This window comes from Rhea pennata, chromosome 28 (assembly GCF_028389875.1).
Source record: "Rhea pennata isolate bPtePen1 chromosome 28, bPtePen1.pri, whole genome shotgun sequence".
NCBI classification, from domain to species: domain Eukaryota; kingdom Metazoa; phylum Chordata; class Aves; order Rheiformes; family Rheidae; genus Rhea; species Rhea pennata.
Window position 1 is genome coordinate 4973364 of NC_084690.1, and position 258629 is coordinate 5231992.

General features: G+C 53.2%; 13 protein-coding genes and 1 long non-coding RNA gene across 37 annotated transcripts; 7 read left to right on the plus strand and 7 right to left on the minus strand.

The window, feature by feature from the left end:
* The first annotated feature begins 1027 nt into the window (after positions 1–1027).
* On the plus strand, positions 1028–9598 carry EIF4EBP1 (eukaryotic translation initiation factor 4E binding protein 1). Its single transcript, XM_062596924.1, has 3 exons — positions 1028–1225; positions 7731–7901; positions 9188–9598. The coding sequence occupies exons 1-3, from the start codon at positions 1078–1080 to the stop codon at positions 9217–9219; spliced, it is 351 nt and encodes a 116-aa protein (XP_062452908.1). The 5' UTR covers positions 1028–1077; the 3' UTR covers positions 9220–9598.
* Positions 9599–18201: 8603 nt separating this feature from the next.
* On the minus strand, positions 18202–20742 carry NODAL (nodal growth differentiation factor). The gene is made up of 3 exons (XM_062596912.1): positions 20493–20742; positions 18508–19316; positions 18202–18397 (listed from the first exon to the last, which is right to left on the minus strand). The coding sequence occupies exons 1-3, from the start codon at positions 20740–20742 to the stop codon at positions 18245–18247; spliced, it is 1212 nt and encodes a 403-aa protein (XP_062452896.1). The 3' UTR covers positions 18202–18244.
* A 2193-nt stretch (positions 20743–22935) lies between these two features.
* Positions 22936–34065, plus strand: ASH2L (ASH2 like, histone lysine methyltransferase complex subunit). 4 transcript variants are annotated; one of them, XM_062596835.1, is made up of 17 exons: positions 22936–23107; positions 23752–23821; positions 24816–24961; positions 26195–26283; positions 26683–26777; positions 26997–27092; positions 27305–27400; positions 27661–27736; positions 28424–28441; positions 29842–29935; positions 30393–30610; positions 30833–31000; positions 31418–31611; positions 32008–32100; positions 32356–32454; positions 32748–32807; positions 33403–34065. In XM_062596835.1, exons 1-17 carry the CDS (start codon positions 22938–22940, stop codon positions 33508–33510), a joined length of 1890 nt encoding a protein of 629 aa, XP_062452819.1. In that variant the 5' UTR covers positions 22936–22937; the 3' UTR covers positions 33511–34065. The 4 variants fall into 4 exon arrangements, with proteins under 4 accessions (XP_062452819.1, XP_062452820.1, XP_062452817.1 ...); XM_062596833.1 differs by having other exon boundaries at positions 22946–23107; positions 23752–23872; XM_062596836.1 differs by lacking the exon at positions 28424–28441.
* Positions 34066–34402: 337 nt separating this feature from the next.
* Positions 34403–37721, minus strand: STAR (steroidogenic acute regulatory protein). Its single transcript, XM_062596837.1, has 7 exons — positions 37605–37721; positions 36617–36730; positions 36209–36336; positions 35970–36128; positions 35071–35255; positions 34735–34828; positions 34403–34620 (listed from the first exon to the last, which is right to left on the minus strand). Exons 1-7 carry the CDS (start codon positions 37666–37668, stop codon positions 34516–34518), a joined length of 849 nt encoding a protein of 282 aa, XP_062452821.1. The 5' UTR covers positions 37669–37721; the 3' UTR covers positions 34403–34515.
* A 1935-nt stretch (positions 37722–39656) lies between these two features.
* On the minus strand, positions 39657–41263 carry LOC134151830 (G protein-coupled receptor kinase 5-like). The gene is given in 9 exon segments (XM_062596674.1): positions 39657–39764; positions 39862–39993; positions 40055–40192; positions 40263–40405; positions 40643–40817; positions 40876–41016; positions 41113–41138; positions 41141–41175; positions 41226–41263. Coding segments are annotated over 9 exon segments (936 nt in total).
* A 2186-nt stretch (positions 41264–43449) lies between these two features.
* Positions 43450–48664, minus strand: LSM1 (LSM1 homolog, mRNA degradation associated). Its single transcript, XM_062596877.1, has 4 exons — positions 48545–48664; positions 47895–47963; positions 45543–45658; positions 43450–43988 (listed from the first exon to the last, which is right to left on the minus strand). The coding sequence occupies exons 1-4, from the start codon at positions 48588–48590 to the stop codon at positions 43818–43820; spliced, it is 402 nt and encodes a 133-aa protein (XP_062452861.1). The 5' UTR covers positions 48591–48664; the 3' UTR covers positions 43450–43817.
* A 268-nt stretch (positions 48665–48932) lies between these two features.
* Positions 48933–55014, plus strand: BAG4 (BAG cochaperone 4). The gene is made up of 4 exons (XM_062596675.1): positions 48933–49049; positions 51433–51693; positions 52157–52399; positions 53536–55014. Exons 1-4 carry the CDS (start codon positions 48933–48935, stop codon positions 54034–54036), a joined length of 1122 nt encoding a protein of 373 aa, XP_062452659.1. The 3' UTR covers positions 54037–55014.
* Positions 55015–60495: 5481 nt separating this feature from the next.
* On the plus strand, positions 60496–73841 carry DDHD2 (DDHD domain containing 2). Its single transcript, XM_062596950.1, has 18 exons — positions 60496–60588; positions 60766–60974; positions 62334–62524; positions 63369–63458; positions 63910–64030; positions 65192–65281; positions 66436–66571; positions 67263–67471; positions 67645–67715; positions 67956–68075; positions 68283–68378; positions 68839–68970; positions 69075–69230; positions 69736–69838; positions 69935–70099; positions 70690–70852; positions 71139–71257; positions 71812–73841. Exons 2-17 carry the CDS (start codon positions 60773–60775, stop codon positions 71227–71229), a joined length of 2136 nt encoding a protein of 711 aa, XP_062452934.1. The 5' UTR covers positions 60496–60588; positions 60766–60772; the 3' UTR covers positions 71230–71257; positions 71812–73841.
* Positions 73842–74496: 655 nt separating this feature from the next.
* On the minus strand, positions 74497–81813 carry PLPP5 (phospholipid phosphatase 5). 4 transcript variants are annotated; one of them, XM_062596969.1, is made up of 7 exons: positions 81755–81813; positions 78396–78504; positions 77382–77472; positions 76904–76967; positions 76186–76310; positions 75592–75762; positions 74497–75270 (listed from the first exon to the last, which is right to left on the minus strand). In XM_062596969.1, the coding sequence occupies exons 1-7, from the start codon at positions 81811–81813 to the stop codon at positions 75101–75103; spliced, it is 789 nt and encodes a 262-aa protein (XP_062452953.1). In that variant the 3' UTR covers positions 74497–75100. The 4 variants fall into 4 exon arrangements, with proteins under 4 accessions (XP_062452953.1, XP_062452954.1, XP_062452952.1 ...); XM_062596970.1 differs by having other exon boundaries at positions 81723–81771; XM_062596968.1 differs by lacking the exon at positions 81755–81813 and adding an exon at positions 78735–78811.
* On the minus strand, positions 79070–132623 carry NSD3 (nuclear receptor binding SET domain protein 3). Of its 10 annotated transcripts, none has more exons than XR_009960947.1 (25): positions 127096–127229; positions 119825–120552; positions 115790–115858; positions 115185–115344; positions 114590–114744; positions 113261–113770; positions 112348–112474; positions 108225–108325; positions 105727–105772; positions 105035–105165; positions 104320–104448; positions 103369–103495; positions 102766–102963; positions 101989–102159; positions 97421–97570; positions 94919–95075; positions 94132–94334; positions 93552–93664; positions 92462–92731; positions 88780–88896; positions 88001–88142; positions 86871–86977; positions 86091–86295; positions 81994–84754; positions 79070–81904 (listed from the first exon to the last, which is right to left on the minus strand). XR_009960947.1 is itself a non-coding variant. In XM_062596959.1 (25 exons), exons 3-25 carry the CDS (start codon positions 120506–120508, stop codon positions 84513–84515), a joined length of 4314 nt encoding a protein of 1437 aa, XP_062452943.1. In that variant the 5' UTR covers positions 120509–120552; positions 130895–131022; positions 132600–132623; the 3' UTR covers positions 79070–84512. The 10 variants fall into 10 exon arrangements, 8 of the variants coding, with proteins under 8 accessions (XP_062452943.1, XP_062452941.1, XP_062452944.1 ...); XM_062596959.1 differs by lacking the exon at positions 127096–127229 and adding exons at positions 130895–131022; positions 132600–132623 and having other exon boundaries at positions 79070–84754; XM_062596957.1 differs by lacking the exon at positions 127096–127229 and adding an exon at positions 130895–131163 and having other exon boundaries at positions 79070–84754.
* A 79-nt stretch (positions 132624–132702) lies between these two features.
* On the plus strand, positions 132703–141820 carry LETM2 (leucine zipper and EF-hand containing transmembrane protein 2). Of its 2 annotated transcripts, none has more exons than XM_062596965.1 (11): positions 132703–132831; positions 133975–134237; positions 135027–135477; positions 135605–135748; positions 136171–136305; positions 136557–136760; positions 137864–137983; positions 138624–138734; positions 138874–138963; positions 139689–139763; positions 140373–141820. In XM_062596965.1, the coding sequence occupies exons 2-11, from the start codon at positions 134191–134193 to the stop codon at positions 140421–140423; spliced, it is 1428 nt and encodes a 475-aa protein (XP_062452949.1). In that variant the 5' UTR covers positions 132703–132831; positions 133975–134190; the 3' UTR covers positions 140424–141820. The 2 variants fall into 2 exon arrangements, with proteins under 2 accessions (XP_062452949.1, XP_062452950.1); XM_062596966.1 differs by having other exon boundaries at positions 133978–134237.
* A 10243-nt stretch (positions 141821–152063) lies between these two features.
* FGFR1 (fibroblast growth factor receptor 1) lies at positions 152064–179058 on the minus strand. 4 transcript variants are annotated; one of them, XM_062596975.1, is made up of 18 exons: positions 178967–179058; positions 170335–170546; positions 162884–163147; positions 161894–161977; positions 161494–161669; positions 160987–161110; positions 160428–160618; positions 159397–159541; positions 157894–158090; positions 157175–157320; positions 156974–157095; positions 156757–156867; positions 156454–156644; positions 156185–156307; positions 156010–156080; positions 155279–155416; positions 154308–154413; positions 152064–154215 (listed from the first exon to the last, which is right to left on the minus strand). In XM_062596975.1, the coding sequence occupies exons 2-18, from the start codon at positions 170423–170425 to the stop codon at positions 154039–154041; spliced, it is 2457 nt and encodes an 818-aa protein (XP_062452959.1). In that variant the 5' UTR covers positions 170426–170546; positions 178967–179058; the 3' UTR covers positions 152064–154038. The 4 variants fall into 4 exon arrangements, with proteins under 4 accessions (XP_062452959.1, XP_062452958.1, XP_062452962.1 ...); XM_062596974.1 differs by having other exon boundaries at positions 157175–157319; positions 157887–158090; XM_062596978.1 differs by lacking the exon at positions 162884–163147.
* Positions 179059–217550: 38492 nt separating this feature from the next.
* On the plus strand, positions 217551–220886 carry LOC134152008 (uncharacterized). Its single transcript, XR_009960951.1, has 4 exons — positions 217551–217987; positions 218638–218746; positions 219259–219349; positions 220022–220886. It is a non-coding gene; the product is annotated as an uncharacterized LOC134152008 (long non-coding RNA).
* Positions 220887–221777: 891 nt separating this feature from the next.
* TACC1 (transforming acidic coiled-coil containing protein 1) lies at positions 221778–253272 on the plus strand. 5 transcript variants are annotated; one of them, XM_062597017.1, is made up of 13 exons: positions 221778–221866; positions 231978–232093; positions 238107–239106; positions 243138–243198; positions 243425–243623; positions 245400–245455; positions 246671–246805; positions 246960–247036; positions 247191–247234; positions 247345–247505; positions 247992–248098; positions 248767–248887; positions 249423–253272. In XM_062597017.1, the coding sequence occupies exons 1-13, from the start codon at positions 221814–221816 to the stop codon at positions 249489–249491; spliced, it is 2199 nt and encodes a 732-aa protein (XP_062453001.1). In that variant the 5' UTR covers positions 221778–221813; the 3' UTR covers positions 249492–253272. The 5 variants fall into 5 exon arrangements, with proteins under 5 accessions (XP_062453001.1, XP_062453004.1, XP_062453002.1 ...); XM_062597016.1 differs by lacking the exon at positions 221778–221866 and adding an exon at positions 230878–231149; XM_062597018.1 differs by lacking the exons at positions 221778–221866; positions 246671–246805 and adding an exon at positions 230877–231149.
* Positions 253273–258629: the final 5357 nt, after the last annotated feature.

Sequence of the window (258629 nt, forward strand, 5' to 3'; positions counted from 1 at the left end):
AGCAGGGGCTGAGCCCCCCACGAGGTCAGCGCAGGGGGTGGGATGGGGCACCCCCGGGGGTGCAGGGGTTGTGCAGGGGGGAGCAGGGCAGAGCGCAAGGGGCCGGGAGCGTCCACAGGGCTGCAGGAGCCTGGGTGCACCTATGGGGGGGGCAGGACCCAGGTGCACCCCATGAGGGAGCAGGAGCCTGAGGACACCCCACAGGGGAGCAGGGCCCGGGTGCACCCACGGGGCAAGAGGGCCCCCGTGCACCCCACAGGGAAGCGGGGCCTGGGTGCACCCATGTGGAAGTGGGGCCCGGGTGCACCCCATGGGGAAACGGGGCCTGGGTGCACCCACGGGGAAGCGGGGCCCGGGTGCACCCACGGGGAAGCAGGGCCCGATGCACCCCACGGGGAAGCGGGGCCGGGGTGCACCCCACGGAGGAGCGGGGCCCGGGTGCAACCCACGGGGAAGCAGGGCCTGGGTGCACTCACGGGGAAGCGGGGCCCGGGTGCACCCCACGGGGAAGCAGGGCCTGGGTGCACTCACGGAGGAGCGGGGCCGGGGTGCACCCCACGGAGGAGCGGGGCCCGGGTGCAACCCACGGGGAAGCAGGGCCTGGGTGCACCCCACGGGGAAGCGGGGCCGGGGTGCACCCCACGGAGGAGCGGGGCCCGGGTGCAACCCACGGGGAAGCAGGGCCTGGGTGCACTCACGGGGAAGCGGGGCCCGGGTGCACCCCACGGAGGAGCGGGGCCCGGGTGTACCCACGGGGAAGCGGGGCCCGGCGCCGCTGTGGCCGTGCCGCGGCCAAGCGCTGCCCGCGGACGCGCCCTGTCCCCAACACGTGGGCGCTGGTGGGCGGGGCGCGGGAACACCCGCGAGGCGTGGCCCCGCCCCCTGGCGCGACGGCCCCGCCCCCTGGCGCGGAGGCTCCGCCCCCGGTGCGGAGGCCCCGCCCCTCGCGCTCTTTTTCCCGGCGTGCCGCGCGCGGCGGAAGGAGCGTGCGGAGCGGAAGGGGCGGGGCCAGGGCCGTGCCGGGCGGGGCGGGCAGGGCGCGGCGCGGCGCGGCGGGAGCCCCGCGGCCTCCTCGCCATGTCGGGCCGCTGCTGCCCGGGGCAGACGCCGAGCCGCGACATCCCGGGTCCCGGCAAGCGCCTCGCCCTGCCCGACGGCGCCCCGCTGCCGCCCGGCGCCTACAGCACCACGCCGGGGGGCACCGTCTTCGGGACCACGCCGGGCGGTAGGGGCGCGGCGGGGCCCGGGCGGGAGGCCGCCGGGGGGCGGCGGGAAGTGGTTGCCAGGGGCCTCTTGCCCCGTCGGGGCGTTACGGGGGGACAGGTGGAAGGCTTTTGCCCCAGTGTAGGGGCTATGGAGCGGTGTATGGGGGGCTCTTGCCCTGCTGGGGTGTTAGGGGGGCTACATGGGGAGGCTCTTGCCCCAACATGGGGGGCTTGGGGGTGTGGAGGGGGCTCTTGCCCTGCTGGGGCGTTATATGGGGAGGCTCTTGCCCCAGCATGGGGGGCTCGGGGGTGTGAGGGGGCTCTTGCCCTGCTGGGGTGTTACAGGTGTTACATGGGGAGGCTCTTGCCCCAACATGGGGGGCTTGGGGGTGTGGAGGGGGCTCTTGCCCTGCTGGGGTGTTATATGGGGAGGCTCTTGCCCCAACATGGGGGGCTCGGGGGTGTGAGGGGGCTCTTGCCCCAACATGGGGGGCTCGGGGGTGTGAGGGGGCTCTTGCCTTGCTGGGGTGTTACATGGGGAGGCTCTTGCCCCAGCATGGGGGGCTCGGGGGTGTGAGGGGGCTCTTGCCCTGCTGGGGTGTTACAGGTGTTACATGGGGAGGCTCTTGCCCCAACATGGGGGGCTTGGGGGTGTGGAGGGGGCTCTTGCCCTGCTGGGGTGTTATATGGGGAGGCTCTTGCCCCAACATGGGGGGCTCGGGGGTGTGAGGGGGCTCTTGCCCTGCTGTGGGGGGGAATCTCATTTGCAGGTGGTTTGTAGGAAGGGGCTCTAGTTTGGGCAGAAGTTTCTCTGGGGGTGCCTGGGCATTCTTATTTTGGCAGGTTGTCCCGGCAGCGGGAGCCCTCGTCTTGGTGGAGGGCCTGGGAGCCCCGTGTGTCGGCAGGGGCCGTGGTCTGGCATGGCCAGGCTGCTCCCCGGGGAGTGGGTGGGTGCAGCTGAGCGAGCGGCTCTTCCGTGTTGTGGAGGTTGCTGTTTATCGTCCCACCCTGACTCTGGCCGCCAGATCCAGCAGCCTCCCGGGAGGCTGCAGGAGGGAGCGTGGGATGAGGAAGTGTGGGGTGGCCAGGGGGTTTGGCCTCTGATGGCTGCTGCACTGTGGAAGGAAACAAAGGAGCCAGCAAGATTTTTCCCTTCCCAAAAATGGGAAGGGGTCTTGAGACTGAGGCAGTGGGATAACATCTACCTGTGTGTCCAGCTTGATAAACAAGGCGGCTGTTTTTGTGAGTAGCCTTGCAGGGAGTAGAACCATCCACCAGTCTGGATTACTTATTAATTCTAATCTGATACTTGTGGCTTTTTCTGGCAATGATTAAGTAAGTAAAACCTGTTGCCTTATGGATTTTTTTTTCTCCTCTGGAGTGCTGTACCTTTCTTTCTTAAAGCGCTGTGTTCCTCTACTGCGAAAAATAGCAGTGGATTGGTTCCCTCTTTCATTGCTACAAGTCACCTTGTGCAGCCTCTGTGGTTCTGTTGGAATAGTGTCCTTTAGGGATCTGCACCTTCAGTTGTTTGTAGCTGACAGAATAAACTGAAATTAGCCCACATTTGCTGCCTGTTTAGAATGGAGGCAAGTGCAATGGAAGTACAAGAGTTGTAAACTTAATATTTATCTTAGTTATGCCTAATGTACTTCTTGTCTCAGTATACCACAGGAAGAACACTGTGCATAAAAGATCAATGCAAACAGCAGGAATAATAAAGCTGACTGTACTTGAAGTTCTGCCAAAGGAACAAACTAATTGGAAAGCAGTAGATGTCATTTTGCTAGGCTTTCAGACCTACTGGTCTTTTCACAACCCATAATATTTTGTGGGAATAAAACAATTCAGAAAGAAGTCAACATTGCTGACTTCTGGTTTTTTTTTCTTTTTTTTTTTTTGAATTTGTGCAGAAAAGCTTGGTTGGGGAACTGAAGCTAGAGTTATTTTTGCCACATGTTTTTTTCTTTTTCTGAAAGCAGCAACTAGCTAAAATACTTAAATAGCACTTGCAGTAATCATGTCATGAAAAGAGAATTAGAATTAATGTTTCTCAGCTATATTAATGTGTTCTAACTAAAAGAAGTCGAACACATGCACTGTAGCATAGCAAGAGCTTTCCAGGATTATCATCTCTGGAGATTGTTAATAAATGTCTAGAGTGTAGAGTAGAAATATGAATTGTGTTTATTGTTAGGGTGTGCACATCTGGCAAAATCCACTGAGCTCTCATGATTGCTTGGTACATTTAGTCCCTCAGCCTGTATGAGGACAATTCACTCTTTTAAGGCTGAACTGCAGACCCTGTCTGCAGGTCAGATGTGGAATTCCTATTGCTATGAGGAAGTATAATGAAAAATCCCAGAGGACTGGGAGAATGCTAGCCTTTAGGTTGCCAGTCTTCCTTCATTTTTAGCATTGTAGAGGATTCCTTCTATGTAGTCTGGAAGAGTTCTTGGGAGAGCAAATATCCATACCTTTTGGAAGAAGTTTAGAGCAAACTCGGTACACTAATGCACTCTGCGTGTTATCTTTTTAGCTTGAATTTTACTCCTGCAGGTGTTGTCTTATAGGTCATCCTCTATTTTAATCTTTTTATTACACCAGAACTGCTGTCAGTTAAGTCAGTGTCCCTTTAAACATACTGGGAGCAGGCCAACTTGAACTTCTCTGCTTCTTGGGATGGTGCCTCTGTTGATCTGTTCTTCTGCTAATCCACATATCCAGTGATTCTCTTGAGCAAAATACTTTGCACTACTTCTTTGCATATAAGCCTAGATAGCTGTGAAAAAACTTGTCTTACTAAAAATATTTAACAAAATATTGTAGTCCACTGCAAAACATCTAAGACGTTCTGCAAGCAGTAGATTAAATCTCGAGAGTCAGATTTTGCATGATAAAATTTGCTACTTCTACTTTTCAGTGAAAAAATGAGTGTTAAGTTCTGAAGTCATGCCACTGGCTGTAAGCAGAACTGTGGATGTAAGTGATGTGAATGAGGCTTAGTGCCAGAACTGGAAATCCACAGTAGCAGTGCTGAATGCTGATGCCACTCATCACTCTGCTCTTGGGTGGAGTGTGCTAGTGGGGCGCAGGGAAGCTTCTGTTGGAGTGGAAATGTCTGCAGAAATTTTGGGAGCTCATCTTCTGGATTTACCAGTGCTTGGATTTTGAACAGTGTTGTGTTCAAGTCTGAAGTAAATCTGATGTTTGCTTTTTCCATGAGGAGAACTAGTGTTATAAAAATCCACTTATGGAACAGAGGGAATCTGTGAATTGATAGGACTGGTACTAGAACTTAATTTCTCAGCTTGACTACTGAGTTTCTGAAAGGATGCAGATGTAACTTTTGTTTTTAATGTTTATTCAAGGTTTTTACTACATATATGCAGAGCTATGCCTACCTAGTATCCAAATCCTTTCAGGAAGAGTAGAGGTATATCTGCTTTCCTGGTCATCGGGTGCTTGTAGATCAGGGGTGCTTTTTTTTTTTTTTTTCCTCTCCTCCTGCTTGTGGTCAAAAATCCAGGGTTTTCCTTCTGGCCAACACTGAGGTGAAGTTCTTCAGATAATTTGCTTGCTTTTTGAGTTACCAAAAGCATTGATGTCCCAAAATGCAGTTCATGAATAAAAGGGATCCTTCTGAGGGAAGCAAACAAGTGTAAGTTGTGATGCTCTGTAAAATGTCAGCTGTCACCTCCCTGCTCTTCTGCTGCTGGGATACCCACCACAGGTTTGATGCAAGTCAGCTGAGCTTCACTGGGTTCTGGTTCCTGACCTGGTATAAGCACTTGGGTGAAAGGAGTCAATTTTCCTCTTTCAGCTACTTCCCTAGACTTCTCTGGGCTCTGTGGCCCCCTTTGGAGGGGATGGCAGAATGAAGAAGCTCCCTTCTGATCTGACAGCACAGGTGGTCAATGCTGTTCTTATGGCAGCAGTAAGCAGAGAAGAAAATTGAGTATTAAGGAGCAAGGAGAAGTGTCTAAGAGGTATTATGTGACCTTTAAACATAAAGAGCCTGTTCTCATTAATACTCCATTCTTGTTTGCCTGGACTTCTTGCCTGTTTGCCACAGGCACATACACATATTGTCTTTCCCTAAGTAAATTCCATGTGAACTCATAGCTCAAGAGTTTGGTGAGCTCCATCTGTTGCAAGCAAGAACACAGGCAGAGCTGTGTTGCTTGTTATGCTTGAAATGAGCAGTGCTGGTGGGCAGTGTTCCTGCTTGTGCTTAGAGTGCTCTCGGCTGTAGCAGAAGGAGCTGCCTCTTAAATAAGGCTCCTGTTGCTGAAGAGCTCCGTTCTTTCTGGACGATGTGTTGTGCTCTGTTAGGATGGTGCCTTAGGTTTCTGTAAGCTTCCAGCTCTGCAGTCCTGTTGGAGGTTTTCTGGATGGCTGTGGATGGTAGTTGGTGCTCTGAGCTGTCGGCTGAAGCCTGCCAGGTTGCTCCTGAAGCTTTCTGGAGTGCCTGCAATGGGCTACCTGCTGGCGGTGTGCTCCAGCAGCTCTTTTTAGGGTGGTTTTAAAAGTCGCTGTTTCTCTTAACATGTATGGAGGTGGTGGCAAACCACAGCAGAACAGATTGTGGGCCAGGTGCAGAGTTTGAATGTGCCATGCCTGAAATCAGTGGCAGTTTGTTATAAAGATGCTACTGGTGAGGGACTGGTGTGCTGCCAGTCCTGCTGACTCCGCTGTGGAGGTGTTGACTCTTTCCACAGGGATTTGGGCACTTGTGGAGTGGCGCAGCTAGCAATTCCTGTGCTCAGTAAAGGTCAGAGCTACAATGCTGTCTTTGACAGGGGAGGAACAAGATGGTATTTTACTAGGACACTTCTGTCAAGCCATCTGACCTTCCAGTTGCACAGCAGAGAGGTGTTGAAGCCGGAGCTATAGGGAGCAGAGCAGTTCCAATGCTGCATAGCCTTTCTGTGTGCTTGGTGAATACTAACTACTCCCTACAGTGTGGGGAGAGCTGCTATTAGCCCTGCTTTGCAAGTTGGAAGGGGTCTGTTTATGTATATTGAGCGCTGATCAAACTGTGCTCCTGTTGACAGCTGTTCTTGGATATCCTGCTTTGGCTTTGTGCAGGGTGTCTGGTTTCATGAGCGTAGCTCTGGACATGTGACCGAGCAAGCCAGTGCAAACCAGGAGTGAAAGTTCTTGTCTGCCTGTTATGAAATGTGCTCCTAATACTTAGCATGTGAACTGCAGTTCTAGGAAGTACCACCCTTGCCTTTGTAAATCTTCCAGTGACTTAACACTTAACAGACTGAGATTGTTCCTTCTCTCAAATCCTGACTAACTGCTGGACCTTACTTTTAAATTGGATTTTTCCCCCCCTTTGGAGAAACAAATCAAAAACTATTCCTCAAAAGTTAAGTGTTTTGAGAACTTGCTAGCAGAACTTTCTATTCTAGCTGTGCTCCAAAATAAAGGCAAATCTTTTCCATGCACGTGTATACTTGTAGCTAAAATTTTTCAGGGAGTGTATGAAACTGGTTTTCCTCCCAACTGGAATGGCAGTAGAATAGTAAAGGTCCAGTCTAGAAAAGTGTTACAACCTTACTCCTTTGCGGGGGGGGGGGGGGGGGGGGGAAATGACAACTGTTTTTCAGTACTTTCTGGGTTAAGGTTGTGGTCTGTCTGGAGGGATCTCTTTCTGTGGCTGTGAGCTCTTCCAATGCCAGTTCCTGTGTAAGGAACAGACTGTTCAGGCTAGTGATGTTCCTTCCTAGAAATCTGTTCATGGAGCCTCAACTCTACTCTTCCCTCTGAGACTTGTTTTAATCCACTGAAGTTGTTTTGTTTCAATCAAAGCAGGAAGGCTAGGATGTGGTCTGAATTCACTGTTAAAACAGATGGGCATTAAGGACTGGCTGTATTTAAGCTTTTTTGGGAGGTATATGCAACTAAGCTGCACAGTCAGCACATGGTACATAAAGGCAGAAACTCTGTAGGAATTATTGCTAGACAATGTTCAGTATGACAAAGACACCCTGCTGCTTCCTCTGTCTGCCTACAGTTCTCAGCCTCTGACAACTTGTCAAAGCCCATCATATTTATGAGCTGAAACTAAATTCAATTTACTTTTTGCTTTGACCTCATGTTAGACAGAATGGGAGGGATCTGTTGGATGCAGCACTGGACTTAGTTTTGCTACCAGTCTGCTGTGTGGAGAGAACACAACTCCAAAATGTATTTGGGTTGCTGACTTCTGTGCTTTCTTTCAGCTCTAAACAGCATTAATGATATCTGACTTCTGAGGTAGCTTGAAATGAGCAGTGAGTGCTATGTAATAAATATCTCTTTAAATATGCCTTTTGCTGTTTTATATGTATAGCTGTGACTTCAGTACCCAAACTTAATGACCTGAAGTGTAGATCAGGAAGTTCCCTTGAAGGGAATGTTATGCCTGTCTTAGTACCTGGGGAGCAACCCAGTAACCTTGACGACCGAAATATCATAGCCATCTCTTTCATGTGTTAAAAGATGGAAAAAAACTGAGTGTCTCATCTTCTATAGGTACCAGAATTATTTATGATCGTAAGTTTTTGATGGAGTGCCGCAATTCTCCGGTTGCCAAAACACCACCTTCTGACCTTCCGGACATTCCAGGTGTCACAAGCCCAAATGTGGAGGAGTCAAAGATTGAAAACAACCATGTCCAGAACTATGATGAGAAAGTGAGCATAGGTGAGTGCACATAAACAAGTAAAGTACAGAAGTTTACACATGGCATAGAGCCAAAGGATTCCTGTGAACTTGGGTTAATATTTTGATAATTTTGCAAAGTCAAGGTGCTGTGGATCTTGATATTACTCACTGTAGGCTCTAATATGATCCCCAGTAATGTGAATGTTTTTCTGTAAGTTAAGTTTAATTTGTGTCATGTTATCACTTCATTCTCATTAACTTTGCATTTGGGAAAATGCTACTGGATTTGTAGTCCTTTGAGAGAATGGCTGTAGCTGTTTCTCCTTGTGGATATCCTGTGCCATTTTGCAGTGGCTTTGTGTTTTTGAAAGTGATCAGGTTAGTATTCAAAGTAAGATTTGTTCTGGGGCTTTTTTGGATACCAACCTGAGTATAAATTAACTCCATAGCTAGGATATAATATTCATTGTTGGCTTTGGTAGGTTCTACAGAAGCTTGCAAGTGTGCATAGGGCAGCAAAATAAAGGCTACAACACAGGAGAATAGAGGTCATTGGCTACTATGTGAACCTGAATGCTTTTTGAAAGGCATGCTAGTAGTAAAATCAGCAAATACTCATAAATCTCATGTAAGATGCCTTCTTGAAGCAGCTTAAAATACTGGCATTACAATTGATTCCTCCCTCAAAAATAGTTTGAGTATTCATTAACTGGCTTCCATGCTCTAAGCAAAATCTTCCCGGGATCAATACTGCTTAATGGTTTATTACACATAGCTGTGACCTTTAAAAGCTCAGCTGATTCTGCTGAACTGAAATGTGGACTGGATGCTGGCTTGGTTGTGACCTTCTTTCCCAAAGAAGCCCTGTCATCAGGAACTGTTAATCACTACTCATACTAGCATCCTATCAAATTGCATGAACCATGGATACAGTTGTACAGATAACAAGTAATGTACATTTGTCTTTAACAGAAGTCTAGCCTAGTGATTCTCTGTCAACAACATTTTTTCTTTTTACAAAAAAAAAAAAAAAAAAAAAAGGTAGAAATGAATTAGTTGCTCCATGACAGGTATCTCCTACCTCTTGCTCTCTATACATGAGTAAAATATCGCCTCTTAGGGATAGAGTATGCATTCTGTTTGAACAAGATGGTTTTGTTCTCAGACTAGATGCCTGAATCCAGGTTTAGTTTGTCTGCTGCATATTTTAAGTCCAAACTGCCATGTTTCTGAGGCACAGTTGAATGTTGTTACTTCAGCACCATATTTAGTATTTAATGTGGGACTTTGAGGACTCATCCATGTTTTCCTGTCCTTCTCAACAGGTGAGGAAGAGCAGTTTGACATGGACATCTAAAGCACATGCCCTGAGAGTGCTTATACAGTGAAGAGTGGGACCTTGTCTTGAGGATTCCCACCTGCTAGGCTTATGGAAGCCCATGCTTTGAGTGCCTTCCTGCTTCCTGGGAAGGGCAACTCATTCACTTCTGAGAACAGAGTGCATCCTGTTACAAGGACTGAGTCTCAGCCTCTCTGTGTGGGTGCAAACACACAAGTACAGCCCCTGCTGGTGATGAGCCACAGAGCGCAGGAGGAGACATTCTCAATGATTGTTTTTGTTTCCAGTTTTATGCTTTTGTTAATCACTGTATTATTGCTATAAGTTACAAAAATGCAATATTTGGGACAAATAAAAATCATTTTGAGTCCCCTGGTATGGGGTTTAATGCAATAAACTGGGCTTCTATCCTTTATTCATTCTAGCAAGACAACTACCAATCTGTGGCAGGCAGTCTGTAGGGTGGTCCTGTGTACAGGCTTGAGATCAACATATAAGGGTGAACACCACTGTCTTTTCTCCTGCTCCCACAAAAGACAAAGGCTGCGTTCAGATGCTCTGAGCCCACTTCGTGTAAGTGTGTACCCTGTGTAGCATCTGGTCACTGCAGGAAATGTGTGCTTTATGAATCTGCTTCTAGAAATATTAGAACTATTCATGGTGTGCTTCCAGCTAGTTCTTTTGCTAGGTCATGACACGGGTGTCCCCAAGCCCCTGTTCCACTAATTGGCACCAGGAGGGATAAAGAACTCTTTAAAACTCTTCCACCTGTGGTATGCTGAATTAGTTCAGTAGGAGCCACCTGCAGCTGAGCCCTGCAGAGAGAGTCCCCTTGCTCTGAGTTGCCTTCCAGTGCTCTAGCAGCCCCTACTAGGGAGACATCTGAGCCTCAGCTTCTGTATTGCCACTCCTGCTTTTCCAGACTAGCTGCTCTCTTCCAATGTGCAAGTAAATCCTTAGCTGTAATTTCCACTTTTTTGACCCATGCTAAAATTTTTGTTCATCTTTAAAGTTCTGTTTCTCCTTTTTAATCTCTTGGAAATGAGTTAGGTCAATTAGAGGGCAGAGAATAAGACTCCTAATTGAGAGGTTTAACTGGGATGTTGGGAATAGATTTATATTTGAGTAAGGAAGCTAAACCTGAGAATGTAACTACAATTGAAGAGTTAAATGTAGCTTCCCCTGTAAGTATTTGCACTTCTAGTCCTGGTATTGTTTAACAAACTTGTATTACTCAGCAGTCTGTAATGTGCTGCTTGTGTTAGTGTTTTAGTAATGTTACCAATGGAGGCATCTTGTACTGCTGGTGTTTGAGGAAGCATTTCAAAGAAGGAGCAGGCACATTAGGATGAGGCCTGAACCTTTGATTTCCTGAAAGACAATGAGTGTCTGTTCAAATCTATCTTAGCTGATAATATTTAAATATCTGCTAATTAAGTTCAATTGCTACATTAGATATGCAAGCCTTTAATAATGAGTAACAAAAAGACAAAGCAAATGATGTGGATAAACTTGCATTTTTAAGGTGAGATTTTAAGTGTTTCTCTGAAACCTTAATGGGAGCAGATTCAAATTTATTGCCTTCAAGTGTCACTTAATCAGTGTTTTGCAACTCAAAATAGCATTTGCCTTGTCTTGTTACTGTGTGTTTAGTGAGACATTGCTATCACTGGTAGAATGTATGTTGCAACTTGCAGCTGGGACTGACTCATCTTTCTTGCTAAATCAATATTTTCAGGTAGAAATGATACCGCTGTACTTTAGTTCAGCGGTTGAGAGTACTGTACAGGAGTTGGTTGGATCCATATGCTCTCACAGACTAGAGACTTCTCTCTAGTCACTTCCCACTGATCCCAGAGAATCACACCACCCTTCAGAACCCTCCTGCTTTTATTTCTGGAAAGAAATAGAAGTTTAGTCTTTAAGAAAATTTACTGTCTTACATTAGCTTGCCAAAGTTGGTTGCTTCGGGACAGATTTCAAAAGACAGAGGGTTGTGGGTTTTTCCTACTGTAATTTAGTAGATCACTTAATGCTGAAGCTCATTTTCCTACTCTGCCTTACCCAAATGTTCATATTTAATGCCCGATCGTGGCTTTACAATGGAGAGTTGTATTGATTATAGCACTTGGTACGTGGGTAGTTGTCCCCTTATTAAAAGGGGTTCAAGAGGAGGATTTTTTCATCCTTTCTTTTTACTATCCTGAAATACCTTTCCACAGTTATGACTCCATCCGAAACAGATGAGCTTTAGTTATCCTTTAAGTAATGAAAATGATAAAGCGCTCTCTGCAGCCAAGCCCCTGCTGTGTTAGGTCTTTGGGGGAGGAGGGGGGGATTGGCTGTCTGACTTGAATTTTCACAGCCAAGATACTCAGATCACATATGAAAACTGAGATGTCAGCAGACAAATGCTGAGGATTGCTATTGACAAAACAGCTGTTAGATCTGACACTTTCTTTACATTTTGTGCAGGCTTTCATGCAAGCCTGTTAAGCAGACTGTCCTCCCTATGAGGTAGTGTACTAGTGTGATTACCCTGTGGTGAGATTTAAATAAAGAATATGGTGCTGGTGGCCCTGCCTCACCTGACTTGTAACAGCTGTGTTCTGCTAAAGCTGGCTGCAGCTCCTGGACAATGTCCTGTGCCTTTCTAAACCTCTCCTGGAACAAATGAGGTAGCAACACTGGAAAGATGCATGGGTGTGTGTGCCACAGCCAAGGGTGTATACTGTAGCTAAGGACTGTGCCACAATAAAATGCGCATCCAGCTGGCTCTCTGGAAAGGAGGGCTTATTCCAGATATGCTGCTTTGTTTTTCATCTGTAGTGACCCAAACATAAACAGAAGCCTTGGTACAAAAGTGACTGTGCTATGTGGCTTTTCTTTGAATGAGTGTCAGCTACTGTGAGATGCGATCCTTGTAAACTCTGTTCTCCCCCCATACTCAAAGGGTAACTGAACATACAGTATTTTAAGTGTTAAGTGTTTTGTCTGTGTCCATGGCACCTATATGTTGGTATTTGAGCGCATGTGTAGATCTGGCGCAATCATCAAAGCGCTGGCTGCTTCCAGTAGTGATTCATATCTGGTAATTCAGAAAGAGCTAAAGCATCCTGTGCAGCACCTGGCCAGGTGTGAAATGGGTCCGTGAGGGTCAGAATTCCTGCTGGAGTCCCGATGTGTGTGGCCCTGAGGCCACGGACACATGAATACATTAGCTGGGGGCAAGGCAAGTTGTCCCATCTTTACAAAAGCTGTGAACACGTGATACGGTTAAGTGACACTTGTTCGTATGCATCTGTTCTGCTGTAATTTGTTCCACGTTTGTGCCTTGAGCTTCACCTCCTCCTGTGCCCATAAACTGAGCCTGTGGTCTCGGCATCCCCTGCTCTGATTAGGAAGCAGAGCTGCCTTCCCAGTCTGGCCTGCCTTGGTTGTATCCCCAGCTCATGCTGCATCCTCCAGGTGGGTTTTTGGATCTGGCTCATAGGTGAGCTTGTTTCTAGCGCTCCAAGCTTGCCCAAGTCGCATAAAGACTAGCTCCCTGTTTCCAGGGTAGATCCCTGCTTTTATGGGGTTCGTCACTTGCCTGTCACCTTCCACCAAGAGGCTATGAAGCTGCTTGTGTCCCCGGCTGAGCGCCTAAGCTAGCTCGGGCCTCGCTGCATCGCTGCCTTCCCCGAACTGCCACCCGCAGTGGGAGGTGAAGCAGCAGTCGGTGACTGCCTCGCACAGCTGGGACGCTCCGTGGAGGTCTGGGGGGATGAGTGTCGGTTTTGTCACTGGATTTCCTATCCCTGCCTCCTTTCATCTCAAGCAGGGCAGAGCGGTGAGCCCCGAGTGCCTCTGTCCTCATCCACGTCCCGGTCACTGGACTCATAATGACCTAGCTAGTGCCTTAATCAACTGTTTGTACAAATATTACTCTTGTGCCTTTGATAAGCACTGTGCTCTGTTTGTTCTCACTCTTTCCTCGTGCATCCAAAATAAACTGTGCTTATCTTCCCCTCCTTGAACTTGTGCTATTCCTCCCAAGGCATGGATATTGTTATACAACAGACGGGTGGTGGTAGCGACTTGCTTCCAGTTGCTGGCAGGCATTTCACGTAAAATGGATCACAGAAGACCATGCTCTTACTTGCTTCAAGCTTGCTTGCTTTAAAGAGCAAGAGTAGGGGCTGAAACCATGACGGGGCCATGACAAGCGTCTGGTCATGTGCACGGTGAAGGGAAGCTGGAAGGAATCCAGGGGTGCAGGCAGAGGGTTTTCCAGCCTGTCTCCCTCCCAGTTCTAGCCAGCCTGAGGCTGCTGCAAGCTCAGAGCAGTCCCTGGGCATTTGCTGTTTGCATTTTAAGTCTTACAGCTTTGATAGGCAGCACTGTTGTTGGGTTGGGTTCCCTTCCCTGCTTCCAGGAAACCTTTCCTGCATTGCAAAGGTTCTCCCCTTCCTGTCCCAGCATGTAAGAATGCTTTTCATGCTAAAGTCAAGGAAAATCCCACAACGCCTGAGAAACTAGTGCTTAAACGTGTCCCTTCTGCCTGGATTAGGCTCCCAAGAGAGTATCTCTGTTTAAATGGGAGATGAGCCGGCTCTGGCTGCTCGTGCCGGCTGTATCTCTCTGGACCTTTCTCTGGTGGTGCATCGAGAGCTCAGCATGAACAACAGACGCGGATGCCCGGGTTCCTTACTCCTGATCTGCGTGGGGCAAAGGCTCCATGTCCCATTCCTAGCTGTCCCAGCCTGTGGACTGTGCAGGGTCCAGCAGCTCTGGGGCCTCATGGTGCTGCACAGCTGGGCTGCCCGCCGCAGAGGTGGCCCCTTGGTGAGGGGGTGCCGAACCCTGGGCGATGACTGCCGGAGCGGGGCACCTCGGCGAGCAGCGGCCCGAGGCCAGGACTTGTCTCCCTGCTTTACTGTGCTGTGCAAGGACAGCCGTGTCCCGGCGGCTGGGGCTCGGTCCTGCAGCGGATGTGTATTGGCCTCCTGGAAGGGGCAGCCTGCAGAGCGTTTTGCTCCCAGAGATTAGGCTCCATTCACAGCACAAGCCCTGCAAAGTGGAGCTCTTAAGCAGATACCTTGCATGAGTGCAGTGGTGCGGCTTTATTGTTGGCCCTCTGCACTTTGATGTTTTCCTAAAAGCCCTGGAATCTCAGCCTTTATTTTTTCACCCTGGTCTTCCAAGAGAATGACCGTCCAGGTCATCTGTCTGCCTTCCCCTTCCACACGATAACTTTTGAACCCACTGCTCGATTTCAAACAAACATGATGGAGGGGCAGAGATCTCAGAGATATAACGTTTCAACGAGATCCCTGGAAACAGGGGCTGGGTAGAGAAAGATGCTGTCTCGGTGCAGGGAGAGGAGCTGGTAAGCGTGGGATGGACGTGGTGGCTGCGCTGGTTTCACTGCTGATGTGACAACAGTTTTTAAAAGTGAGTTCTCATTCTGCAAAGGAAGAGGCAAAAATCTTGGATTCTATTTCAGATCTCAAGACTTCTGTGCGAGTCTGCCTCCTGCTAGGGTTTAGCACCACGGCCTGCCTTTCTGAGCGTTTAACAGCTCCTGCAAATGACCCTCTAATGACTGGATGCTCTCAGTGTGAAACGCTGTCTGAATGTGTAAGCAGCAGTGGTGATCCAGCCCAGGGGAGGGTCTGAGCTCTGAGAACCAGACGCGCTTTGTTTATCCGCTGGGTCTGATGTGGATTGGGGATAATCGGGCTGCGCCTGAGGATGTGGAGTCCGGAGCAGCCCCTGCTCGGCCGGGAGGGGAGGGATGGGGACAGCTCTCAGCCCCATACGGCCACCCCAGAGCACCTTGTGCCAGCTGGTCGTCTGCTCTGCCACACTGGCCACAGCCAGAGACCTCCCCGGGGCTCCGCAGCGGGTTCCCCACGCCCGGAGCTGCTCCCCAGCGTGTGGACAGCTGTAACGTGGGGAGCGGAGCCCACGGCCGGGCCGCGCACGGGGTCGAGTCTAGGCTTTGAGCTGCTCCAGGGCAAGCTGTACGAGCTGCGGAGCTTGGGAAGCTCTCCGGCACTAGGGCAGCGGCCTCGGGGGTGTTTTACACGGAGGGCGCTCGGTGCCAGGCGCTGTCCACGGTCCGGCCCGGCACCGTGGCAGTGCTCAGCCGTGGCAAGGCTGCTCTCGCTCGCAGGCGCTGCTGCCTCGACCTGTACAACGGAGCACCTTCCTCACCTCGGCCTGGTGCCAGGGGCAGCCGGGCTGTGCCTGGGTGTGCAGCAGGGAGGGAAGAGGCTGGCGACGAGAGACGCGTGCTCAGCCCAAGGGTGTCTCCTCTCCTGCTCCAGCTCGCTCCCCCGCTGCCCATTCTGCCCAGTCTGCACAGGTAACTGGAAATGAGAGCTGCTGCACTGGGACGGAGCATGGCAAGAGAGCTGCTCGGGGCAGCCAGGAGTGCATGGCCGCCCCAGTGTGCACCGTGCATGGCTTAAAATTATTATTGTAAGCAGCCCTTCCCTTATCTCTAAGGAGTAAATAAAGGCAGAAAATCCACTTAGCCCTTCACTTCTCTTCAAAGGCTGCAGGTGCTTCCCAGGTTGCTCTTGAGCAACCTGCAATCTGCAGATCAGGGAGTGAACTTCTTTTCCTTCATTATCTCATGAGAAGTTTCCCATTCATGGAGCTGTTTTATATCTTTTCCATGAGGAGCGTTGCACTATTTGGAGGCCTTTGTTCCACAGAGCACATTGCCATTTGCATGCTATTAATGCCATCGGCGTTAATGCGGATAGCTGTCAAATACACCCAAGCACATGGGCGATGGAGCAACATGTGCCCAAATTCTGCGCTGTGCTTTCCAGGATACAGGAATTAAGTTACTGAAAGCAACCCATCAGCTCCATGCGGTCTGCCAGCAAGATGGCAACGCCAACCAGGGCATCCGAGGGTAACAGGGGTGGAGGGAAGTTTGTGTGCATTATTTCAGAAAATCCACCTGTGCGAACACAACACCCAGCTGGGTCCGGTCACTGACCTTGCTTATGGATGGGCTGGTGTTTCTGGTCCAAGTATTTAGCTCATATTTTTAAGTGAAAAGAGTTGCGGACTATTATGTGTTAGTCATACCAGGAGAATGGCTGCTGCTATTTTAAACTTAGGGAAAGGCCAGTGTGCCAGAAAATATGTGTGTTTTTTCCAGCTCTGCCAGCTGGTGTAATAAAAATCATCAGCTATTCTGCCAATCCCTGGACTGAGCAGTCACTACTGCCATGCAAGAAATTTGGCCCTTGTATTTTGCGGGCGTGAGTCAAACCCAGTCATCTGCAGGATTTATGCCTATGGGGGGCCTAAGAGCCTCCCTCTGCTCCGCAGAGGCACTCAGCATTACGGCAGGAGCAAGCGTTTGCTACCTAGCTTCTAGGACCAAACTTCAGCTGGAGACGTTCCCATGAAAAGGAGTCTTCAGGGCAAAGCCGGGGGGAATTGCATCCTAGAAAGCTGTTCAGCAGCCACACACACAAAAGGAGGGAGTAGAAATCAGTGGAGTCCACTGGGCTTTTTGTAAATATATAATTTATTTATCAATTATACAACCATAACCCTTCCACTGTGGACCCATCCGGTGAGTAGTGAGAATGGTTTGAGCAAAGCTGTGATTTTACAGATGAAAGCAGTGCATGAGCTGAGATTTTCTGGGGAGTTACTGGGCAGGGAGGGGTAGACATGCACCAAGCCAGACCTGAGGACTGCGTTATTTCCCGGGGTACCCAGCTTGCCACTGGAAACTCTCTGGTTCCCAGTGAATGTGTGATGTCTTGGAAAGGTTGAGCTTTTCGGGAGAGCTGTGACACAAGAGCCCCAAGTCTGTATTTCTTATACCACAGACTCCTGTCGTGGTTCTGGGCAAGCAGCTTATTTGGTCTGTGTTTTATTCCCCTCCCTGTCTGCCATCAGCCCTGGAGTCGGAGAAGCCTGTTCAGAGGGTGAACTCCGCAGGGCAGGAACTGTCTGCTGCAAAACCCGTTCTGGCACTCCCGTCCGCAGGGCTCTGGGCACTGGGATAACACTGCTGCAGCTAGGATTAGCTCAGCTTAATCTTAATAGAAATCTGATATAATTTTAATAGAAACTTAATAGAAACTGTAATATGAATGCCTAAACCCCTGGGGAGCACTGAAAATCTCAGCTATACAGACACCTAGTGTGGTGAAGTATCTGTACTGCATGTGTCCCTCGAAGAGTCTTTAGCTACCAGGAGTGTTGATCTCATGCAAAAGAAAAAACTGATGCCTGTCACAGTGTTTAATAAAAAAGGAATGAGGCTCCAAGACCTAGAGCTCTGCCTCCCCTGCAAAGGCGAGGCTGATCGGTGCCTTGCCTGCGCTGCAGCCTCGTGGAGATGCAGGTCTGCAGCCGGGAGCAGAGTTTGGCTCTTGCGGCTCTCTGCACCTACCCTGGGCTGTGCTGGTGGGAGAAGAGTCCTTCCTCTGCCTGGCCTATCTGCCCTGCTCACTTTTGAACCATTCCTGAAAGCCCGGGGGTCCCCAGCACCGCCCCAGCGCCTCTCCCTCTCGGCTGCCTGCAGGTCTCTCAGCAATCATGTGTCCAACCAGGTCATCACAAGCTCTGCAAACACAGCGATGAAGTGTCTCTTCTGCCTTCCCTGCAAGGCGTGTGGATCTGTCTAGGCACAACAGCCACGCGGTGCGGCACAGAGCTATTACCGCCCGAGGGCAGCGTGCTGTGCCCTCCTGCTCCGCAGCAGGCGCAGCTGCAGCTGGGAGCTCCTTCGGAGGAAATTCCAGGGAGATTCCCCTTGGCACAGTCCCCATCGGGGATAACATCTGTCTCCCACAGCCCTGCCATAATGCTGACTGTGTCTCCTCAAGGCCTTTGCAGACCCACGAGTGCATGGACTGAGGTGGCAGGGTCTCAGCAACGCCCTGCGGTGTGTGGGTAGCCTTTGTTGTTCATGGTTTAGGCATCAAGGTTTAGTCCCAGGGTTTAGTCCTTGGGGATGCTTTCTGGGCTGAACTGTGCCCGTTCTCTCCCATTCCCAGCATGAGAAGAGCTTGCTTCAGTTGCAGCCGCACTCTTCGATGATCATGTCTTCGTGGTGGCGGATGACGATTTCACCCTTCTCGTAGTACAGCATGGAGAGAGGGCTCATCTTAACTGGGGAGCACACAGGGCAGGGCAAGTGGTTGGGCTTGTAGAGCTTCAGCAAGCTCTGTTGGGAGACACGGAAAGGGAAAGCATAAGTCTCCTGCCTCAGATCAGCAGGGCTGCAGGTAGATGGGGAGCAGAAGGAGGAAAGCAGAAACAGCAAAACCCTCTTACCTGTATGTAAGCATGGTTGGTGGGTTTGAAGGTCTCATCCACGGGCGATGGACACTGCCCTTCACACCGGTAGGCGTTATATTTTTTTGGGTAGACAATCCAGCTGCCCCAGCCAGTCTGCTCAAAATCCACTATCATGTCCACTCTCTTGCACAAGGACTTGCCTTCCTCCCCTGGGCCAGGAACAGGGGCATCACTCACTTTAATCCTTTGCTTTTCCTTCCTATTCCTACGATGCCGTCGGTTTCCCAAGTCCTTGGTGCTGCTGTCACGCATGACGTGCTTAGAGGTCTCCACTGTTCTGATGAGGGTGTAATCTCCCGGAGACTTGTCCTTGGAGAAGACAAGCAGCAGGACTCTATCTGCCATGTCTTGGTGCATGGCCAGCTCCCCATGGCTGGAGTCGCTTGAGTTCAGCATGCTCGTTGCTGCAGTGGCCGGGACGGCCAACCCACCTACCTCCCGTCCATCCTGTGCCTCGGCACTCTCCATTCCCCCAGGAATGTTGTGGCCAGAAGCCACCTCTTGGTGAAGCCAGGACCTGAGCATGCTGGTGATGTTGAACACTTTCCAGGAGGCCTGGGTGAAAGAGGGGCTGCCAGTGAAAGTGCCCAGGAAGAGCTTGTGCCCGCAGGTCCCGTTCTCCAGGCACTTCTGCTTTGGACTATGGTAGATGTCCAGTGTGACGTTCTGGGACTGCAAGAGATCAGGCAGGTGGACTCGGAGCTCAGCCAGATTCACCTCCTGGCTGCTGGAGATGGAGCTCATGTCGAAAGAGAAAGCCCAGCGAGAGCCATTCTGGAGAGAACCTGAAACCGGAGGGGGACAGTGAGGAATACGCCTGGTGCAGAGCACGCTCCCCACCACCCTGCTGCGGGCTGGAGGGGACACAGGCTTTGCGGGTGAGCACCAGGAGACAGAAGCACTTGCCGTGCTGCCAGGGGCACAGTCCCTGCCGCCAGGAGCTCTGTCCCCATAGCCAGACCCCCGCCTGGGGGGAAACAAGCTAGTGATCATGTGAACCCTGAGAGGGAGCTAGAGACGGGTCCTGGGGAGTCAAGCAGGCACCGTCAGTGCCTCGCCAGTCCTGCCCTTCTCCCCATCGGCCTGCCCGCAGCGTCCTCCCTGAGCAGAGCTGGAGAGGGTGCTCAGGTCCCCTCGACTTTCGGAGTGTGCGGGTGAGAGGAGGCACAGCCGGGAGGCAGGGAACTGAGCCCTGTGCAGGGTACAGGGATACCTGAGGACAGGGGAGCTGGGGACAGTGCTGGACTCAGGGACAGGAAAGCTAGGAACACGGATGTTGCAAAATAGTGCTGGTCCAGGAGACAGGAATGCCTGAGGACAGTGCCAGTCCCAGAGACAGGGGAGCCTGGGGACAGGAATGCCCCAGGACAGTGAATCTCAGGAATAGCAGAGCTGGAGGCAGGGATGCCCTGGGGCAGGCACTGTCCCCGGGAACGGTGCCACTTCTGGTGACAAGGATGCCCCATGGACAGTGTTGGTCCCGGGGACAGGGATGCGCTGGGACAGGAGAGCCCGGGGAGGGTGCTGGTCCTGGGGACAGGGATGCACCGGGACAGGGATGCGCTGGGACAGAGATGCCCGGGGACAGTGCCGGTCCCGAGGACAAGGATGTGCCAGGACAGGAGAGCCCGGGGAGGGTGCTGGTCCTGGGGACAGGGATGCACCGGGACAGGGATGCGCTGGGACAGAGATGCCCGGGGACAGTGCCGGTCCCGAGGACAAGGATGTGCCAGGACAGGAGAGCCCGGGGAGGGTGCTGGTCCTGGGGACAGGGATGCACCGGGACAGGGATGCGCTGGGACGGGGATACCCGGGGACAGTGCCGGTGCTGGGGACAGGGATGCGCCGGGACAGGGATGCGCTCGGACCAGGATAGCCGGTGCCGGTGCCGGGGACAGGGATGCACCGGGACAGGCACCGTCCCCGGGGACAGGGAGTCCCGGGGCCGCGGCCCCACTCACCGTGCGGGACGATGCTGAGCGCGGCGGCGGCGGCGGCGCGCAGCGGGGCCGGCGGGGCGCGCAGCAGCTGCAGCATGAGCGGGGGGCAGCGCGGCGGGGCGCGCAGCGGGGCGCGCAGCAGGGCGCGGGGTGTCGCGCGCAGCGGGGCGCGCGGCGTTGCGCGGAGCGGGGCGCGCGGCGCGCAGCCCAGGCGGAGCAGCGCCAGGGCGCAGAGCGCCAGCGCGGGCGCGGCGCGCAGCGGGGGCCGCATGGCTGCGGCGCGCCGGCCGCCGCCGCCCTATATGCGCCGCGGCCCCGAGCGCCGCCCCGCGCGGCCCCCAGCCCTCCCCCCTCCGTCCCCCCGTCCCGCTTCCTCATGTCTGTCTCCTTCCCTTCTTCTCTCCGTCCTTCCTTCCCTCCATCCCGCCCCACTCCACCTCCCCCCATCCTTCCCCCATCCTCCCTTCCCTGGCTCTGCTCCCACCCGTCGCTATCTCACCCCCATCCCTGACTTCCTCCTTCCCTCCCTCACCTCCCTCCATCCCTCCCTATCTCCACCCCTCCATCCCCTCTTCTTTCCATCTACCCCATTCCCCCCTCCCTCCCTCTCCTCTTCTCGCCATGCTCCTTCTCTCCAGCCTTGTCCTCTCCCTCCTTTCTTCCCTGCCTCTGCTCCTATCCATCGCCATCTCACCCCATCCCTCCCTATCTCCATCCTTCCCTCCCTTATTCTCCTCATTCCTCCATCCCTCCCTGTCTCCATCCCCTCTTCTCTCCACCCCCCTTCGCCTCGGCCTTCCCCCACGCCTCATCCCGCCATCCCTCCCTGGCTCGTCCCACCGTGCCGGCGCTCCCCAGGCACCTGCCAGTGGAGCCGTGGGGCAGCGGGAGCCGGGTGCTGGCGGAGCAGCCACAGTGTCACCATGTGCATCGCTGGTCCCAGCACCATCCTGCACTTCCCGGGAACCTCTGTCCCCAGGGCTGGCAGGGGACGGGGTGGCTCCAGCACCTCCCCGCGGCTCCGCGCGGAAGGGAGCAGGACCCAGCCCCGCAGCCGTGGCGTGCAGGCACAGCAGCCCGGCCCGGGCCAGGCCTGGCCGCTCTGCCCTCGGTGCTTTCCCCTCCGCCCAGGCGCGACCGGAGCAGGCACCTGCAGGGATGGTGCTGAGCAGGGGTAGAGTCCCAGCAGCTGGGTATCGCTAGCAGCCTTCCAGCTCCAAAGAGCCCCGGCCCTGGCAGAGCCCGGCACTGGCACGTCCCGCCACCCGGACGTCTCCGGGCTCTGCCAGGCGCCGAGGGCTATTGGGGCCCGGACTGCGGACCAAGGGCTCCGCTCTGCAGGAACTAGAGGAGCGGCTGCAGGACCTGCGCTCGGCCCCGCCGTGGGTGACGGGCTAAACCGCTTCTGTAACGCGCTCAGGAGAGTCTTTACTCTTGCAGAGGTGAATTACCAGCAATGAGAAACCTCAGCCATCCTGAGGCTTTGCTAGCGAGAGCCGCCCAGAAAAGCCTCATTCTCGGGAGGCGATGGAGACTTGGCGGGTTTCCAAGCGGCTGGCAGGTAAGTTCCCACCCGCTTAATGCTTTGGTTTTGGTTTATTCCACGCGATATGTGGCTGTTGAGCCAGCTGTGCGATCAGTCAGGCAGCAAGGTTTGCAGGCAGCAATGGAAGTGCCTTCCTGTGGCAGATCTTTTCTGCCTTAACTTCTTGTATTTGCTTCTCTGCTGAGCTCGGGAATACTTAACAAATCCCATAGATTAGGCGAGTACAACTTCCAGGATGCTCAACGAGCAGCCTTGAGAGTGGCCACTATGAAAACTCGGCGAGGTTCCTAAGTGACTGGGGCTCCCCCGCCCCACTTTTGGGGCAGATACAGGCATTTTAGAAGCGTGCCTGGAAATCGGTGGCTTTCAGCACCGGGGGGCCCGCGCGGCCGCGTTGGAGGGCAGGGCCTGGCTGCGTGCTGCGGGCGCGGTGGTGCGGGAGGCAGACGGCGCCCGCGGCCCGGTCGGAGCCAGCGTGCCTCAGCCCGCGGCGGCAGCAGGCGGAGGCCCCTGCGAGCGGGCTCCGATTGCCTTTCCCCGGGACCTCGCCGCCGCCGCCGCTGCCGCCGAGGGTCCCTGCCGCGCCCCCCCGCTCCCGCCTCCGCCGCTCCCGAGCTCGCACCGCGGGACGAAGGGCTCTGCCTTTGCCCTTCGGTCCCAGCGCGCTCCCTGGCTGAGGGTGACGTCACCACACAGCGGGCGCGGACGTCACGGCCCCCGCGATGATGTCACGGCGCCCTCCCGGCCGTGTCGTCCCCAGCGGCCGCCGGCAGGTGGCGCCACGCCGCCCCCTCCCGCCCGCGATGGGCCCCACTCAGAGCATCGCCCTTTGAAGCAGGAGTCTCGCGAGAACTGCGCGCGGCGTGGGCCGGGGCGGGGGGGGGGGTCCCCGTCTCGCGAGAGCGGCGCGGCGGGTGAAAATGGCGGCGGCGACAGCGGCGGCAGCAGCGGCCGCGGCGGGGCCTACTGCTCCCGCGCCCGAGGAGGCCGAGGCTGCTCCGGAGCCGCCGCCGCCGCCGCCGCCTCCGCCACCGGCGGCCGGGGACCCCCCTGCCCCGCCGGAGCAGGGCGCTGCCGACGCCGAGGCCGGGTACGCCACCTCCCTGCCCGTGGGCCCGGCCCGCGGGCAGCCCCCGCCCCTCCCCGCTCCGCCCCTCCCCGCATACACGCACGCACCCCCGTTACCCTGGAAACCGTGAGGGTCACGGGGGCCCCACCCCCCCCGTTACCCTGGAAACCGTGAGGGTCTCGGGGGGGGCCCTTGACCCTCCCTCCCCCACCTCCCCCCCCCCGTTACCCTGGAAACCGTGAGGGTCTCGGGGGGGGCCCTTGACCCTCCCTCCCCCACCTCCCCCCCCCCGTTACCCTGGAAACCGTGAGGGTCTCGGGGGGGGCCCTTGACCCTCCCTCCCCCACCTCCCCCCCCCCGTTAACCTGGAAACCGTGAGGGTCTCGGGGGGGGGCCTTGACCCTCCCTCCCCCACCCCACCCCCGTTACCCTGGAAACCGTGAGGGTCTCGGGGGGGGGCCTTGACCCTCCCTCCCCCACCCCACCCCCGTTACCCTGGAAACCGTGAGGGTCTCGGGGGGGGGGCTCCCCCCCATGCCGGGGCTCCCCCTGCCAGGCTGGGGGCATCTCCTCGCTGCCCTCTGGGCCGGGCAGGGCCCCCCGCGGTTGCCCCCCGGGCCGTGGTGGTGGGGCCCCCCCTCAGGAGCCCGTTTGCGGCCTTGCAGGGGGGACGGCGCCCTGGTGGATGTCACCGCCGCGCTGGAGACCGACTCTGCCAACGGGAAGGACCCGCTGGTAGGTGCCCGCGGGCTGGCGGGGCGCTCCGGCACCGGCCAGGAGGACGGGGTGAGTGCGGGCCCGGGAGGCGCTGTCAGAGCAGAGCGTGCTGAGCCCAACCCGCGCCTCCGAGCTGGCTGGCAGCCTTGAGGCCGAGCACCAGCGGCTTGCTGCTGCCGTGGTCTGTAGGTGGAGCATGTGCCAGCCTCCTGGAGCTGGAAATCCTGCGCTTGAAAGCTGTCAGTCCCTGTTTGTGGGTCATTGCCATCTGCAGATAAGGCTTATCCTTGAGATATCTGTTTACCATGACTGTTAGCGCTCCCCCTTCCCTCCCTCTCTCTCTTTCTCTTTTCTCTCTCTCTCCCTTTTTTTTTTTTTTTTCTCCTTTTCCTTCCACTACTACACGCCCACAAAGCATATGGAGGTTTTTTATTTTGTAGCATCCTAGTATCTTTGCATGGGTGTCAGGGCTTGAGACAATGGCTTAAGATGTTCATAGATTGTACACAGGAAGAAGATGGGAAAATAAAAATATTCTACCTTCTGCAAAAGATGCTATTTAACAATCAGCTATCTGACGAAGCGTGATGTGTTAGTTGTCTTGGAAAACTAAACTTGGAAAACTTTATTAATTCTAAGTCTGAGGTAAATCAAAGGCATAGAGACATGTTTATTCATGCTTCAGCTTTGTACTGATATCAGAAAGGTATTTATTCAGAAAATGAAATCTGAAGAACATGTTCCCATGAGCCAAGCCAGAAGGCATTTCCATCTTGCTGACCTCAGTTTTAGCTGTTTGAAGAACCATTTGTTATTGTCAGTGTCCCTATGTATCTGAGTAGATCTAACAAACTAAATCTGTAAAGTAATTCAGACTCCCTTGTAACACGGCCATGTGTTGATTCTCACTAAATTCTGCTGACTTGAAAGGGTTACTGCACAAAACTTCTTTCCCATCTGATTCAGTCAAGCTTTAAGCCACTCCAAGTAAGCTGATCTGCTCTGGTTGTAGGAAGGTGCTGGGGACAATTCTGAAGTCTTGGATGCTCAGGCAGGCTCAGTGGATGAAGAGAATGGACGACAGCTTGGAGAGATAGAGCTGCAATGTGGAATTTGTACAAAGTGGTTCACGGCAGACACGTTTGGCATTGATACCACGTATGTAAGCTCTGCCTAATGCTGTCCATGAAACTTTAGTGTATTTGGGTGTTTGTGGCCCTGTTTCTTTAAAAACAAACCATCACCAATGTACTGGTGTAAATCTGACTGTCAGATGGAAGTTCTGGCTTGCACTATCCTTGTACGTCTCCTCTACATGTTACATGTTGCTCAAGGCTAATTAAGAAAAACTGATGCAGTTGCTTAAACCCAAGGAAAATGAAAGTTACAGCATCAGTAACATTCTTGGCCCACCTGAATGTAATGTTACACACACTCATTAAACTTCATACGCCTGTACAGCCTTTTAACTAATTGGAAGGTATTGCTTATGCTGTTAGGTAAGATTTGATTCTTAGTCATGCAAGTGGTCAAGGGATGAAAGTCTTTCATTAAAAGATTCTATTTCTGAGTTTCCACAAATCAATGAGTTTTGAAGGGTTGCTACCAGGTATGTTAGATGCTAAATTTAGGATTGGTTTGTATGAGCAAAAATTGAAGTATTTAGAATGACAAGGTCCTTGTCCTTGGGAATTTACAATGTGGAAACTCGTATGTTATGTAAATAATAATAAACTTCACCAAACACAGCAGGAGGTGTTTACATTTGCTTGTAAGTTTCAATAAAAAGTCTTGGACATCAGAAGACTGTGCAGAAGCCAGCCTTGGACTGCTGCCTTAGTTTGTTGTTTTTATTTTGCTTTTTTCAGTTCTTCTTTTATTTTATTGCCTGTAAAAGTTCTTTGAAAAGCAGAGTTGACTTAAGCAGACATTTTCAATTGACATGAACAAAAAAATAAAATCTTCATGCAAGTGGAAGGTAAATTCAGCTTTCTTTCTAGAACCTCTGTGAAACTGACTTTAGACTTGCTCAACACTTTAACTTGTTTGGTTGTATTTTGTCTTTTTAAAAAGCACTCTCCAAGACTTCCTGTGTAATGTTAAGCAATTGACTTGAATGGATTCCTTGTTCAGAGCCTGGTTGCTCTCAGGTAATTTAGTTGAAGAATTTCTGGACTTGCCCAAAACAAAAAGGTGATGCCTAGCTTGCTTAGGTTTTTCACAAGACATTTCTGACTTTTGTTGATGCCAGTGATTAATTTGAAGGAAATATCATGAAACTTTTTGGGTTTTTTTTGAGTGCAGGAAGGGAGAGAGAATAATCAGCTTCTTACTCTGAAGCAGTAGGAAAGCTGTACATCAGAACTTACAAACCAGTATGCTGTTTTCCAGATCATGTCTGCCTTTCATGACCAACTACAGCTTCCATTGCAATGTTTGCCATCATAGCGGGAACACATATTTCTTAAGAAAACAAGCAAGTAAGTGTAAAAGCACTCATTGAAACTTTGTGCAGGTTAAACTTAGATGTTTCATTTTCATGTTGTTTAAAGTTTGTGGGAAGGTCTGCTGAAGTTTTGCAAAAATGACAAAAGAAACTAGTGACAAACATGCAGCTTTTTCTAAAAATGTATTACTATTTTGCTATGAACTTCTTAAGATGGCAGAAATACTCTTTTTAATCCGGGCTTCTGATTTAGAGCAGAACTGACGTTAGTTCTAGCATTCATGCTGTCTTGGGTAATTCTATTTGGTACTCAGGAATGGTATTCAGTGTGTTTAGTGTGTACCAACACACTGTACAGTGTGTGTTCAGTGTGTGTGTTTGATATTCCCCATCAAGAGTGTAACTTGAGCTTTGATATATTTTTGTTTTTAAGATCTCAAGGAAATGTGCCTTAGTGCTCTGGCCAACTTAACATGGCAGTCAAGGACACAAGATGAGCACCCAAAAACTATGTTCTCAAAAGATAAGGTATGGCTGTTATGAAAATGGTCACAGATTAAAGGAAATTCTGATTTCAGTAAAGAGCAAGATCAAACAAATATTGGCAGTGTGACTTTTAGTCATTAGCGCTTACAGATACATTAAAATGATGCAACAACTCAGTGTGAAAGGCCTAATGACTAAAGCTGTTTTGTAACTGATAAAAAGACCTACACCGTTCAGACTTGATTTTTAATTTTTTAACAGGATATTATCCCATTCATCGATAAATATTGGGAGTGTATGACAACAAGACAGAGACCTGGAAAGATGACTTGGCCTAATAATATTGTCAAAACTATGGTAAGTAATTGGAGTTAAATTCAAGGAGGATTTTCCATGAATGATGCATTCTTACGTGCTATTGTCTAGACTTAAAGCTGAATGGTGAAGATCTTAATACTTCTCCTGCAACTTCCAGTGTGGTTGATGAGCATAGTACATACTGTGTTTTAGCGACTTACAAAGAACTTGATGTGATCTTGTCCTATATAACTTGAACTCCTCTGTTTCAGTGTAAAGAAAGAGATGTATTCTTGGTGAAAGAACATCCAGACCCAGGGAGTAAAGATCCAGAAGAAGATTACCCAAAGTTTGGACTTCTAGACCAAGTATGTATTTAGGAATGCAAGGAAAGTGTACTGTGGGAATTTGGCAGAGAGGATTCTTTTTGCATTGTATTTTGATGACTTATGCTCCAGTGAATAAGCAAAAATTAACTAGGACACAGCAAGGTTGTGATCTTGTGTTTTGCTAAACGATGTCTTGGAGCATTCCAACACTTGGAAGTTCTCAAAAAATGGAAGTGTTGCATTCTGGCTTTGAGCGGTAAGTTTGGCTGAGTCTGTATGTTTGTTTGTGTATTTTTCAGGATCTCGCCAATATTGGTCCAGCATATGATAACCAGAAACAGAACAACTCTGTATCCACAAGTGGAAGCTTAAATGGCAAGTTTTTAATTAGGCATATTTTGAATATTTGGAACTAACCGGACGTTTCTCAGTCTTACACCTGGGGATCCGTGCAGTTTGATCAATTGATACCCTACAGTTAATAACCTCCATTCACATAACAATCTGTCTTATGTTCAAGACATGCTAAGCCAGTCTCACCTGACTTTTTCTACAGAAATAGATTGACTTCACCTTATTGTAGATGTTCAACTCTATGCTTTTAGGTGGCCAACTTAGATGCATGCAACAAAGCTGAGCTCTTCAGTTTTCTTCCACAATGATTTTAATTTATGTACTTTTATTACTCAGATTTCCTGTCTTCCTCACTCTGAGATTTGAAAGAGATAAGGGAAAGTATATATAATATACTTCCATAAAATCACTGTTTGCATTTTACTGTTGTTCTTTGTGAAGCAAAAGCTGTGATAAGAAATTTGCCTAGCTCATTAAAATTATTTTACCAGGCTATTAATGCTAACTGTCAAACAGATTTCTTTGTGCACAGGGCTACACTATTTCTTATAACATACATGTTGAATTGGTACCTAGTAAGAGGTATTTTGGTCTTTTAAAATAAGGTATAGATGTCTAAGGCTACACTGTCTCCATTTCATGTAATGATTGTTTTTCTTCAATTACTAAAAGTTTGGCAAATACATGGTGCCACTTCTGTTCTTTCAGGTGGAGCCTCTTTGGGAGGTGAATATTTGCCTTTCAGCTTCTAAAACTTAAGTATTATTGTGGTTTGGAAATTTTTTTTGCTCAATTGTCTTAGAAGCTAAAGTCCAATTAAAAATCAAAAGTGTGTCCTGCTGTGATTGCAGTAATACTTTAATACGAAACAACAATTTCACTTTTTAAAGTTTAGCAATTAGAAGCTTTTGATTTATCATATTCTGCCTCACTTAACTGAGAACAAAACTTTAAACCGGTCAATTTTGTTTTTACTTTCTGGGATTTAAGTTGATACTATGGTAGTCTGAAAGTAGTTTTAAATCTTAATGCTTAAATAAGTGGTCAGATTCTATAAACTCCTATGATATTCTGATTGATCAGATATGTAAGTGGTGACAAACGGGGGAATCTAAACATTTGTCTGCACTAACACTAGTAAGTGCAGTTTAGATCCTCATGTTTGTGCAGAATATGATATTCCTTCAAAGGTCTGAATCCCTTACACTGCAAGAGGAATGCTGATAATTCAAAGGCGTGCTGTGTTTTTAGTTACAACATAGTATGCAGTGCATAAAGGTGTTTATCTGCAGTACATTGCTCTATTGTTTTCCTTGTAAATCATTAGTAAGCTTTTCAAAGTTGTTTATTCATTCTATCGTTATGCTGTTTAATATGTTAATACTGAGTTATATAGACTCATATGAGTTTGGTATAATTTGACATACCAAACTCATAATTGTAATTGTTGTAATTTATGAATAAAAACTGAGTGCTGTAATATGAAGTGTCATGCTCTTCATACTTTAAATAACAATAATAATTTGGTAATACTGAGGAGAAACACCTCTATTGCTCTTCATTTTTCCCATCTTAGGAGTATTTTATTTTATAGATTGAAATTTAATGTTAAGTGCTTATTGCTAATGCAGGTACTGGTGTCAAAGTGCTTCTCCAGTGTAGCGTGTGTTGCTGGGATGGCAACTTAGCTTAAGATCAGATAATGTATACTGCAGATTGAGTTTTCTGCTACTTTTTGCAGAAACCACATTTGAACTGTGAGACTGGAATCTCCATGAAAGCAAATGGTAATGCTTTCAAACCAGATCCCAATGCTGCTCTTTGTAGGTCTTTCGATGAGAGAGAGAAAGAGGAGAGTCATAATTCTCATCCTAAAAGCTTGAATTGAGCTCAATTAGTTGATAAATTTCACTTAACTTTCAAATTACATTTCAGAAGCTGCTAGAAGCTGCAAATAATTTCTAGGTTTTCCAATGCTTTATAGAAAGTGTTTCAAATATGTGTACATGAGCTAAAGAACTGATTTAAATTTGGCTTCCTCTGCCTCTTTCTGTTTGTGGAGATTCCATATTCACAGTCACTCTCTGATCATCAGTTGTTTAATAAGCAGTGATCTCTGTTTTAAGGAGGAATTGCTGCAGGAGGCAGTGGGAAAGGAAGAGGAGCAAAACGCAAGCAACAAGATGGTGGGACCACAGGAACAGCCAAGAAAACCAGAAGGTAATTGGAAAGAGCTAAAAAGGCTGACATAGTGACACAGTGATGAGGATGAGCACCTCATACAATACAGTTTTGTGTACAAATCTCATCCAGTACATCAGACTACTTGTTGTATGCTGGTCAGAGGGGACAGCTGTGGTTTTAATGCTCTAAGATGTCTCCCATCTATCTGTCTCTGGCCTTGGTAGATTTATGGGAAATCATAAGATACAAGGATTATGGTATTTATAGATCATATGCTAGAAATAATTTAAAATAAACAAGTATATGTTCACATTACACTGACCCTTTTTAAAAGAAAAGTGTTATGCAGGCCATTAGCACTGCAGGTACATCTCTGTAGCAGGTTGTACTAGGTTGACTTTGGTGCAGAACTTGAACTTTGTTCCCCAGGGACTTCTTGTAACTGTGCCATAGCCACCATGAGATGCCAACCTGTTGTTTTTGTGTTTCACAGTGACCCATTGTTTTCCGCTCAGCGCTTACCTCCTCATGGTTATCCTTTGGAACACCCCTTTAATAAAGATGGATATCGTTACATCTTGGCTGAGCCTGACCCCCATGCACCTGACCCAGAAAAATTGGAGCTAGACTGTTGGGCAGGAAAGCCTATTCCTGGGGACCTCTACAGAGCCTGCCTGTATGAACGAGTCCTCCTAGCACTGCATGACCGAGGTACAAAGCTTGCTAATCATATGCAAGTTAGATAGCCAGCCCTTCTAAGGAGGGCATAATCATCTACTGTAACCTCACTTCACCAGTTACTGAAGTTTCAAACATAATTACTTGAGACACAAATGTTAAATCCACTTCTGTGTGGTCACTTGCCTTTTTACATCACTGCATGATAAAGTTCACAAACACACTGCTCATATCTTCTTGTCTCCTGTCCTACAGCTCCTCAGTTAAAGATTTCTGACGACAGGCTGACTGTTATAGGCGAGAAGGGCTATTCAATGGTACGAGCCTCACATGGAGTGCGGAAAGGAGCGTGGTATTTTGAAATATCCATGGATGAGATGCCGCCAGACACAGCTGCCAGATTAGGCTGGTCACAGCCACTAGGTAAATAACATTTTCTCAAATACTCAGTAGCAGGCACTGGGTTCCTGATTGGTTCCTATAATTTTGGGTTCCCCCCGCCCCCGGTAAGTTAGACCTCAGAATAAGTAATTTATGGTTTGCTCATTTCTTTACCACTTTATCTTGTGGAAAACTTTTTGCAGGTGCTGTAAACTGCAGATCTGCAGTACTGGTGGTTCCTTTATGCTGTTGCATGCTTGGCCTTGCTTATCACTTTAGTCAAGGTCTTTGTACTAATGGCAGTAGTATTTCTAGACTGAAAAGGGTTTTTTTTGTTGTTGTTGTTCCAAAACTTGAACTGAGGCATACAGAAATGCTTAAGTTTAGAGGTGTTCCTGTTATACTGTGATACATTCAAAAAAAAAAAAAAAGAAAAAGAAAAACCCATGATTTCTACAGGGAACCTCCAGGCACCTCTGGGATATGACAAGTTCAGTTACTCCTGGCGCAGCAAAAAGGGAACAAAGTTTCATCAGTCAATAGGGAAACACTACTCAGCTGGCTACGGACAAGGTGATATACTGGGATTTTACATCAGTCTTCCTGAAGACACCGAGACTGCTAAATCACTGCCTGATACTTACAAAGATAAGGTGAGATGTGCAGGTCACTGATTAAATGTTGGCTATGTTGACTAGTGGAACATAGTCTGATTCTTGCCTGTTAAAAGTGCATCTTCACCATTGGCTACCACTGTGGTACATGGTGGAGAGGTACAAAGCATTGCTCTCAAGAAAATGGAATATACTATCCCCCACTCAGCAATTCTGTAAGGGAAGACTGCATGGACGTCTGACTAAGATTGTCCAGATCTGGTTTCGTCTTCTAGTTCCCATTTGAGATGTGTGAATCATTCTTCATGGGTACTCTGGCACAGCAGGCATGCCTTTTCCAGAGCAGGGCACCCTTGTTTGCCATTCTTTCTTAGGCTGAGAAAACTGTTACCTCTAGTAATGTATTTCTGAAGTGGTTGTTTCCTGACGTTTCAGGCTTTGATCAAATTCAAAAGCTACTTGTACTTCGAGGAAAAAGATTTTGTGGACAAGGCAGAGAAGAGCCTAAAGCAAGCACCTGGAAGCCAAGTAAGTTGTGTTGGGAGGCAGTGTGGGAAGATGACAAAAAAAATGGTCTTTAGGAAAACTAGTAAATCTGCGTAAGCAAAAGGTGCAGCTCAGTTATGTATTTCTTGCTGTCATTTAAATATTTAAAATGTCTGGCATGTTGCAGAAGGGGAGTAGTTATCTTCTGGGGCATGTTTATAAGCTACATATTGAAGATAGCTTTGACCTCACATTAATTAAAACGTCATTAATGAAAAAACTTTATTTTACTTTCAGATCATCTTCTTCAAAAATGGTGCTAGCCAAGGTGTTGCCTTTAAAGACATTTTTGAAGGCGTTTATTTTCCTGCTATTTCTTTATACAAAGGCTGCACGGTATGTAACACACTACAAGTGGTGTTAGACTTTAACTTTGAAAATAATGCATAGGCTATGGGTGCTCTGGGATTGTGTCAAGCAAACCTGGTTATTTTAGCAAAATGATTCTGGAACAGTATGATTGGTCACTTAGTGCTTAACAAACTACCAAAGGAATGCTCTTCTTTCATGCAAAGGGTGTTTGTTCATGTGTTCTTGCACTAGGTGCAGTTAGGCTCGGGATGGGGGGCAGGGAATGAGGACAGAAGAATAATTAGTTTTCCACCTAATATCAAGCATGTCTTTTACAGGTTTCTATAAACTTTGGACCATATTTCAAGTATCCTCCCAGAGACATCACTTACCATCCAGTAAGTAAGAACTCAAGTTTATTTTCTCCCTTCTTTGTGATAGCTTCATGGATTTTAAATGAAAGGTGGTTGAGAATTTGACAGAGTGGTTTGGGGGTTGGGGGGAAAATGAGATTTGATTTATACAAAACATCTTTGTCTTCTTTAGTCTTATGTATTTGGAGCTGGAGGGTGGAGCCTTTTTTATATATATATATATATATATAAAAGAAAGTATTTAAAATCATGAGAAGGTAAGGGACAGATTTTAAACAATACATAGTAAGCTGCCTTGTGGCAGAAAGGAAGAAACTTAGACAGAATTTTTACGCTAACTGAATATTAGGCTTCGACCTGTAGGCTGCTAAGACCATGTTGTTCAGGCCCATGATAACTTTGAACTGGTAAAACAGAGCTGAATGCTTCTTTAAGGAAATATTTTTTCCCCTGCTAGATGTTTTTAGAAGGGAAGCACTCCTTAGATAGCAATCCCTGCACAATAGCAGGGATAGCCTTGTGAGTGCTACCTGTGCAGCAGTGTTTATCTAGAATTCCACTCTTTCCCTGATGTGGTATTTCTCATGAATCCAGCTAACTTTGTTTCCTCCCTTTGCAGATGAGTGACATGGGATGGGGTGCTGTTGTAGAACACACACTGGCAGATGTACTGTATCATGTAGAGACTGAAGTTGATGGAAGACGAAGCCCACCCTGGGAGCCTTAAAGAGAAGTAGGCAGAGATAATAAAAATGACACAGTGGACATCCAATCAAGTGGTTTTTATTCTAGAGGAACATGCATCACTTTGCTCAATCTGTCAGAGGAAAATATGATGAAGCCAATGCGGCTCCTCTTGATAGCAGGTGTTTAGCACGCTCAGAGGTGTTACGTACTCCCTGCTGAAGATTATGTTCTACCACTATGCTGGAGTCTTAAGTGAATGCAGTTCTAGTATGTATTGTGCTATTTGTGGGCATCTCTTGGAGGCTTCAGATAGCTGTTTTACTGAAGAAGCAAGTGTTTGCATTGAGATAACTTCTCCTTTGGTTGGTGAGAGCAGGCTGCAGTTGGACCATCTGCTTTATGATACACTTGCAGAAGCAGCGCGGACACTTCTGCTGAGCTAATTGTAAACAGCTTCCATCCAGAAGGATTGTGTTGTAGCAAGACTACTGCATGTAAGATTGAGGTTTGGGCAGAAGCCCAGAACTGTTTGTTTGTTTTTTTATACATAAAACTGGAAACCAGTTTCAAAATAAAGGCTTTCTTTAAAACCTGATAGAGTTTTGTGACTTTGTTTACAAGTAATGAACTACACCTCAGAAAAGCAGTAGATACTTTAAACAAATCTTTAAATGCAATCTCCCTTTAGCTAACCCCATACATCTAAGCAATGAGTAGGAGACTGTAAAACTTGACAAATGATCACCACTGAAGAGCCTGAATAAATATTAAATACAGTTAAGCAAGTCTGTACAGGAAAATAACTTAGAGCAGCCCTACTTGTGGGGGAGAGAGGAAGGGAATAAAATTTAGGTTAAGTCCTGCGTTTGTGCACTGAGCATGTGCGGGCTCCAGCTACTACCTCAGGTTCCAGCAGGTCCCCCCACCCCACCCCACCCCACCCCACCAGTTACCTAATTAAAGGAGCCCTATTTATACCACTGAAGAAAGCATTAAAACATAGTCCACGCACACACTGGAATGTGCTGCTCAGCATTTGCTGCAGTCAGCAGTTCATGACAGCCTGGGCCAGGCGCTCACGAAGATGATTGGCGAAGTCTACCTGTGTCTGGGAGAGTACCTGGTTGATTATCGTCTTTGGCAGCCACCCCTGGAGAGGAGTAGGTAAGGGTCAGTCAGATGGGACACTTGCAGCAAGTACTTCATTTTTAGTTTGGAAGTAATCTGCAATGAACTATCCAAAATTAAACTATTGGCAACTTACCTTTAGATCAATACTGAGAAGCCACGTTAGCTTAGTTTGTGAAGGATTTCCAGGCAGTGGACGCAGGATCATACAAGTGGGACCGTTCTCAGCTCTACAAAGAGACAGAAGTGCACATGTTGAGAACAGTGTGCAACTTAAAGGTGCGTCACTATACCACTGTTCCCTAGTGGTTTGCCTTCAGGCAAACACAATTCTGATGATTGAAACTTTGACCTTGACTAAGTTGCTTTAAACTAAATTACTAATAAATCAAATTTACATTCTGGCTTTTAGGAAATGAAACATCCTACATGCAAACCCTTCCCTCAAAGTGAGTACAAAAAGGTAACTTACCTTATAAATCCCTCTTGTTCTGGCATAGCTCCATATTTCGTAGCCATCCCAGCCAGGACACAGGTTGAACCACGTCTCTTAGAACACCGGACACTGACAAAGTCCCGTGGTCCAACAATGTTACCCGGGGTAGCAGCTGCTTTCTCATGGGTGATCACTGTGTCTTTTCCAATCTTCTGAAGAATCTGGAAGTTGTAAAGTTACATCAACTTTTGAGCTAGTTATTGTAAAAGTGGCTACAGTTAGCCAAATATAACAGCTCCCATTTTGATTACCGCATGTCCTAGCAGACATTGCAGTACATGCTCTTACTGTAATAACTGGCAATGCAATTTTCTTTACCTAAGCAATGTCTGTTTCACCCCAGGATATCTATCTCTGGTTTTTAATATCTGAAGAAAGAATATATTTCTCTTAATGCTTCCCTTGTTTCAGGAACAAGCTGTGGAATAGCCAGATGCTCCTCCCTGCATGTTAGGATACTGTGCTATTTCTTTTTTAAATAATTGTACAAACAAACATGACTGTTACTTTGCAGTGAAATACATGTCCATTTCCTACAGAAAAAGTAACTCACAGTCCTCCAGCTGCTAAAGACATTCACCTCTGTGATTACTGCAAAATGAGCTTTTTTTTTTTTTTTTTTTTTTTTTTTTTTTTTTTTTTTTTTTTTTAAATCATAGCTATTTTTTATGCTGACACCAAAGGCTGCCTCACCCATTTCTAAAGGAATGGAATGGATGGAGAAACACACCCTGTACCCCTGCTGTGACTGGCAAAGTCATCCTTTGGCCCACAGTAAAGCCACATAGAGCAATGTATGCATTGAATCTGTGGCTGGTCTGGTCAAAAAGGTGTTCAACACCCCGTGAGAACGCGCAGGCATGCATATCTCTCACCTTGACTTCTTTGACACTGGGGTTCCAGTCTCCCATCTGCTCCATCCTGTCCACCAGCTCACTGTATACTGCATCCAGGGGCTGGTCCACCACCACCTCGAGGCGAAACACCTTCCCCACATCTGGGAGCACCTTGCTCAGCACTTTGTCTCCGTTATCCTAGAGAAGGGGAAGGCAGAATTAGTATCGCAGTTGTTTACAGGAAGACAACTTCAGTCTGCTGCAAGTAGAGAACCTACCACCACTGTCTCAGTCTTCCACCCATCCTGGTCTCCAAGGATGCTGAGCGATTTCTGAAGGGCTTCTTCTCCTTGCTTGATATAAGACATTTCCATCTCGCTGAAGGGCTTCTCCTCCAGCCTGGAGCCTGAAAGGGTTTGGACAAAAGGGAGAGAGAGTTTGAGAACACCGAATAATTGACTGTCTCATCATAATACCAGACAAGCCTTAATCACACCGCACTTTGCAGTGCGCAGGGGTCTCTGGAAGTAAGGTCAATTCTCATTGCTTGCCTGCATTTCCCATTTTTTAGCAAAATCATGGGCTGCGCATGAGCAGGTCTTTGTCTAACCCGTCTCCTGAGCACTGATCCGTAGCAGCTGCCACGCGATAAACAGGGGCAGGATCCCGGTCCCTTCGCCACTTACTGAGCAGGGAGCTTCTCCTGCGAACTTGGTTAATCCACGTGCTGGGACCCGTGCTGCGGCAGGCTAGCTTGCTCAGTTCCTGGCTGATGGCAACAGCAGCTTGTCTCCTCAGACCTGCAAGCAGAGAGCGCGTCGGTGAACGGAACCGAGCACCACACAGCAGAGGATTTGTCATGCTTTGTGGGGTTTTTCTAACACGTGAATTTAAAAATCCTAGCTTGCCTCCTTTTACCTGCTACTATTGCTGAAGTCCCTGCACACAAGTACACAAAGTTTATCGTCTTTAAATTACTATAGAACAGAAGCAGTTCCGTAAAACTCATGTTTTAGTCCAAGCCCAAGCTATGGCGTGCACAGGGACCAGAAGACGTTCCTACAAATGCCAAGGAGCATCATCCTCTGTCTCCGCACAAGGCACGAGAAGGTGCTCAGGAAGGGCCATAGGAAATGGAATACAATAATGCAAAATCCTGACAGCCAAGGAGGATATTATTCAAGGCTGCTCCTCCCTGGGCTCCAAACAGGAAGCGTAGAGCAGCCTGGCAGAGCGAGGCGCCTCTGCAGCACCGACGAAGATGCTGCCCTGTAGCTCTCCCAAAGGACAGAGGCATGCTCTGCACTCAGCAACACCAAAAAACCTTCTCCTTTGACCCCAGAAATTTGTCTGGCAGCAAAAAGGGCTCACGGAGCCTTTAACAGACCAAAGCCAGGGAGGAAGATAGCATCGGTCCTGGAGAGCGTGCCCAGAGACCACAGCCACCTCCGCCAGCGCAGCCCCGCGGCGGACACCCCGCTGCACGGGGACACCCCGCTGCACGGCGGACACCCCGCTGCACGGGGACACCCCGCTGCACGGGGACACCCCGCTGCGCGGCGGACACCCCGCTGCGCGCTCGCCCCTCGCAGGCAGCCTGCGGGGCCGAGCTGAGCCGAGCCGTGCTCCTCCAGCCCGGCTCGGCCCGGCCCCGGCGAGCGCCCGCGGCCTCACCGGTCATGTTGCGCAGGTGCCGGTAAGAGATGGCAGCGCACAGCTTGAACGTGGCGGGCAGCATGTTCCTCCTGCTCCAGCAGCAGCTCCGGAGGGCGGCCGGGTGCCTCTGCGCCACGCGCTCCTCTGCCGCGGCCCTCCGGGCGCTCGGCCTTAAATCCGCCCGCTGAAGGATGCCGGCTCGTCAGCGCCGAGATAAGAGCCGTCACTCACGGCGGGCCGGTGCGGGGCCAAGGCCAGACCCAGCTCCGCACGCGTGTGGCGGGGTGCGGGTCACCGCCGGCGATGCCCGGCGAGCGGCTCGGGCCCCCGCGCCCGGCGGGGAGCAGCCCCCGGGGCAGAACGAGGGCGGGAGAGGGAGCCGCGGGGAAGCCCCCGCGTCCCCCGCGGGGCTCGGGTTATCTCGCGGCGGGCGGCGACGGAGCGGCGATAACGCTCAAGGATGAAACGACATTTCTCGGATGAGTTACGGCCCGGGAGACAAACGCTCCCGCGATCCCGTGAATCGCCAGCTGCTTCCTTTGACGTCAACCCTTGCACCCTCCCGCGGGCGCTGACCTTCCTCCCCGCTGTTGCAACAGCCTGGCCGAGGGGGAGGTCAGCGCGCCGGCCCCCCCGGGGCGACCGCCTCCGAGTGCTGCCTTCGGCCTCACCTGCGGCTCCCGCTGCGCCCGGCCGGTCTGGCTCCTCTCCGGCGCGGGGCAGGCGCTGCCGCGTGCACGGCCTCCGCGCAAGGACGCGGGGGGCTCCCGAGGGGAACCGAGCCCCCGGGCGCAGGCGGCTCCCGCGGCCGGAGAGCGGCAAGGGGCTGGGGCGGGGGGGCCGTGCCCCGCTCCGCGGGGATGCTCACCGCCTCGCGTCTGCACCGCGGCGATGTCCCGGGGGCGTCCCGTCCGTCCATCTGCCGGTCCGTCCGTCCATGCACCCGCAGCGCTGCGAGGAGGAGACCGCCGGGAAGGGGCCGCGGCGGCTCCGCGCGGAGCCGGGAAGCCGGCGGCCGGGGCGACGCGGCGCAACGGGCAGAGCGGCCGGGCACCCGCGCCGGCACCCGACCGCGACGCGTCCCCGCAGCCCCCTGAGGTGCCGCCGGGCAGAGTCACCGCGCGGCTCGCTTTGCGGCTTTTAGCTTAAAAACGGACATCCAGGCACTCCACGTACAAATATTCACAGCTGTTTACAAATGCACAAAACCAAATCGAATGTAAACCAAATGCACTGGAACCGGGAGATTTACAGTACTCAAAAAAAAGCAACAAAACCCAAAATACCCCCAAGCACATTTACACAGAGGAGAATACGAAAAATAGAAGGTGTCTGTGCGAGGGGCCTTGGCGGCACCACGTGCGCTCTGCCCCTCGCACACCCAGCCCCGCGTGCTTGCTGTCTCCCTTGCACACCCATAAATGCTGTGCTCCACCACCAGCTCTACGTGCACTGGCAGCTACATGTGCTGTCTGCCCTTCGCACACCCATGCGTGCTGTCCCTTGCACACCCACGCATGCTGCTCCTTGCACACCCAGCCCCATGTGCAGTTTGCCCCTCGCACACCCAGCCCCACGTGCTCTCTGCCCTCGCACGCAGCCTGCTGCCCCGTGCAGCCCTCGCGGGCCGCTCTGCACGCCCCAGCCGGCCGGTGGGGCCCACATCGCCGTCCCGCTCGCCCACACCAACATCCCCACTGGCGTTCGAGGTCTGCCGAGCCGGCAGTGCTGCTGCCCCACGGCTCCAAGGCTGCCCGCGTTGCTATTTGGAGACCGCAGATAAAAAGATAGCCCCCAAATCTGGGACCGCAGAGGTCGCGATAAGATAACGCCAGCGTTTCCCGGGCTCGCATGCAACAGTAGTTATTGCCACCCGGTCCCCTTCCGCCAGGGAGCGGCAAGGGGGGACGGGTCTGCGCTGGGGTCCGAGCCAGCGAGCGCACGGAGCCTGCCCCGACCCGAGCCCCCTCCTCGCCTCCGCGCGTCCCTGCCTCGTCCCTGCCGAGACCAGCCTGGGAGGGCGAGGAGGGGGCTCGGTGCCGCGCTGCCCCCGGGGCGGCGCGACGGGCGTCAGGACGGTGCTGGTGCCGTGGCCCGGGCCGGGCAGGCGGCACCGGCCACGGCAGCGTGCGAGTTCGGGGCGGCCGGCGGCGGGGTGCTGATGGTGTAGTCGGCTGGCTGCAGGGCACAGACAGACAGACAGACGGGACGGGCGGGCGATCTGCCAGCTCGGCGGGGCGGCGAGGGGCGAAGGCGGGCAGCCCCCGTCCCTTACGCGGCGTCGGAAGAGCCTCTGCAGAAGGCTGCGCTGGGGGGGTTCGGGCAGCTGCTGCCAGTCCAGGTCCGGGGAGCGGGTCCCGCCGGGTCCGAACGTGTTGAGGTCCTTGAAGCACTCCGTCTCGGTCACCTGCGGGGAGAGGGGGCCAGGCTGAGCCCCTCCGAGCGGCCCCCGCGCGCCCTCCCCTCACCTCGCTCTGCCAGGGGACGGCGACGCTGCCCACGGCGAACTCGGCGTAGAAGTCGCTGTCGGTTCGGTCCAGGTTGACGCCTTTCACCGCGGAGAACTGCTCGATGTCCAGCACGTCCCCGCAGTACGCGGCCCGGGGCTGGGGGAGCCCGCGGAGCCGTCAGCCGGGGACCAGCGGCGTCCGCCGCGCCCCCCGCCCCGCGCCCCACGTCCCGCATGCACCGCGGCTCCGTGATCCCGGCCTCCGGGCGCTCGAAGCCGACGGTCCCGAAGAAGGGGTGTCGCTTCGCCCCGGCCGCCCCGCAGCCCAGCCGCCGCCTGGGGTCCTTCGCCAGGAGCTGGGGAGGGGGCGCTTGGTCCCGGGGGGGGGTGTGGGGGGGCTGGAGGGCCCCCGCCCCAGGGAAGGGGCATCCCGCGCTCCCCGGGATGCGGCCAGCCGCCCAGCGCCTCCCCCGCTCGCTCCGCCGCGCAGCGGCCCAGCCCCGGCAAAGCCCCGCTTCTCACCGTCGCCGTCCAGCAGGACGTCCCCCGGCTCCAGGTCCCTGCGGGGAGAGACGGGCGCCCGGCTCCGCGCCGCCCCGGCCCGTACGCGATGCCCTCGCGGCGCAGGTGCTGCAGATCGCCGCCGCGCAGAAGACCACGCGCTCCTCCTCGAAGCCGGGGCTGCCCACGCTGTAGATGTGGAACTTCAGGTCCCCGCCGTTCACGACGCTCAGCACCAGGCAGAGCGCGTCCTTCGTCTCGTAGGCGTTCGCCAGGCTCGCCTGCGCCGGCCCCGCGGACCGGCTCCTTCGGCGCCCCGCCGCCGAGCGCGGCGCTCACCACGAACCGCCCGCTGACCTTCTCCAGGATCTGCTTCTCGCTCAGCGCCACGGCCTCCCCTTTCCGCTTCTTGATCCGCCTCTTCTCCAGCTTCTTGCAGGCGTGCATCCTCCCCGTGGTCCGCACCCGGCAGGCGCGCACCTGGGGCGCCGCGGCGAGCGGGCAGCGGGACCGGCACCGCGGCGGCACGGCCCCCACCAGCCCTCCGCAGGGCAGGGACCCCCCGCACCGCCCTACCTCTCCGAAGCCCCCTTTGCCCAGATCCTGTACTGCCGAAACGCGTCCTTCGAGACCGGCTGCCTGCGTGCAGGCCCGCGGGGACGTCAGCCCCGGCGCCGCGCCGCGCTCACCTTTCCAGGTACTTCCACTTCCACCGAGCCCCCCGCATCACCCACCTGCAGACTGGGGGCCCCCGAGCCCCCCACAGCCCCACCGAGCCCCCCGCGCCACCCACCTGCAGACTGAGGGCCCCCGAGCCCCCCACAGCCCCACCGAGCCCCCCGCGCCACCCACCTGCAGACTGGGCCCCCCGAGCCCCCCACAGCCCCACCGAGCTCCCCGCGCCACCCACCTGCAGACTGAGGGCCCCCGAGCCCCCCACAGCCCCACCGAGCCCCCCGCACCACCCACCTGCAGACTGAGGGCCCCCGAGCCCCCCACAGCCCCACCGAGCCCCCCGCACCACCCACCTGCAGACTGGGCCCCCCGAGCCCCCCGTGGGCACTCCCAGGGCCCCACCGAGCTCCCCACACCACCCACCTGCAGACTGGGGCCCCCCGAGCCCCCCACAGCCCCACCGAGCCCCCCGCACCACCCACCCACAGACTGGGGCCCCTCGAGCCCCCCACAGCCCCACCGAGCCCCCCGTGCCACCCACCCGCAGACTGGGGCCCCACGAGCCCCCCGCGGGTGCTCCGGGGGCCCCGCCGAGCCCCATCAAGACGCCGGGGCTCCACTGACCTGCCCGTTCCAGATGTCCCACGCTGGGGGGGCTCTGCTCATCCTCCTCCGATATTCCAGACGCTCCAGGTATTTCAAGGGGGGGGGCTCCGCTCAGCCCCCCCCCCATACTCCGGGTGGGTGGCTCCGCTCAGCCCCCCGGTTGCCCCCAGCCCTGGTGGGACACCCCTGCACAGGCTCCCCCAGCCCGCGAGGAGGAACCCGCCAGCAGCGCCGGGCCGGGGGGCTGGGAAGGACATGGAGCTGCTCAGGGCTTTTAGCACATCAGGGAGAGCAACAAAACCGAAACGCCGCATCTACTTGTTCGTGCCTTTCGTATGACCAAACTCTCAAGCGTCCCATTTAGACCTATAAAGCACTGCCCAGAGGCAGACCATAGCAGCAGAGCGGGTGCCAGCAGCTATGCTCTCTAAATTCGACAGAAACATACCGATGGACATAGGAAAAAATGATACTTCTGGACTGCCCTATCCAACCCTGGGAGAAGGGGACAGTCTCAACTGCTCTCACACTTCCAGGCCAAGCTTAACACAAGAGCAGGAAGGTAATCGCTGTGTTTATGTCAGCTGTTTGCTTTTCAGGAGGGCTACAATGAGACCTGTTTATACTAAACATTTACACTATGAGTAAAGCAGATCTCACCACGCTTTCCCACCGATCTGGAAGAAATTAGCTGTTTCGGAAGTGAAAACCTGCTCTTGGAGGCAACCTTTGCAATGTGTATCCTCACAACTTCCCTTTTGCTGGAGCCCGGCACTTGCAAGAGGCCTGCACAAGTACTCCCCTGAAAGGGAAGAGTATTTCAGCCTCTCAGAGAAAGTCTGCCCTATTCGCAGAGTAGATCATCTTCCCTTTTGCCTTTAAAGAGTTTGGAGCAAGAGGCCTTAATGCACAAGGCTGCCACAGCATGGCAGCTGCCCAAAAACAACCTCTGCTTTTGCTGTTTACTACCATCTGGTGCAGAAAGGCAGCCGTCTTAGATTTTAGCACTTCAGCGATGATGTAAGACACCTAAGAGCATCAGAACAAACTCAACATCAAGAATATCTCCTACCTTCTAGAGCCCATGCCACCATCATCAACCCACAAAGTTTAAGAAATGCTGCTGGAGGAAGCAGGGCTGGTCCTGCTGCGAGGGGAAGAGCACGAGGTGGGCTGTGCCAAGCTCAGGTGAGACAAGTCTGACAATTAGTAGTGAGTCATTAGTGGCTCAGCTGCAGAGGCCTGCTCAGATGTGAGCAGGAATCAGCATCCACAACCTGCAGAGCAGACAAAGAGCCTAGAAACATTCCCACTCTTGCAGGAGGTACCTGCACTGTGCAGGTACCACACTATGGTGCAAGCAGATTCTGCTCATCTCTCCAGGCAGAGGGATGTCACCACAGCAAGACCTAAGCTTCTACTAGCACTGAGCACACCCCACAGCCGAACCTGAGAGTCCCACTGTCTCTTGCCATCCTGGGCACCCCCAGGATCACAGCATCTCTGGCAGGGAGGATGGTGGACATAACTCTCCACTCAAGACTAATAGAAGGTTGGTTGTCCCATGAACCAGCATCCAGAACCCAGATAGACAAGAATGCAGCAAAACCCAAACACAGGCAAAACCATCACTGAGATTGAGGATTTATTTACATGTCAAGGAACACTCTTGCTCAGAGTCACATACGGAGGGAGAGGGGAAAAAAAAAAAAAAAAAAAAAAAAAAAAAAAAAAAAACAATCAAGTGATTTGCCTCCTGAACAACATAAACTCTTACTCACACCAGAGCATTTGTTTACCTTCAAGGATAATTGAACACCTTCACTCCTCCTTAACAATTTTTGTGAGAAACTAAAGGCATGATTTTAACAGTTATCTGTAGCATGAAAAACAACCTTAAAATAAAAAACAACCTTTGCACAGAGATCTGTCAACACATGGTCAAATCACAAAGCACTCCTTGCTCCACCTCAAAGGAAACTGTCCAAGGGGCAGAACAGCTAATATTCGTCCAAGGTGTCTGCCCGCGGGACTGAAAGACCCCGCTCCTTTAGTGCCTGCACTTTCAGCTTCTCTGACTCCTGCTTGGCCTGCTGTTCCACACGCTGCTCCTCCAGGATCTCCTCTATCGAGACCTGCTGTAGAGGCGTGTCGCTTTCTTTTTCCAGGTCCTGCAAGAGAAACAGGCCGTTTAGCATCGCAAAACAGATGCAACATCCAAGACCCAAAGTTCTGCTCGTGAGGCTTTCCTAAAACTGCTCAGCTTGCACACAACGCTCAGGCCCAGGCCAGTTTCATCTTTGTGGTGCACATCTTGCTAACGTAACACTTGCCAGAGGCAGAAAGAGTCAGAAGGGGCTGGAAGCCAGCTGAGTAGACCTGGACTGCAAAGGTCCAGGGAAGAGATCTGCACCTGCATCTCCACAGGGCCACTAGCATACCAATCCTACGTACTTGGACTTCTGTGACATCCAACTGGCTTCCTACACACAACTAGTAAGGTTCTGTGCTCCCAGGAAGAACTTGCATTGCTGCACCAAAGACGATTCGCTTGATCTCTCTTGCCAAAGTCATCGGAGTAGGACAATTCCTGATGTGAGGAGCCGAGCCATGGCAGGGTCTGTCTCTCAAACCTTGTGCTCAATGGCTCTAAGACAGCTCAGGATAATCTCAGTGGTTCATCTTAGCCTGGGGCTCAGATCTTTTAAACACTTGGGCTCTCAATGGGTCAGATCTGCCTGTGCAGGGCAAAGTCTCCTTCGCACTCTATGTGGGCCCCTAATAGAGCCAGACTGCAGTGGGGTCTGGGCATCTTTTGCCATCTTTTGTCTTCTTGGAGTCTGGTCAAGAGTCAGATGCAATGCAACAGAAGGGTGCTGCAGGCACCACGAAGTGGGGGGATGTGGGCAGGAAACCACACTGAGAAAAGGGCCCTAGAAACACTGATTGCACACAACTGGAGGAAAAACTGAAAGTGGATATGCAAGAGAGAGGAGGATTCCTGGGGAACAGCCAAGTGGAGCATAACCCAGTTAGATGGCACTTGACTCCTCCTGAATACATGTCAAACAGCATCCTTTAGCACACAGCAGCAGGAAGGAGACCCTTCCACTAAACCACTAACAACACCCACAAGCAATGCCACATGCAGGCCAGGGCTTTTCTAGGTCTCCTGCAGGGACTCACTCACCAGTTCGTATTTTGCTCCGAGTGTCCTCTTTACCCCCAAATTGTCCAAGAAAACCCACAGCTGGAGGGACAGATGTCTCTGCTGCAGCCTTTCCCCCCTGATTCCCATACACTCAGCTATGCTAGGACATTTTTGGTAGCATATGGCCAGAATGAGCCCCCAAACTGCCTGCTAGGACTAAATGAGACCTTCTCTACTGCAGAGACACTCCCCTGCTCAAACACTTCAGCCTCTCTCAAATACCTCAGGGCACATTCCAAGAGGTGGCATTGAGCATTACGTAACTCTCCCTGCAAGGCCTTCTCCAGCGGGAGGGCAACAATATTTTACAGCAGACACTCGCTCAGCCACAGGCAATACAGAAAAAAAATCACACGTTGTCTGTGGCTGGAGAGATCCTGCTCTGTTGGCAGTGCTGCTCAGAATAACTGCAGCTACAGATATCACCAGCTACTTAATCCTGGACCACAACTGAGCCATTGCTCCAGGCCAGCAGTAACGAGAGAGAGCCAGGCAGAAAGAGCCGCTTACTTACTATTTCCCCCAGCAGAACAACGTTCTCGCCTCTCACAACAAAGATGCCTCGAGGGATGTCCCCATACTTCTTGCCCACGTGAATGCGCTCCACAGTCTGGTGCAACACCAAGTTTGCTGCAGCAATCAAGAGAAGGAGAAAACATTCATCTTTCACTTTGTTTTCTAACTAAAGAGAACATCTCATCTGAGCCAGGCAATAAACTCACAGCTGAGATGGCATGGCCGACAAACACCTCTACTGCTTCCTGGCACATCCTTTGAACCAGACCATGAAAAGAACCAAGATGCAGATGCAGACGCTGTACTTCAGCTTTAGCAATCAACACAGCCACCTCCAGGTAGCAACTGGAATGCTGGTTCCTTGAGTGCAGCATGGGCAGAACTGTCTCTTACAGTCTGCGCACACAGGACAGAGATGGGACAAGCAAGCTCAGAACAGGGAGAGGCAACAGCAATGTCAGAAACAGAACCAGGAAACTCAAACTGTAGATAGGGCTGCCATTCACACAAACGTTGTGTGTTGACAGAAAGAGAGTCGTGGCCAAGGGGGAGATGATGTTATCTTTGGTGCCGTAGGTTCAGGGGCAAGGATCAAGATGTTTTGTCATAAGCACAAATATCCCAGGCTGTTGAGAGATACTTCTCAAATGCTGACTTCACCAGAAGAGAAAGCAGGCCATCACATTAACACTTGACACAACCAGGAAGAAGGGAGGGGAGGGGAAAAGCCACACAGCTTTTACAAGAAGTTCAGTAAACCACCAAATCACATCATCTGATGTATATGTTTAAACCGCAGTGATTGACAGAGAACGGATACTTCTCCAATTAGCAACCAAGGTTAGATGCATTATCTATAAACCCAGAGAGCTAATAAACTTGTTTTTTTTGCAATAAGTTGCCTTCTCTGGAAGAAAACCTGCAACTACCCTCCACATAAACAAAAAGGAACACATGCTCAGAAAGCATGTTTACAATGCCAACTCACGTACAAGAGAAACACCTACGTGTATTTTAAAAACACAACACAAACACGCTTTCAAACTTCACTTTCAAACTGTATCACTCTATGCACAATGAGCACTTTTTTTTTTAAGAACTTAGATTGTTTCTAGTCAAGGAAACAGGTAATTCTGCTCACAACTGGCACACGCAAGGAGCATCATCTGGCTGACCCAAACACAACCCACACTGCAACCAGGCACCATGCACAGATTTTGTTTCTATTTAAGCGAACATGAGGAGCAGATCCTGAGCGCACAAATAACATGGCACCAGATCAAGCCAAGTCCCCTCGAAACTCTTCACCACTCCCTTGTTTCAGCCGAACTCACACGCGTGCCACTCCCTTGATGGCCTTTCAGGTCTCACCTAGCGCCACGCAGCCCGATTCAGAGGCCTCCACTTTGATGATCCTCAGGTAGGTGCCTCATCCCTCCAGTGCCCTTTCTGCTGAGGGCAAGGGGGAGAAAAAGAGAAAAAGTGCCAGATTTGGAGGAGAAAAAGCATTCCCACAAAGCCACAAATGTGCAAAAACCACCCCTCTCAGGAAGAGCTGGTGCAAACGTTTCCGCTTGGAGACCAGTCCCTTAAACGCTGCAAGAGGATGAGCCCAAACAGCTACTGCCGCACAGCCGCAGGGCTGGAGACAGCAGCAGAACTTCACTCAGGCCAGAGCTAAAAAAGAAAAAACGCTTCTTGGGTTTTCAAACAGCAAACAACCATATTTTCGCTTTGCTGACATTACACCACGCAGGACGGCAGACGTGCGGAGTCTCCACCTGCAGCGGCCCTGGCAGAGAGGAGCAGCGCAGCTGAACTTCTGCTCCGCGCACAGCCCCAGCTCTGGCGTCTCCGCAGGCCGACGCGTCGGCGGAAGGCACGGCTGCCTTCGGAGCGGAGCGCCGCGCCGCCCCGCCGCGCGCCCGGCTCCTGCTCGCCGCCCGGACCGCCACCGACGCCAGAGCTGCAACAGCAGCGCAAACTGCGTCGGGGGCTCCCGAGTCGCCGGTAAAGACACCCAGGTCCGGAGCGCAGCACAGGCGGACACGCTGCAAGCAAGACGACTTGCGAGCACGGAGGACCACGTTAATATCCCCCGCACACACACACACACACACGTTTCCTCTCTGCGCTCCTGAACAGCAGCTTTAAAGCCCTTTCCAGAAACCTGCCCAAGAGCTGGGAAACCTCCCCGGCTCGGGGAGCGCTCCGGCCGTGGGGTGGGGCGCGAGGCGCCGGCCCCTCTCCGCGCCCCTCCCGGCTCGCAGCAGCTCCGTCGCGGGCCCCGAGCGCCGCGCCGGCCCAGCGAGCCCCCGGCCCGCGGCGGAGCTCCCCGGCCGCCACGTACCGAACTGGTCGATGCTGCGCAGGTACCCGATGAGCGTCCGGCCGTCGCGGAGCAGGACCAGGTGCTTCTCTGCAAGAGCCCAGGGACGGGGTCAGCGGCGCCCGCGCGGAAAACGCGGCAAAACCAACAACGGCGCCGCCCAGCCCGAGTGGGAGAAGCGAGTGGGGGGAGCCCGGGGGCCGCAGGTGACCCACAGCGGGGCGGGGAGCGGCCGGAGCCCACCGGGGAAAGGAGGCTGGACCCGCCCACGCGGGGCCGGGGCCCACGGGGAGGGGGAGGTTTAAGCAACCCACGCGGGACCGAGGCCCACGGGGCGATAGGTGGAGGTTTAAGCAACCCACGCGGAGTCGGGGCCCACGGGGAGAGAGGAGGGGGTTTAAGCAACCCACGCGGGGCCGGAGCCCACGGGGAGAGAGGAGGGGCTCGACCTGCCCACGCGGGGCCGGGGCCCACGGGGAGAGAGGAGGAGGTTTAAGTAACCCACGCGGGGCCGGGGCCCACGGGGCGAGAGGAGGGGCTCGACCCGCCCACGCGGGGCCGAGGCCCACGGGGAGGCTCTCAGCCGGCCCGGGGAAGGGGCCGCTGGGCCCGCGCGGCCCAGGCAGGCGGCGCCCGCGGGGCGGCCCCGCCCGCCCGGCCCCGCCACGCACTGTCGATGTCCTGGATGAGGCTGGCCGTGCCCGGCATGTAGTTCATGGTGCCGCCGGTGCCGCCGCGCCGAGCGGAAGCGCCGCCATGCGCCGCCGGAACCGCCCCTCGCGGCCACGCCCCTGGGCGGGGCCACGGCGCGGCCACGCCCCAGCCCGCCGCCGGCTGCGCGCCCCGCGGCGCGGGGCCGCTCCTGCCCCTTTAAGCGGCGCCGGGGGCGGCACGCCGGGGCCGCAGCCCATTGGCTGCGCGGGGCGACGCCGCGCAGGATATCCGCGGGCGCCCGCCGCCTATTGGCGGGTGCTGCGGCGCCGCCGCGAGGCGATTGGCGCGGCCGCGGTGACGTCCGGCGCGGTGGCGCCGCTGGCCGTAGCGGCCGCCGCCGGCGCGATGGAGCCCCGCGGGTGCGCGCCGGGCCGCGGCGCCGCGCAGGCCCCGCCGTGGCCCCCCGGGCCCTACTGCGCGGCGGCGGCGGGCGGCGGCTGGGAGCGCGCGGGCGCCGCGCAGGTAACGGCGGGCGGGGCCCGGGCCGCGCTGCGCCGCGCCGCGGCGGGGCCGCCCGGGGCAGCGCTGTCGGGGCGCGGCGCGGAGGAGGCCGCGCCGTGGGCGCAGCCCCGCGGGAGGCGCCGCGCGTGGAGCTCCCGGCGGGAGCGGCCTGGGCGCCGGGGAGCGCCAGCAGCGCCGCGCTGCCCGCTGTAGCGCGCGGGCGCCCTGCGCTGCGCGGCCGCCGCCGTGCGCTGGGACTCGCGCCCGCTCTGCGGGAAACACGAGTGTCTCCTCCTGCCCTCCTAGGAGCAGGCGCCCTATTCCGGATACGCGTCCAGCTACTGGGACTCGGCCGCGCAGCCGCGGGCTGCGCACCGCCCCGGCGCGCACCCCGCCGCGGCTGACTCGCCAGGCCAGGTGCGGTGAGAAAAGCCTTGCCCTCGCGTTTCCCGCGGAACGTTTGCCGAGGTGCGGCTGGAGCTGGGAGCCGGGGACGGAGACCAGCTGAGCTGGACGCGGGGGCTGGGAGTCTCGGAGCAGATGTCCCGCGGTGTTTGGTTTCCTTTGCCCCGTGCTCCAGGAACCCCTGTTAATGCCCGAGACTGGCGCTTCAAGGTGTTGAATGCAGGTTAGCAGCTCTCTCTGAAATGCCTTAGCAAACCACGTACTGCAAACGGTGGCAGCCTCCAGCCCCTTCCTGCAAAAAGCACTGGCAGGTCTGCAGTCTGTGGATACTGAGCAAAGACTTTCCCGCTGGTCCATGACTGAAGAAATGACCCCAGATGGCTCTGAGATCTCAGGGATCTTGTTCTTACCTTATGCCTAAGGGAGGGGAGCACCAGAGAGGTGATGTGACTTGCTGAAGCTGGGAAATCCTTGGGTCAAACATCCTGCTCACCAGAGTGCCTGGAGTTAGCGGGGCTTGTAGCAAGGGCACGCTGTGCAGCCGGGTGGCAGCACCTCAGTCTGCTCCGCAGGTTTCTCCCTGTCCCCTCTCCCGTGGTTAGGCACTGGTGAGATGCCTTGTCTGTCTTTGATGTTGCTGGAATCCCTCTGTCTCCTGTGCCCCCTTCTGCATGTGGGTGGCCTCTGACTCTTCTCAGCTCACAGCAATAGACTAGTTCTTCTGCCATCCAGCTGAGCACAGTATTAGGACTGGCTTTAAGATTTGACCCTACTGAAAAGCTGCCTGTTATTTTCAAAGTATTCTTGACACTGAATTGTAATGTAATCTAGCTGTGGCAAACTGTCTGGATTTTTAAGCTCATGTCTTACCTCCTTTAAAGTGTAACACTGACTCTTTTTTCCTAAGATCTTGTAGCTTAACATGTAAATCATTTTGCATTAAGTAAGAATCTGGTCTCCCATTCTGCTGGTTTGGGGCACATGTTTTTACCTGTTGAAAACAGAAGACAATAAACAGAGTAAAAAGTTAGGATTCTTAATGTCTTTAGGGTTCTATCCAGTTCAAGGTGAAATTTTTATGTTACACTTTTTTAAAGAAGAGGTTGCTGGGGGCAATGCTGCTATCCTTGATATGTTTATGGCCACCAGATGACTGGTAAGAATTGGGAATCACCCTATAATACATTGGTCCCAACTAGTAGATACTTTATCGAGAAACAGAATTGTTTGTTCTCCAGTGTGAATGTGGAACTTGAGAATCTAATGCCTGTCACCTTTTCCTTTCTAAAGGCACAGCAAACTAAAGATGTCAGCTGCAGAAATAGCAATATGTATATAATAAACTTCATCCCTAGGAAGGAATTGGCAATTTGTGTGAGTGGCAGGATTTACATCACGTGTCTGACCCCGGTAGAGGGCAGGCACGAGTTAACTATTCCTGCCGGAGGAAGAAAGGAAGAGAAAAAAAAAAATCAACGTGTTTCCTTTATGTCCCATGACTCACTTTTCCTGGGATCTATTATTTGTTGTTCTGAATGCAGCAATAGCTTTTTTTAGGAGCTATTGCTCAAATATCACGCAAAGAAAAGCTTTACTCCTTCCAAAGAGGTTGTCTGCTAGCTGTACAGACATAACTAGGGTTTGTTCTAATCCCATATGACATTTAGGTCTGCTCTAGCTGTTTTGTAAATCCTGGAGCAGGTGATACAATCTGTCCTTTATGAAATAGTTCACAGGCAAAGAACTGACTTGCCCAAAACTACTAGGGAGCTGTCAGTAAGCTGCTGAAATTCTAACATTTAAGTGTCTTAGCTGTGGTCCCTTGAGTGGAGCGTGGTACTTGCAGCAATGTTTTCCAGGGATGGTGTGAGCATCTGGCACAGAAGCACGGCTCCAGGCCTAAGATGAGGCCTCGTGCACGCCGTTCTGCTGGAGCTGAGCCCCGTTGTGTGCAGTGCCCATCATGCTTCCTCTGCTTTGCCTTTTTCTTCCTTCACAGGGAGTGGATTCTCCCTACACGAATGGCACGTATGGCACCCCGTACCCCTCAGCTCCTGGATCTGCTCCACGCTACACCAGCCTGCCGCAAACACAGACTTACTATTCCTCCGGGCCTCCACGGACCCCCTACCCTGCGGAGTCCCCGGGCTTGTACAGGCCCCCTTCGCCCGCTCCTCCTTGGAGCTACAGCCCACCAGACTGCCCATCAGAAGGCTCCTCTCTTAGGCAACAGCAAGTTCCTGGGTACTCCTCACCACAGGTAAGATGCAGGTCCTGGCCAGAGCAACTTTCCAGCCAGGCCCTGGGCTGCCCCAGTAAGCCTGACTTTGTTGGGATAGGCATTTGCCTTCCAGTGCTCAGAGCATGCTTGGTCCTGCACAAGGAAAAGCCCCCGTGGAAGAAAATTCCACAGTGTCTCCCCTGATGGATCCCTGAGTGTTTGGACTTGCCTACGTTGTGCGGAGTCAGGCTTTAAACCATATAGATACATTTTCATGTCTTGAACAGATAGCCTTGCTCATTCTTATAAAAACCTGTTAATCAGTCTTCTGCAAAGAGTGCAAGTTCATGGGCTAGAAAAGCAGAAAACTGGTAATGAGTCTGACTGTGGCTCTTCCCAGAGCTGTTCGGAGGGTTGAAGTGCTCAGGACATACTTGTGTTGGCTGACTGAAAATGACTTTGGTGGTGGGGGGGAATGCTTGCTTCTGCCCTTTTCCTGCAGACTCCAGGAATGCCTGTCCCACAGTATCCCTACGGAGAAGCCAACACAGGCGTTACCCCGCAGGGGCCCACACCACAGCCCAGACCCCAGGAGGAATCGTGGGCTCCCTCCGCAGTCTATGGGATGCAGCCGCGTTACGGGTGGCATGCTGCTTCGGCACAAGGGAACCCGTTCGTCTCCGAATCGCATCCATCCTGGACTGGCAGTGGAGTCCCTCCTTGCCCTCCCTCTCGGGACTCAAAGGTAACAGCTGTTGCTTTGATGACCTGTCATAGCTTGTGTGCACGCTGTATCCTGGCTGCAGTTAATCTCTTAAGTTATGCCACTTTCCTCAAAAGCTGGTTTTGACTCCTGGGAATGTCCCTTTCTTTGGCTGCAATTGGTTTCTGTTATGTGGAAGCAAAGCAGAAGTTCTCTTAAATACTGCCCAGCAAAATCTTATTTGTGTACTGGAGACCAAGATCCAGAGCTGTAATTCCAGAAAGGTGCTGGAGATAACAGACCTGCCAGAGCAGGGCCTGAAATGGGACAGACCTTGACTGTCTTGCCTATTATGTTTTCCTGAAGCTGCTAACACTGTCAGAAATCCCCTAGTGAAGAGGTGTGTGTGATCTGTGGGTCAGTTTGCAGACTCCAATATTCCTCTTCAAATAGTTACCTCGGCAAAGACATTCTTTAAGTGTTTTTTTTTAAACAAAAAAATATATGGAAGTGATGCGTTTGGTAGGGGGCTGTTCATCTCCCCTTCCTCTGAGTTTGATCAAGAGTTAAATGGCCCCCCCAGAGGCTTGGTCTCAAGGTGGCAGTGTTGGCAGAGCCCTGCTGGGGGATGTGGCTACAGGGACAGGGGTTACTGCTATTTGAAACAGTTCAGAATGGCGCTGCCTACAGAGGAGTGTCATCTCCAGTACATCCAAATAGGCTCTTGCCAAAACCTATTTAGCATTTGCCCTGTTCAGGTGTAATGAGTACTCAGTAGCTTGCTTCCCTTCCCTTCCCGCGCCCCCACCCCCAGATATTTTTCACACGTGCCTTCCTCTTGCTGGGGAGTCTGCGCCTCAGCAGGCCGGACACTGGAGCGCTGGTCCCTGTGTTCCTTTTGGGGACTTCTTGCAGGGTGTCGGGTTGCTAGGACGTGAGATACTGTGACATCATGGTGCGTGACGCTCTAGAAAACGCGGCCCAGATCCCTAGTAATGCCACGCTTGGCCCCTTTCTGCCCTGCTCTCCTGGATACGCACACCTCAAGGCAGTCACAGTGCCACCTGCCTCCCAGCTCCCTCGGGGTCTCCTCGCTCACCTTTTTCATGCAAGATGAGAGATTAAAAAAAACTGGCATTAGGGGAAATGCACTTAAAGATTTTTGCTTCTGACTGCAGGATTCTGCTTATGACAAATCCGAGCAAAGTGCAAACCAGCAGAACTACTATTCTGATGTCAGTCACCAGCACTCTGGGACAATGAATGATCACAAGGCGACTCCATTCAATGCCAAGCCATCCCTTTCAAACCCCAAAGTGCAGTACAGTGCACAGCCCCAAATGTATGATAATGTAACTCGGAAACTTTCAGCTGGGCATCAGGAGGCAGGCTGTAAAGCTGGTGACCAATCTTCAACAAATTCAGCACCCATCCCACCAGAGATTCAGAGAATCCTACACGTTACAGAGGAGGCTGAACAACTAGAACAAGAAGTGGATGAATTTGTAGGAAAAAAGACAGATAAATCCTACCGTCTTCTGGAAGAGATGTTGACCAAGTTGCTGTTGGAACTGGATTCCATAGAGACTGGTGGTCAGGACAGTGTTCGGCAGGCTAGGAAAGAAGCTGTCCACAGAATTCAGGCCATACTGGAAAAACTGGAAAGAAAGGGACTGTGAAAGTATTTCAGTCACAATACACAGCTTGTTGTTGAGGTCCCAAAGAATTTTAGTTCTGTTAAATCTCAGTTCTTTCTCTCAAGTCCTATTGACAATGAAAAAGCAATAAACAATCATTTAAAAATAATAATAATAAAAGCCCATGCCCAGCAACGGACAAATAAGAGAGGATTGAAGCGGCAAACTAATTGTTTGGTCCAGGCTATGGAAAAGCAGCACCAGTTGAAGTACTCTGCCGTTGTAGAGGTCTCTCTGGGGTATCCACGTGCTTTTCATCAGCAGGAGGGAAAATCACTGTACAGAATAAAGTTCTCAATACCAGGCCCAATCTGTAGGTACCTCCTGGAGCCACAGCAGTTCTTTAAATAGCAGGAATGCGTGTCAAATTTTGTCACAAAGGTATTGCAGTATGCAGCCATAAAACAAGATTCTGGGCTTGTCAACTGCTGCGTGTATTTTCAGCTTATATCCCTGCCATGAAGACTGCTGTGTGTTGTCCTGGGGTTTGTTTGTTTTTTAGTGCACTCAAGTAGCTGCATTGAAGTGCTACAAGAAGTGACCATGCTGGCAGCCCAGTCAGCACAGCAGCTCAAGGGAATGTCACGTCACACAGTTTCTTCTCTATTGTAAAGAGCTATTCTGTGATGGTTTGTATGGAAATAGGAACACAGACTGGAACTCTCTGAATCCTGCCACTGAAAAAGACAGGTATAAACGGGAGAACAATGTGATAGAGCAGCCCTAAACAGTAGGATGTTTGGAAATGCTTTTTCAGGTCCCTTGGGTAAAGATCCACTTTTTAATTGTAATGTCCTTTCATATACTGCAAGTTTTGTATTCCACTGCAAATACCATACTCGGTGGCTCTGTACAATACACGGGAAGAGCTCAGTGTACTATTAACCTTCTGGTTACAATATGTTAAGTGAGTCATTAGCGTGTGTGACAAGATAATAAACCCTGACAACTTTTAAATGTAATTTTGTAATTAAGATGTCTCAAAGTCACTTTTCTTTAAAGAGAAAGTGTGCGTGAGATTGTGTTACTTAGACCTGGCTGTAGCCAAAATACCAGGCTATCTCGGCAGCAGACAGTTGGGCATGAATGCAGCAAATCACCACTGAAAAGGCTTGTTCAGAGAGTTGTTGGGGATCACTGCAGTGCCTGTCTGCTCCCAAGCAGTGCAGATGCTCCAGGAGCCTTCAGCCGTGGCTCTGGGAACAGTGGCCATATTTTGGAGGCAGGCAATCTGGACAGACGTTGTCTTAGCACACCTGGAGCTGGGAGCGCTCTGACCTTGCGCTCCACAGGCTGGCAGCCAGCTGATGCCCTGAGAGAGCCCTGCAGATTCCAGGTTGGTAATAAACTGGGGTTGTGCTGCATGGGACTGACCTTTGCATCTGTTTGGATGCCTCTGATCACTCGTAGTGTGCGGTCTTGGGAAACAGCCTGCTCTGAGGTAAGCCAGGAAAGAGCTGAATGTCATGTCCTGGGACCAATAAATGCTTGATTGCTATTTTATTTTGTCCTCCTGTCAGGCAGAGAGCAGCCAGGCCAAGCTATCCGTGCTTCAGATTCAGCAGGAAAACTGACTTTTGAGGATCAGCAGTTACACTGGGAGATAAAGCAGATCACAATGAGCAGACTGATGTGCTGTTACTGTGCTGAGGACAGGAGGGTTCTGGTCAGTGGCCGCATACGGAAAACAATGGCTCAACCCCAGTGAATGCTCCTTTCTTTCTCTGATAAAGACAGCAGTGTCAGCAGCAAAAGCACGTTAATATGTGCTTTTGGTGTGTGCTTCTTTGTGGAAAATAACTGTGGTAAGAACGATTTTCACACAGCTAGCACTGCTATCAGTCTCTTTAACCCTAGAGGAACAAAACACCACTGTGGTGTCTGTACCCCTTAATTTTATATTATAGAGTTGAAAGTCTCTTTCAGTCCTGTTTGCAGCATCCTGAAATCTTTCCCAAGAGATTGCTGCAGGCTCACTGAACTACCTTTAGATAGCAGTAACTTTACTTCATAAAATCTATTCTTTTAGATTTCTCTCTCTCCTGGCTCTCAGCAGCTGTCCCAGTAGGTGACTGAAAAAAGCCCACTTAATATTTTGTCCACTGTGTGACTGCTAGCGGGCTATTGGCTCATGTGAAAAGTTTAAGTAGTAGGAGGGGTAAACATGCATTCTTCCAAATTATTAAATCAAAGGTGGACAACTAGGAGAGGAATGAAGTGAGTTCTCTTTTCAGCTACAATTAAAATTACAATTACTGTTGAGAGAAGCAACCCTGATATTTAACTCTGCATATCCCCAAGCTTTGAACTCCTTAATTCTGCTCCCATATGTTTGTTAGGCATGTGCATGGTTACCTTGCTGACTAATGACAGATTTGAGCATGTGCTTTGACTCTAGGTAGATCCTGTAAGTTAGTGAGAGGGGAGTTTGATGTGGAAGTGGCCTGCTGCAGAGAGGACTGGAGACTTCCTTGACTCCAAGAAATAAATGCACAGAAAGGTCTCTCAGTGACAGTTCAAGGATTGCTTCTTGTCAATATGTATCAGGAAAATAACACCAATGGTTTGAGATGCTGCTTTTGATGCTTCTTCACAGAGTAGATGCTCCAAGGGGGGGAGAGCTCAAGCGGTAAAACTGGACACCCTCTTGCCTATATTCTGGTCTCTGCTGCTGCTCAGCAGAGAGGTATCTGCAGAGGGAGTAGTTTGCTCTAGCTGGAATAAGAACAGATGCTCGAGGCAGAGGTCAGGAACAGGCACCAGTGAGGTGTTCTTGTAAAGCCCTCTCAGGAACAGCCCTCAGATCTCTTGCAATTCTTAGGATATGTAAGCAAGTGCCTGGAGGAGCTGGCAGAGCAGGACAAGCTGCTGTGCTAGCAGTATATAGATGACAGCCAGGACAATGTTTTGCATTAGGCAAAGACTGCAGCAGAGCCCGTGCTCTACTGAACTGAAGGAAAGCCTGGAGGGAGAGTACAAATGAGGCAGGTGGGAGGGGAAGGATGCTAAACAACCGCCTCTGCTGTGTGTTCTCCTCATGCTTGGGGCATTACTGAGTTCTGAAAACACCCATATCTGGCTAGAAGGCACTCCCTTTCTACTGGAGACAGATGCAGATTTAATTACTATAAGTCGTATTTGAGTGGAGCCAACTAACAAAAAGACACCCATCCCTACAGAGTGCAATAGTTGCTCTGGCTTCATTCTTCAGCCCCATCACCTTACCCCATGGCTCCTCTCTTCAGTGATTCAGCACCAAGCCCAGCTCTAGGTCTTGCAGGATTTGTGCTCTCTAAAGAATTATTGAAGAGCTCTCTTCTTCCACTATAGCAGAAACCTGCTAATAGTTCCTAATAGCAAGGTACCCACCTGCTTTGCTGAATCAATCCCCTACAAATTCAAATTTTCATTTCCATTAAGAGAATGGGCAGAACTGAAGCCTAGCTTTAAATGAGAATATACTTTCTAAAGCTGGTTTGTAAACACAACAGCTACTAGCTTTAGGGCAGATCTCCCTCCCTCCCTCCCTCTCTCTCGCGCTCTCTCCCTCCCAGCTATTGATGCGCTTTCGGAGCTCTTTCTGCTACTGTCACTTGAGTAACATGCCAGTTGACAAACAGGGCTGATGCGTCAGCCCTGCTGCAGCAAGGGAATACTTACAGGTATGTGAAAGAAAGGAGCTAATGGCTAGATTCAATTAGTCTGAAATTCATGGAACTGGCTGAAACTTTATTTTCTGTATTTATTTCATTTTTAGTAGTAAGAATTGCATAAAGAACAAAACTATTGCTTATTGCATCCTGCTTTCTCTAATACTCAGCACTAACTGTTAGTTGTCAGGGAAAAGAGGTAGTCAGCTTTACCAGCACAAAGACAATTGTGGAGCAATCCTGGTTATTTTACAAACTAAATAACACTGCAATGCAGTCAACTAGGAGCAAAGAAAAATACGTATACTCAGCTGCTGTAGTATCAGTGCTCTGTGGACTAGTACAAAGGTTTCCTGCTGCAGAGATGTGGCAAGAATGATACCTTTATCCATTTATAAGAAAAACTGTAAGTATGTGCATGGCATATGAGCCAGCCAAAGTCTGAGGGGAAGGAGGGAGGATGTTTTCTTTTCTTTTCTTTTTTTTTTTTTTTTAATGTTCTGGTGCTGAATTCATCAACGTAACACTTTCCTTTAGTAGATTTCCTCTTTCAGAGTTTCCCTCTCAGCATGTGGGAAGGACTCATCAGAGGATTATGTAAACCCTTATTTAAAAGCACATGAAAGAATCTACCATTTCCACCCACTTTTTAATTTTATCATTTCAGCAAGCTTGGGTATTTGAACAGCTCTGTGAAAAGATATTACTGTGGATTACATTTCTAGCCAAACAGCAGCATTTCTGCATATCCATCAGACAGATGGTGGGTTTTATCTGTTTTCTGTGAAGCCTTGCAAAACCGGTAGGACTGATGCGGATTAAGGCATACCTTCCCTATTCCAGCTTGCAGAAAACTCCAGCTGACGTAACTGCGTTGTCCCTGCCGAGGCCCCGCTGCCTTCGATCACCTTCAAAGCAGGACTGAGGTGGGTCAGTACTTGGACAGGGATCTGGAAGGACAAACAAGATGCTGCAGAGAGAAATGTAGGTACGGTTTGTTAGCAGAGAAGTGGTGTAGCCCCTGCAGAGAGTGGAAACAAGGTTTGTAGCCGTATGTTTCATAGATGTATGTGAAACTGAGGGTTTTTAGCACTTCTGGCCATTGAAGTCCATCTAGCAAGTAATTAGTCCTCATGGTGGTGAAGGTGAGCACAGAGGTCCCAGCGTCCAAGGGGCCGATTCCTGGCAACAGGTTTCTCTTACTGTACCCGCCCTCGTCCCAAGAACCAAACTGGAAAGTGTTCCTCTCTACTTATCACAAGGCTGGTCTCTACAGAAACCACCTTCTTGTCCCAGGGTTGCCTCCACTTCTCCAAGCACCACTCAGTATTAAAAGGGAAGTTCTCCTTTACTAAGGGACTAAGCATACCTTCATAAGGCAAGGCAAAAGGAGTGCCAGAAGGTTTGAAAAAACAAACACTGAATAAGTGTCTTATGGTATCACGCTGAGGAGAGCCCTAGTTTCAAGTATTTGTCCGCACTGGGTGTAGGAGGCAACTGGCACTGTGGCATGCGCGTTTCCCTGAGAGGCTGCCGAACACAACCAGAACGAACAGGGCCAATCCCTGCCTGCCTACATCCGGCTTAGAGATGCAATAGAAAGTCTGAAGTCAAGACTAGCAATGATGTCCTAATTAGCGCTGGCATCAAACGCTTGTGATGGCGTCGGAACAGATTAATTCTGGTCACCATAACATGGAATGGGTACATCAATCTGCAGTGACACCATCATGCAGCTGTCCTGGTGTGGTGTCACTTACCTCTTGGCCCTCAAATATTCTTGCTGGAGGTGAGCAGGACAGGGGCTTGAGCTGCTCAAAGTGTTAGAGCCTGGAAAAATGAGGACAGCCAACCACTGTGTGCATAAGTCATCCTCTCCTTGCACGTAGCTTTAGCGCGTGATGTAGGAGTTTGAGGCTGGCCTCCCACCTTAAGGCTGTGCCTGAAAAGCAATCTTCTGCTCTCTCACGTGTCTGCATTAATAATAACGCCGCGATAACACAGCGCAGGCGATGCCCCTGCCCGGCGGGCTGCGCTGGCGGCCGCGGGGGAAGCTTGCCGTGGCTCGCCGTGCCCACGGCGACCCCACGCCGCCACCCCGCCTTTGCTGGCAGGGCGGGTGCCTGGGTGCGGGGCTGGGGCCCGCAGCGCGCCCCGCGTGGGTCTGCATCGCGGCTGGCCCCCGCCCGACGGCTGGGAGGAGGAGGAGGAGGAGGAAGGCGGGGTGGCACAAGCGGCGGCGCGGCGCTGCGCGGCTCCTCCCGCGGCCGGGGCCGGGGCCGGGCGCTGCGGCGGAGGCGGCGCCGGCGGCGGCGCGGGCGGCTCCTCCCGGGCTGGGCGGGCTCGGGGCCGGGGCCGGGGCCGCCGCACGGGCCGCGCCGCGCCGGGGGGAGCCGCGGGGCCGCGCCGGTAACGGGGGTGCGCGGGGAGCTGCGCGGACGCCGGGGCGGTGGGGGGCAAATATATACATGCCTGTATGTGTATCTTTAATTATATATATATATACACACACACACAGTGTATAATATATATGTGCATGGGTGTACATATATATGAATATTTTTGTTAATTTATTTACGCCGTCCTGCGCCCTCCGTCGCAGCGGTGCATGAGGCCGAGGCGGCGGGGCCCGGACGTGCAGGGCGGCCCCGGCACGGCCCGGCCTGGCCCGGCCCGGCTCGGCTCGGCCTGGCCCGGCCCGGCCCGAAGCGGCGGCGCGTCCGCCGGCGCCCGGCCCGGCCGCAGCGCCCGGCCGCTCACTGCCGTTTCCCCCCGCTTCTCCGCAGCGCTTCCCCGGGGACTTGGCTGCGGCCGCCTGGGAGCCTCCCTCCGCGCGGAGGCACCGGCACCGGCTCGCATCCGCAGCCTCCCTCCTCTCCCACGAGTAAGTTTCTGCAGAACCGGCTTTTCCCCATTTGCGGCACTGAACCGTTCGGTCTGGCTTACTTTCACAATAAATGTTACAGATTTGCAGGGAGGCATGTTCTATTTTATGCAGAGTAAATGCTTTAGAGGGTCTTTTAAAATTCAGATCCTTGTGTCTCCTGTTTCCTTTGTTCAGGAGCATCATGTCAGCTCAAGAACAGCAACAGGCACAGTCCTCTCTGCCCAGTTCAGCCACTTCCTCTGAGGCTCCAGAGTCAGATGCTGCAAATAAGTACGAGACTGTTGTTCCCCACTGGTTCTACTGCAAGGTCATCGACTCCAGAGAGCGATGGATGCCTTTCAGCACACAGGATTCGGAGAGGCTGGAAGAGGCTCACATCTCAGGTAGGATGGAAATGCTCTTTGTCAGGTGCTGCCCCATCAAAAAGCACAGATAAAACTCCATGAGTTCTCGTTTTGAATCCCCACAGGTTGGACTGGAGGATTTCACAGCACTGCTTGGCTTCAGCTCCTATAAGTTATGATTTTAAATAGCCCTTAATTTTAGATACCTACTCTCTGATCTTAAAAACACAATCAGGTTCTGGCCAGGTGAGGTCTTAAGAGACTGGTAAGAAAGCATCAAGTGTGTTGGCAGAAGAAGTCAGGCTGTGATGCTCTATCCTAGTATCAGAGGGGAATTCTCAGAATACATCAGTGGCTTCTGCCTGGGATGGAAAATTTTGCCTCTGGAATTTTAAACTTGGACTTTTTTGGCGATGTGCCTACTCTTAGATCCTTAAACAAATGAATAACCAAGTTCTTTAGATGCATTGTATGCTCAGTCCTCATTCATTTGACACATCCTTTAAATTATATATAAATCTACTTATTTGCAAAGCACTCTTCTTATGTGGATGGGAGTATGTAAACAGGAGAAAAACAGCATGGGGGAATTTCTCCCAAGGGGAGGGCTGTTCTGCAGATTTAGTGGTGTTCTGTGACTACCTTTGTGTGAAGGTGCTGTCCAGACAGCAGCTGGGTCTAGTCTGAGCAGTACCACTTCAGGACAGGGCTCGTGTTGCTAAATACAGTCTGTGCACAGCCACTGTGTATGACGTGTTACCAAGGAATGTGTTTAAAGCAGTGGTTCTGCTAACAGACATTACAGAACACAATTTCTGCTCTTCCTCCCTCTCTGAGAAAACTTTGCATTAAAAGCTGTGCTAGTGGCTCACGTGCCGCAGCACAGAGCAGAGCCTGACACAGGGCACTGTAGCTGCAGTCCCGTTAATGGGTCGGACCCAAGAGACAGCAGAACTAAATACGCAGAGTTCTCTGTTTGATTTAGAGGGAAATGGCTTAGAAATCTAGAGACCTCAATCTCCAGTGTTAAGCAATGCATTTCCCAAGGCCACAAACTCATGTTTTACCATCTAAGCATAGGCAGGAAGAGACCATGTTAGCCTGTGCCTGGAGCTAGAGGGGAAGTCAGCTGTTTGTTGCTTAATGCTTTGGTCTTACCTTCTGCCTCTGGAAGAAGTTTGACACCAGGCACATCTCTACCAGGTGCTCTCAATGCTGTCCTGTGTGCTCGTATATGGAGAACGTTGGTGTTTGCTGCTGTTGCTGATGTGCTTTCCTGGTATGCTCTTTGCAGAAGGCACTCAACTCTTATCCCTCTGATCTGGCATAGTAAAAGGCTCTCTTGTAGCATGCCTCTCTGGTCCTCTCATGATTAATTTCAGCCTTTGGTTCCTGTAGGGAGAAACAAGGAAGATCTGATTGTCCCAACATCAGGGGGTAGGTACGACGTGCATTTGAAGAAGAGGCAGCGTGTTGCAGTGTACTGGGAGGAGGAGGTATCCGAAGTGCGCCGTTGCACCTGGTTTTACAAGGGAGACAAGGACAATAAGTATATTCCCTACTCAGAGACCTTCAGTGAAGAATTGGAGGTAAACACACCTTTCCTGGTAGCTTCCATCTTGCCAAGAAGCATTTTGGCTTCTAACTGTCAAATACTAGCTGTGATGTCCCAAACTCCATATGGAGCTACTGGCACTAGTCATGCCTGAGGACATGAACTCAAAAGAGGCTTTAGCATGACATTTTCACATCTGATTAGCATAACTGTAAACACTGCTGCTGTCTCCCTCCCAGCATGCCGTAGCTAAGCAGCCTCCCTTTTCTCCTACCCTTGCTCTAACACTTTCCTGGATCTTTCTGCTCTGTGTTTAACTGTCCAGTTGTTTTCAGTAGACCATGCAACTCTGGCCTTGCTTGCAGTCTTTTTTTGGCATCTTTGATGTTTTTTTTCCCAACCTTATCTGTTGTGACTTCTACAGTCTAACTGTCCCTTTGGAAATCATCTTTATTATGCTGATAGTTCGACTAAAACCATGGGACTGTTATGTGCAAGAAAGGGTACCCAACATGATGGGGACTCGCTAAGCACTACTGACTTAGGTTCATTAGTAGTCTCTGCTGTCGGTGTTTAGAGAATTTTCTTAGGGAAGATTATATATATATATAATATTTACAATAATCTGTATTCTGACCTACAAAACAAATGCACTTCTGAATCGCTGCTATTAAAGTTGTTGCTTCTTGGAAACTCTTTAGCAGGTGTTACTTAGGTGACTGTTCTTTCTCCAGCTTCACCTGACTGATACCTATTCCTCCTTCACAAAGTGTGTTGATAAGAGATGCCTTAAGATGGATGGGAAATCTCTTAAGTAGTTGAATATTCACAGAAATGCCTTCAACTGACTTACTTAAAAAGGATGCCTTTTTCCTTAGGAAGCTTATATGATTGCTGTAACCCTGGATGAGTGGAAGAAGAAACTGGAATCCCCTAGCAGGGAAATTATTATCTTGCACAACCCAAAGGTGAGGCAAACGTGATGATCTCTCTGTTGACTGGCAAAGATATCCCTCAGAGACGGAAGGAAAGCCACTGCATGCCTCCCCCTTTGGGGACTGTCTTCACTCTCATTTTACATTCTTTCCTTTAACTTTGTCAGTTAAAGGAAATTCGTTTTGTCAAAATGGCATTCCCTCTGCTACCTACTCAGGAGCAGATAATAGTAACTAGAGAGAGTGAGCCTGTTTCACACTATAATGTTTCTCTTTAAGCGCCTCTCACTAACTGCCTTTGTGTAAAGGGCTTGTACCAGTGCAGTTACAATAGTGCTGATCTGTATCATCACAGTATCTCACATACCAGCTGTTGTAGTGAAGTGACACTTTAGGTATTTGGTAGGAGGACTACCAGAAATTTCTCTTCTGCTTAACCATGTTACACACTGCAGCTTAACGACAGGCTCTTCTTGTTTACAAGCTCATGGTGCACTACCATCCGGTTGCTACCTCTGATGACTGGGGTTCAACTCCTATGGAACAAGGTCGACCTCGAACTGTAAAGAGAGGAGTAGAAAATATTGCTACTGAGATCCCCAATGGTAAGCCTGCATTCTCCTTCTCTTACACCTATGCAAAATTACAGTCTGTTTTCTGCACTGTTTTTTTCAGAAGGATTGACAGAAACTTTCATGATTCTTTTAAATGAAGGGCATGTTTAAAAGTTCCAAGCTGTAAGGCACTGAATGACCTTCAGAAACCTTTGTAGCATCAGAGAGCTCACAATGTAAATGAATGCAGAGGAGGCAAGGCACAGGGGAGGAAGATGGTGTGCTCCCAGCCCCTGCATTTTGAAACCAGAGCTCTTGAGTGTTGCAGTGCCTGAAATTACCCCTGAAGTCTTAGCCTCTTCCTTAAAGGAAGAGTTTCTTTCCATAGTAGAGACACAGGATTTATCACTTAGCTACATTCAGGTGTGCAGCTGGCACATGCGTGCTCTCCCTTTTTCTGTGGGTCAGCTCTGTCCCTTCTCGCCAGTGCCTGAGCTGTGTTGTCAGACCTCATGACCTGTCCCTGTGATGAGGGCAGGCATGTTTGCTCCCGTCTAACCCCTTCATTATCAGTGAGTGCATACCTTCAGAAAAGTACTTGAGCAAATTAAAGTGTGTGGGAGGGAAGGAATAAAATGTAACTCTACCTGGTGTCTGCCTCAGAGCTGCAGCTTCTGGCAGGCCTCCTGAGTGCTAAGCCTTTAACTATGCACAGGCTTGGTGACTCACCAGAGAAGGTTATGCACACAGCCTTTGGAACAAGTCCTCCTGGTTGTTCTCCCTCTGGTCTCCCATTTTATGTGGCAGAGGCGACTGTGACCCTGAGGCAGGTCAGGTGTGAACTGTGGGGAACATCCACTTCTGCTCTGGTTGCTGAACTGATGATGGGAACAGAATTGGTGAGGCTCTTTGAGCCATCTCACCTTCCTCAACTGTCCCATTGATTTGAATCTGTCCCCGAGGGTGGGGTCAAGTGTGTGTGGGGGGCATTTTTACAGAATTTAGCAGAGCGAAGCAGTTCAGAAACATGAGAATTCCCACTACTCTTAAAGCACAAAACCTAGGCACTCACTCAAGTTTTTTTCACCTAGACCAAGATGATGATGGGAGGTTCGGTTCTCCTGCAGAGTATTTGGTTTCAGTGGATCAGTTTACCACTTAGGTAATGGTCTCCTGCAGGACCTGTGCTTTGAACCATCCTTTTGTTCTTAGGAGAACCTCTGCAAATTGATCATCTGGTTTTCGTAGTTCATGGGATCGGCCCAGCGTGTGATATTCGGTTCCGGAGCATTGTCCAGTGTGGTAGGTGTGGAGCAAGCGCTGGGGTACTCTTTTCATGTGCTGCTTTTAGCAGACCAAGTAAACCCCGATGTGCACAGACAGTTTGATGTGCTGTCAGAGTGCCTTCAGTCCATCCTCGCACTCAGCTTGGCAAGTTGCATGGTAGAATTTGCTGACTGCAATGAGGAGTTTAAATACAGCACTTCACTAACCCATGAAATACTACCATTTGGAAAGGTTTGGACAACCACTTTTGATCACTGTTCTGCTGCTGCTGAAAATAGTGAGTTTCCCAAATTTGATACAGATTTTCCAAGTAACTGTCTAAACTAATTAGTAACTTAGTCTGTTGCTATGTGTTAATCTCATTGGGTGAATTCTAACATATAACACCTTCAGAATGATTTTGGGACCAAAGCAGGGACACAACTTCTGGCTCAGGAAGTTGATAGTTGGAGGTTCAGAGAGTGAGTGAGGAGGTATTGCTGTTCTTACACATCTCCCTAAGCACCCATTCTCGATCACTGTTGGAGACATACTAAGCTAAAACCTCTAGTCTCACCCTGTATATTATTTGCTCAGAATGATTCTGTTCTGTAGGAGACACAGTTATTGAAATTGCCTATAAACCCAGTATGATTTAACTCTGTAGAAATCAGAAGACCCGAGATTTTTCACAGCAAGCTGTCTTTAGATCCTTTAAAATATACCTCTATTTTATTACAGTCTGTTATCCTATATGTTCATCTGATGACACTGTTTTCAAGGCTGATGACTACGTGAAATCAAGGAAATCAGCTTCTCTGTTTCCTTAAGTTACTTAAGAATTAAGTAATTTCAAGTCTGTATTCTCCCTTAGGATTCCCTTTCCAACATATACATCCTCACATTTTTTTTTTAACTCCTAAAAGTACCTTGCATACTTGGAAAGGAGGCTTGTTACAGATGGAACAGCAAAATCCAGTAAACACAGAAATAAGGACATGGGGCCTTCCTCTGATCTTCTAGTTAAAGATTGAAGGTCTTAGGGTAGCAGCAGCAGATTAAAGACCCTGGTGGGATTTCCCTTGGTAATGATCTTTTCTTTTATCTTATTAAGTGTTGTTGATGCAGTAGGCTTGCCCTATAGCCCTGTTCATCGTTGATGTTTTATAAAAGTTCACGCTCTCTTTCAGTGAATGACTTCAGGAACGTTTCCCTAAACATGCTGCAAGCCCATTTCAAGAAAGCCCAGGAGCAACAGCAGATTGGCCGGGTCGAGTTCTTACCTGTGAACTGGCACAGCTCCCTCCACTCCACCGGGGTGGACGTGTAAGTGTCCTAGATAGCGGTCTCTTGCAGTATCAGTCTCTGTGGAAATGAACGCCCTGCTCTGCCAAAGCACGCAGAAAGCCTTCTCCTGGGTATGTTGTGCTTTCCCTAGCAGGAAGAATAAAAGCTTTGAGTGTTCTTTGGGGCTCTGATAACACAGAGTGTGAACAGATGAACAGTACAGATGGAGTCCCCCTCAGACACCTCCCTGTGGGAACCTCCTCCCCACCGCCCAGCGCTGTTTGGCAGCACAGCTAATGTCTGCACTGATCAGTGTACAGCAGGAGAGGAAAGAGGTCTGCCTGTCCTAGCTAATGTCAGCCTGCAAAGTGGAACTGTGAACATTCATATCTTATTAAAGTTCTCTGGAAACTGGATACCCCAGTTCTCCACTTGGGCACTATTTGCAGTGCCCTGGCACGAGGAGAAGGCAGGTTAGATTCTCTGGAGAAGAATGTGTAGGCTCCTTACCCTTCTGCTGGGGAGAGCTCCTATGTGCTGCTTTTCAAAGGAAAGGCCTTGCTCTAGCTTGTGTCTTAGCATGAGCTGAGAATCTGGGTTAGAACATCACATCCTTTGAATACTGTGGCAATCTTTCCAAGAACTTAAGGCCAAAGTTGTGCCGTAGAATTGTGGTAAGAGTTCACTGGCACCTCTAACTGCAATTTCCTCTCCTCTTTTTTCCATGCAGTGACCTGGAGCGAATTACTTTGCCGAGCATCAATCGTCTGCGCCACTTCATAAACGACACCATTCTGGATGTTTTCTTTTACAATAGCTCCACCTATTGCCAGACCATCGTGGATACGGTAGCATCAGAAATGAACCGGCTGTACCAGCTTTTCCTGCAGAGGAACCCTGGCTTTAAAGGAGGAGTTTCCATTGCAGGTCACAGCTTAGGTAAGGAGTTTACCCTTGGGTCCCCCCAGGTCCTAGGGCTGTAGAGTAACACCCACAATGTGGGAGAAGTGAGGGTAGTATCCCTGTTTCCAGCCTAGAAGGAAGATGGCTTGTTTTTTTTTTCCATTATGAGATGCCAACATTTTATTTGTGTATGCACACCTGGTTTCTAGGGTCCCTCATTTTGTTTGATCTCCTGACCAACCAGAAGGCTGCTCCTGAGGATGAAGAGCACAGCAAAGAGGTATGCTCCCCCCAGGCTGAGGTTGAGGCTAGCTGCAGCACAGCATTTGCATGGGTAGCTGCACTGTGTGCATTGCTGAACTGCAGTGACCCCACCCCCCATGTCTGTAGGAGGAGAGCAGTAAATTCTCAGGTTGAACCACTGTGACTGCTTTGGGGAGGAGGAAAGAAGAGAAATTCCAAAATGTATAGGAGAAAATAAATTAGCCAATAACTTGATCCTTGATGGTTGCATTCAAAGGGGTCCAGGACAACTTCAAGCACCAGAGGTGTTGAGCAAGTCAAAGAAATTCTGAAGATGTTAGAGCTGTCTGAATACTGTGATGTTTTTGAGAGGGAGAAAATGGACAGGCAAGCACTGGTAAGGAGGGCTCTTATTTTGTCATCTCTTGTGTTTCTTCTTTGTTTTTCTTCCCTCCCACTATGTGCCCATCTCCCTGGTACTGAGTCACTTTCACGTGAATTGTCTCTTAGGGGTGCAGCAGGAACAGAATTATAGAGAACATAATTACCTAACTGCACACATCTCTCTGCTCTAGTAGTAATATCTGGGTTGCTTATTCTCTAGTTCTTGTGTACGGAAAAAGATCTTAAAGAAATGGGAATCCCCTTGGGACCAAGAATGAAGATCCTTCATTACATCAGCTCGAAAAGGGAGATGCAGGTTTGTCTTCTGCACAACTTACCTTCATTCTAGATCACATTCCCTCACTGTCAAACAAGAAGCCATTTTCACCATTTATGGTCAATCTGGTACCAAACAAAATGTGAGGCTGCAGTCCCTGAGCACCCTGAACTCCTTATTCCTGACTATTCTTGTTTATACAGCCTTCACAAGGGTGTTTTTTGGTTGTGGCAACAGAGCTGCTTGCTGTTTCCATCTGCAGCTGCTTTCATGTGTTACACGGAATAAAGTAATAGTGCTTAGAATTACATGCTTGATTTGAAGAGATGTTTTAAAAAAGCTGGTAATGCCTTCTAGCTTGGTTCTGGAGGACAAGGGATTACAGTTAGCTCACTGCCTTGCAAAATCATTTTTCTCCTCACAAGTTTGGGTAGGAATGACTGACTGTAGTGTGCAATCCCTGCAAGAATTGCACTATCTGCTGCCTGTGTTGTTGCAGGGTGTCAGTGACCAGAAAGCAACAGCTGCTGGGCATAGTCGGGAGAGCAGAGTACAGCCTGGATCCTCCACTGAGTTTGACAACACAAGTGATGGAAAGAATTGCCAGTACCGGGATGTTGGCTTAGGACAGGTAACTATTGGACTTGTGATACTCTTGATTGGAACAATGAGGCATTCATAACAGCAGCATGGAGACTGTCTCATGAAACAAATCCAAATCTCCCCCTCTTCCAGGTCTCAGCAAACTATCCTCAGCTAATCTACAAGCCTACCATCTTCTTTGCTTTTGGGTCTCCTATCGGGATGTTTCTCACTGTGCGAGGAGTAAAGCGGATCAACCCAAACTACAGCTTGCCCACCTGCAAAGGCTTCTTCAACATCTTCCACCCTGTATGTATAAGTCATTGCCTTCCTGCATTAAACATGTGGAATGTTGCAAAGATGAGTAAGGGGCTGGATCATCTCTCATAGCCGGAGAGTCTGAGCAAGCTCGGACCCTTCAATCTGGAGAAGAGAAGGCTCGGGGGGGGGATCTTATCCTTGCGTTTACGTACCTGAAGGTAGGGTGTAAAGAAGATGAAGACAGACTTTTCTCATGGTGCCCAGTGACAGGATGAGAGGCAACAGGCACAAACTGAAAACCAGGAAATTCTGCCTGAGTATAAGAAAAAAACTGTTACTGTGAGGGTGGTTGAATGCTGGAACAAGTTTCCCAAAAAAGTTGTGGAGTCTCCATCCTTGGAGATATTCAAAACCTGAGTGGACATGGTCCTAGGCAACCTGCTCTGGCAGGGGATTTGGACCTGATGATCATCCAGAGGTCCCTTCCAGCCTCAATCCTTCTGTGATTCTGCATAATGTAAGCTTTTTCTTGCTGTTCACCTCCTCCGTATAGTTTGACCCGGTGGCATACAGGATCGAGCCCATGATTGTCCCAGATGTGGAGTTTGAGCCAATGTTGCTTCCTCACCACAAGGGCAGGAAGCGAATGCACCTAGGTAAGGTAAATAGCAGGCCTTCCCCAGGCCACCCTCAGGCTTCAGAAGCTGCTGCTGCTGCTCTGCTGGCTGACATTGAGCGCTTCTGCATTTCAGAGCTGAAAGAAGGGCTGACTCGCATGAGCGTGGATCTCAAGAACAATCTGCTGGGGTCCCTGCGGGTAGCCTGGCAGTCCTTTACTCGAGCCCCGCTGCCAGCTGTGGAGGCTGCAGCTACTGACACTGAAGCAGAAGCAGAGACCAGTGTGGAGAAGCAGGCAGGTTTGTGATCAACACAGGAGTGTGGGGAAGCTAAGGATATCGCATCATGACCAGCCCAACAACAGGTTCTCAGACTCTCTGCAGCTGCACTAGCTATTTACCCATTCTAGCTCCAAACCCAGGTGGAGCTGCTGTTTTCTGTGCTCAGCAAATAGATTGTCTTTTAGTTGCTGAAGCATTTGTCTTTCCAAATGCTGTGGCCTTCCCTTGTTATTGCCTGGCAAAGGGGAAGATGAATTCCTAAGCATTTGGCACTCCCTGCTTCAGAGGGAACTCCTCTGGTCATTAAAGGCCTCCTGGGACCTGTGGCACGCACCACCACTTTGTAAGACTGCCAAGCCTATCACCCTCTCTGGCTGTCTCTAGCAATACTCTTCTCTGAGAGTCAGCCAAGGCGGGGAGAAAGTGACCAAGCACATAAACTGTCTCAACTGCAAGAAGAGTCCAAAGGGAGAGCTGGCCTACATTTCTTGCCCATCGGGCGAAGGGGAGGGCAGCTCTGAGTGTACTGCTGTGCTGCTGCATTTTCATAGTGAAAGTGGGCACAAGCAGTTGTGGTTGAACCACATTGCTCTGCTTTATTCCTTTAGAAACAAAGCCAGAAGAGACGCCCGAACCAGTGAAGGAAGAGGCCTCTCACATTAATGTGGGGATGCTGAATGGAGGGCATCGCATAGACTATGTATTGCAGGAGAAGCCAATAGAGAGTTTTAATGAATATTTATTTGCACTACAAGGGCATCTCTGCTATTGGTAAGCTTCTGCATAACCACTAAACTTCAAGTTTATGTCTGATGTAACTATAATGTCATCATCTTTAAAGTTAATATATTAAAAAGCCTTAATTGAGTAAGCAAGCTATGTTCCTTGCCTGTAATACAGCCACAGTGGGTAGGCAGGGCCAGAGGAAGGAAACCAGAGAAGTTTTCCTTTCTCAGTACTATCTGCTGAGGGCTGCATCTATCCCATAACCACTATGGATGCCCTGAAGGAATAGGGACAAGTGTCCCGCTCTAATTCTAATGTTCTCCTCCCCCAGGGAGTCAGAAGACACCGTTTTGTTGGTTCTTAAAGAGATCTACCAGACACAAGGCATTACACTGGATCAGCCTTTGCCTGGAAGCCAGTGACCAGGCTGTGCTCTCCTGGCAATTTGATGTAAGTCACCTTGCCTACACCTTTCTTCTGAATTTCCTAAAAGGCCTTAGAAGGCATCTGGTCCACTTGACCAGGGAAAAATATTTCGTATTTTTGGTGCCATGCCAAAGGCAGGAATTAGTTCAGGGTTTTTTCCTGGCCTGTCAGCATGTTTGGCTTCTTTCCTCTCATCTTGCACACAAGCATTATCAGGCACAAGGATAGCTAACAGACTTCTGCTGAAGATATGGGCAAGAGCAATTGCTTGTGGTTATGATCATTTGCATCCACCAAGGAAATGACTAGATACGAAGCCTATACTTTAAGCCTCCTAGGCTAAACGTCTCTTATAGACAGGAAACCACAGCATGAACCCTGCTATTATTACAGAGAGTGTTTTCATCTTACACTGCAGATAGTTGGGAGAGGGTAGACTAGAAGAAAGATTCATTCTTATTGTTTCTTGTACTCTTAAGTCTAATGCTGGTAAATTGCTGGATGTGGGAAATTGGACCAGAGGGATTTTTGGTCTGCTGTAGTACAGCTATTCTTACATTTTTCTTTTGCCTTCTTAGATCCAAACCAACTCAGTACTCACCAGGAAACTCCAGATTTCTTCTCTGCCTTCCTTTCTCCTTTGCTGCTGTGTCCTGCATGCTGCTTCCCAAGTACCTGCTGCTGCCTGGAGGTATGGGTGATTTTCTTCCATTTTTGGTAGAAAAATCATAGAAAAACACTTCTTCAAAAATACACACAGCACTTGCACTGTGACTCCCTGTGGCAGCATGTACTCTTAAGCCTCCGCCCTACAACTTGTGTGACCACCTTGTAAGTTATCACACCAGTACAAATGCAGACTAGATGTCTAGGTGAGGAACTGACATACATACAAGTCAACCTGCAACCTTCGAGAAATAAAAGCCTTAAACATGCGGTGTGGAGAAAGCTGTAACAGCCTTGCTGAGTAAAGTGGCCTGCTGATTTCTCTCAGGAGAAAGACGAGGCATCATCTCTCTCCCTCCTATAACAGCGAGCACTAGAGAGGCTAGAGCATTGCAGTCTTTGGGAGGTGAAGAACAAGGAGCACAGGCATCTGCTAAGCAAGCAAGAGTTTGTCTGCCAACCACTCTTAGCTCCCTGTAGCAGCAGCTGAACCAAGCTGCTGCTTGGTTTCTACACCCACAGGGTGTCCCAGGAAAGACTGCTGGATAAAGACAACTCATGAGAGAGGCATGTTTGTGAATACTTGACCTAGGTTTTACTGTCTGCTGTAATACATTGACTTCTCAGCATCATCTTCTTTGAGCCTACCATGGCCAATAAATGAAGGGCCTCCCCGAGGCACTGTATGCATCTAGCGTAGGATGGCAGCACAGCTATTGCCTACGTATATCCCATGCATGAAGCAGCCATATGTCCTCAGGTCCATGGCCAAGGGTGCATGAGGGACCTTTTGTAAAAATAAGTTGGGAGCGTGTCTTCTATTCTCCATTCCTTGAGCTTCACTGAAGTCAGGATTTAGCTGGAGAGGTGTCTAGTTGAGGTTTATTGATTAGGGCTCTAGACCCTCAGGTGCTCTATGCCCCATGGAACCCTTCAGGGAGGGACTGAGTGCATCTGCCGCCTCCTTCATGACTACATTCGAACCTCAGAATGACAAATGTCAATTCCCACAGAGTTGGGAACCTAACGCTAGGAAAGATATACCTCCAGATCAGAAGTGTAGCTAAATTAGGGGGAAGCAGCTGCTCTTCAGCAGTGTCCAAGCAATTCAGAGCCCTGGAAGGACAGTCCTCCTGTGCTTTGCGGGAGCATGGAGCAAAGCTACTGTTCTGCTGCTGTGAGGCTTCCGAGGTGGCTGCAGGGACCTAGTGCTAGCCAGGCTCTGGCACTACTCCAGTTGTTGTTTTTGTTGTTAAATAGATAAAGTGCAGCTTGTGAAGTCAGAGCCCAGGTCACAGGGTTTGGACGCTATGTCCTAATGACTCCACTGAGGAAATTAAGAGAGTTTTTGCACAGAGTTAGGTCTGCAGCTCATTGATGTGTGTTAGCTCTACTCTAAGGGTAACTGGGGCCAGAGAGCCTAAGGTGATCTGTCCTTTGCGATCAAAAACACCCAGGCTGACTCACTGGCTAGGCTGAAGCCTGAGCCTCTGAGCAAGGGGAAGGCAGATGTTTCAATGGCACATAAGGTCATTGCTCTGACAGTGTTTGGAAACAGCCAAACCACTTTCCTTCCTACTGACTTTTGCCCTGCATGGGGTAACAAGCCTTTTTTTCCACAGCTTCAGTTTGTTTGTCCTCCATTGTAGTATGTTATTTGCACTATTTAAAAGGTATTGTTTGCAATCCACAACCCTCCTCCCATCCAGAAAGAACTGAAGCTGTTCTTTTACCTGACTGCAGAAACAGACATGCTTCTCAGTTGGAGCCTGAATTACTGATTGGTTGCTAAAGCGTCTCCTACAAGAGTAGCAAAAGAAACAGTCTTAACAGAGGATGCTGTCATGATCAGCTTGTTGAGTTATGCACTTTGTAAAGAAATACATTTTAAATGTTATTTAATGTCTTTTCCAGTAAAAGCCAAAATAAATAAATAAATAGATGACTGTAGAGTGTGCATGTTTGGGTGAGAAAGGGGAGTGGTTTAAGAACTTATATTTGCACAATTTCAGGGGAAAGTAAAGTTATTTCTCTAACTTCTACTAAAGTAAAATGCAGGGTCCTGACAGGCTTATGTGGCCCAAGCTGAAGATGGGGCGGTGTTTTCATTACTGATATGACTTCAGCTCACTGGAGGTAGACGTGCCTAGCTCTGCCACAGTCTCACCTTGCTGTTTGCCCATATGTACACTTACTTAATAAAGAATATGCCCATCTATGCAGGAAACTAGTGAGAAATAACTACTTACAATAATATTGCCATACAGCTGCACCTTGAATTTCTCAGCAGCAATCTACCCTTCCATTGTCAAACCATGGTGAATAATTAAAAAAAAAAAAAAAAAAAAAAAAAAAAAAAAAAAAAAAAAAAAGAAGAATAAAAAAAGCAACTCTTAAAGGATGCTTTAGGATACCACTTCATTTTCACTGATTGTCATCTCTTTATAACTGTGTGCTGTATTAAAGCTGCAAAGAAAGAGATACAAAATAAACACCACCTAGAAACCCATGCAGATATACTGAATAAACTGGTTTATATAGCAATAAACCTAGATATCAAAGTAAAGATTTTAGTATCACAGGTATTACAGCTGTCATTTAAAAAATTCAACCTCTTTAATTTGCCAAATAAGAATAAAAACAAGGCTAGTACAGTAATACAAATAATCTAGTTTCATCATCCCTCTCCCCACTTTAAATACATGGTTAAAGACAGCAGCCTTGCACTTACTACTCCAGATTAATTCAACTGAGATTTAACAGATGTGCTTAAATGTAGTACAAGGGACAAGTCCTGCACTTCAGCATATTCTTTCTATGAAAAGGGATGTTCAATTGAACTGAATGAGAATATCTGATCACGGTTTCTGCATTCTTTCACTGTAAACTAGATGTAAGAACAGCCATCCATACATGGCACACAAATTGTCACATTTTTCCAATTTTCACATCAGGATGTGAAAATTGTAACCAGGCATTCCTCCTGCAGGCTTGGATGCTGAATACCTAGCTCACTTCAGAACAGGTCCAAAGGAAGGAACACCTATAGACTTTTGTGAAACTAAACATAGGCCCACTGAGCAGGGCGCTGCAAGACATTACAGAACCGAAAATTCTTGTTTGTTTTTCAAGTTAATCCTCATTTGAGTCACTTCTTGTGGACCACGACCAACTTCCCCAAAGCCTTCCCCTGCCCTGTCATTATACGTCTAGGTGAAATCTGGAAGTCTCTGGCTTTTCTTGGTGCACTGGAAGTTCCTTGGATTTGCACAGGAATGGCTTGTGGCACATGGAGTCCATCAGCGGAGGGTAATACTGCCTGTAGCAGAGGTACGCAAGCACAAAGCCGATAGCTGAGCCAACTAACACATCTGCAGACAAAAGCAGAATAGAGTTAACTTCACTTTACTCTTGCAACTACATAAGTAAATTTTACAGCAAGCTGCTTTTCAGTCTGCTCACAGCATTTGAGGTAACTCTGCAACTTAACACCCTGCAGGCAACAAAAAGATTACCACTACAGAAGTAATCAAAAACCCCAATTTCATCATTTTGGGCTCCAAATGTCTCTATATGTGGCAACACAGACCCTGTCTTGCTCCGAGTTATCACAGTGCCCCTGTGCATGGCAGCCGGTTCTGCCCAGCTCCTTCAACTCCCCAGTGCAAGTCCGCAAGCGGACCCTGACTCACCATGCCAGTGGTGCTTGTAATCGCAGATGCGGGACAGAGCAATGAGTGTGGCGGAGAACAGCGGGAGCAGGAAGGCACAGAGCCGCAGGGCCCGGCCTCTTTGGCCTGGAAGGAAGCAGTGCAGCTTCCCCGCAAGGTAGAAGGCAGAGAAGGCAAGACCAGCAAAGGCAACTGGAAGAGAAGCGTCACTTCAGAAACAGGAAACTCTGTTCTCAGGACCTCTGAGATAAATACAGGCCTTCAGCCAGCCATCATCCTTGCCCATGCACCTTGTTATGGTGGACAGACTGACGGGAGGTCTGCATTGCCTGTGCAAGTTACAGGAACGGCAGACATGGAGTGAGTGGTAGAAGAGCCCTAGCAGCTGGTACTTGGCAAACATCCTTCCTCCCAGGAGGTGCAGACAACTTCAGATTACATTTTATATCCCACTGCTTTGCAGAAGGAAAGCTGAAGCCCCCGAAGAGGCCGATGAATTTGGCCAAAGTTACAGGTGTGAGAAAACAAACCCAATCTGCCCCTGCCTTGGGCTTCTGCTCACTGTGCTTGGCTCTGTCTGGGGCTGCAGCAGGTAGGGGATGTGGAAACACTTACATGAAGCATGTCCACTGGGGAAGCTTTTGCGTCCCTCGGCCACTATGCCAGGGTCCCCCGTGCATACCAGCTCAGCGTTCACTCGTCCATCCGGGAAGCAACGATAAAGGAAGTCCGGACGCGGCCTAGGGCGGAGAAGTACAACACACAGCCCGTTTTGGCACTGGCCAGGCATCCCTGGACAGTGACTCTGCCCACGCGTGGTGCTCCTAGCATGGTGCTCAGGAGCCGTGTCAACACCCAGCCAAATGCACTCGCCAGACACCTAACACAGTTCATTCCACATGTGGCAATAGAAAGATAACATGACTCAGGCCTTGAGAAATGCAAAACCAAGCATATCACCAAGTTCCAATCCAGGCAGGTTTAGAAATACAAGAACCAGACTACAGCAGAAAACCATCACCACCCCACTGCTGCTCAGGGCAGGGACCAATTTACTAGGTAAACCCAGCAGATTAACAATATGCTTATCTTATTCCCTGCAGCCAGTAGTGGAGCCAATGTGTTACATGAACTGAATTTCCATGTGGCCTCAGTGGAGGTGCCTTCAGACAGCCTGTAGTACAGAATAAAATTTCTGAGGCTGCTGTTCTGCGTGGATAACATCTTGCCATCCAGACCACATGGCCCAGAGAGATGCAACCATCTCTGCCTGTTCTCTGCACATATGTCAAAGTGCTCCTCCCAGCTATAGAGAGCGAGCGAGCTCTCTTACCTCCCCACAACCAGCTTCAGGGCGTCCGTGAAAACCCCATTCAGGACGAGAGCAAGGCTGGCAGCTGGAAGAGAACAGAAAGCCAATATCAGCATTGTTCTTATCACAGCACACGCAAACCTCTACCCTGGCACAGCCTCCCTCGGCACAAAGAGAAACTACAGACGGAGCTGACCATGCATCTGCTATTTAGCCTCCAGCCCAGGCTTCTCTGTTTAGCCGGAATCCTGAAGAACAATGCTCCAAGCCTCACTGCTCTTCGCACACATCCCATGCAGCTTTGAGGCACATTCAGGTACTGGCAGTATTTCAACTTCAGCTGGGGCCAGAGAGCTCTGCTGCAATGCCCTGGCACAGCACTTGTGCCCTGACAACAGCAAAGGACTCATCTGCCAGACCAAGGATTCCCTGGTTCACAGCCACAGCTGAGGGCAGATCTCTGTGAGGCTGCAGCTACTTGGGTTAAGGAGGAGCTCACCTAGGCAGGCCTCCCGTGTGTCCTCTTGGTCAGCATTCATGAACAACCTCGCCAGAACGATTAGCAGTAAGGGAGACATAAAGGAGATGAACTGCCACAAAATGAGAAGACTGTTAGGTGTCTTATTAGTGCAGCAAATTCAAGCGCTCTCACCAAAACACAACAGCAATTGCTTAAGCACATGCAGCTCCCTCTTCCCACTTTGCTTTCAGGCACCCCCTCACATCATCAGTGACAGTACCTTAACCCTTTTCATTTTATAGGCACTTTGTAAGCACAGAGATTAGTCTTTTATCAGCAGCATCTAGTTTTAGTTAAAAAGAATAAAAGCTTAACTGAAGTTTTCCATTTTTTAAAAAGTGTTTCCTTGTTTTTACATTCACAATGCACATAAGCAGCTAGTTCAGCAGCTTACTGACACCACTCATGTGACCTTCGGTTCAGCTTTTGTTCCCCTTTAATTGTCTCCATCAGTCATTTTCTCTCTCGGGAGTCAGAGTCCTTTCTTACATGCCAGCTTGCAAAATTGCCCAACACACACATGATTACAAGAAGTTAGGCCAAAATTTATAGTTTCATATAAAGCTATTTTAACAGAATCCAGAGACCTAAGGAAAACATTTTTGCAATTAAAAACTATAATAAAATTCTGCTGAAAAAGTCTGCTTTTAAGCAAAACATTCTCCAGTAGTGAGAGAAATACCATGTTCTGCAGTACTATGGAATTACATTATTATGGAATTGAATCTGATTACGAAGAAACTGTGAAATGATTTCACTAGTTTTTAATAATTTAGCCTAAGTCCGAAAGACAATCTGACACAGTCAAGTCTAAAAAGACAAAAGAATTTGACTGCAGATGTTTTGCTGGTAATAACACAAAGTACTTTCAGTATCTCGAATTAAGAACTATTTGCCTATTTGCAATGCATGCCTTATCCCATAGCCTTCCTTTAAAATAACAGATATATACAATTAGAGAAGCAAACAGATGCAGGAAGCTACAGAACTTACAAACATGGGTACAGTGGGCACACGATCCACTTCTACATACGGGTTTTTATAAAGCCACATTTCCTCGGGCTGTAAAACGCGCTGAAACGGAGGCAAAAATTCCATGATCCTGGAGAGGGGGGAAAAGAGAAAAGATTTTGGGCAAGCGCAGGCGCGGACCGCAGCTCCGACCCACCGGCGCGCACGGACAACTTCTGTCTTCCCCCGTCGCGCCGCGCAAGGCTGCGGCCCCGTAAGGGAGCCGCGGGCGACGAGCCGCTGGGACGGGGGGGACACGCCGAGGCCCCGCGCAGCCCGCGGGACGTGCGCGGGGCCGGGAGCCGCCGCCGCCGCACTCACGCGAAGGCGCCCAGCAGCAGCCCGCGCACCGCCGCCTCCGCGGCCAGCTCCGCCGGGCCCGGCCGCCGCATGGCCCCGCCGCCGCCCGGCTCGGCCCCGCCGCCGCCCGGCCCGGCCCGGCCCGGCCCGGCCCGGCCCGGCGGACGTGGCGCGGCGCCGGGCGGGCGGAGCCGGGCAGCCGCGCGCACCCCCGCCGCGCTCCGCCTGCGCGGCCGCCCCGCGCCCCGCCGCCGGATGCCTCTCAGGACCGCCCAGCGGCGGGCGCGGCACTACCGCCCGGGAGCGGCGAAGGGCTCTGCGCTCGCCCCGGCGGCTTGAAAAAGCATTCAGTCCTCACCGGAACATCCAGAACAATTTATTGAAGTCAACCTCAAGCAAAATTTTAAATCAGTGGAATGTCATTAAAAACCTTTCCAAATTAATCCTCACGGAAGCAAAAACACATCTGAATTCCAAAGTATTTGTAAAATAAAAAAGGCAACATCTCAGTAAATATAATGTACAAAAATTATATGTTCCTACCATCACACACATTCAGTAAGAAGCTAAAATATTACAGGCAATTCTAAATACACTATAACTAGTTGACAATAAGCTATCTATATACAGGTTAACCAAGCTTTACAGGTTTCACACTATGCAAGAGAACAGAGGCCAAACAACAAAACCCCCAAAATATTTTATATCTCAAAGTCTATGCGGCAACATCAAGTCATAATACAGTAATGCCCCAGTGGAACATCGCCAGGGAAATTTAACACTACTTTGTTAGTGTCAAGAGCTTCTAGTCAACTTCCAAAAACTCTTAAGATATTGACTTCAGTGAATATTGATGCTTCGCTATTAAAGACTCAAGTGATTTAGTTAAAATAACATTTCACAGAATCTACAAAGTTTGTTACAGATAAACAAAGTCTACAGAAATAACGACTCTACAAAGGTCATTGTTACAGATAAAGATTACATGGAAATGAAAACAGAATCTGTAGGTATCCGTGTTGTGCAATATCACTCATGTGGAAACAAATGGTTTAGTTTCTCATAGCAACCCCAAGTATGCACATACCCTTATAGAAAACAAACAAACAAAAAAATCTTATTACTAGCCAGTTGAAACAGTTATTTATCATCTTTTTTCTGTGGCAACATGATCACTTTAAAAATGAAAAATGACACTAGAAATGAGATACAGTTCAATGAATATGAAACATTTTTTTCATCCAGTCTGTTTATAAATCAAAAGTGAACAAGAATTCCTCAAAAATGTTCAGTGCTAGCTATGTAAGAGATGTTTGGGAGAGGATCAAACACATAGCCATCTTTTTTCAAGCTGGAAGAGACACCATTAGAAAAGGCATCTTTCTTAGTCTTGTGCACAAAAAAAACCAAAACAAAACAAAAACAAAAAAATCCCACGCAGTTAGTGCCACGTGAGAACAGTGAATGAATGAATGGCTTTGGCAAATTCATATGCATTTTCCCTTTTTGTTTTCACATTAATTACACAAGTCTTCTATGCAAAGCACAGATACATAGTTTCAGCTTAATAATCCCCCCTCTCTCTCTCCAGAGCAGTGAGATATCCCCTCACAGGGGTAATAAGGACCTGAGTTTGCCACTCAGGAACAGAGCATGATAGGAAACAGCAAACTTTTTCAGAACAACATTTTGAATACATCCAAAGTTTAGGAGTGTATCACAAGTGCAAATGTTTTTGCTACACAAAAATATATGGTAGGATAAAGTTGATGGAAAACTGAAAGCAACAGGACATAGGGTTGGCGTGTCTCATGCAATATACTTCTTTAACATATGTAAGTCTGAGACACCTGCTTTGAAAATCTCTCCCATTTGCCATACACTGTACACTGGGAGCAGAAAGTAATTTCAGGAAAGTTAAAGACATTTTGAATGTAGTATACAAAAAAAGTTATGTATAAATAAAAAAAAGCTGTATAAGGAACTGCAGAGCTTCAAGTACATTAAACCCTGAATTCAATGAGGCAGAGGTTTCAATGTTAAAGTGACTACTTCGTACCAGCGTTGGACATTCCCCCCCTTTCCCACCCTCCTCCCAACCTTACCCAAATATTTCTGTAAAGTTTCAATATATACAGATTTTATGCTTACTGTTAATTATGTCTAGTAATTGTGTCTTTCCCATTCTACCCAGAAATTAAGATACAATAAATTTTAAGCAGAAAGGCCAAAATTAAACATTCCAGCCCTTTCATTCCATTTTAACAGATTCTCTAAGACCATGGTGTGAACAGAGAAGGTAATTTGCCCATAAAATTGCCTTTAACTGCCTTTGACCTGAGCTGCAAATGCCTTTAAGTCTTACAGTCTATTGATAAGACAAATCTATACTAATAATCTGAGAGCTACAACAACTAATGCTTGCACCATGTATTTAGAAAACTGTAGTAACTAGCCACAGCACCACTTGGCCACGGCCTGCAGAACTTCTGCTCTGTGCTAAGGTGCATACTGTGTAGTAAAAGCTTCAGTAAACAACAAAATCCCGTTAACTTCACAGAGCAGCTCAGATATTGCATTACTACATAGATAACATAAGAGTCAGGTGCTAACCAGAAGCATGATACTATTTCAAATATTTAAAAGAAAACTAAGGGAAAGGTGTGACTGTGTGTTCTAGTTTTGAACAGCGTATTTAAAAAAATCAACTGAAAACACCAGTAGCTCTGCAGACATCTCCTCAACCTCAGCATAAAACTACACCCCTAAACTACTTTAATACTACTTCTTTATCTCACTCCAGACCACAAATTTAATTCCACAGCTGATTCCCCCCTCTGCCAGTTAATTAAAATATCACCGTTAAACCTTTTCCTTAAAACAGAATTGCATTATTGTTCTATTCAGTCTATGAAGATGTTTAAAATGTGTACTTTAACATTGTGTGTTCAGTATATAGAACAAACCCACTATAATTCTCTATTTACTTTGAATTCGATGTTTTCTTACTTTAGAGAGTTCAAATCTTTTGAAAGATTCACCTTCTCGCCAATAGTGTGAAATCCAGTCCAAGCTTTTTGTTCATCAACTGTAAAAGCATATAAATCAATCTCCTGCTTCCCCTTTCAATTCCAAGCTCAAATGTTGGCTGCTCTAATTAACCATTTTTCGTAGAAAAATAAAAGGAGCACCTGTGAGAAGTTTGAAAACAGAAGTTAACCAAGGTATCAAATGTAATGGCAGAGAAGTAGCAACAGCCTCATAAGTCTTAGCATCTTACAAAGTTTTTAAGCCTTCTGTGACCCTTCACATGTTCTGTGATAACCAGCATACCAGTACGTCACAGCAGTACACTTCACACGGCAATGAACGTTCGGTGAATATCGTCTGCTCACTGACATTTCAAATGCTTGTGAGCCATCTGGGCACTACCACACCATTCCTCTCCGTGCAGTAAGTTATCACTAACACAGAATGGAAAAAAGCATGTAGATACACTCACACTACATAGTGTTTGCAATACTTAGAATGCTCTGACTTTCCAAGAGAAAAATCATTTGAACATTACCAAGCCTAATACATAGTACAAAGTAAACAGATCACGCCTTACAGACACTGTAGCAAGAGCTGTGTTTGAATTTCTGAAAAGGTTAAACACCCTCTCTAAGAGCTTAAAAACAGACATTTATCACACAAAAATGTTAAGAAAAATAAAATCCTTTTTGTAGTTTTTTGTAAAAAATACCAAAATATAGCACTGCTTTCAAGCAAGATTAGTGTTTTAGAGATTTGCTTTAGTATTGACCACAAGAAGGTGAAGTGCTCTGTATATCCCATTAACCTTCTGTACCAAAAACTGACCCAAAGAGATACCTATGCAACTATGCAATCCAAGACACCCAAAAGCTTGTAGAAAGGCATCTGCAAACTGTTCAGAAGATGAACTGCCAGATCAGTTAAAATGGCACAGTAGCTGCTTAACGAGATTGTAGTGTATTTTATAATTTTAAATTGCACACAAAAACATTTGTTCCCTTGTACATAAGTTTGAGAATGAGAAGGGCACCAGCCAAAGATAAGATGTGTTCCAAAATCCCACAGCCTGTTCTTTTGTGGAACTGAGATGTCAACATATTCCTGTAGGTTTAGGTAAGCAGGTTTTCAGAGACAAGGTTCTTGAGAATTAAGCAGCTTAATTTAGCCAAGTTCCAGCAACACATACTAACTCCTTTCACTCACAGTTATTTTCAACTCCCATTAGCAAAAAGCTATCAAAAAGTTAGTGAATATCAGCATAAAAATCAAAAGTATACTCTTTAACTATACCGGGGCAGGAAAAAATGCACAGTGCTTTCCAAGATTTCAGGCTAGGTAGGGTAGGAGATTCACAAAAGACTAACTTCAGCCTGGGGAAACTTACCCTCCTAGGCTCTTTGCACAGCAAACGGAGAAAGATAGGTTTTTCAAGGGAAAACCTGGACCAGTTACCTACCGAAGCCACTTCAAAACACTTGCAAAGAAGCCGGTCTCTCTACTGATTACAGAGGAAAGCCAAGAGAGATCCATCTCCTGAGGCTGAAGTTGGCTGCTGTGAGTACAGCCCATTACATAGATACAGAAAATACCCTGTTCATTGAAGAAGTGCTCTTGGGAAATAACTGATTTTCCTTAACTCCATTAATAATGGAGATTAAAGTTAGAATATCTGTCTCTCTCAGCAAAAAACCCAAACATTCCACCAAAACACATACACATATGGTCTGATTCCTTAAGCACTGAAACTCCCTTTGGAGCTAATGGGAGCTTAAGAAGGCAATAAAGAATCACTCTATCGTAATTGTCATAAAACAAGTACAGACTTGGCAGATGACAAATATATATATGCACAAAACAATTCTGCATCCAATGAAGTCAGTGATAGTGCTCCCACTGGCAGGGTTAAGACTTCAATTATAAGTGCACTGCAGTATGTGACTGAGGCTAGAAGGCTCTCCTAACTAGGCAGGTTTTCCAAATTAGGTGAGGCAGAGAAGTGAACATTGTGCAATTAAGCTCTTTCTGAATTTCCTCCTGTCTGCAAACACCACTGATTACAGCTCTCAAGCAAGGAACCATGATTTCTTCCCTTTTAAAAGATATTAAACCTTGTGTCATAAACACTTCTAAAAAGTCATACACCTGATTTCTCATAGGGAAAGCTTTACAGTAATATTCATAAGTTAATACGATATATAACCTACCTTCTCAAAATGCCTTTAAGAGATAAGTACTGGAATGAAGGCATTTCACTGTCACCTGGTCTGAAACCCACATCTGTTTTTATGGCAGCTGAATGTCACACAGAGTGGGGAGGATTTATTCTTCTCTCATAAACTAGACATAAAAATTACGTTGGTTTTGCTATTTTTTTTAAAGACATGCTGACTGATCAAAATCCAATCCTCAACATCCTTTAAAAATTAAATAAATAAATATGTTGCTATGCTTTGCTTTCTACACTCAAAGAACATATTTTAAACAGAGTATTCTTCTCACTGTCAGAAGGTCTACTTTTTTTCTTAAGAAGGCCAAGATGTTCCTGTTTTCCAAGAGTAAGAGCTGCTGTAGCACATTCAAGAGTAAAAGACAGACCAAACAATAAAAAAACATCACTGCCTGCTTCTGCTGGCTAAGATTAAATGGTCCCATTCCCAGTTCAAACAAGGCGGCTCTGATGATAAAGACTGAACGTGTCAATAGCAGTCTCTTCAAGTTCATCACCTATTTGCCCCTCTTCTCTCCCTTGCTTTTTAAACAAATTCACTCCTTTGCTTCTTCTACAGGATTCTGTGATTCCAATTTGCACTTAATCTTGTTCCAGTATTCAGGTGCCACAGGAGATTTGGGGTCATGTGTGGAGCAGCAGAGACGGCCATCCAACGCTGATGCCACCAAGGCTCCCTTCTCATGATCTTTACAGAATGAATGGGGGCAAAACTCACAGAATGAAACTGCAGGATTGCTACAGATGTCACATTGATGCCATGGACATTCCCACTTTCCTGAACGTGGATGGGAAGGAAGAAGAGACAGGAAGCTGAGATTAGTGCATTTAGAGGCTGGTACTGGTCTTTAATCCTTATTCTATATAGTAATTATTCAGATGAATGCAAAGTTTTTAAAATCTGGTCTTAGTATAGTTGCTAAATCTGCTTCTCACAAGAGCCTGACTGGAAATAGTTCTCAGATATTTTGCATTTTTTTATTCTGGAAGGATTAATCACTCAGATGTGTATCAAGCTTTAGCTAACCTGCACTGTTAAACCACTTTAATGTAAAAAACACAATGGATTAGTTTTGAAAAATATCTGAGAAATGGCTTAGAGAAGAAATTAGGTAAAAACGTATTTGAGCATAAACAAACAAACAGATTCCCCAAACCATTCAGACATGTATTCAAATGACTCTGTGCTAAATTGTCAGACAGTAAAAACACATTGAACACAGCAAAAAGAAAGAAAAAGCTTTTCGTTGTTGTGTCCAAGTCTCACTGAAGTTACTTTTAGCTGGATTACCATTAAGAAACAAACAGAATTCTCCTTCACAGGGACTTGACACATTGCATGTACAACATGCAAAGACCCATGTCCCAAAAAGCAAGAACACACGGAACAAAATCAAAAAACCCTAACTGAAGTTGCACTTGCTGATAAGATAGTAGTCACTTCTTTTTCCATCAAAAAAGCTACTTTTAGGAAAGCGTCTATGCTTATAATATGCTGAAAAGGCACATAAATTGAACTTCACTCATGACAGCCTTCTGATTAATTTTTGCATAGACTAACCCATACTTCCAATTATTTTCATTAAAGCCCTGGTAATTAGGAAGATTAAGATTAGGACTTTTAAAAGACCCTGCAACTGGCTGAAATGTTACATTACTGAATAATTTGAGCCATAGCTACAGAAATATATGCCTTCATGTGCGAAAAAAATCATATAGAAGATACATGCATCAGGATATAGTAAAGAATTTAAACATAGTTACTTATTAATTGAGCCTTGTAGGTTACATTTAGTAATCAATGGTTTGAACCATTATGGGATTTGCACCTGGCAACCCTAGGAGGTCAAGGTGACGCTTATATTTCAATTAAAAAAAAAAAGAAGGAAATTTGATCCAAGAAAGAAAGGCATCAAGAAGAATAATAAAACTATCACAATGCCTCTCTTTCCATTGGTTCTTATTTAAGAATTACCACCTGATACATTTCTCAAAATGAGTAGTATGGCAAAGACAGATATGCTACATTTAATACAAATGGATACGCAATTCAGCTTAGACATCAATCTTTCTCCAGAAAGAAAAAGATCAGGAAGCCATATGAACACTCTTACCAAAAGGTGGTTGAGTCAAGTTAAGGCATAGGAGGTGGTATGCTTTGGGACAGTCCTTTTTATCACACATAACTAGTTCTCCCCCATCTCCACACTGGAAACAGTTGTCTTCATGCATCTGCTTCTGTTCTGTTTTTATTTTCCGTTTCTTCTGCTTTAATTTCGCATTCTTTACCTTTTCCTCATTTGCTGTTGCAAATGCTGTCTAGCAATTACAAACACAATATACAGTTACTTTATAACCCCTTGCATTGAAATAAATTTAATCATCTTCGGGTTATTTGTATGACTTATGCTCAAATTAAATCTAGTCTAAAAAAGTTTAAGCAATGCAAGCCATCCATATGGATATGTATTAATAATCTGGCAAGTTTTTTCATGGTAATATCCAGAGAGCACTTTGCTGTAATGGGACGCTCATCTGCATGTTCAGTTTGTTTCTCTAAACAACTTCGTACAACAGTGACAAGACTTTTGTCACCAATGTCCTCTCCTAGGAAGGACAGATCACAAAATGCAGATTAACATCAGGGCAAGTAAATTTTTAGAGTACGGCACAACAGCAAGACAGGCTCTCAAATCCCCCAAATATACCTGGGAATGTTACAATGTCATAGCAGAAGAATGACAATTTTTTTTTTTTTTTTTTTTTTTTTTAAAAAAAAGAAGGAGGGCACCTTCAGATTAAGGTAAAAAGTTAAACAAAACAAAGACCTCTCTCTGCCCTCCTCTCTAGATACCTAGATTTAGGAGAAGTAGCTTCAATTTTCATCCATGTACCTTTGGGCGCACTCCTAGAAAGCCACTGCAGTTTTCTGCTCCACAATGACATTCAGTCCTACCATTGCCCAGGCAATCCAAATTATAATTAAATGTTAACTCCATTCCTAAAATGTAAAGAAAAACAATTCATCCACACAGATATAGACAAAAGACAGGCTTGTGGCAATGATGTGTCATTAGTTTCTCTCTTGACAGTCTGTGTGAAATTAGCAGCTGTATGTTTTTAAAAGCTCTAGCTTGAAATGCTACATTGATTTCAAAAACGTTGAGAGAGAAAGGGTCTTGCGAAAAGCAACCTTGAGCAGTTTTTAGAATAGGGACAGATTATACATTTAGCCAAATTCTGAGGAAAATACTACTCATTTTTGTTTTATAATCACAATGAATGGTAATTCAGACAATTACAGGGCTAGAGAATCACAGAGTCGGTGAGGTTGGAAAGGACCACGGGAGATCATCTAGTCCAAATCCCTTCCTCAAAGCAGGATCAACTAAAAGACGAATCTTTACTCATATTTCTATTCGTGAACCCAGTATTGAGATTGTATTTCCTTTTATCATTGCAGACCACATTATGGTAACAATTCTTTTCACATGCTGTGTCAGTATTTTTTGTATGTGACAAATTTAAGTTACTCTTTTCAGCATGGGACAAGTTTCCCTTTTGCTCTTGGCTTTTTTAGGTGAGCATCAGCACAGCCTTACATGTACCAGGTTCTTTGTAGATCAGATGTAGATAGCAGCTATTCTATCATACAGTCTCAGTTTGAACAGTAGACCGGGTAAAACATGCAATGCAGAAAGATTATACCACATCAGATCAATGTTGGTGAAAGGATCACTGCCATATGAAATGAAATCAGCTTACATGATAAACTGTTAACACTGTACTTTGCAGCAAACCCCTCAATTTTTTTTAACAGCAGTTTTCCTTTTCAAGCTACTTCAAATTGTGATTCTTGCTGAAACTAGAACTTACAAATATTTGTCTCCACATCAACGAATGAAAAGGTTCCTGTAAATGTCACTGTCATTAAGTAACTTCAGAGAAGGAAAAAAAAAAAGGTAAGTTGGGAACTGCCATTTTAAGACAAAAGTAATTGTGCAAAACAGTGCCATCTTTTTACCTGCAGGAATATCACAAAGAGCAAAAAGTCCGACTCTAATGTCACCATTCACTGTCCATTTCTGCGTTTCACAGTTTGGATTACAGCTGTGGTTCATAAAACGAGAGTAATTCCCCTTTGGGCCAGCATCTATTATTCGATCCTTCAAATAGAACAATAAACACATGGTTAGTACTGACAACAAAAAAAGTTTCCCACTAACAAGAGATTATTTATGTCTAGGGCAGCAAAAAATATGCTTATTTTCCATTAGTTAAAAGTGATAAGCTTTCCCTACAGAGTATATCTTAATAAAAAGTGCCTGAATACTTGTGCTTGCAGAAATGAAATAGGCATGGAATGAGTAACATGAGATATACGCTTCCAATTCAATCTCTTCAACCATCCCGCTCAAGAGACACAAAGATGTTATCCTCCCGCCAATATCTGACTGTGAGCTGGAAATAAGTTGGCTTTGCCATAAGCTTTTAACAGCTGCCTATGTTCCACTGCAAGAGCTCTGCAAAAGCACTATGCATTAAATAAGCCATAAAAATTAATTTCTCCACCCCACAAAAAATTAGCCCAACTACATCAAAACTGAGACAAAATAAATCTGTAAGTATGCACTCTATAAACAGAAGACTTCAATTCAACTGGACCAACTCGTGGTCTAGTTAAGGCAAAATGTCTCAGATTGAAGTACAACATTTCAAATATGGAATGATGATTCAGTTAACATTTTCTACCTACTTTCAACCATAAACACAATTCATACCGGACAGAGATGTAATATTTACCTTTGTAACAGTTAACATATAAAAATTGGTTACACTGTTTTCATGCGCACGTTTGATTCGCAACCTGCACTCTTCTTCATCTATTAGCTCACCAACATATTCGTTCACAAATTCACCCTGAAAAATAGAGGGAAAAAAACCTAAAAATCCATACGTACTACTTCTTATGACTACAGATAAAGGGAAGCAGCACAGAAAATAACGTACTTGTTTACTATAATACTCAAAAAACCATTAAACTTCTTGCATCTAATAGGTAATATGTAATTAAGTAGATGTGCACAATGGGTACTTACTGCCTAAGCAATAACCAACTCAAAGGTAAAAAGGGAGCACTGGAAGCACCACTGTTTCTACATTCAATAGCAGCTTAAGGCGCTACATAAAAGGATTCTAGTGAACTGCCAGATACGACTCAAGTCTCATGCTTTAAAAAGGATAACGTGAAAATACTTATAGAATCCTAAGACAACAGAAACTCTTACAATGGCAAATATTTTCACTATATAGTATTCAACAGTTCACTTTTATTAGGACTTTTAATAGTCAATAAAACTTTGTTACTGCAGGGTTTCCAAAGCTTATTAATGAAACACAGATTATACAAAAACTGACTTAAAAAATTAATCACTAAAATCATGTTTAAAAGTAGGCCTTCAGGCCAACAGTGTGTTCCCAACTCCTACATAATGGAATTTAGAATAGCTGGGACATGACGATACCTTGATACAAGGGGGTAAATACTCAGTACGCTGAGCATCACTTTATCAAGACAGTCAGTTGTTGACAGGTAAAAACACTGTAAAAAATAGCTACTTGATACACTCAAATTCAAGTGTCCAACAAGCACCTTGTATTTCAAGAACAACTCTCACAAAATACAGTACAATATGGTAACCAGCGCTATACTGTTAGCCATGCTCAGGGACAGATGCCCAGGCAAGCTCACAGCACTCAGATCCTCTGAAGGACGCTGAAGGGCTCCAGAGAGCAATGTCTGTCTTTGCTTGATCATGTTCATGGATGTCACAAACACAAAAGAAAACAGTAAATGGAAGGGGTGGAAGTTGAAATCAGGCAGTTGGGGTGATGTCTGCAAGAGGTACCTAAATATCTCAGAAGCCCAGCATTCATTAAGACTGACCTAAGGTTTTTAAATAACCTGAATCCTATCTAAAGCACATTCACTTGGACCAAGTCACTTGGATGCTTCTGAAAATCTTAGCCTGGACACCTCCCTCCCCCCCAAAAAAACAAAAAACCCCTTTGTCACCACCAAGTTCCTTTCTGCTTTCTGTTTAGCCTATGTATTTGGGAACTCCTGGACAACACAACAGAATTACGGAGCATTTTTAGCAAAGCTCCTATGGGACACAAATGCATTTCTGTAATTCGCATGTTAAATTCACAGGAACTCTACCATAAAAAAACAAAATCTGCTATAAAGATTTACCATGTATTTGAGATAGAAGTAATCATAGTGTATTAAAAGGTTCTTAAACACAGATTTTCTACCCATTATTATTTCTTCTGGTTACTTGTTGATAAGCTAGTTAGGTATGCATAGATTAAAGTCCCAAATGCAGTCAAGGGCTTCCACTTATAACTGAATTGGTGGTTAATACAGAATCCTCTCTGAAACTGATTTGATAATACACCTCCCGTATCAATCTTCATAAATGTACAATTGTCATTTGAACTGCTACATAACGTTTCTCTATGTCAGATTTCCAGAGATTGTTAAATACATTTCTAAACAAAGTCAAGGAGGTAGATATCTAATGAAAATGGACAAAAGCAAAGAATTCACAGTTGAAATTACTATACATGTACCTAAAGCTTTCATCTTGACCTTTCAAGACCTCTTTAGTGGATTATCCTACATGCCACCTATGCATAATATATAAACGTCACATCACTTCAAGATTTAAGAATCAGTTCAGAATCTCTTTGCTTTTATCTATACATTCTAATTACATTTGAAGCTAAACACATCATCCAATAGTGATTATCCAATCCAAAATGTCACAGCAGAATTTCCAGTCTGGAGAGCAGCCAGTTTCTTTCTATAGAGAAGTGCAGTGTAATCCTTACATCAAGTTAAAGTCCACCAAAACTGTGTGATGCGTCTTCATGATGAGAAGCTCCAGGATATTTTTCCTATTAAAATGAGTGTAAATTCAAACTGAAGAAAATAGGAAGGCAACCAAAAACAAGAGAGTTCTCTAGAGCAGATTCTTGAGGATGTGTGTCAAATGACAAAAACAATGTGTCTTGAAGTCTTAAATTGTCCAATTCCATCAGTGGCCATAGCTGCATCTTCCACTTTTCAGGTGTGCTCAGCCATCTCCTTGTTCAGAAACAACGAAGCCTGCATGAGTAAGAGCAAAACACACATCCGTCCATCAGATCCAATCCTCTGCCTGGCAAGTTAAAGCAGACGTGAATTCCAGGCCCATCATCCTCATGCTTGCCTCGAAGTACAGCAAGACTGCAATCCAGTTAGAAGAGGATTCTCACACTTAGATATGCAAGTGTAAGATTTTGTTTTTCCATATCAACTGTCGCAAATCCCACCTGAATCCCAGACTGGTATCCCCAGGAATACAGTGCAGCGATACAGCGTAAAGGAAAACCAAAATGATCCGTATCCAATGACTTTTTGACAGTCAGGCAAAAGTATTCCCGTTCCCCCACCTCACTCTGATCTAATCCACTAGCATTCTTTAAAAGATGCCAACCATTCTAACATTTATTCCAAAGTCCTCAATATTTCCCGAGGCTAATCAGTCCTTGCTGCTTTTTGTTATAACAGCAGCATCACTTCCACCAACAGAAATCTCTGTATCTTCATTATTCTTCTCTGCCTTCTTGAACTTTAAGAACCTTTAAAGTTTGTTGTCCAATGCAGCCCGATCACCTCAAGCCTTTCATTAATCCCCTGTGAGTTCTTCCAAAATAAATCCAGGCTGAAGAGTTGAACGCCAAGAAGGGTGAGATAGCTGCCTTGTTACCAGATGTCTGTAAGAGTAATACTGCAACCCCTCCCACTCTGAACAATTGGCTACTGGGAAAATGCAGTGAGCATGTTACCGTGTAACATCTTAAAAAGAAAAGGCAAAGGAAAGACTTAAGAATAACCTCCTGAAAAGAGGCTCTCCAAGCTGCCCTCCACCCACCCTTTTGAGTTTCTCTTGCATCTTGTGACTGTTATTTGCTATGCTTATGATAAGGATGAGGGGAAGAAAAAAATAGGCAACTTATTTTGCCACCGCTCTAAGATTTAACCATCTTCCATACCCTTATTTAGGCAAAGAAATAACCATTATGTTTTCCAGACTGCTCTCCCATCTTTTCCAACAGTCAGTGAGAAAACATATGCATGCTCTTTCCTTCTAGAAGCATGAGAGAGTCAACTCTTCCCTTCCATCAACATTCACAAATTTACAATCAACTGAAACTTATGAGTAAGTACCAGTTAAAACACTTCTGCCAAATCAGCTAAGCAGATTTCACTATTACTGCTTCACTTACAAAAGTTTCTTATCTTTTTAATATAAAACACTGGCTTGAAAGTGCTGGTATTTTTGTATGCATTCACTTAAGGTACACGAACTTGCAGCGTTCTCATAAATACAATCATGCTAGTGACTAACACAGCATTTGTCCTTTGCAATTCTACCTTTTTAATGTTCCTTTTTGTCCTGAGACCCCATCCACGTCGATCAGTTTTTATGATTTCAGCATCAGGGTAAAGTCTTTTGGTGAAACACTGGTTTTGACATCGCTCTCCTGCTGGGCAAACCTGCGGATGGCACTCATACTGTAGCATCCTGTTCAGACACTCTGATTCTAGGCCACACGGATTCTCATCAGATGGCTTGCAGTTACAGCGAGGGATTTCAGACAGATCAGCTACCTGAATCTGAACCTTTCCTATTACTTTGTTGGACTGCAGGACAAAGAGAAAAGAATAGATGATGAAGACAACGTACATAGAACATGAAACAGCTTTATCTGAGGCCTATCATGATTTGACTCAAGAGGGCAAGTAATTATTACATAGCTGTTTTTCCACTAAATCCCTTTTGTAGGATAGTGTGTCACAACAAATGTACTTTTCTGCAATCTAGAAGCATCTACAATCCACATCTGCAACCTACATGCATGAACTTTTACAGGAAGCATCTGCTGCCACTCAGTTGTTCTTAATCAGGGGCACATGGTGTTCAGAGAAGCCAGTAATAGGTCACATAAGTGAAGACCATCAGATAAAATGCATGACTCCAGACAATATAGTATGACTCACTCTCCAATACAGTTACCGGTATAATGACTTTTTCAAAGCACACAAAGTTTACCAGATGCATCACTGGGACTTCTTTCAACTAAAATTAAAAACATTTAAGTGAACATCTAGACCTACACACCCAAAATTGCTGCCAAAAATTACACTCTACAGTAGGCTGAGCAACCAGCATTCATACCAGTGTTGAGTTCAGTGTTAACAAAAGTTGTAACAGCCAGTATTTTTATTTAAGATAGACAACACCAACGTGCAGTCAAAACTCCTTATCTTAAGTAGAACTGACATTCAACTGTAAGTCTTTCACTGATCCTCTGCTAAAAGAATGTTTCCAGGTAAGGTAGAACAAAAGAAAGAAAAATGATTTTTGTGTTTCCTTAAGCTGAAATTATCATAAATTTTGCTTGTTTAAATACACAGCTTACTCACGTGCAGAATTAAAAGAAAAAGAAAAAATTTAACTTACTTTAATATGTTTATAAGGTGGAGGTTTTCTTGAATTCCTTTCAATTTCTAATGCTTCCTTACTTTCTCTTTGTGCTTTCAGCTCCTGGAAGCGTTTTGCTGCTTCTTCAAGTGCTGTGCAAGGGAGTTCAAAATAGGAAGTAATTAGCAACAGCTACTGTTAATCAAATATGTACATGTATGTATTTAAATGTATTTTAAAAAGAGCTAGGAATAGAACTCTATGAGCAAAACACAAGCTAAAAATGACTTATTGCAGTATATCATGAAATTATCTCCAGTCAAGCACTTCTCAGTAGATACTGAGATACTGAATGATGAACCCATGCATCAGAGACCAAGCTCTGTCTTAACATTTCCCAATTTGTGGAAGAACTGAACTTGTCCGCAACAATACATAACAAGAAGGTACTTAAAGAAAAATATTTTTATCTGCAGTCTAGGGATCTACACAACGTTTGCAGTATTACGTGAACACAGAACACTAGTCACATAATATTCCCATGCAGGTTAAGTGGTGATGGAGACACAAACACGTGGAACTTTTGTCATAAACCACTGTAAACTTTGTTTGATTTTACCTTTCTTGAAGGTCTTGTTAATACTAGTTTGCCCCTCAGCAAAGCTTTTATCTCCTTCAACATAAGGGAAAACTCTGCCCTGGTGTACCCAATAGTAGTCATGTGAACCAAAGAAAAATACTGGGAAGTCCCCGATATCATGTTTGAGGCCCTGTATGTTGAGAGGCACAGACCTGGGATTGCAGATCTCTGCTGGCCACCACCTGAAAAAGTAGAAAAGAAGTAAAAAAATCTAAGTTCTGTGAACCACAGGAAAAAGTCTTGGCTTCTGAATCTGCCTGAGTTGCAAAGTAAAAGCTACTTTTCCTTTCTAAAAAAACCTCTACTCTTATGCATTCAAGGCTCCCTTTGCCAATACCTGTGAAGCACCCTGCAAAACAAAAAATACTTCATTCTCAAAGTTCTGATTTAAAATTTTGGAAAAGTCTTATAGAAACACATACGGTACAGGACTGGATTCCTAAGACCATCTACAAATGCATTCCTGCAAGTGACTAACAGCAAACATAAGCCAGAACACCTTGATTCTGTAAGGCACTCTGATTTTCTGTATCACTACCACACTCTACAGAGCCAATGTAAGTGCATTCAAGGATCCAGCAATACCTGGAAAAAATAGAAGAATTTAATTTAAAAGGTAACATCAATGTCTGATGCTACATTAGCAAATTAGTATATTTCCAGTTCCTGTTTACTAGGACTGAGCTGCTTTGAGTTATTTTCATGGTATTTTATACAGTACTTTAAAACTGTCCAAAGCGTCAACAAAAAAAGACAGTGAACTTGCCTGTAATTTCCAAGCTTGACCCAAACAATCTGCTTGTAATGTAGTTTCTTGCCAGCTTTACAGTCATTGCAATTCCAGCAACCTTCAGGCATGTCAATGTTGAGACACTCAGGGTGAAAGGAAGCTGGGCAGGATTCACAGCACAATAGTTTTCCACCTTTAAACAAAGAAATCCTGCTTGGTTTATAGAAGTAAGGACTTTCTTTCCCCTCTGCATAGCAATTGATATTAATTTTAAGTTACACATTCTATGCTTTGATCTGCCTCACAGCAAACAAATGGCAAAAGAAAGGGATCAAGTCAAACTTACAATGCTGGATTAAAAAAAGACTGCACAGTGCACTTATCTAATGTTTAAGCTGTGACTCTTGACTGCATCAAAGATGAATACAAAAGAGGAAATTAATTTTTTAAACATGAGATCAGTTGGCACTAGAATCAACATTCCCAAAGGAAGTACTGCACGTGAAAGCAGCAGTGTTAGCTTTTATGTAGTTTGGTGATGGCCAACAATAACTGATAAAGAACTGAATTTCAGGGAACACTTTTTAAAATCAACATTGTTAGGACCGAATCCCTTAGCAATCAGTTAGTGTGCATTAAAAAAAGCCACAGCCTATAGGTTGATCAATGCTTTTCTGTACCAACAATGTTATAATTTTTTTTTAATGTAATAATCCATCTGTGTTTATTCTTTGAAAAGTTTACCTGTCTGAGCACTGTAAATTCAATTATCTAATGCAGAATGAGACACCACACAAGAGCTCTCCCCATCCCAAAAGTTCCCTTTTTACACAAAGGAAATCTGATCACAGTGTGGTTAAGATTACTTCTTAAACTTTACACTTATTTAGACAAAAGTTATTTTGGCTGGCTTATATTCTGGCAGACGTAACAAATGCGGAGAGCCACAGTACATCTATAAGCCACCCTGAACAAACAAAGCACCTCTTAAAATAGCACTTGGTAATATAAATATATCTATACACGTGTGTGTGTGCAAAAATTCAACAAGTTTTTGGGTGCCAGACTGAAAAAGTGGAAGAGATTTGAGAGTATTTAATGTGATTTTAACCACAATATCAAAAGAAGTGTGAATAGTAATTTTCAAACATTTATCAGAAAATTTTGTCCACCTATAGACTTTCAAAAATGTGATTGCATTAACTGATTGTTGTATATTGCAATAAGCATTCCTTAAACAAATCAGTGACACAATCAATACTGTATTTCCTCTGCTAAAAAATGTAATAAAATTCAACCATCTGGACTTTCCAGAGCTCCCAAAATGCACAATGAAGTTTTAACTTTTAAAATAATTTTTGCAAATACTATTTCAGAGGAAATACAGACCCAGTATGAATTACTGAAACAATATCCAACATGGTAAAATACCAAGAGATGCAAAAACTGAACAAAAATCAAAACACAAAATTTTCAGTGCTAAGCAAGAGAAAAAGAAAAAAGAAAAAAAAAAAAAGAAACTTTGCTCTCAGGATGCATTAATAAGATATTGTTCAAGCTAAGCAGAGGGCTCAAAATAATTTTTGTTTTCAGGAATTACAGAAACTACTAAAAGCTATCAGTCTAGCAGCATTCAAAATAACCTAACTTTAGAATGGTTAATTAGGTACCATTTCTGAACACTCTTTGAGAATCAAATCTCTGTGGAGAACAGAGTATTACCTCTGAAGTATTACCTCTGAATATATATATATTTAACAGACAATAGTCTCTCTCCATAAGGTGTTTTGAGATGTTACAGCATTATCTGCATCAGTGTAAAATAACCTGCTTCTCCTGGAAAAATACTCTGTTCTATCTTAAAGCTGCACATTTTTCTTTCCAGGACAGCAACCTGTCACTCGTATATGAAGCACTGCTTCAAGAAATTAGTAGTCAATCACATGAGAAAAAGGAGCACCAGCTGTCCCAAACTAATCCAAGTGGAACACAAGGCCCAATGACTGTAATAGATACATACACAGGCATAACCTTACTGCCTTCTTACATCTTTGAATTTCCTCTGGAACGGCAAGAATACCCATCAATGTTCAACCTTTATTCTCTCAGGGTTTGCACAAGCTACCTAGAAGATTTGAAACAGAACACCACCTCTTCTTCCTTACAGAAAATCAATTTAAGCAGCTGTTGGTTTTTACATCATTCAGTTAAGCACCGAACTGCAACAATATTAAGCTCTAGCTGGCTCCTCTTTGTATTGTTCTGCAAATAGCTTATCTAAAGTCAGAATAACCCAGGTCAGCTATGAAATGATTTAACCTGTGGCAAGGAGAATTTAGTGACAGTAATTATTTTAAGCCCTTTTATAATAAAAAAATCGCCAACAACATGAACACACGCTCACAATAATCAATGAGTGAAGTTCACTAAAAGCAGTAAGTGGTGCTTGACAAGCAGACATTTCTTGTTTGATTTAGAAAGAAAGAAATAATAGAAAAAGCGAAAGTAAATTAAAGAGAAAGAAACTATTTTGGTTACCTTTCTCACATTTCTTTTTGGAAGCTGACGAAGGAGGAGGAATCATAGGTAATTTCATCAACTCAGCACGATTTGATTCATTCAGTAGGTAGTGGGACTTATAGGCATATGAACTGAACATGGGGTCTGAATGATCCTGCACTACCAACCCTATACGAAACAAACAGAAAGAGATGAGTTGCAATGAAACTACCCATGATTCCATAAAGGAGAAAATAAAATAAATCAAATGAACAGCTATAATGCATATATATATAAAGGGTGAATGAAAAAAAAGATAAAATGAAGAAAAAGGAAAGTCTGACAGAAAAGGTTTCTTTACTAACACAAAAGTTGTGTTGGAGAGACTAAATTCAGCTGTATCTGGAAAAACCTACAATGAATAAGCCATTTCTAAGTGGAATTTCAATTGTGCTTTAATTTGTACATTTATAGAAAAGCACAAAAAAGGCATTTGATTTTACTGTTGTGTGAACCACCTTCCCTCCCAAATTAAAAAAGTAAGCCAATTATAAGAGTTATTACGGTCACTATATCAAAGTTAATACTGTTGTTTTTTCACTTTGTAGCCCCAACTAGAGACGTATACAAGGCTCCACATAGCTGAAAAAACTCACCATCTTGGTTGCTACAAATCTGATCTCTAAGATTTTACCTAAAGTATGCATTTTGTCTTTATTACTGCATTACGAAAAAAAAAGAGGGGGGGGGATTGGGAAGGCATTGATTTTGCAAGGCATCAGAAGCAAAAGAATAGATGAAAAGTCCACCCTAACCCATTTAAGTAAAGCTCCACCAACCCTGCAATTCCACAACTATCAAACACTTTCCAGCAGTCAAGCACGTCACAGTCCATTTTCCCATCTGCTTTCACTTCAAATTATGCATTTGTGCTTTTTCTCTTGTCTTTCTCCTCAAAAAAGGAGGATTGTTGGATCATAGCACACTTTCTACATTGTTCCAAAGAGTCAGGCAGCCTAAAGCCAGAGAATCATAGCTATAGCTCAAAAGTGTATGGCCAATAATTCAAAGGAACAACATAGCAATTGAGTCCCAAGAAGCAGGAAAGATAAGCTATAAAAATAGCCACAAATTCTTTCCCTTGTGAGACAGAGCTGAATGCTATAGGAGAAACTTTGAATTGAGGTGCCCAGAAAACTGGTATAAGCAGAGGAGTGTCCACCTATGTGAAAAGCATGTCCTCAAAGGGGTTCGTAAAACAAGAACCACCAACTTACAAGTATGACCTATACCTACGCAATTATGTGAACCTGAAAGGGCTCAGCAAAGGATGTTTTGGGATGTGAATTCAAGTCTTAAAATATACTGCACTTCAAGTATCTGATGATAAGCAAGTTTAATTATTCTACAGATATTCTGACATCTGCATTTCCCCACTTTGTACTTAGATCCAAAACGTTACTCCACATTAGAAGTTTCTCCTTCTAACACCTGCTAAAGTTTATCAAACAACCATTCTCACATACAGATGCCCAAGTATCTCTTAAATACTAGGTGGCATATTTCTTTCTGAGCAGGTATTCTCAGTGCTCTGGCCAAAGAAGCTGTCCTCACCTTATTTCCCTCATATTGACCATGTATGACTAGAGAGCACTCAGCTCAACCCACCCTGGGGGAGTTTGCTAAATGTAAACCTCGCACAAAGTTTCTGTGGTGGAGCACACTGGCTCCTGATTCCAGCTATGCCTAACAGAAATAAACCCTACAAACACCTTCTAGAAGAACAAGTACATAGTTGCTATAAAATACACGACTCAGTCGGTGCTAGTTGTTCGTAACTCTGAAAGTTCTCAGAACTAAGACTCAATGAATTATACAGGACTGGAAATTCCATCCGCTTAGGTTCAAAGACTACTTATGTTGTCAGGAGAAAATACAGACTTCTGTACAGTTCCGTTTCTGGTTTGAGGAAGCCAGATTTAAATAGAATTTCTAAAACATTGTCAAAAAAGAGAACATTTTCCTCTGCAATTCATTCATTTTTCAGAAATAAATTCAGGTCTGCATCTTCCACAAGCATAACATTCCCTTACTATGTTACCAGATAATTTAATTCAATTTTGGAATCCTATTCCTAAATTCTGATTTCTGTGCCAAAATAGATGCCAAAGAGCAGATATACTTTTCTATAAAGTTCTTAAATAGGTTCCGCCCAATAGAAGTAGGAGGCCTCTATTTTATGCCTTTAGGTATAGAGAAAGCAGTCCAAACTTGGACCAAAAAAAAAAAAAAAAAAAAAACCCAAAAACCAAAAAAACCCACAAAAACCCCCAAGAGATTCATCTTCATAAGCATCCATAACAAAGTACTGCAGATTTATAGCCCACAGTTATAATGTTATGCTATGAACAAAAAACCATCAGGATACTCAGATCTTAAAAGTCAGCTTCAGACATCTTTGGCAGCTGATAACAAGGTTAATAGCACAGCTTCAGAGAAACGTAATTGTTTTGTATCTTGCAAAACAGTTTAGTATTACAGCTTACAAGTGTGTTTTTAAACTGGCAGCAAATAAAATATTTATGGAGACACCCAATTCTAGAAGCCTGTCATTGCTTTTCATTCATGTCTTAGTACAAACACTGCTTTCATAATTGAGATTAATGACATTCTAGGGTTTTTTTTTGCATCAGCAGAATTTGCTAATCGCTAAGATCTCATCACCTACCTCATATATGAGTAGAATGAGGCATCCTACCATACAGAATTCTTCATGTAAATATTTACAGAGACAGACTAAAGCCACTGTTGGATCGTGTAAAGAGAAATTTCTAATCTGACCTTCAAACCAGGGAAGATTCACAGAAACTAGTCTGTCATACACCTACAACTGATTTTGATGCCAGACTAACCACAGAAAACGGAGATAAAAATATAAAAATTAACCTGTTGGAAATATTATGGAATTTTTCTACCTACCACAGGAATTTTTTTTTTTTTTTTTTAGTAATTCCACACTAGCTTAAGATGACAAACAGCTTATTTCCCCCACGGTCGTAAATATTAGTTAAATCACTACTGTTGAATGAGAAGTATTTGTTCTTCTCAGATAGCATTAGCATTTGATACAGAATGCCCAAAACATCTAGATTCTAACAGAACGTTAAGTCACACAGTTTTGGCTAACTATTTCAAAGACACAGCAATCAGCTTGGTTTTGCTGTTCAAACTGTGCATTTGTACATGCAGTAATGCTGCCAATCAAAACAAAACACTATATATACAGCTACCTAGAACCCTGCAATAAAAGAGCATAAAGACATAGGCAATGTCCTAAGTTTGCACATGTGTACATTTATGTAATGTTGTGGGACTCATTTCACATATATCATGTTTGGGGATGGTCCCAAAGTATTCAAATGAGTCCTCAAAAGGGCAAACACTGTGCCATGTTGTAAACACCTTTTTACACATTCCAAGGAGCTTTTCTAAGGCTTATTCTAAAACTTACTGTTTCCCTCTGAGCTTCTGGATGCCATTTCTCTGGAAAAAACTGTTACATTTTTTAACGAGGATAGACCTTTATTAAAATTTGATCCTCTGTGATGGGCTCCTGGGCAACTTGGAAATGAAAAATGGGAGTGAGAAAGGAGAGAGGCAGACAGAAAATGGTTCTGGCACACATCTTTCCCTTTCTTCTCAAAGACTTTAAATTATTAGTCTGCTCTTGCAAATTCAAGGCAATCTTTCTGACACTACACCTCCAACTGAATGAACACAAGCAGATCCAGGATTTATCAGGTATTTCCACCATTTACTAGTGACTTTTCAAAGCTGTTGAAAAGAATATATCCAACAAAGTATTTGATATACTGTGCAATGCATATATTACTATTCAAAAACCTAATCATGACACTTTGATTTATCTGAGAGAAAAAAAGGTTTGTTTGCATTGTGTGAATAAAACAACTGATGCCCCAGAACTTTTCAACCTGTTATCTGACAGAAGTCAAGTGCCTTAAGAGCTGTAAAAATAATCAGGGGGCAGGAGAGGAAAGGAAGAAAGAAAATGAATTTTAGCATATGGAAAAACTCAGTATACTACATGTTTACATGGTATTTTAAGTATTTTTCTTTCAAAGTTATCAAATGTGATGGTAGTTATAAATTAAAATGAATTCTTCTAACTCATGAGTAAATCCTACCTTTTGGACTTAAAAACTTAAAACTATTTAAATTGTTAAGTGGTGAAGGAATACCATTCTGCTTAACAAGCAGTGAATAAGTAACACAACACTCAGAGCATTCACTTTTTCCCCACTGGCGACACAAGTATGCCTTCTCAGCACCTATAGCTGTTTCTGAATACTGATTATTAAAGGGTCAAAACAGCAAGTGGAAATCTAACAAGAACTGTTTACTATACTTAAAAAAAAAAGAAAGAAAAAAAGAAAAAGGAAAAAAAAACAGGGGAAGTACTAAAATCCAACGAGAATGCCCAAAAGGTATTTTTATGAAATAGATCATTTTTAATCACTAAACTGTACAAATGACCATAGAATAACTATAAAACAGAAGAGGGGGAAAAAAAAAACAAATGTGCTCACCTCTTGCACAAACGAAACAAAAGCCTACATTTACAGCTGATGAGGAGTGATTCCTTTTGGAATGGTTACTACAGATGAGAATGTGGGATGACACAAACAAGCTTCCTGCAGCAACACAGCCATCTCCTGAGTGATAGGCAATGGGACATCTGAAACATCTCACCATGCGACCTGTTTAATATAAATGCAAAAAAATGCACCATGTCACCCTGGAATCAGGATATGGTAGAAGACACCACACAGACAGATGCAAGATTGATTTTTATTCCAAACAGAGTACTAGATTAAAGAGAGACATTTACATCTTTAAAAAATCATTTCACAGAATTTTAGAGTTAACTTTCACTTCAAAGCTGTGATGAAAACAAAAAAATCCCACCATGGTTTTAACTATTGTAGAGTCTGTTGTTTTTACACGTTTTGGTTTGCTCCTAAAAGGATTCCTTCCTTCTGAAAAATAACTGTTCCATAGGCTACTACCAGGTATCTTTTTTAAAAGATTCCTCAACCTTGTATAATTAACTCTTAACTTACATCAAACCCAGGTATTCAGCAACTAAAGACAATCAAATATTATAGACCCAGGTACACTTAAAAAGAGGTTTCAAGCTGCTAGCTCTTTTTCCTGTTTTTTTAGATTTACATTTATGACAGCATTAAGAATGATCCTTTGTTTCTTCCTACATGCCGCATTACAGAGGGTAGAGTTATATTATTTGTTATTTAAAGGATGTATTTTAGTTTCCTCCTACTGTTCAAATCCAGCTGTGCTCTCACCTTTACTCGCTTTATGAATATCCTTATCCATTGAGCAGGCAGTACAACAATGCTGCGGGCAACGGAATCCTCGTGACTCGAAGAGAGCAGTGGCAAACTTGCGAACACAGGCCTCATGATAAAATTTACCGCACGTATTGACAGAACAACGCTTCACATCTTTGCCAGGAAGTTTGCATGCAAAGCATGTATGTTCTCCTTGTAAGAAGAGCAACAAAGATGACAATTGTAAATGTCATTTTGTTTTTTGAGATCCAGATCTTGCAAAATAATTCTTAAGTGAATAGAGCTACATTGGTTTGAGCAACATAGACTCCTTCCCTTAAAGCAGGAAGTCAGTTACTATAGTTCAAAGTACCTACATAACTGTCGTTAACAAAAAAAAGTCCCTTATTCTGATTATACCCTGAACAATGTATTACTTGTTGTCTTACCAGGAGGCACTTGTCATGTGGAAAATGACAATTTGGCCTCAGAGATTAAAAAACCTGAACCCAAACCAAAAGTTACGATCTTACTATCTCAATTTGTTCCAACCAGAATATGGCTCCTCAGAAGAGCAGTAAATCCCTCCCCATTTTTCAGACACAGGAACACATTTACCATTTTTACACTCCATGCAGATGAACTTCTCATCAGGCATTGACTTCAGGCCTAGACACTCCATATGAAAGACACCGCAACACTCGCCTTCACAGGACACCAGAGACTCACCGGAACTTTCGCAGATCTTAAACAAGCAGACAGCTAGTCAGAGAATAAAGGGTATCTGACATACTTAAACGTAAATGACTACCAGATGTTAAACCAATCAGCCAAACAACAACATCAGAACCCCCAAAACCCACAACCACCTCCCCAAATTGTCTGAAATCTCTTCAGAGCTATGATAAGGCAGGAGAATTAGCCTATGTCCCAGGGCAACCTGATAATATTTATGGGATGGAGACACTCACAACAGTTATTGAAGCTTTTCTCCTTAGCAGTGTGAGTCCATCCTTTAATGGACAGAGAAAGGAGAGTTACTAGAGGATCCATCTGGACTCCTCTTTCTTTATAATTCCGTAAAGCAAGAACGGCTCTTCCTTACTACCGATCAGGAAATTGATCAGAATATTCCAGTATTTTCCTCTCCAAACTACCAAAACACTTCACTGTCTTGTTCTGAAAGACTATCTCAAATCTTCAAATGGAAGAGAAAATGGCATTTAGTTTTTCTGTATAGGTTAGCCAGTATGGATTAGATAACATATCTGAACTTTCTGGTATGTCAAAGGGCTTAGGAATCATCTCTAGAGCATAAAAACCCAAAAAATAAAAAAATCATAAAAGCTTTGATTCTTCATCTAAGATGTCAAATTATGAGACGTGGTTAAAATAAAGTGGTATAATTTGAAAAAAGAGTATCAAATCAGATTTCTATCAGAAATAGACAATTCACAGAATGGGTAAGGTTGGAAGGGACCTCTGGAGATCATCTAGTCCAACCTCCCTGCTCAAGCATGGTCACCAATTCATCTTAAGTGCACATTTCTTTACAGGACCACTGCTTACCTGACAAACAGTGTCTTTTTTATTTGTTCCAGTTCCTCTCCTGGATAAGCTAGAGTCTACTGACTGTACATCAGAAGCATCCGCATCAGCGGTAGCAGACGGACTGTCTGAACGTTTTCCAAAACTACCCTACAAGAAGGAAAAAATTCAAGGCACTCTAAACCAAGACACTTTCAAAGGACAGTCATACAGTGAAAAAAAATTATGTCATGACTGATGAAAAAACCCAAACAAAACCAGCCAATATGTTAAAGAAAGTCAAAGTTCCTTGAAAACTGAACTTTGCTACAATGATAGAAGAAATGCTGCCATCTTAACACATCTTCTACTTGCACAAGCCAAGAAAATAAAGATGTTCTTTTTACTCTTTCCAGTCACCCCTCTGTCTTACGCCAAGATAGAGCAGCACCCCCCAATTCCCAATCTAATAGCACTCCAGAGAGCAAAATCAGCCAGTGATCTAAACTGCTATGTTTTGCCAGGCAAAGGAGAAGCAAAATTTGTAAAGGAAGACAGTATCTTTTTTTCATACCAATATAGGGGGGATAAAAAATAAAAAGATTATACTACTTCTTTTTTTTTTAGACAATTAAAGACATTAGATTTGTAGGAAATACATCTCACAGATCTAGCAATATGTAAATGAAGAGTCTATTATACCACTGATCAGTTAAACATGCTACATAAGTCTCTGCGAGAAACAATCTACCTTTACCTGTAAATCATTAAGTCCTCTTGAGTCAGAGTCAGATGTATCTCTGTAAGCTGAGCTAGTCAGTTCTACGTCAGTTGAGGCACGACTCCTTTTCTTTAAAGGTTTACAGGAATCTGAAATCTCGCTGGCACCTTAATACAATGTACCGTAATTAGTCCTAAAGTACATTCTGAACTTTTTTGTTAAACAAAGAAAAAATAAAGATGACTGACTGCCTGAAACTCTAATTATTTGCTACCCTTAACATTCAGTTTGTAACTTTGATAATAATTTAATTCTCCATGAAAAGCTAGTTAAATGAAAATCACTTTAGGACGATCTTTGGAGAAACTTCTGGACATGCTAACAAACTGGAGAAGGCTGCTCCACAGAATATAAATCTTTAACAGATTACCTCTCCATCATTCATCTTTAACACATAGTAAGGCAAAAGCATCATCATTTTTTTCTTCTTTTTCTTTTAAATGAGTCCAGAAGGATAAACCAAACTAACACCTATTTTCCCAACTAGCATTTCAAAACAAACACCAAAAACCCCCCATATCTCAAGAGAAATTAAGATCAGTATTTATCATAACGATCACCAGGAAACATTAAGACCTCTGTAGTTCACATGGACTGAAAGCCATTAACAAAATATGATAAAGGGTCAGCAAATTTTAACGAAGTTTATTTTTAGTAAATCAACTCACCTTTCTGTAATCCTGTCTTCACTGCAGTCAGTGGTACCATTTCAACCTGTTTGAATAGGAAAATCCATAGTTAAAAAACAGAGGAACCTTTTTCCCTAGTATCACAAAGAAAACATTTAGGTTTTAAGTGATTAGCATATCTGAACTCAGATGTAGTCTGTCATCCCCTTCTTAGTGTGAGCCTTCTGGTCCTGTTGGGATTTAATCCTAGCTGTCTATGCTGAATACCAGGAGACAAGGCAGCCATACGTTCACTAGCAAGATCCTTTCCAATTACTCCCTTTGTGCATGAAGATGACAGGAAAACTTTATCCGTGTCCAGCAGGCAGGAGCGGGGTTCATTTTGGCAGCCAACACTGATGCTTTTGTAAAACCCCACACCTATGTAAGTACAAGTTTTACCTTAACAGGTATGATACTCAGGTTAGTGAGACACTTAACATATTGCCATTTTAAGGCACTTACACCAAGCATGCACTCTTGAGCTTCTGGGAACACAGACCTTTTCTCTGTATAGAGTGCTGCAAGGCCCACAAAGATGGAGATATGGACTTCGTATAGAGCATTGCAGAGCTCTATACAGCTGGAAACTCAATGTCAGTATGAACTTAAGCAGATAAGTTTATGTTCTTGCAAAAGCACTTCAGGTTCTTGATCCTATATCATCGGAAGGATAAGTTTAGAAACTGTTCTGCCAATGTGCATGTAATGTGAGAATTTGGCGACTGCATCATAATTATAGAAGAAAGTCGTTTCCTAAAGTCCTGTTTTTAAAGTTAAGAATTACAAGCTTTTTTCCTTTTTTTTAAACAATGAGGTTACATATGCATGTAGAAACACATTTAGCAAATATTTAAGGATTATTCTATAATTTTTTTAAAAAATATTTTATTTTGTTGTACAATAGGTAAAAACATACAATAGAAGGATTTGTATAGGATACATTTTGTAATACAAATATAAAATCTAAACAATCACTTTTATTTCTCTACTACTCACTGTAACAGTAGCATTAACATTTTGTTTTTCCCATTAATTGTACTCTTTCCAGTTATAATTTTATACCAAGTGGTTGCAGACTAATTTGGGAATCAGTTGCAAGAAAACTTGACTTTGGGTAACAAATATTGTTGCATAATTGTAAGAAGTTAGTACTTTTTTTTTTTTTTTTTTAATATAACTTAATACATTCAAGGTTATGCGCATTACAGTGCATTTGTGTTTAAGTTTTGTCATATACTTTTCCTGAGAAAAGCAATTTAATGTTCATAGTCTTAGTTAGCTACATAATATAAGAATAAGCAAAGCTAACTGGGATCCATGAAGTTCATATTGTTGGTTCTTATACCTTTGTTAAATTAAGAAATATTTACAAATATAAAATAACTCATTTGAAAATAGGGAGGTTGCAACACCTCATGACAAGATGTTTAAGGGACGTCAGATTATCTTACGCCCAACATTTAAGTTGCTTTAAAGTTTCAGCAAGAAACTTTTTAAAGTTAGAACATTCTTCTGCTAGACACAGAAGGAAATGCTATAGCATAAAAAGAAAAATAAGAAAATCAAAAGAACAATTAGGTCTACCTTCAACCTCTGAAATGAATGAAGTGCAAAAAATAAAGTGTAAAGGGCAAAGAATAAATAAAACAAATAAAAACAAATTTTCTCCTTCCCATATAAATCTTTAGCCTGACTGCCCCTTTTCAAAAATGCTCATTGGAAAAAGCTGTATAAGGAAACATTTTTATATAAAACTCTAGGTTTCAAGTAGAGAGACTCTTACAGAGGGAAAATTGTACATGTAAGGAAAAGAACCAACAACTTTGACAAACTTGTTAAAAAAGCGTATTCAGAATTTAATGTTAAAGTACATCCATCTGCTCAACTTTCCTATTCATTCCCAGATTTTTTTTTTTTTTTCATTAAAGCAACAACATTTGTCTGCCTGATATCCAGATTAAAGGAATGCCCTGTACATGTTAGATCTACTTAAGGAAAAAAAATGTATATCCTAGAAGATCTGTTTTGCTGATGTCTGCCAACATAAAAGTCAAATTATTCATCTTTAAGTTAAATCATTCTTAAAAGTCCATTCTCAAAAGTGGTCAAATTAATCAGTCTGATTTCATTTGAAAAACAAAATCTCAATACAAACCAGCAGCTAAACCAAGAGCAAGAGGAAGGAACCTGGTGGCAATTCCATCAAAGAAATTACTGAAACAAAATCACTTTGCTCATAACAGAAATCTCAAAGTAAACATGGCATGTTCATTAGGAGTCTTGCATCATTGAGTTCCCATTATCCATAGCCTGACTGATACTGTGAAGATGCCAGTAGCAGAGTCACAGCAATGGTATTGACAAGGGGATTTCATGAAGGATAGTCCAAAACGAAACCCGATGGGGAAAAATGGAGAAAAATAAAAAGGCACCAATATAAGCCACAACATTTATGAATACAATATATTTTAACTCTCTACATGGAGGAAGCCAACCTGCTCCTTTTTGATCTTCTTCTTTGGCACAACTTCAGTGGATTTCTCAGACTCTGAGCGGGTTCGAATCGATCTTCTCTGTTGCTTCTTTTCTACAGAACCTGAAAAAGGAAAAAGGTTTCTATTATATGATTCCTTGTACTTCAGAGTTACAGTAAGATACTGAACACAAAGTCAACAGATAAAGTAATGAAACCAAGACTTCTTTCCTCTTCGAACGTTTTATTTTTAAATTCAGTTCCAAGCTATTTGCCAACTGGTTCTCTGGTTGCAGACAACACATTCTGATTCCATAGGCAGAGAGGCCAGCTTCAGAAAAAGACGCCAGTAACCGAACAATTGTAAAGGCTGCAATCCAGTCTAGGGCAAACAGTTTTTCATGACATAATGCTCACAGTCTTCACTTTGGTTAACTTGTAACCAAACAGTCCATCTTTGGTGTTTTGGGGAAGATATCCACGATCAACTTCTTGAACTAAAACACACTAGGAATTTCAGACACAAAACCAGCTTCCAACATTTCATTCTCAAAAATACAGTTCTTTGCCCTTGCTTTACAATGGAAAGGACAGTCTTCTGCGAGAACTCTATCACAAAAGCTTAAATCCGAAACCACGTTGTAACACGTGCCATAAATCTGAAATCTAAACACTTGACTAAAGATTTCAAGAGGCAAAAAAAAAAAAAAAAAAAAAAAAAAAAAAAAACACATAACACAAACAGAAGCAGTTATTATGTGTGCTATTGTAATTAAAGGAAACTGAAAACCAAGTTTAAAAAAATATATCACCATGAAAAACAAACTCAGATCAATGAATGTTATTATGGTGTTTCAAGAGGTTATAGGAGCTACAGGGGTTTGGGGTTTTTGGGTGGAGGGGTGGGAATTAAGGTTGGTAAAATCAGAAGACTCTTCTATGCTACAGTATCTCCAAAAAGGCCAGGTAGAGAAATATACACACAACAGTCACACAATGTGCAATTTTTGAGAGAAAGTACACACTCAGAGCTGTACAGACAAAAAACTGAAGTTTTTAAATTATCCTTTATCAAGCATTATTTTTCTTTTTCAGTATTGGATGTGTTTTAACTAAAGAAGACAAGACTGAAAGAGACTTTCTATTCTTCCAAGTAAAAATACAAATCCCTGGAACCAGGAATTAGCTTACTATACCAGATACACTGTTAGAAATTGAAAGCCTCTTTCTTGTTGTTGGGGTATAATATATCTAGAGAGATAGGCAGACTTTAATCATAGACTGGAAAAAAATCTTTCAAAAGGACTCTAGAAAAAAAAAATCATTTCTTCCTTCAAGAGTCTTGATTAACTGGATGAGCGTTTTTATCAAGGTTACACAAAACATGCTATAGTGCATGATTCTCAGTAACTGAGCTCTCTAGTTTAGAAAGTCATTCAAATTGGTGCAATGGACGTTTACAAGAACTGTATTTCTGGGTAAAAATGTTTAATTGCTTTTCTTCAAGGGAAACAAGTTTAACAATAATTTACCTAATTAACATCAATGAATTATTAATTTTATCAGTAATTAGTAACTCAAATCAAAATCCTTTATTGTAGAACCTGTATAACTTCAGTTCCAATTGGCTGCATCCATTGAAATACACAAACTTTGTGTTAGCTATTACAGATCTCAACGCAAAATTTCAAGGCCATCTTTTACCACCTTTGCATTCAACCAAAAATCTTTGAAGCAGCTGAACATCAATTTTGAGCAAGTGTGAACAGGAAGTTCAATTAATCAACAATGCCTTTTCTCCCTGTGTTCCTGCACAGTAGTAAAGAAATTAAGGTGCAAGGTCTGTTTCTGAAGAGAAACTCTATGATCATTGCACTCTATATTGGTCAACAGCAAGATCAATCAATGCAAGAGGTGTATTTTTTTCTTTGCCTACTCTCCAAGAACTCAGTGCATCACCTCCACAATGCTCCTATCCCATCTTCAGGCATATTTTGATCCAGAGTTTCAGAATATATTTCAGACCAGCGATCTACCTTACTGCTGGTCAAGTCAGGCCAATCCTGTTTCAGCTCTAACTGGAGACCAGAAGCACTAAAATTCTCATAGCTGTTTTCTTATCAGATTTCAAGTTACAGAATTATTTTCCCAGCATTATGGAACTCTGTATATTTAATTGCAGGTTATTAATAAGGACTCCCAGAGTCATTCTTTAAAATACTTTACCGTAAAGGTATTCTGAAGTTCCGGTGACCTTAAATTTGAAAAAAGGACTTCGTAGTTATGTTCCATGAGGGGGATCAATAACTGTCTGGACTTTGGAAATGGCTTTGAAAGTGACTGTTTGGAGTGTATATTGAAGTAAAGCTCATGCACTGTATAGGGTGTTATCAGGTGAAGTTTTACGTATCCAAAAAACCTAAGAAAATGAAAAAAGAGAGGCTCAGAATTTTCACCCTCCCTATGTCTGAAGAGCCATTGTGAAGGTGAAGCCTTTAGTTCCCAGGTGAGAGAAACAAAACAGGTCACCTCTCCTGCTGCAAGACAATTAAAGTAACAACTGTTTGAAAAAGTTGAAATAACTACAGTAATTAAAATTGGAATAAAGAACCACTGTCAACAACAGCAGAGGAAACCCCGCTCACCAGAAAATCCAGCCTACTCAATGTGTACTGTGAAATCCCCAAATACCATCCAGAAAATAGCATATATAAAAATAAGCCTATCTAAAAGCTATACAAGTACAAAACTGAAGTGTACTTGCAGAGGTGAGTGTTCCCATGTATGTTGACCATTGTGAGATTTTTGACTTGGAGTCGCACTTCATTTTTGTTTGGAAAGGAAGAAATAACTGCATAGTCAGATAATTAAAGCAAAAGTGACACTGAGTAATGTTACAAGATTTTTAATCTCTGCAAGAAAGAGGATTTTTTGCTGGGTAAACTGCAAAAAGTCTCCCACTTTTCAGTTCTGTAGTAGCATTTGTTCATCCTGCTATGAGAGGATGTATTCTGCTCCAACTTAAAATTTACTTTGACATACCCAATCTAAAACTAAATATGCCAAGCATTCCAAGGATATGATTAAAGCACAGTAACAAACATGTAAGAGTTAATGCATTTTACATGGCCTGTACAAAGGCTGTGGTTAAAATACAGGAGTCGCTATAGCAAATGAAGGAACTTAAAAAGCTCTTGGTTTAAGATGACTCAAAACTGTCTCTTTTCAGGAACCTCCATCCTTTCCCCAGAAGGGTATCTATCTCTTTGAGGATGCCAAGAGAACATACTGCAGAAGGAAATTTATGCTCAAGGGGAAAGGCCCAATCCTTTTGGAAGAACTCCCATCAGCTGTTTCTTAAAAATCAAAAGATGAAAAAAAAAATGGTTTTCTGTTCCAGGCTAAGCAGCACTCACTCAGTTTATCGTTCTTGTTCTTCTTTACTACTGTACTACAAATTAGCTTCAAAGAGCTTATTCTAGGCTCTCCCTTTCCAGTCTCAACCTCCATTATTTGCCTCAGTGATTCTTCTCCCTCAGACATAATACTTCACAGAACTTAGTGCTTCACAATGGGACTCCTAAAATACTTTCAAAAGGCAAACTTTTTCTCATTTGCTGATAGCATAGCTGAAGCAGTAAAGAAATTTACTTCCTTTACAAAGATCATACAGGAATTAAACAGCAAAGTTAGGGAAAGTGCTCGACCTGAGAGTCGTTCTTTACTGAACTATGACTCTTCTAGATTATCTTCCTTTGATCCTAGTTGTCATTTTTTACATTTTGGGCCCCCAAAAGTATTACTGTGGTTTGCTAACACAAATCCACTCTATTGTCTTCTAAAACAGCCTTCTATCTTCTCTCCACAAGGTACACATCCTTCTAATATGTTTACTTATTGGGTACTTTAAGTTGCAGAAACTAACAAGTTCAAGGGAGGGCAAGTCAGCCATTCCCAAAGACATCTTCTGTTTCCCAAACACCCGGGCTGGCAATATGTTATATTAGCCACACTTGCTACAATTATTAGACAAACAAGATGATGTTCAAACCCATTTTTAACTAATGGAGCAATAACAGTTTTGACATTTGAATTCAAGTGCAAGCTTGGTAAAGTTTAGGCAAGAAGTCCACAGTTTTGCCTACCTGTAGACCCAGAAGTTGTTTCAGGAGAGGACGCATTTTGCACAGTTGTTTTTTCTGTTCTCTGATTTGATGAAGAATTAAGCTTGTCTTGTCCTTTGACACTTATTTCTGTTTTGCTACCAACTCCCTTAAAAAAGAAGAAAAAATGATGTTAGCCTAGTTATATATGTGTTGTTGCTAACAGGCATATTACTTTAATCTACTCTTAAGCCTCAGAACAGAAACCTTCTGCGCTCTTCAATTCAACACACACACGCAACAGTATTTATTACTCAGCTGTTCCTTTGCAGAACTGTCCATCCCTCTCGATCTCTATTTACACAGAAGGGTAAGAGAACGAAGTTATTCACTGGCTTTTCTAAATTTTACCTTCTCTATAATGCTTACGATGAAATAAAAGGCAGAAGGAGCCAAGAGAAACATCCTAAACCTTTTCCTTAAACTGAATGTGAGAGTAGCTGCTGTTCATCTGAAGGAAGCTAGGAGGCAGAATGCATTTAAAAGTTTGTTATACAAAATGCAGCTATTACTTTTTAAATATATTATTAATGGTTTTCCCATTTGTTTCTCACAAATCAATTTTAAGATTTGACTTGCAGAGACTTAATGGATTATTTCAACTAGAAAAGTGGAATTAGTTGGCTATAATATCCTGAACAAATTATCAGCAAGAATGTAATCACCTGTAGGGAGTCCCTCTGTTGCCAGTCAAAATGGCGACTGCCAGAGACTTTTGGTTGTGTGGAAATTAAGAGTTTAGTACAATAAAAGATTGTGTTGTTGCATAGATGTTGACAGATCTAGTCTCTCCAAAGAAAGGCACATACACTGTTAAAAGTTTGGTGGACACAAGTGTAATATGAGACTTCGGTTCATTCGCAGAAAAAGAGGACTCACTAAACAAAGTACCTACCTTAGTAGAATAAACAAACTGATCGATGAGTTTTCCATCCCCAGCAGCATTCTGAAGAGCAAAAACCTGTTCAATTTTAACAACTGGAGACATGTTACATTTTTGAAGATCCAAGGTCCCCTTGTGCATGGTTACTGAAGCTGGTAAAGATTTCCTAGCTGCAGCAGTTTTCCACGCTATTTTCACAGGAGGTGACTCCTCTTCTTCCACACTTGACTGCCTCCTTTGGCTTTGTCTTCGCACCTCAGCATTTGAAGGTGATGATGCTACCACACTGGCATGTTCCAGCTGGGTGTTCAACGCTGGCTTAGGTCGTCTGTTCTTCTTAGCCTCTGATTTAGAAGCAGCAGTCTTTTTGGTTTTTGACAAAACCTCCTCTGGCTCTTTGTCTATATAAATGAAGGTGTATTGTTCTATCCTTTCTTCTCGAGTCATTTTCAATGCTTTCTCAGCATGGGCAATACCAATATCCCACTGAGCACGCTCTCTTTGTGGCCTTGGTTTGCGAATCTTAAAGAATAAAGATAAGCAGCTAATTACACCAAATATCTCTTTCCCACATTAGGGCAATAAAAAATTGAAAATTTTACGATGTATAACACATAATACGCAATCCTGAGGTTTTTAAATCTCAGGCGGCAGTTTTAAGTTTACTACGTTTACAGGGTATCTTTGAAAGGTGGACAGCAAACCCCGTCCTTGAGCATCAAGCAAACACTCCAGCCAGACAGTATGACCATCTCTATTAACAGATTCTGTTCCTGAGTTACAATTTCACTAAAGACAAAAGCAGGCAGTATTTAAGCCCAGAATTCTGTTTTTGAATGCAACCCCATTTTTTTTCTACTTTTTAAATCTTTCATTCCCCCCTCATAAATATCCTTTTCCTCTCCATCAATATTTTAATTAGCATAAATATTGATTTAAGTAGTTCATCCTACATAGTAAATAATTGCTGTATCTAACACTTCCTCTCCAATAAAACATCAAAGACTGCGTCAACTTTTGTACACATTTATAATGATTACACAGGAATTGCTTTTATTTAATATTACAGTATTGATATAAAATTACATTCAATACCCAGGATGACTACCATCATGAGAAACAGACACATAGACATTCAACTATCAGCCTCTTCCCATGGAAGTAATAAGAACATACAGAAACTTATAGCTATCATTGTCAATAATACATTTGCAGGTGAAATGCAAATGACATTTTACAATCCTGGCACTCAAGTACTCCGGCGTTTCAGAACTGCCGCAGATAGGTTCTGCGTTCACAGGGATTGTTGACAATTTTCTACGTGATTAGTGTTAATCATACCTTCTGTTTCTCAGAGTGGTTGCTGGCTTGCTTAGCAGCCTCAGCCAATAACTGCTCATACTGTTTGTGTCCTTTGTACTCTCGAACCCGCTTTTCATGCACCCATGCCCTCTCTGGCTGGTTGCTAAAGAACTGAACATGATATTCACGGGCACCTGAAATTGAAAAATTCTAGTAAGCAGTTTTATCAACATCACTTTGTTGGTTTAGCTTAAGTTTTCCTCTTCCACATGACTCAACTCCTGCAGACGGACATACATAGTTAAGTCTGGAAATAAAAGGGGCCTCCAGTCAGAACAGTCTAAATGGGAAGATAAGTATACTTTGCCCACACTTAACACTCACACTTATCAGTATCTTCTCACAAAGATACTGATGCAAAAAATGCAGGAGCATCTGTTCACAAGCCTAATATGCACAGGCTCATTTGTAGAACTAGTTAAAAACGTATGTGGGTGCATATGTTACAGTAAAAGTCCTGTTTAGTGTACACGCAAGCAGAATCCATCCCACAAAGAGTTAACGATATGAGATTTTTAATAAAGGAACAACTACAGACTACTGATATGTTCTGACAAAGATCCATCTTCCTTACCTCTCGTATTAATTTTGGTATGAACATCAAGCTGTGGATCACATGAAACCATGCAAGGCCACCATGGGTATGTTCCCACCTTGGACCAAACCAGATCGCCAACTTGAAACTTGACATCATGGGCGACTTGTGTTGGAAGAGAAGGCAAGAACTGCTGGACCTATAAGGAAGAATGCAAGCTTAACAGCTACAGAATACAGCTTGGTGTATTTACAGATGTACAGATTATCCACAGGGATTTGCTATTTTTCCCTCAGTTATCACCAATGTTTGACAGTCTAATGTGAGAGGTACTTTTCCTATAAACATGACAAAAAGGACTTAAATACAGTCAGAACTGATGTAAAACAATCACTGATTAACCAAACATATAATAACAAAAGAAAAAGTTTCTACTTATAGGTTGACTAAAAGTGTTGCTTTGGGGATAAAATAAAGTAATAAATACAGCACAACAAAAGATGTTTTGAAACACTAATGATTATCAGACATTTAAAAGAATGACAACTAGTTTATCTGATAACTTAAGGAGTTTGTATCATAGTTAACACAAAAATAGCAAGACAACAGAAGTCTATAAAGTGTTGATTAGTATATATACTAACCGGTGTTTCCTCTGACAGTGCATCTTCTCTTGGCCTTTCTGATACCATGCTAAGCCTCTCATTTGGTCTCTAGGATAATGGGTAACAATGAAGAGAAAAAAGGGAAAATAAACACAAACAGGATAAGAGGACAGTAAAAATCAAAAAGGTATACCAATGAAACCAGGCAGAAAAAAATAATTAGCAGAGAAAATAACAATAATGAACTCAGAGAACCATGAATACGAATACTCCTTACAACCAATTCAAAACATAGTGGTATCAGAGTAAGGAGAAAAAAAAACAATTTTTTTCTTCCACACTATTTACATTGCCATTGAAACTACATAACCAATGTTCTGCTGTAACAGCTGACGGAAGAACATACACTCAGGGACAGTAAATCCAGATAGCTGTCCAGCTAAATTAATATGCAACTCGGAAGAAAAAGGATGATAGATGAAGGATATCCATACTAACATGAAAAGTTCACTGCATACTGGTTATTTTTGAAAACAGCACTAAAAAGATTATTTATTGATTTAAAGATACAATATGAAAATTTTAATTATCTATACTGAATTGCATACACTTGACATATGTTTGGAGCATCTAAGGGAAAAACAAAACCAAAAAGACTACAGTGCACTTACAAGCCAGGCTGAGGAGCACATGCAGTCTATGCTTGCAGGATAGGATAGAGAAACAGGTTTGGCAAAAGTAAGATCAACACTGAACAGAAGCCAAAATCATCAGTGGAGTGGAGATGATAGGGAGAGTGATGACACAGCAGGTGAGCAGACATGAGCTGGGCTATGAACTGTCTAATGAAACAGAGACCAGACATTTGCTTTTATTATGTCAGAAGTCACTAGTGAAAGAACTCAGAGAGGAGTTAGAGAGGCGTTAGAAACATTCATAGAGAAACTAATAATGCTGTTAATCTAATTACATCTAGTCCACTTAAAATGACCTCATGTTAATCATCACTGCCCACTTCAGCTCTAAGCATCCAGAAGACACTCATTTAAACACCATCTATGACCATTAAAATTAGTTTTGGTATAGGTTAGTATTTCATTTAGAGTTGCCTATAGGAAATATTCAAGTCCAATTAAGCATCTACTGGGTAGAAATCACTCCTCCTTGGTACAGCAGAAAGCATATGAAAGATTCTTTCCTTCCTTCTGCTACAATAAGTTAGTACAAACTTCACATCTGCCAGAAAATCTAAATTCGTTAGACAGGAAGCCTAAACAAGAGACTGTAAACTTCCCGCTCCTCACAGAATACAACTAACTAATAAAATAACTTATTCTTAAAACAAATATTCAGCAGAGCTTAAAGTTCAACAATGTTTTTGTAACTTCTTCATTTCAAATCAAGCTTTTAAACATGAACAGTTGATGAGGTTCTATGGGTTACAGGATCAGAATGAGGAAGCAGCTACAGAATATCCTACTTTCAAATTACCAAATTTTAAATTTTTATACAAAATTTTTGCATTTTTTTATATAAAATATAAAACATCTGCAGCTGTAATGGAAGTTCCGTGTGTTTCTATTAAGCCAATTTTAATTTACAAACCTCTTAACATTAATACAAAAAGAAGGTAGAAACATATGTAACACCATGCTGTATAAAAATAAATCTGAAGAGAATGAAACTGACACTGGACTATGACAATTCACGTCAAAACCAATAGCACAAAATACTTTACACTCTAAGAGTTGCACTGTGATATGAAGTTCTCTCTGAAATAAACAGAAAAAACTACGAAGGATTTTATTGCAACAAGATCCTTAGAAAGGGAAATGAAAGCTACAAGAAGGACAAAACCAAAACTATACTAAGGATTTTGGTGAATTCTGGATGATACATGGAACATGTGACTTGAGGAAGACAATATAACTAGGAAACCCAAGACTGCCTTGAATTTTTAGGGGCAGAGTTTTAGTTCAAACTGAGAAGTACAGCATGCCTGAAAAGACCCGAGAAGGTGTTCTTCATGTTGACCAAGCTTGCAGACCACAAGAAACAGAAGTCATAAATAGAGGAAGACAGGTGCAGCTGAAGCTACAGGAGTAGAATCAGAGTTCCTGGTAAGAGGCACAACAAAACAGTAAGGCAAAACTGATAGCCTGACACAGGAATGACTGCATCTAGAGAAAAGGCTAGAAAGGACTTAGGAACCCTGGACAAAAAGAACAACCCTCTTGCTAAACTCTGAACCAAATCACTAAGGTTTGTTTTAGTTGAAACACTGGCGAGGAAGGGGAGAGATACATGATTATAGCAGCAAACAAAAGACAGGTAGAACAGCAACATACAACCACAAAGGCATTCAGCAAAGGCACCAAGAATCAAACTGAGAACAAATCCTTCTTTCTACCTCTATATGCAGGTATAATGCAAGTGTGAAGAACACTGTGCTTGAGGGAACTTGCCTTCCTATTCTAACTGCCCTCTAGTAACACCTGCCAGCTGGACACATCATCTGGTAAATCTGAAAGTGACTTTGAAACATTTCCAACATCACAGAAATTATGTACAAATGTAATCAAAGATAACCATTATTTTTTCTTGGACAGTAAACTTCAAATTTGAAGGACATTATTTATTAAAATGTTAAGGATCTACAGTAAAGTCAACTATGGTGACCAAATACAGCAAAAGTTCAAAGCCCTAACTGATACGTCACTCAACTGACCTCTAAAAGAGGCCCACTTAACCACATTTACCAGAAGGCAGATGTAACAGTTAGAAAGCATGTAAACAAATACGCTAAGAGGGGAATCACATCAGCATATCTTCTATTAAAAAAAAAAAAACAATCAAAACAAAACAAAAAACCCACACATGACAAGAATATGATACTGCTATACCAGATCAGAGCCCCAATCCATACAGACAGATTCCTCCCCCAAATCTGCCAAGAGCAGCGAATGTCAAGGGGTTTCACAGAAAGTTAAGAGAAACTCGACTACAGACTATAACAGAACAGTACAGCCTGAGCTGGGCACTTTCTGTTCCAGCCTGATACAAGTTTCATATTCCTGATGCAGGCCACCACTCTCTACTACCCATTCCTCTGAAACTGGTAAATACAGAAATCAGTATTACAGTGTTGTCAGGAATAAGCAAGAGAAAAAGAAATAGAAGTCATGGGGAGAGGAGGAGGGAAAGAAGGTTGAAAGTACTGAAGACCAGTAATTTCTCTCTCTCCACTTTCTGGAGTGGAAGTTAAAACACTGCACATATATAACCCTGTATATGCACATCCATATCACAAAACTTAACAGAAATGGTAATAGACAACAGTATTGAACTTTCTCAGAGGTTGATGAGTCAACTGGTATTTCCAATTTGCTTGCTGTATTAGAATGCTTATTTCTACTGGCTTGTACATATACTACATAGACAGCTCTCACTTTTTGTACATCATCACAATATTTAGCACATCTATCAAAAATGTGTGCTAGTAGACAATATCAGTTAAATATAAAAGCATGTTCAGATACTGCATAAAACCAGTATAAGTATCTAAGATTCTCTGTGGTGGATTTTGGTTTGTTTTAGAGGAGGAATAAGGCTGCTGCCTCTGGGAAATCAGACTGCGTCCACTACATTTAAAATGTGGTGCTCAATATTCCAGTTCTGAATACTCCAAGTAGCCTGACATTCCATTCAATAAACCAGCATTATTTTAAAAGTTAATTTTTGAACCTATTGAATGCATATTTTCTGGCCAAAAACTGTATCTTTAACACTGTGCAAAACAAACCCAACTCTGAAAATTAGAATATTAAATAATACTAAAAAACATTAAACAACCTCTTCTAACATTTTTTTTTGATATGCAGTCTTTTTGCCAAAACTGTGTTGTCCTAGAAATAAAGTTGCTAGCAATCTAATATGGAGTATCTGACAAGTCCATGAAGTTTCACAATGTTTTAAGTATGTATACAACTAAATGAAAGGAAAAACATTGCCGAAGACAAATTCTCCATCAATAATATCAGGCATACAGATGGTTGAAATGATTATTCCACTTACATTTTGTTCCTCTGGTTCTAATTTTGGAATTTTGTGCGACTTGCGCTCTTCCGATCGGGAAGAGTCATGCTTGCTACTTTTTTTCCTTTTCTCTTTTCTCCCTTCATGTTTCGCCTTAGCATACTCACTCGCTTGTACTTCATTTAAAAGGTCCCCACACAGAGAGGACTCAAACAATTCCCTGCCGTTCTGGATAGTTTTGGTTATTTTTAATTTGATCTCTGGTGAGCCAGTCTTCTTTGGAATCACTGTCTGTGAAACTGAAGGTGGCGGTGGAGGTGGCGGCTGTGGAGGGGAAGGTTTTTCCAGAACTTCATGTGGCCTTGCATTAGAGTTTTCCATTTGGTAATACTCCGGGGGACTAAAGTTTCTAACTGTACCAAAACCATTGGCTGAACCATTGGGATACTGACTGTACGCCTGGTATTTGGCTTGAGGTTCATACATATTGATTGTTGGTGGATAGCCATTAGTGATTGGCGGAAGATCCTCCGTAGTGGGTGTAGGGTATTGAAAGCCTTGCTGTAGGGCAGTTTCATATGGTGTTTGTCCACCATCTTCAGCGATGTCACTGCTGGCATCAAAGGCATCCTCTTGGCGGATGTTGGCTGAGTCAATGAGTTGAGGTGGTTGCTGAATTGTGTTTCCCATGATCCCTTGCATGAAAGAGAAAGAGAAATCCATTGTTCTGCTCCAGCATCCTTAGCTTTCCCTTCTTCTCATAGGGCCTAAAGACAGGAGGAAGAGAAACAAGTAGTGAGCATAAAACAAATTACAACTATTAAGCAAATTGAAATAGTTAAAAAAAAAAACAGATTCAAAAACCAATCCCGTCCTCCCCACTACAGAAGCCATCCTTTCATGATGCTCTTAGAGAAGACTAGTGTCACTAAATTTTTAGAAAAGGCTGTTTACACACTTTTGCCAAACTTTTCTGAAAAAAACACGTCTGCTTCCTTCTTTTCCAAGACATTTAAAGGAATGATACGAGCACCTGCAAACACTTAAAAATTATGAGCCCAACTGTAACAGTGTCAGAATAACAGTGCTAAAATTCAAAACACTACATATAGTCCTTCTAGTTTGATTTTAGGAAGCATTATTCTAACACAAAGCAGCAAGGCAACAGACTTTGATCTTTACTCAAACAAATAGAAGATACCAAGTTCTCTTGACACCATCAAATCACTGCAAACTCAGCAGTCCAGAAACAACACAGGAAGACCACTCAAACAGAAGACAAGTCTTTTCTCTTCTTTCTCTCCTGCTCCTTGCCAAGACTTGAGACAGATGAGCAACCCTTCAGACGGTACAAGGAATAAGCCATTGGCTTTTCCAAACAATGGCACAATTAAAGCAAGCTGGCCATTCCACGTCAGCTGCTGGGAAAACCAGTTCAGATGGTATGACATTAGTAACTCATCAACCTCAGACCAGGTTTCCCCATCTCACCCGCACTGAAAAAGCAGAACAGGCTTTGCATCCATGAGCTCTGGAAGAGGTTAGTGGGAAAGGTTATTCTGCTCACTTCACTCCCTATCTCCCCATTATTTTAGTATTAAATACTCAGGGCTTAAATATTTTATGGTTCTGAGGGGCAAAAAAATAGCTCCAAAATATCTGCAGAAACAGAGATGATTCACAGAATTACATTACTGCTGAGAAGGAGTTGTTACAAATCTTCCATTTTCCATTTCACATTAAAACTCTAACAGCAGACTAAACGAAACCACTCAGATTTCCAGAATTCAAATATCCACTCAGAGAATGGTCTTCCCCATCCTTCCCCTGCTTCCCTCCCCCAAAATAAACAACCCCCCCCAACACATTCACCTAAACTTCAATGTTCAATAAAGATATACAACGATCTGAACTTCAGGTAAGATATACAAGTTTGCTTCCAAGCAAGGTCAACTTAGCCCTTCCAAAGTAAATATAGTACAGTATTATTTATTCTGTCCCTGTGCAGGCAAAAAGGAGGGTTATTATGCCCTTCTGGTCAGGGTTTGAAATTATATTAACACATCCCACAGATACTTTTCATAACAAGAATCTACATATAACCCTACCCACATTAAATTCTCACCCTCCCAATATATCTCAATACCTTACCTAATAGTTTTCAAAACACTAACAATACTTTCCTTCTCAGAGACTGCAAAAAGAAATTAAAATTACAATAGCAACAAGAACAACTTGACCAGAATTTTATTATGTGTTTTGTCAACTCCATATTCAGATTTTACTGATGATAGTATTCATCTTTACTACTTGGTGTAATCAGCTATGGGTACATTTGTCACTGTAATTAAGTGTTTTGGGGAAACAACTTAATAGCACAATGCTGTGCAGCAAAATTCTCCAATTGCAGTGACTTTAAATCTCATAGCAGCTACACCATCTCTGCTTTCCAACAGCCCTGCAAACTAGATGCAAAGCCAACACAAAAATGTTACTGTTGTTGATGCACATGTAGCAAGCTGTATTGTGTGTCAAGGTCAAACAAAACAAAATCACCACCACTACCCATTCTAGGAAGAGGAAGTGGAACTGTTTGTACTATTTACAAATCAATTGTTATTCTAAATATGCCAAACTGAAGAGCAAATGACAGTTTTCAGACAAGTAAGAAATTTTACTCTAGGTTGTCTTTATTTGTTATTTAAAACAGGTACTATCTAAAGCAATTTTTTTCTGAGTACTTCAAAAACCTTTGAGCTTAAAATCCTGTAGCAGTCATCAGAGCTTCAGTTATCATAGCACATCTGCTGCTAAATGGTCAGAGCGAGAGCAGAAATAATTCAAGTATTAGAATTACTCTTGACTTCCTTTTTTTTTTTTTTTAGATCCACCAGAAATACAAAACTATCTAACATCTTGGAGAAACTTGAACTCTGTAAAACTAAAAACTATACAGCATTCTGTATTTTGCTAAAAATACAGTTTTCCTAATGTCATATGATATTTGAACAATTATGCTTCATATTTTCCTACTTGTAAGTCTGACTAAGGCTGGAAACTTTGTTAAGTTTTGGTTTCTGCTGGATGATGCAAATTGATACGATAAGACAATGGTAATATTTAGATACTTTCATTTCTCTCTTGAGGAAGAAGAGAAAGGATGGCAATTCATTCAAAAGATACATTTTCTTTTCTTTTCCTAGTGCAGGTTCTTTTTTAAGTATCAAGATAGGCTATCCATTTCACCATCCAGGACAGCTCTTTTTATTAGCAAGTCTCATGGTGTAAGAGGCAAAAAAGACTTATTGCTTCTACTAGAACAACTAATCCTAATCCAGCCAACACCATCAGATTTAGAGATATCATGAACCCTCCGGTCTTCAAATCGGCAATGGTTATTTACATTTAGAAGACTTCTTTGAATCTGCAAATACCATACACTTGTACAACCACCTTCTAGTCAAAAAAGGGACTCATAACACTCAAGTACTCCCAGTATTACAGACTGAGAACCTGTGGCTAAACAATTGCATCAGGGAGGAAAAAAAAAAAAAAAAATCTCTCCTACTATTCTGACTTACAAGTGACATCATTCATCTATCCAGTGGACTCCTCTGGCAGCAGTTTATTAACATCTCACTGTGGGCTATGTTACAGGAATTCCAATCTATCACCACACTGATACACTCACTTCACTTAAATCTTACTTAAGGATTTCTCTAAAGTTTAGCCATATCATCAGATTATTGTACACAAAGAACATCAGAAACAATATATACAATTCACAAGTCAAACAATTTTGTTCAAGAGGCATTAAAATTGTAAAATACTCTACGCAAAAGGCTTCTGCCCTAAACAGCATTATCCTATCCCTCTTCTTTGTCATAATTTTCAGTCTTTCCTTACAGGAGTCTCTAAACCTTAAAAGTTATGATATAAACCAAACTATTTTATTTCACTAGGAAACCAAGGATTATTTATTCTCTGGGATGTTACAGGCACATATCAGCTGATTACAATGTATTGTATTAGGCTATTCACATTCACCCATTCTAATTCCATCTATAAACACAGTTTGAAAGTTCAAAATCTAACTTATTGAGTGATTTAACAAAGTCTGTTGATTAATCTCAGCCTTGCTCCTAACAGGAAGGGCTCCTTGTCATACGTCTAAGAGCATTATGCATTAGTGACAACACCAAAGGCTTCTGTTGTCATGATCGTCAGGGGCTACAAAAAGATACAGTATTTGATCAAGATAGCGAATGAAAGTCCTTATCTATACACAGTAAAAGAAAGTTCTTGTCAAGATAGTTTATTTCACTCAGAAGGGCTAAAATAACATACAGTAACAAAAATGTAGTCTTGCTAGTGTAGAGAAGCTTATATGCTGAAGTATGCTAACTAGTAACTGCCTAATTATTGAATATAATTTTGAACACTGTTGATTCTCTCTCTCATGTTACTGATGAAACCTTTTCTTTCTCACAAACTGCAAGTTTTGTAGGTTTGCACAAAATACAGCAATATGACAGAACTTACTGATAAGATCTACAAACACGCATCTATCCATTACATTATTACTCTATCAGGAAAAGCTTAAAAAATGAGAAAAGACAAAGTAATTATGCAATGTCTAAGTGAAATCTCCTAAAGGCAGAAGCACCTGCTATATTTAGTGCCAAACAGGAGCCCAAGGTAAGAACTTCCAAACATGAGGAGGGAGGCCTGTCACAAAAGCCTGGTGGATGCAGAAGGCTGAGAAACCGGGTTTACTTAGCCAGAAACCATTGCACTTCCCCTGAACACCAGTTCAGAAGATTAAAAAAATATATAGCTGAGATCCAAGAGGGTCCATGCACTCTCTGCCCAGTGCTACCAGCTAAGGAACTCCTGGCTTAGATCAAAACAGATGACTATAAATTGGTGACTATCACCAAAGGCAAGCTAGCATAACACTGACTGATTAAAATAATAGCATAACACACAGGTATTTTAAACTGAGCTTCCATAAAAGTTTTTGGAATTAATTTTGATTTTCTTTCCTGACTACTGTTGACAAACACGAGTAGCTCTACCTAAAGCATTAAGTTTAACACTTGTTGAACTTAATAGGTTAGATGCGAGGCGTTTTACACAGATGCAAAATATCTGCTCTGAGAATGGAAACTGTACTACTGACTCACTGATAAAATTGAAAAAGCAATAATTAAATCTTCAGTGTTCAGCGAACAGTATCACTGTCTCCTAAGCCTCAGCTGGACTTTCTATCAACTTGCTTGAAATCAGAAGCTCTAGGCTATCTTTATATACATAAACAAGGCTACTGCAGTCCAGCTCATGTAAACCTAAATCACAGAGAGTCAAGAATCTGCTCACTCCCTAACACTCTTTAATTACCAGAATCACCATACATACATATCACTGTTTCCTTTTCTGCTTCGCTACATTCTAACCTATGACTGTATCTAAGCTGCACTGGTACTGGCCATCTCAAAGGTCTAATCCATGCAGCAACCATTCGCAATGTAAATTCACCAGTGCATGCATTTTACAGAGAGCGGCTTGGTGGTAACAGACTAGGTTGTTGGGATTTTTTTTTAAGTAATGCAGTTGATTTTTGTTGTTTCTATTCTTCCTTTCAAAAGATTGAGATTTCCCTACTAACTTAGATTTACAACTTTTCTTGTTGAAGGTCAACACACACAGATGACATTGAACTCTAACAGAATTAAACATATCCATACTTCTTCTACAGATTCACATTAAAGATTACCTAGAGAGACATCTTACCAAATATAACAGCATCCTGTGATGTTTAAATTACAAAGATTGTAAGAATAAGCATTTTGTTTCTGCATTCAGTATTTGCAGTCTGCTTTGTTCCATTTTGTTCCAGACACCCTAAGAAACCATGTATGTGGTTTTGCTTCATACATTAGAGCCAAGTTTTTAAACTGATCTGCATTCAAAATTGGTCAAATGTGATGGTCTCCATTTACCTCTGTACTATAGCACAGTGTGAAAACGTGCAAAAAAAATTCGTGTGGCAAAAAGTTTCTGTAAGATTCAAGAGTAATTGCATTGACTTGCTAATCACAATACCAAATTAATTACATATCATTAATTTTATTGGTATCTTTTAACAGCCTAATATTTGTCCCGCAATAAATCAAGAAGATAAGCCACAGCAAAAACTGGTCAGAGTAAAAACAAAAAACAAAACAAAAACTTTTAACAAGTTTCCCATGAGGAAATGGAAAGAAACAACTTGGACAGTATAACTGAAAATGCGATGCATAAGAAGTTAATTATCCTGAAAATAAGCTTAGAGTACTCATTTGCTCGTATAGCCTCAGGAGTCAAGTGGGAAGTATGGGCAAATATTTTAGTTCCTTGCAACACCAAATACCGTAAGAGTCATGATATGTTTAATGCACGGTAATAATAACTGCAATGTATCTAGCGTATGACTGCAAACTTTGATAAAATCAAAAACTGAACAATGCACAACTTTGTTTATTAAAAAACAAAGTGCATAGTCTTTGATCATCATCCTTTACTCTTACTCTGTATCTTAACTTAGCATGTGCTTTTTTTTTTTGCGTAAAATCTTCTCAAGTAGTTCATAAAAAAAGCTGCAGCTAACTGCCAAAACATTCACTATGCATCTATCTGTACAAAAAGCCACCAGCAGACCTAAATGGTCAGCACAGCAGCTAATCTTTTTTCTTCAACTACGACTATGGGTTATTTTACATTGTCTTTTGGGTTGGCAGCTATCACAGAACTACATTCCCTTTAGAGGTCTCTTATTTTCTTCAGAAACTTAAAACCCTGAAGCTACGCGCCAGTCAGACACACTGACAGTTGTGTGGACGCAGAGGCAGCACTCGGTAAGCACGATGCAGCACTGCTTCAAGCGACGCCAGCCCCGCGAAACCAAGCCAAGGGCCGGCTCGCGCGCGGCTCCCGAGCGCGCCGCGAGAAGCTGCCGCGGATCCCGCTCCGCCGCCACACAGGCCGGGCAGAGCTCGGAGCCGTCCCAGCGCCGCGCGGCACCGGCTCCGCCGAACTTCCCCCCGCTCCGAGAAACGATTCGGGGCTCCGCGAGCCGGCGCGCTCCCGGCTGCGCCCGGGCCGCCCCGCGGGGCTGCGCTCGGCCGGCGGCGGCCCCCGCGCGGGCCCGGCCCGGCCCGGCCGCCCCCCGCCCGCGCCGCGCCGCGCCCCGCCGCAAACATGGCGGCCGCGGCCCCTTTAAGCCCCGGCGGCCGCGGCTCCCGCCCCGCCGGGCCCGGCCGCCCCCTCACCTTCAGTCTGTTCCATTCTAACCGCCCCCGCCGCGTCCCACCTAGCCCAGCGGAGACAAAGGGCGGCGGCGGGCGGCGGCGGGCCTGCCCGCCTCCTCCCGCGGCAGCAGGCCGCGACGCAGCCCCGGCCTCGATTTCCGCGCCGCCGCCGCCGCTGCTGGCGCCGGGCCCCGCCCCGGGAGGCCGCGCGCTGCCGGCCCCGCGCGGTGGCGGCCGAGGGGGGGCGCTCGGCGGGGCGCGGGCGACCGCTGGCGGCGGGGGAAGGCGGCGCTGCGTGCCGCTGTGCCCGGGTCCCGGCCCCGCTCGCGCGCCCGCCGCCGCCTCCGCCCCCCCGCCGCCGCGCTCCGCGCAGGCGCGCGCAGGCGCCGCCGCCGGCCCGCGCGCCCATTGGCCGCCGGGCGGCGCCCGCCGCGGGGCATGCTGGGGGCTGTAGTCCCGCGGCGCGCCCCGCAGAGCCGAGCGGCGGCGCCCGGGCCGGGCCGAGGAAGAAAACGCTGTCATCCTCCACAGCTTCCACCCCTCCCGGCCGCGAAGCTACGCGCGGGTGTGTTTGCAATCAGTTCCCCTCCTCCACAACTCTGGAGTCTCGCCTTTGCAGAACACAGATGAACTACGCGTAATAAATCTTTCCTGCAGAAAAAAAAAAAGAAAGAAAAAAAGGCATGCAAAAGAGAGGGAAAAAAAAGAAAATGGAAAGCAAGACAACAAGACAAGCGCGAGCGAATTGAAAGTAAACAAGATGGAAAGGTAGTATGACGTCTGTTACCAGAGGAAAAAAAAATCAATAATAAAACAAGATGAATTAGCTGGAAAGAGAGCCATGATCCAACATGAAAGAGGAAACTGAAGAGATACGAGCTTTGCGAGTCACTGAACAAAGACTGAGCAATGATTTCCAAATTTATGGCATTTCCCATTGCCCAGAACCCGGCGGCTCAGAGCCCACAACAAGGAGGCGTTTTTGTTGTCTATGCTCTGGGGGGTGGTGGTGGTGGTGAGAAATTGCTGTAATAAAGTGAATTTAAAAAGCAATTCTCCTCCTACTAAACACAATAAGTCATCAAAAATGGAGGTGACCTAGAAAAGGCTTTCTCCCTCTTCTGCTCCCTTCTGTAAATTCTGCAGCCCTAAATACTTAGTATTACTGGGGGAGGGAGGGAGTTACTGATGCTCTCACAGCTGAAGTAGTCACGGGGTGGGAATTTATTTTCTTTTTGATTCCCTTTGACAGCTAAGCAACATACTGACAGAAATTCTTGTTTTCCTCCATTTTGCTCAAATACAGTTTTCCTTCACATTAGTTTTTCCTGCTCCCGATGGGCTTACATTTAATGTACTGTGGGCTCTTGAAGCGATCTGTTGGTTAGGAAACTACACACAGAGCTAAAAATGAATCCAGATCAAGGAAGCACTATAACACTTTTCTGCTCTTAAGGAAGATTGGATAATCTGTGCAGTGGTTAGCAGAGCACATGGAATGTGGGAAAAATAAAACGCAGTTTTTGCTCCCTAAGACAAGTATTAGCTATCTACTGGTAAAGGAAATACCGGGTTTTTGAAAAATATCGACCTTTCCAAGGAACAAAGACTGAAAATACAGTAAGATTTTAACCTGAACTCCTGAAAATGTAGGGGAAAGCAAAGTTCAGTGGGGCAGAGTTTTACTAGCTGCTTTTTAGCATAAGAAGTTAATTTAAAACTCCGCATATTGAATGGTTTCTTATGTGCCCAAAAGAATCTTTACTCATGCTTTGTGCAGGCACTACAAGAAAGACAGCTAGCCACCAGGAGAGGAACATACGTTCGCGAGTAATTAGTGATCCCTAACAGGATCACCATCCAGCCTGTGCTGGGTACCTATCGGTACTTGACACCACTTTGACACTCGCTCTGAACAAGGGAAGCAGCACTTTTGTCTCCCTGCAGGCACTCAGGGGCCGGTTCTGTGCCTCTCTGCCAGACTCGGCATTTCCAGCTCACGGGGGATCATCACAAGCAGCACAGGCCACCGAGCAACCGCAGCTGCATCAGTAGCGGAACCCAGCACTCCTCGTGGGCCACACAGCGGGCGCTTTACAACAACCCGAAAGACACACGCGAGAGAAAAATTATTTTTGAGCAATCCAAGAGGTGTTCTGCTTTTCCTGAAGAATCTTCCTCTTTAAATGAAGTATGATAATTGCTACCAGAAGCTGTGCCCCAAATCACACTGTGTATGTGTTAAAGAAGAGTTCAGAGATGCTGTCTACAGCCGGACAAACAGACCCATGCCTGGGACGATTCCCCAAAAGGGTGGCATTGCTAACTCCGTGGAAGCTAAGGCGGCTCTGAACAGCATTTTAGAAGCTCCAACTCTTCAACAAGGCTTTAAGTAGACACTGTCAGGCAAGATGCTCTGATCCCCTCACATGCTTTAGGGAATTTCCTAAAGGCCGAGCACTTAAAATAGCATGGGAACATGCAAACATCAGCATTTAAAAGAAAGAAAAAAAAAGCGGGTGGGGGTGGGGGGGAAGGAGCTTCTAGCACTCATTCATGGGGAAAAAAATCTTGAAAACAGAATTTGAGTATGTCTGAATCACAATTCTGAACACTGAAAATTATAAAGTAAATAAACACATCCAACAATGACTGTGGTCTGTATTCTTTTAGAAGGCAATAACCAGCTCGCAGATTTACATTGAAATATGTCTCTGATGAGACAACATAAGCTCTTCCAAGTTCTTGAAAGGTTTCGAGTAGTACAATAATGTAAATCTTCCACTCTAGCACGATGAATAAAGGATATCTTCTTGAGCTGCGTTCAGAGGGAAGAGATTGTTTTTGGCTATTCACCTACTCTCGATTTCCTATTCTGCTAATGCTTCAAGCAAGAACCTTCCGGGGGGGGGGGGGGGAAGATATCTTTTTTTTGATCCCAAGGCAGCAACTAGCTTAGTAGAATACATTTTGGCAGAATAGGGCACACAGGAACTAAATTGTACTATTACATTGTCTGTATTAACAACGCAGAAATGCTTTTGAGAGTAAGAAAGGATTCAGATTAATGGTGATGTTCCCCCTCCAGAATTTAAAAGACTCGAAGACCAGCCCCTTATGGGAAATGTTCTTTCCAACCAAGGGAAAACAGCAATGTAATGAGACCTCTGGTGGTAGACCTTGGGAGCTTTCTTCCTCATTTCTTAGCAATCATTTTAAATTCTATTTTTACTTTATAAAATATTGTTCACTCGTTGAGGCACTGGTTAGCAAAGTTGCCAATGAGTTAAGCGTATTCTGCCTTGTGGGTGTTATAGTATTTTCACACATTAAACTCTCAAACACACAAGCCATTCCAAGAGACACTAAGTCTACTGTCATCCACCCAGAACATTTCTCCAGCTGCCTACTTGTTTCATCATATTTGCAGATCTATAGATTCTGTCTCAGACATGCCAGGGCTTGAAGATTCCATCTGATGCTTAATTCCATGCAAACCTGTTCTCAGGCAATAACACGCAAAAGGAGACTCTCCTCCTATAGGCAGCTTTGTACACACAGCTGCTCAAAATACACACTGCTCTATATATAGAAATAAACCGCAATCATTTAAACTTGAATCTTTTAAGTTTTGTTCTGTACAACAAAATCAAGGGATTCTACTACTGGTCTGCTAGATAATGTGGGTTAGCTATCACAGGTTACTGAACTACTGATCACATTTTCACTTTTGAAAACCCTGTAAACATACCAGGAAACATTTAGTATGGAAACAGATCAACTTCAGCATCAGAGTTACCGGCTTAATAAGCTCTCTTACCTCCTGCCAAAACTTGAGCCAAAGCTTTGTAGGATCCAGCAGGAGCAAGCAGCAGAAGGAAAAAGTCACTTTCTGCCAAGATCTTGTCTTCAAACATGTCTCTGAGTTTATCTTATGCTCTCCTGGCACTAAGTAAACAACAATTAGAAGGCGCAGACGAAGACCTTTCAGCAGCAGACTTCCTCTTTTCTTGGCATTTGGGCAGAAGGCTCTGTCATTTCACGGGGGCACACCGAGCTAACACGATGGCTTGAAGGGAGACTCGCTAGAAGCGCTAAGAGCCGGCAGGGAAGGGAAGGGCTCCCCGTATTTCCGTGCCCAGAGCCCCCCGGCTGCGGCTCCCCCCCGCCCCGGGCCGTGCAGACACACCCAGCTGAACAGGAACTCGGGCGCCCGGTGGGTGGAGGGGACGGCCCCGCCGGCAGGCCTCGTGCCTGCGCCCGGGGCGCTGCCCCGCCGCACGGGGGGCTGCGGGGGAGAGGGCCGCCCCGAGGGGCCGCGGCAGGCTGGGCGCCCCGAGGGGCCGCGGGGGAGAGGGCGCCCCGAGGGGCCGCGGGGGAGAGGGCCGCCCCGAGGGGCTGCGGCAGGCCGGGCGCCCCGAGGGGCCACGGGGGAGAGGGCCGCCCCGAGGGGCCGCGGCAGGCCGGGCGCCCCGAGGGGCTGCAGCCGGGCCCGAGGAGGCTGATGGAGGCCGGGTGCCCCGATGGGCCGCGGGGGAGAGGGCCGCCCCGAGGGGCTGCGGCAGGCCGGGCGCCCCGAGGGGCCGCGGGGGAGAGGGCCGCCCCGAGGGGCCACGGCCGGGCCCGAGGAGGCTGCGGGAGGCCGGGTGCCCCGATGGGCCGCGGGGGAGAGGGCCGCCCCGAGGGGCCACGGCAGGCCGGGCGCCCCGAGGGGCCGCGGGGGAGAGGGCCGCCCCGAGGGGCCGCGGGGGAGAGGGCCGCCCCGAGGGGCCACGGCAGGCCGGGCGCCCCGAGGAGCCGCGGGGGAGAGGGCCGCCCCGAGGGGCCGCGGGAGGCCGGGCGCCCCGAGGGGCCGCGGGGGAGAGGGCCGCCCCGAGGGGCCGCGGGAGGCCGGGCGCCCCGAGGGGCCGCGGGGGAGAGGGCGCCCCGAGGGGCCGCGGGGGAGAGGGCCGCCCCGAGGGGTTGCGGGAGGCCGGGCGCCCCGAGGGGCCGCGGGGGAGAGGGCCGCCCCGAGGGGCCGCGGGGGAGAGGGCGCCCCGAGGGGCCGCGGGGGAGAGGGCCGCCCCGAGGGGCCGCGGGGGAGAGGGCGCCCCGAGGGGCCGCGGGGGAGAGGGCCGCCCCGAGGGGCCGCGGGGGAGAGGGCCGCCCCGAGGGGCTGCAGCAGGCTGGGCGCCCCGAGGGGCCGCGGGGGAGAGGGCCGCCCCGAGGGGCCGCGGGGGAGAGGGCCGCCCCGAGGGGCCGCGGCCGGGCCCTAGGAGGCTGCGGGAGGCCGGTGTAGGCCCGGAGCGGCCCCCCCAGCCCCACGGCGCTCCTTCCTTCCTTCCTTCCTTCCTTCCTTCCTTCCTTCCTTCCTTCCTTCCTTCCTTCCCGGCTCTGACGACACGCCTTGACCCTCTTCCTCCTCCCCCTCCCTCGCCTCGCGGTGACGTCACGCACCGGCTCATGACATCATCCCGAAGGCCCGCCCCTCCAGCACGTCCGCACTGCCGCCCCCGAAGCCAATGAGCGGCCCTCTTAAAGGTCACCTCAGGTCAAGCCCCGCCCTCTCGCTGCTCCCATTGGCTAGCGTCTGCCAGGGCCGCAGTTGCGCGTTCCCATTGGCTTCTGCTGAAGGCGCTGTGACGCTACGCTCTGGCGTGACGGCAGGAGAACCATAGAGCGGCGCGCGGCGGGCTAGAGCGCTTGGGGCAGGGCGTGATGGTCCTCCGCGGGCGGACTGAGGCGGCGGCCGGGCCCTCTGCGGGAAGCGGGGCGGCGGTGAGGGGGCCGTTGGGGGGGAGGGGGAGGAGCCGGCACCGGGACACCCGGGGCCAGCCGGGGAGGGGGGGCTGGCGTCCGTGGGTCCAGCGTTTTTTGGGGGGCTGGATCAGCACCGGGACACTTGGGCCCTTCCCAGTTTTTTGGGGAGAGAGGGGCTGGATCAGCACTGGGACACCTGGGCCCATCCGGCTTTGGAGGGGGGAGAGGGGCTGGATCAGCACTGGGACACCCAGGCCCGTCCGGCTTTGGAGGGGGGAGAGGGACTGGATCAGCACTGGGACACCCGGGCCCATCCAGCTTGGGAGGGGGGAGAGGGACTGGATCAGCACTGGGACACCCGGGCCCGTCCAGCTTGGGGGGGGGGAGAGGGGCTGGATCAGCACTGGGACACCCGGGCCCGTCCGGCTTTGGAGGGGGGAGAGGGGCTGGATCAGCACTGGGACACCCAGGCCCGTCCGGCTTTGGAGGGGGGAGAGGGACTGGATCAGCACTGGGACACCCGGGCCCGTCCGGCTTTGGAGGGGGGAGAGGGGCTGGATCAGCACTGGGACACCCGGGCCCATCCGGCTTTGGAGGGGGGAGAGGGGCTGGATCAGCACTGGGACACCCGGGCCCATCCAGCTTGGGAGGGGGGAGAGGGACTGGATCAGCACTGGGACACCCGGGCCCGTCCAGCTTGGGGGGGGGGAGAGGGGCTGGATCAGCACTGGGACACCCGGGCCCGTCCGGCTTTGGAGGGGGGAGAGGGACTGGATCAGCACTGGGACACCCGGGCCCGTCCAGCTTGGGGGGGGGGGGAGAGGGGCTGGATCAGCACTGGGACACCCGGGCCCGTCCGGCTTTGGAGGGGGGAGAGGGACTGGATCAGCACCAGGACACCCAGGCCCGTCCAGCTTGGGGGGGGGGAGAGGGACTGGATCAGCACCGGGACACTTGGGCCCTTCCCAGTTTTTTGGGGAGAGAGGGGCTGGATCAGCACTGGGACACCCGGGCCCGTCCGGCTTTGGAGGGGGGAGAGGGGCTGGATCAGCACCAGGACACTTGGGCCCTTCCTGACTTGGGGGGGATGAGGGGGGTGCCTCCCACAGAGCTGCCCGTAGCCCCCGTGGTGCTGACACCTTCCCCTCGCACTGACCACAGCAGCACAGCGGAGGAGGTGATGCGTGAGAGGCGCCGCAGCGGTGCCCTGCCAGGGCTCGGCCCCCCGGCACGGACGGACGTCTCCGGCGGACGGCTGCAACGCTCTCCGCCGGCTCCCTGAGCCTCTGGCACCCGGGTCAGCCGCTGTCGCTGTCGTTGGAAATGACCGTCCCTCTGCTCTTGGCATCCAGTCAGAGCTGATAACTCCGTGGCACCATGGCCTTCTACAGCTGCAGCATGCTGTGTGCAATAGCTAGGTCAAGGTAAGGTATAGAATGCTTATTTTTTTACATGTACTTCATACTTGAGCATTCCTTCCTGTTAGTTTTCATACTGAATTGTTATTAAATTAGTAATTAAGCTAGGGATGGTCACTCATGCATATGGAAATGAGGAGGCTCTCTTGCTTCGTAACACTCTATGTTAAGGGTGACTGGTGCTGTTCTGGTGTTTGATAGTGTACAGTTCAGGGCAAAACCAATGCTTTAAACTAAAGTTGACATGGCCCAAACTTCCACAAGAGACTAACTGGCCAAGTACTAGTAGTGTTAAGTTTGGTTTATGTAAAACACAAGGGTTTTCTGCAATGACTGTAATCTATATTAGTCTGAGGTCTTTTCATCCTGTCCTTACACAAATAAGAGCTCCAATTATCTAACCACATGTCTCTCTCCAGTGTTCAGCATGTTGCTGACAGGGGAAGTATGAGAGAGAGCAAATGCAGAGTATCAGTTTCAAAACACATGGGAAAAAATAATGTTTTGCTTTTTCTTAGTTTGCAACTGGTAAATTTTAGCCAATGCAATTGCTAGAAGGGCTTTCTAGAAGAGATCTGTAGTCTTCACTTACTCTTCTCAGAGAAAAGTTAGTAACATGAAACAAATTCTCAGTATTTTATCTTTTGGTGAAGGATCAGAACCTCAGATACTGAGAGAGTTGCAAGAGTAATTCCACAAGATTAATCTGGCACTGAGAGCATTAATTTATATGTAAAGTTTAGTTAGCTCGGACACAATGTAGTGTCACTTGCTTAAATACACTTCCATTTTCAGAAGCTCCCATCTCCTTGTGCACTCCAGTTCTCCGTATTCTCCTGCAGTTGCTTTTGTCCAACTAGTGGATTCTCATTTAAATGGGACTTGCATAAGACACTCCAAAACCCAGCAGATATTGCACCACGCACAGCTGGGCACTGGCCTACCTCATTCAGGAACTAAAGTTGTGCGAACATTTCACACATCCACTTACTTGCATCAGGAGCTTCAAGATAAACCTCCGCCCAGCCGAAGTACTGTAAACCAGGGCACTGAGCCTCTTAAAACTCCAACAAAACAAGGAACAGAGACTGCTGTGGGAAAAAAGTCGTTACACCAAAAAATTGTGGATGAATTGAAACATTACTACAATGGATTCCACTTGCTTTGGATCGACACTAAGGTTGCTGCCAGGATGCTGTGGAGGCTGTTACATGGTCAGGTTCTCACTAGGAGAGAGAGACGAAGGGTACGTGCCAGACACCTTGCTAAAATGCATTAAGCAGCTTATTGTAACCTCTCATTTTCCAAGTTTCTTTAGAACAAATTTTTTGCAGAGTTGAAAAATAATCCATGCTGTGCTCTTCTTTGTACAGTTGCTCAGAACTTGTGCAGATCTCTTCCGGCTGGTTCCTTTCCTGGTATTTGTCATTGTGCCCTTCATGGAATTTCTGTTACCTGTATTCTTGAAAATCTTCCCTGAAATGCTGCCCTCAACGTTTGAGACAGAGTCAAAAAAGGTTTGTGTCCTTTTTGAAGATATTTTGTACTCCATTGCATTGAGCCACAGACATTTAGCCACTAGCAGAGAAGGATAGTATCTAACCAAAGTAATCCTGAGCTCTGTGAGTTTAAGACAATTACTAGATTGTTCAAGCCACAAATCAAACATTTTGAAACATTAAAGTGTAGGCATGTATGCACATGTCTTGTTGGTAGAATTAGCCTGGTACCTGAGAATGACAAAGATATGTATTTTTACTACTCAGACCTAAAAAAAAATATCAAGAGTAGTTTGATGATGGTAGTGGTGAACAATTTGATTTTCTAAATGAATCAAAACCTGTTGAATTTAGTACCGAAGTCTCGCTCTTTCCCAGAGTCCTGCTCACTCTCACTTTTCAAGTGGAATTTCTAATTGTATCTTGTTTCCAAAATGAAGGAAGAAAAGCAAAAAAAGAGATTAAATGCAAAGCTGGAGTTAGCAAAGTTCCTGCAGGAGACCATTGCAGAGATGGCCAAAAGGAACAAAGCAGATACAGGAGAAGGAAAACAATTCTCTTCCTATGTGCACCAGGTAAAATGGGCTGTGCTGGGGATAACAGTGGAACAACAGTTTTACCCTGTGAAATCCTTTGAGTGGCTACTCAAAGGCACCTTTTTACATTAGGCTTTTAACTATATCATTCTTTGTCTCCAGCAAGAAACAGGAGTGCCAGTGTGAGAAATGGGAAGGGGTTCCTTTAGAGGGGGAAGAGAGTTTGGAAACCATGATCCTGTTTTTGTTTGAATGGCTTTTGGCTGTAGTGCCTTTGGTTTGTTGTTCAGATTCGTCACACTGGTCACCAGCCCAGTACTCAAGAGATCGTGCGCTTCTCCAAGCTCTTTGAGGATGAACTGACCCTGGAACACCTGGAACGGCCACAGTTGGTAGCTCTATGCAAATTGCTTGAGCTACAGCCCATCGGCACCAACAATCTGCTTCGCTTTCAACTTCTTTTGAGACTCAGGACTATCAAGACAGATGACGAGGTAAGTTTAAAATAGCATAGAGACTGCTCAGATGGAATACACACTTCTTGGCTGTCTGAAGTTCTGCCCTCTGAACCGCAGATTAGCCATCTTATGTAAGACGTGTCACTGCCCACACTCCATCCTGGGATGTGTGAAGTTTAATATACCCTTATGCTTTTATTCTGGAGTCATGCTAATTTGTAAAATAAGATTCTAATTCTGTAATAAGTACTGTGGGGGAGGGGGAACCACAGGTTCTAACCAACTGAGCTCAATGTGAATTTATGTAGTAGCTTATGAAGTGGCCTTCTCCAGGCTGAACAAACCCAGCTAAGAGGCAGTCTGCTTGCTTCTTTCAGCTAAGGGGATTTATTGACAGAGGGGAGCCAGACTTTGAGATACATAGCAAAAAGATGATAGGAAATGGTTGTAAGTTGCAGCAAGGAAAATTCCAACTTGATAGCGAGGAAAACAAATTGATGTGGTGAACTGAAAAAACAGAAAAGAATAAAAGGAACAGGTTGCCCAGAGGAATCCCCATTCTTGAGGGAGAATCAAAACACACGTGGAAAAGACTGAGCGGTATGAAGCAAGTTTGAAGCTAACTTTGCTTTGAATGAGAAGCCGGACTGGGGACCTCTAGAAGTCCCCTCCAGCCTACATTCTGTGACTTTGTAGAAATTTTGATTTGAAACGGTGTTAAAACTCTTACTAGAATGTGGAAGAAAGACTAAAGAACTACTTACTAGTAAGATGTGGCCAGCTCTGAAAGGCATATGCAACTACAGGTTCAACTTTAAAGTGTGCAGTCTTGACAGTAATCAGGATTACCCACCTGCAGGCAAATTCAAACCTGCAGGATTACATGGAAAAGTAAAAACATTCTCATTAGTACTTCAGAAGTCAAGGCCAAAGTTTTTCCACCTTCTGTAGCTGAAGATTGACAGCTTTCAATGAGAGAATAAATTATCCACAAGAGTCAGTTCTGTCTTGTCTTTTTGTATTACTGTCACTTTACGCATATTTATCTAAGCAGATAGTTCTTTGGCCTCAAGCTTTTCAAGCACATCAGGTTTTTAGCTTATTGTATGCCAAGACAGGAACGTTCCTTTTCATTTCAGATGATTGCCAAGGAAGGAGTTAATGGCTTGAGTGTGTCTGAACTTCAGAGTGCATGCAGAGCTAGAGGAATGCGATCGTTGGGTCTCTCAGCAGAACAACTGAAGGAACAGCTCAGACAGGCAAGTAGAATCTGATCAGGTCTACTCTTGCTTGGCAAGGTTTCTTCTAGGACAGAATAGCGTGCAGTGTTCAGATCAAACGGGCACAGGTCTCACTGAGAATTCCTGCAAGTGTTTTTAGACTGATCCTTACCTGCATAGCTGAGCTTTAAAACATGAAATACCCAGATTATGGCATAGACTAAAGAGAAAAACAAAAAGCATCAAGGCTTAGTAGAAACAGAATGAGGGAACAAAGATGTTTTAAGCTTCTAAAAGAGCAAAGACTTGTAATAGAGCCAACACTGGTCTTTTATAAGCATTCAAATTATGGATACTGATGTAGGTGCTATATTTTGGGTAATCTATTGAGAATTCAAAGTACTTAGCTTTCGTTGTTGGCTATTCGTAAGTAGTGATGTTGGTACCTCACCAGTGGCTCTAACTCTGGAAGTTTCCTCTATGTTATCTGTTCCATACAGTGTTCTTAGCTCTTCTAAACTATTTCTTCTCATTGTGGTAACTTAAAACTGTATTAGCCAAATCCAAAGTGGCTTTAAGATATTTAAGGACAAGAAGTGCAATATACATGAGTACAAAGTTTAAATGTATGTCTTAGAGCCAATATAAAATAACTTTTCCTTCTTTTTTCTTCTAATAGTGGCTAGATCTACATTTAAAAGAGAATGTTCCACCTTCTCTACTCCTGCTTTCCCGTGCCTTGTACTTGATAGATATAAAGCCACAATCTGTTCAGGTACCACAAAATAAGGTGAGTTGTTTGAATAAAGCTTTCAAGTTAATAGTTTAGACGTTTATACATTATAAACAATGAAGTACTGAGATACATGAAACTTCTTTGATCCTCAAAGTGGAGAAGTCATCTGTCTGAGTTATATGTTCTTCCTTAGGTAGATGAAACTACCGAAGAAGTCATGTCACCTCTTCCTGACGATCAAGAGACTTTAGTGGATTCTGCCCCCATTGTACAGGGAAGAAAGGTTAGAAGATAACAGTCTACAAGTAGAAAAATGAATGTATAGTGCTGTGACCTTTGGGAAGAGCAAACCTTTCTGAAGCTGGGGTGGGGGAGCAATGTGACACCGTTGCACAGAGCACAAACAGTTTATATTCTTGCACTGTGTGCATGTTTTTGCCCCTGAGAGCCTCACAGTGACTGTCTTAACAAGGTAACAATCAATGAAAAGGTAAAGAGGTCTGCTGTGGCATGTCTGGTCCTACTGATGGAAACAGCTTGTTATTCAATGCCACATTCCTGGCTTTCAGCAGAAGACTCACAAGCTTTTAAGTTGCTTTATTCATATAAAGCGAATAAAGTCATCTTCAATCCAGGTACATTTAGCTAACAGAAACTGGTTAAAGGTGACTTGTTTTCAGCTCTCCTAGTGAACTTGGGCTTTTTTGTCCACAGCAAAAAGAGCCAAAATACCTAGATAAAGAAAGCCCAAGCTTTTGGTTCTGAATATAGAAGAACTCATTAGTCCAAACTGATAGAAGGGGAATATTGTGTCAGCTGTAAGGAGGATTTCCAAATAGCTCTGTTGAGTAATCTAGGAGAGATGATGGAAATGCTAGCATATAGCTTTCAAAAACATGCCTTGCAGGGAACTGCCTTATTCAGATAGGGGAAGGGACTGCACAGGGTCTAGCTACAGCTTTGTTTTCTGATAGGGTTCTGTGAGTTAAAACTCCTTTTTCCTTAAAGAATGAAGAATTCATATCTCAGTCATCAGCGAAACTGCCAGTCTCAGAAGTATCACTTAAGCCATCAACACAAGAGGTAAGATTTTAAAAATTATTTGGCTGTTCTAAAGGAGATCTTTCTTCACACAGCTTGTAGTCAAGCTGCAGAACTCTATTCTACAAGATTTTGTGGATATTTAGTTCAGGGAGTGACTGGAGAAATTTATGGAAGAGAACCGCATCAAGGTTTGTTAAATACAAAAGATACCACATATGGCTGAGGAAGACTCCAGTCAAATTGGGGTAGGTAGGGGAACATTCTGGGGAATTATCAGTGTGTTCTGTTCATGTTCGTACTCCTGCCTAAGCATCTGCTTTTGACCACTGGAATAGACCAGCCTTCAGTCAGAACCAGGATTGTTCTGCATCTTTAAAGACATTTCTACAGTGAATGCCTTTTTTTCTGTATTGTTTTCGTTCTTCAAATATTTGATTTAAATTTAGCTGCTTACACATGGATCAAGGATGCCTGCTTTAGACAATTGGGAGAACGCTTTTACCCTGAGGAGCTTTGGTCTCAGTCAACTGTTACTCTCTAGAACAGCTTCCCATATTAAGTGGAAGATCCTTGCTTCAGAAAGTTTCAGATTTTGAAAAGCATTTATATTGGTACTGCCTAAAGTCTGCGGCTTTCTTTTACATTTAGACTAAAATGGAAGCATCTCAGAGCAGCAAGGCCAGTGCCAATGGAGTTTAGCCTGAAGCCAGCATGAACTGTCCAACATGAAGAGAAAAGCTTTCATCTCTCCACCTCCTTGAACTAGAAGAGCAGTTTTCCAGGAGGCTGCTTTACACACAAAGGTGTCAGTAGCCCTAAGGGGCCTCTCAGTCTATTCCAGGCTTATTAGCAGCTAGGCCATGCTACAGCTGTCTAGATGGAGCCAGCTTCTCATTTGTACTGCATCCTTTACACACACCATTTTAACTTATGTTGTAAATATCTAAATATTTATGTTATTGTCTGTGCTGTTTCTTACTGAACAGGTGTACATGCTTGTAAACTTTAGGTAAGACAGCTTTTCATTTTCATGAAGGCCTGAGCACAGGGTGAGCTAGGCAGGAGCTGCAGGAAAGCCCATTCTGCAGTTTGAAATCCTGTTCAAGAGCTTAGCCCTACAGCCAGGGCTTGCAGCTTTCCCTGCTGCTGCAGCTTTACAGGCCTTGATCCTGGTTTGCATGGTTCAGCCTATAATTAGTGCACAAAATGACCACGTAGCTATTGCATTTAACGGTCATATTTGTACAGAAGAGATTAGCCACTGCGAAGGAGAGGAGGACCAGTGCTCTACTCATGGGTGTGTTTGAACTGTTCAGAAAGACTTTACTGTTCTCCTCTGGCCTACCGTGCTTTAAGAGGACAGCTTCCACTCCATGAGCACCCACACCCATCAGTAGCTGCTGCAGCAGGGGACCTGCCCAGGTGCCAAACACTGTTGCAGCAGAAGACAGACTTGCATTTTTCAGGATCTTGCTGGCTCACATGCTGGGGGCAGCAATTGGAGGTGCACACACATTTCTCGAGTCTGAAGTAAGACTTGGTAAACCTTATCAGGCTCAGAACTATGCAGCAGCAAGTGCTCTCAGACTTAACACATTACAAGTAATTCTTCATACACTCCAGTGTTGACTGTTTTCTTGGTAGATTGTATATGAAAAGCTGTTTTTAGAATTTGTTAATTTTTGGACTTTGGCCTATTTAAATGTTCAAAAATTATTCACTTCATGGACATTAAAAATGATATTTATATTTACTGTAAAATTAAAGTTAAACTTGGTGCTAAGTAGAATGAAACATCTCTTTTAGAGGTCAGATGGCCTTTAGAACAATCCAACCCTAAAAAGCCAGTCAGGTGTTATCAGCACTTTAAAATATGTTACTTAGTAGCAATGCAGAAGCAGCTTGCAGAAGACAGCATTGTACTGTGCTTTTTGATTAGTATGCTTCTATATCTGCATCTCTGTCTTGTTAGTACAAGCAGTATGCGAAGGTGAATATCTGTATTTTTTTTAACTGGTGGTTAGTAAACTAGAGCAATGTTGTTCCAATAAATGCCCCATTGCTCAAGTGTCACTCCTGCTTCAGTTTAGCACGGGTGAGGTGTTGCTAGTAGGCATTACTTTGCTGACGCAGATAGAATAGCCTTTGGCTACCAGTCTATTCAACAGAAAGCTTTATCTCCTTGATGACACTGACGGTTGCTATCATTTGAACAGAACTGACTTGTCTGCAGAGCCTGCTTCTTCTAGAAAAGCCTTTTCCCAAAGAGCTGAGGACAGGCTTCATTCAGTACAAGATTTCACTGTGTTGAACGCTGAGGTCAGTAATGTAGAAGTAAAAGAATGCAAGTGATTTCTGTATTACAGCTGGAACATGCAAATGGTTAGATATAATTCCTGAATTCAGGACAAGTAAGAAGAGCTATGCTTTTACAGACAGGAGGAAACTTAATCTATTTGATAATGTAAGCTCAGTGCAATGTTGCAAAGGGTTTCTTAAAGTGCAAGATGAGAGAAAACTGTGAAATGAGCTCAAATAAGTTATTGCTGTAGATACTGAGATAACTCCACTCAGGCAGTTCAGTCATAGAACTTCATTATCTTAAGTCACTCTTACTTAGAAGCTGCTGTGTCAGTTCAGAAGCCAGAGTAATTGACTTATATGAGTGTTCCCTGGGAGTTAAGGATGTAGTCAGAGAAGTAGAAAAGCAGGTACAGTTATCAGAGAGTCACTGCCACACAGCCAAGGTTTCAGATCTCAGATTTGTTTGCAAATAGTGTTACATAATTGCAGCTCAAGAGCGATCTCCATATGATGTGTAGTTTAGCTAATACTAATCCAATTGGAGAGAACTGATTCCTGTCCCGTGATAGCAAGTACATGCAAAAATTCCATTACTATTGATGATTTTTTCCCCAGCTCTGCTACACTACCTCAAGCTCCCATTCTTTGCCAACAGTCAATACTTTACATTACTATTATCAAGGGACTTTTTTTTCTTGCACAATGAAAAGGGACCATGTAGTAACTGGGCAATGCATCAGTCACACAAATAAGTCTCAGCCAATGTTTTCTCTGTGCTGGAAATGACTGATGATATCTAATCAAATGCAAGGCTGTGCCTGGCTCCTCTACCAGGCTGTGAGAACTGCCCTCTCTGGCAGTTTTACATCAAGTAATTGGTGACCCATTACTTTTCAACTCAACAATAAGTCTTTGAACAGGATGTGTTGCAAGACTGTAATAGTGTGTTTCCTTGTTTCTACAGAGCGGAGTGGTAAATTCAGGCAGTAAACAATGAATTGTGGTTGTGCTCTAGTCAAAATGTAGTGACACAGTATCCTATAATACTGAAGATTGGTAAGAAACAGTTAAGGTGTATGGGAAGAGCTGTTTCTCCTTAGAGTTCCCTCATACCAGAAGAGCACTGCTTAGCCATTCATCCCTGACATAACTAAAAGGAAGTAGCAGATCCTCTCTCCCTGCCTGCATCTGCAGGAAGCATAGCTGCAAAAATGCAACTGTTCAAAAGTACAAAGACTGTACCAGATGTCTTTGTGCAAGAACATGAATGAGAAAGGCTATACCTGTAGCGTCTAGCAGTTTACTTCACTGGCTTTGCTTTGGTCAAAGCCTCATATGGCTGCATGCTGCAAATTCACAGTATATTTACTAAAGAATGAGTCTGATTCTTGGGCTTATTGCATCATGGGATTGGCCTGTCCCATGAACAAGCTCTGACCTAAGCAGGATGCAGAAGATGAGAAAGCCATGTCCATGCAATGTCTGGGTAGCCAGTGCCACTTCCCACCAGCAGATAGCAGCAACATTCAATTTTTGTATGGAAGTGCCCCCAAGCAGGTTGCTGCAAGTTACTGACTTGTTCAGGAGCATCTCAGATTTAATCCTAAGCACAGTACTTACCTACTTCCATCCTTGTAGCTGATGTATCCTGACCTTCAATGCCTCAGGTACTCATCATTGGGCAGGGCTGTGAACTCATCATTGGAGATGGAGAGCTACGATTTCGTAGGACTAGACCCAGGGAGCTAGTTCCAAATGTTAGGCTTCAAAAGCCTTTAAAAACAGATGCAGAGACCTTACACATCCTAGGTTTGCATAATATTTATGAAGCCCTTTTTATTTAAGCCAGGATCTTATCTCCAGATGTAAGTGACATTCAGCAAGCAGCATTAAAGGGACTCTTGTAAAAACAGGTCATATTGGTGATTGTATTGAGATCTCATTTGCTGTTTCTGCTGCTCCCCAGTTTCTGTGGCTACCTGAGCCAGCTTGGAAGGAAGACAGCCATGTGCATAGCACTATCCTCCAGTTCACACACACACAATCAACAGCCCTGCTGGGTTCAAGCTTCAGCTCCCCAAGCAACACATAAAAGCCACATGTACAAAGCACATTGCTAGCCCTTTCTCATTTTAAGGAGCTGGCTGCAACCCTACAACAACAGAACAGCACATAGAGAGTCTGGCCCTTGCACGCAACCCTACAATAACAAGCCAATGTCTATGTCAGGGAAGACAAAGTTTGACTGAGAAATTGTTTGATTTCCAGGGGCAATTAAGAGTCACTAGAGGAAACATTACCCAGAAATGCCCTCTTGACAGAGCCCTTCTGAAGGCAGCCATCATGGTTAAATAATTTCAGATTCACAGAATAAGCCATTCATTAGCGCAGAGTGTAATGAAGTGTTTTCAGCACTAACAGGACTTCAAAGTGTTCTGTTTTCTCCATGCCTGCAGTAACAGCTGAGCTTCAAAGCTCAGACCCTGCTGTTGTGTCCAGACCAGCTCAAGCCAATAGCAGCAAATGAAGTTACTTGAACTTGCGAACTACATGGCTGGCCCCTTGTGAGTTCACATTTTGCAGTCCTGCCCAAGTGCTGTGCAGCTGAGCTTTCTGCAGGCAGAGCGGCACTTTGCAGACGCCAGGATAGTGCTGCCTGAGAGCCTGTCTCCCCTAAACCACATCTGCCTCTTCCAAAAGATGAAGGGGAGAGTAAGCCGCAGGAAGATCCCAACTCAGCACCAGTGGAGCATATGTTAGTTCAAAATAGGGTTGCCCTAGGTTTCCATGCATGTGTGCATAAACACAGCAGCTGCTCTGCACAGTAGGACAGCTGTAACACACGAGAGGCTCTCTAGCTTGCACAGGCACCAGCAGGTTCCCCTGCACAGTGCAGCTCATGAGTGCAGGAGCCATGCCCTGCTCCCAGCTTCCCAAACAAACCCCCGCACAAGTAACAGCAGCACAAAAACACTATTCCACTGCTCTTCTTTTTATTGCTCACCAGGCCTTACTTTGTGTCAACCTTTAAACTCTCTGCTACTGTGTTTGTAGACTGTTAAAAAAACCTGTCTGATGTAACAAGTAAGACCAGAGGGTATCCTTTGAGCAGAAGAAATAGGCTCATCTCTTTCCTCTGCCTTAAAACTGCATCTCATGCAGATCAATATTTTAGACATGTAAACAGCTGAACAGGACCAGGCTGTCAGTTGTTTAGGAGACAGGGTCTGAAACACTAAACTTTGAATCAGTACTAGTGCTCTGCTTAGATCTAGGTAATTCTGACCCCTGCTTTCTTTCTAAGCCACAGGAGAGATTACAGGGAAAGGTAATTCACTGTTTCATTGCAGCAGTGTCATGGACAAGTATGGCTGTGTGCTGGGCAGTGCTAGCTATGCAGCTCTCCTGATAAGAGCATAAAGGAAAGATTTTGGTGTCCTTGCTTTTGGAACTGTAGAATCAACATTTTCATGTTTTCCAGCCTACCCACAAAGAGACGGGAGTTACTTAAGGAGAGTTATCTGAGGTGCCTGTGAATCACCTGACTCTGAGGACGAGGGCTTTAAGTAGAAACACACATTCACAGTGTTCTGGTAAGACAAGGGGCAAGTACTGAGTTTCTCAACAGACAAGGAGAGTTAATAGCAGCACCAGTTAACAAGTAACTTTTTCAAAGAAATCTCCACTTACAGCAGCTCAGCTGTTTAGGCAGATGCAGAAGTTACCAGCCAAAAGGAAAAAGCAGTTTTAAGACTACTTAACAACCTCAAATATAAAAGGACAAACCATACAGAATAAGGGAAAGAAAATAATAATAATAATAATAAACAATACCACTCAGCTCATCAGCTGGTATCCTGAGGTACCTGAGCTGAGCTGATGGACTGTCTTGTTGGGCCCTTGTTTCTAGAGCTAATCTACTAGTTAAAAGCAATTATGCAAAAGCTTTTTTTCTACCTTCTCAGCTTTAAAGACCTTTCTACCCCAGACCTGAAAGCCAAGGGAAGCTGTTTTCACATGTCGTGATATAAGTGGGAGATGGGAATCAGCAGGAGAAGAATTATCTCAGCCAGTTAGTGTTTCTGCTGGAGAGGGGCAAAGCCCTGTGTGGTTTTCCCAGGGCTGCACTGACCCTGCTAGGCTTGTGGGAACGGGATGTCCCCCAGATCCTGGCACTCTGCAGCACCCTCATGGCAGAGGCAGCGTAGCAAGGGGGGAATTCCTTCAGCCACTGGGACTCACTGCTGCTCTGAGTGTTGTCGGGGCCCTGCCAAGGGACAAGCACGACATTATTCTGGCAGCCTGCAAAGTTTTTAGGGCACTGAAGATGTTGGAGTTGAATTTCAAATTGTTAGGTGCTTTCCGGTTTTGTTGCAAGGAGTGGGCAGAAAATTACTGAGATAATACCCTTAATTTCCTGCAAAAGGATAATGTTCCCTTGAAAGACTACTCTGATACTCTTTAAATACATCTTAAGAGAACATCTTATACCACATAATACAGGGTAATGAGAGAAGTCAGGTTCTCCAGTCTGGTGCTCAAGTCCTGTGTCTGTTCCAGCTTCTGAACCCTACTGAACTCTCCCTAGCAGTGGGTAGCAATTGGCTAGGAAAGTTTAAGGTAAAACAAGCAGATAATAGCTCCTTCAGTACTTGCTTTTTTGGGGGTTGATCAGCTCAGGCAAGAGCAGCAGATCTGCTCAAATGGTCCAGCTGACAGGGACCATCCTGTGTTGTTCAGTGGATGTGTTCTGGCCAGGGCAACAGGTCCATCTGTTCGGGTCAGATGTCTACTCAGTTCTGCAGCCTTGCTTGAAACTCACCCACCACATCCGTGCGAGGGCCCAGCAGAACGTATTTCCCCTGGGTAGCCTCTAGAGCTAGAAGATTTTCTCTTCCCCACCACCACATTGCCTGGGAACATGCTTCAGGCAGACCAGGATGTCTCCAGTGCTGCTCAGCTCCGCGGTCTCAACAGCTTCGCTGGGGGCTGTCACCAGAGCTGCGAGTGACCTGGTCCGTGTGCAGGGGCCTGTGACTGCAGGACACCTGCCCTAGGTGATTCTTCTAGCTGTATGTGCCTAGCTAGAGTAGCTGTGGTGCTGGGACCTGCAAATTCCAGATTGGTGTTCTGGCATCAGATTGCCCAAAGCGAGTGAAAGAACCACACAACGTCACGGTCTCCCTTCTGCCACAGTGGGAGCACAGTGGGGACCCGTTCTCCGCTGGTTTTGCAGGCATTACAGTGATTAGCAATAATTAACATGGGAAGCAGCGGTTGGTCTCGCAGGGGAGGTTAATTGTGCTCGGGGCGTTATGCAACCACTGCGGATCTCCTCGGGCGCTCAGCCGAGAGGCGCTCGTGTGGCTGCTTGCAGGCTGGATGCAGGCAGCCTCCTCCGCGCGCTCCCCGGGGAGCAGAGCACCCGCAGAGCCCGCTTCCCGTGCGTGCCCCATCCGCGGGGCCCACCAGGACTGCATCATCGGCGCTCAGCCGGGCGTCCGGCGCATCCCGCTCCCCCGGCTCCTCCCTGCCTCGGAAAGCTATGCCAGCGGGCACGCAAGGGGTGACTTCTCATTTGCTTTCCTGCTGTTCTTTTAATTCAGAAAGATCTGGAAACAAGGCTTGATCTCCCCTGGTTTTGCAGTGATATTACCTGCCAGCTCTGACTTTTGGCTTAAAACCAGCACCAAATTACTAATAAAAAATCCCCTTCTCCTAGAAGTGAGCTGAGCACCGGAGTTCAGCAGAGCTGAACAGAACCTAAGCACAGTCTTGGGGCACATGCCTATGAACAAACTCATTTTCAGACCGAAAGTCCCTCCCCCTCTCAGCTGCTTCTCCTTGGTTCTCGCGGTGCTGTTGTCTCTCTCGTTTGTTAGCTACCACGGAGTTTTCCAGAGAAGACAAAACTCCATCTCCTAACCTAACCCAGCGTGCCCCCCATTTTAGAGACAAGTCCCTCCCCAGGTTTGTGTACGTGCTGTACAGCAGCAGGGAGGAGCTCCGTGCCAGGCTTTCCCTCTGTGCCAGGCACCCAGGAGCAGGGCTGCATACGCCTGCGCCCGGCGGTGCTGGGGCAGCAGGGAGGCCCCGTCTGCCTGGTTCACTCCAGCCTTCCCAAGGGGATGCATCGGCTCCGCCGCGCCCTGGGGCGATGCACCTGTGTGGCTGGTTCGGCTCTGGCGTTCCCAGGGGGATGCACCTGCATGCCTGGTTTGGGACGGGTGTTCCCGGAGGGATGCACTCGTGTGCCTGGCTTGGCACCAGCGTGCCTGGGACCAGACCCCCCGCGCCTCGGGCGCCCCATGAACCAGCGCAGCTTCGTGGGCTCTGCTCCCTAGACAGGCACGAGGAAGGTGAAAGTCAGCGTTTTCGCTACATGACGACCGAGAGGGAGCGAAGGAAACTAACTGAGCAGAGCCCATAAATTACTGAATTCTGTTCTGCAACATCGGGCAAATTAAACCTCGCAGAGATCCAGGCCAGTGTGTGCTTTGGCTTGGGGAGAGCTTTTCCAGCCGTGCTGGTGCCAAACACCTTTCAGCCCTCCCCGCGGCTCCCGCTCCGTGCAGGGTTTATCCGTCCCCCGGGCGTCCCCAGCGCTGTCGCTGCTCCCCGGGCAGGCGAGAGGAGCCGCAGCCAAGCGGGGTTGGTGCGACGCTCCCGGCCGGCCGGGGAAGTCGAGCTGCAGCCGGCCGGCCCAGCTGGCTTTTATGTGCTGGGGGGAGGCACTTGAGCACGGGTGCTGACCTGCTTTGCGGGGAGGAGGAGGAGGCGGCGAGGGGGAAACAGAGGGAGCGCATTAAATTCCAGGCACTGTGCTCAGCTCCCGCCCCCTTCCCTGGGACGTACGGATGGGGTACGAGGTCTTTTACAACCAGAGCTAGGAAAGAGGGGAATATTGCAGAGTCGGGACTCGGTAAAATGTCTCTTTGGGTGTTAGCCCCGAGCTGGACTCGGCTCTGCTCTGCGTGCGGGGAGCGGGCTGAATTCGGCTCCGGCCCTGGCTGCCCGCGTTGCGGAGGAGCAGGACGGCGGGAGCGCGGCTGGGGACCCGCGGGAGGACCCCCCAAACCTCCTCCCTTCTCCCCTGAGGGGCCAACCTGCCACCGCGGGATCGGCCATCCCCGTCGGCGGCCGGCGGGAAAGGTCTCCGCCGCCCCGGCCGGCCTTTCTCCTGCGTCAGCCTCTCCCCCAGAAAGCCGCTGGTGAAAGATGCACTGCTCAGCACTTCTGCAGGAGATTAATATTCAGAGGGAAAAGCACCGATTTAGTGAGGCCCAAGCACAACAAAGGCTGAGATTTATGGCCCTCTGTATTAGAGCATTACATTCCTAGCAGGCTTTCTGTCTCTGTTATAAATTTGTAATGAAGAAGACTGAGGCTTACTCCAGCTTAAAATAATGTAGAACAAGGGCTCAAGAGCCAAACCTTGCAAGGAGGGGAACCAGGAGAGTTAGAGGGTGCCGAGCGGCAGGAATTCCCCTGGGTTTTGTGCCAGGGGTATTCCCTTCCCTCCCCGGCTTGCCCTCGTGGCGCCCGCCGCACCTCTCCGGCCCGATCCTGATCCCGATCCGTCACAGGATCCGTCCTGAGCCCTCTGCACAGTGGCAGGGCTCTGACGGGAGTGGGAATTATCTGCAGCTGCCCCGGTTCATAAGCGATGTTTTGTTTGGATGAAATCAAGCCGATCCGTGGTGTTTGACAGTGGCTGGTGCGCGGGCTGTCAGGGGGAGTGATGCACAGCAGGAGCCTCGCGGGCGCAGTGCCAGGCTCCCGCGCCAGGAGGGCCAGAGCCCACGGTGCGGCTGCGGGGCTTCGCCTCCGCGGCGCGCTGGGCGCAGGATGCCGGGTCCCGCCCTGGGGTGCCGGAGCCGGCGGCGCTGGGTTCCCATGCCGGGATCCTGCGCCACTGTGCTCCCGTGCCCCCGTGCTCCTGCACCCCCGTGCTCCCGCACCCCTGTGCCACCATACTCGAGTGCCACCGTGCTCCCACGCTGCTGTGCTCCCATGCCGCTGTGCTCCTGCAGCCCTGTGCTCCCGCACCGCCGTGCTCCCATGCCGCTGTGCTCCCGCGCTGCCATGCTCCTACGCTGCCACACTCCCGCACCCCTGTGATCCCATGCTGGCGTGCTCCCAGAACTGCCGTGCTCCTGCGCTGCCGTGCTCCCGCGCCGCTGTGCTGTGCTGCTCGCCGCTGCCAGGCCCCGCGGAGCCGGGCGGCAAGGTGAAATTGCAAAGCAGGTTTCCTGACGCCGGCAGCAGCGAGACAAAGCGCAGCTCGGCGCTGAGCAGAGCAGCCAGGCCCTGGGCTGGGGCCAGCAGATTGTCGAGGTCCTGTGCAGCTGGAGGGCTTTAAAAGGCGAGAAAGAGGAAGGCTGGGAGGGACCGAAGGTGCCGAGCGAGACAAGCACGCAGCCGCCGGCCCGGTGCCCCGGCGCCCGGTCCGGCTCCCACGCTCGCCTCCGGCTGCGCGGGGGCAGTGCCGTCCTCCCCGGAGCAGGGGCACCCGGGCGGGCCGGCAGCTCCGCGCCGCCGCAGCCGTCCCCAGGGAGGGCATGCGGTCCGGGGGCCGCGCGCCGGCGGCCGGTCCCCAGCGCCGCGGCGCGCGCGCGGGCGCCACGGCTGCAGCCGCTCTGCCTATTACCATGCTTAATTGCCCTCCTCGTAACCCCAGGAAATGAGCCGAAGATTGCGATAGCAGCCGTTGCTGATGATGTAAACACGAGCTCCATCTCTCCCCATCGCCTGCCAAGCAGCTCCCAGGGCGGATGATGATTTATGAACACCTCCAGCCCCGCTCCCCCTTCTCCTGGCTGCTGCACTGCGAGTTTAATCTAGGGCTGTGAATTCAACATAAATCACTTGATTAAAAGCTCTACTTAATTTAGGAGGGGAGAGGGGGAGAGTGCAGCTGATCGATTTAATTTACACATAGAAATAGCACCAAGCAGATGCTTTTAAAAGGGCCAGGGAGACACGGAGAGCTGCGATCCTGCGGCCATTTAATCTTCGCCACTTGGTTGCAAAGCAAGAAGCTTTTGCAGCCTTGGCCCGGGCTGCGCGTGCCGCTCGGCCGGGCGATCGGGGGCCGGCGCCGGGCTCGCCGAGGGGGCAGCAGCGGTGCCCTCCGCGGCTGGAGGTGCGTCACTGAGCCCCCCAGTGCCCCGCGCTTCTCGGGAGATGAGACGCGTTTCCAGGCACGGAAGTTTCCCGAGGCAGCAGGGCAGATTTAAATGCAAACAGGCTGGAGCTGGCACCAGATTCATCCTCGTGGGACGGACAGAGCTTCCTCCGCCGCGCGCCGGGCAGGCGGGCGTCCATCCGTCCATCCGTGCCGGGGTCGGATTTCCCAAAGCTCGGCCCCTTCCGCAGCAACTTTGTGCTGCCCACGCGGCTCCTGCAGCATCGGCCCCCGGGCAGAGGGTCTCTGCAGGGCCCCGGGGCACTCGGGCAGGCACACACTGTGCTCCTCTTCCTCCTCCTCTTCCTCTTCCTCTTCCTCGCGGGGGCTGCCCAGTCGCGCTTGCCCCGCCGCTGCCGGTGCCGGCTCGCTGCCGCCGGCGGAGCGGGAATAGCGCCCGGCCGGGCGTCGTGGCACCCGCCGGCAGCGCACCAGCCAGTCCAGGCTCCCGCTGGCTCCGGTGCGCGCGGGGATCTTCCCCAGAGAGGAAACAACGTCCGATAACGCTTTCTGACACAGTCCTGTTCACAGAAACCTTCTGTTTTGTGGTTGGAAAGGAGAAGACTGAAAAGGAGAACATACTAACAGGGAATTTTGAAGCCATGAAAGGTCAAAAATTCCCACAGCAAGTTATTTTTCATTGGTCTGTGAGGTTTTCCCTCCCGCCTGGTGGCTCGGGTGAGCCAGCGCCTCCGCCCGTGCTACTGTCCCAAAGACACGGGCTTTCCCACGGAGTTGGCGCCGGGTTCCCTCTCTGCCCATCATCCTTCCCCGAAGCCTCTCGCTGGGCTCCGTGCTCGGAGAGCCTGCAGCCCCCGGGCGCGGGGCAAAACGCCAGGCTCCTGCTATGTCGTGGTTAAAGTCTTTTAATAATTACAAGAATTCCAGATTCATTACAGAAGAGTTTACAACAAATAATATTTCTCCATACAAAGGCAAAATAAACTTTTCAAGTAATAGCGTCCTGGCCCTGGAGCTTTGTCGCCAGCGGCGAGGCGGGACGGGTGCGCTCGCCGCGGTGCCCCGGGGGCTGCTCCCGGCTCCGCGGCCGCCGGCCCCGGCCCGGCCCGGCCCGGGCAGCTGCCCCGAGGCGGCGATGCCGGCCGAGGCACTGCGGGCTGGGGCACGCGGGGTGCAGCCTTGGCTCAAGGCGAGCCAGGTCCCCTCCTGGCACAGCCGAGCACGTGGCTCGCAGCCGTGCCGCCGAGCATCCCCACGGGACCCCTAAACGCACTTGCTGCTCCCAGGAAAAGGCGGGCTCGGGTGCCGGGCCGCAGCCAGCGCCGCTGGAGGAACGGCTCCGGCAACAGCGCCCGGGCAAAGTCTGGCAAAAGCAGAGGCGGGCGGCGAGGGCGCCGGGGAGCGGGCCTCCTCCCCGCCGTGGCGGGGCGGCCCCAGGCCGGGCGCCCCTAAGGCACTCGCGGGCACGGCCGGGCACCGTGGGGGCTCTGCGCTGGGAGCAGAGACGGGGCAGCGCCAGGGACCTGCGCCCGCCGGCACGTGCATGCGTGTGCATGCACACGCCTGCACATGCATGCACACGCCTGCACATGCATGCACAGGCACGTACCTGCACATGCATGCACCTGTCTGCATGTGCACCAAGGCTCTCTGCTCTTCCCTAAAGAGCAAATCCTTGTGGCTGCGGCTGGGAAAGCGGCTCCTCTCCTCTCCCCAGGGCAGGGTCCCGACTCTGGCGCTGCGGGCGCGCCGGCTCCGCAGCACCCTGCCGCCGCGAGCCCACGTGCCGGTACGGTGACCGGGAGCTCACAGGCGGTGCCCGAATCTGGGCATCGCTGGAGGCCCCTCGGCCCCAAGCACCAGAGCCCGCACGGGGATTTAGGGACGTCAAGGGAAAGGCCATTTATATAATGACAACGTATTCCCGAAAGGCATCAACACATTATTATTATTGTTTAATAAAACCCCATATAAAACTGAAGCAGCAGCAGCAGCAATTCTTATTGAGGGACCTAAACTGAAATAGGTTTAGAACATAATTTAAAAAAATAAAAACAGCAAAAGTAGCAAAATATATGAACTTTTTTTTTATAGCAACTGATATCTACCAGCCACTAGTACCTTACTACCAAACTGGTATATCTCTGGTAACAACCCTTTTAAAAAGACATGTAAATATATATTCATATTTATACATATTTTTAGCTATGTACACAAGACTCCTGCTTTTAGCACTGGTGTATTTGGCTGCCTCTATTATCAGTGCTGAGCAGACGTGTATGGTGCATCTCCCACTTCCAAGGTACCACGAGTTTGGTCAGCAAAGCGAATGAGCACCGGCACTCGGGCGCTCCCGGGCCCAGCCTCAGGCCCCGTCGCGCCGCGGGGTCCGCAGCGGCGGGGCTCCCGCGCCGCCTCGCCCGCCGCTGCGCTGCCCCCGCGATCCGCCCGCGGAGCTGGCCTCAGGCGGCCGAGCTGCCGACGCCGCAAACCCCGCGGTTGCCTGAGCCCGGCTTGCCGTGCCCTGCGGGGACGCCGCTTCTCCCAGCAGCCGCCTCCGGGAAAGGTGGCTGGATCTCCAGCGCGGTGCTGCCCCAAGAGGAGGATTCGGGTTTGACCAAGTGGAAATACTCAAGCGCAGATTTTATGCAAGAGTTTTTTTTTTCTAAAAAAAAGCCTCAGAAACGAAACCGTTGGGCTGCAGAGAGTTCGCAGCCGAGGCGGCAGGAGAAGCCGGCGTGAGGCGCAGGTGGTCTTGGCTACGCGAGATGCTCCGGCTGCGTCCTGGGACGGCCCCCGCGGGAGCGGAGCGCGGCGGGCGGGCGCCCCGAGCTCGCAGTCCGTCGCTCGGGGGCGGCACCCTCAGTGTCGTTTCAGTCCGCCGTTGGTGTGCTGGGGCGGGTACTTGGGAAGACAAGGCTCGTCCGGGAGGGGGTCGTGAGAGAAGACGGAGTCCTCCCCCGAGGAGCAGGTGGAGCTGCGGGTGTCCGGGAAGCCGGGCGAGTACTGATCCAGCGGCATGGAGAGATCCAGGTACTCCTGGGAGGGAGACCCGCCGGCGGGCGCTCAGGCTGCGGCCGCGGCCCCGCGCTGAGCGCCGCCCGCCCGGCGCCGCGCCCCGGCTCTCCTACCTGGTTGGAGGTCATGGCCACGATCCTGTCCAGATCTTCCACCAGCTGCTTAAACGTGGGTCTCTGCGAGGGCACCGCGTGCCAGCAATCCCGCATCATCATGTACCTGGGCAGGGAGCGGGGGCGTGAGACGCCGGATGGGAACGAGCGGCGCCCGGACACCCTGCAGCGCGACAAGCCGGCGATCCCGGCTGCGCACGGCGCTGCAAGCCGGCGACCCTGGCCACCCCGCAGCACTGCAAGCCGGCGATCCTGGCCATGCACGGCGCTGCAAGCCGGTGATCCCGGCTGCGCACGGCGCTGCAAGCCGGCGACCCTGGCCACCCCGCAGCACTGCAAGCCGGCGATCCTGGCCATGCACGACGCTGCAAGCCGGTGATCCCGGCTGCGCACGGCGCTGCAAGCCGGCGACCCTGGCCACCCCGCAGCACTGCAAGCCGGCGATCCTGGCCATGCACGGCACTGCAAGCCGGCCGCTCTGCCCTGCCGCCTGTGCTCGCTCAGCAGCCTGCACCCTGGGCTGTGGCGCAGCCAGCCAGCAAAGACGCTGCTTGCAGGATTTAGCGCTCATCCCCGCTGCGGAAGGAACGGGCCTCCCCCAGCCTTCCCTCCTGGCCCTGTGCACTGGGAAGGACCCTGGGCTGCTTCACGAGCAGGATGCAACCAAAAGCTAAGTGAGCCCCTGCTCTGGGGTCATTCTGGGATTCGCTCCTGCCGAGCAGTAACCAAGGGAGATGTTGTTATTGCAAACAGATTTAGCTGATACTTTTGCAGGGCTGGGAACAGTTGGGAAAATAACCCTGAACATCTGCCATGCTCCCAAGCATGCACCTGGCCCTGCTCCCGGCCGGGGGGGCTGCGCTGCCGAGGCGGCCGGCCGGCCCCCGCGCCGCTGCCAGCGCCTCGGCTCGGCCCGGACGCCGCGCGGGAGCCCGGCGCCGCGGCGGGGGCCCCGGCGGAGCCACACTCACAGCTCGTTGGTGCAGTTGCTGGGCTTGTCCATCCGGTGGCCTTCCTTCAGCAGCTTGAAGAGCTCCTCGACTGGCACGCCGGGGTAGGGCGAGCCGCCCAGCGTGAAGATCTCCCACAGCAGCACGCCGAAGGACCACCTGCCCGGGAGCAAGCGCGAGGCGGGCGCTCGTGCGGCTGCGAGGGGCCGCGGACCCTCCCCGCGCCGCCGACGGCGGCTCCTCGCCGCGCACGCGCAAGGCTCCCGCTCGGCTCTCCGCGGCGCACCGGCCGCAGCGCCGGCGCCCAGCGGCACCCGCGGGGACGTTCAGGGACGGAGCTGGGGCCGAGTCACCCCACTGCCAAATAATCCGGATTCAAAATCCTTCTGCCTCATCTTTGTTAAGTTCGGGCAAATGACGTCTGGCGCACTGCGCCTCTCTGAAGACACCCTCAGCAGCAGGCTTGCCAGCGCTCGCTCAGCGCTGCTGCGCGGGGACAGCGGGGAGGACGCTGCCGCCGTGAGCTACGGGGAAGCGGAGGCAGCCCGGCAGCAGCCCGGCCGCGCGGGCGGCGGGAAGGGGCCGCGACGTCGAAGCCACGCCGCCGAGCCCAGCTGCAAGGCGGCCGCTGCCCGGGCGGGGAGAAAGCGGCTTCCCCTTGCAGCCGCGGCCCGGGCTCACCCGCTCGCTCCCGGCGCAGCCCCGGGCGCGCGAGGGCACGCAGGGAGCGCGCGCGCTGCAGCCGTACTCACACGTCGCTCTGGTGAGTGTAGATTCGGTCGAACAAGGCCTCCGGAGCCATCCACTTCACCGGCAAGCGGCCCTGGGGTGCAGGGAAGCCCCACATCCGTCAGTGCCGAAAAGGAGCACGCGGGTCCGGGAGGGGGGGCTGGCGCCCGCGCACTGCTGCGCGGCCACGGCACTCACGTTAGTCGTCTTCTTGTAGTAATCTATGTGGTGGATGTCACGGGCCAGGCCGAAGTCAGCGATCTTCATCACGTTGTCTTCGGTCACCAGGACGTTCCTGGCCGCCAGGTCCCTGTGGATGCACTGCGCGGAGCGCGGGGCCGTGAGCCGGCTCCCGTGCCCCAGAGCCCGGCTGATTCCCCAGCGCGGCGCGGAGGAGAGGGCGCGAGGTCCCGGCCCCCGCGGGAGAGCACGGCCCCACGGCCGGGGGGCCGCTCCGAGCTGCTCACCTTCTTGGAGGCCAGGTACTCCATGCCCCGGGCCACCTGGTAGGCGCAGGACACCAGGTCCTTGAAGGAGAGCTGCTCCTCGGGGACGCGGGCGGGGTTGTAGCAGTACTCCATGCCGGGCGGCCGCCGGGCTTGCAGGTACTCCCGCAGGTTGCCCTTGGACGCGTACTCCACGATCACGTAGAGGGGGCCTGCGGGCGCGAGGCGGCGGGGCTGAGCGCCCGGCGGGCGCCGGGGGCCCCCAGGCGCCGCCGGCCACGCGCCCGCGGCACGGGCGCCCCTTCCCTGCTCGGCAGCCCTCACCGTCCTGCGTGCAGGCTCCCAGCAGGTTGATGATGTTCTTGTGCTTGCCGATCATCTTCATCATCTCCATCTCGGAGATGAGGTCCGACAAGTCCTTCTCCGTGGCGTCGGCTAACGCAACGGAGAAAGGCGCCGCGGTCACGGGGCGCCGGGGGGCATGCCCGGCGCGCGGCGGCACGCGCCCGCCGCAAGCACCCGGCCGCTCGCCGCCACTCACACTTGAGCATCTTCACGGCCACTTTGGTCACGCGGTTGGGCTTGTCCTTGTCGAGGCCGATGGCTTCCGCCAGCACCACCTGCCCGAAGCAGCCTTCTCCCAGGGGCTTGCCCAGGATCAGCCTGGCGGGGGGGGGAGACGCCGCGGTGAGGGCGGCGCGGGCCCCGGCGCGGGCGAGCGGGGCACGGCGCCGCGGCTCACCTGTCCCGCGGCAGCTCCCAGCGCGGGTCCTCGGGCAGCTCGTACTCGGAGACGCCGGCCAGCATGGGGGTGCCGCTGGAGGAGAGCCGCGAGGGCCGGACCAGCATCACCCCCGAGTTCATGGAGGAGCTGGAGTCGGCCGAGACCTGCAGCGGGGAGGCAGGGGCCGTGGGTTACCTTCGGGCAGCGCGCGGGCCCGCGCCGGCCTGGGCGCCCATGCGCTGCCTTCCGGCCCCTCGCCCCCGGCCGCCCTCCGGCACCGCACGGACCGGGGCTGCAGGGGTTTTCCTCCGTTTCCCGCACACCGGTACCCCAGGGTGTACCGCCCGGGGCTCCTGCTGTCTGCTTGCCGGGTAAAAAACGCTCTTCTGCTCGAGCGTAAATCCTGCCGTTGCCCCCGTTACCGCTGCCGAGGACGAGCGGGGGCTCCGCACGCCGCCCGCTCGCCACGGGGTCCCGGCACCGCGCTGGCGCTCGGCGGGGTGGACAGGCACGGAGCAGCCGGGGAGCCCGGCCGGGGCACGGGAGCTCCGTGGGGTGCACCGGGACACCCGCTGCAGAGCCGCTCCGCGGGCCGCGACAGCCCAGCAGCACCGAGACGCTCCCCCAGTGTGTCCCAATCCAGCAACCCCCCGGCGCTGCTGCTCCTCCCCGGGGAACGGGCACCTCTGTGCAAGGGGCAGTAGGTGCAAACAAACCCCCTCTCTACTTTCTGTTACCTGTCTGCGCAGCGGGATGCTCTTGGCCAGCTTGTGCACGGCCAGCTGGCTGTTGAAGTCGGTCTTCTTGGTGGTGCTCTTCATCTTGTAGATGATGACAGTGACAACCATGCAGGAGATGAGGAAGGCGCCCGTGCAGTAAATGATGATCTCCAGGTAGAGGGGGGAAGTCATGATGGCAGGCGTATCTTCAATAGCTGGGGCGGCGTGCACGGGGCGTTAGCGCGGCGCTCGCCGCCGGGGCCGGGCGCATGGAGCAGACGGGGAGCGCCGCGGAGCCGGGCCGGGCGGCGCGGCCGCGGCCAGGGGGGGCTGGGCTCGGGACCCCCGGGAGCAGCCGAGCTCCTCCGGGGCGGCGCGGGGAGACGCTCCGCTGCCCCGACCTGCCTGCGGGGCCCCGCCGGCTCCCTCCCCGCGCCCTCCCTGGGGCTGCGCTCCGCCGCGCACAGAGCCGCGAATCCCTGGGGATTCATTGCCGTGAGCACGGCGGAGAGGCTCCCGGAGCGCGGGAGCGCGGGCGGAGCGGTAAAGCGGCGGGGAGCTGGGGGCAGAGCGGCCGGGCGCGGAGCGGAGCGGGTGCTCCCTCCCCGCGGGCCACGAGCAGCAGCGAGGCCGGCGGCGCGGGAGCTGCCGGTGCACGCCTCCCCGGGCGCCGCAGGACCCCCACCCCAGCCCCCCCAAGAGCAGAGACTCAGAGAGGTGCGAGAGTGAGCCAAAGCTTTGCACAAGCTCCGAGCACCCGCGGACAAAGCTGCACCTGATAACGGGGAAGTTTTTGGCTGGAAAGCAATAGCCACGCAAAACTTCCCCCGGTTGCCGTTATCGGGCTTTTGTCCGGGCGGCACTGATGGCTGCGGAGCAGCATCAGCAGGGCAGGGCCAAGCCGTGGCTGTGCCCACGCAGCACACCAGAAGCGACATGCAACCCGGGTGCCGTCCCCGTCCCGCAGGGCAAGGCCAGCTCCTCCCGCCGCAATCGGGGGGTGCAGAGCGCAGCGGACCGGCAGCGGCGCCCGCCCCGTCGGAGCTTTTCTTTCCTTGCATTCGCTGCCTCTGCTCCGTTTCAGCGCGGTGAGGCCGCGAGCGCTGGCGTGGGGAGGAGAGGCCGGCCGTGCCCGGGGGAGTGGGAGCAGCCCGCTAGAGCAGAGCAACCCCTGGTTAAATGCACCCCGGTATGCATTGCCCGGGCCGGGAGAGAGCGAGCGGGCTGCGCCCCTGGGGGAGAGGCGCGGGGGGCTGTGCGTGCAGCAGGAGGACACCTCATCTGTCCCTCTCCAGGAGAAACCCTCCTCCTTTCCTGGAGAAACCAGCGCCGTGCCGCGCCGCAGGCATTCCCGCTAGCGGGACCTGCGCCCTGGGCGCTCGCTGCCGCGCGCGAGGCCCTCGTTAGTCTTCAGGGCAGAGGGACCCCCGGGGGCGGGGAAGCGCTCTCTCCCGGACCGCAGTGCATACGACATCGAACACAGAAATGAGGGAGGAAAGGGACAGGAAGAGGAGTATATACCTTCGAGAACTGTCAACCATGCAGAGTGATGGGAGATCCCAATAGAATTACCCGCCAAACATGTATACTCCCCAGCATCCTCAAATGAGACATTCCTTAAGTGAAGGACTTCCATTTCTTTGTCTGTTGTGTTAACTCCAGCCGTCTAGAAGGAAAAATGGAAGCAAAAACGGACAAGCAAACGACATGAGATCTCCTGGAAGCAGGCCAGAGGAGAGGAGGGAGGAGCAAAGTCTCATTTGCCAGACCCCCGGTAGCAGACAGAGACCACTGTAGACCTGTTAAAGAGACCCTCAGGATGACCACTCATCCAGGTGGACCTACGGAGATGCTGGTTAAAAACCCTTCACCAAACGGAGCTTCCTGCCCATCTGAGCATGCTGGCAATGGGCGGCATGGAAAAATGGACCTCAGAAAGACCAGCCGGCTTGGTTTCAGGACACAGGGACGCACGAGGACGGAGACAGGAGGGGCACAACCGGCCGGCCGGGCACCTCGGCCGGGAGCAGCAGGAGAAACACCTCGGGGGAGGGAGGGGGAGGACAGGACACGAAACCCAGCCGGCCACGCTGAGGATTTTTCCATGGCTTTTTGCACCAGAAATACAGCAGAAACAAGAGAGCCCAGAGTTTTTGTTTTCCACCGCTGGGGACTGGCTGTCCAAGGAAACATCCCACTGGGTGTTCTTCCGATTACCTTTCGCCAGAGGTCTGGTGACCGTGAGCCACGCAGACTGGTTGGCCTCGCCAATATAATTGGAAACCTTACAAACATACTCCCCGCTCTCGGCCTCTGTCACATTATACAGGGTCAGCACCTCCGCATCAGAGCTATTAATCCCCGAGTGCTAGAACAAACCAACAACACAGGAGTCACGTTGGCGCGGTCGGAACGGCGAGCGCCCGGAGCGGCGGCCGGCCCCAAACCCGGGAGCGCGGGGTGCCCGCGCGGGAACCGCCGCGGCTCGCCCCTCGGAGCGTGCCTCGGCGCGGGGAGCAGGGCAGGGGAGCGCGCCCGCGCGGGGCTTGTACCTTCAGGATCTGCACGTAGGGCAGGTTGTCGGGGCCGATCTTGCTGCCGTTCACCTCGATGTGCTTCAGCCACTGGATGTGGGGCTGCGGGTCGCTGTAGACCTTGCAGACGAACTCCACGTTGCTGCCCAGCGCCACCGTCTTGTTGGCCGGGAGGCCGGCTTGGAGGATGGGCCGGTGCGGGGAGCGCTCTGGGGCCGGCACACGCACGGGCGCCCTTACACACCCTCCGCTCGCCGGGACGCGCCGCCCCTCCCGCCACGCAGCCCCTTCGTCCCCTCCGCCCCTTCCCTTCGGTTTGCTCAGTGTAATCAAATTAAATCACATTTTTAATGGTTCATTTACTGGCATTTAGAGCAGCTCCACATGTGGAACTGCTCAGACCAGCCTCCCCAGCTGGGAATTATGGCTAATAAGGCGATTAGAAAAAGTTTCTGTCTGGCCCGCGGAATTATTTCCCCTGCAATTAGCGCTCCCCGGCCTGGCGGGGGGCGAGCCCCCGCGGCCCGGCCCCGGGGCTTTTGGGCGCCGCCGTCCCCCGCGTGCCCCCCGCTCTCACCCACGACGTCCAGCTGGTAGGTGTGGTTGATGCTCCCGTACTTGTTCTCCACGATGCAGGTGTAGTTGCCCTTGTCGGACGGCACCACGGAGTCCATGATGATGCTCCATGTTGCGTAGCGGACCTGGGGGTGACGGCAGAGCCCGTAAAGCCCCGCTCGAGCTCGCCTTCCCAGTGCAGGGGCCCTAACTGCTCCCAGGGAGCAACGTGGGGAACGGCGGGCTCCCCCCGAGCACCTTCCCCCTCCCGCAAAGGTCGGGGCTGGTGCAAACAGGACCCAGAAGCAGGTTACTGTGTGGGTCTAGCTTGCAACAGGGCCGGGGGCTTGTGCTAGTAGGTGCTTTGGTGCCTCTTTGGCTGCAGAGCCCCTTCCTCCCCCTCCTCCTCCTCGCCGCGCGGCCCCGCAGCGAGCCCCCGCGGCGGCTCCTTGCGAGGAGCCGGCTCTGCCCGGACCAAGCCCTCCGCCTCCGCGTGCGCCAGCCGGGCCGCGCGCGGGTCCCCCGGCACCTTGTATCCCCCGATGCGGTGGTCGGGCTTGAACTCCTTGCCGTTCTTCAGCCAGCGCAACGTGGGGTTGGGCGTCCCGCCCGACGGACACTTGAACTTCACCGTTTTGGCCGCGGGGACGGCATGGAGCTTCTTCTCCATCTTCTCGGGATAGGTCCAGTAGGGAGCTACGGCCTCTGGGGAGCCGGAGCGGAGGGGCTCAGCGCGGGCCGGCGGGCGCTGCGGCCCGCGGAGCTCCGGCGCTTCGCTCGCCGGTGGCCGGGCTCGGCCGGGGATGTGCACGAGGTGCTCCCGTGCACGGCTCTGGCAGGGAAGGGGCAGGATGCGGCCGGGGAGACGTGAGGCGGGGAGGGACGGGGCGGGGGACACAGCAGATCGGGCAAAACCATCTCTCACGTACGGTTCGGCTTGGTGTTATCCGCCTCCTTCTCCTCCGAGGAGGAGTCGTCTTCGTCGTCGTCATCCTCGGCAGAGGGGAGCGCGTCTGCAGGACAAGGAGCCACGGTGCGGTTGCACGCCCGCGGCAGGGACCCCCGTCCCTCCCGGCCCCGGCGGGCGCCCAGAGCACCGGCGCCTCCGCTCCCGCCGGCCGCCCGCCGCGGGAGGCAGCGGGGCCCGGCGCGGCCGCGGGCAGTGCGCGCCCCAGGCTCGGCGAGGCAGCGCGCCGGGCTGCCGCCTCCGCAGCCGGCCGGGGACACCAGCGCACCTGTGGCAGGCGACGCTGCAGCCACGCGCACGTCCCCCAGCCTCGGCTGACACCTCCCAACGTTAAGCATTTGCTTTTCTCGCGCGTTGCTTTGCGGGCGCCGAAGTGAACCAAGGCTCGGGGCCGGCACGTGCCGGCTCTCCAGCTGCAACCTCCGGCAGCCCCGCGCCGACCACCGGCGACCGCCACGCGCTGCCGTCGCCGGGACGGCCCGCAGCGCAGAGGCGCCGTGCACGCCCGGCCACCGCCACGGCTGGCAGGAGCCCCGGTGCGCGGCGGCGGCTCATCCCTGCGCCCGGCAGAGGCGATGCGCCCCACGTGCCATCGCCGCGCCGGGGGCCCGCGGCGACCCCGCGGGTGCGATGCGATCCAGCGGCTGCACGCTCCGTCGCGGCGAGGAAGGTAACGGCGCTCCGCTGCTAACCGCCGCCCGGGAGCCGGCGTGCCCCGGGACGCCTGCCCCGAGCACCAGCGCCGGCACGGCCGTGCCGTGCGCCCGGGCACCGCGCCGCCCCGCCGGCACCCGCACTCACCGCGCCGCCGCGGCACGAGTCCGCACGTGGCCGGTGCGCGTGCCGACGAGCATGCAAACGTGCGCACGCCCATGCAGAGGGTTTCTCCTTCCTGCTCCGCAGCCTGGCGCCGGGGCTGCCCCTTCCCTGTGTGCGCAGGACCACTACGAACCTGAGACGTTCACGGAGAAGTAGGTGGTCTCGCTCCCTGAGGGGCTGTTGGTCATGCAGGCATAGAGCCCCGAGTCCTCGGGCACAGCGTCCCTGACCTCTACCTCCTCCCCGGTAATGCGCGTCCGGTTGTTCTCCGCCAGCTGGACCCCGTCTCGCACCCAGTTGATGCTCTGGACGTCATCTCTCAGGCGGCAGCGCAACTGGAGGAGGTCACCGGGGTGGGCGGAATGGGACTCCACTTCGATTTGCGCGTGGGGCAGAACTGGAAGAGTTAGGAGAGAGAGAGAGAAAGGAGAAAAGGAATAGCGGCCGCAGGAGACCATGCTGCGAGCGGCGGCGGCGGCGTGGGCTCGGTTAATGAGGCAACATGCGCGGCTGGGGCTCTCGGGGCCGGCGCGCCGGGACGCCGGGACACCGGGACGCCGGGGCGGGCAGGTCGGCGGCTGCACCTCCCCGCCGGCCGGGCAAGCGGCGCAGCGCGGCGCGGGCAGCGGCAGCGCGCGGGGCCGGGCGCAGAGCTTCCAAGCGTTGGCGGCAGGGTTAAACGCTCCGCCGGGGAGTTAAAACTCGCCCTGCGCCCCTCGGCCTTTTCCTAAGCCCAGTTGCTCAGAGAAGGAATGTGCTTTAGCAAAGTTTTTATTCTTAACAAAAGAGAGAGGTAGATTTGGGGGAGAAAAGGAGAAACAGGCAGTGTGAGGCAGGGCGGCTCCCGAGGACGGGTCCCGCGGGGCCGAGCACGGAGCCCACGAGCTGCAGCCCCGCGAAGCCAGGCGAGGGCAGCCAGCGCAGCGAGCCGTGCCGAGCTGTGCCACGCCATGCTGAGCCAAGCTGTGCCATGCTGTGCTGTGCCGTGCTGAGCTGTGCCGTGCCGAGCCGAACCGTGCTGTGCCGAGCCGTGCTATGCTGTGCTGAGCCGTGCCGAGCCGTGCCACGCTGTGCCGTGCCGCCGGCACCCCGTCGCAGCGTTTTGCGGGAAGGCCAGCTGAGCGAGGGCTGCGGCAGCATGGGAGCCGCAGCCGGGGCCGTTTGCGCGAGAGCAGCCCGCTGCGACGGGGCAGCCTGGGGAGGAGGTTTGCGCTCGCAGCAGCCCAAAGGTCCTTCCCGCGCCGCGGGGCCGCCCGGCCTGTGCCCCGCTCACTGGCCGCCTCCGCGCGGCTCCGTCCTCCGGGGCCGCCGCGCACCCGTCAGCGGCGGGGCGAGTGCTGCTCGCTAGCTGCTGGCTTCGGAGGATGCCTGGGGCCAACGTGGGGGAAGGATCCAGGTTTTAGGGGAAGGATCCAGGTTCCAGCCGATCTTTTCCCGCTTCCTGGCCCGAGGACGAGCTCAAGCTGGCGCCGAGGCTCCTTGCGGCAGTGCGGTGTGTGCGGCACTCCCGATGCCGTGTCCCCGGCCGCTCCGCACCAGTGCCGGAGGCCGTGCAGCCCGGCCGGGCGCTCTCCTTGAAGCACGGTGTTAGAGGGATGCAGAGCAGGGGCCCGGCTCAGGGCATCCAACGTCTGGAAACGCTTAAACTCCAGCTGCCGCACGCACGGGCGGTCTGTGCGCCGGCCCCGGGAGGGCGGTGGAGCTCAGCAGGAGGCGAGCCCGCCGGTGCCGCGGCCTCCGCAGGCTCCAGCACCCCGGCAAGGACCCGGCGATCTGCAGATCAGCAACTAATTGCAGACTCCTGCGGCGTCCGAAAACTTGGTCTGTCTCAGCACAGAACTGGAAAACGACGATTGCGCGTGGCGCTTTGCACCCCTGCAGCCAGGCGAGCGCAGCTCTGCTCCGCCCTCCCGCGCGGACGCCCGGACAAGGCTTCAGCCGTCCTCATCCCGCCTTAGAGCCGCGCTCCAGCCTGACTCAGCTCGGCGCGGCGAACGAGCCCGACCCGCCAAAGCGACCCGCCGCGCCAGGCGTGCCGCCGTGCCCGGCCCGCCGGCAAGGCGCTGCTGCTCTCCCCCGCCGCGCCGAGCGAGCGTCGCCGGAGAGGACAGAGACCCGCCCAGCTGGGATCTGCGCTCCGGGCTTTGGCCACTTCTCTTTCTCTTGGAACGTATGAGAAGCTCCAGGGAAAAAATGTCTAAGAACAGCTCAGGAGTTTTGCTTTTTCCTTTTGCTTAAGATTCAAATGAAAACAGCTTGTCGGGGCGGGTCTCGGCACCCCCTCCATCGCTGGACAAGCAAAGCCGGTGCCTCAGTTCCCTCGGCGAGATGGTGACGGGGCGTTTTAAGATGGAAGATTAAACCCGACAGCAGTCCTTCAGGGAGCGGGGGGACGAATCCTGCTTTTCCAATTCTGCTCCCCTCCTTTTCCTCTCTTTTGGCCTCCCAGCACAGCAACTTTGGCTGGCACCGGCGTGTTTCAGACAATCCGCCCCAGGCACCTCCCAGCACGTGTCCATCCGTCTGTCCATCCATCCGCGTTCCTGGACACCGCTGGGCTCCATAACACCGTATCCTCCTCTCCCTGCTCCTGGATTTCCTTCCCATCCACAGCAAGGTCCACAGGCGATAAACACGACCGCAAAACCCAAACTGGCAGGGAACGGCGCGCGCGCAGCCGGAGCCCCATCCGCCCTCGTCCCGCGGGGCCGCTGCGGTGGGCGCCCGGCTCGGCGCCGGCCCCGGCCCCGGCACCGCCACGGCAAGGGCGAACGCGACGCTCCCTCCTACGGGAAGGAGAGACCTGCCGGCAGGCTGCGCGGTGCCTGCGGGGTCCCCCGTAATTAAGCCAGCGTTGGGCCAGGGCAAGATTAGTGCTAGCCAGAAAGAAACCCCTCGGGTCCAGGAGCCATCTCGCTATCGCGTTTGCTCCAGGACAGGCTCCCGGCCATAACACTCCCCTGGAAAAGCGGCAAGGAAAGCTGTGGCAGACGGGCGCACGGGGAGCCGGGGCGCGCGGAGGGCAAGGCAGGAGCTTGCCCTTTGGTAACCCGCAGCACATCTCCGGCACTCAGGGATCAGGCGGAAAACGCGGCGTGGTGGGAACGGCCTGCAAATGAATTCACAGGCTAATGAGCATGGTCAGGTTCGCTCACCCCTCCGGGCAGGAGCAGCCGTCGGCGCGGGGGCTTGGCCAGGGCCGGGCCAGGCTGGCAGGGCTGCAGCGGGCTGCGACTGGCCCATCCCTTGCACAAACCCCCCCGTGCAGTGCAGCTGCGGCGGGCGCGCTATGGAGGTTCAGGAGCCAGGCAGTGCCTGCTCGCCTGCGTGGGCCCTTGCCTTTCCCCTCGGTGCACGGCGGGGCGCTGGAGCGAGCCCGCAGAGCGCTCCTCGCATGGCGCGAAGGTGCCGCCCTGCCTGCTGGGGCCCCGGCGGGTGCTGCTCCTCTCCCGCGGGAATGCAGGAAACCCAGGAGCAGGGGGCAGTTATCCGAGGGGGGTGTGGGACCCCCTGGGAGCACAGCAGGGAAAGGCGAGGAGAGCAAATGCAATCGCGCGCAGAGCCAGCCCGGGCGAGGGGCTGCCGGGGAGGAGCGTCTGCAGCCCGCAGGGAAACCCGCCGGCCGGGCGAGGCGGGGGGCAATCGCGGGGCTGCGGGAACGCCTCGCCTCTGAAAGCAGCCTGCAAAGTAGGCGCGTGATGTAACGGCCGGAGCAGCCTGCAGCGGTTTTATTACTTTATTCCAGCTTTGAAATGGAACTGAAAACTGAGTCCAGTCTGGCAAGCGTGAGCCAGATGGTGAGTGTCACCGGGTTCATATAACTGTCACGGGCTCTGCCAGGCCTGGCCCCTCGGAGCGCCGGGGCCGGGGCCGGGGCCAGGGCCGGGCAGCGCCGCTCGGCCTCCCCCAGCCCGCAGGGCCGGGGGACCCGCCGGGAGCCGCCTTTAGGGAGCGCGGCGGCTCAGATTAACCTTTACCCTGCGCATTCAGCCCGGCTCTCAATACAGCCCCTCTTCCCTCTCCCGCCCTTCTTCTTCTTTTTTTTAAGGATTTTGCATGCAAATGGCCCCACGCCAGACCCAGCCATCAGAATGCAGAAATTCTGCATTCAGCCCTAACAAAACAGTGCAAACTGCTGTGTTTGCCAGAGTGATTGCAATAAAGCAGCCAACAAAGCGGTGCAGGGAACAATACGGCCTCAATGGCCGGGATCAGCGGGTCCTCCCGCCCGTCGCCCTGGCAACGCCGCCCGGCCTTACCGGAGGTATTTCCTGAAGAAAAAGCACACACATGCCCGGCAGCTCTGCTAATCCCAACAGGAAGCGCTTACCGGCATGGGGGGACTGCGTTCTTTCTTATTTAAAAAGTTTCTCTCCCTGTTTTCCCCCCTCTGCTGCCTGTGGCGTGCTGGGGCGATGGGCCCGCGCCGGGGCTGCTCCCTGCCGCCAGAGCATCCCACCACCGGAGCATCTCGCCACTGGAGCATCCCACCACCGGAGCATCTCGCCACCGGAGCATCCCACCACCGGAGCACCACACCACTGGAGCACTCCACCACCGGAGCATCCTGCCACCAGAACATCCTGCCACCGGAGCATCTCGCCACCAGAGCATCCCACCACCAGAGCATCCCGCCACCGGAGCATCCCGCCACCGGAGCATCCCACCACCGGAGCACCACACCACTGGAGCACTCCACCACTGGAGCACTCCACCACCGGAGCACTCCACCACCGGAGCATCCCACCACCAGAGCATCCTGCCACTGGAGCATCCCACCACCAGAGCATCCCGCTACTGGAACATCCCGCCACCGGAGCATCCCACCACTGGAGCACCACACCACTGGAGCACTCCACCACCGGAGCACTCCACCACTGGAGCATCCCGCCGCCGGAGCATCCTGCCACCGGAGCATCCCACCACCAGAGCATCCTGCCACTGGAGCATCCCACCACCAGAGCATCCCGCTACTGGAACATCCCACCACCGGAGCATCCCGCCACCAGAGCACCACACCACTGGGGCACTCCACCACCGGAGCATCCCACCACCGGAGCATCCTGCCACCGGAGCATCTCACCACTGGAGCACTCCACCACTGGAGCTCCACCAGCAGAGCATCCCACCACCGGAGCATCCTGCCACTGGAGCATCCCGCCACCGCAGCATCCCGCCACTGGAGCACTCCACCACTGGAGCATCCCACCACCAGAGCATCCCACCACCGGAGCATCCCGCCACCGGAGCACCACACCACTGGAGCACCACACCACTGGAGCCCTCCACCACCGGCGCATCCTGCCACCAGAGCATCTCGCCACTGGAGCATCCCACCAGCAGAGCATCCCACCACCGGAGCATCCTGCCGCCGGAGCATCCCGCCGCCGGAGCATCCCGCCGGAGCATCCCGCCACCAGAGCATCCCGCCACCAGAGCATCCCGCCACCAGAGCATCTCGCCACCAGAGCATCCCGCCACCAGAGCATCCCGCCACCAGAGCATCCCGCCACCGGAGCATCCTGCCGCCGCAGCATCCTGCCGCCGCAGCATCCCACCAGAGCACTGCACAGCCTGCGCTGCGCCAAGCTGCACCGAGGGATCCCCTCGCATGGCACCGGCATCCCCTCGGCACCTCTGCCCACTGCCGCCCCGCTTCCCGGCATGCTCCTGCTGGGAGCCAAGGTGGGCGCTGGGCGCCCGGCACAGGCGGCTCCGGGGTGGAGAGCCGGGCACCGCGTGCTGGAGCGAGCGGGCGTGCGAGGCAGGCCGCAGGCCCACTCCACCTGGGAACGTCCGCCCAGGCGCAGCCTGCGCCTTCCCAGAGCCGGGCTCAGCCTGAGCAGCGCTTCCCGCAGCCGCTCCGCTGGGAACCGGCCGGCGCGTCCGCCGGGCAGAAGGAATTGACGGGCTTCTCCGGGGCCTCCTGCTTTTCCGCGGCTGTGTGCGAAATGAAGCAGCATTTAATTACCGGGCAGGCTGGTAGTTAGCAGAGCTGTTGGAATAAACCCACGGCGTTCCCCCGGGATGCCTGGCGTCAGCCCCGGCCTTGCTCAGACCTCTGCAGGGAGGAGCGCGGGCAGCTGCGGCTCCGGCCATGCTGGGAGCTGCGCTGACACGGCACAACACTGCTGCTTTTCCCCAAGACTCCTATTTCTTTCTTTTTGCCCCTCAATTAAGGGCTGGAGTGACAGCCTCCAAGTGGGAAGGCGGGAACACTGCTGGCTCCACGGGCTGGGAGGGAGGGAAGCAGCGCGATGCCGACGGCGAGCTGGGGAGCGGCGGCAGCAGTGGGGAGCGGGGATGCTCCGGGGCTGGGCTCTCCCGGCGCTCCTCCCCGCGAGCGCGGGCTTGGGGGGCAGCGGCAGAGCCGGGGATGCCGAGGCACAGCACCGCTGGGACGCCGGGATGCCGGCAACGGCACGGGACCCTCGCAGGGCACCCAGTGCCAGCACGTCCCGGCAAGCGCTGCGCCGAAACAGCCCGTCCAGGGGGGCAAACTGCAGTGGATACGTTCACGTGCAATGCTCACATCCGCCCGGCGTGCCCCTGCCTGCGAGCTCAGCGGGTGCGTGGGGCAGACGAGCAGGAGGAGCAGGAGGAGGAGGGACGGCTCCTTGCTCAGAGCTGGCCCGGGCCGAGCGCGCACGCGGCTCTGGAAGTCGGGCTGCTTTCCGCTGGAGGAAGAAGCCCCCCGGGAGAGCCAGGCGCAGCGGAGGCGCCCCGCGGAGCGCCCGCCGCCGCGGGTGGGGACGCCGGGGCTGAGCCTGCTGCCAGCCGGGCCGGCGGCTGCAGTGGCACACGGGGCAGCCCCGTCCTCGGCCCCGCGGCCACGAGCCCGGCTGCTCCGGGCGCCGAGCGCGGCCGCACAAGCGCCCCAGCCCTGGGAGAGGACAGCAGCAGACACGGAGAGAGGGGGAAATTCCCCCCTGCAATTCTGCGCAGGTTCCTGTTCAACCTGCAGACAAAGGCTGGCTTTGTGAGGGACGGCGATGGCACGCTGCTCGCTGAGATTTCTTGGCTTTTTCCCTTAACTAGACTTTTTTACCACCTCCAAATTTAGGTAACTATAAAATACAGCAAGTGCCCATTAATATTTTATTGGCTGCAGATTTTCGCTAGCCGGCGCGGGGCCCTGGCAAGGGCAGAGCTCCTGCGTGGCGAGGAGGCAGGCGCGGGGCCGGGGCAGCGGGCAGGGGGCTGGTCCCCAGCAAGGACACGGTCCCTCCGTGCTGTCCCCAAGGCCCCCGGGTCCCCAGCAAGGACACGGTCCCGCGGCGCCTGTGCAGGGCATTCGCCCGCACCCTGTCTGCACCGCCCTGCTCGGGTCCCCTTCCGAGGGAAACGAGAGCGTGGGGCGTCTCCTCCTCCGAATCGCGGACGCGGGGTTTTGTCGCCGTTCGCCCCCCCGGCCGGGCGATGCGGGGGCGCGCTGCAGGAGACGCCGAGCGCCCGCCTGCAGCCCCAAAGAGACATGCAGAGGAAGCGGCTGGCGGCAGAGGCACCTCCCGCCCCGGCGGCGCCGGTGCCCGAGCGGCGGGCGGCTCCGGCGGTGGCTCCCGCGCGGCGGCGGCGGTCGCTTACCTTGCTCGGGCAGGGTCGGGGCCGGCCTCGCCGCTGACAGCGTGGCTGTGACCAGCACAGCCCAAAGGATGAGGCACCTCCAGGTAAACATCCCACTTGCACGGCTACTGCTTGGCGACTGGGCTGCGCGGCTGCCGCTCCATGGGGGCCCCGGGCTCGGCGGCTGGCCGGGGCGCTGCGGGGCGCTGCTCCGGGCCGCCAGCCCCTCCGACCTGCTGGCGGAAAAACGGGAGTCAGGGCAGCGCCCGGCCGCTCCGCCGGCGGCACCGCCTCGGCGAAGGGACCGGTGCAACAGCCCCGCTGCACGCACCCGTCCGGGACGGGCAACGCTGCCCCCGGGATGGCCAATGCTGCCCCCAGCCCCGCTGCACGCACCCGTCCGGGACGGCCAACGCTGCCCCCCGGGATGGTCAATGCTGCCCCCAGCCCCAGTGCACGCACCCGTCCGGGACGGCCAACGCTGCCCCCCGGGATGGCCAATGCTGCCCCCAGCCCCAGTGCACGCACCCGTCCGGGACGGCCAACGCCGCCCCCGGGATGGCCAATGCTGCCCCCAGCCCCGCTGCACGCGCCCGTCCGGGACGGGCAACGCTGCCCCCGGGATGGCCAATGCTGCCCCCAGCCCCAGTGCACGCACCCGTCCGGGACGGCCAACGCTGCCCCCCGGGATGGCCAATGCTGCCCCCAGCCCCGCTGCACGCACCCGTCCGGGACGGGCAACGCTGCCCCCGGGATGGCCAATGCTGCCCCCAGCCCCGCTGCACGCGCCCGTCCGGGACGGCCAACGCTGCCCCCGGGATGGTCAATGCTGCCCCCAGCCCCAGTGCACGCACCCGTCTGGGACGGCCAACGCTGCCCCCCGGGATGGTCAATGCTGCCCCCAGCCCCGCTGCACGCACCCGTCCGGGACGGCCAACGCTGCCCCCGGGATGGTCAATGCTGCCCCCAGCCCCGCTGCACGCGCCCGTCCGGGACGGCCAACGCTGCCCCCGGGATGGTCAATGCTGCCCCCAGCCCCAGTGCACGCACCCGTCCGGGACGGCCAACGCCGCCCCCGGGATGGTCAATGCTGCCCCCAGCCCCAGTGCACGCACCCGTCCGGGACGGGCAACGCTGCCCCCGGGATGGTCAATGCTGCCCCCAGCCCCAGTGCATGCACCCGTCCGGGACGGCCAACGCCGCCCCCGGGATGGTCAATGCTGCCCCCAGCCCCAGTGCATGCACCCGTCCGGGACGGGCAACGCTGCCCCCGGGATGGTCAATGCTGCCCCCAGCCCCAGTGCATGCACCCGTCCGGGACGGGCAACGCTGCCCCCGGGATGGTCAATGCTGCCCCCAGCCCCGCTGCACGCACCCGTCCGGGATGGCCAACGCTGCCCCCCGGATGGCCAACGCCGCCCCCAGCCCCGCTGCACGCGCCTGCGCGGGACGGCCAATGCTGCCCCCGGGATGGCCAACGGTGCCCCCAGCCCCAGTCCACGTGCCCGTCCGGGACGGCCAGTGCTGCCCCCCGGATGGCCAACGCCACCCCCAGCCCCAGTGCACGCACCCGGAGCATGCGGGGGGATCTGCTCGCGGCTCCAGGCGCTGCACTCTGCACGTCAGGCCCGTGCAGCGAGACGCGTCCAGCCGCCCCCCAGACCCTCGGAGGCAGCTCCTTGCGGGCCGCTCGGCAGCCCAGCGCTGCGACTGGCGCGGTTACGCTTTTCTGCAGAAAACGCTGATGTGCTGAGGGCTAAGACTGCTGGCCAAGTGGAATCAAGTTAAGCAAAATTCCTGAGAATGTCAAGATAAATTTTCAAAAGCCATTTAAAAAACCAAGGGGGTTCTGCTCCTCTTGTTTTCCTTTTTCTATTCTGTGCTAAAAAGGAGAAATTCTGAAAGAGATGAAAATGCTGCAAAATTTTTAAAGCAAAACCACGCTTGACCTAAGCTGCATTTCCATGATGTGGCAAATCCCAGAAATTTTTCAGTTTTCTTTAACTTTTCCCAGACACAAAATAGCAACAATCTTAAAACCTTGAAAAATTTCCTGGGACAGGAGAGCTGCTTGTGCCCAGCTCTGAAAATGAGGCCACCTCTCCGCTGCATAAACACGCCTGGAGGCAGGACGTTTGCAAGCATCTGCCCGGGGCTCTTCCTTGTTTTCACAACATCTGCTGCTGCGAACATCTCCCAGGCAGCTTGTGCGATTAAGGAAAACCTGCGGAAATCTCCGCACCCGTCCCCGGGGCGCATCACCTGTGACCGCAGGGCGCTCCAGCACTGGTAGCACAACACTGCGGCCCGGCTGACCCGGGAGCCGTGCTCCTGCAACCCTTTGAGGGTTTAATGATTTCGGAGGCAGAGCTGCGAACCCGTGCATTAACACCAAGGACACGTATCTCGCCGGATACTACAAAGCCCCACCAAACCAAGTGCTCTCCGTGCAATCGCGCACCCTCAGCCAAGCCGATTCTGCGGCCAGCGCTGGCGCCGAAGGGGTTAGCGGGGCGCCTCGGCCTCCCGCTCCTGCTAACATGTGCAGGAGATCTCTTTGCACCGACAGCTGTTTTCGGAGCGGCTGTGCACGGAGAATCCCCCCAGCTTCCACGGCCAATACTGCAAGGGGCTCTCGTCCGCGCCGGCTCTGCTGCCCAGCTCTGCAGCCCGCTGCCCGCAGCCCCCGGCCCTGCCCATCCCGGGCCACTGCGGTCCCCGTCCTGCGCCGAGGGCAGCACGGTGCACGGCAGGGACTCGCGCTGGAAGCCATTTCGCTCCGTAGCAAAGAGCCGCAGACGGAGGGTCCGGGGGCAGAGGAAGCCGCCGCGGTGCGAGCGCGGCCCCGAGCTCGGCACGGGTGCCCGGGGCAGGGGAGCTGCTTGTGCTTTGTGCACCAAACTCCCTCCAGCTCCAAAGACGGGGCGCCCAGACCAACCAAACTGCAAATGAACTGGGGTGTGCAATGGTGGGGAGGCCAGAGGGAGTGGAAATTTCCCTGGGGAGAGCCGTGAGCAGCTCAGCCGTGCTGGGAGAAGGGCGCACGGCCGCTGCACCATCCACACGGCCAGGCTTTGGGCGGGGAGAGCCACAAGCACCCCAGTTCCCAACTCATGGTGGCCCTGCGCCCTGGGACGTGCTCTCCAAGTGGGATGGCTCCTGCCCCTCGGGTGCCCCCTTCCCGCGGGACAGCCGGCGACCCACGCTCGCCCCGTCCCGCTCCCCTCGGCACGGAGCGGGAAGCACTGCCAAGGCACGCTCCAGGGGAACGGCTGGAGCCAGAGCACAAACCCACTCAGCCGTCCTGGCCAACTGCTTTCCGCAGGGGGATTTAACCACTTCACTGCGCTCCACCCTCCACGACACATCTGCGACTTCGCAAAAGCCTCCAGTCAAGGTCCCGACACTGGTGGCAGCTGATCGTCGCACGGGGCCCGGCCGAAGAGCCGGCTCGCGGGATCCTCGCCGGCTAACAGCACGGTCCGTGCACAACCGCACCAGGCCGGACCGAAGGCCCTGCTGGCCCGGGGACCGTCACCAGCAGCGGCTCCTGGCAGATGCTCCAGAGGAGCCGCAAGGCACAAGGTGGGGTAGGAGGGTGCCATCGCCGAAGCCCTTCCTCGGACCCTCGGCATCGCTCTCCCCATGCATTATGCTGTGTTTTCCTTCCCCAGTTCATCCAGCACCTCTCCAACCAGTCCCCAACCCTCCCTGCTCTGTGCTGAGGCATTCCCAACCTGCCAAGTGAGAAAGCACTTCCTCCTGCCATACAGCATCGGTCTAGAACGTGTGCTGCTAAAAGCCGTGAGTAATAACTGTAGTGACTAATAACCCGCTACTCATCGTCCCCGCGTGAGCGGTCCTACGGGGCGCCGCGACACTCCCGTGCTGCTGCTTCCCGTGCGTGCCGCCCCCACGCTCGGGCACTGAATCCGGCTCCTTCGCTTCCTTTCCCTACGGCCTCGGGTCTACCCACGGGGCTGCCCGAGCCCGTTCCCCGAGGACTCCCGCTTAGCGCCGGGCGCCCTCGGGAGCGCGCGACCGCAGCTGCAACGCCCGCAGCTGCAACGCCCGCAGCGCGCTCTGTGGCTCAGCACTGCTCAGCCGCTCGGGGCACCGGCTGCCGGCTGCCCGCCCGCGGGAGCGCTGGGCACCAGCATGCCGACGCCAGCGGCCGGGCAGCGAGGGCGGCCCCAGCGGTCGGACGCCGGCGTTATCTGCAAGTGCCAGCGCTCGTAGGCGCCAGGCGGCGAGCTTTAAAATAGTTATTGACTGTTAACAATTTATCAGGGTTTGGAAGGGGGAGGCGGCATTCCTTGTGGAAAAGTCTCGGGTATTTCTGGAAATTATTTTCTGCCTCTACGTGGTTTTGTTTATCAAGTGCACATGCTCCCCGGAACATGCCCTAATGCGGAGCGTCTGCGCGGGCCGCCCGCGCTGCCGCTCCGCGCCGGCAGGGACGGTGCCTCCAGCGGTTCCTGAAAGATGAGTCAGTGCTGGCTCAAAGCGCGGCGAAATCCTGCTCCAGCTGCACCTCCGGGCTGCTGCGCTCCAGCTGACTCAGGGGCTCGACAGCAGCGTATTTCCACCGTAGGGATCATCACTTAGCAGCGATGACCAGCCCCACGTCCGGGGGAGCCCGCGGGAGCGGGAGTGGAGGGAGAACCTGCCACGACCCAGAAAGTGTCTGACTGATGCTCCGCTTCCCCGGGCAGAAAAGGGAGCAAAAGCAGCTACGGCCTTGCGGGAAAGTAGACGGGCGGGAGAAGGGGACGTGTCCGCACGCCGGGGTCACATCCCGGCTCCTGCCAGTCCCCAAAAGGCTCGGCCCAGGAGAGGAGCTGTTTGCAGAGGAGGCTCTGCTGGTGTGAGCCCGGGCGCCCAGGGCGAGCTCTGGCCAGGGTGCCCCGTCCCGCGGCCAGGACGCCGCGAGCCTGCTCCCGCCCCCGTGTGCGCAGCTGCTCCTCGAGCCGGGCGGCACACGACTCGCCCCGGGGGCGCGCGGCGGGTCTGCAGCTCCGTCCAGCGCCCGCGCCGCACGCAGCACCTGCCCCGCTCCCGCGCGGCACGGGCGCGCTGCAATCTGCTGCTCAGGGGAGGAGTTGAACCACTAAAAATGGAAGCACTAAGAGAGGATCCACGGCTAACTGCCCCTTCGAGGCCTGTCCGCCGAGCCTGCAATTACAGCCGGCCCAATTACACCCACGGAGCTATTCAGGGACGCAGACGAGAACACCCGTGTGCGCCCCGCGCACCCCCTCCCGCCGCGCGCATCCTCCTGTGCCCAGAGGCTCACGCTCGCCGCAGGCTCGCGCATCAGCAGGTGCTCTCAGACGGCGCTTGCTCGCCCGGGCGATCTCCTGACCGCGCTCCCTCGCCGCCGCGAGCACAGCCCTCGGGGCGGCCCCGCGAGGACGCGGCGCCGTGCTCTTGTCGCTGCCCGAGGCTGAGCTGTCGGCAGAGGCGGGCTGCGAGGGCTCCTCCGCTCCGGAAGCCCTTGCTGCCTTGACACTGCGGGTGCCAAACGCGGGCGCCGGTGCCGCAGCAGGGCTGCTCGGCCGGGCCACGCGGGAGGCGAGCGCAGGTTCGGGCTGGGTGCCCGCGGTCCCGGACGGGTGCTGCGTCCCGCACAAGAGCCCCCGCTCTGCCGGGAGCAGCCTGTGCTATGTGCTGCGGCGTGGGGCCGGGGCGGCGCGCTGCTGCGCAGCCCCACGCGCGGCACCACCATCGCCGGGCCGCCAGCCCCGCTCCCCGCTCGGGTCTCGTCGGCGGCCGAGCGGGACCGGCCTGTGCAAGCAGTCAGGGTGCACGCAGGGCAGCCCAGCACGCAGCGCTGCAGACAAAACCAGCAGGGCAAACTCCAAATTCCGTGGGGAGAAAAGCCCTAACTCGGCTCCCAGGTCACTAAGGCGTTGCTGGAGGTTGGGTCTGGCCGGAGCAATCGAGGAGCAGGGACCACGGCACCACAGCACCACGTGAGGCTCAGAGCACAGCTGCTCCCCAAGACCTTGCGTCTGCCAGGCAGATATGCTTCAACATACAGATGAAAGGACACTGGACTTTTTTCAGAGGCTCAATGCAAGCAGCCCTCCAAGTGCCCTTGCAAACAAAGGGCACGCCAAAGACAAAATTCTTGGACAAGATGAAGAAGAATAACCTTCCCCTTGCCTACACCTCCCTGCCCCAGCCTACAGCTCAGGTCGAGAACCGAGTATTTGCTGAAATAAAGAGCAAACACAACTGCAAATGTAACTATAGGGAAAAATTGTAATGCTTAAAGCAGACACATGCTTGGAAAAATAAATATCCAACTGTGGCGCATACGTACAGTGTTAACCCTTCCACACCATGTGCTGCAGGGCCTCAGAGCTACCAGGAATATCCTTAGCAGAGGAAAAGGCTCCCTGCCCACTGTGTAGGTGCAGCCCACAGAGTGACCGGGAGTCCGGCACACAGGGCAGAAGGGACTGGGGAAGGGCTAGTCTTGTCCTCTGATCCCTGCAAAACCAGCTCAGGTTCAGAAGCAACCTCAAATCCAGGGATCCCTATCCAAAGGCTTGGTTTTCTGATCTGCAGGGCCTCTTTTAGTACCTAAAAACCTCAACTGGGCTGCTGAGCTCTCCGGCTGGTGACCAGTGTGGGATGTCCCAGAGAGGGACAGTGGGATGCAGCCATGGTCTGCCATTCTCTGGAAGAGGAGGGGGAGCTGGATGGAGTTCTGCCACATTGAGATCCTCCAAGGAAATGTGCCGAGAGAGGAGGGACACACATTTCTCCACCAAATGCTTCCCCTCCTGTTTGCTTTTGCCTTCATCCCCAGAAGCAGAAGGTCTCCAAAGCCTGCTGAGGAGAAGCTGGGGACAAAGTGGGATTGCCAGGGCTGGGTGAGCGTCACGATCCAGTCTCAATCAAGCAGCCTTTTTTAGCAGCCAGGGCTTGCAGAGCCAGAGCATCAGGGTAAAACCTGCTAGGGCTGGAGCCAAAACAGCTCCTAGCGCAGTTTACATTTTTAGGCAGATAAATAAACAAGGAGCTCCACTCTGCACCTGAAAGCAACTTGGGCTCCTTCCCAGCACGGCTGGAGCAGCCACCGCTCCCCGCAGCAGGCGCTCCGCACACACACAAAAATACTGTGCACTATCAGAGCCCGGTGCTGACCCATGCCTGTGCAGGCTGCTTTTGCCATGCAGGGAAGGACGCTGCTCTTGCCTTCACCCCGCCAGAGCAGGGACCATCCCCATTTGTTTTAATCCCCCCTGAGCAACACAAGGAAAAGGCAACAGTGCATGCCAGCCACCGCGGAGATTAAGGAAGGAAGTGCTCATGTGTGGGGAAAATGGCTGCTAGCCAGGGAGGTATGCAGGGTCCGTGCTCCCGACCCCGCAGCACCGGCAGGGCTCGGCGGGGCCCCCGCGGCCCCGCTCCGCGCGCCCCCGCACCTCCCCACCTCCCTGCACAAGCGCTCGCGCACGGCTCCCCGCCGCCAAGCCGGCCCCCGCGCAGCAAACCGCTGCCTCTGCCCGCTCGAGTCCGAAAGCAAATTCCAATTTCACCCTCCTCTGGACCCGGGAAGATTAACAGCTTCCAAGGCTCTCCGTTCTATTCCCACAAGCAGAGGGGTGAACCACACTTCAGGGTTTAAACATTCACCGGAAGGAACCGCGTACCAGTCAGCCGTAGCGCTTCAGACGCTCGGTAGTTATTCAACAATCTCGGCAGAGAGGGAATCGCACCACAGCTCCAGCACTTCTCCGTGTAACCTGAACGCGTTACAAATGGACACGCAGCTCGCGTTCGCAGCGCGGCTGGCTACTTACGTAAGTCAAGCTGCCTCGGATTGGATCTTGCACTCAACTCACCAAAACAGCAAAAATTACAAATTCCACAACCAAAAATGCCACCTGAAACCCAACACAGTCCCAGCTAGCTATGCACATCGTCCCAGCAGATAACACAAATATTGCACACGCCATCAGCCACCACGCCGTACTCTGTGAGCGTTCGCCATGTACGAACAAGAACAACTCTCGTAGATCCTGGCAAAGAGTTTCTCTAGAAGACAAACTCCGAACCCCCTCATCTCCCCATGGGCAGCGTACGAACACAAAGGAAACACAAAATTTGAGCGTATCGTGTTTCCAGCACCTCGACCCGCAGTTACCATTGGAATGCCCCAACACTAGGAGACTCGAACAAAACAAAACCCAGCAAGCGCCGGCTCCTTATTCACCGTCTTCTAGAAGCCTGGAGGCTCTAGAAGTGTTTTCCAACTCCTCCTCGCAAATGACGGCTAGGCAGCAACTTTGAAAACGAACCCCGGGACCCCCAGGGCCAGGTCCCCGCGGAGCCCCTCGCCGGGCGGCGGCCTCGGGCTGCGGGGCTTCCCCGGGCCGCAGCTCCAGCCCCAGCGCACGCACCGACCCGGCGCGTTTCCAAAGTGCCGCCGAGCGCGGAGCGGCCGCGGCCGCGGAGCCCCTGCGAACCGGAGCCCTCAGTGCCGGCGAAGCCCCGATGCCCGCGAGCCGCAGCCCCCCAAGCCGGCGAAGCGAGCCCTCTTCCCCCCCCCCCCGGCCGCCCGCAAGCCGGCCCCCCGCCGCCCACGGGGCGCGGCGCCGGCGGGCCGGGGCCCCCGTCGGGCGGCGGCGATACTCACCGGAGCTGCCGCCGCTGCCGAACAATGGAGGGTCCCGGCCGCGGCGAGGGCGCAGCCCCGCCGGCGCCGCGCTCACTGCGGCCGCCCCATGGCGGCGCCGGCCCCAGGCGCTCCCGGAGGCGCGGCCGCCCCGACCCGCCCCGACCCGACGGGCGCCGCCGCCGCCGCCGCCGCCGCGTCCCCGCCGCGCGCCCGCCGCCGCCGGACTGAGCCGCTCCCGCAGCGCCCCGCCGCCTCCTCCCCGGCTCCTCCTCCGCGCTCCCCTCCGCCTTCCTCCCCAGCCCTCCTCCCCCTCCTCCTCCTCCTCCTCAGCGGCCTGCTGGGGCTTGTAGTCGCCGCCGACCCCCTCTCTCCCCTCCCGTCGCGGGCACCCGCGGGCTGCGCTCCGGCCCGCCCCGGCCCCCTCCCCGGGGCCGCCGCTGGGTTTTGCAGGCAGTTTTGCCCCCCAAACCGCCCAGGTTGTGCGTACGGGGGGCTCGGCCCCGCCGCGGCGGGATGCTGCCCTCTGCGCTCGTCGCCTCCCCGGCTCACTGCTGCCGTGCGCTGGGGGAGCGGCGGTCCGGGAGCCCCGCCGTCCAGGGGAGGCAGAGCCCGCGTCCTGCCGCGCCGGCCGCCTGGCAAGGCCTCCGCTGCCCAGGCGCCGAGACGGCGGCGCACGGGCACGCGGGGCAGCCAGTGCCCTGGGTATCCCAGAGCCCCCAGCCCGGCCTCTGGCCCGGCCCTTCTGCAAAGCCAGGCCCTGGGCACCCACTTTCTGCCAGCAGCTCTATAAAGCATTGCCAGACCCAGCTCGATCCTGGGAGCCGTCCAGGAACTCCTGCTGCTGGAGCGCCTGCCCCTTCCCCGCCGCCTTCAGCTGAGCAGCTCTCCGCTGAGGTCTGGGGCACGAGCACGTGGAAAGCGCCCCGAAAGATCCATGCGTGCGCACCTGCCTCCCATATGCTCCAGCTGCCGTAACCTCCCCAGACCCGGATTCTGCAGGTCGGGCCCCAAAGCCAGGCTTGCAGAGGGTGATGCGGACTGAGCCAAGGTTTGGCCTCTGCGCAGGAAGCATGGGTAGAGGAGTAAACCCAAGTCACAGTCAAAGTCAGGGTAGGTCAGGATGAAGACATCTCCTGGCTGGCAGTAAAAGACCTGCACGAGGCAATGTGTAAGTGATTAAGTTATAACAGGGAAGAGGACAGACTGAATTAGCCCTGTCAATCACCATAGCTATATTTGAACCAAATGCTGGGCATCTGTCTTCAGGAGCAGCCTCTTGCTGGTTCAGGCTACTGTTCAGATTGCTGTGCCAAGACCTATTGACTATTTTTTTTTCTGGGATGACAGATGTGCGGACAGGGGAGAGGGAGGGGAAGGTAACATGCCTACTTGGGATGCTCTTTCGCCCGGCATGTTGAGCGTGGGAAGAGCCGGCAGCGTGGGCTCACGGGCCCCGTTCCCCAGCGCCCCCACGACGCGCAGCCTGCCCGGACAGGCTCTCTGGGCGCCCGCCTGCACCGCAGCCCCGCTGCATTTCCTTCACAGGCTCCCCCTCGCCGCAGCCCCCGCGGCGACCAGCGTGCTGCCTGCTGGTTGTGGTTGCAGTGCAGCATTCTCCTCTCCCAGCTTTTTCTCTTTCGCCGGACAGGCGGTCTCCTCCCGAGGTGCACCTAGCCAGCGGGGAGAAGGTATCCCGCTGTGCGGGACCTGGGTGCGCTCCGGGCAGCCGGGCCGGGGGCTGCCGGGCGCAGCGGCTCCTGCCTGCCGCTGCGCTTCCGTGCCAGGCTCACGGATGTCGGCCCTGCCACGGATCCAACGGGATTGCAGCCGTAACACGGCCTTGCGGTGGCAAGGGGAAGGGTTCACACCCTTGCTGCGGCAGTCCTTGGGAGGGCTTTTTTTTGACTATGCCAACAGGGCAGAAGACCGAACTTCTCGGGCCTTTACGGTGCTCAGAGGTGGCGGAAAATGGGGGCAAGAATCCCCTGCTGCCTCCCCGGCCTCAGCGTTGCCCCGAGCGGCAGTGACCGCGAGCTGCCACCATCTGGTGGCATAAGGGGAGCAGGGTGGCCCGGGAGAGGCGCGCTGCTGGAGCTCGCCGGGGGCTGCCGAGGTCCCGGAGGAGCCGCCGCGCTGCTCACGGGCTGCGGCGCTTCCGCACGGACCCGAGTGGAAGGAGACCTGCGGGGCTCCCGGCGCCGGTTTAGCAGATCCCATTAAAAATCCCACGGGCGTCACGGGTCCCAGGGTAGCTTGCTCACATGGACAACATCTGTCCAGGGCCAGGATAAGGAAGTCAGAGGAGTCGGCGGTGCCTGGCTGGCAGCTGGCAAGGGAAGGGGTGCAGCCTGCCCGCCCTGGGCCGTGCTCCCGGGGCTCCCCTGTGCTGCTGCCGGCGGATGGCTCCTGCGTGGGAGCAGCACATTCTTAATGCTAAAGTCTGGGGTAGCGAGCCAGCTGCTCCTGAAAGACACGAGGTGATGGGTGGGTGCCATGCACGGTGCGTGCGGGCCACTGTCCCCGGAGCATGTGGCGTGGGAGGCGCTGCCCTGCGCCCTGGGGGCGTTGCAGCGGCGGGCGGCCCCCGCCAAGCCCCAGCTGCGCGTGCCCAGGGCTGCTCACCCGCCATCCCGGCTGGGAGGCTGCATCCAGGGCCACCCGGGCCTCCTGGAGAAGGGGCAGCGAGGCGGCTGGGAGGGGGGAGGGATGCCGCGGAGCCGCCTTGACAGCAGAAAAGAGTTGGAGGAAGAAAGAGGCTTGCGAGGCTTTCAGGGTTTTGTGTGGGCTGCAGAGGAACAAAGGCACCGGGGAAGAGCTCCCGGGCACCGCCTGCCTCCTCCGGCGCTCCCTGCAGCCTCCGCGGCCTCCTGGCAGCCAGGCCTTGGGGGGCAGAGCGCGGGGCAGGGCATGCCGGCGTGCAGGCACGCACGCGTGTGCACACGCAGGCTCGCAGGCTTGCACCGTGTCTGCAGGTGCACCCGGACCCGCAGAGCTCCGCACGCGCCCCGTCCCGGGGAGTCGCTCCTGCCCGCAGCCCCGCGTGCGATCGCGCGTTGGCACGGACACGCACCTGTGCTCCCGGGCTCGCTCGAGCCCCGGCGTGCCCATGGAGGAGCCCAAACCCAGCGGCAGGTTTTGCCCGTGCGGGCTTGGCTCTGGAACAGGACCAGTTCCGCGTGCGGTGGCCTTCGTCGGCCTGCTGCCTCCGCAGCCTGGCGAGGCAGCGGCAACCGCTGCGTGAATCCGCAGAGCAGCCCAGCAGCCGAGCAGCGGCGGTGACGCTGCCAGTGGGACGGTGCCAGCGCAGCCTGCACAACAGTTCCTCCGGGTCTCCCAAATCTTCGCACCGGGGCCAGGGCGTGCGGCGGGGGCAAGCTGGGCTGGAGGAGAGCGCGGCACTGTGCAGCCATTCCCCAGGCCCCAGCTCGCCCAGTTAAAGATTGCAGCTCTCCCCTCCTCCCCACTACAAAGAGGCCCTTTTCAGTTCCTAATTCTGCATTTAGAAAACAAAAGCAGATGCATCTAGCTGAGCTCTGGAGAGGGGGAGGCCGGGGAGCAAATGCTGAAGAACAAAGAGCTTTCCCTGAAAGATGTGACCGACAAAGACTGTCAGCTCCGTCTCCCCCGGCGAAGGCCAGAGCACATCAGGGCGCAGCGCTGCTCGCGGGCGGCTGCCTGCCGGGCGGGCTCCGGCTGCGCCTCCCGGCCGGAGCGAGGCCGTGCGCATTGCAGGGTGCGTGGACCCTGCCCCCAGTGGGGCGGGCGGGCGGGCATCACCCCACGCGTGCCAGCCTGCTCGAGCGTGGGTGTGCGCTCAGGTTAACGGGCGGGCGGCAGGAGGGAGCACCGCTCCGGTGGGCCACCAGCCCCGGGACTCCCGATCGGGGCCTCCACCGGCCGCGGCGAGACTCGGGCACGTGGGCTGGTCCCCGTGCAGCCCTCTCCCCCCATCTCTAAGACACGACCATCATCTTCTCTCTGCTTCCCCCTCCACCCCCTGGCCAGGCTTTTCAGGACGTTCTGCATGTTCAGATGATGTTCTGCAGCGATGTCCAGGTGCGTTGTCCGACCTTGGCAAATCACTTCCCATGAGCCAGAACATCTGAGTCACTAACGGTGGTGGCTGAGCACGCCGTGCCCAGGCTGGGGGAGCTCGTGGCGGCGGCTCCCCGAGCCGAGAGCAGTTTCGTCTCCGCAGGGCTTGTGTAAAACATCTCGCCCCCTCGGCACCCGCGGCTGCCCCGGGGTGCCTGCGCTTGCCTGCACTCAGCCGGACTTCAGGCGCTGCCGAGCCAGGCTGGATCGTGCACCCACGTGCAGCCCCGCTCCTCCCGCCGTGGGAAGGAGCCCCAGGCCTGCCCGGGAGCCTGGCGCTGCACTGCTGCTGTCCTGGGGCGAAGCACCGGCTCCGGGTCCTGGGGCTTGCGATGCAGCCCGGCGGCACTCTCCTTGCTCTGGGGTCTTCTTTGCTATTAGCATCGACCCAAACCTGTTTTTCCCTGCCTTGGTTGCATCTCAAAAGCGCCGTAATATGCCCCATCTGCTGCTACTTGGCTGCTTTTCTGATGGTGATGAAGGGAAATGTGCCCCTCGCACGCGCTGCCAGCCGAACAAGCAGAGCACCGCTCCGCTCCCATCCTGAACGCGCTTCCCCAGGGACCCAGAGGGAGACGCAGCACCACGAGGAGGGCGGGCGAAGGCGCTGGGCCGGGCCGTGCTGGGGTCCAAGTCCAGCTCCCTCGCCCCTCCTAACCTCCGGTCTCCAATGGCTGTTGTCTTGCCAACTCTTCTCTTCAAGGTTTGTCCGGCTTCCCTCGGCCTCGGCGTGGCGTCTCGCGTAGAGCGCGGTGCGGAGCCTGGAGCGGTGCCGAGCCCGGCGCCCGCGGCCGCGGAGCGCACGAGCGCGTCGCAGGGGCCTTCGGCGAGCGCAGGCGGTTGCACGGCGGCGTTTGCAGCCGGCGCGGCAGCTCCAGCGCTGGCTGCAGGATCGGGGCGCACAGAGGGGCCCCGCACTGCCCCCTCCACCGCGCGAGAAACCGGAGCCGGGGAAGCCCGCCGCCTGCGACGGGGACCGGTCGGCTTGGCTGCCGCAGCCCCTCCGCGGCCGGGGCTCGTGGCGGGGCGGGCGGCCCCGGGCGCGCTGTGCGGCTCGCACGTCCGCGAGGATAATTATTCGCTGCAGTATATTTTCTCTATGGGTCGGGCTTGACTTCTGGCCCCTGATTGATTTGCAGCGGGGAATTAATTATGTTTGTTTGACACTGCCCCTCTCTGAGCCGCTGCATGAATGTCGCGCTGTTCCCGCCGGCCTCCCTTGCCGGGCTGTGACATTTAATAAGCTCTCCCAGGAGACGCCCCGCACTTTTCATTAGCCGCGCTGACACTCGGCTCGTCCCGCCGCCGCTCGGGCTGGTGGGAAGCGCCCGCGCCGGGGCCGTGGGATGGAGCGGGCAGGGAAAGGGCAGTGCCGCCGGGACGGGGACGGGGACGGGGACGGGGCCACGCGGGGCGGCTCCTGCCCCTGCCGGGAGACGCAGTGGGGCAGGGAGAGGCGCTCCCCGCCGGGGCACTGCCGGCCTCGCGGCTTCCCACCCGGGCCAAGGTCCTGCCCCCTCCGCCGGTCTTTGGATCAGGCCCAGCGTGATCTCCAGGGTGGATAAGGAGGCTGAAGTCGATTAGAGTAACAACAGCGACCTTCCTTCGCTGGCCATTATCTTGCCTCAGCAGCAGGAGGAAGCTCCAGATAACGAATGCTGGCAATTTGCAGCATTGGCATCGATACGGGCAAGGAGCAGCGGGCCGATCCGGGCGGCGGGCGAGGGTGGGCTCCCCACGTCGGCCCCCGCAGCGGCATCCCCGCAGGCACCCACTCCGGCTCCCTCATCCCCCCGCGTGGGCCGAGGGTGCCGGCGGCTTCCTCCCGGCCCCGGCTCCGGCCCCGACCCCACTGAGCATTTTGCTTTCTTGTTGCTGCAAAGATTCTGCCACTCGGATAATCTGATAATAGCGTTTTCTGCACACTGTCATTTAGGAGTCCAATGGCAGCTCCTTTCATCAGCAGAAAGGCTGTAATTATGTGTCATTACCCATGGGCTATGATTTTTCTCCCACTACCTAGAGCTGTTTTTTTCTTTCTTGCAAGCAATGCTCAGATATTTATAGTGAAAAAAACCACAGTGAAGCAGCAAAACAACTGCGATGAGGTCTCTCCCCTGGAAGGGTATAAAATGAAGGCAATAGGAAGCGAGCTCTAAAGAGCTTCAGTGCGCAGACGGGCCGAGCGGCGGGGGCTTCGTGCTGCTTCCAGGCTCGGAGGAAGGGGGATGCGCTGGACGCGGTCCCCAGCACTGCCGTCACCGGCGCGGCTCGGCCGGGCGCGGCGCGGGGACGAGCGGCAGGGGCCGCCGGGCGGCGGTGCCGGACGGCCGAGCCCGGGAGAAGGGGCGGCTGGGCACATCCGCGAACGCTTTGGCAGCCGCTTTTCCCGGGCTCCCAGCACGGGCTGCCCGGTCCCGCCGAACAAGGGCCGTTTTCTCCCAGTCCGCGGGCTCGCTTCCTGTCTAGACAGCCCCGAAGAGCCCGCTGTATTTATAGAGCAGCGCGCAGAGCTTGGCCCGCTTGTTTTGCCAAACCCGCGCGATCCCGACGCCGCTGGCGAGGCCGGAACGAGGATGCCTCCCACGGGCTGGCGGCGGCCGGCGGGAGGCGAGGCCAACCTCGGGCAGCGCCGAGCTCGGGGCTCGGCCCCGCGGCCCCGCTCTCGGGCCGGGCAGGTGCCCCGCGGCGCCGGCACCGCAGCAGGCGCCTGCTCCGCCGCCGCGCGCCCGGCGAGCTGGGGAGCTGGTGCCGGCCCCCCGCTCCCTCTCGCGCGGTGCCGCGCCGCGGTGCAGCCGGCGGGACGGTTCCCGGGCGGACGGGGCGCGACGTCTCCCCCCCGCGCCCCTCGGGGCCGCGCGGCCGGCACCTCCCGCGCGGCGGGGCGGCGTTTCCCGGGGGGCCGGCGGGCAGGGTGTAATGAGGCCAGCGCTCCTGGGATCGCATTTCCCGTTGACACAGGAATGTAAACTTGGGCGAGCAGCATTAACCCCTTGGTAGAGGCGGCGCGGCGGCCGCGGCCGCTGGCAGAGCGCGCGCTGGGAGGGTGCGCAGCCCGCGTGCCCCCCGGCCCCGGCTCTCCCCACCTCCCCAGTCCGGGAGCAGAGTGGGGGGCAGTGCCGGCGGCCGGAGCACCCGCGGAGCCGGGAAGGAGCCTGCAGCGGCGGGGAAGCAGCCTGGCCCGGCGCCTGGGCTGCACCTCCGGCCAGAGACGGGGCAGCCACCCGCACTCCTGGTAGATCATCCTCACCGGCGGTTTATAAGAGCGGACGAGCAGTGTGTAGATGCATTTATACATAAAAGCTTCCTAAATGAGACTCCTATCGATTCATTCCTTTGGGCTAAATCTGCAAGGCTAGAGCCTTCCTTATGCTCTAAAATCTTTCCGGGTGCCAAGGCGCCCGGCGGGAGGCTGCCGGGTGCAAGGGCTGCACGGGAGGAGCTGGAGCAACAGAAGCTGAGCGGGCTTCCAGGAAGTTTCCCGTGATGGATTTATAGGAACGGTGCCCTTTTTACAGGAGTTCACGCTGAAAACCAGCTGCAGATGCTCTCCTTAGGGTCTCCGGCAGTGGGTCTGGATTTACTGCGGCTGCCTAGCGCGCGGGCCGGGCGTGCGGGCCGGCGGCTGCACTCCCGGCCGGGCCGGCGGCTCGGCGCCCGGCTCCCGCGCTGGCAGTGGCCTCGCGGACCCCGCTGCCCCCGGCCGACGGGGACACAAGGGGCTCCGTGTGCGCCGCGGAGCCCGTGCCCACGCCGGAGGGCAGAGGCCATTCCTCTTATTCCTAGGAGACCCCGGGGTCAGGCGTTCGGAGACGACCGGGGCAGGGCGCGCTGGGTGGCTGCTGGGTCGAACTCAGCATTAGCCTGGGGGGCTTCTCCCCCTTAAAGACCTGCGCGACTGCAGCCTGCAGATTGCGAGCATCGCCGTGTCCCTGCGCCGCGATTTCCCCTGCTCACTGGGAAATTACCGCAGGACTGGCTGCCTCGCGCAGCGCCTGGAAATGTCCCCGTGAGTGTGCAACTGCGACTTGCAACACCCCACTTAAATTCCCGTGCAGCAACCAGCGGGTTTGCGGGTGCCTGGGCACCGCAGCGCTGTCCCGGGCGCCGAGCGCGGCAGCGCCCGCGATGGCACTGCCCCAACCTGCCCGCGTTCCCGGGGGGCTCCGAGCCCCGTGCCGGAGCCGTGGGGCTGCGCGGAGCTCGGCAAGGGGAGCGCGCTGGCCGCCCCGCAGCGGCGATGCACGCGGGGGCGGCGGCTCGTTCGCCTGCCTTTCAGAAAGCAGCCCGGTCCCGCCGGAGCAGACCGCGCGGAGTCACAAGCGACCCTGTCGCTGCAGCGTGTCCGTCAGCGCTGCCGGCTCCCAACCCGGCCTCGTCCTCGGCCCCGGGGCGCGCAGCGGAGCTCGCCGCCGGCGGGAGGCAATTCCCCCCCATCCCGGCAGCCGAGCCCGCAGCCAGGCTGGGCGCCGAGCGCCTGCCGGGGAGGAGGCACGCGCTGCCTCCCCCTCGGCCCTCCGAGGCCGGCCGGGCGCCGGGCGCGGGTCCCCCCGTGCTGCCGGCAGCCGCCCTCCCTGGCGCTGGGGCCGTGCAAACGGAGGAGATTAGCGCTGGGGGCGGAGGGGGCGTGAAAAACGACTCCTGTTTTGAAAGGAAAAAGCTGCTTTCTCTCCCGCGCGCGGGCACCGCGGCAGCAAAGTTTAATCCCTTCCGCCTGATCCTCCTCGTTAGCCATAATGTAATTAAGGGGATGGAGAGGTGCGGTGGAGCTGCTTCTGCTCCAGGGTCACAGCAGGGCAGCAACGGACGGGCCACGGAGCACCCGGGGGCGGGGGGGGGGGGGAAGGACTTGCACCCACTGGAGCCTCCGCGTGCAGCCCCGGGGCTCCAGCAGCGGCAGCTCCCGCCTGGGGCGCGGGAGGCCAATGGGAGCAGAGCCCAGGCGCGGGAGGAAGCGGCCGGGCCAGCGCCGCGGGCTTTGCAGTGAAACGGGGGCCGACAGCGTGCTTTGGGGGGGAGGCGCCCCGGGGCCAGCCGCCTGCCCGCTCCTCGGCCCTGCTCTGCTGAAGGGGCCCGTTCAGCACAAGTGGCTCCGCGGCTGCCGGCAGCCCCCGGCCCCGCCGGGGCACCGGCCGCTCGGCAGGGATGCTCCGGAGCGCCAGCGCCGGGAGCAGCTGTGGGGGCTTCAGATCTTTACGGCCAGTAAAGGGGTCCGTGGCTAATTTATGCCCCTCCTATAATTTACAGCCTCTTTACAGCTGCTGTAAAATGACCCATAAATCACAGGCAACATCACAGGGCAGGGACAGAGCGTGGTGGTTGCTCCCACCAGCCCAGGGCCGGGGAGCCGAGACCGGGCTCGCTGCAAGGGGCTCCGGCAGCGGGCTGCTCCGGGAGGCGCTGCGGCACGGAGCATCCCGCGGCCGCCGACACGCAGAGCCGGCTCCTCGCGGGGCTCCAGGCACGCCGCATCCTCGCTGCACACGCAGGGAATCGCACGTGCCCCGGCTCCCGCACACCTTGGTAAGTGCTGGGGAAGAGGGGAAAATCCACGCAGGATCGCGGGGCAGGCAGTCTTCCGGCCCGGCTTTCTGTTACGGCCCCAAGGAGCAGGATGCAGCCGAGCGGCTCACGAGCACTGCTCCTGCTCCTGCTCTGCTCCTGGCTCCGAACGCTCTGTCGTGCCTGGAGCCCACTCCGGCACTGCACTCCTTGCCGGGCGGGCTGCGCCCAGGGCTGGGGCACCCCTTTGGCACACGCGGTTCACGCACCAGCCAGCAGCACAGGGCACTGTGGGCGCCCGGGCACCGGCAGCCCCCGTGGGCGGAAAGGCGGATGCAAAGGGTCGCCGGAGGCCTCGCCGGGGTTTGGGTGAGCCCCACGGGAAATTCCAGGGTGTCGTGCGAAGGCAATTCCAGAAGCCTGTGTTTTCGTGCTGCTTCGGAAAGGGCTGACTCAAAAGACCGTGGAGAGGAAGCAAAAACCCCCAAAGCCACGGCAACTGAGCTGGCAGGAGGTGGTTTGCCTTCGGGCCGGAGCGGACGCCCTGGACGGCAGCAGCAGTGTTGGCTTTGGCAGTGGTTTCCCCTGCACCATCCCCTGGAGGGGCCAGGCTCAGCTGCCCTGGCTTTCACGTTCCCGGCACGGTGCCCACTTTGTGCCCAGGTGTAAGAGCAGAGCAGGAGCTCGCTGCCAGCCCGGGCACTGGCCGCTTTCCGTGCCCGGCTTTGCAGGGGCTCCGGGGACGGGGCTGCGCGTGCTGCAGCAGCGCCGTGCACGTGTGCCGTGCCGTGCCGTGCCATGCTGTGCCTGGCAGCCCAGCTGCTCTGTGCTGTGCCACTGCCAGTGTTTGTTTAAACTTTCTCCAACCTCTACTTAGGCTCCTATTTTTGCCAGGCGATGGGTGCATGACCTTGCGTGTCCTCAGCTTGCACCTATGCTCGTGCCCTTGATGTTGGTCCGCCTCCTTGCCTGGGCTTTATATAGCTCTCCTGTGTATCTGTATATATACGTGTGTGTGTGTTTATATGCATCAATTACAAACTACAGCAACGTACAGGAAGTCACAGGCGGTATTTTTAGGTAAGAGGCCTAAATGGACAATGGCCCGAGTTTATATCTGGTGCAAGGAGACTGGCAGCACCTGGCTGTCTCAGCAGGGAGGTTTGGCCCCAGGGTTTTATAAGAAGCCCCGGACAGCAGCATGCAGCTGGGGCAGAGTGGGGATGTGCGGCGGAGGCTGCGGGCAGCGCGTATAGAGGACGCAGAGGGAGCGTGCAAGGCTGGTGGCGCAGGAAAACGCGCTGCTCCCGCTGCGCAGGAGGCCTGGGGTGCGCCGGAGCCCCCGGGCAGCGAGCCGGGCAGGCGAGGTCTGCAGGGAAGCCTCCCCGCCGCCCGGGCCCCGCGGCCGGGCCGGCTCTGCCCCGCGTGTCCGCAGCCGCCGCCGCTCCCAGGGCCGCAGCACGCGCGGCGCAGCCCCTGCCCGCAGCCCGCGGCCCGGGAACCTCTGCGCCCTGAAGGCTCCGGCCCCTTTCGTCCCCTGCCCCGGGGCGCTTTAATGCAGCTACGGCCCTCGCGTCCGCGCCGGCACGCAGCCCTCCCGCTCCGGAAGCGACGCCAAGCCCCGGCTGGGCAGGGAGCCGGTGCGCTCCCTCGCAGCACCGCGGAAACGGCGGGCAGGAAGGAACCGCCCAGGGAGCCGCCGGGGCTGGCGCCGGGGACCGCAGCCGCGTCCCAGCGCCTCGGAGCGCGTAAGCAGCCAGCTGCGCTGCGCCCTGCCCGGATGAGCGGGCGGCAGGGACTGGGGCTGGGCTGCGGGGCGCGTTTCTGGAATTTTTTAGGGTTTTTTGGTTTAGAAAAGAAAACCTCAGAAAATGAAATTTTATCTCCAAGAGAGAATGTGAGGTTTCAACAAGGAAAAAAAAAACCTCCGGAGTTTCTGCTCTGTTTTGACAGTAGGGCAGCGCGCCGTGAAAACATCCCTGCGGTTTGCTGTCGCTGCTGTGCTCGCTGCCGGCCGCGGGCGACCCCGGGGGCTGCGGCGTGCGGCGGCCCCTGCGCTGGGCGGGCGCCCGGCGGTGCCCGGCCCCGCTCCCCGCGTCCCGCGTCCCGCGCCGGGACGCTGCACTGGGCGCTCGTCGCAGGGATGCGCTTTCGGGGCCGAGCGCCTAATTACACGGGCTGCTCTGCACTGTAATTTAAGATGAACTCAGCAGACGCGTCTAATTTGCAGTCTCAGACGGATTTAACCTGCGCGGCGAGTGCCAAGAACCTGCCAGCCGAGCCCCCGCGTGACTTGTCGGTGCAGATGGACTCGGGGGCACCGACGAGCGCGGGGCCGGCGCCATCGGCCGGGGCAGCGCGGGAGCGGTGCAGCCGCAGGGGCTGCTCCGAGAGCTGCCGCCTCGGCCGGGCGTCCCGCCGGCGCGGCGGCTCCGAACGCGGGGCGCGAGCCCCGGCGGCTGCTGCGCGGCGCTGGCTCCGCGGCCGCCCGCTCGCGGGACCCGCTCCTACCCACCTCCCTCGCGGTGGCCCAAAACGGGGAGGAGGGCAAGGGACAAATGGGGAAAATGATGTCACCAAAGTTGCTGGAGGCGCGGAAGGAAAATCGGCAAACGTGCTACTGGAAGCGAAGGCACCCGGAGTTTTCCGAGTGGCCCCTGCCAACAGGGAGCTCGCTGCAAAGCAGGTGCCGCTCGGCATCTCCGGCGCTCTCGGTTCGGCCTGCGTGTTTACTTTGCTGCGCTGCTCTCTCCGCTTGCCTCTGCTTGGCCTTTTCTGATGAATTATTTAGCAATTATGCTCACTGTCACTCCGATGCCTCCGGTACATGCAGAGTTTCTGGCAGATGGGTGCTGACGCGCCGGCGTGTCCTGATCTCCGGGCGAGGAGGTTGTGCTTTCCAAAAGCAGAAGCTGTTTATCCTGCTGTGCTTTGCTTCTTAGCAGGAAACTGCCTTTGCCTCTCCTCGAGCGAGGCCCGTGGTCCTGGGAGCTTCTGCAGGCAAACCGTGGCTCACCTGCACCCGGCAGTGGAGGCTGAAGCCCAGTGAAATGCCGTTTTGCCAGGGGGGACACCAGTGGTGGGTGTCAGAGCTGGGAGCGGAGCCCCAGGTGCTCTTTTCCGGGGTGCTGGGCTCTCTCCGTGTGCTGGGCTGCAGGAGCAGGGCTCGACCCGTGCTCCCCCCGGCAGCCAGGCTGCTCCGGGCTTGGCGGCTCCCCCGGAGCAGGCTCGGGAGCCGTGTTCCCCGGGTATTAGCAAAACCAGCACAACCGCCCCCGTCGCTTCTTTAGCGAAAAGCCCTTTGCGCAGAGACCGCCGCAGCCCTGTGCGCGGCGGGGGCGTACGACCCTTCCAGGAAGAGTCCCCTTCCCGGGACTCGCCCTGCCGGCGCTCAGCGCTCTGGCCCTCATCCAGAGAAGCACTTAAGGACATCTCTCTCTTTAAATGCAGGAAATTCTTTGAAAATACATAAAGCCTGTGGATGCACAGCTTTTAAGGCCGGCTTTAAGCCGTGCCTGCACCGGGCTGGCAGGTCTCAGCACAGCACACCCCGTGCACCCCACCGTGCGCCCGGACCCCCGGGATGGAGAGAGGCCGCTTCCTCCAGCTCGTCACTCTCGCCAGGAAGCATGCTCTGCTCCTAATGCAAATGCACAGGGCTCGTAGCTATTAGCTCTCGTTAGGCCGTCTTCTGTGCCGTTTGATTGAAGAGCTCTCCAGTACCTGGCATTTTCTGCCTGTGAAGGTACTTACTCACTGCAATCAAGTCACCACTTAGTCTTCTCGTGATTAGCCAAACAGACTGTGCTCTTTTGGGCTGCCGGCGCTGCGGCGCTGATTGTGCACGGTGCTAATCAGGGCCGTGCCCGGCGCCCCGCAGAGCGCCCCACGCTCCCGCTCGCTCCCACGCGCAGCAGCCGGGGAGCTGGGGCCCTGCGCGGCTCCCCCGACCCCGTCCCTGCCGTTGCTGCTGGAGCCGTGCAGCTCGGCGAAGCTCTTCCCCAACGCGCGGCAGCGCCGGTGTGCCACGATCCGCCCCGCGTGCCGGCAGCTTCTCCGGCACAGCTCCGGGCGGGCGATTTATGGCTTCCTCCCCTCTCCAGACTTCCCGAGCCCGGTGGCGAGAATCCCATGGCAAAGGGAAGCGAAGCGAGACTTCTCCAGAGCTGTATTTCAGTTTTATGGTCCGGCAGATGGGCAATTCCATTTTCCCCATGAAAGCAGACACTATAAACACTTATGTTTTTATCTTTCACCCGATGGCCCATCAAAGCTGCTCTTCTTGCAGACAGGACTGCAAGGCGGCACCCGCTGCAGCAGGCTGCCGGGCGCGCTGGGCGAGGAGGCCTGGGAGCAGGGCGCATCGCCCCGCGGGAAACCCTCTCTTTGCAACCAAGCCTCGGCGAGCCGGAAAGGCCCCTGCGCGCGCTGCCGACCCTGCACGGGCGATTCCCCAGAAGGTCGGGGGGGATTTCTCGGCCTCCCGGCCTGGCTGCGACCCAGCTTTGTGCCTGCCCCGCACTGGGGTGCTGGAAAGCAACCATGGCTACTCGGAGAAGCAAACACGCCGGGAGCTAATAAAGCGCAGTTGCTAAGCAGAGCCCAGGCTCATTAAAGGTGCAATTACAGCACCAGTCTTGCAGTAGAGCTGCCTCCTCGGCCTTGGAGCTGCAGACAGCCCCAGCCCCCAGAAAAGGGGCCTCGCTGAGCGGGGAAATGCAACCTGCCCCCTGAGAAACCGCACCAAAGGGGCTGAGGGCAGCTCCAAGCTGCAAGATGCTTCGAACCCAAATTATTAAAAGGCAGCCTGGTTTCACGCTGTGCTCTCGGAACAGACGCAGCCGGCGGCCAGGTGCCTCGGCGACACATTGCCCATAAATCACGGTGATTAGTGGGTTTATAAAGGCGGGAGAGCATCGATTGAGGCTGGGGAGCAGCGCAATCGCACTGCGCAGCCGGCCTATCGGGGAGCCACACGCTGCCCTAATGGCAGCGATGTATTTGCAGAAACATCTTATTAGATCGTTGCTGTGGTTTTTTTCCTCCTTTCCCCGAATTGTTAAATCGATCGACCTTGTTCAGGCTGGATGGGGGAGCTGGTGCACAGCTCTGCTGCGGAGCCGAGGGCTGCGAGGAGCCGGGGCGCGCGGGACCGTGCCCGCGGCCGGAGCTCCGGGCTTCCCTCTCCCTGGGCTGGGACAGCCGGGGCGGTGTGCGGTGTGGGCTGCAGGGTGACGGCTCCTGCGCCCACCGCTGTCACCGACTACTGGGGCATTTGGGTCTTTTGTACTTCTTTTTTAGCCCGACTTTTTCTGCTGAAGGAAAGGCATCTGCGAGGCAAATGTGCACAGACGCACGTATCTGCTGGTGTAGATTCTCAAGTGTATTTTAATACGCGCAATAGCGTGATTTTTCCTTTTCTAATCCAAGTCTCTAACTTGGATGCCGAATAAGCTCCTTGCTTATTAGCTGCGAATTGTAGCAGCAGAATAGGCCCAAACACGCGACGGGGCTCTATGTCCTCTGAGAGGTTGCATGCAAGCAGGACTCCCCGTCCGCAGCGCACCGAAGGGCCTTTCTGGGGCGAAGGAGTGGTTTTCTAAGAAACGGGAGGACAGAAGCCTCTTTGGGGAAGCCACGAGCAGTGAAAGGCGCTGTTGCTGGCGGCAGCTGTTTGCGGGGCGCCCTGAGCTGCGGCAGGGCTGGAGGGGGCTGCCCGGGGTCTCTCTCCGCGGGGACTCCTGCCGCGGTGCCGGGCGCGTGGCGCTCGAGCTGGGACCCGGCAGCACCCGCTGGCCCAGCCGCGATGCAGTCCACGGGATTCGGCCCCGGGCTCGCTCGGCGCCGCGGGACCCCCTGCGCCGGGACGCCTGCGGCAGCCGCCTCAGCCGGGGCCGGCTGCGGGGCCAGGCGGCTTCGCCCAAGTGCTGTCGTTATCACGACGCACGCGCTCTCCCCGCACGAAAGGCCGTTTTGCCGCGGCCCCGCTGGAGGCTCGCAATAGCGCTGCCGTCCTCGGGGCCGGCGTCTCCTGCTCCTTCTCAGCCGCGAGCTCACCAGGACCGACCGGGGACTGCAGCGTGGCCGGACGCTGCCGGGGCTCTGGGCAGTGCTGGGGCCCTTCGGTGAGCCATGGGCGCGTTGCCCAAGTAGCGCTGTTTCCTTTCCTGAGGCCTAATTAGGGTCTGAAATCAAAAGCATAGCGACCCTATCTCCCCTCGCGCGGTGGAGCCGTGAGAGGCGAGCAAGGAGGCTGCCAGCCGAGCCGCCTCCGCTGCCACGGCACGGAAACACGTCGGCAGAAGCGTTGCCGCGCGGCTGCCGGCGGCGGGGACCTCGCCGGCCTCCCCAGTAGGATGCTTCGAGCTATTTCGGCTTGGACACCTAAAGAAAGACCAGATTTCCCAACGTGATCCGGGCTCCTGTTGCTCCTAGCTGGAAGGAAAGGGGGAAATTCTCTGCTGCACTCGACAGGGGCTGTTGTGTGCTGATCTCCTGTTGGAAACCCGAGCCCACGTGACCAGGAATTTGCTGGCAAGAGCAAATTCGGTCCTGGGAAGTCAAAAACGCCTGCAGAATTATTCAGATGGGAACCTCAGGTCGTCTCCGGGAGAGAGGCTTTGCGGGGATGGGCGCACGGCGTTCGCGAAGGCGCCGCGCGAAGCCGGCGGATGAACGTGCAGCAGGACGGACGCCGTGCCTCGTCCGCGGGCTCCCCGCGCTGCACGTGGCCAGGGGAAGGACCTTCTGCAGGGCTCTCCGTCCGGGGCAGGGGGTGTTGCAGCGCCTGCTGCCTGAAAACCCTTCAGCTCTTGCTGCCGGAGAATTTCCCTGCCCAGAAATCCCACCTTGAGCTGCACAAAATATTGCCTGTTTGCAAACCAGCCGGGGGTGGAGGAGAAAATTAGACAAATATTAACCGGATGCCGTGAGCTGCTGGCTAAGAATAGCAGCAGCTCCCCGGCCTCCCGGTGCGGCAGTGCTCCGCCGGGAGACCGCGCGGGGAGGCCGGCCGCTGCCCGGCGGAGCTGTTCGGAGGAGACGCTCGCCCGCCGGCCGCGCCGTGCACTGCCGGCTCACGTTCTTCATTCGTTCTAGTAATCTGTTAAAATAACTGGAATAAAGCGATAACTGCGCGCTCAATTGCCCCCCTGGCCGCTCCGCGCGCTCGGCAGCACTGCGGCTCTGCGGCGCGATTCCCGCAGCGCCTCGCGCAGCGTTCCCGCTCCCGCGGCTCCCGCGGCTCCCGCGGCTCCCGCTGCCAGACCGGCCCCCGCAGCCGCTGGGCTCCCAGCACGGCCGGCGGATGGGCCGATCCGTTCCCAGCGAGCCTTCCGCATGCCAGCACGGCAGCGCATGCGCATCCGTAACAATTCCTGATCTTTTCTGTCTTGCAAATGCCTTGTAAATCCAAATGCAACTTGGCAGAAATAAGATTGTGTTTTACTGTGCAACGCCCCGCATTCAGGACAGCCGGAGCATCGGCTCGGCTCGCGACGTCAGCCGCAAAGCTGCAGCTGCCAGCGAGGCCTTTCCGTGCCCGCCGGCGCGTCCCCTCGCCTCTGCCAGCGACGGGAGGTGTCCGGGACCGGCGGCGGATGCGCCTGGTCCGTTCCTGCAGCGCCGCGCGGCAAAGGACTCACTTGCCTGCGGGCGCTTTGCCTCCGGCTGCGGTAGCTGCTGGGCTCTGAAGGGTCCGCGAGGGGCTCGCAGGCAGCAGCTTGTGAACTCCTTGCAGACAGGATAAATTACGATTTAAAGATGTGCTAGTTGAACTCTTGGCTCCGTCTGACTGATGAACGCGATCGTGGACTGCGGCTTCCCCTCCCTGCTCCGTCGGGATGTGAAGCACGCCAGGCTGGCAAGCATGGCGCGGCACGCCTCGGCTTGGCTCGGCTCGGCTCGGCTCAGCATGACGCGGTGCGGTGTGGCACGGCTCGGCGCAGCTCAGCTTGCAAGCAGGCGCGCCGTGCGGGGCCCTGGCCGAGCAGGTCCCCGGAAAGGGTCGGCTGGGAGCCTCCGCGGCGCCTGCTCTGCGCTCCGGCGGGCGGCCGGGGCAGCGCGCCCGGGTTTGGTTAAACCACCGCTGAAAGCGGAGCACGGCATGGGGGAAAACGCCCCTTCCCGGGGCTTTAACCAGCCGCCAGCTGTGCCGGGCTTGGTCGGGTGCCTCCCGGCGGGACGGGCTCATCCGGGCAGTGCCGGCACCGGTCTCTGCGTGCTTCCCACGGCCCGAGCCAGCCCGGGAGCACGCAGGCTCCGCCGAGCCAGCGGATGGGTGCAAAATATCCAGCGACATGTAGCACTCGGGGCTCAGATTGTGCTGGATGGAAAACCCTTGTGATCGAGGGGACTGTCTGCATTTTACTAGCCCATTATCACAATTTTCTGTAGCAATGTTCATTAGTTGGGAACGAGTGTTTTTGCTTCCAAACCAGATAAGGACAGGCACGTTACCCCTTCATGAGTAACTTGATACAGGTATCTAATCACACATGCTTGGGAATTGCAATGCTGTTCTTTAAAATGCAAACATGGCTCGATGCTGGCAGCGGAGGGGATGTGCAGCCGGTTTCTCCCCAGCTCTGGACGCTGCAGCAGCAGTCAGGCGCCTGTGCCGGCTCCGGTGCCGCCCCCGGGAAGCGGATGTGTGCGCTCCACTCCTGCCGGCCCAGGGCCGCATCCCTTAGGTGCTGGCAACCTGCTTCCCATCCAGCCGCCGTGGGAATTGCAAAAGGGCAATTTTCCTCTTGGCTTTCAGCAGTATTAAAACGTGAATTACAAAATGCATTAGGCGGAAACACTTCCGCATCGGCGCGGGGGCACCTCCGCTGTGTGCCGAGCCCACGAGCCCGCTGTGCTGCAGGGCAGCTCCCTGCCCTCCCGCGGCGAGGGCACTGCCTGCGGCGTGTCCGAAGACGAGCCGGATCGCCTCCGTGTCTCCGTTACCGTCTGCACGGGGAACGGGCTTTTGTTCTGCTTGCCCTGCCTCGTTGCATCCCCTTTGTTTTTCTTGCCGAGCGGCAGTTCTTGATTCATGCTAAATTCGGCTGGCCGGGTAATCGCATGTGTGTTTGCATAAGTTATCACTTCCAAGGCTCTCACACCCCAGGGGCTGGGAGCTGGGGAAGGCCTGGGGCTCAAAGCAGGCCCTGTTCCTGCAGCGCACCAGAAAAAACACATCTCCCTCGCCGGCGAGTGACGGTGTTAGCAGGTTTTGCTGCTCATAAATCACAATTTCCATAACAATCACCCATCTGGTATGTGGCACACGCATTCCCACGGCCGAGCCCGGCCCGGCGAGGCTCCCGCACTGGGAACGCTTCGGGGCCGGCTCCCCTGCCGCCGGGGCCGCTCGGTCCTGGCGAAGCCTCGGAGCGAACGGGCCCTCTGCTTGGTTCTGCTGCCTGCGTTCGTGCCCCTGTGCGGGGGGTGCGGAGATGCACGGCACCTTCTCCTGCACCGCTGGTTTGGTTAACCCCCCTCGGGCCAAACCAGGTCCGTAAATGCACTGGCGATTCAATTCCAAGATCCCTGCTGAGGAAGCTGTGGGCATGTCGTAAATCCTTCAGCAGGCAGGAATTTGCTCCTGCCTTGCTGCGGGGGAAGAGGAGCCCTCGTTGGCCCTGGTCCCCGGCAGGACCGGCCCCGTGGCTGCTGCCCGCCCCGGACAGGTCCCACCCGCTGGGGCTGACCCCGCTCAGCGCCGTGGCTGCGGTCAGCAGGAAAGGGTGGGCGGCGGGGTGTAAGGGGCCGAACGGCCGCGTGCATGCGGACACCGTCCTCCTGATCCTGATCCGAAGCCACCTGGAAATCCCTGCGCTGACTCCGGGGCCGCGGAAGCACCACGGGCAGGCACCTTGCAGAGTGCATTAATAGTTAACGGCCCGGCTAGACCCAGAGCAAGCGATTCCGGGAAGGGTTTGCCACCTTCCCGGCTGGCGCGGTTGGACAGCTCAAGCCTTGCATCATCCTGGCAGCCAGGCTGCCGATTCCCGGCTCCGAGCCCCGTGGGGACGGGGAAGGGGGGCTGTGGGAGACCGACCGGCGCTGTCGCCCTCTGGGCTCGGCATCCAGGCAGGCGGGGTGAGATCTGCACATACTCTGGGCTCATCCGTGTCCGCTCCCGGGGAAGACACAGGCTGAGCTGGCCAGGATGCCTGCTGGGGCTGCGGCTGCAGCCTGCTCCTCTCTCTGTCGCTGCCTCCGCCCCAGGCGAGTCCTTGCATTTTCCTGGCACGCTCAATCGCTCGGACTCCACCGGGGCCCAAGCAAAGAGCTCGAATTGCTGCAGCATTTAAACTGCTCTGGGTTCAGCAGTCACCTGCGTGCCCCAAAGGATGCAGGTCAGCAGATGCTTTAATTTTGCCCCATCTGGCTGCTCCAAGGCAGCCCAGGAAGGGGTCAGCGCTCCTCGCTGAGTGGGGGGACACGGGGCGGGCGACAACTTTCCAAGCTGCCTCACCCTGCTCCTACTGATAGATTTGGTTTAAAAAGCCTGGCAAGAAAGTATTTGGGAAATCAGGCCCTTCTCCCCTCCAGAGCACAGGGGCAGCAAGTGCCATTCTCCCCTCTGCTTTTCCACCTATCGTTTGCAGCTGGAGTGCGTTTTTTGACGCTGGGATGGTGGGATCGCTCTAGATAAGAATTCCCCAGCATTATCATGTAGATGAGCTTGTGAAAGCCCCCAAGTGCTCCCTGCCTCTGCAGCGAGAGGGCTTAAAACAATGCGGCGGTTATTTGTCGGACGCCGGGGGAATGCTAAGTGGGAGCGCCAGCAAAAGCGCGGGGACGAGCGTCTAACCACAGACGGGAGGCAGGGGGCTGCCCCACGCCGTGGCCCCCGGCACCTCCGCTCCCCCCACGCGGAGCATGTGGGGTCCAGCCCTGCAGCTCCCCAGTTTGGGGCTCTGCATTTCCCTGGATTTGGTCCCGCATTTCCCTGCATTTGGTCCTGCAGGTCCCTAGTTTTTGGCTCGGCAGCTCCCCAGTTTGGGGCTCTGCAGCTCCCCAGTTTTGGCCTTGCATTTCCCTGGGTTCAGGCCCTGCAGCCTCCCAGTTTTGGCCCTGCAGCCCCCCAGTTTTGGCCCTGCATTTGCCTGGTTTGAGGCCCCACACCTTCCCAGTTTTGGCCCTGCATTTTCCCGCATTCGGGCTCAGCTGCCGCTGGCACTGCAGCAGCAGCTGCAGCCTGCAGGAGAGGCAGCAGAAGAGGCTGAAAGCGCTTTTCCTCCCTCCCAGCTGCTTTGCCTGCGAGAGCGGCAGTACAACGCGCCCTTTGACTTTGGTGGCTTTCCTCAGATTAGCTTAAAGCAGCCGGGAGGGGGTTAAGTTACGCCAAAGGCCCTCGCTCCCCGGGTGCCCCACGCAAGGGACGGCGGTGGGAGCAAGACGGCTTTGCAGTCTGGGGGAGAGCCCGCGGCGAGACGGACGGGGCTAGAGGTGGACGAACCCTTCTTTTCTCCCCGGTACATCCTTGTCTTTGAATTTACAAGGAACGCCTCGGGTGCTGATAAATAAAGGAGAAATATGCTCCCTGCTCAGCCGAGCGAGCGCGGCCAAGGTCGCGGTTACAGCGCGGCGCTGACAGCTCCCCGCGCAAAGACGAATGGGACGGCCGGGCACTTTATTCAGAAAAGATGGAAGAAGTGAAGGATGTGTTAAATGGCAATAACCCCTCGGTGAAGTATTTCACCGTGTCAGAGACCAGTAAATGATGGCAGTTGTATCCAGCCTTGATTATTTCATGTCTGTTTGCAGCCCTCCATTAAAAAATGTACATGCTCTGCAGTCTGGCTGCCCTACCCATACATTACCTGCGTGGTCGATGTTCTACACAAATGCCTCAGATAATGAAATTATAAGCAGGAGGAAATCACATTTTAATAGAAATCCTATTGGGCAACATGCCATGCCAGAATCACATTAACAAGGCAAATTTTGCAGGGGGAGTTCATTTCTCAGATTAGACCGGCTAGCTGGAAAAACACCAGCCGCGCTTTCAGGGGTGCCTGCCCTTCCTCAGAGCTGCACAGAGCGGGGCCCAGCGCAAGCGGAGCCGCGCGGACGCCCTCGCCGGCCGGCGCCGCAGCCCCGGCGCCCGCGAGCCCCGCGCGGCCTCGGCGGCCCGCTGCCTCCAGCGAGGCACTGGCACCGTCCGGACAAACACGGAATAAAATTCCACTTTCGAGGGTTTCTGCTTTGTTGCGCTCTCCAAAGCCAGGCCGTTTTCGCGGAAAGTTTTGCTAAGATGCACACATTCTTTTAAAGCAAATCGAGGTCTATTTTCCAATCTTCCATTGAAAAATTGGGCTGTTTTTCAAATAGCACGAGGCCCATTTCCAAGTGAAAATGGGCTAGGTTTTGGCCTGCTTTCCAAGAAAGGGGGGATTCTTTGCCTCAAGAACATGCCAAAAGATTGTTTTTTCAAGTTTTTCTCTGTGAAAATTGCAGTTTCATTGAAATTGGAGGAATGCAAGAGTGAAAATGCTCGCCCAGAGCCGTTTGCAAGAGGAGCCGCGAGCAAGCACGGCTCGCGCTCCCCGGCGAGGAGGCACCTGGGGCTGGCTCGGACCTGCGGCTCCTCGGGACAGGCACCCAGAAAAGGAGGCTCAGCCACATTTTGGGGATCGGCAGCTGCATTTTGGGGCTCGGCGGAGTTTCGGGGCTCGGCGGCGATCCGCAGCGGGCGCTTCACGAGCCCTGCGGGAAGCGCTAAGATGCCGCCCCCATCCTTTGGGCATTCGCTCTTCTCCCGCGGGCTGTTCCCGGGAAAGCAGCTGAGGGGCCGGCACCGCTGCCCCCAGCCCGCTCCCGCGAGCCCCGTTACCTACGGGAGCGATCCAAGGGTTTGTCCGGCCGCGAGGAGCGGTTGACAGCAAAAGCACTTGTCCGTCAGGAAGAGCAAAGCTCCGCTGCGGTTCAGCGTGCTGTCGATGAGGGGCTGCCCCAGCGAGCGCTTGGCAAGTGGCAGCAGCTCTGAATTACAGTGAAATCTCCCGATGCCAACAACCGGCCGACCCAGGCTGACTGCAGGCCCTACGCCTGCCCGCAGGCCCCTGCTCTGTACGGAGCAGGCTGGGCGCTGCGAGCGGCTCGCGGGCTGCAGGGCAGCTCGCCGCAGCGGGGCAAGCGCGCTATGAGGAGCCGAGCAGCTCCCCTCCGCAGCCGGCGAGCGTGCTGCCGTGCAGCCAGAGGCAGCCCCGCTGTGTCTCCTCCCTGGAAACAGGCTGAGAGTCTCTACAGATTTAATAAAGAGGCAGTGCGCAGGCTGATGCTGTGATTGAACTGAGTGGTGCATGGAGCTGTGCACGGAGTCTGGCGCTGTGATTGCAAGGAACTGTGCGCAGAGCTGTGCATGGAGCTGTGCGCAGAGCTGTACCCAGGCGGGCGCTGTGGTTGCACAGAGCTGTGCGTGGAGCTGTGCACAGAGCTGCACACCGAGCTGATGCTGCAGTTGCACAGAGCTGTGCACGGAGCTGTGCCCAGGCTGATGTGATGGCACGGAGCTGTGTGCAGGCTGCTGCTGTGACTGTGCAGAGCTGTGCACAGGCTGCATGTGAAGCTGCTGGTGACCCTGCTGCTCCAGGAGGAAGCACAAACAGCTCTGTGAGCAGGTTACAGCAGAAGGGAAATTACTGACTTGCATGTGCCAGACCTTGCATTTGATATAATAACTGTTTTCAGGCAGTTTGGGAAGTCTGGTAAATACGTGCCTTGCTGTAATTCATGTGCATTACCTCCTCCACACTTCAGAACCAGTCTGGGGACACAGGTGCCGGCAGCCGCTTGTTTTGCTCGCAGACGTTTGGAGACGATGCCTGAACCTCGTGGTCCTGCCTGGGAGCAACGCGGCGTTCCCAGCTCGGCTCTCCGGGTCCCCACCGGGCCAGGCCGGCAGCAGGCTCGTCCCACTGCGTGCCGCCGTCCCGGGACGGTGCGGGAGCCCGGCTCCAGGGCCGCGGCAGCCGGTGCACCTTCCGAAGGGAGGCGTGGGATGGGTGTCGGGAGCAGCGGCTGCCTGGCGCTCCCAAGGGAGCTAAAGCCATCCTGGGGCGGTTTGCACCGTCCCAAGCTCGGGCTTCGTAGGGAGCGGGGCGGAGAGGGCTGTGTCTGCCGGCCAAATGTCCGGAAGGCGTGTACAGAGGATCCGGGATCTCCAAATACGGGAGCTGCAGCTGGCTACAGCAGGTAGCTGAGCAGCTCCTCCGCGCAAGGAGAGGCAGAACAGCTGCAGGGAAGCGTTCACTCATTGCAAAGATTTAGCCGTGGGTGGATTCAGATGTGTCAGAGCAGTGATTGCCTGGAAAAATAGAGTCTTGCCTATTTTTTTAGGAAAAGTGGAACACAAATTCAGTTCACTGGATCCAGAGCCAACAGGCCTGACTCAGTGGTGACATTTTCTTGTTTTGACCCAGTAGCCCCGAGCAGCGATCTCGGCAGACGCGTCATCGGGCTGCTCCGAGGTGCCTTTGCATCTCTGCATGCGAGAAATTTCCATGTAGGGAGGCGAAGCAGGAAGAAATGCTGCAAAGCGGGGACCCATCTGCGGGACGCGCAGTCCCCCCTCCCCCTCCGCCCGAGCGCCTCCTCTGTGTGTGCTTAGCTTCGTGCTGGAAGCGCTCTGGATGGAAACGATTTGCCCCTTAAACGAGAGCGGAGACGGTGCCGGAGGTGCAGGGCGACGCGGAGGAGCGCGCTGCGTGGTTTTGGGTGGGCTCCCCCAGACGCAGCCTGGGAAGACCTCCTGCATGGGGGGGGAGAGGAATTGTGAAGGATAATATTGGGAGTGAAAAAAGGGAAAAGTTTGCATAAAGATGATTATAAAAACATAACCCGTTCCATATGCGGCCAGCCGAAACGCAGGCAGCGCCGGCGAGGGAGGCGGGTCCGGCGGGCGCCGCACGCAGCGGCTGGCACGGGGAGGCAGGCGTGCGCGGCCAAGGAGACCTGGCTGCCCCTGCGCCTGGCCCCAGCCCCAGGCATTTTCCAGCTGCAGAACTTTCCATGACAAAGAAGGTTTTTCGGGAGAGAAAAGCCTCCACGCGCACTGCGCTGCACGGCGGAGGAGGGAGAGCAGACCAGAAGGGAGAGGTGGGAGGACGGCTGTCCGCCGGCGCGCCGACCGGGGCTGCCGGACGGTGCCCGATGCCCCAGCGCCGGGCGCTTCCCGGCCCCTCGCACACCCTGCCCAGAGCGGGTGCTCCATGAGCCGCAGCCGAGCACGGGCGGACGGTGCTGGCCGGGCTGGCAGGCAGTTTTCGAGGCTGCATCCTTGAAAATATGTGTGCATATCCAGGATGAGTGGCGCGGGGGCTGGGGCGAGCGGCACGGGGGCCGGGGCGAGCAGCATGGGCTCCTCTCTGCAGCGCAGCAGCTCCTTGAAGCGTGACAACCACGATTGCTTCCAGATGCGCCCCGCCACGGCTCCGGCAGGCCGGCCTGGATGTGGTAAATGCCGCGATGGAAACCAAAAACCAGGCCAGATGTGCCGTGTTGGCGTCAGCAGCGCGTACATCTGGCTGCCCGTGCCCAGCACCTCCGAACCGCCGGCCCCGGCTGCTCCTGCGCCAAGCTCGCCCGCATCGTGACCACGCCAGCCGGCGCCACCAAGACCTGCTACAGCTGCGGGGGCCTCAGGCAGCGATTTCTGGGGCGTGATGCTGGGCTGCACACCATAGACCCCTCCAAGCACCGTGCCGTGCAGCGCCCCATGCACCGCGCTGTGCATCGTGCCATGCAGCACACTGTGCCACGCTGTGCATCGTGCTGTGCATCGTGCTGTGCACTGTGCCGCACTGTGCATCGTGCTGTGCAGCGCACTGTGCACTGTGCCGCGCTGTGCATCGTGCCGTGCAGCGCGCCGTGCCACGCTGTGCACCGTGCCGTGCAGCATGCTGTGCCTTGGTGTGCATCACGCTGTGCAGTGCGCCTACAGCCCCACATAGTCGGGGAGGCCCAGTGTTGGTGCCATCTCAGATCAAGAGAAGGAGGAATCTGCCTGTCCATAGGCAGCTGGGCAAGCCTCCGACCCCAGGATAGCCCAGGCCTCTGCTTTTGCCTCGGAGCCCTGCTTCCCTCCTTCGGACCCAGCACTAGGAATAATTGTCCCCATGTACCTCCTTCACAGAGGACTTGAGAGGAGCAATTAATCTCTGTAACAGGCTTTGAAGAGAAGAAGTGCTGTCTAAGCACTGTGCTCCTATCCTTTTGATGGGGTTAGCTGCGTTGGAATATAGGCAAAGACATTTGGAGTAAATTAATAAAGCGTTTAATGACATCCAAAAGTTAGGAGGATGAAACATTTGAAAGGAGTTTATAGCTTTATGGGAAGGGAATTGCAATGCAAAGGGCATGTTTTCTTCATCGCGGCTGCTCTCTGGGCTCCCACGTGACTGCACCTTGGTACCTCTTACCTGGGTGCTGAATTTGCCCCAGCTCAGCCCCGGTGCCGATGCCCTTAGCCAGCGCGAGCCCACGGCTCGGGCCCGCGGCAGCGCTGTCCTTGCAGCCCGCGGCCGGGGGCATGAAGCAGAAATGCCTGCGGCCCGTTTCCCCACAGCTGCAGTGGGAATGCTGGGGCGGTAGCAGGGCAGCAATGTAAACCTCAGCATCCCATAGGTGACGGAGAAGAATCATTAAAATGCAGCAGGTGCTTTGGATTGTTTTGCTATGAAATCTAAACGGTCTTAAGGCACTCCAGAGATAATGCATTTTCCTAGTGGTGTATTTATGACAGAGTCAAGATATGAGCACTTGGCCCAGCTCCCAGAGTGAGTGTCCGATGCTACACACCCCATAGATGGTGTTTTCCATGTTGTTTTTATGTTTTCAGTCTGATTAATACCTTTGTGGTGGCTGGAGCGCAGAGACCACTTCATGTTTTGCCAGCAGGCTTTAAAGCTAGCGTAATTTACCCAGCCTCTTGCCGGAGCGTCAAGGCAATGACATATAACAAAGCATTTTTCACCCCCTTTCTCACCACCTTCTCGATGATTTAGCGCTGCTGCTTAGCCCGAGCTCCGTCTGGTTAGTGAGTTTGCTGGGACATGACGCTATCCCTGCACAAAATTCCACGGCACACGTGGTTTCACAGCCCTTCCACTGCATTTTACTCATAATTCCCTAGGAGTTGGAGCAAGCTGAGCATCGTCTGAGGCTGAGGAGTGAGACAGCCCTTCCCCCGCCGCCCTGCACTACGGTGGGATGGGGCGAGCAAAGGCCGCGAGGAGCAGGACAGCTTCCAGGCCATCCTGGCCTGGCTTTGCTGCCTTACGTCAGGCAGTCGGTCCCAGAGGTCTCGTTGTGTGGGGCTCTTACAAACCCCCCATGAACATCTTCACAGTTAGGCTTAGCTAGGCAAGCCCAGGGAAGAAGATCCACCAGGAGGGAGAGCCCTGGCTCCAGGTGGCCAACGCATGCTCCAGAGGTTCTCCAGATGCTTGTCTGAGCGCACAAACATTTGTGGTTTCCCTCCAGACCTTGGCATAGGGCAAACCCATGCTAGCTTCTGCAAAGATGCTAATCATCCTGAATTGATTGGTAAGCAATTAACCCTAGGTAATAAAAGCCCCTAGAGAAGGAGGAGAGAGAGATATGAGTGGTCTCTGGTGGTTCTAGGGGCTGCTGAGGAAAGGTGTCTGCTCCCACGCTCAGCCCTCGGTGAAACACAACAGGGAGCAGAAGCAGGCGTGACGTCCTGAGCGCAACGTGGCTTCTGCTGCCGTGGAGCACCCAGGGCTTGCAGGTTAGTGCCGGGCTCTGAAGCGGGCCTGCGTCTGGGGCTGGCCGGCGTGGGTGCTCCCCTCGCATGCCAGGGAGCTGCAGCAAGATGCCTTCTGTAGTTTTGTGTAATTGCTGGCACCCCGGTGGGGTGATTAAAGCTGCTGGACCATGGCTGCCAGTGGCACACACATGTGGAGAGAACATCACTTTTTCCAGTGGCCGCTGCCTAAATGCCTTTGGCCCAAGACATTGGGAAGCTTTCCAGAAGCAGCCAAGTCTTCTGCAGCCTAAACAGCAGGAAAATGCCCAGAGACCCCACCGAGCCTGCTGCCGAGCCCTACTGTGCCGCAGGGACATGGCTGGGACCGTCGGAAAGCATGGCAAGTTCCTGCGGGACTGCAGATGAAAACGGTGCTGTCCGGTCATTGCTGGGGGAGCTGAGCTCTGCGGGAAGGTTTATCCTTAGAGCCTTGTTTTCCTCTCCTGCCTGTGAAGTCTTTGTGGTTGCATCTTAGACGCAAAAGAGCCAGGGTGCCCCAGCGCTCCTCGCTGCCAGGAGCAAGGCTGGGGTGGTCTCCGAGATGAATCCTGGGAGCGAGCAGCGCCGGAGCGGCTGTCCCGGTGCATCCCTCCGCCTCGGTGTCCCTCCTGGGCTCCCCCGCACTCGGCAGCCACCCGCGCCTGGGGGCGAGGGCTCAGGCCTGTAGGGATCGGCGGCATCTTCCCGGCGTTGGCGGAGCCGGCCGCAGGGCGAGGAGGCTGCCCGGCTTCCGGCGGTGCCGTCCAGCTGATCCCTTTGATATTTTCTTTATTTTCCTTGCTGCGATGACTCCGGCCAGAACGGGTGAGTGGGAGTGGAAGGCAAGGCTGTGAGCCGCGGGCTGCAGAGAGACAGCTCCGGCCAGGGGAGGACCGGGGGGGCCACGGCGCTGGAAGCCGCAGTGGAAAGTCTTCCCAGCGGCCGAGCCCGTCTCCCGGCGGGAGGCATGCCAGCGTGCCGACCACGCTTCCCGTGCGGAGCTGGGGCTGCTGCGGGGATGAAGCTGCGGCTCCCACGGGGCATCCTGAGCTCCTCCAGCCGTGGGGTGGAGAGGACGTTCCTCCAGGACCTTGCAGTGAAACAGCTAGTGCGAGCGAGCATAGCAAAAGCATGTTACCTAGAGCCCTAAAAAGCAACTAGGAATACCTAAACGGTATATGCACGTGTGTATCTATATAAACATACATATATGTTTGCAGAAATATGTGTGCATATTCATTGAGAGAGTGAGTGTCCTGCCGTCATCTTAGCAGTTAAGACATCTGTCTCCAGTTGGGCTGGACCATTACCCTGTTCCGCACTGCTCCTGCCCCAATTCTCGCAGCGCGTCCTCCCGCGGCTCTGCACGGCTTCCTCGGGCTTTGCCAGCGCTTGGCCCTGGCCCTCGGCCTCCGTGCGCCGAACGCTGCTTCCTCTTCCCCCGCGCACCGGGGGCAAGCTCCATCCCACCTCTGAGCTCCCGCCGTGGCGCAGACCACAATGTTGTTTGCATATGTTTATATGTATATTTGTACGCATGCTCCTGAGGAAGGGGATCACTACTGGTCCAGGCTAAATAGTTCTGGCCTGAACCCACCAAATCAGCTTCAGGGAGAGACGAGCCCCGGGTGCAGGGACCGCCGCCGAGTTTCGCCGCTTAGGCGGGGGAAGAGCACGGCCCTGCCGAACGGGGCGCAGCCGGCAGCGTGGTCCCGGGCTCCGGCGGCCGCGCAGAGCTCTCTAGCAGATAGGGAAGCGTGCAAACAGCCCCCTCGCTCCCGCCGGGCTCCTCTCTAGGGGCGTTAAAAGCAGTTCTTTATGCCTGACATAATGAACACGGTAATCCAAACAGCCGAGCGAGCCAGCGGCAGGCAGAGCCAGAGGGTTCGTCTGTCCAGCACGGCATAGTAGCTTACCACATGTTCGGGGAAAGGGGCTTGCAAGGCGGCGTGCGAAGCGCGGAGGCGGCTGCAGCGGAGGAGCCCGCAGCGGAGGAGCCCGACGGGGACGCAGGACGTGCCGGTCGCCATCTCTCGCGCGGAGCCCAGGCGAACGCGCGGCTCCACTCGGGCCCGCGCGCGCGGCCCGGGTGGGTTCGCCCAGGTATGCTCGGACTTGCTGACTTAAGTGGAAGGCAGACCCGTTGTCGGATCCCGGTACGTCTGGTCCGAAGTTTGCCAGAGTCTTTCCTCTGGCTTCAGTGCGCTTTGGGCCGTGGGTGGGAGAGTGAAGAACTACGTGAGCCAAAATGTGCCATTCTGCCTTTTCCGTGGGGCTGACATGTTGCGTTACGTATCTAGAGTTATTCCTTAATTCCAAGCTGTAACTACACAATCAAGCTCTCCAGTGCAATAACTCCAAAACCTTTCTTGATTCCTGTATTAAATAAAGTACATTTACAGAGTATATGAATTCCAGACTCAGTCTGGGGCTCCAGGGACACATATTCCTCTCCTGGAACTTGTATATCCGGCCCTAGGATGAAAACCCCCTAAGCTCAGAGCATAACAAGTATTTCTTGTATTTTTTCTGTCTCTGTCACATCGGGCATGTAGTATATACTCAGGCTGATAAACAGCATCTGGTTAGAGTCAGGTAAGGACCTCTCTGGGGAGTAAGTTTGTGGTCAGCTGCCAACCTTTCTCTCCCTCCTTAATGTGCTTTTGCAGATGGATGAAAACTGCAGCCGGTCAAGGTTACGGTTTTAGATAGTGCTGGGGAAAGGGAGGGAGAAGGTTGTGTTAAGTTGTTCTCCTATCAGCTCAGCTCTGCTGCCAGGGCTTTTGCTTAATGAAAGGCACATGCACAATTGCATCATCTCATCTCTAAGCAAGGATATTTTAAGGCAACTCCATCAGCCAAATAGTTCTGCAGAGCAGAGGCCTTGCAAGGACTCGCTGTCCACAAACAGGAAACTGGAGGCAGTTCGGCGTGCAGAGCCCCACTAACCTCAGAGCGTGGTCCTCGCTGCCTGGTAAATATTTTTCGTTCCAGAGCATGAGGCCGAGTCCCACAGCAACAGGGGCAAGACGGTAACAGCAAGGACAGGCCTTTGCAGGAATCCACGCTCTTCCCACATCCGAGCACCTTGCTGGCTGCTTCCTGCTCCACAAATGGCACCGCTGGGTGGCCGCCCTGCGCGTCTGTCCTTGGTGCTCCTGCTACGGAATTTACTGCAGGCGGCAGGTGCACGGCTGGAGATGCACTGCGTAGCCCAAGAAGGATGCAGATTTTTGGGTGATGAGGACCTGACCCTAGAGAACACACTGAGAAATGCTTGTAGCCTTGGTGCAAGAGGAAGGTCCCTGCCATGGGCTCACAGAATGGTTGAGGTTGGAAGGGACCTCTGGGGATCATCTAGTCCAACGTCCCTGCTCAAGCAGAGTTATCCAGAGCAGGTTGCCTAGGCTTGTGTGCAGACAGCTTTGGAATATCTCCAAGGTTGGAGGTTCGGAAGCTCTGCTCTGAAGCTGGTGTGAAGGGCCATGTGGGTGTTGTGGTGCTGGTAGGGACTGGCATTAGTATGGGCTCCTGGTGTTTCCCTCTCTGGATCCTTTGAGCAACGGGGGAGCGAGGTGTGCTGGCCTACTTCATTTTCATCAGAAACCTGAAACTCCCTTTGGCCCACGCTCACCTTGTGGGATACTTTCAAGTTTACTGCCGAATTCTGGTGAACTGTCCAAATTTGTGTTTCTTACAAGCTATTTTTTCCTGAAAAGAAGGAGGAAATTATTGCATAAAAATGGAAACACACCCCTTTTGCCAAGCTATTACTCTTGCTTCCTATGGAAACCAAGAGATCCCTGCCTTTATGCTGTGCTTCTGCACTGAACTTCCAAGTTTATTTTTATGCCCAGATTTGGCAAAGCATTTAAGCTGGAGCCTAGTGTTATGCATGAGCTGAAGTCCATCCCTGTGCAAGGGTGTATTTAAAACACCTTAAAGCGCACATAAACATGTGCCTCAGCAAATGCACCCTTGCACTGGATTTCTTCCTTACTGCATAGACTTTCTTCTTTTGTCCTTGCCAAGTTATCATTTGCTTTAATTAATTTCGCACAGAGAGCCTGGGAGTTCACTGGTGGTTTAAAGCCTCTGGAATAGCCAGGGAAACCAATTTAATTAGAGCAAGTGAGCCAAAGTTACTTAAGCGATTTGTAATAAGTTCCAGGTTCTCCCACACCAAAGGGGTTTCAGCCGGGGACAGAAACTTCCTGAGCATGTTCTGCAGGGCTGTAAGGAAGAAGTGGAAGCCGCACAGCCCGGGACTTTCAAAGCTAGGTCGGATGAACATTTGCATTTGGACAACAGGGAGCAGCCCTGCACAGCCCTGGCTCAGGATTCAAGCAGATGATGTCATAGGTTTTGCATCCTTGATGACAGGGCTGCGTTTTGGGGCGCAGCCGGGCGTTGCGACACCTCTGCCTCTGTGACCCACGAGAGCATCGTGCAAACGCATTGCTTTCCTCTCCCCCACAGCAGAGCCCTGCGAGGGAAGGGCAGTAAGGTACCACGTCCTTCCCCTGCGCCGCAAAGGATTCCCAAGGCATGGGAATCCTTGGCTGTCTACTAACACCAGTTACGGCCCATCCTCCACAGCAGTGTAAGCTTTCAGCTGCACATATTTATGTTGTTGAAAATTGGTGATAAAAATGCTGTTTTCTCTTTTTTTTTCCTCTAGCTGCTGGGAATTTGGTATGTGCCCATACAAATCTGCACATTTCTGCATTTTGCAAGCAGGCCGTGCTCAGCTGCCGGTTGTGGTTCGTTTCTGCTCCCCTTGCTGGAGGTGAGAGCTGCCATGTCACAGCGGCAGCTGATCCCTTGAGTCGTGGGTACAACCCGCGCCGCTTCGGTTAAGTCGAGTTAATTTGGTGACGATTTGTCAGGTAGGCTGCAGTGTCGTCCCAGATGTGCTGCGTTAGCTGTGCAAAGTGGCTGCGATATCCGGCGCAGGCACCGCCGCTGCGAGACCAGACTGTTCCCAGGGCTTTGCTTCGTCTCCCCTTTTCCCCCCTGCTCCCGGGGCTCCGCTCGTCGTGGCAGCACATCGTGGCCCGGCCTGGACGCTGGCTGCATCACGGCCTGGTGAACCGGCGCCGAGGCCCTTCCCGAGGCCCCGCTCGCCCCGGGCCGCGGTCTGCTGCCGGGGCAAAGCCACCCGACGCCCCGCGGCCACGTCCCCTCTTGGGAAAGGTGGATGCTCCTTCCCCAGCTGCTTTCTGGAGCTTCCCCGACGTGCGCAGGCTGCTTTGCCTTGGGGAAGCGGGGGAGCACAGCCCGGGAAAGCTCCTCGCCCTGCCCTGCTTCCCAGGCTCTGCCGCCGGGGGAAGCGGAGGATTCCCGCGGGTAACTGCTGACCCGCGACCTGCGAGATGACTTTACCCCTTCCTAAAGGGTGGCTTTAAGGACACGCTTGGCCTCTCTGCTAGAGCCCTGCCAATAACGTGTCCGACAGCAATGGCATGTTTGTCCCCGTGGTGCCTCTCGGAGGATGGAGCCTGGCCAGGCAGCAGCGCCAGCCCGTCCCCGGTGTCCCTAGGGCCCGGGGGGCCGGTGCAGCCCGCTGCCAGTGCTCCGCAGAGCTGGCACCGAGGGGCTGAGCCGCGAGCGGCGTTCGGCAGACCGTTCCAGAGAGGAGCCCGGGGCTTTCGGGGGCTGGCCGTGAGCGCTACGGTTTTATTTTTGATTGCAGTGACCCTGACTCATTTTGTGCTGTTGCGGAAAGAGCTGCTGGGCTTGATGTGTTTTGGTAGCACATGCTAAACTTCCTACAGTCCCCACTCAGCATCACAGCCGTGTGCGGGCAGGACACTTCTGCCAGGCCTGTCCTTCTTCCCTGGGAAGCGTGTGATCCCGCAGGATCCTGCTCTCCTCGACTTCGCTGGGGAACCACCCGAAGGCCACGTTCCTGCAAGGGCTTCTCTTGGCATGGAAGGCTGGAACGGAGCCTAGATTAAACCCACGTAAAAAGCAACTTAATTATTGGGGAATAAAGATCCCATTATTCTCTCTGCCCTGAAGCAAGAAAAAGCAAATTCTCTCGTTTCCTTCCTAAATTCAAATGGGAGTGGAGAGATTTACACAGCCGCTGCACCTGGCACAGGAGCAAGGGCAGCAGCGCCCGGTGCCGGACCGCGGGAGATGCAGCTATCGGCGTGCTGACGGCCCCGGTCCGGGCTCCAGCCGCCTGGCACGAGGCTGCTGCTCGTCACCTGCACGTCCCAAGGAGAGGAAGGTGCTGCCTGCGCCACGCTCCCCTCGCTCTGGGCACCTCTCTGATTAGACCGTGGCCGACGCGGGGTCTCGCCGCGCTACCGCTGCGCGGCTGAGCTCGCGGGGCGTCTGCAGGAGCAGGGTGCACGAGCCCGGCCGCGCCGAGCGAGGTCCGGCCCCGCGCGCCGGGAGAGCAGCTGGCCGAGCACCGCGCGGCCCCCGAGCCGGGGCCGCGGTTCGCGCCGTGCTCGTTCCGCACCGGCGGGAGCTCCCGTCGGCCCGCGGACCCCTGCAACAGGCCTCGGGAGCAGGCGCGCACCTGGGGCGAGAATAACCGCTCGTGGGGAAAACTGCTGCTTTGGGAGGGAAAAAAACCAGCTGAAACCACACTTCTCTGGCAGCACAACAGTTGGGTCTTAAACAAGGCATTTTAAATTTACACTGCAAGCCAGAAAGAGTTGTAATTTGAATATACAGCATGGCACATTCCTCAGAAATTGATCATAAAGTTCTATTAAAACACAGGCAGGGCTTGAGTAAAATAAATATTTTTGCTTCCAGAGAAGCGAAAGGTCTGGCCAGCGACTCATTTTATAATATTTTTAGCAGGTGATTCATCAAAGAGGGAGGGAAAAAAAATAACCAGGGCACTCAATCCAGCGCCGGTTTTCAGTACCATCGGTGCTGTCGCCTCCGAGGGCGCTGGAAGCCGACAGCGCAGGAGCTCCCTGGCCGGAGGCCGCCTCTCCTCCGCCGCGGCCCGGCTCTGCTGAAGCCCGTTTCCCGCAGGTCTTCGCCAGCCGCTGCCTCCCGCAAAGCGGGAACGGCCCGCGGCCGTAGCTCCGCCGCGCAGCCGGGCGCTTCTCCCTGGCTGGGGACGGGGTGGGCTGTTTTCCGCCCGAGCGAGTGCCGAGGTTGCACGGCATTCCTGCATCCCGGCCGGAGTGCGCTGCTCGCAGAGCCGTGCGGAAAAGGCCTCCTGGCAGCGAGAGGTGGCTCCAGGACGCTGGAAATCACAGTCCCGGCTGCCTCCCGGAGCTGGAAAGAGGACCCAGCAAGATCCACAGGGACAAAAGTCCCTTTTGAGGGGTTATTTATTTGCCTAGGAAAACCTCAGGAACTGTGGGATAGGATGAGGTTTTGTGACCACGTTCCACTCACCACATTGCTGTGGTTTTGAAATGAAAAACACAAACCTTTTGGCCTTTCCTACCTCCGGCTCCTACAAGCGTAAGAGATTTTTCTTTCCTCCCCAGCTTGCTGCAGATCTCGGCCCCCGGACACATGGGCACTTTCTACTTGCTCACACCCTGATTTGTGCAGCGGGGGTGAGGATGGAGGCAGGATCCGGGGAGAGTACGTGCGAAGGGAGTTTCTCTGCCGCCCCCGCCGCCCTGCCGCATGCGCCGGGGGGCGGCCGCGGCCCCGCAGAGCCGGTGGTCCCGGGCCGGCGGCGGCAGTGCTGGGGGGCGGCTGTGCACCTCCCGCACGCGGGGGGCGAGGCGCGGGGGCCCCCGCGTCCCGCGCCCCCAGCACCGGCCCGGCACTTCCCGGGCGAGCGGGCTGGGAGCAGCAGTTGACGATCTCCTGTGCTTGCAGCCAAATGGAAAGAGTGGTCTTTAAACTAGCTGCTTGCGATGCACAAGACACCTGCTCCCGGCTATAAAAATGGATTAGCTCTGTTGCATCTGGAGCCCATCCAGCCAGCAGCGCCTTCTCCGGGACACCATTTGGCATGCGGGATCCACAGCCTGCAAGCATAAAGAAGGGGAGCGAGGGGACAAGATGCTGAGTTAAAAGGAGGGTCTGGAAGCGGCGATCCCCCTTCGGTGGAGAATCGGAGCGCTCCGAGCAGGCACGGCCGCAGCGCTGTCACGGCGCGCTGCCCCCCGGTCCACCGTCCGCCCCTCGCGGTGCCGCTCCCGCCGTTCGTCGTGCCGGAGCCTGGTCCCAGCGTGCTCCCAGCTGGCCGGGGGCTCGGCTTGGACGCCAGCTCCAGAGCGGCAGATACTAACTCATTGTGCTCTGAGCGCTGGAAGGACTCCACGGCCCGATGCAAATTGGGTGGTGATATACTAGATAATAAAACCGCCCTCCTCCTTAATAGAGTACCGAGGGTGCCTGTTGCTGGAGGCCCCGCCGTGAGAACTTCAGGCTCCTTCTCTCCCTGCCCTTTGCTGTAACTTGGCAGAGGAGCAAATCAGCAGGCCAGGAAAGCCAGGCTGAGCCCCAGGGGTGGCAGACGGGGTGGCTGAGTGCTGAGCACCGCTTCTCCCCCAGATCTGCCTGCTAAAACCCAGCTCCCTGTGCTTCCAAGGAGAAGGACGTGTCTTTTGCTGTCTCTCTTCAACAGTACCCAGAAATATCCCAAGACAAGAGTTATGTGTGTTTCCCCCATTCACCTGGAAAATCTTATTCCCTAGCTAGACATCTGCTCATACTGCTGTCCGGCCTGAACCAAGAACCACACGTGGAGTTTTATTATGCCCCAAATACCAATTATTTCAGGTACTCATGGAGCAATTTTTGCCTCAAATGATGCAAAAAGGGAGTTGGAACTAAGCTGGGACTGTACTGGGGTGTTTGCTATAAATCTGATTTTACTGATTTTACTCTGATTAAGTTTTCTCACCACAGTGGCCCACTGTCCTCACTGCTCTGGTTCTGACTGACGTGCTGTAAGGCCATACGCTTGGGACCAGCTCTTGGAAAGCAAGCTGGAAGGCCAGGGCTGCCACAGGGTGAGCGTGGGTTGGCCTCGTCTGCCAGGTCGCGGAAGCCCTGAGTGGCCTCGCTCTGCAGCGCGCCGCGCTGAAGGCGGGATGCTGGCACGCGCTTGTGTGCAGAGCATCGTGTCAGAGCCGAGAAACATGGGACTGGGGAAAGGAGGGAAGGAAGAGGGGCTTAGACAGCCCCAGGCCCCGGGGAGCACGCCTGCATCCACGCCGCCGCCCGCCGCGTCCCTCCGAAGGGCAGCTGAAACAGAGACCTGACGGGAAATGAAAGTGGCACCAGCCTGAGCTCGCTGACCGAGACGGGGCGAGGGCGAGACGACCGGGGCCAATTAAGCTACCAACGCGCAGCCTCGCGGGGCAAATTAAGTGCCAATTTTCTGCGCTGTTGACGAGGTAAAGAATGAAAATGATAAATAACAGGAAGTTTCCACTAAAAAGAAAGAGCAAGTTGGGAGATGGGAGTTTGAGGCTGGACTGCAGCCAACGATGAGACAAATGTGCACACGCCGCTGCCCTCTGCTGAAGGGAGCTCGGGGGGCTCGTCCGGCCCCGAGCACGCTCCTCTCCCGCAGCAAAGCGCCGGGCAGAGCGGAGGTCGGCAGGGACAGCGCGGGCTGCGAGCACGGGGCTTGCAGCCCACAGCAGACGCCTGGGCAGACCCAGGTGTGCCGGAGCACAGTTTCTGGCTGGGCCACTCGGCAGGTCTGCTCGCGGCACAGTTTATCCCGCAGGCATGCACGTCTCCATGGGGCATGCTGGCATTTTGCTGCTGACTCACTGGAAAAGCAAATGTTTCCAGCTGGACAAAGTAGGACAAAAAGGCCCTGCAAGCCGCCGGGGCTGGCCGGGATGGTTCAGTGCCTCTGCTCCCCAGCAGCGAGCTGGAGGCACGCCTGCCCTCCGGAGTGGGGTCCTTACCCCTGCCCAGCAGCTGGGTCTGGGCCATGGCACGGGCAGCCGGCAGCACAGCCTCAGGCACTGCACACCCTGCTTGAGTGGTTTTCCTCCCTTCCTCTGGGAAGCACCGTGTCCTTCCCCTCCCTTACGCTCTGGGAGATGAAATGGCTGCTCGGTGCAGCCGGTGGCTCATTTCTGCTCCTCGCGCTCCCTCTGCAGGGAGCGGGCCGGCGGCAGGGCTGGGCCGGCGGTGGCTGCGGCGCTGCCGTCCAGGACACCCTGCCCCAGTGGCTCCAGCTCCGCCGGCCCCAGCACTTGGAGTGAAACCAAATGGTTTGTTTAATTGAACGTGCTTGGGCAAAGCCCGCCCTCCCTCTGAGCTGCGTGTGCAGGGATTTACCGGGACTGTAGCTCAGGCTCATGCAAATCTGGGGGCTGGTGGTGTCCTCCGGGCTCCAGGAAACTGGAAGAAGGGAGGATTTGTCCCAGAGGGAAGAGGATGCCTTGGCAGAGCCAGCCCCACAGCAGGGAGGTCCGGAGGTGCCACTCAGAGCCCAGTGTCCCTGTGCTGGGACATGGAGCCAGTCCTGGGAATGTGGAGCTGGCCATGGGGATGTGCATCCAGCTGTTGGGATGTGGATCCAGCTGTGAGGATCCAGATCCAGCCACAGGGTGTGGAGCTGCCCATGGGGACATGGATCCAACTGCAGGGATGCGGATCCAGCTGCAGGGACATGGATCTGGCCATAGGGGAATGGATCTGGCTGCAGGGGTGATGATCCAGCTGCAGGGACATGGATCTGGCCATAGGGACACGGATCTGGCTGCAGAGACATAGATCTGGCCATAGGGACACAGATCCGGCTGCAGGAGTGAGGACCCAGCTGCAGGGATGCGGATCTGGCTGCGGGGATGCTTCCCAGAGCAACTGTGCTGCCACCTCACGGAGCAGCGCTGGGAAAGCAGCCGCCGCCGGCGCGCTGCTCCGGCTGCGTGAACCCCCCCGGCTGGCGGGGAGCCCCAACCGGAACCGCCGGGAAAAGGCTCCGCACGGAACCAGGCGTCCCAAGCGCCTCAGGACGAAGCCTTCCCAGGTGCTTGGACCTTTCCCGAGCGCTTCCCAGGCCGCGGCGGGCCGCCCTGCACGGCCGGGCCGCCCTCGCTCGCAGCCCCGCGGGGACCGTGGCTGCTCCGTCTGTGCCCCGCGCAGCCGGGCGCCGCGAGGAGCCGGCAGCCAGTGTGGACGGGGCGGCGGAGGCACGGAGAGCCCCCGGAGCGGTGTGGAGCAGCCTCCCTGTGCGTCGGCCGGGATGCACCCAGGCAGCCCTTAACCCCCCGTCCCAGCTTTGCAGGAGCTGCTGGAGCTGGGGAAACCGCTCCTGACAGTTGCCCTTCCCGCTCTCACAGCCGCGGGGCCGCAGCTCCCGCTCCCGCTGTAAGAGGAGAGCTTTCCTCCCCGCGAGAGGCCTGGCTGCCAAATTCCAGCCCAGCGCACATTTTTACAGCATGACACCAGCGGGGCCCCTGCAGGAGACGGCGCAGGATCCCGGCATCGGCCCGAGCGCCTGCCGCAGCAGCGGCGCGGGAGCCACGCACGGACTCGCTGAGTGCCCGCCGCGGCTCGTCCCCCGGGCACCGCTCCCCCCAACTGCAAACGTCCTTCTGCTTCCCCCAGCCTGCAGGGTGCACGGAGATACCCTGACGCTGCCTGTCCCTCCCCGCTACCGTCCATCCCCTTCCTTCCTTCCTCCCTGCTCCTTCTCCAGGCTTGCTTGCGCAAGCTGCTTTCTAGGGAGCTTGGGGACAGGTAGCCGAGAGTGACGGAGCCTGGGACAAGTCTGCGCTGGAAAGGTAGGAAGCAGAAGGGAGCTGAGGGCTGGGATGCTCCCCAGGCACTTGCCTTTTCCCTTGGCTTTGCCCCAGGCGGGAGGAGGAGGAGGGCAGGCAGCCAGGCCAGCTCTACCCGGCCTGGCTTTCCCGGCCCCGTGTGCACCTGGCCGCGAGCATCCCAGCGGCGGCACGTGGTGGTGGATCCCGGTGCCCGCGAGGCTCCCCGGCATGCCCGGGCACAGCGGGGATGGGCGGTGCGGAGCTGGTCTCCAGCGGCCACCAGCTCCCCTGCGACAGCAAACCCGGGAATCTGCTTTGACCAGTGCAGCCTCCTCCCCGCCTGGCCCTTCCAGATGCCCACGGGGCAGAGCTCAGTCCTGCAGTCCTTTCCCGGGTCGGAGAGGGCACCAGCCCCGGCACCACCTGCACGGCAGCGCGGCACAGCACCGGCGCCGGCTCCGAGCGGGTTTGGGGCCAGTGGTGTTCGGATGGGAGGTTCCACGGAGGCATTTAAACGAGAGTCCATGTGACGCACCCTGCTCTTAGTCACCGTCCCCGGAAACACAAATAAACCTCTGGCCGGGGCAGCAGCGAGGGGCCTGTTTCCCAGACGCATGGAACTTTCCATGGAATTAGCGCACGGCTAATCGTTGCCATCTGCCTCCTTGCAGACGGCAGCCGCCGGCCGGCCGGCGTGGGACGGGCGCGAGGCTGCGGCTGGGAGCCCACCCGAGGCGAGCTCGGCGAGCGGAGCGCCGCGACCCGGCAGGTGCCCGGCGGGTGAGTATGTCCCCGGGCCCCGGGTCCCGGCGCGGGGGTGCGTGCGGCTGCTTTGCAGCGCCGTCTCACGTGTGCCTGCCTTGCTGCAACGTGCCTGCCGTGTTTCCGTCCCCGGCATCTGCCGGCATTGCCTTCACCACCCGGGGGGGGGACCGGCTTTCTTGGCAGAGCTGCCGGGTGTGCGTTGCACAGCCGGGGTGGCTGTGTGCGGCTGTCAGAGGTCTCATTGCACGGCTGGGGAACGAGCCCGGCTCACACAGCCCCACTCGGCGCCAGAGCAGGGCTGCGTCACGCGCGGCGGCTGCCACGGCGTTTTGTCACAGCTCCGTGTCTGAAGTTGCAGCTTGCAGATGCCAACGCTGACCCCACACTGTTTTCCCGAGGGAACGGGGAAGCTGCATGAAGCTTTTGCTCATGTTTGCCAAGTTGAGGGAGCACCAGAGAGGGGTGCTGAGGAAAGACGTGCTGCGCCACGAGGTTCCTGGTGTTTGGAAACTGGTTTTCTCTCCTAGGGTGCTCCGTACTTGTCATTTACTTTTGGTGTCCACCCCTTCCCAGTTTTCCCTGACGACGTCTGCCCGGAAAGTCCACAGTTTCCCAAAGGTCTGTATGTGTTTATCGTGAGCAGGGAGGGCCAGTGCCAAGCAGCGCGTGCTCCCACGCATGCGGAGCCGCATTCTGCTCCGGCGCGGTACCGGCTGCCCCCTCGGCCGTCCCGCCGGTCGACCCTTCCCAGCCTCGCGACCTCCATCCGCTGCCGCTGGTGCCCCCACCGGTGCCGGTGCCGATGCCGCCCGGGGAGGCGAGAGCCTGCAGGTGTGAGGAGGGGATCCACGCTTTCAGCTCAGATCCCTGCTTTCATAGGACTGGTTTCTTGGGAAATGCTGGGCTCCTGCAGCTTGGCAGAGCTCCTCGTTGCTGAAATAAATCACTGGAGCCTGGATGCAGCCTGCCGGATGCCCAAAGCCTCTGCCGGGGAGGTGAGGGAAGGCTTGAGCTGAGCCGGGTCTGCAAACTGCAGCATTTTGGCACCTGCAGGCGCACCGGGCTGTTCACCCAGGCAGGGGCGAGCAGCGCTTTCAAACGCACCACACGCAAACAGCTGCAGGAAGCTGTTCTGAAACCAAAAGCACCAAAATTGAAGAGCTTCCCCAGCCGAGCCCTTGGGAAAGCTGCCCATGCCAAAGCCCTGCCCTCGCATGTGACCGCTGTGTGAGGGGCTACTGGCACCGGGAAACTTCATTTTTACCCAAGGAAGATTTTTTTTCTTTTTAGGAAGGTGAAAGCTTTCAAGGGTGTTGATGCTTCTGTTGCCAAAAAATAATCCAACCAAAGCCAGAACACCTCAATTTCAACAACAACAAAAAAAAGATTAGTATTTCAGTGTTTTATTTCTCAAAAACAAAAAGCCCCAAACGCTGTCAAAAACTGATACTTTCTTTCAGACACTTTAAGTAAAATCAACCCAAGCAGAATGTTCCCTTAGCAGAGCACCTCTGTGCTTTTAAATTGCTGCATTAAATCTTCCCCCACTGAGGGCCCCGCAGCAGGGTCTCACTGCTCTCTGACGCTGAGGCTTGCTGATTATCTGCTTTTCCCTTCAAGGGATGATTTGAGAAGAGGCTGGTTTAAGGGCAAAGGCAGCATCGGTGGAAGTATCTGCTTTGTCGGGACGCGCTGGCTGAGCACACGGCACCCGCAGTGCTGGTGCACGGGCAGCGGGGACCTGGCGTGGTGGTGGGGGGGGAGGTTCAGCCTCACCAGTGTTGCCCGCGCACTGTTCGAAACAGGGAGCAAAGGGGACAGAGTAGGTCCGACAGAGCTGGTGCGGATGTGCTGGGGATGCCGTTACGCTTTGGCTGCTGATCGCTGGTGCCAGGCTGTGCACTGACCTGTTAGTAGCAACCCGGCTGCAAAGCTGCATCCAGACACACAGACGGTCGTGTGCCTGCAGCGGGACCCTGGCTGCTGGAGCTGTAGCTTCAGTATCGTGCTCGTAGAGTGGGGAGATGTGATGCCCTGTGAGTGCAGGGGCAGATGCCACAGTGATGGGCACAAGGCAGCTGGGCCCCAGCAGCAACACCAGGGGCCATGCTGTTGGCAAGAGTGAGGGTTGTGACTGAGTGCAAAAAGTAAAACTGTGCCTGTAAGGTTTAACTTCACATAGTAGTGTTGAGGTCAATAAACTAGGATACAGCTATTCTTACACACACATGTGGCTGCTATTTTAACCTCAAAGGCACATCCAGATTGCAATTTATCATGGCTAATAGGAAGGGAAGAGCATAGTGCTGAAGCTCGGTGGATCGCTGCCCGGCGAGCCCTGCGTGCTGAGCAGAACAAGTCACGCTGCCCTGAAGCAAACAAGCGGGCTTGACGGTCGGATCCCAAATGGCACTGTGCCGGGTGCCAGCCTCCTGCCCCAAGCCCTGCTGAGGCCCCCTGCCCTGCCCGCTCCGGGGCACTGAGTAGGGTCCTGCAGGGGCCCCAGCCCCACACCATGGGGTCCCTGCCCTAGTACATTGGGTCCCTGTCCTATTGATCTGGGTCCCTGCTCCAGTGCTAGGGGTCTCAGCCCTGCTGTTCAGGGTCACAGCCTTAGTGCAGGAGATCCAGCCCCAGTGCAAGGGTCGCTGCCCTAGTGCAGGGGGTTTCAGCCCCATGGCACAAGGTCCCAGCCTCGCAGCACTGGGTCCTAGCCCTAGCGCAGGGATCCCAACCCCATGGCACAAGGTCCCAGCCCCGCAGCACTGGGTCCTAGCCTCACAGCATGGGGTTCTAGCCCCAGTGCAAGAATTTCTTGCCCTAGCACAATGGATCCCAGCCCCAGTGCAAGGATCCCAGCCGCGTGGCACAGGGTCCCAGCCCACCCCGAAGCAGAGGGTGCTGTGGGGTGGTAAGGGGCTGCATCTGGGCGCCCGGCATCCCCGGCCGCACCGAGCCGCCCCCGGCCGCGGAGGCGGAGACGGCGGCGGGGCCGCGCCGCCCGCCGGGGCCGGCGGAGCGCGGCGGCAGCGCGGCCCGGGCGGAGTCCGGCGCGGCCCGGCGCGGCGCGGCTGGTGCGGCCATGGGGGCGATGCAGAGCCAGAAGCCGCGGGAGCCCGGCTCCCCGGAGCGCCGGTAAGTGCAGCCGCGCCGCGCCGGCCGGGCCGGGCCGGGGCCGCGCGCGCGGTTCCCCGGGGCTGGTCCCGGCCCCGAGACCCCGCACCCTCCCGCCAAGCGCCCGCGGCCCCGGCGCGCCGGTGACAGGCGTTTAGCCCGGTCCAGGTTGGCGCCGAGGGCCCTGGAGCCTCCCTTGCAGCCCGGCTGCCGCTAAGCAGCGGACCTGTGCCAGCGCGCGGGATCTTGTGCTGCGTTCTGCAGTGGTGGAGCCCCACTGAAAAAAAATTCAGGGCGTTAAATTGGGGGGGAAAGTTCTCCTAGGGTAGCAATTGTTTAAACCACATTGAGTGTTACAGTAACTAGCAAAACGAACTGTTTTTGTTTTCAGTGGGTTGAATTTCTCAGGCTGCAGTTCAGATTTTGCTGCTGCTAGCTGTCAAGAGGAGTCACGGTGGCTTTCTCGCCCGTGTTTTATTGCATAAATCTTAGTATGATGAACAGGGGAGCAGAAATGTAATTCTAAATGTTGCCATTAGAAAACAAGTGTAGAAGTTGGAGCTGACTGGAAGTTTTGTTCCTAGTAAAAACCAGAAGGCAGAATATGCAAAATGCTGCTTTTAACCAGCAGGATTTAGAAACTGTAAACAAAAGGAAAAGTATGTTAGCTTGTGATTAAAAGGAAAAATGGAGATATCATATCTTAAAATCAACTAAAGCACTTTCTGGAACAGATAAATATTTTCTTTAAATGAGCCTCTCCACAATGCAGAAATAACTGTATTTGGGGAGGTGTGCTGCTGCTTTTCTAAACAAGAACAGATCGGTTGGCACCGTCCTGTGTTCCCAGAGTGCTGGCCGTCGGTAACTGGTGCCTGGTTTATGCACTGCATATTTTCTGGAGTCTCTGCCAGGTTTTATAGAGCAGGTGACACTGAAAACAGGCTGTTGGCCTTCTAAACACATGCAAACATCGCCTGGTTTGCAAATGCTAACTTCAGACAGGGAAAACAAGTGCATTTTCCTCTTCGTAACTGTTCAGAGTGGCCCATTTGCTCATTGCAGCAGTCTCCTAAATATTAGAGGTGTTCCCAAGCAGGGAAAACATACCATTATCCACTGTACATGTTGGAGCAACATCTGAGAGGACATTGACCAGCCCTGCATGTGAGAAAATCCCAAGAGGCAAACACATGCCATAGAAATGCAGCGGCCGCTGCTTGCTTGTGGCATTTCAGCGGATAAGCAAGATGCTTAACGAAGGCACTGGGGCAATACGAGCAGATTTCCCCAGGGAAAGCCTGAAACCAGCCTTGTTACAACAGAGCAAGAGCCCAAGGCTGCATGGAGAGGCCAGAGCACAGGGAAGGGGCAGAGGCCAGCGGTGCTGGGTCCCAGGGGCTGGATGCGGCTGGGCCCCAGGGATGGTCCCATCTGTTCCTGAGTGTCCCTGTGCCCGGCATGGCCGCGGTTTCCACCTGAGCGAGGGCCCGGGCTCCTCCTGATACCGATGCCGCAGCCGCTCCTGTTTGCCAGCGTCCGACTTGGCCGCTCCTAGTTCCCGTGTGTCTCCCTCCTCCTTAAGCAAACTTTGTTCTGTTTTGTTTTCCCCTTTATTACTCCCACAGCGCCGTTCCCTGTGACAGCTGCATCCTCCTTCCTCATCTCTCTCCCCCATCCATGCCTGCACCCGGGTTCTGGGGCTGAAACACTGTCTGGGTTTCACAATGCCACCGAGTCTTGACTGAAGTCAAGGAGCCAAGGACTGACAAACACCTGATAAGAGAGCATTCCTGCCATGTAGAGCTGATATTTTTAGCAAACAGAGCAAAGGAGTTGATGGAGGAGTAAAGAAGCAGCAGGCTGAATGCAGATGCTTGTGTTCATAAAGCTTATCAGTGTGAAAATCGGGCTGGGATTCAAGTAGCCTGTTGTACAGAATTGCTTTGCATGAGCTCACATCCACGCTGTGTACATTGTTTTAAACTGCATGAACAGCAGATTAAGCTGTGTACTTTGTTTTAAATCGCATGAATAGCAGGTGGTCCAGTGTGTTCATTTTTGCATTCGTCTTTTTAATACAGCCACAAACACTTGTATTTGCTAATTTGATGGCATTATGGTAGGGAAAGACATCTAGAAGCTGGAGGCTGGATCATGATGTCAGGGGCTCACACGTGACAGTTACGTCCTTTACTTCTATTTTTATATAGATAGTTTGATGGAATGTGTAGTGATGGGAACTGTCACATCTCAGAGCTGCAAACAGTCCCGGGGGGCTGAGCCTTTCCTTAGCATCGTCCCGCGTTGGGTATCGCTCTAGGTCCCCTTGGGCATTGCAGAGCGCCTGTAACGTTAAGTTTCCTGCTGTTTTCTGGCAAGCAGATGGGAGTGGTAGAAGTTGAGATGGGAAGAAATTGTATTTTGTCTCTCTTGAATTCCAGGGGATTTATCATTTTATTTCTTAGTCTTGAGATCTGTATTTAGATCACAGCTCTATCAAGGTCAGGGGGAAAAAAGGAAAAACAGGAGCTCTGCTGTAGGAGGTTTGCCCTCCCTCAGTTCCATGTCTTCCCTTGCCAGGGGGCAGCTGCGGTGGTGGGGAAGTGCCCTAAAACGTTGGGGCGGTTACGCGGCACCAGCTGCCGGCCCTGGGGTCCATTCGCGGCCTCGTCAGCACGTTCGTCCCCCGGAACAAACCACCGGCGAGTTCGGCAGAGGTGACGCCGGCTAGCTGCTGCATCCCAGCTGGCCGTTGGGCACGGTCGCCCTCGGCCGCAGGGACGGGGGTGCTCATGCCGAGGGCACCCGCGTGCAAAACCCGCGGCCGCTCGGGCAGGGCCGCGGAGGCGCCCGCAGTCCCGCTGCTGGTGCCCTCGCAGCCGCGCCGGCGCCGCTTTCCGCCCCGCCACTCGTAGCAACTGCAAAATGTTATGTAGCTATGGTTACCGCAAAAGTGCCGCCGAGGTCGTGCTCGCTAGCGGGGCTGTTTGCGAGCGGCCAGCGCTCCGGCAGGACGCTTGCAGCTGCGCGCAGGAGAGGGCGGTGCGGACCTGCTGGGCCGGGCGCAGGATGCCTGCGCAGGAGCTGGGTCTCCGCGGCCTCCTGCCCGGTTGCTGGGCTGGCCAGGCCTGAAACCATGCGGGAGAGTCCTCGGGCCGCTTCCCGGGGCGGCGTGGCCGTGCCCTCGGGGGACTGCGCTCTGCCAGGCTGCCAAGCCGGCTCGCGGGTGCGCGGAGGTCCGGGGCTGAGGAGGTCCCTTCCAGCTCTGCGTCCGCACCGTTCGGCTCCGCAGGGGTGGGAACGGGGAGGGGAGGTTGTGCAGCCGTGGGCACAGGAGATGTTCGGCCACCAGCAACCCTGGGCTGGCGGGGAGCAGGAAACTCAGCCTTTCTCCTGCACAGTGTAGAGGACTGGGCGAAGTCTCGAAATCCCGTCCTGGAGTGCCCTCTAGTGAGCCTGTCTCCCGAAGGTCCCCATCGCCTTTCCTCCATCCTGGTGCACTTCACCCAGCACCGACCGCGGCGGGTGTCAGCACTTTCCGGGCACTCGCCACCCCCGGATGGGTCTCCCAGGTCAATGCATTTTCCATCTAGCATCTCTACTCCTTGGCCTTTCCTCGGGCCCGATTTCCTCTCTACCTGAAGGAGGTTGTCAGGGAAAGGAGTTTAAGCCTCCCCTTGGATGCTGTGTCAAGCCGGAGCAGGCGAGTCACGAGTGGGAGTTATCCAGCATTAATCCGAACAGCGTCACAGCAAAGATCAGGAAATGTGAAATCGTCTCTCTCTGGTATTTGCTGTGCACTCATCACTGGAATACCTAAGTCTTCATCTGAGCTGTTTTTCTTAATTCCCAAGAATCATGCGCTTGGTCCGGCACAGGGACCAAGTCTGCTGACACTTCGGGGCCAGCAAAACGCTCTTCTATGGGACTACCTGTCTCCCAGGGAGGAGTGCTGGCTGAGCAGAGGGCCAGAGAAATGCAGGGGAAGCTGGCACCCTTTGCAGTCGGGGCCCTCCTTGCAGGGAGGCTGGCTCTGCTGCTCTGCTGCTCTGGAGCATCACGGGCTGCTGGTGGCTGGTGCCCAGAGCCGGGCAGGGTGTCTGTGTGGGGCTCCCGGCTGGCAGTAATATGTGTTTTCTTCACTGGAGTGTATGCAATTGCTGGCCTGGCATTAATCTCAGCCGGAGAAAATGCGGGACAGTGGAGCCAATTCACGGAGTGCTGTGAAGGAGCCGAACGGCTCAAGTGGAGTCTTTCTCAGGCAGCTGAACAGCTGAGGAAGAAAAATGGAAACCCACAGAAGATTCATTTCTGCGCTAGAAATGAATGCACTGGCTGGCTGTGCCATGCCCAGAAAAGCACCGCAGCCAGAAATAGCTATTCTGCCGCCTAATGACAGGGACGAGGATGGGAGCTGCAGGTACGCTCCTCCCTCTAGCCCCGGGCGCTGTGGCTGGAGGCTCGACAAATGTGACCGGTGTGAGACCTGAGACCTGCCTCCGGGGACGGAGGTGTGGTAACAGCGTGAGGAATTTGGCAGCATTTGCTTCTGGATCCGAGGTCAGGCAGCCGCACTGCTGCCTGCCAGTGTAAGATCCTGATGTAAGATAAGGGAAAGTCCTTCCTGGATGCAGAGCTGTTATCCCTGGATGCAGCTGGCTTCCTGCAAAGATCAGCATAAGGAGTGCAAGGTTTTCCATCCTTCTGCAGCCTGCATGGTGCAGAGTGTTCCGGGGGGGGGAGGGGAGCGTAGGGGGGGACGAAGGGGCGCACGGCCCCAGCACCCCCAGGACTGTTATCGTCGAGGCCATGGGGATGCTCCTACGTGTCGGGGATGACAGTCGGGGATGACCCATGGGCTGGGTGCTGTCAGGCTGATTTAACTATCCAGAAGTGGGTGAAATGGAAAGAGGCCACAGCACCACTCCTATGCGCCAGTTTTACTGGTCCCCTCCCTTATGGAGCACCAGCTGTGCCAGCCCAAGTGCTCAGCGCTGTGGCAAACCCCTCCTGACACACGCTGCCGTCTTTCTCAGCTGCAGAAGTAGACAGGAAACAGGTATTTTGTTTTTTTAAATTATTGTAGCAGTTGCTTGGGGGCGGGGAGTGGAGCTCAAAGCAGTGACCTGCAAAACCAGACGGCTCTGGGCACAGCCGCTGGCTCCAGGCTCTGCCGAGGACGGTGCAGGCTGACGGGGGCTGTGGCGGCAGCGCCGCTGCTCTTGCACAGAGGGCTGGCGTGAGCTGCCTCGCGGGCGGTGTGTTGGGGCTGTCTGTAGGAGGAGCGAGCAGCAGATCTGGAGTGCTCACGACGTGTTGCTGCGAAGGAGGCTGCAAACCTGAGGCAGCTGGAGAATTGCTGGATCCTCCCCCAGGGCCTAGGCTGTTCCAGGGGAGCGAAGTGTGAAAACCCAAGGCATCTGCTTCAAAAGAGGCAGCTCGGGGAAGCAGTTGGGGCACTGTGGGCAGAACGGTCTAGGCCGTTCATCGGTGCACGCCGCCGAGCCCGCTGTGCGTCGGTGCAGCACCGGGCACGACGGAGCCCAGGCCCAGGGCGGGGATGACGGCAGCGCGAAGGACGGCCTGTCCGGTGCCGTGCATGCAGGCTGCAGCTCGCTGGGGGCTCGTGTGATGGGAACTGCTGGCAGCTCTGGTTTTGAACAGGTCTGCTTCCCCCTGCTCTGCAGAAATGTGTCTGCTGACTATGCCAAGCAGCGCTGGCAGCCAGAGCCACTGGCCTGACTGACAAGGTCAGGTTATCTCCTCCGTGTTTGATCTGCTGCCAGCTGGGGTCGGTGCCAAGCTGGAAAATGCCACTCGAGGCATTTTCTTAATTGCTCGTAGTAAATGGCAAGTGGAAGCAGGCTCTGCTCTTTAGCTGCTCTGATAGCTTCCTGCCCCAGGGCGTGCAGGTGGGGAGTGTCGCAGCCCGTGCGGTGCCGTGCAGTCGCTCCTGCTCCTGCCTGCTGCTCCTTGCCATCCGTGGCCACTGGGAGGAGGGTCCCCTCTCCGCAGCAGCTTGTGCAGCCTTCACAATAGAAGGATGCTGCTAATTTCCTCTGCGATTGGTTCACGTGTCCCACTTCCCTCGTTCAACAAGTGGGGGTTATGAAAGTGAACATCGCTGTCGTCTGGCTGATGCAGACCCTTCCTCTTTGCAGTGGAGGCAGGCTTGGTCCTGCTGCTCAGCCCAGACCTGCTGCTGCTCCTTCGCGATTCCCATTTCCCCTGTGTGAAGCCTGGCAGGACCCAGGCGGCCGTGTGCTGGTTTCACGTGCAGTGATGCAGATGCTGGAGCTGGGTCTTCTGGGCCAGCGTTGGCTTGTGGAAAGACTGATGGAGGAAGGGAGAGGAGGAGTTCAGGTTGCAGTGTGTGGTGCTGCAAAGCAGTTCATGCCACAACACACGCCTTAAAAATCTCCTTATGTAAAATTCATCTGCAGAAATCAGCTTGCGCTGTGCCACTCCGGGAAGTAGGCTGCTCGTTTCTGCTCAGAGCAGACACAGCCGAGAGGATGCTGAGCTCCTGCTTTTGCTTCAGCCTCTTGCTTTTTGGATAAGCTTTAATAAGGCGCTTAGTCCACTTGTGGCTCAGTGTAGCAGGTGTGAGCTTTATCTGGCTCAGCTCTCCCCAGATCGTGGCTGGGTGTATGGGTGCACCATCATGTCGCTGCTTGGACTTGTGGCAGTGTGCACCTCTGCTTTTCCTGAACCAGAGCCAGGGGACTCTCTGGGGAAATTTGGAAAAGTTGTATGGTGGGGGTAGGGGGTGGATAAGAGGGTTTTTTGACAGAGTGCAGATGATAAAAGAGTGCAGCAATGATGCATCTGTTTACTAAGGACACCAACAGATGGGAGCTAGGCAGAAAGGTTCCCTGCAGGGAGGTTATTTGAGATGCTCCGCGTCGAGGAATGAGGCCTTTTGAAGTATCTGATAGAGGCTGGTTTTAGAGCGAGGTAGCCAGACCAGATGGGTGGGTCTCAGCTGACTCAGCCATGCAGAAGCATTCCTCATGCTCGGAGCTAGCTGATGATTCACAGAAAAGCATCAAGCTGTGGTCTTGGCCTGCCACGTGAGCACTTTGTGCAGTTACTCAGGGCCAATAGTGCTTCTCTGCAACAAGCTGGGCTGGGTCGTGCAACTGGACAGTTGTCTTCCCTTCCCCAGAACATCGCTGGACCCGCCAAAGGCAGCAGGTGGGGAGCTGGCCTTGGGCATGCAGTGCAGACGTGTCCACCTGGGTCTGGGCAAGCCAACAGCTCTGGGGAGCTGTAGGTGCTGCAGCAGCAACTGCCCAAGGCCACAACGCTGCTGCCTGCAATAGACCTGCTGCTGAAGCCCTGGACGTGCCCCCCTGTGCTGCAGGCGCTGAAAGGCATCAGTGATGTTACTCTTCTCTCCCTAGCAAGCATGCAGGAGGTGATGATCTGGGAAGCAAGACCCCTGCATAGGTGAGGATGCCCCAAGGAGGCCAGCATGCCAGTACTTAGTTCTTCAGGGACTGTTTGCTGTTATTTTTAAACACAATAGTTTAATAAATAAATAAATCTGCTGCCACAGAAGGAAGCCAGAGCTACTGAAGTCGGCATTTCCCTGGAAAATAAAGGGGCAGGTGTTTCCCAGTCTCTGCCGTCTGTCCCTTTGCTTCTCCATGTGTCAGATGTCTCAGGAGTGATCTCTGCTCTGTCTGGTCTGGGCTGTGGCTCTTGTGCAGGAAGCATGGCTCGCTTGGGGCCCGCTGGCCACGCAGGGACCCGGTGCACGGGGACCCCGCGTGCCTGGGCTGGCTGTTGTGGTGCTGCAGCCGGTGCACGGCGTTTGTTGGCTGTGTGGGGTGGAAGGAATCTTGCAGCTCGTCTTGCAGTGGGATATGTTACAGCACAGGTGCAACCCTGGATAAGTGTGGGATAAATCAGGGAGGAGAGATCTGGTTTCAGAGTTTCCCTGCCCTGGCGCACAGGGTTTTCTTTTGGCCCAGTGTGGTGTGAGGGGCACGAAAGGGCAGTGGAGCACCTTGGCACAAGCATATGGAGGGTGACAGTGAATTAGGCTCTGGCATCTGGCTGGGATTTAGGAGCAATGTGCCTAAGCCTGGCTGCCAGCCTGCATTAACCTGCCCACAGGGAGCAGTGGAGATGCCCCTGCCCTGTCTAGTATTTGTGCAAAAATAAGTGGGTTTGAGAGTTTGTCTCGGAATGAAGGTGGATGGGAGGCAGACGAGGGATCTCTGTAGGGCACAGCCTGTTTCCTCAGCCAGGCTATGCCTCGTGGGAGTGGGGGACGGCCCTCCTCGTGCAGCCTACAGGTGCTTGTCTGGAGAGCGCTGGGCACCAGGGTGTTTTGCTGTTAGGGACAGCCAGACCCGGAGCCGGGGAGAGGAGGGGCAAAGCAGTAAAATGTGGCACAGCAAAAGCCTGTGATTATCCACTCCCAGCCCTATCCCGTCGCTGCGGCACGGGTGGGAGGGGAAGGGGGACGCTGCTGCGGGCTTCCCTCTTCCCTCCTCCCCGCTCGGCGAGCCCGGAGCCTGCCGGCGTCTCGGGGCGAGCTGCGACCAAGGCGGGCGCCGCGGGGGAGCGGGCAGCGGGGCCGGCCGCGCTCTCCCTGCCGCGGGCAGTACGGTCCGGGGCGGCGGGGGGCCCTGTCTGGCGGCCAGCGGAGCCCCGCGCCGCGGGGCTGAACATGCCCGCGGCGGCGGCGGCATCGGCGCGGGGCGGCGGGGACGCGGCGGCGGCGGCTCCTCGCTGAGCGCCGGGCGCGGCCGGAGCGGAGCGGAGCGGCCGGAGCCGAGGGGGCGGCTGCAGCGGAGCAGGGCGGCTGCAGCGGCGCGGCCGGAGCCGAGCGGGGCGGCGCGGCCGGAGCCGAGCGGGGCGGCTGCAGCGGAGCGGGGCGGCTGCAGCGGCGCGGCCGGAGCGGAGCGGAGCGGCGCGGCCGGAGCCGAGCGGGGCGGCGCGGCCGGAGCCGAGCGGGGCGGCTGCAGCGGAGCGGGGCGGCTGCAGCGGCGCTGCCGCCCGCCCCCGCGGCAGGAAGCCGCTGCGCGGCGCAGCCGATGCTCCGCGCGTAACCGCCTCCGGCAGCCGCGCTCGGGGGCGTCCGGCGCCGCCGTCTCGGGGACCCCCTGCTCACCGGCGGAGGCGGCCCCATGGCGTTCAGCGCCTGGCAGATCCTCTCGCCGGTGCAGTGGGCCAAGTGGACGTGGTCCGCGGTGCGCGGTGGGGCCGCTGCTGGAGGTGAGGATGGTGGGGGAGAGCGAGAAGGAGAGGACGACTCGCAGGCAGAGACCAAATCCCTGGGTTTCAGGCAAGTACACTGCATCCTGTTTCGCGAGCTCTCGGGCTTTTGAACTCGTTCCCTCCCCGTTAAGCTCCTGGCTCTGCTGCAAAGGCTTGGCTGTGGCGCTCCGTGTCCCGCGTGTGGCACCTGCCCTGCATGCAGAGCTGCTCCTGCGAGCGTCATGGCTGTGCCGCGCACAGGCCTGCCTCCGTGAGCCCCCTGTACCCCCGGCTCCCGCACGCTGCACAGCACCAGCTTGGCTTGTCCGCAGTACAAGGAGCCTGTGCGGCTCCTGAGCATTTAGTTTTGTGGACATTGAGATCTGTTAGCAGTGGGGAAAGGAGGGAAATGTGTGCCAGAGCTGCTTGCAGCCTCATAGCTGCTCTGAGACTGTGAGCTCAGTGAAGATGATAGCAGGCATGGGGCAGGCAGATCGAGGCTTGTTTTCTGGACTTCCTAACATACCACCCTTCTGGGGCTGTAGAGGAAGATGTGGGCTAGGCTGTCCTGTCCGCAGAGGTCAGTAATGGATTCTGTGAAAGACCGGCGTGACGGGGAGATGCAGCCCGCGAGAGGCAGCCAGATGCTCCGGACGCACAGCTCGACAGCCGGGCTTGCTCAGCTGGGGCCCAGGGCTGTGTGGAGGGACGCTCATGATGATGTTTCACCTGCTCTACCTTTTCCGTTCGCTAGCGTGGCCCGCTGGAAATGCAAGAGCAGCAGCCACAGGATGCCTTCTCTGGGTCGGCCAGTCCAGCCCAGGAGCCGGCCTGGCTGGATGTGTAGGGCATGTGAAGGATGTTGGAGCTAGCTGGGAAGGTGGTAATTCCTCACTATTTCCCCCCCCCTCGGCAGCTCGGACTCAGAAGGTTATTTTGAGACCCCCGAAACAGAAACACCGATCCGCTCACCACTAAAGGAGTTCTGCGAGCCATCGCCGGGACCACGAGATCCGGAGGCCAGCACCCGAGGTAAAGCACAAGCGTGTATCTTCTGCTATTTGGTTTTCTGCTCCGGATGCAGAAAAGCAGGGTGGGGTCAAGGAGGAGAAGTTGCTTGTTTTGAATAATGCCTGCTGCATTTTTTGTGGTTGATGGTCTGGATGGTTCAAATGCCAGTACTTGGGGCTGTATGTGCTCTGCAAAGGGCTGTTACTTTAACTTCGGTTAAATGCTGATTTAACAGACCCAGGCATTTAACTGCGCAGGGTGAGCGTGCGTGAGGCTGCAGACAGCAGAGATCTGTCAGTCTGGCTTGGGGAGCTGCCCCAGCAGGCGGGCACAGTGCCGGAGACGCAGAGCCTGCAGCCGGCAGGGCTGCAGTGGATTCACCAAGAGGAGCAGAGGGTTCTGTTGACTCACGTTGTCCTTTAAACTGCCCTCTCCGACTTCTCCTGCAGACCTTGCTGGGCTCAGTAGTACCTCCCGCCGCCTCCGGGTGCGGGAGCGCGGGCGGCGGGAGCTGGCTTGCGCATGCTTCGCCTGCCACTTGCAGTGGGAGAGACCTGCCCTTGTCACAGGAGCTGACGTGATGCTGTGTTTTGCTGTCGGCTGTGGAGGTTTCGTTGCACAGGCCCCTTTTCCCTAGAGGTAGTAGCCTGGCCTCTTCCCCACGTAGCTGCTCTTAAACATGTGAAAACTTGAGCCTGCTAAACCACGTTACTGGAGAACTTACCAGGGACCTTCGGAAAACCCTGGGGCTTTCTTTGCCCGCAGGAGCCCATGCCATTGCTGGTTTATCTGTGCGTCTTGCTGCAGGCTGTTGCACTCCCTACTATCCCTTGGCCTTTCCGAGCACTGCCTCCCCCCCCTTCTGCTTTATCCCTCTTTCGGAGGGGTCTCGCAGCGGCAGCAGCAGCGAGGGGCCGGCCCCCGGGACGCACTCTGTGTTCAGGCTGGTCTCGGGCTGCAGCGCCGAGGCTCTGAAGCTCTGGCGTCTCCAGCGTGTGCAGGAGGTTATTGGAGACAGGGCTCCCAGGAGGAGAAGCCTCCTCCTTCCACCCACTCCTTCTGCAGAGCAGGACTGGGCAGTGCCAGGATGCGGGCACGTCCGTAAGCACCCAGGAGCTGCTCTGGTTTGTGGAGAGCTGAATGTCAAAGAAAACAGGAACTTCTCCAGGCCCCAAAATGCAGCCTTGGTTGCACACCCAGCTCAGTCCCTTCCTCGCCCGGGGGACTCGGGTATGGCCCTCATCTTTGGAGGGAGTTGCCCCAGTGACAGAGGTAATTAATGAGGGAGAGGTGGCCCCTGGGCTGGTGAGGGCTTTTCCCTTCCATGCCCGTTTTCCTCTGGCTAACACGTTATGTTACGCTGAATGGCACTGGGGAAGACCCGTGCTGCGTTCGGGGTCCCCATCCAGACTGACATGGCGGGGGAGGGATCCCGGGTGCAGCTGTGGGGAGTTCGCAGTGTGCAAGAGGCTTCTTGGGGTGAAAACCCTTGAACATAAATATGAACCTATACACGAAGGCCTCGTCACTGCAACATATGTCCGATTAATGCTGCAATGTTGCCATTACTTAGGCAGAATAGGCTCAGGAGACGTGCAGGACAGCAGCTTTGGCTCGAGGGGCGGGTTGTTCACGCACAGCTGAAAGGGGGGCCATAGGCATTACACCCGGTGTGCAGGGACAGGAATTCGGATCGTGCCCTGCCCCCAGGGAGGGGGCCGTGGCAAGGCTCCCGCCTGCTCCGGATCCCTTAAGCAGGTTTCCTCTTGCCGTCTCGGATGACGGAGGCTGAAATTCTGTCCTGTTCTTGCTAAAAGTTATCTTCAATCATCTGCCAAAAGGAGATACTCTGTGCAAGGAGATGAGCAGCAGCAACAAATATGGAGCCGTCAGTGACAGGAGCAGTGCTGGTCCGCGGCTGCGTCTGTTCCCCGCGTTTGGGGCACGTGTTATCCGGAGTGCTAGTGGCAGTATTGTTTGTCGGTATGCTAATTCTCAACAGAATAGGTTTAAAAATAGATCAGCGTCTGTTAAACAAAAGCGGAAAGCCAAAAGAGGAAAAAAGTCGTTAGCTGTGTGAGCCGGCGCTGAACGCGCAGCCCAGATATCCTGTGCTGGGTCTGCGTGCGCGAGCGAGCCAGCAGAGGCAGAAATGCGTGACTCACGCTGTGCACAAAGCTCCAGCCGAATCAAAGGCTGCAGATAGTGAAGGGGTTGTTCTCGCCGGCATTTGGCATTCAGGACTGCGCGGGGAATCATTGCTGCTTCACTTGGTTGCTGTATGTAGGATGAAAAGGGCAGAGGGTCTCTGCATCGCAGCATTGCTCCTCCCAGACTTCCCTGGCTCTTTTAAAGGAGCAAAGGATGGCACACAGGAAAAATGTTTAGCCAGTCAATATTTGTATTTAATTTTAGCCTGAGCAAAACATTCATAACTATTGCAATGCACATGCATAAAGTGCCTGATACTGTGGTACCAGACTGTCCTCTATATATTTTTCTCAAGAGAGCATAAAATCTCCATTTTCATTTTGTAATATCCACTCCCTGTGCACTGTCAGGACCCAAAACAGGTTTGTGCTCCATGCACAACCGGTAGAACGGCTGTTTTGAGGAATTAGGCATTCCTGAAAGAAAGTCCAGTGAAAGAGAGCGCAGAGCAGGTGCCCTTGTCCTCCGCTCGCGGGCGGTGAAGCCGCGGCAGGGACCGGGGCTGGATAAGCCCCGCGGGCCCGGCTCGCGGCGCGAGCGCAGGCCACGCGCCGTCCGGCTGCGGTCCAGCCCTGGAGGTGCCGTCGTGCCGCCTCCAGACTCCCTGGGCGGCACGTGAGCGGCCAGGGCGTGCAGAAGGGGGATCTTCGTTGCAGCGATGGGCAGGCTCCTTGCCACCCCCTCGGCTCTCGTTTCTCGCCGTCGGTTCCCGCGGGCCGTTGCTCTGACGCAGCCCCGAGCTGGGCTGTGAACTCGTGTGGTTGATTAATGCCTGTCTCGACCCAGAGCCTCTCTGGAGGAGGAGGGGAAATCAGAGAAATGCAGCCGGCGGGCGGGCAGGGCAGTTCTGTTGCAGACGGTGGCCAGAATTGCTGGCGAGCTCCTGCGCAGCCCTGCATGTACGCCGCCTGGCTCCAGGGTATTCCCGTCCCTCAGCCTCTCGGACGGGGCGAGCAGATGGGCAGTGCGCAGGCAGGGGCGAGCAGGGGAGCCGGGCTGTCCCGGGCACAGAAAACGGGTGAATTGCAGAACTGGAGGCGTCCAGAGGGAATGCTTGATTAGTCCACGGACACGTGAAAGAGTCCCAGCCGAGCTCCCCAGGACGGGCTGGCTGGGGAGGAAAACCGCTGCTCCCAACCCCTTCCGAGTTTCACCTGGACGCTCGTGCAGCAGCCTTGTGGAGGCAGCTGAAATGGAGATTTGTTTTATTTTTGTGTGGACGCTAGAGCCTGGACAGTGCCGTCTGCGAGGCTTTGCAGCACCTGGCCCCGCAGCGCCCCATGCTCAGAGCACCGCGGCCGCCGGCACGGCACGGCACGGCACGGCACAGCACGGCACGGCGCCCAGGCCCCGTCTCCTCGCGGGACGCGCAGCCTTTCCCTGCCAGCCCAGGGCCCGAGGGCGCCCGCCGGCCTCGGAGCCGTGCCTGCATCCCGCACGCTGCCTTTCGCCGTCGGCGGCCTGAGGCAGCGGTCGGGGCGAGTCCTGCGGGCTGACGCTGCACTTCCTGCGTTCAGCTGGGTGCGTAGAGCTCGCGCCCCGTCTTTGCACGGGTCGGGGCTGTTCAGGCTTGGGCAGGTTCTTGTGGTTTTCATGAGGGAATTTGTGCTGTGAGCGATGGCCACGTGCACGCATCCCTTCTCCCCCCATGCCAGGCATCCATGGGAAGGAGAAGAGATGGTTTCCGCTCTCAGCTGTTGGTTATTCAAATATATCTCATTGCTTGGGTTAGGAGCCATGATGGGCTTGTGTCTGCGAGAGCATCGGTTGCAAAATACTTGGGTGGGGATGTAAAATGTATTGAAAAGGTGCCTTCACTTCGAAGCCTGTTTTTCCGTTCAGGGGTGTCTCAGTGAGGTCTAAAATGCTTGAGCAGTACAGCAAGCGTAATGAAGTTTTTTCTATGTGGCCTGTTAAAGAGGTTTCCTGGTTCCTAATGATGGAAACGCCTGGCAAAGGCTGCTAGAAAGAGCGTTTGCTGGCTGCACTCCAAGTACGTTTCCACTGGGTTTGTGTTTGCTGGTGCATTTTGTGTGGCAGAAGGTAACGTCTGTCCGGAGTTTTCTTGTGCACTCTCAGGGTGCGCACAGCCCCCACGATTCACTTCTGTGGCTTTTAGCATCCTAAAGATCAGTTATGCAAGCCACGAGCCATCAGCTGAGTCAGGGCTGTTGGCACCGCGTCCCGGGTTAGCCCAGGAGCCGGAGATGTGCCTGATTCGCCCGCTCCTCCTGCCAGCCTGCGGCTCGCTCCGCCACCCGCAGACCGGGCTGGCTGCAGATGGGCGGGATGGGAACGGCCTCCCGACGGGGACGTGCCTGGAGGGGCATCCCACCGGGACGGTGCTGGGAGGGCTGCGGGGTCCTGCGCGCTCCCCAGTGGGTGCTGGGCACCCTGACATCCTGCTGTGCATCGCCCCGGGGGCCGTGCATGTGTCTTGCGCTGGGGCGGGGGCGTCTCCAGCTTTTTCCTTTCCCGCCTGCGGGTGCCGGGCAGGTGCCATTTTCAAGGTGTCTCGGTGGGTGAGGAGCTTCCTCGTCCCTGGCAGAGAAGAAAAGATTAAACAGTAAAAGGATTTAGTGGCAGGGATTGGAGTGATAGCGATTAAGTCAGGGATCAGGCTCGGTGATTACGGAAGGACAGCAGCGTGCGGCGAGGCCGGTGCAGCCGCGCGGGCAGGCTCCCGCGGCGCGGGGAGGGCAGCGGCCACCTGGGCAGTTCGGGCCGATCTGCGGAGGGGAGACCGGCCCTGCGGCAACCTCAGGGTGCCCCGGGCTGCGAGCGGGACCCTTCTCTCCTCTCCTCTCCTCTCCTCTCCTCTCCTCTCCTCTCCTCTCCTCTCCTCTCCTCTCCTCTCCTCTCCTCTCCTCTCCTCTCCTCTCCCGCAGGCCTTTTCCCTGGGTTCGCCCCTTGAGAGTCTCCCCTCCCCGTGCCAAATGCCCGCAGGTTTTTTGCTTTCCGTGTGCTTTCGCTCCTCACATTTGTGCATCGCAGGGAAGTTTTGTGAGCAAGAGCATCAGCCCCGGGGTGACTGCCCTATCTAGAGCGCACAGTTAGTATTTTAACGGGAAAGCCTCCTGACGGCCTGCGTGTCTCCGCTGGGGGTGGTGCGGTGCAGCACTCCAGCGCAGGCAAGGACCGTCCAAACTGCACTCGACTCGGCCCACGTTTCTGGGATTGCAAGCAATTCCCGTGCAGGCAGCTGGCAGGAGGATGGAGAACCTGTGGGGAGCCGCGAGGCTCCCCGGGAGAGCCAGGGCTGTGGCGCCAGGGCGGAGCGGCGCGGCCCGGCCAGCTCCTGCACCGAGTCGCGCTGCCGGGAATCTGCCTCGGTGGAGCGAGCAGCGAGTGGCTCTGGCCGCCGTTCCCGCTCCCCCCGGTGCTCCCTGCCGCGGGAGCAGCGGCCCCGCAGTCGGTCCCTGCGGGCGGCAGCCCTCGCGGCGCCACGGGGGCGTTGCGATTGCAAAACCCCGGGTGGGAGTGCGTCCGCGGGAGAGGAAAGACATAAATGGAGATGTTCGCAGCTGGCAGCGTGGCCGGAGCGAGGCTTGCCTGCGGGGGGGCCCCGGGCACGGTGATTTATGCGCGCTTTCTCCACGGTGTCACGGGCTTCAAATTTTGCAGACGGTGCTTGAAGCCAGGGTTAAACAGTCACGGTAGCAGCTGGGGAGGCCGAGCCGCGGGTCGGTGCTGTAAAACCCGATCCTGGAAGAGCCATGAGCCGGAGAGGGGAGGGCACGTGCGGAGCCGGGCTCCTGCACAGTGCTGCCTGGCCACGGCGCGTGCCGGGCATGGCTTTAACGCGCTGCTTTTATCTTTGTAGAGCTAAGTGGCCAGGACGACCCGCGGGGAGGGGAAGGCTGCCGGGAGACGTCGCCCGAGAAGCGCCCCGAAGATGAGGCTCGGCCGCCGTGCGGATCCCCTCGAGGACAGCGCGCGGATGCGGCGGCGAGCGGCCCCGCGGCCGGCGAGCAGCCGGCCCTGACGCGGCCGCCGGGCACCGCCGCGGCTCCCCGGGGAGGCGCCGAGGCCGGCGCTGTGGCCGTGCCCGCCGCCGAGCCGGCTGATGCGCCCGGAGCCGCCCGGGAGCGCGGCATGTCGGGGGAGGGCGGCGCGGACGCGTGCGCCCAGCGCTCCTCGCCCGGCCGCAGCAAGCTCAGGAGGGAGCAGCCGCCTGCCCCCGGGCAGAGAACGGGCGAAAACGCAGAGGCTGCCGCAGCCGGAGAGCAGAGCCCGCTCGCCGAGGCCGCCCTCGGTCCCGCGGCGCGCGACGAGAGCACGAGCCCCTCCGTGCTGGGCGGCCCCGCGGTGCAGAGCTCCCCGCCGGCAGCCGAACGTCCCGGCACGGAGCCGGCCCCGCCGAGCACCGCGCCGGCTCAGCCACCGGAGCCCGATGCCGCAGAGGGGGCCGAGAGTGCCGAGGCCAGGAAGGCTGCGCCGAGGAAGGGCAGCCGGATCCCGGCCAGCAAGCTGACGCCCAAAAGGCAGAGGGAGCCGGCGAAGAAACCCGCCGAGGACGCGGAGAGGGCTCCCGGTGGCTCCTCCGGCATGGACCCCAGCCAGTGGGACAACCCGGATTTCAACCCCTTCAGCAGCAGCTCCGCGCTGCAGAACTCGCCGACGCTCCCCAAGGCTTCTTGCCGCTTCAACCCCGATCGCCTGGACTCTGCGGACCCCTTTAAGCCCACCAGCACCACCGCCAGCTCCTGCCCGGCCGCCGAGAACAGCCTCAACGAGATCCTGGAGTCGCAGACACTGGAGGTGCCGGACGAGCTAATGGAGGGCCGAGACTCCCCGAAGAAGCCCCGGTCGCGCTTGATAACGTGAGTGCGGGTGGGCGCTGGGTGGGCGGCCCCGGCGCCGCCGCGTTCGCGGTGCTCCGGTCTCCCCCGGTGCCTTCTGAGCGAGCCCAGGACACCCACGAACGTCCCGGAGGCTGCCGCGCCCCCGCTGCCGCCCCGGGTTTATCCGCCCGTTGTCCTCGCGGTAGCCGGCTCTCTGCCGGCAGGTCTTGCTGCTCGGGGACGGCTGGGTCGAGGAGGGCCGGCGCCCCCCGGCAGTGCTGGCGCTCGGGGCTGCCCCGCCGAGTCCGGATCGGGGTCTGCCTGCAGGAATCGCTGCAGAGCCTGCGAGGCTGCGCGCGCGTGCCAAGGCGCGAGCCCGCGGGGGCTTCCCGGGCACGCCGAGGGATCTGTGCCTCTGCTGTAGGCTGCGGACGCGTGTCTGCTTCGGCAGATGCTGCCGGAACATTTTGCGAGCTGCCGCAGAGCTTCCCTTTTTATAGCTGAAGAAAAGGAGAAAGGTTAAACAGGCAGCTCATTTGTTGCTTTTAGCACATTTGCAGAGGCAATGGGGAGCTTGTTGTCCCTTGCAGAACTATTTCAGTGCATGTGGGATTCTTTAAGTGCATATTTAGTTCCTGAACCACGCTATTTAAAACCACCGTGTAAATGGTGACGTTTCCCAATGCCTACCGGGAACGCAGGCACTGTTACGCCCCCCTCTCTGGGAACAGGCTTATTCATTAAACCTGGTTATTTTCTTGATATTTCACGTACTGCGTCACAAATGCCATCCAAACTGTGTCTGGGCAGTACTGAAGTCTCAGCCTGGCTTTTTAAGAGCTTTAAGTCATAGGATGCCAAATCCCAGGGTCTGAGACAGAGTTGGTTGTACCTGCCCTCTGCAAGGTCTTGGAGCAGGCAAGTGAAGCAGAGGGGAATATCGCATAAGGGAAGAGCTGCCCAGCAAACCTTGGAGTCCTTCCGCTGCGATTTGTGATTGCATTTAACAGCAGTAATTGGAACCAGTTGAAAGCAAAAGCAGGAATCTCAATGCAGATTTTTGAAGGGAGTCAGCGTTCCTGTGAGTGATCCTGAAGGGAGCAGGAGCTGGCAGCGAGTGGAAACGGCAGGGAAAGGTTCAGGCTCTCCTCATTGCCTCGGAGCAGCACGAGCTGTTCCGGGCACTTGCCTCCCTCGCAATCTGGATTTTTGATTGAATGCTCAGTCTTCCTCTGATAATAGCAAATGCAGAATCGGAACATCTTTAGCTATGTGTTCTTTCCAGAAAGACAGAGTTGTGCAATTCATTGTGTTTCTCCAGATGAGAGTTAATATCCAGGTCTTTTCACATGCTTTTCTTCTCTCCATCTGTCTGTCTCTTTCCTGTCTATTTTTTGGTGCATCAGGACTACTGAACAAGTGAAATTTCTCTGTTTTCTGTTGTAAGTACTCTCTTCTGGTTTTCTTTCCTCTTTTGTTTTGTTGGTTTTTGTTCTCTCTCTCAGTGGGTGTGTGTTGGCCCCACGGCTCTCCATGGCATGCTGACTCCTTCTTGCCTTTCGACTCCTGCTCTCCGCTGTCTGATCTGTGTCCTCTGCGCCTCTCGGAGCGTGTTTTGTGGGACAGCTTAGCCTTGCAACTGCCTGCGCGCGAGGAGCGAGAGGAGCCGAGAGTCGCACTCGAGGCGTGTGCCTGTGCTTGCTCTCACAGCATGCCCACTTGCAATGCATTTTGATGATGTGAAAGTACTTAAAATCAGTGCGTCGGCCGGGGGAAGGCAGGTTTCTGTGCAGTCCAGATGCCTGCAAAGGTGGTGAGGATGTCTTTTACCTACTCCCATGCAAAACCGTCAGGGGAACCGGGCGCTGCAGAGGGGTAGGTGGAAAGCAGTAGCCGGGAAATAGATCCAGGGGCGAGGGAGCTGCTGGTCCTGCGCCTGCGGCTGCAGAATGTGTCACCGCACCTCGGAGGGGCTTTGCCCTCATGGTGCTCCAAACAGCACTCTCATTTCAGACCTTTCCCCCCGCCTTGAGAACGGGGACCCGCTTGGCGGCTTGCAGGGAGCTGGGCGGCGGGGAGGGGGCCTGGGCTCGCGCGGGGTCAGAGCTGGTCTGGGACGTCCTGCTTGGAGACGGGGCTGGAGCAAAGCTGACGGGGCAGGACGTGAGCGAGCCCACTGCAGAGAGCAGGGGAGTCCTTAGCCCCCCGCAAGTGCTGGCGTCTGTGTCTCCGCTGAGGGCTGAGCTGCCTCTTCCCAGCACGGTGGTTAAAAAGGCGCTTTCCTTCGCACGGGACTGCGGGCTGGCGGCTCTGCCCAGCTCTGCGGGCTGCGGCCGGCCCAGCTGCGAGCGCCAGCGGTCGGCACAGCGAGCGGGGCCCTGGGTGCCCGGGTGTGCCCAGATTCGGAGCCCGGACAGTCCGTCTGTCCTTTCTTCTCCCGCGCTTCCCCGTCCCTGCGAATTACAGAGCTGTTATCATGGTGTTGGTGGGGGAGGTAAAGCAGCTGCCAGATGGTGTGATAACACCGTCCCCAGGAGAGCGTACCGTGATCGCCCTGAGAGCAGGGAGATTGCGAGGGATGTGGCGAGCTGTGATTTAACTACTTGCATTAGGGTGTGATGGAGAAAAATGAAGTTGAGCAGGATTTTTCAGCGTGACAGAGGTGCACATATTTACATGCAAACAAAATTTGCTTGTGCCATGCCACGTTGCTCATGGTGCTCTGCCGGAGCACGTGCGTGGTGGGATGGCAAGACCAGGGAGGGAGAAGGGTGGGGAGCTGATCCGACAAAGCTCGCAACGCCTCGCTGCGAATCTGTTCAGATTCCTGCCGGCAGCTCTGCAGTGGAGGAGCATCAAATCTGGAGGAGATCCCTCCCCGACCAGTTTGTAGTGGGCGGTCTTCAGCTCAGCAAGTATTTGTCTTCTGGGAAAGTCAGGCCTGGCAGAAAGCGAGGGGAGGTTGCTAACCGCGGAGCGAGAGGGCGGTAGAGTGTGAGCTCGTGCCCGGGGTGTGGGAACAGCTCTCCTTCGTGCGCGGCGGGCGGATGCTTCATGCGCATCGTCTCATCTACTGAGTCCGCGCTGCCGTTGCAGCGCCGCAGCCAGCGTCCCCTGCCTCCTTGCTTTGCCTCGTGCAGGCTGAGCCAAAGCGGAACGAAGCCCCGTGGCAGCGGAGCGGGAGCAGGAGCGGGCGGCCTCCGCCGGGCTGCCGCCGCCTCCCCTGCTCTGCTCAGCCCGAAGCAGCTCCCGAGAGCCGGGGCCGCAAGCAGGCGCTGGGGATGCCGCCAAGGCTGGCAGGTCCTGGGCGGCTGCGGGGGCCAGGAGGGGCCGCGAATAGAAACCCCTGAAAGCCACGGGCCCCGGTGCTGCTTCCCCGCCGGCGAAGCCCCCGAGAGCCTCCTCGCGGCAGGGCGCCCGGCCGCGGGACGTGCTGCAAGAGGAACCTGAGCTCGGCCGTGCCCAGTCCGCAAGACCCCCGTCTTGGCGATGGCATTTCCATCGCGACGGAGAGCGCGTTCAAAGCGCAAAGGAGCGATGCGGTTCGGTCCTGCGAGCACCCTGCTGCGTGCCCCAGGCTGCGCGTGCCTGAGCCGCTCGGGGAACGGCTGGACGCAGCGGAGACGGGCCCGGGGCAGAGCGGGGGGAGAGCGGCGGCGGCGCTTCCTGCGTGCGGAAAATCAGCGTGCGCTCCGGCCTCGGGATGCCGCCCCGCCGGACGTGCAGCGCGAGGAGGGAGCGAGGGAAAGCTTTCCTTTCAGACTCCTTGGTAATCGCCTTTCTCTCCGTCAGTGCCTCGGCGCCCTGTCTCTGGCCCTTACCCTCGCTGGGGGAGCAACAGGAATAAACGTCTCAAAATAGAAGACGGTGTGTTGCGGTGTGCTTTCTTCGCTCGCTCCTTCTGCGCGTGCCGGCGTTTGCTCTGCCTCGGTGTTTCGCCGGTGCTGCGCGCGAGCAGGGTGCAACGCTAGCGCTGGGGCTGCCTCCCCGCTTGGCTGTCCCGCCCGCGCCCCCTCGCCCGGCCGCCCGCGGCGCCCGCCGCCGCTCAGCCCCCCGCTTCTCTCCCCCAGGAGCGGCTGCAAGGTGAAGCGGTACGAGGCGCAGTCCCTGGTCCTGGACGTCGGCGCTCAGGTACGCGGCAGCGAGCGTCGGGAGCCGCGGGCTGGGCGGGACGGAGCCGTCCGAGCGCCTCGCTCGTTGTTCGCTCCGTCCTGAGCCCCACGTGCGTCTGCCAGGCCTTCCCGCGCTGGCCCGGAGCAGCTGGTCCACGGCCGACGAGCTCCCGGCGCTCTCCGCCGACCGTCCGGTCGCCTCCGATTAGTCCAGCCCTGCTTAACCCCGTGCCTTGATCCTGCAGGATGAAGGAGCGCTGATCTCGGAAATCCCCGACGTTGCGAACCGGGATGGACGCGCCACCGACGAGGAGAAGCTGGCCTCCACCAGCTCCGCGCAGAAAGCGCCCGGGCCGGAGAGGAAGGGGGAGCCGGAGGATGACCTGGAGTACTTCGAGTGCTCGGCCGTGCCGGCGCCCGCGGCGCGGCTCGGCGCCGAGGCGGGTAGGAGCCTCCCCGGGCGCCCCGTGGTCCCGCCGGCGCGGGCACCGCGCGCATCCCGCTGCGGCGGCGGCAGCTCCAGCTCCTCCCGCGTGCGCCGCCGGGCTGCCGGGCGTTTTAACGGAGCCTCCCCTCGCTCAGCCGCGGGCTTTCCGTTACGGAGAGGTCGGCGCCGGTCCGTTCGGGCTCTTTCCCCGGGCCGCGGGGGGAAGGACGGGGCCGGCAGCGGTGCCTCGGAGCGTCCCGCTCTCCCCGCGGCTGCGGCAGCCCGGGCCCCCGGCGCCCTGCCCACTCCGCTCCCGTCGCCACGGGCGGGCGGCTTAGAGCAGAGCCGCGAGCCAGAAGTCGGGTCTGTTGCTGAGGGCGTCTGTCCTGCTTGTTTTTCGCTGGCTGCGTGTGAGCGAGCGGAGGCAGGACACAAGTAACGAGCAGGCTGATTTTGCTTATACTAAATAGAAGAAATGTCAGCACAGGAAAAGAAAAAACAAAAGAGGTCCGGGTGCTCCAAGCACGGCAGCCCCGTTAATTCAGCGGGGGACGCGCCCACGCCGGCAGCCCGAGCCCTGCCGTGGGCTCGCGGGGCCGCCCCGCTCGGGAGCAGAGCCGTCGTGACGCGGCGCCCGTTGGAGCACCGTGGCGGGGTTAGTAGAGATCCCCACCGTGCCACAGATGAGCTATGCTAACGCTCCCGGTGCTGTTTCACTGTCTGTCTTCTACGTAATTTGCTGCTCTGACCAATCCGTTAAAAAATAATTAAAAGCCAGGCAACGCGACATTTAATCAATATTGAAGTTATAGGTGCAAATGGCAGAAGCCGTCGCCCTGAAGGTTTGCAGCCGTCTCCTGTGCAGTTATTCATCCATCATTTCTCTTGCACGCCGGGAGGAGCTGCAGACCTCTCAGGAGCTGTTTTGTCTTTTGTGAAAACAGCTCTTTGTTCCTCAGAAGAGGAAAAATTTGGTAGCCAGCTAAGGGCCTGGGAGGTCTTGTTTGTCGCCGCTCGTCCGGGTGGGCCGAGCAGGCGTGCACGGGCTCGGTGCCGGCGAGGGGGCAGGGGCAAACGGGAGAGCTGCAGGCGGAGCGCGCTACGTTGCCTCCTTCCCTTCGTAGCGGTGTCCTGGGAATACGCTTTTCCCTGCCCCGTTCACAGATGAATAATGGATCGTGTTTGCAGTTGTTTATGAAGGAGCTTCGTAAGTTATATCCCAAGCCGTGTGAGACGGCAGGGGGTCCGGCGCACGGGGGACTAGTGGAGACAGCTTTTATCTCCTCTCCAGCGCTGCCCCCAAGAACAGACGGGGCCCTGCGGCACCTCCTTCGGCTTGCGGCAGGCCCAGCTGGCGCGGGGCCGGGGTTTGTGCTGTTCGGAGCGGACGGAGCAGCTGCGCTTTATCCCAGGCGCAGAGCGCTGCTCGCGGAGCGCCTCCTGCCCCGTGCGAGCCAGCCCAGCTTGCAAAATACAAACTCTCCGCTGCGTCTTCCTTTCTTCTCAGCCCCCCGCCGTCCTGGGGAATTGCTGGTATGACAGCTGCCGGGACAGATGCACAGGGCTGCGTTGCCGCCAGAGGGAAGTGTTGGTTTCCAGCCCTGGCAGTGCAGGAGAGGCTGGCTGGAGTGCATCCTTCCCGCCCAGCCCCATGCAGGGCCGGGAGCCAGGCACAGGGGAGCTTTTGGGGGACGTGGAGGCCCTGCCGTACACCTCTCCATCCTAGCACATCCGCTTCTCCAGCCCGAGTGTCCATCGCAGGCAGCTGAACTCTTGTGTTTCCCCGTTTCTAGGCTTTGAGAAGGAGACCTCCAAGCAGCTGGAGAAGGACGGCCCTGGCCTCCTGCCCGTGAGTGCCCCTTCCCTCGAGCAGGGGCTGCGCGGCGGGTCCCAGGGAAGGGCGCGGGCGCGGGCGCGGGCGCGGCGGGGCCGTGCGCCGGCCCCGGCCCCCCTGCACCGCTGCCGGGCGCGTGCGGAGCGGGAGGCGGGAAGCTGCCGCGAACGTTGCTCCTAATCCCGCAGGCGCAACCGGAGCCTCCCGGCAGGAAGCGGCTCTGGGCGCTGCGGTTCCGGAGCCGCTCAGGCGGGCCCGGGGCGGGTAACGAGGGCAGCGGTGGTTTCCGGCAGCCCGCGGGGAGCCCGGCGGGGAGGCTGCCCTGCGCGGTGGGCTGCCGCGGGGGCGGCGGGAGGCGGCAGGGCCGCGGCGTTAACGGCGGCGCGCGGGGACGGGCCGAGCCGCGGGACGGGGCGGCCGGCACCGCGTCGTCTGCCGGCCGCGCCGTTAGCCGTGGTCCTCGCGGGCCGCTGGCGGGACCCCGCGGGCGGTTAATAAAGCAGCCCGGCCGGACGCGCGGCGAGCGCGGCACGCCGCCAGCTCCGCTCGCCTGCCCCGGCCGCAGCCGCGCGGACAGGTGACAGCGGGATTAGCAGCATCAGCAGAACGCCTTGCTCGGGGGCAGGTTTAACCCCGCTAAGCCCCGCAAGGGCGTCCGGCGAGGCGAGCCCGCTGCTCGGGCCGCTCCGGGGCGCGCTGCTCGCGCGCAGCCCCCGCCGCGGAGCTGGGCGAGCTCGCGGGAGCGCCGGCGCTTGCATCCCAGCGACAGCCTGCGCTGGGGGAGGAGGCGGGCAGCGAGACCGCTTTCGTTTCCAAAACACTGCAGAAACGCTGGCTGGCTCCTCCGCAGCTCTCCGCTATTTGTGGCCTTGCAGCCGGTTGCCAAGGCAATGGCTGCGCGGGGCGTCACCGTCGCCCGTGGAGGAGAGGCGGAGGTGTAAGCCTCCGGCGGGAGGAGCGCGTTTCGGGGGCCTTTGCAGCGGGGGGAGCCCCCGAGAGAAGGGATGGGACGGGCACGGCGGCGGGAGCCCTGCCACGGCCCTTCCCGGGGGGCCCCGCGCCGGCACCGCCGATCTGCGGGAGGAGCGGAGCCCCGCGGGGCCGGAGCGAAAGCGCCGGGAGGTGCCGGGCGTGGGGGCGTCCGAAGGGCCCCGCGCGGGTCCCCCCAAGGCGAGGGCGAGAGGAAAGCCGGAGCGATGCCGCGTCCGCGACGGACGGCTCTGCCCGCAGGGCAGCCCTGGGCTGTGCTCGGTGGAGAAAGCCCCCGCGCCGGTGGGCAGCGCGGGCGGGCGCGAGAGCCCCCTGGACGGCATCTGCCTCAGCGAGCCGGAGAAGGCGGCGGTGCTCACGCTCATCCGGGAGGAGGTAACGCGTGCCAGGAGGTGCCGGGGGGGGGGAGGAGGCGCCGGCGCCGCGGCCCCCGCCTGCCGCGGGTGCGGGGACGCGGGCGAGACCGAGCGCTGCCGGGCGCTGCGGGCGGGGGGCACCTGCCCAGGGGCTCGTGTCTGCCGCTACCTAGATCATCGCCAAGGAGATAGAAGCGAACGAGTGGAAGAAGAAATACGAGGAGAGCCGGCAGGAGGTCCTGGAGATGAGGTGAGGGCCCGGCCGGCGCGGTCCACCCGGCCCCGGGAGCGGGGCTGGACCACCCGTTCCCGTGGGCGAGCGCCTCTGCCTCCCTCCGCCGCGCCCCGGGGCAGCTCGTCTGCAAAACGTCGCCTCTCTCCTGCTCTTTCCTCCTCCCTTCTAGGAAAATCGTGGCCGAGTATGAGAAGACCATTGCCCAGATGATAGGTAAGGCCTCTGCCCCGCGTGGCATGGACCTGGTGCTGGCGTGTGCCTCCACCCGCACGCGGGCCCCGCGCTGTCGCCATGTCCTACGTGCTTTCCGTTCTTCCTCGCAGAGGATGAGCAGAGGACAAACATGACGTCTCAGAAGAACCTCCAGCAGCTCACGATGGAGAAGGACCAGGCCCTGGCAGACTTAAACTCTGTGGAGAGGTCCCTGTCGGACCTCTTTAGGAGATATGAAAACCTGAAGGGCGTCCTGGAAGGCTTCAAGAAGGTCCTTACCTCTTGGGTTCCTCTTCCTCTGCCAGTGCTGAGAGCAGCGTGGCCTCACCCCATCCCATGCAGCAATGCTGCAGCTCCCTTCAGTCCCACGCGGTGCTTTGCAGAAGGCTGTTTATCTGCTTGCTCTCCTCTGCCTTGATAAACGAGCAGAAGAGGCTTGTGAGTGTCACAGGAAGTCGGTGGTGGGAGCTGGGCTCTCAGAGAGCGTGTTTGTCTCCATATTCTTGCTAGTGTTCTCCGTTTAACCTGTGAGACGCTGCATCTAAGGCAAGAGCAGATGCCAGGGCAATGCACCCTTAAAAACACAGGCTCTGTTTACCCAAGGGCTTTTCCGTGCTGCCAGCTGGATAAAAGGCTCCAGCATAAGTGAGAAACTGGACCTATCAAAATCTTCTTTCTGTTGTGTTCAGAGCACGATAGATCAGAGTAGTACCTCTGTGCCCAGTCCCTGTTCAGATGGATGTACTTTATTTTCCAGAATGAAGAAGCTTTGAAAAAGTGTGCTCAAGATTATTTAGCCCGGGTCAAGCAAGAAGAGCAGCGATATCAGGCCCTGAAAGTCCATGCAGAAGAAAAGTTAGACAGGTATGCATCGCGTTTACATCGGGCTATGTGAAATGCAGATTGGCCCTTTCTAGATGCTGGTGAGAGGGAAGAGAGCAGGTGGCTTTTCATGCTTTCCTTCAGTGGGGTCTATTCCTAGAGGCATGGCAAAACTCAGAGAGGCTCACGTGAACAGCCCTGTCCAGCACTGGTGTCTGAGATGTTGTTCAGCACTGGTCTCCACTTGCATTTCTGAGGTTAGAAGCCAAGAGCTTATTAATGTGAAAAGCTGCTGTTTATAACCTCAGATGTGAGTTTAAATGGATATAATTAATCCAGCACAAATCCCTGATCTTCTGCTTAGCTTTTTTAATGGAGGCCCTGAGGTGCAAAGTATATTTGCAATAGCTTAAAAAGTTCCCACATTTCAGCTGAGCTCGTATTTCTTGTGTGCAAAGGGGGTCATGCAGTTATCCTGGCTAAGCTGATGTGCAGCAGCTCAGAGTGCCTGCTCATGCATCTGAGCCCTGAGCTAAATGGATGAGGAGCTGGTTTAGGTTAGCCATGAGAAAGCAGAGTTTCCATACCAGAGTTTAGAGGAGTTACCTAATCCAGCTTCATGCAGAGCGCAACTCTGTTGTGCAGGGAAACCTCCCCTGGCTGCCTGCAAAGACATAACCGCTGTCTCTTTCTCTCCCAACCCCACGAAGAGCCAACGAGGAGATCGCCCAGGTGCGCACAAAGGCGAAAGCTGAGAGCGCGGCGCTGCACGCTGGCCTCCGCAAAGAGCAGATGAAGGTGGAGTCCCTGGAGAGAGCCCTCCAGCAGAAGGTAAAAATCCCACTGCTTTCACTCTGGATTGCTGCAGTACCTGCAGGTTTGGCTGCTCTGAGCGTCTCCTTGGTGCTGGAAGTGGTCTTTGGGTTTTTGGCCCTGAAAGTGCTTTTCGGTGTACAGCTTGTCCTCTTGCAAGGAAATGTGAGCTCTGCCCAGTCTTAGGCAGAGGTGTGTGCAGTGATGTGGCCTCCAGAGCTGGGCTGACACGTGTTGAGCTATCTGGGAGCATGGGCAGAGCTTGCCAGCAAATGGACATGTGGGTTGAGTAACAGCAGAACTGGACAGCCAGAGCTGCGGGGGTCTCCGTGCCACAAACACAGCTGGGTGTGTTAGGGGATGAGAAGATCTGAGCCTGCGTACCCTGTGGCACCTGGGTGCTGTATGGAGGAGCTGTGCAGGGGCAGGGGCAGGAGCCCAGCTGCACATTCTGCTGGTGGAGCTTCGTGCGCTGACTCAGTGGCAGATGGACCTGGGCTTAATCCCCATCTGGTGCCACAGCAGGGGTCCTCAAGGTCTGCTTTTCTTTCAGAACCAGGAGATTGAGGAGCTGACCAAGATCTGCGATGAGCTGATAGCGAAGCTGGGAAGGACAGACTGAGTCTCACCACCCCTCGTCCAGCACTGTGCACTTGGCCGCTTTTCTTGTACCTTCAAGCACCTTGCCTTATTACCCAGGATAACCCCCCTTAGCAGAGAAGCACATGCGTGCAGCTGCCTCCCGCTTGGCTGCCGGACTCCGCAGCCTCACCTCCAACACGGTCCTCGCGATGTCCTAGTCTCCGGTTATTTCCTAGGCTCGAGAGCCTCAACGGGTGCCAGGGCTTGGCTCAGTTCTCTGCAGCCAGGCAGGATGCATGTGCTCCCCTTGGGGCCAGCCAGCTCCCTGGCCAGCCGTGCGGTCCATCTGCACTGTCCCCAGCGGTGCGGTGGCTTCCAGGGCTCTGGCACCCCGGGTGTGGGAGCAGGCTCCAGCTGTGCTCGCACGAGATCTGCCACTGATTTTCTTTTCTCATTAGATGGATCTGACAGCGCGGTGGGTCTTGCCCTGAGATGTGGGCAAGGTCCCAGGCGCAGTGGCGGGTCTCGTGCAGGTTGAGCGGAGCACGGGTGAAGTGGCTTGGCAGTAGATAGGTTTGGGGGAGGGGGTAGTTTTCATGGGGATGACCCATGCCTCTTGTACACCGGTGAAACACGGCACAGCACATCCTGATCCCTAGCCGTGCTGGCCTCTAGGGAAGGAAGCTCACGTCCCTCCGCGTTCGTGCACTTTATTAGCATTGCACTCGGGCTCTCCGCTGACCTCTTCCAATCCAGCACAGTCCTCCTGCACATCCCATTGCCCAAGGGAGCACAGAGATGGCTGCTCGGCCGTGGTCACTTCAAGCCTTCTCGAAGAGAGCACAGCTGAGTGCTGGAGACCTCTGCAGCCGGGGGTAGTTTGCTCAGAGAAATGGGGAAGATCTCGGTTCTGGAGAGCTGGGACCCGTCCTTCCTCCCTGCGGCTGTTCTGCTGTTCACCCCAGCACTTCCTGACACTTGTTATGTGGGTTTCTAGTCTGCTTTAAAACATGTAAAGCCAAGCGCGGTGCTGTTGGTCCCACAAGCTGCAGGGAGGTTAGTCCCCCACCATAGCTGTTGTAGAAGGAAGGAAGCAAACCCTAGACTTCTTCATGATTCTGCTGACCTAAAGATCATTTTTCCTAACCAGAACAGAAAGGCAATGAAGAGTGCAATAACACTCTGGCTCTTGTGCTGCTGTCAGAAATGCCCATACAGCATTGACTGCTATGAGAAACAAACAAAACCCAGCTTTTACAAGCAAAGCCAGATCCAGACAGCCAAAAAATAATCAGCCTAAATCTGACTGGATGCAAAACAAAATCTGAATTTCCACGCAGGCTGTATTTCAAAGACGTTTTCCTTTCTGGCCATGCCCAGCTCGAGCAGAATTGCTGAGGTTGCCTTTGTGCTGCAGCGGGACCCGAGGAGCTCTGCAGGGTGACGCGTGTTCGATGCACGCGTAGGGCCCGGGTGCGTGCCCTCCTGGTGATGCCGGTGCCGGAGCCAGCCTGCCCGCGCGTCTCGCCGCGTGCGCTGCCGGCCGCCCCGGGTGCTCGGCTCCGGGCTCCCTCGCCGTGCCTGGGAACCGCGCTTTGCAGCACTTCCTCTCAGGGTCAGTGCAAAGCAGTCAGGTCCTCCAGAAAGCAGATAGATAGATCGAATAAGGCACTAGCTGTAGTGGCAGAGGATTCTGTATTATCACCTTGAATGGATAGTGGTAAAGTGTCAAATAAGGGAAATCTGCTCTTTTGACTGTTTCCTACCCAGCCTACCTACAACTTCAGCAAACCTTTTTGCTGCTATCTTTTTGTAACAGAGTCAAGCTGTTTTCCCTCTATTTTCTAGTTCCCTGTGTTGAGCATGTAGTGCGAGCATCTGTTTAAACCAGAGCCATATACCTGATAGATATTTTATTAGTTATATTATGTATAGAGAGACTTTATTATACACCTAGGCAGCGAAGATGATGGCAGCCTGCCCTAGCACATGACAGCTCACGGATGCGTGGGCAACCTCCTGGTTAACGCGCGGAGGGGCTGTTAGCGGTGCAGAGAGGGAGCAGGCGGCCGAGGCCATTCGGAGGGGTGGACCTGCCGCTTTCTGCCAAATAGTCAGTTCCTTGCACAGCTGGTGGAAAAGAAAAACCTTTTCTTTTCTCTTTTTTCTTCCTGCACATCCTTCTAATACACTGGTAAAAACAAGCTCTACGAGATGGTCTGCAAAGGCAGTTCCAGTCCAGGGAATCAATGTGCCAACCACAGCCCACTGGAGCATGACTCCCGTTCCTCCATTTCACCAGCATTTGGGACCTCTAGACTAGCATCATTTTCTTCTTTACTTATTCTCACGTGTGTCCAGCTCCAAAAGGGCCTTCCTGGCCTTACTGCGAGCAACCCTCTGTTGGCTGCCGTTAGCCGGGGCTTTTGCAGGGTGATGGTGACCATAGTGAGGAGCGACCTCCAGGAGGTGCCGATCACGGGATGTGCTGCACTTCGGGACCTTCGGAGGGGCTCTCAAGTTTGATTAGAAACCTTGAGACTCATCTTATCTTGGGGATTTGGGTTTGTCCCTTTGCATCTTATTCAGAAATTGGAAGGAAAGCAGAATTGCACAAGTTCCTGAGGCTTGTGAAAAGTTAATTTGGGGTGGTTTCCAGTTTGGGAAGTTTTGATTTCACCACTTTCAGCAGCTACCCAGAGTTGTAGCTTGTCTGTTATGAAGTAAATCCTGCAGTCTTCCCTCCACTGCGAGAGGAGCAGTGTGAGAGGCAAGGCTGTGTGTGGAGAGCTGCTCCCACAGCAATAATCTGCTCTGGCAGCATCTTCCCACTTCTCCCTGCTCCCTGGTGTCCCGTGGTTGCACTTTCACTGCCTCTGTCATCCGACCGCTGCTCCGTTTCTGTGCCTGTCAGCATGCACTTACAATCTGGGCAAAGAAGATTCCTAAGGAATGATTTATTAACTATAATATGGTTATAGTTACATATATATAAATATATATATAATGGTTATAGTTATATATAATAGAAGGCGTCTGTTTGTAACTTTAAATGGGCAAGACTGTTGCCTCTCGTGTGCTGCTTTCTGGCACGCAGAGCCGGGAGCAGAGCTGCGGCGAGGCCTGGCTCGGTTCCTGCAGCTCCTTCTCTGCGAGGCTACAAAGGCATGGCTCCATCTTTTGCTAATCAACAGCGTTTGGAGAAGAGCGTGAGAGTCCCTGCTGTTCCCAGGTCAGGGAGCCCATCGCAGTCATGTTGCAGAGTAATTTCCTCAAGTGTCTTGGGAACACAGCAGTATTCACGTGCTTCCCCGTGTTCAAGCCAAGAAGCGTTACCAGTGCAGGGAGCTTTGCAAATACCCACGCAGTGAGAGCCGAGCGTGGGTGCATTCGTCTTCTCTTTCTTTCTCTCGCACTAGAATTTCAATGTCTGGTTCTAACAGTTGAGGGTGCCTGCCTGGTTAATGTTGCTAGTTGCACTGTTTGCAAGTGTGCATTTGCCCGTAGATCTTGTCTACAGTGAAGTGCCAATGAGTAATCATCCTCACTGCAAATCCGCTTCCACCCTGTCCTTGCAGAGCGCCCGCCCACATCGAGGCAGGAGGACTTCATCTTTGCATTGACTACTACCAAGATTGCTTTGTACAATGTATGTAACTGCCATCAACATAAATTTTATACGTACAATAATTTCCCTTTTATATGTCAGGTAAATATTTGTAAGAGTTATACTCACACAAATGAGATTATTATAATGATTACTAATATATTTTTTCCATGTTTCATTGCCTGAATAAAAATTGTGTTTACCACTCTTGAAAGCTTCTTGGTATTTGTTAGAAGATTGGTGATGCATTTTTAGAGAAGCCGGCTTTACCTTCTAGGAAAGACCTGATTCTGCCTCATTAATAGGGTTGATAATTCTTCTGATTTCAAAGCAGCATGGTTGGCATCCATTCCTGAACCCTGCTTTTATAAACTCTGAAATTCACACCTAGAATGACTTTGAGTGCCCTGTTAATTCCTATCACGCTTAAATGCTGTGCATGGCAGATTTCCCTAAGCTGTGCTGCAGCCACCGGAGCGCCCTACGCCTGGGACCAGCCGCTGCAGCAGCCTCGGGACAGCTTTCCACAAGGAAGGGAGCGGAGAGCGGTGGCGTGCGCCGGGAAGTGGGGCCGACCCCGGTGCCTTTCGTGGCCTTGGGCAAATGTTCCTCGGTTTAGCTTCTCTGTCGGTGCGGACGGGGCCCTTTCCCGCCCGGCTGAGCGCTGGGGACGTCTGGCGGTGCGCCCAGCCCCGTGCATGCTTCCAGCCGTCCTCTTGCGCTGGTTTGGGGAGGATGGAAACTTTGGAGGATTTTGCCCCAACTAAGCTGCTGCAAACAGCAAGAAAGGCGTTTTTCTCTGCACCGAGCTTTGTCAGGACTGTTGAGAGCTGCCGCAAGGTGGCTCGTCCGAAGCCGTCTCCTGCCGCGGGAACCGGCGGGCGTGGAGCAGGGCCGATGCCCTTGGGGCACCACGTCCCCTCCTGCCCCACTAAGAGGGCATTAGCCAGAGGCTGCATAAGTGTGTTATCCTCAGCCCACTGATCCAATCACTCCGGGAGATTAGCTGTACAACCTTAATACAAAGCGGAGACCGCGACCGCGCGGCCCCGCTCCGCACACGGCCGAACATGCCCGCGCTGAAGACCCTCCTGGCCCTGGCCGTCGTCACGTCCCTGGCCGGAGACAGTAAGTGTCCTGCAGCGAACGGCAGAGCAAGACGGGCCGCAGCTCCGGCGGGAGCTGCCGCCTTCCCCCGTGCGCCCCGCCGGGCATGCCCGAGGGAAGCGCCTTCCCGGCGCCGGAGCTGCCTTGCAGCCAAAGCTCCCTCTTCGCTGGCACAGCCGTAGAAAGGTATCTTGCAACGCAGGAAGGAAGTGGCACCGCTGCCAGGTGTGGTACCCCATGGACGCTACGGGCTTGGCCCCGGCACGGTGCAGATGCTGCGGGCTTGGCCCCTGTGCAGTGCAGATGCTGCGGGCTCGGTCCCACGCGTTGCAGATGCTGCGGGCTCAGCCCCACGCATTGCAGATGCTGCGGGCTCAGCCCCACGCAGTGCAGATGCTGCGGGCTTGGCCCCTGTGCAGTGCAGATGCTGCGGACTCGGTCCCACGCGGTGCAGATGCTGCGGGCTCGGCCCCACGCGGTGCAGATGCTGCGGGCTTGGCCCCACACGGTGCAGATGCTGCGGGCTTGGCCCCTGTGCAGTGCAGATGCTGCGGACTCGGTCCCACGCAGAGCAGATGCTGCGGGCTCGGCCCCACGCGGTGCAGATGCTGCGGGCTTGGCCCCACGCGGTGCAGATGCTGCGGGCTTGGCCCCACACGGTGCAGATGCTGCGGGCTCGGCCCCTGTGCAGTGCAGATGCTGCGGGCTCGGTCCCATGCGGTGCAGATGCTGCGGGCTCAGCCCCACGCGGTGCAGATGCTGCGGGCTCGGCCCCTGTGCAGTGCAGATGCTGCGGGCTCGGTCCCACGTGTTGCAGATGCTGCGGGCTCAGCCCCACGCGGTGCAGATGCTGTGGGCTCAGCCCCACGTGGTGCAGACGCTGCGGGCTCGGCCCCTGTGCAGTGCAGATGCTGCGGGCTCGGTCCCACGTGTTGCAGATGCTGCGGGCTCAGCCCCACGCGGTGCAGACGCTGCGGGCTCGGCCCCACGCGGTGCAGATGCTGTGGGCTCAGCCCCACGCGGTGCAGACGCTGCGGGCTCGGCCCCTGTGCAGTGCAGATGCTGGGGGCTCGGCCCCACGCGGTGCAGACACTGCCCTTGCTTGCAGCTGCGGGTGAGATCAGGGACAGCTCCACGCTGCAGCAAACCGCCAAGGGGAAGCGCGGCGGACCAGCGATTGCCTTACACATGCCACCATTCGCTTTGCATTAATGGCAGGCGTTCACCGGCGTTTGGCCATCCAAATCTCCATTTGGCCTGAGGCATGGAGTTCCTCCTTTGCTGTGGGATGAGTGCAGGCAAAATAAAACGTGTTGACCACATAGCTGGGAAACGCTGCCACGAGAGGGCTCTGCTCAGTCAGGAAAGCAAACACCAATATTGCTCCCAACAGAAGTGGTAATTTTACCATCATGGGTTCTTCAGAATTTCCCGGTTCAGGCTAAAGCAGCTTTTTTTTTTTTTTTTTTTTTTTTGAGTTGCCTTGACTGCTGGTATTGAAAACAGTGTTGTTATTTAAAGTCTATTCCTGCAACAAAACGATGATAACACTTTTACGTTTCCTCAGCCAGTTCCCAAACTGCGCTGGGTGCTCTGGCAGTTGTGCATTTTCCCCTCCAATAGGGTCAGACAGCTCTGATGTCTGTTATCAGCTCTGATGCACAGAGCGCCCGAACAGGCCAGGAGCGGGTTATTAGCTCGCATTGCTCCGGCTGCCGGTGAGAGGCAGCTGGAAGAGGAGGCTTTTGCTCCTGGACGCCCTGGCCAGCTCGTCGCTTTGCAGGCGAGCTCTGCCCTCGTCCCGCGGCACGGCGTGGCCGCGGTGCAGTTGCTGAGCAAAGCACTGCACGGGGGAGCTGCGTTAGTTCAAACACACACGAATGCATGAAACCTGTTCCACAGCTTAGCGGAACCCTCCCTTCCCCCTGAGAAATCGCTCAGTAAAATGATATTTTGCAGAGAAAGCCAAAGATCTAGATTTTTTTTTAATATTGTTTCTACCTATTTTTAATCTAAGGGAAACAACGGGAATCTCAGTTTCAGGAAGTTTTTGCAGAACCACAACTCAGTAGAAATAGCATGCATGATTTAAGGTTCCTGGCGTTGAGTCATGCTCGGAACAGTTTTGCATGCCTTTTGCGCACAGGAGAGACCCTGGAGGCTGGATCCTGGAGCCTGTTAGTTCCTTGGGCCTCGCAGACGCCTGGCCCCGCTCTTCGGCTGCATGTGCGCTTCCCTTTGTGCAGTGGGGAAGCAGCTGTGAGCCTTGGGCTGCTGCTTCGCCGCCCCGCAGCTCCCGGTGGGCTCAAGCCCACCGCCGCGCTCAGCCCTTCCCCGGTGTCTTTGCACAGGTAAAGCGCTGAAATGCCACAAATGCGTCGCGGCCAACGAGAACGACTGCACCAAGCAAGGCTCCCACAGCTGCCCCCAGTACGCGGACGCCTGTGCCACGATCACTGCGCCCAGTAAGTCCCTGCCAGGGCGGCGAAGCCATCGGCACTAAGGTCCCTCCTGCCCCAGAGCCGGGGGCAAACTGCAGCCCGGGGCACTCGCCCACGCTGGGTCTGCTGCACGTGGCATTTCCCACTGCAGAGCTGCCGCGCTGGCTGCAAACCGAGGGCAAAAGACAGCTTGCGGGGAGGCTGCAAAAGGGGAAGTGACAGCGTCACCGGGGAAAGGCAGAGTGTCCCAGGGCCCCACGGCGCGCAAGGGTGGCGGGTCGGAGGGGCCGGGAAGCGAACCAGGGCTGGCAGAGGGGGCTCCCCCTGCCCTGGAGGGAGCAAACCTTCCCCATGCAGGGAAGGCTGGGGCTCAAAACAGCCATTTAGCTGCAAAGTGGCTGCAGAGAGAAGCAGTGCTTTCCTGGGGACTCGGGCAGAGGTTTGCAGCCGCCAGAGTGGGTGGGGGATGCAGAGGGGCTCGTCAGAGGGCTCCTTGCTGGAGCTCAGCAGAGCTCCAGCTTAGCGGAGCAAGCAGAAAAGCCCCTGTCGCCCTTGGGCAGGGACCTTGGCAGGGAAGAGCTACGGCCACGCCGAGGGCTGGAAAAATGGGCTCGTGCGCAACCGGCACCATCTGCTGCAAGGACCAGCCCTCGCTGGGGCAGGAGACCTGCAGCAAAGCCCTAGGGGCAGAACACACGCAAAGCACAGCTCTGCTCAGAGCCTCACCAGGAGCTCTGGCCAACAGCCCAGCCCTCGCATGGGGCACATAGATCGGGAAGAGTGCCAGTCCTCATTTAACTGAGATTCCCAGAACAGCAGCTCCAGAGGCTAATAGCTGAGCTGGACCATGGGAGGCAGACTGGATGCTGCCGGCTGGGTCCCTCCGTGGGCTGGATGCTGCTGGCTGGGTCCCTCCGTGGGCTCATCCACTGCCTGCCGTTGCAGCTCTGTTTCCCACCCGTGCTATGGGGCGACAGTCTGCCAACAGGTGCTGTGCTGCAGCTTCGGGAGCTAGGATGCAGTCCTGAGTGGGGTATAGCGAGAGCCCCGAGCAAGCCCAGGAGTGCATAAGATTACGCCTCGGAGCTGCTGCTCATCCCCGGGAGGATTCTTGCCCTGTGATTAGGCAGCCCGAGCAGGGAGCATGAAGGCACTCTGGCTTGTGCAGGAACGTGTGTGATTTCATCAGCTCTTGCTCTTTCCGACTTATTGGTGTGAAAGCAGCCTGAAAGCCATGGGAGTTTCTGCAGGACACCTGAGGACAGTCAGGGGAGGTGGCATCTTCTCTGTGGAGAGGTTTCATGTGCAGGAGCTTGGATGTGAACACAGCTGACTGTGTTCCGCTGGGCTTTACTGTTATTTAGATCACAGGACCCCCAGCGTTCTGCATTTCAGGCATTTTTGTAACTTATTCCAGGCAGAAAATGGCTGCTTTTGACCTGAATGGCTGATAGAAAGCAGTGGAAACAAAAACCAGCAAAAACACAAAGTCAAACTAGATTCCAAAATGTTTTGCTTTTTGTACACTGGGATTTTTCCCACCTGTTTTTTTTTCCAAGTTTTTAGTCTTCAGAGACAAGCTTTCAGTCTGAGATAAATTACAACATTCTTCTGGCATAAGGAGTGTCCTTCTTTGTGACATGCTGTTCTGATCCTCCAGAAATGCTTTAACTCCCTCCCACCCACCTTGCAGTTGCAGGATGGCAGTGCAGCCTGCAAGAACGAGCACAAATGGGGCCTGAAACGTAGCTGTTGCTCTGCCTTGGATGCTCTCTGCGTATATATATATATATATATATATTTTTTTTTTTTGGCACGGCTGTAAGTATTTGCTCACTTCTTTCACAGGGGGGTTGCACGCCGTGGAGTGGTGCCGCTGCACGGTGCCCCTCAGCCATCCGGCCGGGGAGACCCTTTTCTTCCAGCTCTGCCGCGTAGCTGGGGTGCAACGCTGTGGGCGCTCGCCCCGGCAGCCCAGGCGAGGAATCCAGACCCCAGCACCACGTCCTGCTGCCGGGGCCGT

What these genes read in the sequence shown, in the direction of transcription:
- EIF4EBP1 (XM_062596924.1), top strand. Translation starts at nt 1,078, where the DNA reads ATGTCGGGCCGCTGCTGCCCGGGGCAGACGCCGAGCCGCGACATCCCG. An exon ending in CTTCGGGACCACGCCGGGCG is followed by an intron (nt 1,226 to 7,730) that starts GTAGGGGCGCGG and finishes CATCTTCTATAG; the next exon opens with GTACCAGAATTATTTATGAT. An exon ending in TGATGAGAAAGTGAGCATAG is followed by an intron (nt 7,902 to 9,187) that starts GTGAGTGCACAT and finishes CCTTCTCAACAG; the next exon opens with GTGAGGAAGAGCAGTTTGAC.
- NODAL (XM_062596912.1), bottom strand. Translation starts at nt 20,742, where the DNA reads ATGCGGCCCCCGCTGCGCGCCGCGCCCGCGCTGGCGCTCTGCGCCCTG. An exon ending in GCTCAGCATCGTCCCGCACG is followed by an intron (nt 19,317 to 20,492) that starts GTGAGTGGGGCC and finishes CTCCGGTTTCAG; the next exon opens with GTTCTCTCCAGAATGGCTCT. An exon ending in CCAACCATGCTTACATACAG is followed by an intron (nt 18,398 to 18,507) that starts GTAAGAGGGTTT and finishes GTCTCCCAACAG; the next exon opens with AGCTTGCTGAAGCTCTACAA.
- ASH2L (XM_062596835.1), top strand. Translation starts at nt 22,938, where the DNA reads ATGGCGGCGGCGACAGCGGCGGCAGCAGCGGCCGCGGCGGGGCCTACT. An exon ending in GCTGCCGACGCCGAGGCCGG is followed by an intron (nt 23,108 to 23,751) that starts GTACGCCACCTC and finishes GCGGCCTTGCAG; the next exon opens with GGGGGACGGCGCCCTGGTGG. An exon ending in CTATGTTCTCAAAAGATAAG is followed by an intron (nt 26,778 to 26,996) that starts GTATGGCTGTTA and finishes ATTTTTTAACAG; the next exon opens with GATATTATCCCATTCATCGA.
- STAR (XM_062596837.1), bottom strand. Translation starts at nt 37,668, where the DNA reads ATGCTGCCCGCCACGTTCAAGCTGTGCGCTGCCATCTCTTACCGGCAC. An exon ending in CAGGAGAAGCTCCCTGCTCA is followed by an intron (nt 36,337 to 36,616) that starts GTAAGTGGCGAA and finishes AAACCCTTTCAG; the next exon opens with GCTCCAGGCTGGAGGAGAAG. An exon ending in TTCTCAGTATTGATCTAAAG is followed by an intron (nt 34,621 to 34,734) that starts GTAAGTTGCCAA and finishes ACTCCTCTCCAG; the next exon opens with GGGTGGCTGCCAAAGACGAT.
- LSM1 (XM_062596877.1), bottom strand. Translation starts at nt 48,590, where the DNA reads ATGAACTACATGCCGGGCACGGCCAGCCTCATCCAGGACATCGACA. An exon ending in GCGCAGCATCGACCAGTTCG is followed by an intron (nt 45,659 to 47,894) that starts GTACGTGGCGGC and finishes TGATTGCTGCAG; the next exon opens with CAAACTTGGTGTTGCACCAG. An exon ending in TTGTTCTGCTGGGGGAAATA is followed by an intron (nt 43,989 to 45,542) that starts GTAAGTAAGCGG and finishes TTTCTCTTGCAG; the next exon opens with GACCTGGAAAAAGAAAGCGA.
- BAG4 (XM_062596675.1), top strand. Translation starts at nt 48,933, where the DNA reads ATGGAGCCCCGCGGGTGCGCGCCGGGCCGCGGCGCCGCGCAGGCCCCG. An exon ending in AGCGCGCGGGCGCCGCGCAG is followed by an intron (nt 49,050 to 51,432) that starts GTAACGGCGGGC and finishes CTTCCTTCACAG; the next exon opens with GGAGTGGATTCTCCCTACAC. An exon ending in CTCCCTCTCGGGACTCAAAG is followed by an intron (nt 52,400 to 53,535) that starts GTAACAGCTGTT and finishes TTCTGACTGCAG; the next exon opens with GATTCTGCTTATGACAAATC.
- DDHD2 (XM_062596950.1), top strand. Translation starts at nt 60,773, where the DNA reads ATGTCAGCTCAAGAACAGCAACAGGCACAGTCCTCTCTGCCCAGTTCA. An exon ending in AAATGGACAGGCAAGCACTG is followed by an intron (nt 68,076 to 68,282) that starts GTAAGGAGGGCT and finishes CTTATTCTCTAG; the next exon opens with TTCTTGTGTACGGAAAAAGA. An exon ending in CAGGAAGCGAATGCACCTAG is followed by an intron (nt 69,839 to 69,934) that starts GTAAGGTAAATA and finishes TCTGCATTTCAG; the next exon opens with AGCTGAAAGAAGGGCTGACT.
- PLPP5 (XM_062596968.1), bottom strand. Translation starts at nt 78,805, where the DNA reads ATGCGGCGGCCGGGCCCGGCGGAGCTGGCCGCGGAGGCGGCGGTGCGC. An exon ending in CCCCAGTGGACATGCTTCAT is followed by an intron (nt 75,763 to 76,185) that starts GTAAGTGTTTCC and finishes CTTCTCTTCCAG; the next exon opens with TTGCCTTTGCTGGTCTTGCC. An exon ending in TTACAAGCACCACTGGCATG is followed by an intron (nt 75,271 to 75,591) that starts GTGAGTCAGGGT and finishes TTTTGTCTGCAG; the next exon opens with ATGTGTTAGTTGGCTCAGCT.
- NSD3 (XM_062596959.1), bottom strand. Translation starts at nt 120,508, where the DNA reads ATGGATTTCTCTTTCTCTTTCATGCAAGGGATCATGGGAAACACAATT. An exon ending in GAAGACAGGATTACAGAAAG is followed by an intron (nt 105,166 to 105,726) that starts GTGAGTTGATTT and finishes CATTGTATTAAG; the next exon opens with GTGCCAGCGAGATTTCAGAT. An exon ending in CTGCATGGAGTGTAAAAATG is followed by an intron (nt 102,964 to 103,368) that starts GTAAATGTGTTC and finishes TCTTCTTACAAG; the next exon opens with GAGAACATACATGCTTTGCA.
- LETM2 (XM_062596965.1), top strand. Translation starts at nt 134,191, where the DNA reads ATGGCCTTCTACAGCTGCAGCATGCTGTGTGCAATAGCTAGGTCAAG. An exon ending in CTAGGAGAGAGAGACGAAGG is followed by an intron (nt 135,478 to 135,604) that starts GTACGTGCCAGA and finishes TTCTTTGTACAG; the next exon opens with TTGCTCAGAACTTGTGCAGA. An exon ending in TTCAGGTACCACAAAATAAG is followed by an intron (nt 138,735 to 138,873) that starts GTGAGTTGTTTG and finishes GTTCTTCCTTAG; the next exon opens with GTAGATGAAACTACCGAAGA.
- FGFR1 (XM_062596974.1), bottom strand. Translation starts at nt 170,425, where the DNA reads ATGTTTACCTGGAGGTGCCTCATCCTTTGGGCTGTGCTGGTCACAGCC. An exon ending in GGATAACACCAAGCCGAACC is followed by an intron (nt 161,670 to 161,893) that starts GTACGTGAGAGA and finishes CCGGCTCCCCAG; the next exon opens with AGGCCGTAGCTCCCTACTGG. An exon ending in AGTACCTGGCCTCCAAGAAG is followed by an intron (nt 156,308 to 156,453) that starts GTGAGCAGCTCG and finishes CGCTCCGCGCAG; the next exon opens with TGCATCCACAGGGACCTGGC.
- TACC1 (XM_062597016.1), top strand. Translation starts at nt 230,992, where the DNA reads ATGGCGTTCAGCGCCTGGCAGATCCTCTCGCCGGTGCAGTGGGCCAAG. An exon ending in TCCGGAGGCCAGCACCCGAG is followed by an intron (nt 232,094 to 238,106) that starts GTAAAGCACAAG and finishes TTATCTTTGTAG; the next exon opens with AGCTAAGTGGCCAGGACGAC. An exon ending in GACCATTGCCCAGATGATAG is followed by an intron (nt 247,235 to 247,344) that starts GTAAGGCCTCTG and finishes TCTTCCTCGCAG; the next exon opens with AGGATGAGCAGAGGACAAAC.